The sequence below is a fragment of the Meleagris gallopavo genome, chromosome 20, assembly GCF_905368555.1.
Source record: "Meleagris gallopavo chromosome 20, MGAL_WU_HG_1.1, whole genome shotgun sequence".
NCBI classification, from domain to species: Eukaryota; Metazoa; Chordata; class Aves; order Galliformes; family Phasianidae; genus Meleagris; species Meleagris gallopavo.
This window is the reverse complement of record NC_139423.1, coordinates 10,142,713-10,406,011: the sequence shown is the minus strand read 5'-3', so window position 1 is coordinate 10,406,011 and position 263,299 is coordinate 10,142,713. Positions and strand designations below refer to the sequence as shown.

At 55.7% G+C, this 263,299-nt stretch overlaps 26 protein-coding genes and 1 long non-coding RNA gene across 59 annotated transcripts in view; 18 read left to right on the top strand and 9 right to left on the bottom strand.

The window, feature by feature from the left end:
• HID1 (HID1 domain containing) overlaps positions 1-1,401 on the top strand; it is a 25,457-nt gene extending 24,056 nt beyond the window's left edge. For both annotated transcript variants that reach the window (XM_085239918.1, XM_085239917.1), the window contains one exon: positions 1-1,401. This exon is cut by the window's left edge and continues 687 nt beyond it. The gene's annotated coding sequence lies outside the window, so the exon portion shown is untranslated.
• Positions 1,402-2,891: 1,490 nt separating this feature from the next.
• OTOP3 (otopetrin 3) lies at positions 2,892-9,730 on the bottom strand. Of its 4 annotated transcripts, none has more exons than XM_010721643.4 (8): positions 9,587-9,730; positions 8,648-8,816; positions 7,990-8,404; positions 6,981-7,117; positions 6,670-6,728; positions 5,995-6,113; positions 4,895-5,823; positions 2,892-4,202 (listed from the first exon to the last, which is right to left on the bottom strand). In XM_010721643.4, exons 3-8 carry the CDS (start codon positions 8,381-8,383, stop codon positions 4,032-4,034), a joined length of 1,809 nt encoding a protein of 602 aa, XP_010719945.2. In that variant the 5' UTR covers positions 8,384-8,404; positions 8,648-8,816; positions 9,587-9,730; the 3' UTR covers positions 2,892-4,031. The 4 variants fall into 4 exon arrangements, with proteins under 4 accessions (XP_010719945.2, XP_010719946.2, XP_010719944.2 ...); XM_010721644.4 differs by having other exon boundaries at positions 8,648-8,741; XM_010721642.4 differs by having other exon boundaries at positions 8,648-8,738.
• A 5,031-nt stretch (positions 9,731-14,761) lies between these two features.
• Positions 14,762-19,519, bottom strand: OTOP2 (otopetrin 2). Its single transcript, XM_019621810.3, has 6 exons — positions 19,120-19,519; positions 18,153-18,289; positions 17,840-17,898; positions 17,083-17,216; positions 15,792-16,681; positions 14,762-14,932 (listed from the first exon to the last, which is right to left on the bottom strand). Exons 1-6 carry the CDS (start codon positions 19,517-19,519, stop codon positions 14,762-14,764), a joined length of 1,791 nt encoding a protein of 596 aa, XP_019477355.1.
• Positions 19,520-20,638: 1,119 nt separating this feature from the next.
• USH1G (USH1 protein network component sans) lies at positions 20,639-30,347 on the top strand. 2 transcript variants are annotated; one of them, XM_085240053.1, is made up of 3 exons: positions 20,639-23,154; positions 27,873-29,114; positions 29,830-30,343. In XM_085240053.1, the coding sequence occupies exons 1-3, from the start codon at positions 22,991-22,993 to the stop codon at positions 29,831-29,833; spliced, it is 1,410 nt and encodes a 469-aa protein (XP_085096179.1). In that variant the 5' UTR covers positions 20,639-22,990; the 3' UTR covers positions 29,834-30,343. The 2 variants fall into 2 exon arrangements, with proteins under 2 accessions (XP_085096179.1, XP_003211648.1); XM_003211600.4 differs by having other exon boundaries at positions 27,873-30,347.
• Positions 30,348-41,293: 10,946 nt separating this feature from the next.
• On the top strand, positions 41,294-45,717 carry FADS6 (fatty acid desaturase 6). Its single transcript, XM_019621807.2, has 6 exons — positions 41,294-41,922; positions 42,678-42,844; positions 43,038-43,218; positions 43,869-44,056; positions 44,437-44,616; positions 45,228-45,717. The coding sequence occupies exons 1-6, from the start codon at positions 41,700-41,702 to the stop codon at positions 45,375-45,377; spliced, it is 1,089 nt and encodes a 362-aa protein (XP_019477352.1). The 5' UTR covers positions 41,294-41,699; the 3' UTR covers positions 45,378-45,717.
• Positions 45,718-46,559: 842 nt separating this feature from the next.
• FDXR (ferredoxin reductase) lies at positions 46,560-56,696 on the top strand. 3 transcript variants are annotated; one of them, XM_085240032.1, is made up of 13 exons: positions 46,560-46,671; positions 47,075-47,172; positions 48,630-48,725; positions 50,283-50,405; positions 50,520-50,633; positions 50,958-51,059; positions 51,140-51,247; positions 52,137-52,244; positions 52,454-52,538; positions 53,177-53,376; positions 53,682-53,853; positions 54,331-54,504; positions 55,194-56,696. In XM_085240032.1, exons 1-13 carry the CDS (start codon positions 46,584-46,586, stop codon positions 55,322-55,324), a joined length of 1,599 nt encoding a protein of 532 aa, XP_085096158.1. In that variant the 5' UTR covers positions 46,560-46,583; the 3' UTR covers positions 55,325-56,696. The 3 variants fall into 3 exon arrangements, with proteins under 3 accessions (XP_085096158.1, XP_085096159.1, XP_085096160.1); XM_085240034.1 differs by lacking the exon at positions 46,560-46,671 and adding an exon at positions 49,550-49,730; XM_085240033.1 differs by lacking the exon at positions 51,140-51,247.
• A 3,566-nt stretch (positions 56,697-60,262) lies between these two features.
• On the top strand, positions 60,263-73,363 carry GRIN2C (glutamate ionotropic receptor NMDA type subunit 2C). The gene is made up of 12 exons (XM_031556390.2): positions 60,263-65,162; positions 65,998-66,587; positions 67,017-67,131; positions 67,664-67,875; positions 68,243-68,408; positions 68,710-68,863; positions 69,294-69,419; positions 69,499-69,728; positions 69,912-70,072; positions 70,510-70,697; positions 71,183-71,415; positions 71,679-73,363. Exons 1-12 carry the CDS (start codon positions 64,707-64,709, stop codon positions 73,020-73,022), a joined length of 3,975 nt encoding a protein of 1,324 aa, XP_031412250.2. The 5' UTR covers positions 60,263-64,706; the 3' UTR covers positions 73,023-73,363.
• A 2,141-nt stretch (positions 73,364-75,504) lies between these two features.
• SLC38A12 (solute carrier family 38 member 12) lies at positions 75,505-115,374 on the bottom strand. Of its 4 annotated transcripts, none has more exons than XM_085240343.1 (10): positions 115,336-115,374; positions 114,718-114,825; positions 112,770-112,891; positions 111,158-111,239; positions 110,121-110,223; positions 109,639-109,719; positions 106,357-106,456; positions 105,463-105,571; positions 90,621-90,714; positions 75,505-79,229 (listed from the first exon to the last, which is right to left on the bottom strand). In XM_085240343.1, the coding sequence occupies exons 2-10, from the start codon at positions 114,760-114,762 to the stop codon at positions 78,469-78,471; spliced, it is 1,497 nt and encodes a 498-aa protein (XP_085096469.1). In that variant the 5' UTR covers positions 114,763-114,825; positions 115,336-115,374; the 3' UTR covers positions 75,505-78,468. The 4 variants fall into 4 exon arrangements, with proteins under 4 accessions (XP_085096469.1, XP_085096468.1, XP_085096470.1 ...); XM_085240342.1 differs by having other exon boundaries at positions 115,298-115,369; XM_085240344.1 differs by lacking the exon at positions 115,336-115,374 and adding an exon at positions 115,156-115,174.
• A 107-nt stretch (positions 115,375-115,481) lies between these two features.
• NAT9 (N-acetyltransferase 9) lies at positions 115,482-118,806 on the top strand. 2 transcript variants are annotated; one of them, XM_010721633.3, is made up of 6 exons: positions 115,482-115,828; positions 116,297-116,406; positions 117,454-117,594; positions 117,823-117,882; positions 118,049-118,143; positions 118,232-118,806. In XM_010721633.3, the coding sequence occupies exons 1-6, from the start codon at positions 115,752-115,754 to the stop codon at positions 118,382-118,384; spliced, it is 636 nt and encodes a 211-aa protein (XP_010719935.2). In that variant the 5' UTR covers positions 115,482-115,751; the 3' UTR covers positions 118,385-118,806. The 2 variants fall into 2 exon arrangements, with proteins under 2 accessions (XP_010719935.2, XP_019477351.2); XM_019621806.3 differs by lacking the exon at positions 115,482-115,828 and adding an exon at positions 115,879-116,209.
• A 3,044-nt stretch (positions 118,807-121,850) lies between these two features.
• On the bottom strand, positions 121,851-129,123 carry NHERF1 (NHERF family PDZ scaffold protein 1). The gene is made up of 6 exons (XM_010721693.4): positions 128,670-129,123; positions 124,476-124,634; positions 123,850-124,003; positions 123,472-123,512; positions 122,889-122,984; positions 121,851-122,804 (listed from the first exon to the last, which is right to left on the bottom strand). Exons 1-6 carry the CDS (start codon positions 129,057-129,059, stop codon positions 122,640-122,642), a joined length of 1,005 nt encoding a protein of 334 aa, XP_010719995.2. The 5' UTR covers positions 129,060-129,123; the 3' UTR covers positions 121,851-122,639.
• Positions 129,124-130,720: 1,597 nt separating this feature from the next.
• On the bottom strand, positions 130,721-141,590 carry RAB37 (RAB37, member RAS oncogene family). Of its 5 annotated transcripts, XM_085240351.1 has the most exons (10): positions 140,866-141,589; positions 136,975-137,085; positions 134,308-134,418; positions 133,164-133,205; positions 132,991-133,057; positions 132,857-132,909; positions 132,678-132,743; positions 132,025-132,081; positions 131,719-131,795; positions 130,721-131,651 (listed from the first exon to the last, which is right to left on the bottom strand). In XM_085240351.1, exons 1-10 carry the CDS (start codon positions 140,923-140,925, stop codon positions 131,546-131,548), a joined length of 750 nt encoding a protein of 249 aa, XP_085096477.1. In that variant the 5' UTR covers positions 140,926-141,589; the 3' UTR covers positions 130,721-131,545. The 5 variants fall into 5 exon arrangements, with proteins under 5 accessions (XP_085096477.1, XP_085096475.1, XP_085096476.1 ...); XM_085240349.1 differs by lacking the exon at positions 134,308-134,418 and having other exon boundaries at positions 132,991-133,060; positions 140,866-141,590; XM_085240350.1 differs by lacking the exon at positions 134,308-134,418 and having other exon boundaries at positions 140,866-141,590.
• Positions 141,591-145,012: 3,422 nt separating this feature from the next.
• On the top strand, positions 145,013-147,304 carry LOC104913829 (CMRF35-like molecule 1). Of its 3 annotated transcripts, none has more exons than XM_085240347.1 (6): positions 145,013-145,295; positions 145,500-145,850; positions 146,454-146,526; positions 146,756-146,876; positions 146,977-147,053; positions 147,197-147,304. In XM_085240347.1, the coding sequence occupies exons 1-5, from the start codon at positions 145,256-145,258 to the stop codon at positions 146,998-147,000; spliced, it is 609 nt and encodes a 202-aa protein (XP_085096473.1). In that variant the 5' UTR covers positions 145,013-145,255; the 3' UTR covers positions 147,001-147,053; positions 147,197-147,304. The 3 variants fall into 3 exon arrangements, with proteins under 3 accessions (XP_085096473.1, XP_085096472.1, XP_085096471.1); XM_085240346.1 differs by having other exon boundaries at positions 145,015-145,295; positions 146,687-146,876; positions 147,182-147,304; XM_085240345.1 differs by having other exon boundaries at positions 145,018-145,295; positions 146,687-146,876.
• A 1,404-nt stretch (positions 147,305-148,708) lies between these two features.
• LOC100539476 (protein CD300H-like) lies at positions 148,709-150,593 on the top strand. The gene is made up of 4 exons (XM_003211594.5): positions 148,709-148,847; positions 149,107-149,442; positions 149,948-150,026; positions 150,181-150,593. The coding sequence occupies exons 1-4, from the start codon at positions 148,814-148,816 to the stop codon at positions 150,539-150,541; spliced, it is 810 nt and encodes a 269-aa protein (XP_003211642.3). The 5' UTR covers positions 148,709-148,813; the 3' UTR covers positions 150,542-150,593.
• Positions 150,594-151,277: 684 nt separating this feature from the next.
• On the top strand, positions 151,278-152,319 carry LOC146543100 (CMRF35-like molecule 2). Its single transcript, XM_085240075.1, has 2 exons — positions 151,278-151,862; positions 152,019-152,319. The coding sequence occupies exons 1-2, from the start codon at positions 151,475-151,477 to the stop codon at positions 152,297-152,299; spliced, it is 669 nt and encodes a 222-aa protein (XP_085096201.1). The 5' UTR covers positions 151,278-151,474; the 3' UTR covers positions 152,300-152,319.
• Positions 152,320-152,327: 8 nt separating this feature from the next.
• LOC100550618 (CMRF35-like molecule 8) lies at positions 152,328-155,964 on the top strand. Of its 2 annotated transcripts, none has more exons than XM_085240069.1 (6): positions 152,328-152,861; positions 153,430-153,571; positions 154,365-154,589; positions 154,741-154,793; positions 154,944-155,072; positions 155,335-155,964. In XM_085240069.1, the coding sequence occupies exons 1-6, from the start codon at positions 152,474-152,476 to the stop codon at positions 155,586-155,588; spliced, it is 1,191 nt and encodes a 396-aa protein (XP_085096195.1). In that variant the 5' UTR covers positions 152,328-152,473; the 3' UTR covers positions 155,589-155,964. The 2 variants fall into 2 exon arrangements, with proteins under 2 accessions (XP_085096195.1, XP_010719926.1); XM_010721624.4 differs by having other exon boundaries at positions 154,365-154,471; positions 155,335-155,595.
• A 403-nt stretch (positions 155,965-156,367) lies between these two features.
• Positions 156,368-170,177, top strand: XYLT2 (xylosyltransferase 2). The gene is made up of 11 exons (XM_085240055.1): positions 156,368-156,572; positions 161,638-162,109; positions 162,864-163,039; positions 163,940-164,142; positions 164,598-164,678; positions 164,903-165,119; positions 165,601-165,777; positions 166,649-166,911; positions 167,013-167,208; positions 167,649-167,982; positions 168,281-170,177. Exons 1-11 carry the CDS (start codon positions 156,438-156,440, stop codon positions 168,601-168,603), a joined length of 2,577 nt encoding a protein of 858 aa, XP_085096181.1. The 5' UTR covers positions 156,368-156,437; the 3' UTR covers positions 168,604-170,177.
• Positions 170,178-170,383: 206 nt separating this feature from the next.
• LOC146543099 (uncharacterized) lies at positions 170,384-174,921 on the top strand. 2 transcript variants are annotated; one of them, XM_085240072.1, is made up of 6 exons: positions 170,384-170,518; positions 170,929-171,050; positions 171,748-171,858; positions 171,970-172,068; positions 172,469-172,630; positions 173,865-174,921. In XM_085240072.1, exons 1-6 carry the CDS (start codon positions 170,458-170,460, stop codon positions 174,009-174,011), a joined length of 702 nt encoding a protein of 233 aa, XP_085096198.1. In that variant the 5' UTR covers positions 170,384-170,457; the 3' UTR covers positions 174,012-174,921. The 2 variants fall into 2 exon arrangements, with proteins under 2 accessions (XP_085096198.1, XP_085096199.1); XM_085240073.1 differs by lacking the exon at positions 171,748-171,858.
• A 476-nt stretch (positions 174,922-175,397) lies between these two features.
• Positions 175,398-177,674, bottom strand: MRPL27 (mitochondrial ribosomal protein L27). Of its 2 annotated transcripts, none has more exons than XM_003211591.5 (4): positions 177,535-177,674; positions 176,758-176,880; positions 175,975-176,042; positions 175,398-175,828 (listed from the first exon to the last, which is right to left on the bottom strand). In XM_003211591.5, exons 1-4 carry the CDS (start codon positions 177,554-177,556, stop codon positions 175,622-175,624), a joined length of 420 nt encoding a protein of 139 aa, XP_003211639.1. In that variant the 5' UTR covers positions 177,557-177,674; the 3' UTR covers positions 175,398-175,621. The 2 variants fall into 2 exon arrangements, with proteins under 2 accessions (XP_003211639.1, XP_085096202.1); XM_085240076.1 differs by having other exon boundaries at positions 176,758-176,916; positions 177,535-177,571.
• Positions 177,654-182,506, top strand: EME1 (essential meiotic structure-specific endonuclease 1). 5 transcript variants are annotated; one of them, XM_085240065.1, is made up of 9 exons: positions 177,654-178,425; positions 178,498-178,625; positions 178,807-178,899; positions 179,356-179,474; positions 179,896-180,031; positions 180,536-180,651; positions 181,343-181,532; positions 181,818-181,887; positions 182,040-182,176. In XM_085240065.1, exons 1-8 carry the CDS (start codon positions 177,654-177,656, stop codon positions 181,851-181,853), a joined length of 1,590 nt encoding a protein of 529 aa, XP_085096191.1. In that variant the 3' UTR covers positions 181,854-181,887; positions 182,040-182,176. The 5 variants fall into 5 exon arrangements, with proteins under 5 accessions (XP_085096191.1, XP_085096189.1, XP_019477348.2 ...); XM_085240063.1 differs by lacking the exon at positions 181,818-181,887 and having other exon boundaries at positions 178,807-178,881; positions 182,040-182,506; XM_019621803.3 differs by lacking the exon at positions 181,818-181,887 and having other exon boundaries at positions 182,040-182,506.
• Positions 182,507-184,144: 1,638 nt separating this feature from the next.
• Positions 184,145-188,602, bottom strand: LRRC59 (leucine rich repeat containing 59). 2 transcript variants are annotated; one of them, XM_085240071.1, is made up of 8 exons: positions 188,411-188,602; positions 188,053-188,112; positions 187,400-187,558; positions 186,958-187,062; positions 186,242-186,314; positions 185,504-185,677; positions 185,090-185,180; positions 184,145-184,935 (listed from the first exon to the last, which is right to left on the bottom strand). In XM_085240071.1, the coding sequence occupies exons 1-8, from the start codon at positions 188,513-188,515 to the stop codon at positions 184,761-184,763; spliced, it is 942 nt and encodes a 313-aa protein (XP_085096197.1). In that variant the 5' UTR covers positions 188,516-188,602; the 3' UTR covers positions 184,145-184,760. The 2 variants fall into 2 exon arrangements, with proteins under 2 accessions (XP_085096197.1, XP_085096196.1); XM_085240070.1 differs by lacking the exon at positions 185,090-185,180 and having other exon boundaries at positions 188,411-188,600.
• A 1,718-nt stretch (positions 188,603-190,320) lies between these two features.
• ACSF2 (acyl-CoA synthetase family member 2) lies at positions 190,321-226,356 on the top strand. 3 transcript variants are annotated; one of them, XM_010721618.3, is made up of 16 exons: positions 190,321-190,466; positions 196,995-197,190; positions 198,054-198,182; positions 199,172-199,225; positions 201,421-201,539; positions 202,215-202,377; positions 202,806-202,901; positions 203,890-204,038; positions 204,543-204,634; positions 205,699-205,775; positions 223,400-223,507; positions 223,617-223,768; positions 224,263-224,404; positions 225,696-225,806; positions 226,014-226,082; positions 226,160-226,356. In XM_010721618.3, exons 1-16 carry the CDS (start codon positions 190,336-190,338, stop codon positions 226,208-226,210), a joined length of 1,839 nt encoding a protein of 612 aa, XP_010719920.1. In that variant the 5' UTR covers positions 190,321-190,335; the 3' UTR covers positions 226,211-226,356. The 3 variants fall into 3 exon arrangements, with proteins under 3 accessions (XP_010719920.1, XP_085096186.1, XP_085096185.1); XM_085240059.1 differs by lacking the exon at positions 190,321-190,466 and adding an exon at positions 190,832-191,013; XM_085240060.1 differs by lacking the exons at positions 190,321-190,466; positions 198,054-198,182 and adding an exon at positions 190,673-191,013.
• On the bottom strand, positions 207,064-214,739 carry CHAD (chondroadherin). 2 transcript variants are annotated; one of them, XM_003211583.5, is made up of 4 exons: positions 213,852-214,739; positions 210,396-210,559; positions 210,087-210,232; positions 207,064-208,039 (listed from the first exon to the last, which is right to left on the bottom strand). In XM_003211583.5, the coding sequence occupies exons 1-3, from the start codon at positions 214,629-214,631 to the stop codon at positions 210,091-210,093; spliced, it is 1,086 nt and encodes a 361-aa protein (XP_003211631.2). In that variant the 5' UTR covers positions 214,632-214,739; the 3' UTR covers positions 207,064-208,039; positions 210,087-210,090. The 2 variants fall into 2 exon arrangements, with proteins under 2 accessions (XP_003211631.2, XP_010719919.2); XM_010721617.4 differs by having other exon boundaries at positions 207,064-208,042; positions 213,852-214,658.
• Positions 226,357-228,710: 2,354 nt separating the features above from the next.
• RSAD1 (radical S-adenosyl methionine domain containing 1) lies at positions 228,711-231,627 on the top strand. 2 transcript variants are annotated; one of them, XM_085240068.1, is made up of 10 exons: positions 228,729-228,965; positions 229,252-229,385; positions 229,465-229,669; positions 229,745-230,110; positions 230,182-230,245; positions 230,328-230,475; positions 230,545-230,599; positions 230,664-230,767; positions 230,830-231,067; positions 231,491-231,627. In XM_085240068.1, exons 1-9 carry the CDS (start codon positions 228,822-228,824, stop codon positions 230,954-230,956), a joined length of 1,347 nt encoding a protein of 448 aa, XP_085096194.1. In that variant the 5' UTR covers positions 228,729-228,821; the 3' UTR covers positions 230,957-231,067; positions 231,491-231,627. The 2 variants fall into 2 exon arrangements, with proteins under 2 accessions (XP_085096193.1, XP_085096194.1); XM_085240067.1 differs by lacking the exon at positions 231,491-231,627 and having other exon boundaries at positions 228,711-229,385; positions 229,442-229,669; positions 230,664-230,973.
• MYCBPAP (MYCBP associated protein) lies at positions 231,209-241,828 on the top strand. The gene is given in 20 exon segments (XM_085240054.1): positions 231,209-231,402; positions 231,491-231,600; positions 232,241-232,400; positions 232,493-232,596; positions 233,042-233,216; positions 233,525-233,640; positions 234,356-234,506; positions 234,747-234,862; positions 235,431-235,531; positions 236,146-236,257; positions 236,579-236,768; positions 237,252-237,439; positions 237,876-238,022; positions 238,199-238,483; positions 239,259-239,380; positions 240,102-240,217; positions 240,712-240,845; positions 241,016-241,195; positions 241,681-241,740; positions 241,743-241,828. Coding segments are annotated over 20 exon segments (2,721 nt in total). The 5' UTR covers positions 231,209-231,293; the 3' UTR covers positions 241,788-241,828.
• On the bottom strand, positions 239,286-245,710 carry LOC146543097 (uncharacterized). Its single transcript, XR_014887417.1, has 2 exons — positions 245,573-245,710; positions 239,286-243,565 (listed from the first exon to the last, which is right to left on the bottom strand). It is a non-coding gene; the product is annotated as an uncharacterized LOC146543097 (long non-coding RNA).
• A 574-nt stretch (positions 245,711-246,284) lies between these two features.
• Positions 246,285-252,956, top strand: EPN3 (epsin 3). Of its 2 annotated transcripts, XM_085240061.1 has the most exons (10): positions 246,285-246,424; positions 247,399-248,048; positions 248,300-248,418; positions 249,498-249,581; positions 249,873-249,980; positions 250,103-250,187; positions 250,404-250,697; positions 251,383-251,493; positions 251,713-251,934; positions 252,021-252,956. In XM_085240061.1, the coding sequence occupies exons 2-10, from the start codon at positions 247,478-247,480 to the stop codon at positions 252,326-252,328; spliced, it is 1,902 nt and encodes a 633-aa protein (XP_085096187.1). In that variant the 5' UTR covers positions 246,285-246,424; positions 247,399-247,477; the 3' UTR covers positions 252,329-252,956. The 2 variants fall into 2 exon arrangements, with proteins under 2 accessions (XP_085096187.1, XP_085096188.1); XM_085240062.1 differs by lacking the exons at positions 246,285-246,424; positions 249,498-249,581 and having other exon boundaries at positions 247,478-248,048.
• Positions 252,957-252,992: 36 nt separating this feature from the next.
• Positions 252,993-261,809, top strand: SPATA20 (spermatogenesis associated 20). 3 transcript variants are annotated; one of them, XM_085240056.1, is made up of 16 exons: positions 252,993-253,113; positions 253,874-254,002; positions 254,138-254,202; positions 254,629-254,783; positions 254,893-255,036; positions 255,251-255,452; positions 255,525-255,655; positions 255,725-255,829; positions 256,104-256,178; positions 256,294-256,506; positions 256,612-256,804; positions 257,290-257,458; positions 257,725-257,933; positions 258,006-258,205; positions 258,287-258,367; positions 260,446-261,809. In XM_085240056.1, exons 1-16 carry the CDS (start codon positions 253,082-253,084, stop codon positions 260,614-260,616), a joined length of 2,274 nt encoding a protein of 757 aa, XP_085096182.1. In that variant the 5' UTR covers positions 252,993-253,081; the 3' UTR covers positions 260,617-261,809. The 3 variants fall into 3 exon arrangements, with proteins under 3 accessions (XP_085096182.1, XP_085096183.1, XP_085096184.1); XM_085240057.1 differs by lacking the exon at positions 260,446-261,809 and adding an exon at positions 258,452-259,979; XM_085240058.1 differs by lacking the exons at positions 252,993-253,113; positions 253,874-254,002 and having other exon boundaries at positions 254,201-254,219.
• Positions 261,810-263,299: the final 1,490 nt, after the last annotated feature.

The following is a 263,299-nucleotide window of genomic DNA, read 5'->3' as shown; positions in this document are numbered from 1 at the left end:
TGGCACTCTGGTTGTAGTTGTTCTTTGGCTTCCAGGCCCAGCAACCTGTCCTTCATGGCCGAGTGTTGCAGTGGTGTGTGTGTGTGTCACTTTGGATTTGATTCTCATAAGCATCCAGGAAGGAATGGACCGGCTCAGCAGGAACAAGAAGAGATGGTTAACCTCTGTTGGACTTCAGCATTTGTCTGAAAGGACACTGACACTTGGGTTTGAGAGGAACCTTATCCTTCTGACTCTGCTTGTGGAGCAGAAGGGTGTTTTGCACACTACTGTCTGAAGCCAGAAGTTGAGAATGGCTCTCAGGGAAGTTGTGGGAGGAATTTGGAAGCTGTAGGAGGAAAAGCATCTCCGTGTCACTGGGGAGTGGAGAGTGAGTGCTGAGGCAAAACTTGATTCTTCTGGGCATTTTGCTAGTGACCAAGATATGAGATCTTGAAAGTCTGGGAAGGCAGAGCAAGAAGCAGAGGAAGACTGGCTGTTGTTGGCATGGTTCAGCAGCGTGGAGTTGCACGCTGGTAGGTGGGGTAATCCTGGGAGTCATTGAATTGCATGTGGAGAGGGGCTGCTGCCTTAGGCCTGTGAGGCCTTTAGACAAGGCAGTGCCGGAGGTCCTGTCATGACCTCTGCACCAAAGCTTAATCCTTGCTGCACTGGTCCTCAGCCTGGGGGGTCACTGGGCCATGAGCTGTTCTAAGCTATGACAGACAAGTGAGATCACTCCTTGGAAACTGTCTTTTGCTCCTGAGTAAGGGAGGGTGTGCAGTCTTGTGTAGCCCTTCCCTACGTGTTGCAGTTAGCGTGACGGCAGCGTGGCTTTCATCTCCTGGAGAGAGTGCTGCTGTAGTGTTCCACCAGCACCTGCTGGTCTGTAGGCAGGTGGTCTCCACTTCTGACACTGAAAGTAGCCTGCAGTCCTAGGGCAGCTGAAAGCTGAAATGAAGCCTGGATGGTTTTTCTGATGGATAAGAAATATGAGAAATAGAGGTTAATTTCCTCACCCCTTCCCTGTTCCATCTCCATCGCTTTGTTATTTAGCACTACACTCATCCTGATGCAGTCTTTGTTTGGATATCAGCAGGGTGAGATCTCTGTTTCAATAGGAATCTCTCGTATATAAGAATATGATTTGGTGGGGACGGCCTCTGACTGTATGGCACTCACAGCTCACAGCCAGAGCGGGACAGCTTGTGTCCCACGTGCTTGCCTCTTCCCCCTGTGGATCTACTGACTCCTATGATTTCTTCCATCTTTTCTGCTTTCTTTCTTTGTGAGTTCCTTTGGAAACATTTTTTGTTTTTCTTGGTGTTTGGAGTCTAATCTTTGTTCTGTGAAAATCAACTTGCACTGTAAACTGTTTGCTTAATTACAGAGTGAAAGATAAAAATTATCTGAAACATGCAATATATGGCTTATTTTTTTCGCAGAGAGGTTTGTAATGTTGCTTATCTCATGCTTGGGTAGCTGTGCTGTTATGGGACCACGTGCTGGCTTCCTCTGCGGCGCGTGGAATTTCCACATCACAGATGAAGATCAGGCTGTGAAACACGAGCCTGAACTGTGCACTTTTGTCCATTTCTGTGCTTACAGCATGAGACGTCATCAGAGGTACAGAAAAGGAACTGGATCAGACCTGAATTGGTGAACTGTGTGCTGGGATCTTTGTGCAGCTGAGACCTGTCAGGCAGGTGCCCTGGCCCTGGGGTAGCTCCGGAGGGCGTTCAGTTGACAGATGACAGATCATGGCTGCAGCGCCTGTTGGCAAACTTGGCATTCGTGGTTTTACCCCCCTGGATGTAGACACAGTGCAGTCCAGAGTGTGAGTGGTGAAGAGCCTGAAATTTCATCCTCTGAAGTGAAAGGGCTGAAACCTTGGACTACAGTTTTCTCTTTGGCCTGGAGGAGGGTTTTTACCGTTGTCTCTTGTGGGCTTCTTACCTATATCTGCAGTGCTAGAGCTGGGTGTTGTTAGGGAAGGGCATAGAGCACTGCATCTGGTCCACGTGGCCTTGGGTCAGAGTTGGAGGGGGGCTTTGTTGCTCTTCATGTGTTCAGGAAGTTCGTCCTGTTCACCAACATCCTTTTCAGTCTGTGCCTGTTTGTAGCAATTGTGGGACTCAATATTATGTCTCAAAGGGAAGCCTCCCAAGTCACTGGCTTGATGGAGGCTTAGTAACTTAAACAGAGTTTTAGCTATTATATCACTTGGAAAAAAAAAAAAACAAACCAACAACCAGGCTGTGAGTTTTCTCATGAAGTAAATCATTCCTTGTCCTCATGCTGTCAAAAACTAGGGAGTGGATTTGAAACTTTTTTTGTATCATTTGTAAGGGGCAGACCTTGGCACGCATCTCCTGTAGGTACAGATTGGAATGAGAATAATAATTAACTTTACTGGAGCCTAATTTATCCAGCTGTTATTTCTCATGCCATATATGTGTTGACACAGGCCTAAGTCAAAGCTCTCAGTGGGCAAAGTTCGTGCTCATGAAGTCGTTCTCACTTTTAGTTTCGGAGAATGCTTTCACTGCCCGAAAGCTGAGTTATGAGGAGGGCAACGTAACGTGGGCAGAGTTTGTAGTTCTGTGGTTCCTGAGTGGGGTGAAAATAACGTTGCCAAGAAATGCCTGTAGCTGTGATCCTAAACCCACGTTGTTTCTGGGACTGATTTACAGGCGATCTGAACTAATAATGTGGATGCATTTTGCACTGCTACTTTGGCCATGGGTAAAGGTTACGAAAGATCTCAACGGCAAAAAATGGATTGACTGTGAACAAGGACCTGCCCTTAAATCTTGTCTGACCTCTGAGCGCTCGGTTGTTTTTTTTGAGGCCGCTTTTTAGCGAATGAAGAACAGAGAAGAGATTTCACCAGACACACCTAAGTTCTCGATCTGTCTTTATTTTCATTCATCAGAGTCTGTACTTAAACCCACAGTATTTAAGCCCCGTTGCTCTCCTATGTGCTTTTCAAGCAGGCATCTTCTGTGGAGCGCATGGAGCTGCTGGTCAGACACCACGTAACTGTAATCCTCCGTGTGATGTTGTGAAGTGCTTGTGGATGTGCAAAGCAGCTGGGGGATAAGTGGAGCTTATGGAGGAGGGTTCGCAGGAGGCTTGGCAGTGGGTGCAGGGGGTCTTTCTTGAACTGGCTCTGCACATGAGGGTGGACCTTTGTTAATGCAAAGGTGAGAGCATTGTAAGTGGCATCAAGTAAAGATCAGCCATTGCACTTCTGTGGCACTCCTTACTTGAGACCGTGAGCGCCTGAAAGAGGAAATAGCGTTTGTTTTCACCAAGGCAAAGTAATGTTATTGCTTCCATTTTCAATAGGGGGAAAAGTTGCACTGAAATGGCGCAAACCTGCAGGCCTGTCCTGCTCTTTGGTACTGAGAGCTGCAGGAGTGCGGTGTTCCAGTGCAGCAGAGTCCTACAAGATTAGCACAAGTTGGTATGCTGGATGTCAGCACCGGGAGCAAACAGAACTAACCCGTGCTGGCCATTACAGCGACTGCTAGCATCACGATCCATTTGGACATTACATGTAAAAAGTGTACATTTGGTTCATTTGCGGACGACTGGGTGTGCTTCTAGAGTGCCTGGTGCTGCTAGGGCCTTCCTGTGCTGTGGTTGGCAAGCGGTGGTGAGGCTCTGGTGGTCCTTGACTGCATTTTGAACTTATGTGCCGTGCAGGTCAGCCCTTGCTGCTCTTGCATTCTTTTACCAGCTGCTGCTGAAATCTCCCAGATAAAGTCCCACTTTTTTACCATACAGCATCCACTGGCAGATGCTGAGAAGTACCAGCATGCTTCTGTAGAGCAGTAATGCAGCTTGTTAATGAGTTTTCATTCTGTTCTCTATGGAGAAAAAAAGCAGCAACACAAAACCACCTCCTTTCTTTGGAAGCTCATGGTGATGTTGTGCAAGGAGAAGTCAAAACAGAAGCTGGAGAGAAAAAGCTGAGAACTTCCACATGCATAGCTGCTGCTTACTGCATCTTTGTTCAGACCCATCTCACGGCAGCCTCGCTTGGCTCAGGCTGAGACGTACACCTCCAGGAGCCCCCCGACGGAGTGCATGCGGTAGAAGACGCTCAGTGGGAGGCCAAAGTTCACGATGGCAAACCAGGTGGAGTAGCCATAGAACGACTTCTGCAGCCCGTTCTCAAACACGGGGTGAGCCCCAAACGTGGGCATGATCCACAGCTAAAGAGGTGTAAGGAAAACAAAACAGCAACACACACATCGGGGGATGGCAAACTCTCATCTTGCTCTGTCATCTCAGTGCTGGCTCAAGGAATTGTAGGAATACTGCAAGAGTAGCAGGGGGGTTTCATTGTGGGAAGAGGAGGAAAGTTAAAGTGCCGACTCCTTGCTACAAGTCTAACGTGGTTAAATTCTTGGGAACCGAACACTGACCTCACTCTGCCCCAGGCAGCTTCGTCTTTCCACACAATTTCACTTGGCCAATTGTTTTCCCTTTCTTAAAGCTGCAATGAAAATTGACATTTATCGAAGATTCCAAAGCAAAGTTTGCTTTATTGGGTGAGTTCCACTGCTGGAGACGTGATGATGAGGGCTCACCGCTGGTACCTCATGTTTCCCCAGCTATTTCATGAAGCACCATTAGTGAGTCTGACAACTCCCTGGCTGTTAAGGATGTGTTGGTTGCCTCCTTCCCATTCCCAGGAAGCCTTGCCATGTTTGAGGTAAAAGAGGGAGCCTGAAATTCTGGGAATGGAGCATTAACGAAAAAGCAGCCTTGTCTCAACTCCCCAGAAACATGAATCCTAGTGGGCAAAGCTTTCCTGCTCAGAATGGCGGCCCAAAAAGATGCACGTCTGTCTTGGTATCACAAGTTAGCAAAGCTGTGATGTAGCAAAGAAAGCAATACTTACTATGATGTTGCAAAGAACCAAGAAGAAGGAGATCTCCTTTAATGCTTTCCTCTTCCAACTCAGGTGAGAGTAGGTGTGGATGTAGGACAGGGAAACTCTGCGGAACTCCTGCCCGAGCTCCAGCACGCTGACTCGCCTCTGCTCGTGGGCTTCACGGCTGTGCTCTTCGCTCGCTTCTTCCTCCTTGCTGGGAGAGGCCTGTGAGCGCTCCTGATCGCTGCTTGGCGCTGTCGCCCCTTCACCAGGCAGCTCTGGCACCGCGGAAAGCTGCCCAGCGTGCGTTGTGTGCTGGGCCTCCGCTGCTACAAATGGCTGCCGTTGGAGCCCGTCGATAATGAAGATGTTTTGGGTGATATACTGAAAGATGAGGAGGACAGAATAGGACAGGATGAGGCTGTTCAGCATGTCCCTGGGGTTGGTGGCCACAATGGCGACAATGGAGAAGTAGGACATGGCAATCTGGCCGAGGGCTGCTCCCATCAGCAGCACCACATCCAGGCTGCGGGTTGGGTTCTTCAGGGTGTCCAGCTCCCTTTTTTCCAAAGTGTGGATGATTGTCCCAATAATTGCAACCACGCACATCAGGGGCAGGAGCACAATGTAGTAGGAATAATACAACACGAAGACCTGGTAATTGGGGGCTGAGCCTGTGGCCTGGATCTGGTACATCATGAAGACGCAGATCCCAATGATTACGGCGGCAGCACCCAGCAGTGGCCCGAAGACCACTCCATGGAGCTTGAATTTGGGCTTGACGTGAGCAGTGTGGTGGTGGCTGATGCGCCGCCCCACGTTCTTCCACATGACGTACAGCACAGAGCAGCAGATGAGGCAGTACTCGGTGTTGAAGGGATAGAGCAGGATGTAGCCCTTCTGGAAGACTTTGCAGGTGGTTGTGTTTGGGCACGCGCACGAGTCCGTCTCGTTGCCTGGATTAAGGAGAGGAAGGCAGCTATTAGAAGGGAGATGGTCAACATCCGATAACGGGGAGCCTCAGAATTCTGAGGAGCTGCTTGTCCTGTCTGAATCCTGCGACTGAGGACTGCTGTGCTCGCTGCGTCAGCCGAACGCGAGCAGGGATGTGGGGGAAGGAGCCTTGCCTGCCAGGCGCTGCTCCACCTCTCGCAGCTGAGACTCGATCTCCATGTGGATGGAGTCATTGGTCACCGCCAGCAGCCAGAGCAGAAGGTTGGTGGCGATGGTCAGCATCAGCCCGCACCTGGAGGAGCAGAAAGGTGCTTTTATAGCCCTGTCTGTGCAGATGGTTTATGACCGGACTGTGTGAGCACCTGCACTGGAGTGCCGCCCTTTGCTTCTTGCTTTAAGGTGTAAGGATGTGCACAAACGTCGTGCTTTTGGCTCTGCTCTGTGTATGGGCAGTAGTGCGTGGCTTTCCCATTTGTGGAGGAGCAGAGCAAGCTCGCTGGTGGCACCAGCTTGTGCCTGGATGCAGCTGTGGGAAGGAAGGCTGGGGCATCTCCTGGTGATGGGAGCAGGGCAGCCAACGCCCTGGAGGAGTCATTTCGTGAGCGGTGGGAGGGTGTTTGGGAACGAGAGAGGAATGAGCTTTGTAGCAGTTGAGGGTGTGAGTGCAAACCGAAGGGGAGAGCTGGAGTGGATGCAAGGAGGATGATCTGCTCTGATCGTAGCTGGGTCTTGTTTGTGCCCTCTGGGCGAGGGCGGGTGAAGGTCTAGCAGAGATGAGGAGGATAACAAACAGAAAGAAAGAGCTGCTTTAGAGAAGCAGAAGGATTCTTTTCCCCCCCTTTTCATACCTGGTGAGGTTGTGCTGAACTTGAATGCAGTCCTTAGAGTGATGCCATAGGAAAAACGCCTGCAGATCAATGACAAGCACAGCGTGAGGGGTGCAGCTGGCAGTGCTGCACGCGGGGGCAGGGATGGGCAGTGCAGAGCCACGTGGCCGCCTGGCAGGACGGTGTGTGCCTGGGCAGCCTGGAACAAGTGCTGCCATCCTGACGTGGCTCCAGCATGCTTGCACTCCCTTTCCTGAGCATCCTCCCTTTCCTGACCCCAGCAACAGAACAGAGAACAGTGTGAGCTGCCAGGAACGGGGAGTGTGAGTTACCTGTGTGGCAACAAACAGGATTTCAATGCTGGGGAACACGATTTCCACTTTGGATTTGCAGTTGATCTGAATGACGCTGTAGCCGATCTGAAAGACGTTCAGGAGGATGCTGAAAGTGCCGAACAGCAGCAGTGACCCTGGGCAAACAGCAAAAGCAGAAGTGAATAAACAGAGATGAGTTTGTGGAGCATCCAAGTGTGGATGGGGAGTGAGGGCTCCTGGTTCTGAGCAGGGCTGCTGTCTGCTTGGAGGCCTCCTGATCTTGAGACGAGGGGAAGCCTGGCATAAGGTGCTGGGACAACACAAGGTACAATAAGGACAACACCTGCGCTTGGATAGCAGGTGGGAATGGAGTTTTTGGCCTTTTCTGTGCGCTCTGGAGTGACGGCGGTGAGTGGATGGCAGGTGATGGTTTCTACCTTCTGAATACCCCGGGGTGAAGGTGAGGCTGAGGCTCTGCAGCACCACCCTGCAGAGGTTGAGACCCTTCTGCTGCTCCCCCCTTTCCCCTCTGACTGCACGAGGTCCTTAGGCAGCTTTCAGCTTTCTTCCCTTCACTTCTCCACACTTAATTATCAAGGCTTGCACTAATTAGAATCTTTCTAATAGATAGAGGCAGGGTTGTTTAGAAAAGTGGCATCCCACAAAGTGTGAGAAAGCTCCCAGGGAAGCCAGTGTGTCTCTGGGATGTGACTCACAGGGCAGAAACCTCCCGCTGTGCTGCTCTGCGAAAGGAGAGCAGCGCGGAGCTGCTGTGCTCGGATGCTGAGCTGAGGTTGTGCTTTGAGAAGGGAGCGCAGTGTGGGGCTGCTCAGGAGGATGGAGGACAGCTGAGTTCAGGGCTCTCCTGGCTGCTCTCCTTCCTCCCTGTGGCTCAAGCTATGCCCTGGAAAAGCCCTGACTCCGTCTCCTGTGGCTCCATGCTCTTAGTGGCGAGGGAAGAACCTGTGTATTTTCCAAGCGCTGGGAGGAAAGGGAAAGGCATGGGATGATGAACTAAAGGGTTTACCCCTAATCCACACTGGCCCAGCATGGGTGTCCCGGTAGAGCACAGCGTGCGGCTGCCGGCTGGTGCCCAGCAGGTAGTAGATAATCCAGCACAGGCACAAGACCTTGAGGATGGACAGCAGGATCCAGACGTCCGCCAGCGTGATGGCAACATGGTTGAAAATCATACTGCTGATGAAGGCGCTGCCCAGAAACACCACGTTGAGGGCCAGCAGCCCTGAGAAGAGCTGCCCCGATTTCTGAGCCTGTCTGTCCCTCTGCTGCAGGGAGCAGTGCCGGTACAGCCACGACTTCTCATAGTGGATCATGGAGGTGCCCGGTGGGGCTGAGGCTGAGGCCAACCTGCTGTTGCAGTGGTGGCAGGGCTTTTGCTTGGAGGCTTTGTTGCCCGGCATGGCTGGGCTGCCTGGGGTCACCTGCAGCAGAGAGGGGTTAAAGGGGAAGGAAGGTTATAGAAAGAGTTGGGGGAGCGGGGGGAGCAGATTAGGGCTTAGCCCAGGTTTGGCATTTGGGGGACGGGTCGTTGTAGAGTAGTGGGGGAAAAAGGTGACGTTGCCAAAAGATGTCAATAGACACGGGTGTTAAAAGGGGTATTTGATGACTGCCCCACCGGCACTGGGAGTTGCTGGGACCAGAGGTGCCGAGTTTCCCATCCTCACCTTTCACACCTCCACACACAGCCCCACGTTCAGGTTTCCTCCTCTCTGTTGCTCCAAGAGTTATAGGTGGGAATGAAGAGCAAGCTCAGACCTGCTTTAAAATTCAGAGCTGTTTGGTTCTGGTTGGTGGGGCCAACCTCCTCCTTGTGCTTATGGGTTCTTTATATGGCTGCAGAAATCGTGACAGAGCCGACGAGGGGAATAAAGGGTGTTTAACCAAGCTGCAAGGAAAAGACCCAGCCTGGCTTCCCAGAGGCTGAGAATAGAGCAGAGTTAACGTTTGGTTTTCTTTCTTTTTCTCCTTGAAGCACAGAGCAAAAAGCACAGAGCCATGAGCTGATCCAGAGCATTTTGAGGGGCTGGCTCAGATAAACGGCCACAGCCTGGAAGCTGTTCTGTGCAGTGCTGGGAAAGACCTCAGCAGAAGATTTGCCCATGGCAGGGTGATCTCTGGCCGTGAGCAGCAGTGGGGCAGAGCTGCTTCCCACGGGGTCAGGGTATGGGAGCTGCGTTTGCTTGGGGCTGCAGCTGCGCTGAAAGCACTGGGGGTGCGTTGGGGTGGGAACTGTGTGCAGTTGTCATGGGGCTTTGAGGCGGAAGTTGTCTGAGAAGGGGTTTAAATTTCAGTGCTTCCCTCTTCCTTCACGTGCACACCGAGATGCTGTTTGCCTTTGGTCCACAGGGATTCAGTGCACTTCTGCTAACGGAGATGGACCCTAAACCCTTCCCTCTTTGCTGCCCAAGCTCTCCTCCTGTTTTGCTCTCACACGAGCACAGAAGCAATGGCTCTCCCCTCTCCTGCCCTGCTTTAGGGGCAGGAGAACCAGAAGGAAGCACATCGCGGAGGTCCCAGTGCCCAGGCGATGCTGTGCACGGCAGCTGCTCGCTGTGGCCCCAAGCCCCGACCGAGTGCTGCCGTGAGCAGCCGGCTGTCCTTACCTCCCAGCCGTGCTGCTGCGATGCTCCGTGCCTCTCCTGCCGGGCTGAGGTGCCGGCAGCGCTGCTCCCCGCTCAGTGCGGCCTCTGCTCCGAGCCCATCGATTTTCTTTTTCCACCTTGTTTACTTTGGGTCTATTATTGTCATTACATTAATTAGTCAGCGAGACGCTCTCGTCTCTGACAAGGGCAGCCAATGGGAAACGGCTCCTTTATGCACCTGCTGGGTTGCCCCATGCCAGCAGCCTTGGCACAGGATGTGCCAACTGGTAAAACCACAAGCCCCTGTGACTAATTCGTGCCATGGCTTGAGCAAGTTCAAGGCTAATCTCGTGGTGTGAGCTTGTTCTGAGCTGCAGAGATGGGAGCACTTAGCTTTGGCTAACATCCACTCCAGCTCCCTGCTCCTTTGTTTCCGGATGGTTCTGAAGGTTTTTCTCTGGTGTACCGCTACTTTGTGTCTTTACCCATGGCACAGGTACCCCAACTGCTCCAAAAGACAAAGCTCGGGGTCCAGCCAAAGTGGGGACTGCACCAATTTGAGGATTTTTGGCACAGAGGCGGCTGATTTGGTGGACGGCTCTGAGCTGTAAATGCTGACTTCAGAACCAGATCCTCACGTGCAAACCCCATGGGCTCAGCCATGGGTTGGGGATGCTCTGGGTCCAAGCTGTGCTGTCACTGTTCCCTCTCGTGTCGCATTGATTTCTGGTTGGGATTTGTGGTGAGCTGATTGCTCCGGTTGTGCGGCTCAAAACAGGCGTTTGGCATTTCTGACTGAGCCTGGCCTGATGTGAGGAGAGGGGCTCTCCGTGTCCCGGGATGAGCCCCCAGCAGCACCTTGCTGCCTGCAGCTGCCAAACACGTGAGCTGGGAGGTGAAGCTGGGAAAAGCTTCCAAGAGCCCAACAGCGGGTGGAGTGGGTGGGGGAGCACGGGTTATCATGCGCCGGGATGTGACGAAAGGGATGGAAAACAAGAGCAAAAGGGGCCCATTTCTTCTAGGTGAGAACGCCCAGCATGTGCCGGAGCTGCCGCGGTGGCTCAGCTGTGCCGGTAAAGCGGTGGTGTTCAACGTCCAACCCAACCCTCGGCTCGTGGGGCAGAGCCGGGATGCTGTCATCTGATGCAGGACTTTGGGACTCCCCATGGGGAGATGCCCCGAAGCGTCAGCAGCTCCATCCTGCTGGGAGGAGCAAGGAAGCGCCGCTGCTCCCTGAGCACCATCGGGCTGCCCTGGGCTGCTGGCTGCTTTCGTGACCCCGCCTGGGGGCTCCGTAGCGAACAGGGATCTCCCAAGAGCTACTTGCTGGGCTCTCTGTTGAGCAAAGCCGATGACTTGCATGTGAGGCATTAGCAAATCTGGCTGTTTTTCTGTACTCGTCAGCCTAAATTGAATTGAGCTTGGAAATGGAAGCCAGGAGTCTGTACCCTGGGGTGAGGAAGACTGGGTGAAATTAGAGGTTCTTCCAATAAAGAAGGGCCTGAAGGAAAACACCAGGGCCGGGTGTGATCCTGTGGTTTTCTCCAACGGGGCTGTGCACCAGGGCTACAAAGAGGCGGTGCACTTCAAAGCCTGGCGTGTCTTCTGGCTTTGGAGCTCAGGTGAGACTCGGTGCTGCAGGTCTCTGTGGGGCCGATCAGGGCTCCATGCTGAGCCGTCACAGGGGCAGAGTGAGAGGCAGTGGCTCAAGTTGTGCCAGGGGAGGTTCAGCTCAGGTGTTAGGAAACGTTTCTTGGAAAGAGTGGTGATGCGGTGGCACGGGGGGGGGGGGGAACCCTGGGGGTGCTGAGCCTGCGGGGATGTGGCACTGAGGGACGTGGGGCTGGGGGGGTGGATGGCGTTGGAGGGCTCTTCCAACCCGAACGATTCTGCGATTCTCAGAATGGCAGGTGTTTAAATTAGATGTATTGAGCCAAGCTTAACCAAGAGATGCAATCGTTAAGTAAGCAGGAGCAGGGCTGAATGGGGAAGGATGAGTTGAGCCGACTGGGTCAGTCCCAGGCAGTTCCAATCACTGTGTGGGAGCAGCTGCCTTTACTGGGAAGCTGAGGGCAAGCAGCTGAATGCTATCAGTGATGTTTGCCCCTCTGCTATCAACAAGGTGCTTATTGGCGTTATCTGTGCGCTTAGCACTAACAGCATCCAGGCTGGGCCAAGCGGATCTGTAAACAGGAGCCAAGGAGGAAGGAGGTTGGTGCCCAGCGGCTGTGTTTGTCCAAGGGCTTTCTGAGGAATGCTGCGTGCCTTGCGGCTCCCGGGCCAGCCCACACCCTTCCTCCTTTCCCTCTGCCGATAACCGCGACAGTGACGTTTCCTGCAGGGCCGTGGGTCAGCACCCACTGGGGGCACCGTCAGAGCTGGGCAGGTTGAGCCCACGAGGCTCTGTGCTGGTGATGCTCAGCGCCGCGTTTTCCCCGCTGGTCGTGTGGATCTTCCCCTGGAATTCGGGTGGTTCTGGTGGGAGATTCAGCACGCAGCAGCCCTGCAGAGTGCTGTCCCAGCCCTGCCCTGGCCCTGCTGGGCTCCTGCTGCAGGGCTGAGCCCCACCGTGTGCTGCGGCCCCATCCGCACCCCCTGCCCGCATCCACTTCCAGCTCAACACAGACAGCAATGATTAACTTGGATTCCTCCCCTGCCTCCGACACGCCTCAGAGCAAATCACCCCGATAAAAGACTTCTTCTTCCCCTAATAAAACAAAACTCGCCCTCTAATAACAGATGATTAAGAAGCAGAGGAGGGGATGGAAAGCTGTGGCAGCCCTGGGATGATGACTCAGGTCGTTGCCCGTGACCTTTCCTATGACCTTCCCTGCTCTTTTTGGAGCAGCACTTTCTGATTTCCTGCTCTTTGCTGCCTGTCTCCACGCAGGCCCCACACTGGCCTCAGGCTGCTGGGTTTGTGCTGGTGGGTTCAGCTCCCACTGAACTCACATGACATGAGAAGCCCTTTGAAGCCCTTTGCTTTCCTGCAGCTCTTCATTTTTTGCCACTTAAGCAGCCGCCTGGAGGACTGTCCTTCTCCCCATTCAGGTGCCTCAGTGTCCCCATCTCCAGGAGTGGAAGAAGAAGCCTACAGCGGTGCTTTCTGCAGGCATCTCCAGGGACACGCGAACAAAGGACAGAGCAGCTCTCGACTGATGGCATCCCTGCATTTCCAGGTACTGCATCGGGCTGTCTTCCAGAGACAGACACTGCTGTGCCCAGGAGCTGCAGTGTAGGATGGAGCGGTGGATGGAGCGGTTTGCAGCGTTCCCAGGGTTTTATTTATCCCAGTGGGATGTCCTGTGGTTGGGTGCTGTGGCTCCTGCTGCCCTGTCACCTTGCACCAATTGGGTTGGTCTTTTGAGGTCCCTTTTAACACAAGCTGTTCTGTGGCTCTGTGGGGGGGGGCTGCAGTGGGTCTCCCCCTGCACCCGTTCAGCCCCAGCAGTTACCGGTCTGTGCCCAGGCTGGGGAACCTGAGGTGTGATGGAGGAAACCCGCTGTGCCCCCAAGGAGCAGAGCTGTGCTTGTAGGTGGTAATTCCCCTGAGCAGTGTGGGGTAAAGCAGTGCAAGGGCGTACGTAAGAGTGACGTCTGTGCCCCACGTGTGTCTCATTCCTGCCATAACCTGTGGCTCCTGCAGCCGAAATTGAGAGAGCTTTTGTTTTAGAAAAGGTAATGTTTCTGGGCAGAGATCTTATCCTTACCAGGTCAATGCTGAAACAAGAGCCGGTCCGTGGGGCTGGGAAGGGCAGTGGGGCAGCTCCCTGACCCATGCAGGGGAGGATCCACCTGAGGAGCTGCATCCAGGCAGTCCCTGGGCAGGGAGGTTGGGAAAACCACTCCGCTCAATGCCAGGTATCCCAATCTGCTTTTATTTTTCATTTTTCATTTTTCTTTGACAGATGCACGCACACACAAACACCTGTAAGAAAAGGCTCAATCTCTGCCATCTCTGGAGCACTCTATATGTGAACAATAACCATGGGTGTGTTGGGGTGCAGGCAAAGCACAGCTGTGCCCTTTGGGCACACACCTCTCCAGGCAGCGTGGGCAGCCCCAGGCTCTGCTTGGGCTCTGCGCAGTGCAGTGAGCCCATTCCTACCACCTGCAGCCCTGGGTCACGGAAAGGAGCTGTGGAACGGGGTCATTCCTGAGGTCCTTCCCAACCCAACCCGTTCTGCGATGCCACGGCCCACAGAGAGCTGCAGGTGCCCGGAGGTGCGTGCTGGGGCTGTGTGCATGGGCCCCGCATCCTCCAGGACTGGTGGTGCATTGCAGTCCTGCCCTGAGGGCGCAGGAGGTGGAGGGGAAAGTGGTAGTGGTGGGATGATTTCTGCACTGCAGGGCACGGAGGGACCCTCCAGGAGTTGAGCATTACAGTGAACATCAATAAATAATTTTGTGTACAAAAAGGTTCAGCTATTAAAAAAAAAAATCTATTAAAAAAGAAGAAAAGAAAAACAAACCTCTTCGTCGTGCTGCCTCGCCCCTATGATCTTCGTGGCTCTTGAGCACTGATTCAGGAAAATGAGGGGGGAAAAGTGCCAGGACAGCCCTGTGCTCAGCCTTCCTGTAGTGTGCAGCCGTCAGCACCCACCCTGCTCTGCAGGGGAAGGGCTGTGCTGGGGCTCAGTGGGGGCGGTGGGGACAGGCGAGGCAGAGGGCAGACAAAGCATTCCCAGAGCCTCGGGTGGCAGTGGTGGTTTTTCACATCTGCAGGGCAGTGGGTGGTTTCTGACTGGCCGTACCAGAAGTGCAGTGGTTTCCCTTCCCTTGCCATTCACTCCTCAGCTGAGCCCTCTGCACAGGCAGTGGCTGCCCGAGGGGCCAAGCACCCTGGGAGAGTAAAGCGGGGGCGTGGGGTGAATGGGCTCTACGGAGGAAGGCGATTCTCTGCATGAACTGAGAGTAATTAACATCCTCTTACTCTGGTTCCTTCCTTTTTTTTTTTTTTTTTTTTTTTTTTTTTTTTTTCTTTTAGGTCTAAGAACTTCAAACACACTCACATGAACATCCACACACACGTAGCAAAAATAAAATCTGGAGCTATATTGGGATGATCTTCATTGACAGTTCAGAAATGCCCCGGCACTGCAGGAGGACACGATTCAGGCAGTGGTGAGGAGCCCTCGGGACGCGGGGGACGAAGGTGTGGGCTGAGGAGGCTCTCATCTTCCTTGTGAGAGTTCATCAGGACATGATGCAGACCTCCAGCAAACTGGCCACTGCGTGCATTCGGTAGAAGATCCCAAAGGGCAGGCAAATGTCCACGATGGCCGGCCACATGGAATCACCATAGAAGTTCAGTTCTGTGTCATTGTCAAAGTGGGGCCGGGCGCCGAATGCTGGCATGATCCAGAGCTGTTTGAGAAGTGGGAGAAGACACTGCAGTGAGAAAGGCGTATAGCACAGCACGAACCCGCACTGACGGCTACTGAGAGGTGAGGAGAACCTCCTGGCGCGGGCCAGGAGCGCGGGTTGGCATCAAGATCGGGTATGGTCTGCTGAACCCAAAGAACTGCAATCTGTGCCTCGGACCGAGTGCCACAGCCCTAAGGGACGCGGCTGGGCACGCTGTGCTCGCAGGCTGCGGCTCCTCGGGTGGAGCAGGCAGGAGCGGGGCTGAGCTGGAAGCAGCTGTGTGTGCCCAAAGTGAGCCGGGCTCAGCCGAGCGCGTATCTGGCTGCGTGGGAGTCATCGCTCTGCTCCTTGTCTGCTGATACGAACGGTCGGTTTGAGGTCGCAGTGTGTGAGACCAGCTGGGCGCTCGGAGGCTCTGCAAAGATGCAGTGTGCAGCTCGGCACCTCTGGAGGTGGCCAGGCTTGGGCTTCCAGGCCGTGGGTATTGAGAAAAGTCGTGCTGCCTTTTCTCCAGAAAGCCCACGCTTTACCTCTGGTCATTCTACACAGGAGCACAGAACGGTTTGGGTTGGAAGGGACCTTGATAACTGTTTAGTTTCAGCTCCCAAAGTAGATGCTTTCTTTGGACCCACCCAACGTCTTATATTCTTGTTGATAAGGGGCGGCCTCTGCCAGCATAGCCTAAAATACCTGAACTCCAGGGCAGCTGCTATTGTAAGTGATGAGGGAATTACTGCTGCCTGCTCTCACAGGTACAAATTAATCCGCTGCTTGTGTAGTGGAAGTGCACAGATACTTCTCCTTTCCTCGCTTCCCTCCTCCCCCACCCCGAGGAGCTCTTCTCCCTGCTTGTACTCACTATGATGTTGCACAGCAGGAGGAACATGGAGATCTCCCTTAAGAGCTTCCTCCGCCAGTTGATCTTCTTGGGGGCCATGAGGGACCGCACGAGGTCGGAAGGATGGCTGCCCTCAGTGCTGGGTGCGGGGTTCGGTGCCGACGCGCTGCCACTGTCGGGCACCCGCAGGGACACCGCGCTGACGTTGACAAAGGTGAGACCGTAGAGCTCCTTCTGGGGAGAGCTGTGCTTGTGGTCCTCCTTGGGGGGCTGCCGATGAAGGCCTTCAATGATGAAGATGTTCTGGAAAGTGTGCTGGGCGATCATGAGGAGGGCGTAAGTGAGGTTGAGCGCGCTGATGGCGTCCCTTGGCGTGCTGGCCACGATGGCTACGATGGAGTAGTAAGAAATGGCGTACTGCCCCAGGGCAGCCCCCATCAGCAGCGCCACGTCCAGCGTCCGCGTCGGGTTCTTGTGCCGGTCCATGTCTCTCTTGTCGAAGCGGTAGATGACAGAGCCTCCAATGCAGACAAGGGACATCAGGCCCAGACAAACAATGTTGAAGATGTAGTACATGGTGAGCGCTTGGCTCTTCTTGCTGGGCTCGGTGCTGGAATTTACTTGCACCTCATAAACGATAAGGACCCCCAAGCCGCCCACCAGAATGATGAGGCCCAGCACGATGCCCACAAAGAAGGTTCTTCGGAAGAGCTTGAACTTCAGGTGCTGGACGTGGTGGGAGTGGTGGTCTATAAAGCGCCCGACGTTCTTCCACATGACGTAAACCATGGCGGAGGCGAACAGGCTGTACTCGATGTTGAAGGGGTACAGCCAGAAGTAGCCGTTCTTGAAGATCTGGCAGATTTGGCTGTTGCAATTGCATGCTTCTGTTGAGTCACTTCTCATTCCCACTGAAAGAAGATGAAAGCACAGACACAGCGGTGTTACGGCGGGGAGCCAGCCTTGTTGGCAGCCCCAGAAAACCGAACACTTTGGGTCAGAGAAAACAAAGCCAACAAAAGAATGTGACCGCTTTGGAAATGAGGACACATCTACTTCAGCTTTCTGGTATTCCTGTTTTTCCAAAGAAGCCAGGCGGGCAGCAGGTTAGATCCTTCTTTCCCTCCCTTCTTCATTCCCACTCCACTTGTCCAAACCCTTCCACCTTCCTGACTCTTCCATCTCTTTGTTAGGAAATGAACGTTATCACCTGGCTGCTAACATAGCAGCTCTAGATGGGCCTCCTGAAAATGGGTAAGACCTGATTTTCAGATCAATCCCTGGACCCTGGCTTCACAAATGAGGGAATTACCTTTCAGGAGCCACCTGAACAGCTCCTCCGTTGTGTTTTTCTTCAGCTTTGAATGCGCTTTGTGAACAGATTCGTCTGTCACCGCTGACATCCACACCGCTAAGTTTGTGGTCAGAGTTAGCATCAAGCCACACCTGCAGAAAGAAGAGGATGATGAGATCAAGGTGTGGCTCCGTGCCACATCTCTCCCATCCACGTAGTAGATGTGCGCGCAGTCAGAGGGCCTGCAGGAACTGCCAGAGGAGGTTTGTGGACGCTTTAGTGGTCAGGGCTGTAAAGCCCAAACTTTTCTTATGCTGCTCTCGCTCTCTTCCTACCTTGTGTCCGTCTTCATGAGAATTAGCAAAGCCCAAATCCTCTTGTTGCTTTTGAACAGCAGAATGGATGAATAGGTTTGAGATGGTCTCTGGTGTTGCAAAAGTGAACAAGATCTTATTTATTGTTTAACCTGAGGCTTACCTACTGCATCTTTATCTTTCCCAGGAAAGAAGGATTTTACTTAGTGCTAGTGATTTATTTCATACTAATCTGTTTGAGTAACGCTCACATCCTTGAACTGGATCCCAGCTCTGCTCAGTCCATCATCATAAGCCTCAACTGCTTGAGCTGGGACTTGGGGCCAGCTGGGTGCTCAGCAGGTTGAATTTGGGCTAGCATTAGGGCAGATGGGATTATCCACTTGTTGCCTCTCAGCTGTATGAGTGCAGGAGGTTTGCAGAGACCTCCTTCCTCTGCATCAAAGAGCAGCAGTGCTCACCTGGTAACGTTCAGGTGTACGTGGACACAGTCTTTGGCAGAGATCCACAGGAAGTATGTCTGACAAGGACAAGAGGAGAAATAAGAAAGCTTAGTTGCAAGAAAATCATCATTCTGAAGGGGGGATCTCTTTCACTTTGTGGCTGTTAACCCATAGTCCTGGCCATTTTGTATGCTGGCTGTTCTTTCCTTGCTCCTCCTGCCCATTGCCACTGCCTCTGCTCTGCCCATGCCCAAACCCTATTCCCACCTCAGTTGTTGAACTCTTCCTTTGGGGTTGGAGTTTCTTCCCTGGGGCAGATCAGCCGTCTCACCTGTACAACCACGAATATTGCTTGCACGATGGGGTACATTATTTTGATTGCAGACAGGCAGCTGTAGAAACTGGAGTAATATCCTATTTTGAACACATCCATGACGAGACTGAAAATAGCAAATAGGATCAGGCCTCCTGTTGAAGAACCAGAACCAAACAGAAGGTGTTTGCATGCATAGGCTAATGCAGTTGGATGAAAGGAAGAGGATGAACTATTGCCATGGAGAGGCTTTATTTCTACCTCAGTTTTCCTTTCCCACCACCCAAGGCATCTTAGCACCACTGGAATCACATGAAGTATTTCTGGCTGGAAGGGATTTTGGAAAGTCATCCAAGTCGTCTCTCTGCTCTGACTGGAGCTAACAGGACTTGCAAGTCTGGGGAGGAACCTGGTGTTATAAAGTACCAAGGGCCTTCATGGATAAAGAGAGACTTGGCAGCTGAGGGTCTAGGAGCAGGTGATGCTACTGCCCAGCACAGGGGAAGGAAGGTTGTGTCCCTGCTGGTTGTTCCTTCGTGTAATATTTAAAACTCACACGAACTGCTCGTATAACCATAGAATCATTAAGGTTGGAATTGACCTCTAAGATCATCAAGTCCCACCACTGACCCATCCCCACCATGTCCCTCAGTGCCACATCACCATGGTTCTTGACATGCCATAGACTGGATATGCCATCTTCTCAATGCCTCCTGCACGGATTAAGGAGGAGAAGGATGTGTTTTGTAAGTACACACTGCTTGGAGATGAGCTGTAATAGCTGTGCTCGAGGAAGCTTTATGGAGAAGATGTGATTCTTGGGCCTGACGAAACTACGTAAACTGTGAAATTAACTCAGTGCTGTGCTAAATTGGGATTCCCCTGCTATGGAATACATTCAAAACACTTCAAAAGGTTTGAATGAGCATGAGGTCATCTCTACATCTCGTGGTCTCACCTCCAGCCCTCACCCCCAAGGTCCTACCTCTCAGCCAGATGGGTCCAGCATGGGAGTCTTTGCAGAGGATGGCATCTGGGCACCGGGAGGTGCTGACGAGGTAGAAGATAATCCATATGACGACTATCAGCATCATGACAGTCAGCAGGAAAAAGACATCGTAATCGTGCACGGCAATTCTCTCAAAAGCCCCACTGCTCACCAGCGTGCAAGCCAGCAGGGCTAAGTGCACGGCCAGCAGGATGGAAAACATGCGGCCGCCCTTCTTCCACACCTCCTTGGAGCCTGGAGCGGAGGGCTGGTGGGGCTGTGGGCTGAGGGACATCGTCGGGTTGGAAGCCAGGCTGGCTTTGTCATCCTTGGATCCGCAGCCCATGGAGTTGGACCGTCTGATCTCACTGTCCTTCCGCACGGGCTCTTCAGTCATGGTTCAGCTGAGGGGGAATGCTGCTGGGGGAGAGACCGTGAGCACGAGGTCACTTCATTTTGAACAGCCCAGGGCTGGACCAACATGGGGCACGGTATGAGGAGGAGAGAACGTGTCAGAGGAACGCAAAAGTCTGAGACGGGAGGAGCAAGAAGAAGAATGAGCTTATATTCAAACTGTTTCTTCCCGGTTCCCCTTGCTTAAGATGCTTTTGCATGGGCAGATAACAGGTCTGTTTAACAAAGCAATGCCTAATTTGCCATGCAATGTATATACTGATGTTTGTTGATGTAAGATACTGGAAAGACACCAGGATAGCACTCCCAAGATCAAATATCCTGGGGCAAACGTCCGATGTGGTTTGACTTCTACGTGCCAACCACTGAACGCTCTGAGAAAAAATGTCATGCTGGAGAAGGCCAAGGAAAGATGAGAAAACCCCGGGAGCCCTCAGAACGTCACGCTGTGGTTTGCAGCAGTTCCTGCAAGAGTGACGTGAGCCTTCTCTGCCGGCCCTTTGTGCCAGGCTCAGCACCTCAATTCCCTGTGAAAAGCCCGAAACAAAGCAAAGTGACTGCTCAAACTGAGCATTGCACCGACCTGCTTTGCTGCCTGGAATCCAATCCCTGCTCTTGCTGGGCTGCTGGAGAGGTTTCCCTGTTGCTGCAGCTCGATCAGTCAAAGAATTTATACCCGCTGGGATGTCTCTGTGATTTATACCATGTCTGGAGCTGACAGCAGTGCTTCGTGGACTTCCCAGGAAAACTCACACGATCCATTTTGGGCAATTGCTGGTTTTGGGGAAGTATGAGAGATGAGGAGATAAGAGTTATTTACCCGAGGAGGGCATGAGGTGAGAGCACTGCTGAGCGTGGCACGACCGCTCGGCCGCAGGGTCACAGCTGCCATAGGCAGAGCAAAGCCACCAAACCAAGCGAATTTCACTGCAGCATCTCTCATCTCTCGAGAGAAGACACTTTAGGCGATGAACTTTTTGCTGACGGAGTTGGGCTTGGTGTTCTGGTTAACTAAGCATAGCAAACACTGTGCCTCACCCTGTGCCATTCCCGTCAGCGTGCTCCCAGCCTGCCCCGCACAGGAATGTTTTTAAGGAAAAAGAAGAAATTTGTGTTTGTATCTTTTCGTTGCCAAGGGCAGCTCAGTATCGTCCCACGACGCCCACGAGGAGGCAGGTTTAGCACCAAAGCGCAGCAGCGTTTGGGGACGGGAATCTCCGCTCCCCTCCGCCGACGCGCTGCCTTTCAGGGTGGGATCGCCTTTCGCTGCCCGCTGGGAGCTTTTCCTCCCCCATTGCAAGGAGAAACGAGCCCAGCACACAGAGCCGGGGCGGGAGCGGGCTGGGGCGGGCGGGAGCCTTCAGCGGGGCTCCGCGCGACTTTGCTGCTGCATTTCGGCAGGGAGACGAGGGGACGCGGCGCAGGGCGACTTTCGCTCCTCGGTAACGAAACCTCCGCGGCCGATTTCCTTCCCTGCCGCCTCGCACGCGGCGCTGCCGCTCCCCTGCTGCCCCCCACCGGCTGCCACCGCACCCCGCGGCTGTGCGGCTGTGCCGAGCGGGGCCGTTCCCAGTCCGCGGCCCCCGGGGGCGGCGCGGCGAGCGGGAGCTGCGCGTGGTGCGTTCTGCCTTCAGAAAGCGCGGAGGGGTCGGAGCCGAGGGCGCCGCTTTGTCGCCGCGCCGTGGGCTGCCCCCAGCTGGGGCGGTGAGCTCCGACTCCTGGCTCCGCGTAGGACCGCCTGAAATCGGTCCGTGGAGGCGGACCCGCTGCTGCGTTCCTTTTGCTCGCGTGGCCGACACGTTCACAGTAAGTGGGAAACTTCTGTAAGCAAAGATGGAAGAGTACGGGGCCTGCTGGAAAGTCCGTTAAAACACAGATGACTTTTCAGCTGCTTTCTACTGATCCCCGCTGGTTTTATTTGGGGACTCGATTCTAAGCAGCTGCTTATGAGATGCACTGCCTCATGGCAAGAAGACCCTGGCTGGCAGTCAGCAGCTGGGACCATTGGAGCACTTGCAGCTGGGCTGCCCAGAAGAGGACAGGGAGCAAGAAGGGCTGGCACAGCTCTCCGTACACACTGTGCTCGCCTTGTCCGGAGCCTCCGCACAGCATGTGGGCACTGCGGACTGTGCACAGAATCAGAGAATGGTTGAAAAGGACCACAATGATCATCTCGTTCCAACCCCGCTGCCATGGGCAGGGTCACCAACCACCAGGTCAGGGTGCCCAGAGCCACGTCCATCCTGGCCTTGAATGCCTCCAGGGAAGTGCAGTGTGCAAGGAGCTGCGCTGACAGCGGAAACAGAGGAAGGAGCGTTTCCTGCCTTGGGCAACACTCTCGGTCTCCCGTGGGAGCCACCACAGAGCATGGTAATAGCAAGCGTAGCGAGTAATAGTCCAGGAATCATTAAATAACCTCAGTAATGAATTGCAGGCATTACTAGACTGCTTTTCACCTGAAGGATCCCGGCAGCAAATAGCTCTGCGTGCGGTGCATCCATGACGGATGGCCGAGCCGTAGAGGACCTGCGGGGGGACTCAGCGCCGTCACCCCAGGCTCAATCACTGCACCTGGTGCTGATCTGGGCTGCCTTCCCTTTCTCACCCCGCTCCCAGCCCATCCCGTGCCACCCCTGGAGCCGGGCACGAGGCCGGCAGAGAACCCTGCTGCCATAGGGCACTGCTGGGGCTCAGCATGGAGAGGAGCAGGAAATTCCTCCTCCCTGATGGTGTGGCCCAGGGGTTAGGATTCACTGGGTGATACAATGTGCTGCCACAGCCACGTGCCTTGGGCAACATCCGGGCTCATCTTGGCACCTCCTAACAGCAGAGGGTGCCTCGGGCCTGGGAATCCTGTGAGAGCAGATTCCCAGGCACTGAGCAGCTCCCCGCAGAAATTTGGTGTCAGCATGAAAGGTGTTGGAGGACTCATGTTGCCCCTCCAACATGTCGTGGCAGAGGTACTCAGACACAAGCAGATGTGGTCGTGGGGTCCCTCCGTGTCCCTGCTGTGATGGGGCTGAGCCCTCACTGCTGCTTCATCAGCCCCTGCTGACCGTGTTGAGGTCAGGTGTGTGGGGCGTCAGGCAGGATTCATCCCGTGACACCTTCTGCCTGCTCTGTTAGGAGACGTTCAGACCTGGCAGGCTGTCTCAGGATGACCCCACATCCACAGCACTTGGCTGAGCCTGGTGCAGCAATGCTGCTTAATTGAAGCTTCCACTGTGCTGCAGAGCCGGCGGAGGTGCCGGGGGGTGTTTAGGACCCAGGGGAAGCCCTAGAGAGCGTGGCTGGGTTGGAAGGAGTCCCTGCCTCCCTGCCTGCGCTTCTCAGGTGTCCTGCTAAGGGCAGAGCTGCACGAGGTGACGGGGCCCTTCTGGCAGCTCCCCTTCCCCATGCCCACTCCCTGAGCCCCCTGTGCACCCATGTGCTCGCCCGGGAATCGCTGCACACCATGAATGACCAATACCACCGAGCGGCCCGGGACGGCTACCTGGACCTGCTGAAGGAAGCCACCAAGAAGGACCTGAACTCGCCGGATGAGGATGGCATGACCCCCACCCTGTGGGCCGCCTACCATGGCAACCTGGACGCCCTGCGCCTCATTGTCAGCAGAGGGTGAGTGCTGGAGGGTGCGCGGTTCCCTGCGGCAGAGCAGTGCGATCCACGGCTTTCCCCTTCCCTGTGCAGTTGTCCTACAAAGTGATGGTTGCTGTCCGTATCACCTTCATTCCTGTTCCCTACTTGTCGTCCTTCTCTCCTTGCTGTTCTTCTACGCTCCCTCTGGGTTTTCCCAGCTTCTCTGGCCCTATAACCAGCCCTTCGCTCTGTAACTCCCAGGTAGGGCTGTGTTCCCCTGTGGGAGCCCTGAGTCAGGTCCTATAAGGACAGGCAGAGCCAAAACATTGGCACCTTGGGTCACTGCCACAAAGCCAGCCCTTCTGAATTGAGGGGACAGAGGCAACGAGTACTACTTCTGACCCACAAAATGCTCACATGGAAGAGGGACGTGTGCTGTGCCAGCTGGCAGCGGGTGATGCTTGCCTGTCCTACCCAAAGCGTGGTTGGGATGCGCCCCACCAGCAGCCTGCTTTGCACCTGGAGCTCAGGAAACCGAGGAGCAGATGACCCAGGGGCAGGGTTGCTGGGGCTGCCAACTCTGAGGGTTGCTGGTTGGATGCACGAAGGGAGGGACTTGGTTCCAGAAGGGCTTTGTGCTTTGGTGCAGGGGTGAAGCTGCGCAAGGGCTGTGCTACAACAAGGTGTGCTGCACCCGATTCATAGAATAGATAGATTCCTTCCTGTTTTCCCCTGTTCTCCCTCACTTTTCTCCCCTCACCTCCTCCAGGAGCACATGTCAGTATTCATTCTGCATAGCTTTGCTGAACATCTCATCTGAAGGCATCCGTCAGCTCCCAGGATGGCACTTCTCTGCTTGCACCCACGCTGGGCTGTTTGCTCTCTTGTATGTGATCAGCCACATCTCCGCTGTTCCTGTTTTGGGCTCAGCATCTCCTGATGCTTTGGTCCACTTCGGCCCAAGGGCTGCGTTCACAGGCAGAGCTCTATCACACTCTACAGCCCTTCCATTATAAAGCATTTTCTCTTTGAATTCGGAGCCAGAAGGGCTGTGCACATCCATTTTGAGAAGTCCTTTGGTACCCGTCGCAACAGAGGAAAGCTCAGGATGGAATGTCCATTGGGGAGAGGGCAATGCCGTGCTCTGAGCACAGAACCCAGCAGGGGATGCCCTGGGCTACCTCTAGGCTGGGCACATACTGCTGCTGGAAAGGATTCTGAAGATGCTCTGACAGCCAGGAGCCTTGCTGGAGGATGGGTCCAAAGCCTGCTTGGTGCTGACCCACATATCAGTGCCCTCCACCAAACTCAAGGCTTACAGTTCTGCACGGGAGCCTCTTTTATAAATTCACATTAAATTGAATCCTGCTGGATGTGTCTGAGTGCAGCTTGGCTGCTGTTTAATTAATGGTCTAATATACATTTGCTGCTGACAGGGAAAATAGCACAGCGGAGGGATGGTGCCCTTTAGGTGATGGATGGCAGGGCAAAGCAGGCATCCTTCTCTGCATGCCCAGCACTACGCACAGAGCAGCAAAACCTCCTCACCCCTCCATCCCGTGCTGAAGAACAGAAAAACTCCCAGCCCGGGGTGCTGGGGAGGGGAAATGGTGCTGAGCAAAGGGAGATTTGGGATTTTGGGGGCACTTGAGAGTGCCCAATGCCCCAAACCAGTGCTGGGCGGTGGAGAGATGCTGCGGTGGACCGTTGCCTCAGTGTCACTGCTGGAGGGGCTGGGCAGAGGGGACAGCAGCGCTCATCCTTCTTGTTAGCGACACAAAAAGCCTTTTTGTTCCTCCCGGCTGGGCTCCAGCGAAGGAAAAAAACCTCAATTAACACAATGGATGGGAAAAGAGGCTGGCTGGCATTTAGTGCTGCAGATTTTCAGAGGCCGTCATTCTTCAGCACGGTCTGTTATGCACTGCTGCGGCAGTGATGGGCGTCAGTCCAGCTCCAGATCTCCAGGAGCTGAGGGGCTCTGCCGGCAGCACCTCCTTGGCTTGGGGGAGCCCACAGAGCTGTGGGTTCTTCCTTCTGCTGTACAGATCCACAGGCAGCGCTGTGCGTTGTGGCCGTGGCAGCGGGGGCTCAGGGGTGCAGCCTGGGGTGAGCACAGGAGTGGATGGAGCGCGATCAGCGCCGCACACAGCCCTGAGCTGAACCCCACGTGGAGCATCTGGTGCTGGGTTGTGTGGAACCTGAACTGGACAAAAGCTGAATCCCTGACTCAGCGAAGCTTACAGTGCAGCACCTCAGGCTCCGTGCTGGGTCCCACGCTCATTTTTCTGCTTGTTTCTAAGCTTTCCTTACGTCATCGCCCTGAAGCTGGTTGGTTTTTCCTCAAGCCGCGAATGATTTTCTGCTCTCCCTACAAAACACCGACACGTGCCTTGCAGAACCCAGGGTTGCTCTGCATCCCAGTCAGAGGCCCCACTCCTTCCCACACCTGAGTGTGCCATGAGCCAGCCCCTTGCTATGGAGGAACTCTGCACATGTGGCCAGGGGAGGACGTGTGTAAGTGCCAGATCCCGAGCTAATTGGGGTCCCAGGGGAGAAGTGGAAGGGGAAAACCGGCAGGAAGGGAGTGAGCGTGCGTGTCATGGGGAGAACGCGGTGACTCAGGAGATGCACACATCCACCCAAGGAGCTCAATTAACAGCTTTTTTAATAGTGATGATTATGGGAGTTGACTCAGCACTCAAAAACACTTTGAAGCTGAGAAGCACTGTGCTTCACACCTGTTATTAAAATGTGTTCCCGCTTAGTGGACCCTGCAGTCAGCATCTGCCGATGCGCAGTGCCCTGGAGGGGAAGTTTTGGGCAGATGGGCTCCCACCGGGGGAAGGGCTCGTCATTATCCAGATCAAACACGTCTACTTTGCGAGTCAGCATTGCTCCTTCCTTGTTTTTAGTGCCTCTGGCAGACATGCATGGGACAAAGGGACCTAAGGATATAATTCTGCACTATAAGTTTTGCTTCTAGCCAGTGGAAATGTCCAGAGAAAGCTGGGTTTGGTGCTCTTTCCCCTCGTTTATTCTCAGAGGCAATGAAAGGATGAGCAAAGTAAACCTTCAGATGTGAATCCCCAGGAGCTTTCTGGCTTTGCTCTTTGCCACCAGGCGGACGTGAGAGGTACATCATGGTGAAGCATCCATGCAGCTTGCCTTGGGCATCAAAGCTGATCCATCTGAGCCCACTGCCGAGTGCCCATCCGAATCACAGATCCCCATACGTGCCCGGCCCCTCTCGTGCCCTTGGACCCCACCACCATCCCCAGCAGTTCCAGTTTCGCTGGCTCTTTAATCCAGCCACATCAATAATTTACTCCTCTCTTGCAAATCATCAAATATTTATCCTGCCCATGAATTTCCCAGCCTGGACATGTCACTACAGGGGTGGGAGGGAGGACTGGGGAGTTACCGCTCCTGGGAGCTCGGTGTTGCTGCAGGACCTCTCCTGGTGCCTTGATGGCTCCCTCAGCCCCACAGCCTCCCCATCCTCCTCCTCTCAGCCCCCTCATCTTTGCAGCCTTTTTCTGCTTCTTTGAGAGATGTCTAAAGCTCTGAATACATAAATCCTGTAGGGTTTGTGGGGCTCAGTTCCCTTACACAGTTCTGAGCCTTTTGACCAGCTGCTGCTTAACGGGGACCTCGTGGTGAAGGGACAATGCTGGGTTCCTGCGGAGCCCGTGGGGAAGGGCGGAGGGGAGTGGGGCAGGAGCTGCATGGAGCCATGCAGCCTTCATAGAAAGCTTTGCCTTATCCATGCTCGTGAAGGAGGCTGCTCTGTTGACAGATACTGCTGGCTGCATATCGTTAGCACACACGCTCGAGCCATCTCTCATTTCAGCTGATCATAGATACAGGGGAAGGGCAGAAGGATGAAAGTCTCCCAAGTCATTTGTGTTTGTCCCATCAAGGGAGGCAGGAGGTGTGGGCAAGTTGTGCCCCAGCAGCACAGCTGGGACAGGGCACGATGTGGGAAGAGACATTCATGGCATTAATCACGTGTCCAACTCTTGAGGAGTGCAGAAACTTTATCTGCACTTTCTCTGAAACTGGATTCTTAGGATGTGCTCATACCAACGTGCAATCGAAACCATGTGTGGTACGGCAACCCCCTCAGAACCCCAACCTCAAGGCGGTGCCACAGCCTTGCCCTCGTCCCCTCCTGAAGTCGTGCCCTCTGCTGCTCTAGGTTCCCCTGGCACGGATAGCAAAGAGGTGCAAAGGTGCAGCGCGGCGTTCGGAGCCTGTGCTGAGGATGTGGTGGCCCTTTTGTGGTGGCGTTCCTACTGTGGTGGGATGACGTGGAGTCCCATTTAAGTTGCGGTGTGTGGAGGAGCATTTTGGGATGTCTCTGTGCAATCTGAATGAAGATTTGAAGATGGCATCTGAATAACTCCTAGTGGTATGTTTGAGGTTGGAAACTCTGAGCTGGAATCAGCCTTTCATCTCAGTTCTGGGCTAATCAGAACCTGGCCTGTCTTGCTTCAAAAACTGGTTTGACACAGGAACATGAATGTCCTGAGAGCTAAATTCAAGTCATGGGAATTACTGTACGTCTGTCTGCCAGGCACATGATTCCATGGCCTCGCATGCCCCATCAAAAGACTTAAAACCAGGCTGTGGGAGATGAGAAAAAGATTCTCATCTGCTTCGCCCTGCATGCCTTCAGTATCTCATTCTTTAGGACATCTCTCAGCAGTCTGTCAGTCGAGGCAGCGTGCTAACCACTTCTTTTCCTTGCTGTCTAGGGGGGATCCAGACAAATGCGACATCTGGGGGAACACACCTCTTCACCTGGCGGCAGCCAACGGCCACCTGAACTGCCTTTCCTTCCTCATCTCTTTTGGGGCCAACATCTGGTGCCTGGACAACGACTACCACACCCCGCTGGACATGGCAGCCATGAAGGGGCACATGGAGTGCGTACGCTACCTGGACTCCATCGCTGCCAAGCAGAGCAGCCTCAACCCCAAGCTGGTGAGCAAGCTGAAGGACAAGGCGTTCCGGGACGCCGAGCGGAGGATCAAGGACTGTGTGAAGCTGCAGAAGAAGCACCACGAAAGGATGGAGAAAAGGTACAGAAAGGAAATGTTGGATAATTCAGACACCATGAGCTTCTCCAGCTATTCGAGTAGCACCTTAAGCAAGAAGTTCCAACACATGTCCATGGTGACCTCTCTGCCATACTCACAAGCCACCATCCACGGCACAGCCAAGGGAAAGACGAAAATACAAAAGAAGCTGGAGAAGAAGAAGCAGGTGGACGGGACGTTCAAAATCTACGAGGACGGGAGGAAAAGCGTGCGGTCCCTGTCCGGCCTGCAGCTGGGGAACGACGTCATGTTTGTGAAGCAGGGCACGTACGCCAGCCCCAAGGAGTGGACTCGGCGGAATATCCGGGACATGTTCCTCACTGACGAGGACACCGTCTCCCGTGCCATAAGCGACCCGGGCCTGCACATGGACTCGGCCCACTCAGAAGTCAGCACCGACTCTGGCCACGAGTCCTTGTTCAACCGCCCCGGGTTGGGCACCATGGTGTTCCGGCGCAACTACGTCAGCAGCGGGCTCTTCGGGATCGGCCGCGAGGACGCCGGCGTGCTGGGGGAGGGCGGCGCGGACGGGGTAGGTGTCAAACTGCGCGGCCGCCTGCAGCGCTCGCCAAGTCTCAACGACAGCATTGGCAGTGCCAACAGCCTGCAGGAGAGGAACGCGGAGGAGCTGCCCTGGGACGAGGTGGAGCTGGGCCTCGACGACGACGACGAGCCAGACACCAGCCCCCTGGAGACCTTCCTGGCTTCCCTGCACATGTTTGAGTTCATCTCTATCTTGAAGAAGGAAAAGATCGACTTGGAGGCCCTCATGCTATGTTCGGACAATGACCTGAAGAGTATCAACATCCCTCTGGGCCCCAGGAAAAAGATTGTGGATGCCATCCAGAGGAGACGGCAGACTCTGGAGAGGCCAGACGTTATTGTTGACACTGAACTGTAAGTAGGAGATGGGGCCACTGAGCGATTAAACCTTTCGGCGGGTGGAGATTTGGATAATGTAAGGTCTGCTTTTCAACTCACTTGGAAAAGCAGGAGTCCAGGTAACCTCAGTGCTTCTGTGTGCGAGCAAATTCCTGCTTGTGTGGAAATGATGAGAGTTCAGAGAGGTGGCAATAGCATTAGTTCATTACTCAACAGCCCTTGTGGCTGGGCAGGATGTGAAGTCCTTGCTTTGTTTCATAACCTTTATGAATGCAGGCTGCTCTGTGGTCTGATTCTTCTGAGTCCCCTAGCTAGGATTTCCAACCACACTCACGCTTGCCTTGACTCTTCACCTTTTGAAAGAAGTAATGATGGCTCCCGGTGGGAGCCGGCTGAGCGCACTGCCCAGTGCCATTGGCAGTCCTTCCCCAGGAGCTTCAGATCTTCAGAGATCTTTGGAGATTGCGTTATCTGGGTTGGAGCTGTTACTTTATGGCCTTTCCAGAGTTTGTTTGGCTTGGTTTGAAGGCCTGCATGCTTGCCATTGAGGTGAACTGAAGTTACTAGCATGTGTCCCCGCTGCCACGTCTGCTGACACCCCAACCACTGTGCTCCTTTTGCTTCCCATCCTTCACAAATCTGTGTGTTTCTTCCTCGTTTTTCTGGCTTCCAGCACAGCTCAGTCTTGGACCTGCAGGGTGCTGACAGGCTTTTCTCTTTCCTTTTGCAGATAGCAGCAGCAGCATTTTACTGGTTGTTTTTTTTTTTTTTTTTTTAATGAAACAAACCCAGTTCTAAGTTGCCAGAAATCACAAGCCAGAGACTCTCTTCCTGGGGCAGCTGAAAGCTGCAGCCGTCCCTGTCCACCCCTGTGCCCTGCCCTCCTGCTCCCCCATTCTGCTCCATCCGTGAGATGCTCCCAGCGGTACCCGATGGAGGACGGCTGCTGGGATGGAACCAGGCAGCTGCCACCCCCTCTCGCTCACCAGAGGAATGCGTGTGGGCCTGAGAGCACATGAAGCCATGAAAGGAAGGAGCAGTGTGATGGTATTTTCCAAGGGACCCAAAATAAACAATCACATCTGTTCCTTCTTGAGCAAGTGGTTGATTTGGGGCACTGGGTAGAGGAGCGGGGAGCTGTGGAGCTGTGTCTCCTGGTCCTCTGTCGCTTCGGTCCGTTGTTTGATGCTGTGGTTTGGAAGGAAGTTTTGGTTACGCTGGTTTGGGGCTGTTCAGCTTGAGACTTGCCAGCCCTGCTTTCTGCCAGTGGAGCTCAGCGTGTCTGTGAGACTGACCTGTGCTGTGGGAAGCGTGATGATCTGAAATGAAGATGCTGTTTTGTTGGGTTGTTGCCTGTTGCAACACGGACAATGTGTCTGTCCCGTCCTTGCAGGACAGGAGCTGAGCCTGGAATTTCACCCAGAACTTCCCAGGCCTGGGGGCAGCACCTATGGGCATCACAGCTGGGTGCAGTGGGGCCCGGTCCGAGCATCCCGGCGCATGGTGCTCAGCTCCCGGTGCCGCAGCTCCCGGTGCCGCAGCTCCCGGTGCCGCAGCTCCCTCTGCTGGGTCCGACCCGGGAAGCGCGATGGGCCGCGCCGCGGAGGCGCGGAGTGGCTGCTGTTGTCAGGCTGTAGGAACACAAAGATCCGCTCTCCCGACCTGGCTCTGCTCCAGAGAGCTGCTGGGAAGGCTGAGCTGAAGAGCGATGTGCCGCCGAGAGCCGCGGGACAGACAGGTCCCAGGAAGCCCCGGGGTTTGCCGTGCTCAGAGACCAACGTGGTCACCTCCACAACTGCAGAGACGGACCAAACCTGAGCGCTGACACGGATGCTCTCTGAGCTCTGCTGTGGTGTTTGGCCGTAGCTTCTCTATTTCCCACTGTGTCATTTCCCACAGCCCTGCAGGGCAGGATGCTCCATGTCCCCCGTCCTGCAGCAGGCGGCTCACCCTGGGTTGCTGCATCCCGCAAGGCTGGGGATGGAGCTGAGCTTTGCTCATCCCTGGGATGCGGGGACGTGGCTGTCCCCCATCCCACGGCACAGCCAGGCCCTGGCAGGTAAATCCCACCGCTACAAACTGCATCTCCTCTGCGACCAAGATCAACAAGCTCCTTTTGGAGTGGGTTCTTGTGAAAGCAGGGTGGAGGCCAGGGCTGGCACACCCTGGAGAACACCCTTCCATACCCTCCCAAACAGAAACCCAGGCAGCAGGCGGGTTGTCCTGGCCCCATGCTGCCTGCAAGCAAACACCAGCCACCGCTGGGGTGACCAGACCCAGCCAGGAACCGTGAATCCAAATCCCTTTACGCCCTAAGTCCTAAACGCCAGCCCTCCTTGCGCTGCTCTCCATGCTGAATCAGCAAAGACAAATCCCTGTGTTTGGGCATGTGTTTCCCTACCCCAGTGGTGCAGAAGATGCAGCATCCCTAATTCCCAGGTACCACAGTGGAAGCCAGGAGAGGCCGTGGGACACCAAGTGGGTCCCACAGCTGGCGGTGACCCCTGCAGGCCGGGCAGCAGCAGCACTCAGCCCACAGCCCTGTGTTGTGCTCCGCACCAGGAGCCGGTGACCGACAGCAGTGCCAGGCAGAGGGCGGCCCTGGGGTCAGTGACCTGCCAGGCCAGCATGCACCATTGCACACCATTTGCTTAACAATTTCCTGCCCATCCTGCTGGGAATTCACTTCCTGGCTGGACAGCTGAGTAACATGGTGTGCAGACGGGAGGGGACGGCCGGGATGGAGGGGGGGTCAACACAGAGCACCCTCTGCACACGGCTTTGCTCCCATCAGAGCACAGGGCTGGATGTGGCCCCAAATGCCACCCCTCTTGCTGGGGCTGTGTTTGGCCCTGCAGGTTCTGGGGATGCACCTGTGAGCATGAACACAGTAAATTATTTTCTAGGTCTGCTTCACACAGTTCGCAAATGCTAACATGGGTTCTCCCTCTGAGTGAGCTCCCCAGTAGTGCTGTTCCCAGATTGCTCTGGAGGAGCGCTGAGGAACGGCATGGAACATCCTGGGGGAGTGGGGGCACAGCACTGGTGCAGAGCAATGTCTGCATCCCAGCACCTCACCTCATGGCCAGAGCAGGGCTGACAGCACTGGTCGTAGGTGGGTGCAGCCTGAACTTCCTGCCTTGCAGCGGAGAGCATGGGAACCCAGCTGTAAGCACATGCCTGATCTGAGACTTTCAGCTTTGCTGTGGTAATGGCAGCACATGTTTGCTCCGCAGCTGTGGAGATGTGGTTGTGATCCCTTTGCTCAGTCCCCATGGTGGTGGCACACAGCTGTTTCTGCAGAAGCATACGAGGCTGGTGGGGAGTTGCAGGGAATTCTTTAACATTTTAAGATGTACTTCAGCAGCAATTAGAAACAATTTTCCCCAGTGCAGCACACCAAGCTCCAACTTGCATGCATTGCCTGGTGCCAGCAGGAAGAGCAGATCACCTCCCAGCTCTCCCTGTCCCCCACTGCAGTCCCTGGGACCCCTGCCCTGCTCAGGGACCCGCGCCCTGGAGGAGGTGTAAGGACGGGTCGGGCCAGGTTCAGCGCCCCTTTGCTTCCATCCCTTTGTCTCACTGGGGCTTGCCTGGCCTGGCCGCATTGCAGCCAAACCCGCTGTGTCTGTGGGGTGCTGCCCCAGCCAGCTCAGGCTGTATTTTGGGAATGCTGCCTATGTGTGTCCCCATCCCGGTGCACACGGGTGGCAGGCGCAGGAGGGAAATGCAGAGGAGAGTGGGGCAAAAACCCTGAATGGGGCAGAGGAAGGATCCTGGCTCCTATCCTAAGTACTGTGTTCAGCCTTTTCCAGATGACCCCAGTCCTTGCCCCACTCCCAGTCCCCAGCCCTGGCACCAAGAGCTCAGGCAGCCCCACAGCCTTATTGCAGCCCAGCCCCGTGGCATGGAGGTTGGTCCTCCAGAACCCACCTCCCCACAGCGGGGGTCTCCAAGCACAAAGAATCTTTACAAATCTGGAAGATTTACAAATCTGAAGAGCCGCAGCAAAGACACCCAGATGGGGACACGCACAAGGCGACCGCTCACTGTCTGAGCCGCTACGTCCAGCCCCATCCCAGCTCAATAACAGAGCTGACGAGAGCCGCTGTCAACAAGTCCACAGCTCCCAACCTGCGCAGGGAAGGGCGAATGAAAGCGCCGTGCTCGAGGGACGGAGGAGGAGAAACCTGTTTCACTGACCTTGCTCCATCCCTGGCGTCCTGGCACTGCTGCGGCCGTGTCGCAGTGCGGGGCTGCAGGCGCGGGCAGCTCCGATGCCCTTAGGGGTGGCACTGGGGGCAGCGGGGCTGCATGGCCGACGGTCGGGGATTTGAGGACGTGGGGCCACGAGGCGAGAGGGCGAGACCCGATGGGCCGATGCTGCGCCTCGGCTGTACCTTCACTGCCTGGGAGCCTCGCTCCACCCCTCAGCTGCTAATAAAGCCTCCGCCGCACCGGTCCCTCCTTTGGCACTGACTCACCGGCTGACCCAGCCCAATCCCTTACCTGCCCTGCACCTCCATTTTCTGACCTACAAACCAGGGCTGATCCCCACCGCTCTTACATAAGGGAGTCGGGCGCAAACCGTGCAGTGCTTTGCATCCCACGAGAGACGATCAAAAGGCCCGGGGGACAACAGCCCATGTCCAGCAGCAATGCCCTGAGCTCAGCCGCTCATGCTAACACACGCATGGATCCTGAGCGTGTGCTCCATGCGTCCTGCACGGCCCCTTTGCGTGCTGTGAACTGACTGCCCACTGCACCTCCAGGCAAAGATCTCAACGGGGGTTTTCCATATAGCTCGTGGCTGGGAAGAGGAAGCGAGAGGATGTGCGCTGTTCTTGGCACTGTGTCCTACCCAATGCAGAATGCCTTTGCCCTGCTGCCCCAGCACCCGTAACCCATCTGTGTGGGTCTGGAAAGCATACAGGGGCCCAGGGTTTCCACGCTTGAGGAAGATGCCAGCTCAGTATGCCCATACCAAAGTTTCTTAAATTAAAAATAGAAAAGAAATTAAATACTGAATTAAGACATCCTTTTTTTTTCTTTTGTGCTTTCAGAAGACTCCAGGGATGGCGGCTGTGTGTGTGCCCTGAGAGGGAGGACACCTTCCTGTCCCAGTGGGGATTGGGTGTCCCATGCGCACCCCGTGGAGGTGCATTTAGGGATCCTTAGGGTGTGGGACTGTGAGTGCTGGGCCCTGGGAGCCGCTGCGGTGCCGGCGCAGGCAGGAGGCAGGAGCTGGCCGGGTGCCTTCTGATGTAAGAGATTACACAGTGTAGGCAGGGTACCGGCAGCAGCGCCAGTGTGTGTGACCACAGCTCTGCTCCTGCTCTGGGGCAGAGCCTGCGAGGGCTGAGCAGCCCCTGGGGCTCAGTCGTACCCAGGGCCATCCCCAGAGGGATGCGTGGGATGACCAAAGAGTGGCTTTGGTGGGAGGTGTGGTGGTATCCATGTCCCCAAGAGCCACTCCTGGGAGTAGCAGATGTGGGGGACAGCAGGATCCTGGCTGGGGGCTGGAGGCTCTGCTTTGAGCAAGGGGATGAGTGATGGCACAGAAGCGTGAGCACGATGCTGGGATGTGGCCCTGAGCCCCGCTCGCAGCTCCAGGAAGGCATCCACACCTTGGCCAGCAGTCATCGCCTCCTGGCATGCAGGCAGTAGATCAGCCCCAAGTATTTGAGGCAGCCAGCCCAGGGCATTACTCACCCAGCCCACGGCTTCACTTGGCTCCCTGGGCAGGAGCACGATGGGCGCAGTCTGCCTTGTCCTGGCCAGGACCAGTGCCATGACTGGGGACGTGTGCCCAGCATGGACTGGTTTCACCTGTGTGTGATGTGGGTGCTGCGGGTGCCTCCGGGGGGCTTTGGGCTGCTGGGGAGGGGAGTGGGTCCTGGATCTGAGGGCTGAATGAAAGCACCGTTTTAACGCTGTCCTTCCCCTGAATTACTGGGAATGGAGCAACACGGAATGAAGTGGGGGCACCGATAGTCTGGTGTCTGGGAGAAACAGAGGTCATGGGGATGGTGTTTGGCATTATGTGCAGCATTCATCCTTTTATGGATTTTATGGAAGCAGTTTTCTCGTGATTTGAAGCTGATGGATAGATCCTGGGTGACACACTTGGCTTCCCTGGAGTGGTCCATGGCTCAGGAAAGCCACAACTCCCTGAGCAGCCCGAGTCTACGTATTCACTTCCCATCACCTCTACAGAGTTCAGCTTCACCCCTTTTTCCAACAGAACTCACCCCTTAGTCACTGCCCTCCCAGCAAATTGCCCTGCTTCCCAAGGACATCACCTACGCCGTGCCGGAAGGCAATATCGCGCTGAGGAACAGGGCTGGGGGCGGGCAGCGGAGCCATTCCCAGAACTGCCTCCAGCCTTTATCGGTAAAGCCCCTATCAGCTCCGTGCCATACCCGTGTCCAGCTCCAGCTGGCTGCAGCCCAGCAGGGCCGTGGCCGTGGGTCAGCTCCTGTGCTTACCGGCAGATGTGGCGCGTGGGGCGGCGCTGGCTGCCCGCAGGCTCCCTGTGCCGATGTCCCCGTGTGAGCCGCGGTGCTTCGGGGCAGTGCCAGCCCGGTGACGCTCGCCACACTGAGGGAGGTCAGGCTTATCTGCGTCGCTTGGCTCATTGTTGATTGTTCTTTCTCCCATTCAGGAAGAAAGGAGGAAAAAACATCTGATGATTTTTTTTTCCCTGCTATTCAGTTCTCTCTTTCCACCATCCAGCTGCCCCAGCACTCGGGCTTGGTTCAGGGCCGAGCCTTCACTCCTTTTGCGCACGGGTTCCTGCAGCCCTTTTCCCCTGTGCCCTCCAGCTGGAAGACTCTCAAAACCCAAGGGTGAAGACCATTCAGGCCCGCTGCATGGCCGTGCTCCCATGGCATCGCATTGGCTGCGCTGTTGAGGTTGGTGTGGAGGTTGCGGTCCCCAGGGCTGGCATGGCAGCCAGCAATACCTGCTCCCGCCACCCACAGTGTAGCCCTAACCTGGTTTCTATTCTGAGCCCTATTTCTTTTCCTGGGCCTCCTCCCTCTTTTGCTTTGCCCCACTTGGCCCTCCCGCAGCCCGCAGAGCATGGCAGCTGCAGCTGACCCCGATCCCAGCCGGCTCTGGATGAAGCCAGTGGTGTAATCCAGCAACAGTGCTGCCTGGGTCAGGGTGGCTCCCCGTTCCTCAGGCTGGGATTAGCACACAGCAACTTGCATTCGCCTGCAGCAGCTCTAGGGGGAAAGCTAGAGAACTGGGGCTGGGGAGAATGAGCGGCTTTGCAACCCTAGTTGCAAAATTCAGCAGTTCTGTGTTCATGTATTCCTAGGAGCTACAAAACATGGGAGCTGGGATGTCTCCTTCACCCTGCACAGGGCTGGGCCTGCAGCCGAGGCTGCCCCACAGCTTCCTGCAGGCTCTGCCAGATGTTCCTGCAGAGCGCTGGGACCCAGAGCACCACTGCTCCAAAGCTGTCATTAGAATTGTCCCTGTTTTTCCAAGCTAACTGGTTGTATGGGTCTGGCCATGCTGATGAAATCCCTACCAGCCCGTGTGTGAGTTATCCCTATGGCTGGCAAAGTGCATCTGAGCACCCACATTAAACACAGCCAGCTCTGGTGGGCTGTCCCTGCCTCAAAATCTGGGCTGCTCCATGGAAAGGTGGGCTGGGAGCAGCTCAGCCAAATTCTTCCTTTTGCTGAGACGGACGAGTCTTGCAGGCTGTTGGCTGCATGCATCCCCAGGGCTGTCAGTGGGCAGAGCAGGGAGTTGACAGCAGCCCCTCTCCCCCGCCCTGTTACCTTGACTGTTGCCTTTCCTCAGTGGCCGAAAGATGGAATTAAGGTACTGGCACGCAAGACCTGCCGAGGCTGGGACACATTCTCGGAGCCTGGTGTGATCTGGGCAGCCCTTTGGCTCCTACCCAAATTTCCAGCCTGAAGGAATGACACAGCGCCTTGGCTTTCCACCCCGGCCGGGCAGCTCGCTCCCTTCCAGGGACGGCCTCCGGGGCAAGATTACATCACGGCCGTGCATGCCCTTGCTTCCCCTCTGCCGGGTGGCACCCGGCTATGGCACCAGGCACTGTGTGCACCTGAGGGTGGCACCGATCCGTGGCCGAGCGCCGGTGCCCCTCCCGGGTGCAGAGACAACTCCAAGCGGCTCCTTGTCCAACTGATAGCTGCACGTCTGGGCGGCTCCAGGAGAGTTTGGGGTGTCCATGTAACGAGTGGGGAGATTTCCATGTTGCAGTTATTTCTGGTTTCGGTGAGAGATCTGTGTGGATCTCATGATCCCATCCAGAGCAGAGATGGAGTCAAAGCAGAGATTCCGGTCAGGCCTTGGCTTATCTCTGTGTTACTGAGGCACAGCAAACACAGCAGGGCAGCCGGACACATCCGGGTACTGCTGGGGACAAAGGCAGTGGGTGCCAGGCAGGACGCTGTTCTACACTGTGTCCCTTCTGGCCTGTTGTGGCCTTGAGAAATAACCTTGTAGGGTGGCACCAGGCTGTCCCTGATGCGGGTGCTGGCTGTGCCATCCCAGACTCAAGAGTGCATCGTATTTGGGTGCATCCATCCAACACTTGGAGCTCTGTCTTGCAGGGTGTGCCTTGCCCATGTCCCTCTGTTCCAGCAGGCTGGACGTGTCCCTTGTTCCCAGACACAGCTGGCAGCCTCTGCAGGTGGGAAAAGTGTCGCGTGGGTGGCTGCATGCCACGTAGTGCCCTTGGGGACGTGTGTGTGGCCATCCCATTAGCCTGGGGATTGGGAGGGTCAGGGCCGGGTAGTGCCAAGTTTGCGTGAAAACTAGGCTTAGATTTGGGGATCAGCAGCACAGATGTCTCAGGTGTTGCCAAATGAGTGGTCACCTCCCCATGATTCGCCCCAAATCTCTGCAACCAAATGGGGCTGGGGTGGTGGACCCAGGTTTCCCCCTTTTCATGGACACAGCTGTGAGCTGGGCAGCACAGCTTCATGGAGCGGGACGGATCCTGCCCTGAGCCCTGTGTTGAGTAACACCTTGCCATGCGATGACACCGGGGACCGAGGGGTGGGGGCAAGCAGTTTCGGTCGGGGCAGCAGCAGAGGCACCCAAACTAATGATCACCTGCACCCTGAGCTGCTAAGTGGAGGAAGTCTGTGATTAGTTGACACCTCCAGCCAGGCTTTTGAAATTAAGCTGGCATGGAGCAGGGGGTGGATGACAGCTTCTTTATTCACAGCTAATATATAAAACGGAAAACACAGTCTGGGAATGGCATAGGATGGTCTGGGAATGGTATTAGGGTGGTCCAGGTAAGGTATCACGGCGTTTTGGTAATGGTGGCCACAGGGGCAGGTGGTGAATGCACATCGAGTCCCTGGGAGTTATTTGGGCTGGGAAGGGATGATGGGTTTGGGTGATTTCCACCAAATTGGTGCAATGACCAATTGGCTCACACCGCTGCCGGTCACTCCGCTTTGTCCCTGCTGTGTTGGGTTTTGTTCTTGCCATTGTCCCCATGCTGGATCTGGGGGACATGGGGACCACGATGGTGATGGCACGCAGCCACTTCCAGAGTGACAGAGCGCTGACAAGAATTCCTCCATCAGCTGCAGCGCCCGTGTGCGCCTCGTGTTGGCAGACAGCTGGGCTGCCCGGGGCGGCGGGGGGTTTTATTGAAGCAAAGCACAGCGCCTCAGCCCTCAGCGTGTCCTGGCAGCGCTGGGAGCACGAGGGCAAGTGAACGACCCGGGCCAACCCCTTCCCAGTCCTTTCCACCAAAGGAACACGGGTGTCCTCTGGCACAAGGGCAGCTGCGGAGCAGCCACAGATGCTCTGGGGGCACGGGGTGGCAGCCTCACTCTCCTTTCTGGGGCCGCCTGCATCGGGGTTTTGGCAAAGTGACCACCTGCAGACGTACAATGGGGCTGTGACTCCCTCTGGTGCCTGCGCAGAGACTTTTCAAGCAGCTCCAAGGACATTTCTTCACACCGTGGGTGGAAGATTCGGGGTGCCCAGACGGTGCTCGCAGCTCTGCTCCCCCACCAGCCCTGTTCAGAGCCGGGGGGGGCGTGGAGTGGTTTTTGGGGGCCCTGAGGCGAAGCTGGTGGAGCTCCGTGCCCCGGGCTGGGTCTCGGGGGGAGGTTTGGAAGTGAGATGGTCAACCCCTGAGCGTCTGCTCCTTGAGGACCAGGAAAAGCCTCCAGACAAATGATGGTGCACAGTCTCTGCCTGCTGGGAAGGGGATAATGGTAATTAATTCCTCATTAAGCTGATTGCCCACGTGTATTCAACTTCGAAGTAGGGAGGAAACCCCATCCAACGCCAGGTGTTAAAAAAGGGAAGGACTGCAGGGAAAGCTGAGCTGTGCTGATGGGGTACGTGGAACAGAGATGAAGATTTTTGTCCCTTGGGTGCAATTGCTGCAGTTTTTGCTACAAACTCACTGCTCCGGGGCTGTGAATGCCCCATTTGGCTGAAGAAGACTCTGTCCCTGTGCTCGTGGGACCCTGTGCTGGTGATGTGCTGTCTGAGGTCAATGGCAGCTGGCAGCTCGTTGCTTCACAGCCAGGGATTACGCTGATCTCTGCTGTCCTGCTGTGTGCTGGGGGATTTGTGGGTCTTTACTGTGTTAATTTAATTTATTTATTTTTTTCCTGAAAAATTGGAGGTGTTTGTTTCTGTGGTGGGAATGGGGGCATGTTATCTTTTGCTTTCATCCCTAAAATCTTGCTGGGGTCAGTGAGGTTGTGTGGCTTGGATGTACATAGTGAAAGCAAGATGTAAACCAGGGTTTAAAAGTTCATTTTGAAAATAAATCTTTGCAGGGAAGTGAGGAAGCAGATGTAGGCCTGCAGACTCCAAGTCCTTAACTGGAAATCTCCCTTTGTTCAGGTCAGACGCTGTCCTGGCTCCTGGGAAGGGGGAGGAGGGAGAGCAGCAAAGGGAGCCGTGCCATTCATCCTGAGCTGGGGAGCCCCATGCGTACCTGAGGTCATTCATTAACTTGTTGGTGCCAATCAGTGCTGGTGCCCACCAAATCCCTGCAGCAAACAGTCCGACCTCACCTGTTGCCTCTCATTGCTCCCGGACCTGATGGTGATCCCCACCTCCTCCTCCAACATTGCCACGGGATCCGTGCTGCCCCACGCTGCAGCTGTGCAATGGTTAGCTGTGCCGCAGCTCACCTTTCGCCCTCTAGCACTCAGAGCAGCTTCTCACTGTGCTGCCACCGTCCTCTGGTGGTGACGCTGCGAGTGGGATAAACTCCTGCTCTGTTCCTCCAGTGATGAGGGCGTTGGTCAGTTGCCCACTGAGGCTTGCTGGGGCTCTGGATGCTGAGTTTCGTTTAGTGACTGGAAACTTTCACAAAGTGAGCAGAGAGCACACTGCAGAGCTGCTAGATTTTCTCTTCCAGCAGCTCTGCAGTGTGCTCTTGGTTCTGCCCTTTTGCAGCGTGTGATTTTTTTTTTTTTTTTTTTTTTTTTTAATTATTCCAGGTGTGACACGGATCCCCTGGGGCTCAGAACGTGGTGCAGTGCTGGGTGAGGCTCACCTCCCTGTGGGTCACTGCAGGGGTCGGCTGAGCCCAGAGCCCATCCCAGTTTGGGGCCACAGCAGCCCAGCATTGGGTGCAGCAAAGCAGGTGTTGGCGTTGTGGGGTCTGGGGGGATCAATGCCTTCTCGTTGAGACGGTGCAGCTTTTGGTGAGGAGAAATGAAGAATAAATTCCAGTGCCCCGAAGACGAAGTGATGGTTGACAGCCCTTCTCCATAGGGCTCAGGGGCTCTGTGCACGTGTCCCAGGAGCTTTCAGTCCCTGTGATTTCTGGGAGGCAGTGATGGAAGGGAGGAAGTTCTTACAAAACTCGTGGAAACAGCACAGAAAAGAGGAGGGACCCGTGGGTGTCGGTGCCGCAGTAGAGGCACAGTGGTGCGGTTCATTTTCTCCTCCGCAGCTCACTGTTCCCCGGTTTTCTCCCAGGAATGCTCTCCCCGGGATGGGCTCCGGAGGAAACGAAGCCCTATCCCCTGTCCCAGATGCTCTGCCTGGCTTTTCTGGGGCCGTTTCTGGCTCTCGGCTCCTTTCTGTTCAGCATCCCCTCGCGCCTCTCCGTCACTTTCCCACCTTTATCCCGTCCCCGGCCCTCCCCGAGATGGGCAGCGGGCGGATTCCTGCGGTTGCTCATCTGCATTCAGCCTCCTCCCCGGCCGGCCCCGCTCCTCCCTCCCGCACCTCCGCGGCGCCGGGAAGAGCTGCGTGCGGGGCCGGCGCTGCGCCTCCTCGCCCCCCTCGGCTTCGGGGTTATACGATCGTTCTCGCTATTTTTTCCTCCTCGCCCTTCCCCTCGTCCTCCAGCCGGAGCGGCGGAGCCCGGCGGCAGCGCTCGGGACCGAGAGACACGGGAGGGACGAGGCCACCGCGGGCGGCGGGGGCTGCGGGCTCTGCGCTGAGCGTCGCTGCCGTGCGCCGGCCGTCCTCGGCGGGGAGACGCCTCTGGAGGACGGCGGTGCGGCCAGGCGGAGCGGGCGGCGTCCCTGCGGCGTCACCGGCTGCGAGGGGACGCGGGACACCCCGCACCGAGACGAGCCGGCTCCCCGTGTCGGCGGGACGGGGGTGATGGCGGAGGATGAGGAGCTGTGGCCGGAGCTGGAGGATGGAGATGGGACCTCTGGACGGGGAGAAGAGGCGTGCGGGGCCCTGCAGCGAGCGGGGTGTGGGGAAGCGCTGATGGCCGAGCTCTCAGAGAGAGTGCAGGAGGTGGTGCGGAGCAGCGGCTGGTGGGAGAGGCACGGCGTGGACATCTGCATCCTCAGCTGCAGTCTCCTAGCGCTGCCAGCAGGTAAGAGCCCCCCCCCCATGGGGGTCCCGCTGCCTCCTCGCTGCTTTCACATTGGTGATGCTGGGAGCAAGGGACTTTCTTTGTGTTGGAAGCCTGTCAAGATGTAACAAAACTGCAATAAACCCTTTGCCCTGTGCTGGGGCATCCTGACCTCGCTGGAAACCTGCACTGTGTAACAAAATGGAACTGGGGTGGGGAGGAGCTGTGTGTGCCCAGCAGCTGGGCAGGGAAACCCGCGGGATTTGGGTGTGGATGCCCTGAGCAACGGTGGGTGCAGGGGGAGCTGGGCTGGACTCGCGGGGCTGATTCTGCTTTTGAACACCTGGGGCTGCTGAAATCATCACAGAACTGTCTTTGTCCCCAGAAATGTCCTGTCCTAGATGAGTCTGTAAATGTATGTAGGCACAAAGTCTGTCCAACATATAGAGCACCATGGTTTTCACAGTGGGTTGTTCTCTCTTGCACACATCCTGGGGTTCTTCTGGTTTGCACCTGAAGCTGGGCAGTCAGGGTGTGCAGGTTCCCTTGCTGGGACGGGGACAGCTGGGTGCCTCCCTAGCCGTGTCTGCTGCCATCGCAGCTGGGAGCTCAGCCACAAAGGGTGCTGTGCGGGGATGCAGTTCCATTACCTATAATTATGTCTGAAAAACAAGTTTAGGGCAGCAGTCAGTGTGTTTTAGTGTGGCAACACCTCTCAGTCCTGGCTGTGAGCAGAGAAGTGATGACTGAGCTCCTGCCCCGGGCTTTTTCCACAGGATTTCTATGCCTGCGTTCAGCCCACGCCATCCCTTTCCTGGCAGGTGTCTTCATCCTCGGCGTGGGATATCACACCCTGGCTGTGAAGGGCAGCCACCTGGCCAGCCACAACGCCCTGACCAAGTCCAGGTCCTGGGGCAAAGTGTGGGCTGTCTTCTTCATTGAGGTGAGTGTGATTTGATGGCCCCCAAAAAATCCCATCAGCACCTCACCACTGAGCGCTGGGAATATTGCCCACGGAAGGGAGTGAGTGGTGGGGATGGTTTCTGCTCGGAGAAGAAATTTCTCCTAATACCCAACCTGAACTTCCCATTGTGCAACTTAAGGCCATTACCTCTCGACCTTTCTCTCTCACCCAGTTCTGCTCAGCATTCACTGCCGAGCAGGCCAGCTACAACCACGTGAAGCTCCACCATGGCTACACCAATGTCATTGGCCTGGGGGACTCCAGCACCTGGAAGCTGCCTTTCCTGAACCGCTACGTCTATTTGTTCATCGCGCCGCTCGCTGTGCCCATCATAACCCCCCTGGTTGCACTAGGTGTGTGCCTTGGGCTGGGATGCTGGGCATGCTGAGCTCACTCACACCTCTCCTTTCTGCTGATGCTCAGAAATGCTTCAGAGTTTCTTTTGATCAAGCATTGAAAGCTCTGACAAAAGCTCACGTGAGCTTAAAGTGCTCCAAATTTGTTTTCCTTTAATTTGGATATTTGGCCATAGCAAGGTTTGGGTGGGTGGGTCAGTGGAAGCATCGCAGTGGTGTTCGATGTGTGCATGGGGGTGGGATGGGGCACAACGAGCAGACAAAGCAGTGACTTGGAAGAAATAATAGTGCTGAGAAATGACTGAGGGAGAAGAGCCCTGGAACTACTGCCAGGCTATTGGAGCACTGCCCCCCTGGGCAAAGCTGGAAGTGGAGGCAGTCACTGGGCACTACAGATGAGTATACATCCAAATGCTATAGCTCAAGTGTCACCTACCTTAATGCAGGGATGGGGTCCTGCCATGGGGACACCTCCAGCCCCCAAAATAAGCATTACTGTAGGGTCACGAGGTTGGAAAAGATCACTGAGATCATGAAGTCCAACCCCAATCCACCCCTGCTAAGCCATGTCACTAAGATTGGGAGTAGGGGAGACAAAGAGTGGATGGGCCACCACCGCATTCCAGTTCTTTCTCTTCCTGGCACAGACTTGCTGAGGAACGTGGAGAAGAGGGCCGCTCTCCGCACTGTCTGCCTCATGTCGCTGGGGCTGTGCTGCCATTACTGCCTGCTGCGCCACGTCTCGGGCTTCCAGTCGCCGTGGTCTGCCCTGCTCTGCATGCTGCTCACCCGCGCTCTCCTGGCCCACCCCTACATCCACGTCAACATATTCCAGGTGGGAATGAAGCCCTCAGAGGTCCCAGTGGTGCTGGGCATAGAGCCTGACCTTGCAGACTATCATCAGCTCAGGTTGAGCAATCCTGGCTGTAATCTCCATTGTGCTGATGTAATGGGAGCGCTGCAGGGGGAAAGGGGAAAGCCAGGATGGTGGAGCAGGAAGGGCAGGTGATGTCTCTTTGCTGCCTGTGGGGCTGGGGTGTTGGTGTGTTTTGCATATGGAGATGCAAATGGAGACGCAGCTCCTGGGCTGGAGGGAGGAGGCTGGCACAACAGCTTGGGGTTCTGCAGGGGCACGGGGCCTGAGGGCGGTAGATCTGTGTGTGCTGTGGGCTCACGGATAGGAGGGTGGAACGACCCAGTGTGCCTCTCCTGCAGCACATCGGCCTCCCCATGTTCGCAGCCGATCGGAAGCCCAAGCGCATTCAGCAGATGAGTCTGGGTGTGCTCAACCTGCCCCGCAATGCACTGCTTGATTGGTGCTTCGGCCACTCGCTCATCAGCTGCCATGTGGAGCACCACCTCTTCCCCAGCCTGTCTGACAACATGTGCCTCAAGGTGAGTCAGTCCCTGCCACAGCATAGTGCAGGGGTCCTCCTGCCTCTCCACGTGGGATGCATCTCAAGTACCATGCAAACTGTTAGGATTTCACCTGGGGTCCATGCCGGGCTCCTATAGTTTTGGTTGTGCCCATCCTTCTTGCTTCAAGGGATGCATTGAAAATTTGGGATGCTGTCCTTGGCTGGCGGAGATTCAAAGGTGGGATTTCCATCCCATAACACCTCATTTTCAATCTCATTTACGGATGAGAATGAAGCTATTGTGAGGAGGCTGCAGTGGGGCAGTTCATGTCACACTGGGGTGGGTAGGAGCCTCCCTCGTCCCTCCTGTCCCCATCACATGGGGATGAACACAGGCACAAGTGGGAGCATGTGGGGCCAACCCTCATTAAAAGCCTCGCTAAGGAATTCATCCTAATTCTACAAAGGCACGTGCCAGGGGAACTCCCTGTACTGCTGCAATTGGATACCAGCCTCCTCTTAATTTTCACAGCAAAGCTGTTGCAGCTGATGTACCCTCCCGCGCCCCACAGGGGATGGCTGCCTCCTCTGGGCAGGGCCGTGCTCTGGCCCAGCCTGCAAATGCAGAAAGTCCTTTTGTCTCCACAGATCAAACCTGTGGTGTCTCAGTACCTGAAGGAGAAGCGGCTGCCCTACAATGAGGACACCTATGGCTCCAGGCTCCAGCTCTTCCTGCAGAAGTATGAGGAGCTGATGGTCCACGCACCGCCCATCACAGAGCTGGTGGGCATCCAGTGAGCTGGGGCCGACTGGCTGCAGGAAATGTTCCTCCCGGTGTCCTGATGCTGAGCAGCAGGCGCTGTGCAGGGACTGAGCGGGGGTTGTGCCCCCCTGGAGCTGCTTATGGACAGGGTTCGCTTCTACCCGCACTGCTTTCATGCCTGGGGAGGGTGAAGCAAAGCCCCACGGCTGTGTCCTCGATGGCAGCAGCAGGTGGCGGGGCTGTGTCACCGTGTGCTGCCCAGGAGTTGTGGAAAGATGCGGGGGGGTAGGGGTTGTCACTGCCACTGTGCTTTACCTGGCTGGGATGGGGGAATCTGTCTCTTCTGGGAACATGGATTTGGCAGATTCAGCTCAAGGTGTTGAAGTGGATCTTTATTTCTGCTTTTCGTCATTGGAACAATTAATGTGGGGATTCCACGTGGGGGGCTGTGGGGCAGTTCTCCAGCCTGGGCGGTGCTGGGGATGCTCAGCTTCTGCTTACAAAAGAGATTCCTGGCCCTGTGTTCAGCACCCCTGCTTTCTGCCCCTTTTTGTGGGTGCTGTCACTATAGGGATTGGGGCAATGATGCTGAAGGTACGAATGTCCTCTGAAGCTGTGGGAAGCTGCTCTTGTCCATGCAACTGTGTGAAAGGAGCAATGAAGTGCAGGGCCAGCTGCCTGCCGCAGCAGGAACCAATTTCCAAGATGAGAAAGCATGTGGCTTTTATAACCCTTATTAGAACTAGCTTCTAGCGGTGAAATCAGCCTTAATTGCTTTTAAAAAGCCCTCTTAGTACTTGTCTATGTGCCTTGGCAGCTGTACAACCCGTAAGCATCTTCTGCGCCCGGTGCTGGGAAATGAGAAGGAGATGAAATGGTGGCTCTGCGGGGCTGGAGCGGCTCTGTGCTGCCGCTTCCTTTCCAGGGATGATGTGCGTGCTCTGGGTTTAGTAGTACGATCTTTACTGCACAGCAGGATGCTTTAATAACCCGTCTCTGAGCTCTCCTTCTCCTGGACATCTTTGCAGCTCATCGCTGTCGAAAATAAATAAAGAAATGCCACTCGGAGCCGAAGCTACGCTAACCGCGCCTCCCGCCCTGCCCGAGGTACCGTGGAGGCTTTACCCATAGAGAGGGCCGGCCAGAACGGCGCCGAGCCCGCCCTTTCCTCCCTTCCTCTCTATGGCCCTTCCGGCCAGCCGCACGCCTCCATTGGCTGCCCGCGCCGCGGGGGCGGGTTTATGCTAAGTACCGCCTCGCCATTGGTCGACGGGGAGGCGGCAAGCGGGATGGGACCGGGCGGCGCGTGCTGGAAAGGCGGCGGGGCCGGTGAGGGGCGCAGGGCGGGGGGAAGCGGGGCTGCGCTGCGGGACCGGGACCGGCATCGGCATCGGCATCGGGACCGGCATCGGGCTGCGGGGCGCCGGGAGCGCGATGGAAGAGCCCAGGGAGCCACGTGCCTCGGGGGTCGACATGAGGGAGCGAGGCGGGGCGGGGGCGGGGGGCGGCTCCGAGAACGCCAAGGCCGCGGGCCGGGGGGGCGGCGCGGCTGCGGCCTCGGGGCGGCTCCGCCTCGGGTGCGCCGGGACCGAGAACGCGGCCGCGGGCTGCGCTCCGCCACCGGCGAGGCGATCGATGGCGGCCCCCGCCTGTGCGGGTGCGTGCTGCGGGGCGGGTGCGGGGCTGGGAGCCGCGGCTCGGCCGGCCTCAGCCGCTCGGTCCCTTCTCGCAGGTCTCCGGCGCTGGCTGTCCTCGCGTGCCCCGGCCCCGAGGATCTGCGTGGTGGGCAGCGGTCCCGCGGGGTTCTACACGGCTCAGCACATCCTGAAGGTAGCGGGGCCGGGGCTGGGGCCGACGGAGGGGTCTGGGGGCGGTTCTGTGGGCACCTCTCCTTACTGCAGCTCTGAGCAGCCCTGGCCCTGCGGAGTCACCCTTTCTCTGTAGGGCTGGGACGGGCAGCGCTGCCCCTGGGTCATTTGGGCCAAAATACCGCCTGGCCGTGTTGCTGTGAGTTACGACTCGGTGATGCCAAAGGATGAAACGCCTCCCTCTGAAGACAGTCTGAGAAAGCTGGGGCTGTTCAGCCTGGAGAAGACAAGGCTTCAGGGACAACTGAGAGAGGCCTTCAGTATTTAAAAGGGGGGCTGTAAGAGAGGAGACAGACTCTTTAGCAAGGTCTGTTGTGACAAGACAAGGGGAAATGGTTTTAAAATAAAAAGAGGGGAGACCTGGATTGGGTATAAAGAACAGTTTTTTACAGTAAGGGTAGTGAAGCACTGGCACAGGCTGCACAGAGAGGTGGTGGATGCTCTTTCCCTGAAGATGCCCACGGTCAGGCTGGAGGGAGCTCTGAGCAACCTGATCGAGCTGTAGGTGTCCCTGCTCCTTGCTTTTGGGTTGGAATAGATGAACTTTTAATGTCTCTTCCAACTGAAATGATTTAAGAATTCTATGACTCCTCTAGAATCAAATAACCAGCAGAGATCTGATTTGTCTAGGGGTGTTGCTCACCAATGCAGGTGACGTCCCCTGCCTTCCTGACTCCTCCTCCACCTGAAGTGGGGCAGAAGGGTAATCCTTTGCCCTGCGGGTGTTAGCGCTTCAGCTAATCCCTGATGGGAAATGAGACTGAAATATAAAACTGAACTGCTGGTACTGACCAGAGGTACATCAGCTTAACCCCAACATTAAACTGCACTGTGATGTCGGTGATATATTTTGGAAATTAGCTGTTGCTAAGCCTCAGGGACAAATTTCAGGGCTGCCTAATCTCCAGGAAGAAGCTGACTAAAAATAAAAGATAACAAAAGCCTTACAGCAAAACATCTACGTAAAGCTCTGGCCCAAACCTGGAGGTGACTCAGCTCAGGGTGCCCTCAGGCTCTTGGCACATCTTAGCCTGGTGTGTTCACCAGCACGGAGGGGGCTGTGTTTGGTGCCCTTTGCCAAGCAAGGCAGCCACGAGGTCAGCATAGAAGCAGGGCTGTGGGATGAGAGTGAGGAGAGAGCCCCCAAAAGGTACAGTTATTGGCTTTGCATTCTCTGTTGCGTCTTGCAGTCTGAGCTGGCAGGATCAGGTCATGGCTTGTGTGTAAAGGACCTTTTTAAGAATCTGGAACAGATGACTTCCCTTTTCTTCGCCAGTTTCTGGCTACAGGATTTTTGTGCAGCACTCCCTCTTGCTCTGCATTTCCCCCAGCAGTGGGCAAGCAGTGTGTGTCTCTCTTGAGCTGCTGGGCTTCGTGAGGCTTTTCTATCCTCATTCCTTAACCTTTACTCTCTTTTAGCACCATGACCTGGCACAAGTGGACATCTATGAGAAGCTGCCTGTTCCATTTGGGCTCGTCCGTTTTGGAGTGGCACCAGATCACCCTGAAGTGAAGGTCAGTGCTGACTTCCTTCCCTTGCCCACGTGTTTGAACGTGGTGGTGAGTGCAGGCCAGGCAGTTGGCCTCATGGCTCACTTTGATCAGGGGCTGTTGTGCTGGAGTAGTCCTTCAGTGTCTTCAAAGCCTTAATCTCTTCGCCCATACTGAGGCTGTGGCCTGGAGATAGACAAGAACTGGCTTCAGGGCTCTGAATACAGGGTCAGAAACACAGAGTCTGTGTGATGGCAAGTGCTGCTCTGAGATTGGCTCCCTGCACTGTTCAGACTGGCCTAGAACAAGAGCAAGGAGCACTGGCTGTATCAAAAGCAGTGTGGCCACCAGGGCAGGGAGGTGATCTTGCCCCTCTGCTCTGTGCTGGTGAGGCCTCTTCTGTGAGGTGACCTGATAGTGGCCTGCAGTATCCAAAGGAAAGCTACAGGATAGAAGGGGACAGACTCTCGAGCAGGATATGTGGTGATAGAACAAAGGGAAATGGTTTCAAGTTCAAAGAGAGTAGATTTAGGTTGGATATAAGGAAAAAATCTTTTATGGTGAGGCTGGTGAGGCACTGGAACAGGTTGTACAGAGATGTGGTGGATGCCAGAACACTCTGTGCTGATGGATATTGCCTTCATCCTGCAGTGCTGCAGACCGGCACTGGCTGCTCCTCCTGTGCTCTGCCCTCGCCTGGGTGTGCTCAGACTGCACTCAGTGTCAGTGATTGGAAAAATGTGGGTCTGCTGTTGGGATGATGGAGCTGGGATGTAGGTGCATACCTGAGTGAGGAGAAGTTGAATCAAGGAGCTCTTTTAAATCAGTCATTTTCCTTTGCCTTGCAGTGAGTGAGAATTGTATGGAGAGATAGATGTTGTATCTGAGGTGGAGGTGGTTGCAGTGGGAGGACACAGGAGATCCAGATACAGCAACATTTTGTGATGGTTACCCCATTTAATCTCAGGAGATTGCCAGACCAAAATGCATGCATTTTTTTATCTGAAAAATGGGAAGTATGGATATAAGGTATGTACTTGGCTTTGGATAACTGTTCCATTCCACTGTCTCTGGCTGTACCAGCAGTGGTTCTGCTGAATAGCCTCAGTCACTCAGAAGAAAGGACTTGGACTGCTGTCCTCCCTTGGTGTAGTGGCTTTCAGGAAGACTTGAAACCAGTAGGGTCTGGCAGGCAGCACCCTGAATGGAAGGGGTTGTTTGACAGGGCTCCCTTGCAAGCCTCACCTTGTGAAGGGGTGTTCTCCTACAGCAGGCTTTACTCAGAGAGGGGCTGAAGGTGTTAAAATGGTCCCATCTCCTCCAGGTGGGTGCAAAAAATAGATTTTTGTTTCCACAAGGGGAGGTGGAAACTGTGCCAAGTTGCCTCTCTGTTTGCCTCACAGTGAGTTAGTTATCTGTGAGTGCTGATAGATAAGAGCCTCAGAGTAAGCAAATCAAAGACAGGGAGAAACATTTCAAGGCTGAGAGGAATGGGGACAGGGACCTCCTGTCAGTGTGGACCTTGGACCAGCTGTGGTCTGGACATAATGTTGCTCGTTTGATCTTGTTTGATCTTGGCAGAATGTGATCAACACGTTCACACACACTGCACGTTCAGATCGCTGTGCCTACTACGGGAATGTCACCGTGGGCAGGGACGTCACGGTGGGAGAGCTGCAGCAGGCATACCATGCCGTGGTGCTGGTGAGTGAGGGTGGGCAGCCATGGAGTGTCCTGGCAGCGGCCAGAAGGGCAGACTGGTGTTTCAGTATCAAACCCTGCACGTGCCAGCTTTTCTGACTGTGTCTGTGTTCCTAGAGTTATGGTGCCGAGGACAACCGGGTTCTGGGGATCCCAGGGGAAAACCTCTCTGGGGTTTACTCGGCCCGAGCCTTTGTGGGCTGGTACAATGGACTGCCTGAGAACCGGGATGTGAGTACAGCGGTTTGTTTCCCTGCCTTTCCTTCCCGTGCTGTATCTGAATGCTGACATCCAGCTCCAGATTAAATCCTGAAAGGCCTGCAATTGCAAAAGATTAGCAAGAACCACGTTAAATCCTTCTTAGATGGTAGAATTGTGAACAATTTGCACATCAGTGAGAGCAGATTAACTGGCTCTGTAGGTTGGCAGTGTATTTTGGCCAGGCCACACGGGGACCCACAGAAGGGACTTCGGGTGGTAGGCGTGGGTCCAGGGGGATAGATGTCGTGGAGGCCTGGTGAGTTCGCTCATGGAAGGGCCTTTTGCTCCCTGCAGCTGAAGCCTGACCTGAGCTGTGAAACAGCGCTGATCGTGGGCCATGGCAACGTGGCTCTGGATATCGCCCGCATCCTCCTTTCCCCACTGGATTTCCTCAGGGTGAGTTGGGGTGCCATGAAGGTGGAGAGCGACCCAGAGTTGCTCTCTGCTGGGTGGGTGCCGGATTTCTCTGGTTTCAGCCAACTGTTAGGAGAGAGAGATCTGTTTCTGCTGAGAATATGCTTCCTGAGCCCTATTTGCCTTTGGGCTCTTTCACCAGGGAAAGCCGTTGCCCCACAATCCATAAGGTATGAACTAAAGTATGGAGCCATTCTAGTACCTAAAAAGTTGAGCTTTATTTCCTACAAGAATTAAAGGAGGAGCTCCTTGTTCTTTTCTACCACCAAACCATAGGCTTCTTCTGTTTGCTTCTTTTCCTGCTGTCGCTGTGGGCCGCAGCCTGGCTCCTGATGGCAGCACTGGACACGCTGGTTGCTGTGTGCTGGTCCAAGCCAGTGGCCCTCTTCTCCTGCTGCTGTGCTCCCCTGCAGGCAGCTGGTGTACTTTGGCTGCTCTGCACAGCTGCTGCCCCAGATGGTAGCAACAAGGGCTCTCCCTCCTAGAGAGCTGCCATGAAGCTGGTTACAGCTGTGCAGCAAGTTCCTGTATTAATGTCTAAATTAAAAACAAAAACAAAAAAAAAAAACAAAACAAAAACAACAGTACAAATTGGAGGCTCTGGCAATGAGTAGTAGTTCTTTGTGTTTGTGCTTGGAGCTGCCTGGGTCAAGCAGGCATTGATTTAGGCAGTGTATTCTAGTGGGTTTCACTTAGGTGCCCGTATATCCTGAAGTGGGAAATGACCCAACGAAACTACAAGCACTCCAAAATAAAGGCTTTGCTCTGTTAGACCCGTGGTTAACATGTGCATGTGGTGAGTGGCCTGGGGCAATCTCGTGAGGTGTTGGCTCATTACCTGTCGCATGGTGCAGCCTCAGAAAGTGCGTTCAGTGGTGAGGGTCTGGCTGTTCAAATAGCTTTGTGCAAAGGCGGATGACTTGTTTTCCATCCTTGTCCAGGCTCTGTACGTACAGCCTGCTTTTCTGCTGATTTTTCACCTTCAGAGGCTGTGCTTCATCTTGCTCCCTCCAGATCTGACCTCATCCCGCTCTCCTGTCACATGTCTTTGTCTTGCAGAAGACAGACATCACTGACTGCTCCTTGGCAGCTCTAGCCTGCAGCAAGGTGAAGCGCGTGTGGCTGGCTGGGAGAAGGGGACCTCTCCAAGTTGCTTTCACTATCAAGGTAAGGCGCTCTCTCTCTCTCTCTGGAGAGGGTGCTGGAGGGCAGTGTTTTTTTTTCTCAGAGTGGGGAGAGGCAGTCTGTCAATGGATGTGTGAGGCTGGGTGTCCTAGTTCCTGCAGCCGTTTGCTGGCTCCCAGTCCGGACTTGCCTGGGGCTGTTGGATGGCATCTCTGCATCAGAGGTAACATCTCCCTGCCTGCAATTCCCAGGAGCTGCGGGAGATGATAAATCTGCCTGGTACCCAACCTGTCCTGAACCCCGCTGACTTCACAGGCCTCGAAAATGCTGTTAAAGGTGAGGAAAGCGTGTCATGTTCCTCCAGACAGGGACTCACCTCGACAGACAAACATTCTAGAGTGTTCTGGAGGTGCTCAGAACGTGCATCAGAGAAATTCTTATCTTGTGCATGGCATGTGAGAGACAGGTGGTGTGGCTTGTTCTGAGAGTGATGGGAGGCCTCAAAGAACAGAGAGCAGCCTATTTCTCGGTTTCCACAGCAGCATCGTTTCTTGGAATATAGTAGCTGTCTGAGTGATGAGGGCAGGAGGTTTGGGATGGCTGAGAGAGCCTTGCATGAGAGGTCTTAAGTCTTTTGATTTAAAATCTTCCTGCAGAGTGAGAAAGAAAAAACACTGAGCTCAGGGATGTCCAGAGACTTGCTCTTCTCCACAGGCTGCTGCCTCTGAGTGCCAGCAAGACAGCAGCATTACAAGCTTTGATTTGTGTGTCCCACTGGCCTCAAGCCTCAGGAGCTCTCCTGGTCACTTTGACTTCCCATTTGTCATCTCAAAGGTGCTGAACTCCCTGCTGCATGACAAACTCCAAATGGACATTCACACATCACTGAAAACTGCCTTGATGTGGCTATGCCGTGTCCCGAGGGGCTTTGCTGACATTCCTTTCTGACCTGAAGGTGTCTCTCTCTCTCTTAGATGCCCCCAGGCCCAGGAAACGACTGACTGAGCTGATGGTCAAAACGGCCCTGGAAAAGCCCAGGGAGAAGGCAGCGATGGTGCAGGCAGCAATTCCCCGGCTGTGGGGCTTGAAGTTCCAGCGTAGCCCCCAGGAGGTGCTGCCCACCCCTGATGGGACGCGGGTGAGGGGCGTCCGCATGGCCCTGACCCGCTTGGAGGTACGGCTCACAGGGGTCCTCCTGGGTGCCAGACTGGCCACAGCCGTGCTGGGGATAGAGCAGTACATCCCTGTAGCCCTTGGCAGCTGTTATCTATAAGATGACTTCACAACCTCTGACTGTTTGGAGAGGCTCATGGTAGGCTGCCTTAGAAGCTGGTTCTACCACCAAGAACCATTCCATTTTTAAAGGGAGCTCTTTCCCATCACTGCTGCAGAAGGGCCTTTAGCAGTTCCCCTGAGGATTAAGGGTACCCGAAGCGTCTGGTGATTGTCTTATAGTCAGCAGCCTCTTCCCTCTCCCAGGGCTTAGGTGAGTCTGCCAAAGCTGTCCCCACTGGAGACGTGGAGGAGCTGGAGTGTGGGCTGGTGCTCAGCAGCATTGGCTACCGGAGCCTGCCCCTGGACCCTGCGGTACCTTTCGACACGCAGCACGGCGTTATCCCCAACAGCTCGGGCAGAGTGATGGGTGTTCCAGGTCGGTATCCACAGACGCCTTGGATGTGTGTGGAGCATGGCTGGTGTGGTGAGGGCTTTATGTTGGGAAGCTTTGCTCACCGAGGGCGCCAGTACACGGCAGCTGTGCAGCGGAACAGAAAATCAGCTCCTTCTGTCAGACTTAAAAACCTGTCCCGGTCCCAGCTAACATTAGAGGCATGCAGCTTTTAGCAAGCAGCTCTGAAGGACATGTTTATTTTTGTGTTTTATTAGGCCTTGGAGTCTTGTTACTGAAGCCGTACAGCCCATTTGGCTGCTTGGTGCTAGTCTGGAGGTACACAGATTCCTGCGACAGCACTGTCAGAGCACTGTACTCTGTCCCCAGAGCAGGGGTGCATTGTGCTGCTGTCTGCAGCTTGATGTGACATCCAAAGCTGGCACAGGGCAAGAACCTGCATCCGCGAGGGTCCACGGTCATGTGCCAGACTGAGCCTGGCTGCTATGTGTGCCCATGCAGGTCTGTACTGCAGTGGGTGGGTGAAGAGAGGACCTGTGGGTGTGATCATCACCACCATGAATGACAGCTTTGACACTGCCCAGTCTGTGCTGGAGGATCTCCAAGGGGGTGTGCTGGATGTGTCCGTCTCCAGAGAAGGCTTTGGGGCTGTGGGTAGCATCTTGCATAGTCGAGGTGAGTGTGTGTCAGGCTGTGTAGCAGCTCGCATGAAGCATGATGCAGACAGATCCTGGACCTGGGTATCCTGGGGCAGTGAGTCCAACGTGCCACCTTTGGGAGCCAAGCAGGGAAAGGGGTTGTGCTGCTATTTTGTTGCTCTGAAGTGCGGGAGAGTAGGACTTGGATTCTCTGAAAATCAGCATCATTGCTATGGTTAATGACCACTTTCTGGGAAAGGCCATTAAAAGCAGCATGGGCCATGGACACAGTGTCACTGTCAGTGGTGTAGACAATAAGTTATTGCTCTTGGTTTTCCTAGCAATCCTTCCAGGCAAATTGGGGAAAAGATTAAAATGCCCGAGAGAGTCATTTACTGCTGCAGTGTTTAAAGGCATTCAATTAAAGTGTGCGTTTGCCTCTTAACTGTCTGAGGCTTAACAGTGAACTGGAAGTGTTTTGTAAGTGTTTTGTCCCCTAAGGTGGTGCTGTGCTCACTATTACGGCTCGCAAAGGTCTGACTAATCAGATTTGACTGGAACCCGCATCTCTCTCCTCCTGGCGCTAGGAATTATTATTCCTGTGCGATGCTGTGTTGGAAAAGGGCAGGGTTTGCTTGCACATCAGGTCCCTGCTAATGGGGAGGTGAGGCTGAACTCGTTTTCACTTGGTTGATGTCTCAGTCCTGTCTCTCACCATCACCCCAGGGATCCGTCCTGTTTCCTTCTCGGACTGGGAGAAGATAGATGCTGCCGAAGTGGCAAGAGGGAAAGCTGCTGGCAAACCCCGGGAGAAGATAGTAGATCCTCAGGAGATGCTGCAACTGATCGGCCACTGAAGCTGCAGGGATGGTCCACACAGTACTGTCCAGGTGCAGCACCAGGACCTTCTGGGGTCTGAGGCACTGAGGACTTTCTGGTAACAATGAACTCTGTGTTCCCTGAGTGAGTGACTCAGAACAGCTGAGGCTGTGGGCTGGCCCCACATCTCTGCAGCCAGCTGTGGCTCCTAGGGGTGATCTGTGTTGCCTGGGTGCTGCTGGCATTGGCAGATTGGCCAGAGCAGGTGAGATGCGTGCTTGGCAGGAACCTTGGCTTGACACTACACCCATGGCAAGAAGCACAGAGAAACTTTCTTGTGTCTTACTGCCTCCCCTTTAAGCCTCAAGCCAGATTACTTCATTGCCTTGTCATTCATGTGTAAGCAGGCTTTTTTTTTTTTTAATAATAATTGTTTTAAAATAAACCCTTCCAGGAAAGACAATTTGGACCTGCCACTTGAGTCTGGCTCCTTTGTGACTGCCTTGTTCCCAGGAGCTGCCAGCCAGGTGTGTGTCTGCTGCAGCTTGTCCCAGGGTCAGCCAGCTCTTCTTGTGCAGGGAGGGACTATTTGCTGTCTGCCTGTTGGGAGCTCTAAACCCAACAGACAAGGGCATTAATTTGCATTCTGCCTTCCACAATTAAACCCTGACAAAGCCTGGCTTCTAGCTTGTGGGGTGAAATGGGATAACAGGTGCGTAACTGCCTTGTTTTGGATCACAGAAGATCCATCTATGTTGGTACGTGCTGGAGCTGAATCACGCAGCAGTGCCTTGCTCCCCTTCACTTTGCTCACTGTTGGTCGGGATTTTTTGCCTGTGTGTTTTGAAGCTTATTAAATGCTTCTCTTAGCCTAAATTGACCGTGGTGACGGTGTCAGGATTTAAGCCAGATTACAAGCTGCGAGCAGTAATCTCCTGTTTATCCGTGGTGCAGAGGCCAGGCCAGCACAGCCCCCTCCCCACCGCCACCCACGCTGTCCCTGACCGCTGCGGTCACCTCTGTGATTGGAGCTGCTCCCAGCACTGACCTGTGTGAGCAGTGAGGACGGCTGTTGCTTGTGGCTGCATATAAAAACAAACTGGGCTCCGTGATGGAGGCAGGGGGTAAATCAAGCCAGGGCAGATGGCAGCGACTGTCTCAGTTCCACGCTTAGCTACAATCTCCTCCACATTCCCTCCCGGGGCAGAGGATTTACCCCTATCCTGGTGCTGTGTGCCCATGCCAGTCTGTGATCCCAGGCTAGGCAAGAAAGATCAGTGGCTTCTCTTTTGTCTGTATTTTTTTCCCTTCCTTTTCTATTTAAATCTTATTTGCAAGATCATTAAGAAACTCAGGAAATGTGGTACTGGGAGCTCGTACGCAAACGAGCAATAAAGCTTTTGTCGAACATCTGCTTGTGTGATGTGGCTCTCGTTAGGTCTCAGGGCTGATGCCGTCCTAATGCTGAACTTTCAAGCAGGAGATTACATCAGCTCTGGGTTCAGAGGCGAACAGGCGCTTTGGAATTGGGGGGTGAGGGTGAAGGGCTGCGCAGAGAGCCAGAAGTGTGGTGGCGAAGGGGCCGTTGTGGCTGCCTTGAGGGTATGGGGAAGCAGCGGGCTGGCTCTTGCCCAGAGCTCTCCTGCACACTGCTGTGAATGTTGATGTTAAGCTGCTTTTGTAGCCGTGGCACAGGTTGTGGTGCTTGCTCTGAGCACAGCCAGTGGCTCTTCCAGGCAGGCGATGCTTTGGGATAAGTTTTGAGCTGTGATGACAGGTTAAGGGGTGAATCTTCCTTTGCCGGACCCAATGTCTTAATGCAGAAGTCGGCTGAAAGGTTTGTGCAGGGCTGCTGACAGCTGTGTGACGAAGTCAGCGGGGCACAGATGGAGCCCGATGGCCGGCTGAGGGACCGTGACGGTGGCGTCGATTCGATACTTTCAGCTGCCCCTTTTCCTGCCGCTTGCTCGCCCGTGCCCCAGGCGGCCGCTCCGCTGCATCCCCGTCTCCGGGGCTCTCCGTCCGTCTCTCCGGGACGCCTCTGGACGGTCCCTGTCCCCGCGTCCTTGTCGTTAGGTGGCGCTGAGCGGCCGGTGACGGGGATCGAGAGGGGCTGACGGGGCCGCGCTGCCGCCTCGCGCTCCGGGCGGCTCGGGTCGCTCCCGGGAGCGGGTGCTGCTGTTCGGCAGAATTCGTTCTGCGGGTGTTTGCTGCACGGTGTCGCTTTCAGGGCTGCGTGCCTGCAGCCCCCGGGCTGCGTTCGCCACCAGCAGCACGTGGACCCGACGTCCCGAGCAGCCGCGGAGGAGAAGCGGCTCTGCAGCGGGGAAGAGCCGGGCGGGCGACGCCGTGAGTGAAGCTGTGTGCTGCTGGAAGGGGGCCGGGAAGCTGAAGTTACGCCCGGGATGAGCTCGGAGATCTCGCTGGCTTTGCTAAGGGGCTGCTTGCTGAAACCGGCCTCCTAAAATGAGCGTTGAGAGCACCCGGGACACAGGTAATATAGTCCGGCGTGAGACAGACCGGCTGGGGGCAGGTTGCCGGCCCCGCAGCAGGGAGGTAAGCTGCCGCTTAGAAACCAGCTCACGCCACCAAGGAAAATGTTGGGAAAAAAGCCTCTCAGCTGTGTGGCGAATGGATGAGTCTCACCCCGGGGGCTGCGCCTTCCCAGCCCCGCAGAGCCGCCGGGCTGCTGCACTGAGCCGGGCTGGGCTGCTGGCGGGGAACAGATGGCTCTGCTGCACTGACCTCAGCGCTTTGGCCCAGCACAGCTCCAGCAGCCTTCCGAGCCTCGGGGAGGGGCTCCTCGTCTTCCCAGTGCTTCCCCAGGTGGGAGTGGGGCCGAGGCACCGTTTCTGGGGTTCCCGACTTCCCTTCCCCCTGCACTGAGGGAATGAGTTCCTCTCGGCTCAACCTCATCCCTTCTCCAAAAGGACTCCGTGTGCATCCTTGGCCCCAGAGCTCTCAGAGCACCCACATTTCACCTCCTGCCCTTAAAGACTCAGTGTTCCACTGCTCTGCACTCCCGTAAGTTTTCTGGGAGCCTGAAGCCAGAAAGGGGATGAGAAGCCCCACAGGCACTGTGCCACTGGAATTCACCCATGCCATTGTCACCGGTGAAGCTGCACTGGCCCCATAGCCATGTGGGGCACCTGTATGGAGTGGGAGGATGCCCCCGCTTGGGGTTCATCTCCGTGGGATTCGGTGCTGTGAGCTTTCCCGGGGCTGGGAGGGGAGCAGAGATGATGAGCTCATCGTTCTGTCTCTGGGAAGGCACAGCAGCTGCCCCAGGGCGCAGTTTAGGGACCGGTGAGGCAGTTGTTGGAGGCCGAGGGTTGATTACACCCCAGGAATGAGTGATTTCCTCCTTTTCTGGGAAATTTCCACTTCCAGCCTCTGGGGCAGCCCTGCAGGCAGCCGCCACCTGGGAGGAGGAATTATCCCTGTGGTGACAAAGCCCTCCCTATTTATTTCAGCTCCCTTAATTACCGAGCGGGAAGGATGTGTGGCAGCAGAGGGGGGCCATGGTGTGTGCACAGTCCCATCCCCACGGCCTGGCTCCCACCTCTGCCAGCTCTGCTTCACTTTCTGTCTCCATTCTGTTTTTGGTGGCCAGGATCAGGGGCAGCTCGGTGTGGGTACCAAAGCCCCAAATGCCTTTAAGGGGCAGAGCAGTGATCCCATGAAGGTGCTCCTCGCACACATTCCTTTGTTAAATGAGCCCTGGGATGAAAGGATAAGGTCGGTTCCCAGTTTCAGCAATGGATGGGCTCAGACCGCCCTTACTTTGGCCACGCTTCTGGGGGAGGCTGGCAGGAGCAGGACAGGCACAGAGCTGGGGCCAAACCCCGGCACCATCCCTCGTGCCACCCTCAGGGCTCAGGTGACGGCGCAATGTTAAATGGCAGAGGGACCCACGGCTGTGCTGCTGGGGCTGCTGTGGGGTGCAAGGAGCCTGCGGTATGCATGGAGCAGCTCTGTCCTCCCAGAACAGCCCTCCTGCGTTTCTGCAGCCCTCCCTGCAGGATGTGGCTGTGCACCAGGAGCCGTCAGCGCACGCTGCGGGCAGCGAGCAGCACGCAGAGCCTCCTGCAGAGCACACAGAGGGGAAGGTAATGGGGAGATGGGGTGCTGCGGGCTGAGAACATGCTGGGGTAATGCACAGCGGTGTGGGAGGGGAAGGAGAAGAGGGGCGGGCAGCTTTGTGCCCTCCCAGCCCAGCAAAAAGAGGGGGAGCACAGCACACCCAGGTTGGACGGTGCTGAGTGGGGAAATGAGAGGTTTTCTCTTTGGAGGAAATGTCAACCCGTGCCTGGCAGGGCTGAGGGCTTCCTCCAGGGTGCAGTCGGTGCTTCTGTTCTGCTCTGACCTTTATAACCACTAGGGTGCTTTTCTGGAGAGGAGATCTAAGAAGGATTTGTGTTATTCACGTGTTGAAATAAGGTGGTTTTGATGATTGCAAGTCAGTGCCGAATGCTGGGGCTGTTACAGAACCTCAGGGCACGGCCATGGCAGCAGGTTGGGTGCAGGAATTCTGCTTTTTTAACAGGAAAAAAAAAAATGTTTATTTTATTTTAATACCTTCAGAGGAGAGAAAAGACGGCTGTCAGGCTGGCACGTGTGGCACTGTAGGCCCATCCCTGCTGCAGGGACCCTCCAGATGTACCCAGCTGTTCACTGTGCCCGGGTGGGTGTGTGAACCCATGGAGGGGAAACAACCCATGGGATGGAGATGGGATGGCGTGGGAATAGGGCTGCTTCCTGTGGGAAGGACCAGCTTTCCAGCAAGGCCCATCCCAGCCCTTGGTGAAAGGGTTAATTGCAGCTGGGTGCCCTTTCTCTTCTGCAGTGCTGAAAACAAGGGTGAGCCTTGCCTGTTGATGGGTAGAGGAGAGGAGGTAGTGACCTGTTGCTCAGCCTCCCCTCTCCTTTTCCTGGAGCACGAGAGTGGCACCGTGCCCACACCGAGCAGGGGCTGCGCACACCCCAAGCCCTGCAGAATGCTCACGCCTTGGAGATGTGAGCAAGCTGTCCTGGAGACAGCCAGGCTGCTGCTCATAAATGGGTTAAAGTGAAAGCCAAGAGGAAAACACAATTTCCATTTGTTTTGGCATCACTTTCAAACCCGGAGCCCCTGGCCTTGGGGAAAGGCACGCGGAGGTCCTACACTCACTGCGAGCAGCAGCGGGGCTGGTGTGGGCTGAAACCTCTCTGGAGATGATCTTTCCATGAGGAGACGCGTGGATGGGTGCTGGGCTGCGTTTGGTACTGGGGGAGCGTTTGGTGGCACGGGGATGTGATGGTGCTGCAGGCGGGGGGGTGATGGCATCCCAGTGCCACGGGGGTCTCTCTCAGGGGTGGCCGTGTCCCCGGGCCGGGCACTTCCACCTCCAGAGGTGCCGGGGTGCTGCAGGCACTTGGTGCTGTCTGGGGGCCGAGGGGAACCCAGCGCCCAACCTGAGGACAACGGGACCCCCTGGGGTTCTGCCCATCTCCCCTTGCCTTTGCCGGGGCTCCCCCTGCTCTCCCCCCGAGCGGTGTCGGGGATCAGCTGATGCCTTAATACGGGCCCTGGCGACAGCTGGAGGCTGCTGCTGCCGGCGGGGGCTGCGCTCCCTGTGCCCCCCTGCGGCGGATGGGGGCCCGGGGCTGCTCCGTGCTGGCTGGGGGGCACCGCGATGGGCAGCAGGACGGTTCCCAGTGGTTAAGCTAGCAAACGGCTGGAAGGTATTTGGGGTGTCCGTGTTTGAGGGGGGACGTGGGCAGTCTCTGATTCTTTCTGTGGGTGGGCTGTAGGGGGGCAGTGTCCGGGGAGAGGAAGGGGTCCTTGCCGTGGGCTGTGCCACTTTGCAGGGTTATTTTTTTCGTGGGGGAGCTTTGCTGCTTTGGCTCCTCACGCCCGGAGCACGAATTTGGAGGGGGGACCGCAGCCAAGCGGCGAAGTTGCGGCTCGGCAGAGGGCAGGGGCCGGGAGGACATATGTCTTGTCCTTCTGCCAACCCCTCCTTTTCCTGCCCTCCCTTCCCGTGCCCGCATCTCTGCCTCCGTCCCCGATCCCCGGCCGTCCCGACCCGGCTATGGCTACCGGGGAACCGCGAGCATGAAGCTGGGGGCAGCGGTCCTCTTGGAACACCTGCTGGCATTGACTGAGCTCGGCCCCCCCCGTCCCCGTGCGCACCCACCCCTCTCCCTCCTTCCTCCGCTCCCATCCCTCCCTCCCGCCGCAGCTGCAGCGCTTCCTCCTCCTCCTCCTCCTCCTCCAAGGACGAGTCTGGGACCGACGGCCGGACCCCCCCTCCCCACCCCGCATCCCCCCCTTCGCCCTGGCACCTCGCACCCCACGGCCGCAGCGGGGCCGGACCGTGCCCTGGGGCTGCCCCGGGCGGGGGGCGGCAGCGGGAGGAGCCCCCGGGAACGGAGCGGGGCATGTAGGAGCCGGAGCGGCGCTGCTCCCGTGAGTACCGGGCGGACTGGGGGGGCCGGGCCCCCGACGGGCTCGGCAGGAACTTTTAGCGGTGAGTTGGGGTTTTCTGGGGGGTCTCCTGGAAATTTCACAGCCGCATCTCTCATCATCTCGAAATGGGGATGGGTCTATTTTAGGGGGAAGCGCAAATATAAGCGCACCTTGCATAACCCGCCGCTCGCTTTTGTTTTCGGTTAATCCACATCCGACTTTTTTTTTTTTTTTTTTTTTTTTAAGCTGCGTTTCGGTGCGTTTCGGTGTGTGCGGGGCGCGCCGGGCCCTGCCCGCAACTGGTGCTGCGAGGAGGAGGAGGGCGGCGGGGGATGAAGGTTGAAAGGAGACAGCGCTGCGTCTCCGGGCAGCCGGCGGGGACGGTCGGGGCGGTTTTGCTGTTGCCCCCCTTCAGGGGCTCACTGAGGTCCCTGTAGGGCTGCCCCTCACCTGCGCAGCACCAAACGCGTTTCCCGGCCCCATCGGTGCCCCCGCATCCCCGCGCGGCTCCGCTTCCCGCTGTCCTTCCCGGCCCCTTCCCGCTCGCTGTGGTTCTCGGGCTCCGATGCTCTTTTTGAGATAAGGTTTCTCTTTCTCCAGAGGGATTTTTGCAATTCGGGATTTTTTTCCTCCCCTCCCCGAGGTCACAGCATCCACACGGTTCCCCCCCCCCCCCGCAGCGCTGGGGCTGCTAGCAGGGAGGAAGGGATGGATAGAAGCAAAAAGAGTCTTAAAGCGAGAAGTGAACTTTCCCTGTTGCATTAAAATAACATTCTGGGAGATGGAGGAAGACGAGGCTCAGAGCACGGCTGGAACAGATTTCTGTGAGCCCTGTGTTGGTGCTGCCCCATCCCTCGCTCCCACATCAGCCCTTCTGTCTGCTGTCAGCGTGGGGTCCCCAGTCTGTGGGCTCTGCCCTGTGCCACCCAGCGCTGTGGAGTTGCAGGGCTCAGCCTGGTCCCCAACCCCGAGCAGCCCTGCTGCTGTTTGGTGCCTTCTCCCTCAGATCCCCTTTTCCCACCCCCTACAAGGCCCAGGCTGATGGTGCGCTTTGCTGGCCATGCCCAGGCGGCTCCTTGAGCTCTGCATTCCAATCCCGGCCATTTTGGCATCCTCAGGGCTGCACCGGCTGCTCTGGCACCAGAAACGATGCTACAGCCTCAGGCCCCAATCCCACAGGTAATCCCCAAGCCAACCCCGCTGTCCCCCCAAGGCCCAACCTCACACCCGCTCCTCTGCACCATCTCAGCAGCACTGCTGGGTTTATTCTCCTGTTGGTCTGAGCGGTGGCTGAGCAGCTCTGTGCCGTGCCCACCTCCTCGCTCTGCAGCTGTCACCGTGCTGTGGGGACAGAGCCAGGCAATGCTGCTCGACGTTGATCCCGTTTGCCCAAATCCGCCCCCCGTTGTGATACAGGTTGGTGATTTTGGATGGCAGTTGCAGTCCGACGTGAGCAGCCCCTTTGGAAGCAGCGCTTGGCTTTTGGAGAGGGCCGTGCTGCTCTCTGTGTGGACTGATGGCTGCTGGGGGGTTCTCCGGAGCTCAGTGCAGAACCACACTGGGTTGGGTTTGGCCGTCCCGTGCCGGCGCGCTGTGGGCGATGCGCGTGGCCACGCGGCTGGCGGAGCAAATCTCGGCTGCAGCGAAGGCCTGGGTGTATTTCAGTGTCCTTGAGGAGCCGTCAGACGACAGAGCTGCCGGGAGAGCGGCTCTGTTTGTTTTGGGTGGTGCGTTGCTCCCCTTCCTCCCTGCTCGGGTGGCTGGTGCCGGATTCCCAATGAATTATTTATCGTGGGACTAAAAATACCCGGGGATTGCAGCGAGAGCCGCGGTGCGGTCCGGGCTGTGCCATCGTGTGGGACACCATCGGCGTGGGTCACCGAGGGCTGTGCCTCACCTCGGCACTGTGGCTGCTGCAGTGGGCACGGATGTGGGAAGGGGTTGTGGGGTCGGCAGCTCAACCCTGCGCTGTGACACCAGGTGCGTGGAGAGGCACTAATTTGGGTTATTTCACGTATTTTCAGTCCGAAATGCTGGCAGTGCTTTGCGCCAAGTGGCATTGTGCCGTGTCACAGGACAGAGGGGTCCCTGGGGCAGCCCCAGCACAGACCCCAAACTTTCTCTCTCTGTGCCAAGGATGCGTTAAGCAACAGCAGCTTTTAATTGCTGGTGACATTTCCAAGCGCCGGCTGGCAGCTGGCATCTTGCTGCATGCAGTGCCACTATGGCTGGCACATGGCTGATGGCCCTGGGGCTTCAGGGCTGGGGTTGGTGTTCCAGACTGGCTGCTGCGAACGGCCCACCAGCCCTGCAATTCCAGTCATGCCAGGCAGCTAAAGGGAACCTTCATTCTCCTCCATTCTTTAGGAACTGCTGGGTACTTGAGCTGGGTACAACGCAGCTAAAGCTGGTGAGCAGCTTATGGGGGGTTTTCCTTTGGGGGTTTTCCTTCCAGGCAGCAGCAGCAGGAGCTGAGGGGCTCTTCTGCCCCATCGCATCCTGGCCCCACTGGCTCTGTGAGGGATCCACACTGCACTGCAGAGGGTGCGCAGGGAGACGCGAGCTTTCAGCCTGTAAATATTTCAGGTGACTGTCAACGTGGAGAGCGCCATGAGGGAGCATCCAGCTCCTCCCAGCACCTCCTGCTGCTGTCCCTGTCCCTGCCCACAGGCAATGAGGAGCATCCTAATGTGGCTTAGATGGGAAGGAGGGCAAAGTGGCGGCGAGATGGTGATGGGGTGGTGGAGGGAAGCAGGAACAGGTCAGGGAAGGTTTGTGGCTCCTGGGGATGAGGGTAAGGGACGTGGCACTGGGAGACAGCACCGCTGTACTCCCGAAGGGGCTGAGCTGGAGGGCACAGGCCTATGGTCATCCCCACCCCACATCCAGCCTCCAAGGGAGGAGAGTCCCCCCTTTCGCTGGGGTCACCCACTGCTGGGGTGGTGCGTGGGGAGTGTCCCCACAGATGAATGGGTGTGAAGGGCTGTGTCCGTCCTCGCAGGGACACGGCGGTGGACATGGGCAGAGCGCCGGCGCACACTCTGCTGCTGTCGTTGGTGCTGGGCTGCTCAGCTGCCTTCACCGATGTGCTGCTGCCCGGCCCTGCAGAGCCAGTGGTCAATGTGGCCGTGGTGTTTGGGGGCACGTCCTACCCGCTGCACATCCGCTCCCGCCTGAGTCCCCAGAGCTTCCTGGACATGCCCCTGGAGATCCACCCCATCACCGTTGTTGTCAACAACACCAACCCCAGCACCCTCCTCACCCACATCTGCGACGTGCTGGCCAGCCGCAAGATCCACGGCATTGTCTTCGAGGACAACGTTGGCACAGAAGCAGTGGCCCAGATCCTTGACTTCATCTCCTCTCAGACCCAGGTCCCCATCATCAGCATCAGCGGGGGCTCTGCAGTGGTCCTCAGCCCCAAGGTGAGGCTTTGGCTGCTGGTTATTTGGGGTCTGGGATTGGCATCTGGTGGTTATTGGCCAGGGCAGAGGGACTTTCCTTGGGTGTCCAGGCAGGATTTGGTCATCTCCTCCCATATTGGCTCCTAGGGATCCTGGTGCTGGCTGTACGGATGGCACCACCACCTCCTGCTCAAAGAGAGCAGAGGCAAACATCGGGATGGCTCCCCCAGATGCTTGGGGCAGTTGGCTCTTAACCCTAAGTCCAAACTCCTTGAGCTCCCCATGGCTGGGTGGCAGGAGGTGTGGTGGCCTTGGCTGTCCTGCAGCTGCCCCTGAGGGGTATCCATAGGGTGGCACAGGGGCAGCCCCCTCTGCCCAGACCCCTCTGGGAGCATCAGGAAAAAAACCCGAAGGTGGAGGCAGTCTGCGTGGTGAGGCACTGCTGCCTGCTTGCGACCTTCTGAAAATGCCATTCGCTGCATCATTTAAGACAGAATCAAATCAATTAAGATTTGCTAATGAGAGGCCAGATGGCCGAGGAGGTGGGGCGGGCGGTGGAGCCGGCAGCAGGTAGCGGCGCAGGAGCTGCTCCCAGCACCATGCAGGAAGCGACCGGTCCTCCCTGGGCACTGCTGGGTGGGTTTTGGTCAACGAGGTGAGAGACCTCAACCCTGTGCCTTGGGATGCCCACGGCTCTGCGGAAACTGTGGGGCTGAACTGGCCCCATTTTGGGTGTCTCCAGACCATGGACCACAGCAGCTCATAGTTGTGTTGGTGGTTCCTCAGACAGCTGCAGGGATGTGGGGAGCCCCGTGCCGTGGGGACAACCACCCCCTGAGCCCTCCTTCCCCCACAGGAGCCCACCTCAGCCTTCCTGCAGCTGGGCGTCTCCATCGAGCAGCAAATCCAGGTGATCTTCAAGGTGCTGGAGGAATACGACTGGAGCTCCTTTGCCGTCATCACCAGCCTCTACCCGGGCTACAACATCTTCCTGGAGCTCATTCGCTCCTTCACTGACGCCAGCTACTTCGGCTGGGAGCTGCAGGATGTGCTCACCTTCGAGATGAGCCAGGAGCGGAGCAGCTCCAGGACGCAGCGGCTCCTGCGGCAACTCGATGCCCAGGTGCTCCTGGTCTACTGCTCACGGGACGAGGCTGAGTTCCTCTTTGAGATGGCCGGACAAGCTGGGCTGGTGGGGCCGGGCTACATCTGGATCGTGCCCAGCCTCACGGTGGGCAACATGGAGCTGCCGCCCACCTCCTTCCCCATCGGCCTCATCAGCGTGGTGACAGAGAGCTGGAAGCTGAGTCTGCGGCAGAAGGTGCGGGACGGGGTGGCCATCATTGCCATGGGGGCAGCCAGCTTCTTCCGAGCCCACGGCTTCCTGCCGGATGTGGGACGGGACTGTCGGGCGCCCACTGCTGCTGCCAACGCCAGCTTCTATCGGTGAGGTCTGGGGAACCGCTGGTGTGCACTGCGTTGGGGAATGGGGAAATGGAGGAGGGGTGCGGGGAGAGGATGCTTGCAGCTGGAGCCTCTTCGCTTGGCTTCTTCTCAGGCATTTTGGAGCGGCTCTTGCCTTACCCATGGGGGACCTAGGAGGGGATTTAGAACTCTTTGAGGGCTTCTTTGTGCTGCAAATGTGGCATCTCGGTGCCGCTGTGGCAGCGTCTGTGCTTCTGCCCTTCCTCACCTGCAGCGGTCCATCCTCAGCATCTTGATGCAGGGAGGGCTGCCTCAGCTCCCTGCTGCACAGGGGCTAAGTTGGGCCTCCTCTTCCCATCCTGCATCTCTCTGGGGACCTGGGACCCTGGCTGGAGGCAGGGCAGCTGGGCACACGCAGGGCCTGGGCTCATTGGATGCTGTGCCCCCCAGGCACCTCCTCAACGTGACGTGGGAGCACAGGGACTTCTCCTTCAACGAGGGCGGTTACCTGGTCAGGCCCACCATGGTGGTGATCTCGCTCAACCAGCACCGGCTCTGGGAGATGGTAGGAGCCCCGGGGGCAGCATGAGCCACGCGAGCCCTGCAGCTGACACCAACACGTTGGTGTTGTCCCTGCCAACTTGGGACCCTGCAGGTCCCCCATGCACGCCAGCAGCACCCTTGGCTTTGTGGCTGTGGCACTTCTCCCCACAGTCGCATCTCCCTCATCCTCAGTCCTCCTCGTGCAGCACTGCACACCTCAGTGCGCACTTCCCCACCCTACAGCTGCTTCATCCCTTGCTCCTCTGCCAGCCCCACTCCAGGCTGTGCCTGATGCTTCTGGCCACGCAGGCACAGACCTGAAATAAGCCATCTGGAGGTGCTTTCTCCGGTTTAAAAGCATTTCGAGTGAAAAATGGCTACTTCTGTGCACACGGCCCCGGGAAGAGAGAAAACCTCAGCCTGTTGTCACTGGGGGAAAGCATGCATGTGTGTGGGGGGTGGGAGCTGGGCAGTGCCCGCCGTGCTGCTTGCTGCCCAACGACGCTCAGGGTCCCCATACGGCGGTGACGATGCGCTGTCCTCCCTGGGGGCAGGTGGGGAAGTGGGAGCACGGCATCATCCACATGAAGTACCCGGTGTGGCCCCGCTACGGCTCCTTCCTGCAGCCCGTGGTGGACAACCGGCACCTGACGGTGGCCACGCTGGAGGAGCGGCCCTTCGTCATCGTGGAGAACACCGACCCCAGCACCGGCGTCTGTGTGCGCAACACCGTGCCCTGCCGCAAGCAGACCAACGCCTCGGCCAGGTGGGCAGCACTGCATCCCTGTGTGCCCCAGGCATGGCTGGGAGCTGCTGAGATGGGGCTGCAGACACGGCAGGAGAGGTCCGTGCGGCCTGCTGGCTGGAGCGGTGCTGGGAAAGGCTCAGCCCTCATCCCCTGGGGCTTTGGGAGCCCATCGGTGGGTCCTTCCCCTTCACTTTCCCTTTTCCCATTTTCCCTTTCCCCCTTTTTCCTTTTCCCCCTTTCCCTTCCCATCCCTCCCAGCTCTCTGCAGAGGACAGAGCCCACCTCCTCGCACACACAGCGCGCGCAGTGCTGAGCACAGGGGCAGCTCAGGGCTGTGCCTCCTCTGCAGAACCCTGACCCATTTTTCTCGGCGCGGTCTCAGCAGTGATGGCCTCGCAGACCCCTACACCAAGCTGTGCTGCAAAGGCTTCTGCATCGACATCCTGAAGAAGTTGGCCAAGACGGTGAAGTTCTCCTACGACCTCTACCTGGTGACCAACGGCAAGCACGGCAAGATCGTGCGCGGGGTGTGGAACGGCATGATTGGTGAGGTAGGGCAGCTGTCCTGCCTCGGGTGGGGTGTGAGGAGGAACGGCTCCCAAAGAGGGGTGATGCAGTGGCGCAGGGAGTGGGGAAGCCCCCCGGGGGTGTTCAGAGCCGCAGAGATGTGGCACTGAGGGATGTGGGCAGTGGGGGCGGATTTGGAGACCTCAGTGGGATTTCCAACCTCAGTGGTTCTGTGATTCCCACAGGAGGGCTGAGGGAGGTGGGGTTGTCTGGCCTGGAGAAGGAGTGCCTTTGGCTCTCCTCCTCCTCCTCCTCTGCCTGTCCTGAGGCCACCCGCCCCCCCAGGTGTATTACAAGCGTGCAGACATGGCCATTGGATCCCTCACTATCAACGAGGAGCGCTCCGAGATCGTGGACTTCTCCGTGCCCTTCGTGGAGACTGGAATCAGTGTGATGGTGGCCAGGAGCAATGGCACTGTCTCCCCTTCTGCCTTCCTGGGTGAGTGTGGGTGGGCTCAGCCCAGTCTGCAGGTTGGAAATAGCGCTTGGTTTTAACAACGTAAAAAAAATCCAGTTTGCAATTCACCGGGGAAGGAGGCTGCGCCGCTGCCGTCAGGGCTGTCTCTTCCCTAAGTAATCCCGTTATTACTGTTTTTTCCTCATCGTATTTTGCATGAGGGATGGAGGTGTGGGGTCACTTCACCAGCTCCATGGCCCTGGGATGCACAGGGCATCCTGTCCTGCTCGGCAGGAATGGGGCTGCATCCCGTGGTGCCACCGCCGCACCTCCCTGCCGATGAGCCCCATCTCCACCGGGGGCATTTGGCACAGAAAAGAGGCCTGCTGTCATGGCCAGGGCCACCACCAGGAGCGACCCGGATCGCATGGACGAGGCGGCAGGCTGATGGGAAGACCCTCTCGCCTTGCAGAGCCCTACAGCCCAGCTGTGTGGGTGATGATGTTTGTGATGTGTCTGACCGTGGTGGCCGTCACTGTCTTCGTGTTCGAGTATTTCAGCCCTGTTGGTTACAACCAGAACCTCACCAGTGGCAAAAGTGAGTGGGGAGAGGCGGGAGCTGGGAGGGGATGCAGCCCCGTGCTGACACCTGTCCTTCTGCCCCCTGTCCCCACCAGGGCCGGGCGGTCCCACCTTCACCATCGGCAAGTCGGTGTGGCTGCTGTGGGCTCTGGTCTTCAACAACTCCGTGCCCATCGAGAACCCCAAGGGCACCACCAGCAAGATCATGGTGCTCATCTGGGCCTTCTTCGCTGTCATCTTCCTCGCCAGCTACACCGCCAACCTGGCGGCCTTCATGATCCAGGAGCAGTACATCGACACCGTGTCAGGGCTGAGCGACAGGAAGGTGAGGTGCAGGTTGGGCTCTTCTCCCCCCGTCCAAAATTAAGGTTATCCAGGTGGGGAGCCCTTGAGGGGCTGCATGGCTGTGCATGCACGGGAGGACAGATTGTTGGCGGGGGGAGATGCTGAGGACACAGCAGGGATGTGGCCTCCCCGTGACGCTGCCACCCGGGGCTCCCCGCTGCAGTTCCAGAAGCCGCAGGAGCAATACCCCCCGTTCCGCTTCGGCACCGTCCCCAACGGCAGCACCGAGAGGAACATCCGCAGCAACTACCCTGACATGCACACCCACATGGTGAAGTACAACCAGCGCTCTGTGGAGGATGCCCTCACCAGCCTCAAAATGGGGTATGGTTCTCCTGGGCAGGGTATGGGTCCCCAAAACGGAGTACGGCCCTATATGACTCCTTGAGATGGGATCCAGTGCTCCCCAGGTGGAGTATGGATTCCTCAGCTGGGGTGCAGCCCCCTCAAGTGAGCTGTAGCTTCCCCAGTTCGGGCACGGCTCACCTGGAGGGTACAGCTCTGCACTTTGGGGTGGTGTGGGTCCATAAGGCTTTCCTAGTTGGGTTAGAGCTTCCTACAGCTCCCCCGGGTGGGACACATCCCCCCCAGATTGGGTTCCTCTCCCCTGGATGGGGTTGTGACTCTCCAAGATGAGGTTGAGATCCTCCGAAGGGTACCGCCCTGGGATGCGGCCAACTGAAAGGGGCACAACTCCCCAGAAAGGGATCTGCCCCCAGCCTGAGGAGCCCCCCTCACCCAGCCCTCTCGGTGGTGGGCAGGAAGCTGGATGCCTTCATCTACGATGCAGCGGTGCTCAACTACATGGCGGGCAAAGACGAGGGCTGCAAGCTGGTGACCATTGGCAGCGGGAAGGTGTTTGCCACCACGGGCTACGGCATCGCCCTGCAGAAGGACTCACGCTGGAAGCGGGCCATTGACCTGGCCCTGCTGCAATTCCTGGGAGATGGTGCGTGCCCAGAGCCCCTGATCCATGGATCATCGTAGGGTAGCCTTAAGGGGTTGGGGAAGTCGTGCTGCTTCTTCAAGGTGATGTTAAAACCCATCGACGCCTCTCCAACCACAGGATTGGGTTATTCCCAATCTGGTTCTCTGCTCTTCTTGAGGGCTGCAAAATCCCATATGCAAAATCTGAGAAAATTTCAGAGGCGGCCATATGCAAGGTCTGGGGGGTAGAACTGGGAACAGGGGATGGGTTGGAGAGGGATGAGATGGGAGAGGGCCTGGAGATGGATGAGCAACAATGCGGGCTGAGCCAGTGATCTTTAAGGTCCCACCCAACCCAATCCACACTAATTCCATGACAGCAGCTCTGGGGTTTGGGTGGATTTTATCCTCCACCTCCATGGTGGGGTAAGGAGAGGCAGGGGCTGTGCTGGGGGGATGATGCCCATGGTAGGCTTTTACCCCATCCCTGTGTGTGCCTGGTCCCAGGTGAGACCCAAAAGCTGGAGACGGTGTGGCTGTCGGGGATCTGTCAGAACGAGAAGAACGAAGTGATGAGCAGCAAGCTGGATATTGACAACATGGCCGGAGTCTTCTACATGCTGCTGGTGGCCATGGGGCTCAGCCTGCTGGTCTTTGCCTGGGAGCACCTCGTCTACTGGAAGCTGCGGCACAGCGTTCCCAAGTCCCACAAGTTCGACTTCCTCCTGGCCATCAGCAGGGTGCGTGCCTCGCCGCGGGGCGCCGGGAGGGACAGCCTTGGCGTGGGTCTCTGCTGGCTCCGTGTGGCGGGGGGAGATGCCAGGGGACAGGAACTTCCCTACGGTGGGGATGGGGCTTTGTCGGTCCAAGATGAGCTTTCAGTTGATCGAGGCCAACCCCTGGCTCTTCGCAGCCCTCCCGCAGCGCCAGCTCACGGTGGGGCTGTATGCAGTTCTGTGTACGCAGTTCTGCTGACGGCGCGGTCTCCCCGCTGTCTCCGCAGGGCATTTACAGCTGCTTCAGCGGGGTGCAGACCCTGGGCAGCCCGGGGCGGGCGCCCACGCCCGACGTGACGGCGAGCTCAGCCCAAGCCAACGTGCTGAAGATGCTGCAGGCGGCCAAGGATATGGTGTCGACGGCCAGCGTGGGCGGCTCGCTGGAGCACGCCACGCGAACCATCGAGGACTGGAGCAGCCGCAGCGAGCGCCTCCAGACCACCTTCTCGCTCAGGACGCCGCAGCTCGTGGTGCAGAACAGCACCGGCACGCACCGGGGTCCCTTCTGCGGCCCCCCGCACCCCGAGAGACTGCGCAGAGTCTACGCGCCCAAAGGGCCGCCCCGGGGGCTGCCTCTGCCCATCCCCGTGGACTCTCGGGAGGAGAGATGGAGAGGGTCGAGCGAGCGCACCCCCCGCGTCCTTCACCCCGTGAACTTTCAGGGCGGCGGTGCGGCGGACAGAGCCCTCCCGGGCTCCTTCCCGCACCTCCCGGGCTCCTTCCCGCACCTCCCGGCGAAGGCGGCGCCGGACGGGGATTTCGAGGAGCACGCGCTGATGGGGAACCATATCGGCGCTCCCGTCGCCGTCCCGACGCCTCCCAGGGAGCTCCCGCCGCCGGACATCTACCGGGAGCACAGGCGGGCGGAGCGGCCGCCCAGCGCCCCGCTGCTCCGCGGGGACGGCGCGGGGACGGCGCCGCGGCCGCTCCCGGCCTCGGAGACGAGAAGGGAGGCGGGGAACGCGTCCTTTCCCCCCGCCTGCGCCCGCAGCTCCTTCCCCAAAGCCGCCAGGACTTGCAGAGCCGCGGCAGAGCGGGAGCAGCCGAGCCGGCGGGCGAGCGCGGACCGGGCGTCGCGGGAGCGGGGAGAGAAGCATCGCGGTGCGGGGCTGCGGCGATGCGGGGCGCGCCCACCCGCTGCCCGCGGCGACGTCCCCGACCTCTTCCCCGAAGCCGAGGCCGCCCACGGCTGCGGTCCGCGCTGCCCCGAGGCCGCCGGGCGGCTGGCGGGGCCGGGCCGGGCGCCGCGCTCCCCTCTGGCCCGGCTGCCGTCCTACCGGGAAGCGTGCCGGCAGAAGCCCCGCGGCACCGCGTGCGCGCCCTACGCCTGCGCGGACTCCTACGCCCACCCGCCCCTCTACCTGGGCCGTTCGTCCCGCGAGCACCCCGAGGTGCCGGGGGGCGGCCGGGGGGCGGGGCGCTGGGACGGAGCGTACAGAGACTGGGGGCGGCGGGGGGAGCCGGGCTGGCCGCGCGCGGTGGGCGCGGAGCGGTTGGCGGCCCGCGGGGTGACGAGTCCCTGTGCCGGCGGGTCCTGGCGGCGGGTCTCCAGCCTGGAGTCGGAGGTCTGATGGGGGCACGGGCGGCTCCGAGAGATGTGCTGCTCCCTGCTCGCCTCCGGTCTGGGTGGAGAGAAGCCGAGCGCCCTTCGCCCTAACCTTCCCTGCGCCAGGCTGCTCCTCCTGGACGTGCTCGAGCATCCTCCAGTCACCAACGGTGGGATGCTCCAAACCGGGTCTGCTCACTTTGGAGGCCAAAGGAGCCTCCTCGAGGCCGGATTGGGCTCTCCCCGCAGGCAGGGCTGGCTGGGGACATGGGGACACTAAACTCATTGTCACCATGTTTTTGTCTTGGTTTCATCGAGGGACTCCAAGCGTCCTGTCCAGGTCATTAAAGAGACATTTTGAACTGGCTGGGGACCCTTCTTCCAGCGCCACTGCTGAGCCTCTTGCTGCCCTTGGCTTTGTCCCCTCAGCCGCAGTGATGCCCGTGGTCCTGAGCCCCATCTCTGCTCACTTCCCTGTGCCTGGCTGCCCCCGGTGAGATGAGTTGAGGGCAAGATGGGAGAGGAACTGCAGTGCAGGATGTGGGGTAAACGGACTGAGCTCAGCTGCAACCTGCTGGCTTCAGCTCGTCCGGCTGCGTGCGAACTGCTGAGTCACAGCCTGAAGCACTGATTGAGCGCCTGGAAGAAGAGACCCGGTCAGCCTGGAGCTCAGGTGGAGGCGACTCACCGGTGTGATGGGAAGGGGTGGAGCCGGCTGCACCTCTCAGACCCCATTTAAGGGCTGGCTGCCTTTGGGGAAGGATCTCTTCTGGAGATCCCTCTTTTGTGGAGTTTTTCTGTGAGCCTGTATCTTCAGAGGTGGGTGAGCATTTTTCTTTTTGTAACACCTTCTTGTTGTGCTGGTCTTGCTGCTATGCTGTGCCATTGCCCCCACGCCCTCCTGGGCTCACAGACCCTTTTCTGTCCCAGCTCAAGGCTGACACGGGCCTGTTTTCAGCCAGGCTGGCACGACTGCACCACGGAGGTGGTAGCAAAGCCCTGGGGAGAGCTGGACACTCTGCCCAAGGACAAACGTGCTGGCACGGCCTGTCCATCCATCCATCTGTCTGTCCATCCATCCATCTGGCCTGGGTTACATCCAGCCAGTGTCTCTGCATCCGCCCCCAGCCTGGCTGCTGTCACGTGCCAGCATTTTTATTCCTGTTACTTATTTATCATTGCAATTGTCACTTAATTGCTTTGGCAGCCCCTCTGAGAGCCTCTTGGAGAGGCAGAGCGGTGGCTATGGAGAGTGGAAGGGATGGATAAATGAACCCGTGGTGCTGGATGGAGGTGTGGGGAGCGAGCTGGGCTGTCACCTGGCTGCAGGGGCAGCTCTGGCCAATGGGTGCCCCGTGGGGACAGGCTGTCACCGTCGGTGTCCTGGGAAGTTTTCCCCAAACTGCGGCGTTGTGGCCCAAATAGTCCATGGTACACGTGGTGTGGTAACTCTGCCTGGGCTCAGCAGTGCCCAAGGCCAGGCTGGGTTTGGGGGCTGTAAGGACAAAAGAAAAACCTCCCCAGCCCACGTTTTCAATCAATTAGTTATATCCCTGGTGACTCAGCAGAAGCCAAATGCATTTCCCTCATGTTTTATTGAAGGACTTCGCTGCAGGAGGTGGAGGGCAGGGAGGGATGGGGTGGCAGTGGGTGGCACGGGGTGCCTGCAGGAGGAGGCACTGGGGATGGGGCCCATGGGGTGAGCACGGCCCCAGATCTGCACTGCTCATTTATACACTTACTGGAAAACGGATCGTTTTTTCTCTGTTCCCCGTGGCTGCAGCGCTGATGTGGGGTGCTGTGCACGTGTTGGGTGCTTCTGAGCACTGTGATTTCCTCCTGACAGAATGCTGCAATCAATCATTCTGTAGCTCAGCCGGCTCTGCTGCCTGGGCTGCGCTCTGTCTGCCCACCGAGGGGTTGTGCCGCTGCCCCACAGCCGTCCCCATCGGTGCCCCCATCACACCTTTCATCCCAGCTGGGTTCTGGTGGGAATAGTGGGTGTGGGGCGGCTGCCACCACCCCCAGAGCTCAGCTCGCCTTGCGGGATGGAGGTTTTTCCCTCCCCTCCTCCAGTCATTCCTTTGCAAAGCGTCACCGAAGACTGAACCCTTCCTCGCTGCCACTTTGGCCTCCAGATTTACTGCCCAAACCCTCACGTCCTGCACTGCCTGTGAGGTCCTCGGAGAGAGTCGCAGCAGAAGTGTTTATTTCCATCATAAAGATCTGTTTTAATATTTTAACATAAATCAAGCCGCGCTTTACGGCGACAATAAATTTGTTGGCAGAAACTGCTTTTGCAGCCCGAGGCAGCGGAGCAATTCAATTTGTTTGGTTTTAAGTGTGAGGAGGTATAATTGAGAAGGGCAAAGTGCAGCTGTGTTAATGGAGCTCGCAGGCAGCAGCTGATGGAGCAGCACCGAGGGCCCTCTGCCCATCCCCTGTGCTCCCTGCAGGACGCGCTGTGCGAGGGCGAGCGCAGGGCGGGCAGAACAGACGTGTGCAGGTTGTTGTTCGAATCCCTTTTTATTGAAGACTGACTGCGTTCAGGCCAAGCACCACGTGAGAACCTGTGCTAATGAAATGTCTGTGTGACAGCCCAACGATGATGGATCTGCTGGCTGAGGAGGGGGCTGGCAGCCCGCGGCGCCCTGCGCTCAGCACCCCTTCCCATTCCCTCCCACCAGTATAAGGCATCGCTATGTCATGTTTTGTGTGAAAAACGCTCTCGCCATCGCCGCGTTCCCTCAATGGCTCCAATTCTTGGGACAGGCTGGTTTTGCTGCTGCTCAAGGACAGCAGGTGTTTGGGATTTCGGGGTGATTCATTTCTAAAAGCTCCTGCACTCCTCGGGGACCACAGCTCCTCTACTTGTGATGGGCGCCACAGCACGGCCCGCTGCCAGGCCCCGCAGCCCCAGCCCACCGCGTGCCCAGGGAGAGCTGCGCCCAGGGCAGGCAAGAGAAGGCACAGCTTCGGAGCTAGAGCAGCAAAGGAGACAGCCCAGCCCTTGGAAGAGGTGGGGCTCACAGCGGGGCCCAGGAGCGACTGTGCTTTGGCACAGACAGCGGTTGCCCCAGGGGGCAGCAGGGGAAACTGAGGCTGCTGTGTCTGGAGGGGCTGGGCAGCCTCAGCCCACGGCCAGTTGGAGGGCAGCCCTGAGCAGGGAAGGGAGGATGTGCGGGGGCAAAGGAACGTCGCTCAGTGAGGTTCTCTGGTGGGCGATGAAACGTGGAGACAAGAAATTCAAATCGGCACTTGAAGGCTGAGCTGAGCGCCTTGCAGAAGGGGAGGCGACAGCCAAGGGCGGGCGGTGCAGTAGGAAATACAGCGGCCTCCTCTGTGAAGCCACACCTGTGCACTCACACAGAAGAGCGGCCCCTGCAGCCCCTCCAGCCTTCTGAAGGCTGCTTTCATTAGCATCAAATTCCTCCTTTGGCTCTGCCTGGCTCACAGCTGCTGCAAGAGGACGGGACGGCCCAGCACGCCCCAGCACAGCACCTGCCATCCCCCACACCATGCAGGCAGGGGAGGGAGCAGCTGTGTGCCCCTCGTCTCACAGAACGCCCCCAGCTCAACTGCCCACTGAATTTACTCTCCAAGCTGCACAGCTATTGCCACTCTTCCTAAATGAGGCACCAGCCACCTGCAAAGCATCTTGCTCCTCTGGCACCAAAGATGCCACATCAGCTTCCCTGGAACATTAGGGGATGTTTAAATTCACTAGCAAGGGCTGCCAGTGCCTGCTCAGGATGGAGCTGAAGGAAACAGACCCCTCACATCCTCCCCCTGCAGCCTGGCAAGGACGCACACAGCGCTCAGGCTGGAGAGGTGGAGGGCTTTGCTTTAGAAACCATCAAGTGTTTTTATTCAGCTCCAGGTACTTGCACAGTCTCCCAGGAGGAGCACTTCAGGTCATATGGAAACCAGAAAGTCCTACTTGAAAACGGAGCTTGATTAAAAAGAGCTGCAGTTCAAAGCTTGCGTTAAAGCTGAGAGTTAAATCTCAGTAACACTTAATACTGCAGCAAGTGCAGAGGGCAAGAGGATGTAACAGAAGTGACACACACCTGGCTTTGAACCTGTCTAATGAGGGCGAGGGGAGAAAGGGTTTAAAATATTTGAGGTGAAAACTTTTGAAGTTCTTGCTTTTGTTAAAAAACCCATACCATCTTTGCCTGAGGGCTCAGAATAGTGGAACGAGCACCGTTTGTCACTGTGTTGTGTTGGTGGCCAACGGGAGCCTCAGAAGCAGCAACTGTTACCTGCAGCACGGGCTGGCTAATGCAGCAGGCAGCCAAAGCATGCAGAGAAACGCCCAGGAGGTCGGCAGCTCAGATAAGCAGAGCAGGACCAGCAGAATGGCACCTCCCAGCTGTGAGGAGCAGGGAGGCACAGGACCAGTTCCAGAGTTCTTTCCCCTGCAATGCTGGGAGCTCAGCTCCTGCACAGAGGCACGCACAGCTGAGCCGTGGCACAGCCTCTCCCCGTTGGCACCAGCCCAGTCCCTTGAGTTAACACCCACCTTGTTTCAAGGCTAATTACCCAGCACAGGAGGCTGGAAATGCATCAGCCTGCACAGCCAGAGCTCTTGCAGGCCTAACACGTGTCAGGACTGGGTAATTAGCACCTTCCCAGCCCACACAAACCCTGACCGCTGCAGCTGGGGTCTGGCCTGTACTGTATGGAATGGAAAAGGGCTCTGCCAGCTGGATTCACTGAGCAGCGTGCAGGAGGCAAGGGAAGCAAGGCTGCACTCTCCTTCCCAGAAGGAAGAGCAAAATCCCTGCACTCCTCCGTGGGGTTGGGGCTGCCAGAGCAAAGGAGAACAGGATGAGAAGTGTGAAAGTGAACTCCTGGCCTGGAGAAATCCAGCTCTGATAAGCAGGCAATCCTTCCCCGGAGCACAAACAGGGTAATATCTCTGGAAAAAAATAAAAACACGAGCGTAACAGAGCACAAAGCCTTCAGAGCCAAGACTATCCCCACACCAAACTCTCCCTTCCTCCCTAAATTGGCACAGGAGGTTGGCTGGCGGGGGTCTCAGCAGACAGAAGAGACTCCTTGCCTCCAAACTCCTGCAGGACTGCAGACAGCGAGCCCCTGCCCAGGGGAGAAAGAACATGGAGCTGATTACTGTAGTGAGCAGCCAAGGCCGTCTGCTCTCCTCGCACTGAAACCTGCAGCATCAGAAGAGAGTCAGTGTAAGAACAGAGTGATGCTCAAACAGAGCTGAAGGCAGAAATGGCTGGACGCTGGTTTGGCGTGCAGGCTGCCTGGACAGTGGGTCTGAGAACCATGGTGACGAGGCTGAGCCCAATCCCTCCGCACTCAATCTGGAGTGAAGGAAGTCTGTGTCCAGGTCCAACCTGCATCGCCACGCCGACGGCCCGGAGGCTTCCCTTCACGCCGCCTCTTCTCCCTCAAAGTCCTGGGGAGGGTGGAAGAGCAGAGCACACACAACCCCCACATCAGAATTTAGACTCACTCAGGACAATGTTTGCAGTCACAAACACAAAGCAAGAAAAGCCCCATATGAGTACGAACACTATCCAGAAGGTGTGCCGGAAAGGGGAGAGGTGTTTGTTAACCGCCCCGCTGCCGAAGACCAGCTGGGTGTCCTTGCGACTGCAGTACGCCAGGAAAGCCGGGATGAGGTACTGGATCCCATTCCCAGCGTAGGCTCCCGTGATCCCCACCAGCGACTCCAGGTCGTGGGTGCAGAAAGCCACCAGCACCGGGGGGACCAGCGTGATGGCAGGAAAGACAATCCTATCCACCAGCCAGGGGTAGGTGCCCCCTTCTCTGTGGAAAAGGGTCTTCCAGTTGTTGCGCAGCGTCACTGCGATGATGGGGAAGTTGGTGCTGATGGTGAAGACTGGGAAGAGGCCCAAGAAGTAGCGAACGAAGGCAACGTCGATGATCTCACAGTTGGTGAAGTTGAGCGTGTACATGTCCATGAGGGTGTCATTGCGAAAGCAGTAAATGGCAGTGAAGGACAGGAGGCTGTAGAAAGCCAGGATCAGGATGTAATCGAGCAGCACGAGCTTGTTGACGTGCCTCTTCTTTGAGATGGGCGTGATGAGGGATGGCAGGGAGTGCTGGCACATGAAGGAGTAGACGCACACCCCAAAGAGATTGCGGATGCCCGACAGCTGGGCCATGGCCGGGTGACCTTCTGCTTGGCCTCTGCTGATGCGGATGAGGGCCAGAATTATCATGAGGATGAAAGCTGGAGAGAGAGAACACTTCAGGTCAAGCCCGGCCCGTGCTCCCCACAGCCCTCCTCCCGTTGGCACTGGCGGACCTGGCATCAGCTCTCCCACTCCACAGCAGCATCTCCTTATCTCTGGAGAACATGCTGCACCAAAGACAAGACGCACAGGAGTTAATCAGGATTTGCTGCCAGCGCTAGTCAGAACATTAAGCATCGGGCTCTCTTTGGCAGGCGTCTCCCTCCCCAGGTACTCACTCTCCCACCTCAGTTGCAACCGAGGTTACAAACTCTGTCACTGTGTTAGAATAAAGCTCCTGAAGGACCCAGAGCAAACCCGGCTGAGCCCATCAACATCTCCCTCGGGGGTCTCAGTCTGAGGATGCTTCTGCCACACCTCGGCTAAACATCACCTTTTAGAAGTGAGTTAGAGGTGTCTGAGCTTTGACCTCTAGAAGAAGAAAAGCTGAAGCCCAGCTGCAGAGCCAATCCCAGTAACATTCCTACACATTTGCAACTGGACTAATATTTCCAAGCAGGTAGAAGGGAGCAGCAGCTACTACAGAGCCTTCCTGTCCCTGCAATCTGCCAAGCACGACAGAGCAAGAACTAGGCAGCCACTTCCAGGCTGTCTGTAGTTAATCCCAGGGTGGAGGAGCCAGTCTGGAAGGGACCACGACAGCTCAGAAAGACTGCTATTAAAATTCATCACTTCTAGGCACAAAGTCTGCTTGTCTATCCTTCACTTATGTCACGGAATAGCCTAACAACATTTCACAAAGCTTATCACAAAGTGACGTGCCACGGACAAAATGAATTGAGGAGATTGGGCTAATACCCTTATTTACTCTGCTGGTGGAAATTTGAGCCAGAAGTGGTTATTGCTAGACCATTATTCCTAGCACGGCACATAAAAACAGTAGAAAACTAATTCTGGCATCACAAAAATCATGTCGACCTGGGAAGGATGATCATCAGCTGGAGTTAACAAGGAGCAGGGGAAAAAAACCTGCCTGGCAGGGTACAAAACAGTAAAATTTACAGCCTGACGCTGGCAATGGATGGGTTGTTGTGGCACGCACAGAGCTGTCTCCTGCACTGGTTTGAGGCATCAGAGCACAGCCATGAATTATCAGGTAATGAAAAAAAACCAAAAACGCTGACACTCGTATTACGCATGACTTTGAATGTCATAAATAAATACACAGAGAAATTAAACAGAAGAGCAGACAGCTCCATGGCCAAGCCCTCGGAGGCAGCACCAGGAGCCAGGCAGGGTACAGGGAGGCGAGGAGGACACCCACCTGCTCTGTGCCTGACATGGGCAGCTGGAGGCAGGAAGGCTCAGCACGGATGGGAACAGAAGCAGCAGTTCCAGAACAACACCAGGAAAACCGTAACTGCACACTGTTCCCTCCTGCACGCTCTCAGCGCTCTCCAAAACTCAGTTCCTCCTTCCTCATCTTTCAAACAGCAGCTTCACGCTCAGCACTCACCCAGCTTCACTCTGTATTTCATCTTTTACTGCCTCTGCCTCAGGAAACCTCTCACTTCCAACTGCTTCCCAGTGACAGGAACGTCTAACATCTCTGAAAACACTGCGCTGGGGAGATGACAGCAAATCTATTCCTCTGTGGCACTGAGAGGCAGACCTCCTCGGGAGGCTGGGCACTCTTCGCTCTCCCAAGTCCAGCTACAGAGGGCTATGGAGAAGAGTAATTCATTGATCTGGATGCGTGCAACTGCCACTGCCTCCCCTCAAACAGCAAGTGAAGCACCCTGAGAGAACAGCTGTGCTTACTGCGCCCTCCCGAGCAAAGCGTCTCACCAGGCAGCACTGCAAAGTCCTGCACCTCTTCCCCGCACCACAACTCCCACCTGCCTGCCTAGCAGGAGTGATGGCTGACCCACTTCCGTCTCCCAGCTCACTCTCACCATTGGCTCAAACCTCCCTTTCCACACCAGTGCTAACAGCACCAGGTCAGGAAGCTGCAGGCTGACACCCTGCTCTCAGAGCCTCTTTCCAGAGACCCCCACTTTCTCCTCTGCCCCAGTGTGTGCTGCTGTGGTAGGGAGCTGTGACAGATCAGGTCTCCGGTGGACTCCTGAAATGATGGATATGAGTACATGGCTTAAGAAGCTAGAATTAATATCGCCTTTGTTGTGTCCCTTTTTTTCCCTTAAATACTTTTCAGAAATTAAACCTATCAGAAATTGAAGTTATGAAGAGTGACAGTCCATTACTATGATCTGCACCAACGCTGTTTCCAAGAAGTCAGGCTGTGCTCTGCTGATGCGTTCCCCCTGACAGAGATGGTGCTGGGTACCTGGAAGCTGCTGCTGCTGCCCAGTTCCAGCCCTGACAGCAGTATTTCCTCACTCCCTGCAGCAGGTGAGTCTCTCTCCTTGCTCCTGGAACAAGAGAGTTAAACCATTTGCATGCCAGATTTATCTGCCTGTCCCTGGAAGGAGGCAAGCTCAAAATGAAACTCTGAAACCTAGTTATGCTGGGTGATAAATCAAGATGAAAAGAAGATGACAGGCTCTGATTGACAGACAGCTTTGAGCAGACAAGAGGCAGCACAGCACCTGCAGGCGCACACAGCTCCTGCTCACATCCTCCTCCACCTGGGACAGAAGGCTGAAGGCACTCACACCACAATTCTGGGTCACCTGCAGTTGCCACATGAACCGTCCAGCAGTGGTGCTTCACCAGAAAGAGCCCTTGCTAAGTCAGACATGGAGCCATTAGAGCATCAACCTACCCTGTACATTAGCACAAATCACGTAGGAAACGCTCCAGGGACAGAAGCCCTTCAGACATCACCACCACAGCAAAGACAAGAAGGTGACGATGGATTGTCAGCAGGTTGCATGAAAGCCTTGTTTTACACCATTATTATTATAGTTATTTTTGTACAAGTCCTTAACAAGCAATTGAGGGTTTTCTCTGTCCTGGTTTTCAAACTGTTGGACACTCCAAACACACCACAGACAGGTCAGCAGCCCACAAGGCACAGAGGACACTTCTTCTCGTCTCTCTGACCACCCTGAGGTTTCAGCATCTTTTTAACCGAAGGATGTAAATGAGAATGTGTGAGGGAAAAAAGAAAGGTCTGCAAAAAGGCAAAAATGTGCCATCACCACTGCCCCACTGCCTCACCTACAGACCCCTCGTCCAGCTCTCCAAGGAGGAAACACTGCCTCCTCCTCTCAGACTGAGCAGATCTATCAGAGATAGGACAGCTATGCTGTGGCTCTTGCAGGTGGAAGGAGGATGAATATGGATGAGAACACATCCAGTAGCAGCACTTAGGGGAAATATGGGAGCCTGAGGATATTAGAAATACAGAATTTTTGTCAGTTTTGACAGAAAAAGCTGCACAGAAAAGCAGTGATGATAATCGAGCCATTCTGAGTTTACGGATTGTTTTGCAGAGTCAGAGCAAACACCTTTGCAAATGGTGAATGCTGTCTCATACACGAGCTTCATCTCTCTGCAGAAAGGCTGTTGTAGTAAAAAGTCCAAGGATGAAACATTCTCTCATCCACCGTGGTAGGTTCCTGGAAGCAACACTGCTCAGAATGGGCTTCTAGCTTAACTCTCCTCCATCCCTGGCAAAACACCACGCTTTTGAGATGCTGCACCTGGAAACCTACCTCTGTCTATCAGCATGCAAAAAATAACGGAGAAGATCCAGACTGAGCCATACATGACACTGGATACCTCTGTGATCCCAGGAAGGCAGACGTCACCTCCCAGGCTCAGCGATGATCTTCAACCTTCAGAACACCAGGTTCAGTTAAAACAGGGATGGGCTCAGTGGATCTAGGAAGCATAGAGGCAATGAGCTACATACCATGCATGAGCAGAAGAGTTACTGGAAGAAAAAAGCCTGCCAGAACAAAGGTTACATGACAGCTAGCACAAGTCTCACCCTCTCCAGCACTGTTCCTACTCTCTTTCCACGACGGCAGCCCAGCAAGACCATCACCTGCCATCCCCTGCAGGGCTGGAGATGCCGTGCTGTGCTGCCCACATCGCTGCCCACGCCTCGCTGCTCCCCTCCCAGCAGGGCCATTTGTTTGAGCAGGCACAGCCATCCGTCTCCGCCGCCTGACGGGGTGACAGAGCTCTCGTGTCGAAGCGGAGAATCAATATGCCAGGGAATAATGAGAACGAATCGCCCTTTCACAAAGCACACCACTTGCTTCCCTTTTCGTGCGTTTGGCGGCATGATGGATTCCAAGAGAACATTTTCCTGAGCTTCCAAGGCTCATTCTCTTACAAGGAGCCCAAAGAGAAGTAAGAAGTTTGCTCTCCATCTTAGCCTTGGTCTTGAACTTTCTCCAAGCTGAAGGAAGAGACCACTGAGAGTCACTGAAGAGACCTCGTTTAATTTAACATTAGAATGCAGGAGAGGAGGCATACCAGCAAGAGCAGCTGCCCCCTACATACCGCACAGCACAGCACCACGCCGGGACAGCTGCGCCTTCTGCGTCCCTGGCGAATACTTGTGCTGGCCGCTCCGCACCGATGCCTTCCCAGGACACTTCTTTTGTCTCCCACCTCAGAGCCAGCTGCCCTCCACCAGCACCACGGGTAAGTATAAGAGCCCGCTGGCACTGCCGGACATTACAGATGCTCTGGCATTTGAAGTATTAAAGCGTGGATGAAGTTCATCATGCAAGCAAAACCAAGCATCTCGAAATTAAGATGCTGATTCTTAAATTCAGAAGTCAGTTATCTGATTTCTCCTGTGGAAGCCATATCCATTCACTTGTTTATGACCTCCAGCTCTCTGTGCACACCGGCACAGTCTGCACATCTCGGTACAACTGATAGAGTTCTCCAACCTTCAGAGGAGGTATCTATGTGAAAGAACGGTAAAGAGAGAATACGAGAACCAGATCTGCTCACTCACATGTGGGAGCTGGAGTAGTTAAGGATCAGACTTGGCAACGACCGAGACTAAAACAGCCTCCAAGAAGATGAAGGATTTATGAGAGCAGAGACTATGGGGAAACAAGATGGATCTGTTCGCTGAAGACAGCGATTCTCTAGAGAGAAATGTCAGAAAGAAGAGGGAAATTACTTCCCACAAGAAAGGTACGAGCCAAAGTTGTGGGACAGTGCAGTTCTTCCTCTAATGGACAGCAGGGACAACTTCACCTCCCTGCTGCAAAGCCTGAGGCACAGCCCACATGGCAGGGGAATGCTGCTGGTCGGCGGGTGGCACAGCCATACGTGAGCACACGAAGGTCACAGAAACGTGCCGCAGCTTACCAGAAGGCAAGACGAGGGTGGCCAGAAACTGAAGCACCGAGTCCCAGGCACCATGGCTTGCCCTGCCGTCTCACCCACACCACCAGGCTGTGGTAACTCCTGCTGCAACCACTCAGGAGCTTTCTGCTGCCCTGGCTTTGGGCTGGGTGGAACTCATTCTATTAACAAAGGAAGAAAAAAAGCACCACCAGGACTTTTGGGCTGTCAAAAGTGTTTAAGCAAGGCCTCCGTGCTCTAAAGACATCACCTCTCCCCTTCTCGTTGCTGCCTGGGACAGTATTTGCAACGCTCTAAGCAAGATTTACAAGCAGCCTCCCCTGCCACGACCACAGCCGCTGTCAGCCTGGAGGAGCCCTGCGCCCCCGGCGCCCAGCAGCCAAGCTCCAGACACCAGTAACAGCTCACAGGGAGAAAACCTGCTCTGTACTCTGGTGTTTATCACAGATGTTTTATCTCAACATATGGGAAGGGAAAAGCAGCCAAGGAGTTTTGCTTGCTTCTGATGGCCAAATACCCATAGTTTATTGTCCTCTCTCCTCCGGTCACCTTCAGCAAAGCACCGTAAAGCCTGTATCGAGGACTCTGTTCTGAGTTCTGCCGTTGGCTTGGCCTTACTAATTAGCTTTGACAGTCACTTCTCTCTTTCCATGTGAGAATTTACTTTCCTATGAGAAAGGAGTAGCACACCTCAGTGTCACCACAAACCTAACTTAAGCATTTGCACGTTTTCTTTGAAAGGCACTGGAGCAAAGAGTTCACGCTCCATGAAATCCAGATACCCCACACCATTTCCCCTCATCCCGTCACCAGAGGGCAGAGACCAGCCCCGCTCTGCTGTTGCCACCTTTCGGATACTGCCATTCACACACACTAAAAACCTGCATGGGCACCATCACCCAGATGTTTCTGCAGCACTAGGGATGGATGAATCCCTACGTTTCCAGCTCCTCTTCTTCAGCTCAGAGCCATCAGTTCATCTCCTGCTGCCTGGATAAAGTGCTCTTTTCAGGAACATCATCAGCTCCTCATGTGGGATGGCAGCGGTCCCATCCAGCACCGCATGTCACTCTCCATCTCCATCTGAAGCTAACAAGGCTCTTTCACTTATACCAGCACTGCTTCACCCCACTGCCCCCCATAAACACCATGAAATGAGCTCCTCAACTGACAAGACCAAGAGCAAGCATGACAGAAGCACTGCCTTTTAACTAACTCTTCATGAATATATTCACTTCTTAGTAAATTATTTACCCTGGGCTCTGGCAGCAGCTTTCTCTATTCCAAAAAGGATATGAGAACAAGTTTCTTCAAAATTACTTCGTGTCACAACCCCTAAGCCAGCTGAACGTGCAACAGTGTCCTGATTTACAGCTCAATTCCCTCTTCCTTGACACTCCTGTATGCTTCATTCTGCAAAAGGGGCAGAGATTTAATGGCCCCCCACTCATCTGCAGCAGAAAGCTCCATTTTGGATGCAGAGGCCACCGTGAAGGCTGCAGACACTGGCAGGATAATCTCCCTGCAGGAGACTGCAAGCAAGACTTCAGGTAACTGCTCCCCCGTCCTACATCAGCCTCTGCAATAATCCCCAGTATCCAGAGCTGCAGCTGAAGGCACACAGCAGAGCGAATCCAGGTTTCTGTACTGAGTCAACTTGTGCACGGCTAGTTAAGTCTGCTAAGGATGGCAGTGACAGTACAGCTGAGAACTGCTCACAAAGCGTAATGGTCTGAGACCAGTGCTCTGCAGAGAAGTGCTGAGGAGTCCTCTAAAGCACAGGATTCTGGTGGAGAAAGTAGAAGCATCAAAGAAACGACCAGAAAGGGAAGGCAGCCTCACCAGAATGCCTTGGGAGAGCTCTTTCCTAATTTCCTCCCTGGGAGACTTCTATCAAATACCCTGCAGAGGAGGAAGAAAACACTGCATGCCTCATGGCTACTCTTGTACTTTTTCCCTCCACCTTACCAGCCAGAAAAAAGAGCCTGGGGAGGAAATTTAATTTCTGCACAAAACTGAGATCTCTGCTTGGACAGCGATGAGAGTGATCTGACTTGAGGGCTGCAGGTCCTAGAACAAATGTGACCAGGTCCAACTGTACTACAGGGAGAGAGCACTGAGCTCGCAGCAACCAAACCCAGTTTAACCCCCTATAAAATGTCTCTTTATTAAAATACAATACTTTTTAATATCTACAGTACAGCATCAAGAGCAGCAAATGTCCCACGTGGGAACAGTCTGGCAGCATTTGCCATAGACCATTCAACAACAGCAGCAATAATCACACTACCAATGTCTTTAAAGCCAACAGTCCCCACCTAGAGAGCTGGGCACCTCACCCTGTAACAGGCTGCAATTAATCAGGTTAGCTGCTTAATGCACAATAGCCCAGTGTTTGCTGCTGAGCTCCCCCAATCCACGTCCCCTTTTGGAATCTTTCTTAATCCATGTCCCTTCCTTTGATGCTGCTAGGCAGTTGTGACCCCGTAGCAAAGAGGTAGGGCTGTGCCTGCTGCTTTGGGAGCCCCGGAGCTCACTGCTTCCAGCTCCATTCACTGAGGGGCGAACTCCTCAAGCAAACAGCAAACACTGCCTACTAGACCAGGACTGATGGGAAGGCAGAGAAAAAAATAGCAGGATATCAAGTCTCTGGAGGGAGCAGTTTGTCACCACCACAGATTTAAGCCCTCAGGAAGGAAAAAAGCCTGAATTCTAACCAGTAAAGTTGAAAATACCAACGGCTGTAATTTCCGGGCAGCTTGGTCGGGTCAGCCTTCTGCAGATGACCGCTGTACCAAGAGACCTGGAACAGGCTCCACAGCCAACAAAGGGCTTGGGCTAACAACTCCACACCTTCCCAAGGCTGACAGGAGGAAGGGACCTGAAAAGGAGGAAGGAGGAAGTTACAGTTTGGGGAAGGAATCTTCCCCACTGCAAGCAGACAATTCACACTGCTGACACACTTACCTGCTCACCCAGCCCTGGCCCTCTGTGCTCTTGGTGACGTTGCTCAAGAACCGAGTGAGCCAACGAAAGTTTTGTCCCTAACTAAGACCCAAGCTTCACCGTAAGCATCATTACCAGAATTTAAAGCAGTGATTTTCCTGATCAGCCCTCCATGCAGAGCAGGCTGGCTCCTTCTACACCTGTGCTCCAATTGCTGAGGTCTCCCTGAAGGCAGACCAGGCAGAAGGAAGGGCCAGCAAAAGCTTTCACTGTTGGAAACGTGACGAGAGCTTGGTGTAGGCCAACAGATACACGTTGGCCAAGTCCAAAGAAAAGCAAGACCTTTAAGAACCGATAAGTCAGCAGTTCAAGCTCCGAGTACCGCACTGAACTCAACCACCTTCCATGAGGCGGTAGCTGGTTTTGGAGCCAGCGTTTGAGCTGTTACTCTTCTGAAGATCGCCAGCAGCTCCACACCTCCGGAAGCCCTCTGCCTGCCCCGTCCAGCTGGGGAAGCAGATCCACCCTCTGTGCTCCTATCAGTTCTGACAGGAACAACCTTGCTGTGCCAGCCTTGTTTCCAGATGAGCTGCGTTCAACAGGCCCAAACAACAGGAGCCCATCTGTTTGGCTCTCTAGTGGAAGAGCACTTGGGCTTGCAAGCTCCTCCTTCAACCTTCTCCTTATAGAGGCCTCAGAGGTGCCTGTCCTGCTAGTGCCTTATCCTGGGATGAGAAATGCCAGATGCAGGGCTGATCCCTGCTGCATCTCCACATTCCTCAAACTGGCCTATTTTTGCTTTCCAGCTCAGGCTCCAGTGTTTAAGACCAAATTTTTTCAGAGCGAAATTCTTCCTGTCCAAGAGGTGTAGCGAGAGACCGCTGCAGGCCGTCAGCCGATGCGCTGCCTGCGATGAGCACAAGGCTCTGGGAAGAGGCTGGTGACATTTGATTATCGCTGAGATCAGGGGAGGAGGGAAAGCAACTTTCAAAGGCAGCGCTGACACGTTACAAACGCTAGCAGAAATGACCTTCACGCACAGCAAGCCCTCCCTGCTGCCAAGAACTATCCTCAGCCACTGTCATCTTCATCGCCAGCACACCTGAGGCAGCGCAGCCTTACATCAGCCGCTGCTGCTGTGAAATCCAAGGGCTTTTCACCGGGCTGGGGAAGAGGGTGTACAGCAGGCACCGTCCACAGAGCAGCTTCTACCCAGCAAAACAAACAGCTGGTCTGCAGCTCCAGCGTCCAGCACTACTGCTCAGTGCTTCACTGAAGCACTGCCTTTAGCATCACGTGGCTAAGCACAACCAGAGGAAGTCAAAGAGAAGGCACAGGTTATCCCTGAACAGGAATCTACATCTGGCCCATCAGCATTCAGGCAGGACAAGCTCAAGGGACCGCAAAGCACCAGACAATGCCTTTCTTCAGGATCTAAGCTCTCGAAGAGCCAACAAAAGACCAACCCATGTTTAAGTCTCAGCCCAGCTTTTGGAGGAGGAGGTGATGCAGCAGGTGATGTGAGGACACAGGAGAAGCCAGCCTGATAAATCTAAACAGCATGGGACTCATCCCAGAGTCTGCAACTAGAGCTTTTCTGTTCCCTGCATCACATGACTGCTTGATAAATCGTCTTTCCTAATAAATCTATCCCTCATTGTACACATACGGGATCTGTTGCTCTAAGTAGCCACTGAGGTGCTGTCAGGGTCATTAAATATCATTATCTGGGGCAGCTGTTCTCCAGCATACTGACGCAGGAATCAATCAGGCTAAAGCATGAATTTCTCCTACACTTCTCCAAACATTGCTTTTGTCCCTCTCCATCAAGCAATAGAAAAGAGGCAGCTCTGCATTTATGGCAAGGTTTAGCAATCCTCCTACTAGAGGCAGCTAGCTCAAGGGAATGCAGTGGCAGAGCAGACAGGCATCAGGTTGTCACAGAGACAGGATGAGGTCTGACTGATGGCTGTACCGGGAAAGAGGCAGCTGAGTGATTGGAAACAGGCCAGCATGCTGAAGAGATTACATTTTTAAAAAACTTCCTTTAATACCCCCGTAATGAGATAACCCCTCCCTCTGAAGGACATAGGGGCTCTCAAAGCTTTCATGCGCCCAGACAATAATGGGGAAAAAAATGGACATTTGGGATTTTCACACCATGTGAGGTCAGCATTTGTTAACTCAAGCTGTTCAGCATCCGAGACTTGAAGGCCTAAGACCCAACCTCATCTTCCTGGGTGATGACTGCTTAACCCCATCTCAGATACTCACTGCAACAGGCTCTCTATGCCGCTGCAGTGACTGCCAGCCATTTCCAAACAGGATTACAGGCCTTTGAACTCATGGAAGAGGAACACGATCCCCGAGCTGAAGTCAGGTCATATGTGTGTGTGGTGGGAAACAGTCTTAGAATCAACTTTTCTTCCTAAGCCAGGTCAGCGATGGGTACAAGCAGAACATCGTGTGCTCAGGTGGTCTGGGCCCATGAATCAGCAGACTTCTACCCTCCCAAAAGGCTACTGGTGCTGTAAAGCTGTTAGCCCTGAATATCAGTTACCCTGCGTAGGTTACGCAGACCAAGACAAAGCTGCGTACACATACAAACCAGATATCAGGCAGCTGCATCTCTGGATGATAACAACACCGCCAACACTGATGTCTTATTTCCCTTCGGGGAATTCTGTCTACTCAGAAGTGCTTGGCTGTAAGATTTTGGAGAGCTAGTGAGAGTGGGGCTTCCCAAGGACAACGTATGTCGGTTTAGCAGTTTTTAGACAAGCAAACATGACGAAAGGTCAGACGTTCTTACAGAAGTACTTTTAATTCTCAGATCAGAACTATGCACGCTTCATTGCTGGAACTGTAACTAGTGGTTACCATACTTAGCCCAGACACAGGAGACTCTTCCAAATCCCCTCTACCTCTCACTTAAGCCAAGTTAAAACTTCAGGTACCAGATTGCATCTGATTGAGAATATTTTGTTTCAATCAGAATTTTCATCCTAGAACAAAATTCCTTTGTTTCACTGGGGATATCAAGTCTGGGCAGTCTTCCTCAAAGACTTTGTTTTGACAAATGCTTGCTTCCAAACAGGCGTTTCTTGCCAAAAAGATGCATCAGTAGCATGACTCAGGTTCCACCTACAGTGAAGAGGTGGGGGCCTGCCAAGACTCACCTATCCATCTCATCAGAGACGTCACGATCTGAAGATACTTGGTCTTCTGCACATTGAAGAAGGTAAAAGGACCCAAGAGAAGAGTGAATGCTGCCTGGAAGGACAACAGAAAACATGCACTGTTAAAAAACAGAAGTGTTGGTAGTAAGATGAATTTATCAGTAAAGCAAAGCTTGCCTTGAAAGTTCACCTCCAGACACGTCTGTCTGTCACAGAGCTTTCTTTGTTGCTTAATTTTACAGCTAGGCTGGCTGCAATACAAGGGGTCAAGCAAACTGCTCGGTATCAGAGAACATGCCTCAGGCAGAAGCAGAGCATAGGATTCTCTTGGCTCTCAGCTGCCTGCTATCACTGCTACAGCATGTCTTTACTGACACATTTCAGTACAAGCTCTCAATGCAGTTTTACGGAACATTAAATATTAAAGGTGGCCTCTTTGTCCAGGTACAGGCTCAGTTTAGGTCTGGATAGCAATAGCTGTGACCAGACTGCTTGCATTAACATAGCTAGCTTCGAGGTGTCTGAGGCTGAACAACAATGGAATAAAAAGGTTTTCCCTACATTGTTGCATGTTTTACAGCAGGAAGCTTATAGCTTAACAGTTAAGCTGTTGACTTGGATGCTGAAAGCCTGTGTAAAGCAAAGAGGAAAAAAAACAGATAGTCGTAAGAACTTCATCCAATGAAATTCAGCATACTGATGAGGAGTCTCTTCACTGCCCTTGGATGTCTGCTGAGTTCAGTGAGTCTCAGCAAGCTTAACTGGGGAGCAGCGCAGCACCCATCTGCTGCACCTCTTCTAGCAGCGTTGTAAAATACATCCACCAGAACTGGAAACATTAAGACTGTGATATCCTGCACAGGTTTTGTTTAGCACTCTCCTGCAGCACACAACACGTTCACGCTGTCAGCCCACACCTGGAGGAGCAACACTCCGTGCAGCATCCAGAGCCCCGCCTCATCCAGGGTGAAAAAGGGAGAAAAAGCTTTACTGCAGGAAAATGACAGACCTTGACTGAGGTCTGAACGTGAACTGAGAGAAGCTACGTGTAGACAAGAGACAAGATGGGTGCTGCAAAAGAGATCCCTTCCTGCAACCCATGGACTGGACTATCAGCTGGCACAGCTGTGAGCCAGCAATACCAGCAGGTCCAAAAGCAGTATGTAAGCAGTATCTACAAGGCCACAGTGCACAGTTGTGCAGGTTTGATCAGAATGTGAAAGGGATTCTAAAGACAAATGCTCAACTTTAATATTTACAGACAATTCTTCTTCATGACTTCTGAAAGCAGTTCCCAACAAAAGGTGTCACCAGAAGGGAAGAGCTAAGACTCAAAGGGCAGGCTGCAGAGCCCCCAGGTCTCTGTCGACCCCGACAGAGTCAGCAGCAGAACAGAAGCCAGGCTATTTTAAGACTAGTACGACCCCAAGAAACTTCTCTTGAGACTGTCTGAGAACATCTGCAAGGCAAATTGGAAACTCCTCACATCACAAGTATTCTCAGATGACTCAAGTCAGTCCAGGAAGGGAACCAGAGGAAAGAACCCTCGGGTCTCACGCGCTGCTCGGTCAAGACATTCTGACCCGGGGCCATCATTGACACTGGGTTTTTTTTTTGCAAGCAGAAAAACAGAGACAAAGCATATACAGAATTCTGATTAGTGAAATAATTCAGGCTCCAAGGAGCAAGTGCTGAAATCACACACAGCACAGCACGATAGGCATGCCTGACAAGACTAGGAGCTACAACAACCTTAACTACTGTGACACTTTCAAAAGCACATCAGTCAGTTATAAGCCTTCCATGCTGTTTCCTCCTCTTGCTCCTTTCTTTTCTAAGCAGGAACCCAAACTCCCCATTCCTTCCATCCTCTCCTACAAACAGTTGGTCTCAGGGTAGTACACAAGGACAAACTTCAGCCTGAAGAGATGCAGCTTAAGGACCGAGAGCAAACCAAAGTAGACATAAACTATTACCAGAAATTACTCTCAAGTTTGTGATGAATTTGTCTCAAACTCCACCTCTCAACATGCACACACTGCTCCAAGCCTCCTTTCAGATCATGTTATTAGCTCACACATCAGAAGGAGCTGAAACAGAAGAGACAGAGGAAGGATGATGATAATTAAGGAACAGGTGTTCCCAGCAAATCAGAATGCACCAGAACCACTTGGCAAAACAGCACCTCAAACCGTATCAAGAATTGACAGAAGATATCACTGAGCACCTAACAGCTGGGACTTAAGCACTGAACAAAGAATTGCATTAGAGGAGATTTGGGGCCCAACTACCGAAGAGCATAAGAAGTGTTGTTAGTTGCTGGAAGAACCTAGGTCTCCTTTATACTCCAACAAAGTATAAGGAATTCCACTCCATTTTCTGTAATTATCTTCAGCAACCTCCAGAGCTCGGCATGTCTTGAACAGCCAAATCCACTGAGCAGCTCTTCCAGCACTCCCTCTTCTCTGCATGCCCTATGACTCAAGGCACGGTGGAGGCGAGCAGAAAGGTCAGATTCTTCCCACATCCTTTAAGATGAGCAGTGTCTTCTCTTCCAGATCTCAGAACTGGTCCTAAAGAACCGAGAAATGAGTTCAAGTGCAATAGAAATATATTATCTTTTCCACTTGATGCCTATTAGGGAACCAAGACGGATTCATGGATCAATGCAAACGATGCTAAGGCTCAGAACGAGATGGGGTTGCACTGCTCTGCAGAGACTGTGCCATCCACTTTTAGGAAAGGAACTCGCAGCGCACACTGGACTGTTTGAGAGGAGAAAGGCAGGGCAGAAGATGCCATTAAACATCAAGATTAACATCCCTTCAAAGTGAAATTGTGTGCAGATCCAGCGCAGGTCAGGAGGAGGATCCAATTCTTCTTCAATATCCAGGACACGTGGGGCAAAGGCCCAGTCCCTGCATTAGACTGAATCTCATCAAACCTCAGAAGCGTCCCAGGCCAGGAGGCCTACCTACACCCCTCACTAGCAGGGCGAGAAGAGTTGCGGTGCCTGCAACGAGGACATCTGATTTCTCTGCCTTGCTGCGCCAGGCGCCGAAATGCTCTTCCTACGTGGGAAGTTAATTACTTTCCTAACTTCTCCCCAAGGAAAAAGTAAGCCCAAATAAGCACCTCAGACATATACCAAAATTTCTACCTGATGTTTTCTAAGCTCAAGGTTTTCCCCAGAGGAATGTAATTAATGGAGTGCTTCATTAGATGCACAATTCAAACAACTTGATGCCTACACAGACCCTGCACCGGTTAGCCCTGCCGAAAGTCAAGTGCACAGAGCTCTTAGATTGAGAAGCTCTCCAAACATTTCCAGTTCACCTCTTCAGCTAGCTTAAAGAGTTCATCATTCTCTTCCCGAACTTCAGCAAATTAACCCAAGGCAGAATGAGCACAGTCTAAGCTTCCTGTGTTGTCTCCCATGGCTGGCAGTTGAGAACGATCCCCAGCCGCTCCCCCACCCAACAGGGGAAGCCAGGCCTGCTGCACGGGGGGCACAGAATGCACATAGAGCAAATAAAAGCAAAGATGTGGGAGGGTTCACTTCTTCCTTATGCTGGAAAACAGCATGGAGGTACAGCACATTAACTACAGGTGCTTCTCACTTTTACCAGTGTTTTCAGCCAACAAATTAGCAGTTTAAAATAGCACAAAAGAACAGCAGCTCATCCCCCGGAGTTGTACTCTGCCCTGCAGGCTCCCAGGCCATGAGCCATGCATCACCCTGCTTGTGCCCTTAGCAAGGTCTTAAAAACCAATTCCTTCCACTGGGCCAAGGCACACAAACACAGCAGGCACTGTGCTCCCCCAGCCCCTGTGCCTGCCAGCTCCCAGGGTTTCAATCTGAGATGCGGGCTGGGCAACCCGAGTCTCCTTCCCACAGGGAGAGCTGGCTGGGGTTTTCCATTGCCTGGAATACATATTCTTGAAAGTATATTTATAAAAGTGTATTTTATTAAAGCCCTTGTGTTAAAACTTGGCTACCTAACCTTGCTTACTGGCTTATCTCAAAAAGGCAAGAGTAAGATGAAACATTCACAGGACCTTAGCCTGTTGAATCGCTCAGTCTCAGCCAAGAGGACCGCCACCAGAGCTCTCAACCACCAGCCCAGATAACACCAGGAGTCTTTCAGTCTACACAGATGTGCTTTACACCAAATTCAGAGGGCTGCATTCACTCCACAGGTTCTTTATTGACCTGAAGAGCACATATAGCACCCCAGACCAGTACAGCTCAGTAGTTCAGTGGCTTTCATCTGCTTCCCAGAATGTAGCTTTTACACAAAAAGCCAACCCAGCTCAGGAAGCACGATCAGCACCCCAGACTGAGCCGATTCATGCATCAGATGCAGCAGTTCAGGCACAATGGCCTGCATACATTTGCAAGAGTACCAACTAAAAACCAGCTTCTTTCACTACTGCCATCAGAACTTGCTTGTTCTCAGGCTCCACAGACTCATCTGCAAGATTAGCATCTGCACTTGACGCTTGCTAAGCAGTGAACTAAGAACAGTAGCTACTGTTTTCTGTTGATTCAGAACCTGCAAACTTCCAGGCAGGTTCAGCAGAAGCAGGAAATTTACCTGAGAAAAGTGTAACAGCGGAGACCAACTTCACTGAAAGAAGCAGCTACTCCTCGAGCAGGGTAAAAAGTGTCGGAGAATTTGTGGACAAATGTATTTGAGTGGCACAAAGCTGCCGTACCAATATGGAGTGAAAGGTCTCAGGTACGTGGCTGAGGATTGCTCAGCTTTAACATGGGGGGGACAAATGTCACAGCGCTCTCTCCTTCATGCCTCCCCTCAGGCTGAGCCCAGCCACCCCTTCCTTCCTATTCCTACCCAGCACTCCCCCTTATTCAGCAGAGCTCGCTCCAAATTCTCCCTTGGAGGCTTTTGCTTGTCCTTGACAGCAGTGCCAGCATCTCACACAAACGTTGCTCATGGCACAACAGTAACAACTCCACCTCTCCAGACAGCAGTGCCTACATTTCTTAGGCAGCGAGTAACAGTGCTGCTAACCAAAATCTGTACAGCCGGAGTTGTACTCCTCTGGTGAACATCTGAACAGTTACTGGTTTATTGAACGGAAGACTTTGTCACCTTGGTTGGAAAACCGAACGCTTCATGCAGGATTACGGGTACGGAACATCCCTGTAAAGCAAGGTAATGACAGAGAGACAGGCTCTACTGAATGAGCACCTCCCAGAGGAAGGCTGCTTTGATTCAGTGCTCAGACAACACAGGTCTCCTTGAACACTGTAGGCAAAAGCCGACATTTCATATGTGCTGTCAGCAATTCTGACACCCCTTCTGCTTCTGCAAGAAGTCCCTGAGCTCAGAGCTACTCCACGACCCAGATGAGTTCTAGAAGGGACAAAACAATACGAGAAACCAGTCTGCTCTTTGTAGTTATGCAAGCAAGATGTCAGGAGAGCCCAGGGGCTCTGCTCTCAGTCAGGTGCTCTCCTCCAGACCGTCTACAGAGACATCACGGGAGGTAAAAACCGCCAAACCCAAAAGCTACTTTACCTGCACTGACACAGGCTTATGAATTGGTGCTCCTATTCACATCCTTGGGGAGCTTCTAGGGCTGCCTTTGGACAGAACCATTAAATCTGAAATGCCTTCCTCACTCTTATTTCGCTTTGAAATAAAAAAGCAGAACTTTTAACTCTTTACCTGCAGCTTCACCCACAAGCCTCTTTGCAGCTACTCTGCACACAGCCCAAGGTGCGGCAGCCACTACAATACCCAGCAGCAGGCTCCAGGCACTCGCACCGAGGCTTCAGCAGTTTTCAGCTGAAGCCCAACAAGAGCGAAGGGTCTGGAGCACAGCATCGTTTGCCCCCTCTGCCCCTCTCCTCCCCTTTGCTCCTGTGACAAGAGGCCGCATTTCTGCATGAGCTCATATCTCCACGGAAGGAGCCAGATGGCACATCACTGAGGGCTGCCATCCAAGCTTTCGTTGGTAAAGCTTTACCCCTTGCAGAGGACAGTACAAATATAAATACACGCAAGGAGTCTGATTGGTCAGGAAGGAGTTTTTTAGAGAGCCGAAGAAATATAAAGCTGAAGACCCACAACCTCTCAGGCTGGAAGCTGGGGCTGTGCTGACAGGCAGCACGTTATCAGCAGTGATTGTGAAGCTCTTCAAGTCTGTCGAAAAGAGAATCCAACAACACAACAAGGATTGCTCAAAGAAGTTGAGACACAAGAAGGATTTTAATTTCCAGATCCCTCCACAGAGCAACGAAGTCACCACGGAAGGAGGACTCAGCTGCCAGACATCCCACAAGCGATATTTATGGATAAGGAAAGAAGGCCGGTTACGCTTTGACTACAGCAGACATCTGCTGCCACAGCAGCTCCAGTAATTAACGTGCCACTCCTGGGACACCTGGCAGCGGCTCACACTCATAACTCACACGAGCACACGCCAGCACCACGAGTCCTCACCCGCCTTTCTCCGCAGCCTGCTAAGGCAGGAGCAGGAATCCCTGAGAGCTAAGCCGCTGACACAAGTTCTTGCCAGCAAAGGAGGTGGCATTTCACCCACCCGCAGTCACAGCACCCTACACAGACACTACGTCCTGTGATCCCTGTGGCAGTGCTCTCAGTGCTTCTTCCAAAGGAAGACTTCCTGCACAACACAAGAAAGCATCTGCAGTTCCAAAGCTACTTAGCTGGGTGGAAGCAAGTACATGGCGAGGCTTTTTTCTCCCCATTGACCCTTGGCAGGGCTTCAAAAGCTGGCCCAGCCTTGGTAAGAGCTTTAAGTTTTTCAGTCTGGAAAGAAAATCCTGGAAAACTAGTTATTCCTCCTCCTAAACTGAAAAAACCCAGGCACAAAGTCATTCAGTGCAAGGATTGCAGTCCCTGGCACACCTGGATATGTACGATCATAGCCAGCAGCAAGCTTGCATGCACTCTCTGGGGTAGATACAATTCAATAATCATTTCTGCAAAAGGAGAAAGATGGAGGCCAGCAACAACCCCGAGGTGACTGGCATCTAATTTTTCATCATTGCAGTATTTATGGCAACACCATTTGCAGCATCTTGTAATCACTTCAGCGCCTCCTTGACCCCTGGCTCTCCCTTACTCTGCATCTCCTAATTGCATCTGAACAAGCAGGAGGGAAGCAGCAAAGTGGATGGATGCAGGAGAGCGGAGTGGCTGCTCTGTGACACTTGGAAGGACAGCAGTGGAGCTGCAGAGCCAGGGCCGGCCGCACCCCCCCTCCATCACCAGCTCACCGTGACCTCTCGCAGGCTACAAAACAGGCATCCTCCTCCTCCCTGACCCCGGGGGACTCAAGGCTACCCAATTCCCAATTTGTTAGCACGGTACGAGAAATTGATGAGTTCCCGCCGATGAAGTCTGAGGGCACAATCATTACCATACAGACACTGCGCCAAATCCCTGCATATTCACTGCCTCTTCTTTCAGGGCACTGGCAACTCAAACTGTGTCGGTATCGACCCCAAAAGCCCCTGGGTTAGAAGCACACATCCAGAGAGACACGGGCCAGCATGACACGGATGCACAGAGGGCCCTGCAAACATGTCAGTCCCTGAAGTGCCAGGGTTACAGGGCACGTGGGATCAGCAAGGACGGCTCCTGAGGCCACCAACCCGTCTGCCACAGCACAGTGGGTGGCTCTGTCACTCAGCCATCACGGTCCCTTTCCCCTTGACTTCTTGCCCACCCCCTCCCACCCCCGGGAACTTCTTGAATTTCACAGAATTCTCCAGCTGCCCCGAGGATGCAATTTCACGGATAGCATCATCCCAATCACTGTGCATTGTCAGGCAGGAATTGCTTGGAGGAAAAGGAAATGTCCCAGCTTTAACTACTCTGCAGCAGCACAAAAGCAAGAGAAAGCCACGTCGCCCGGGGCAAGCAGGCAGTCTGCTTACTGCCAGCCTGCTGCTTTGCCTGAGCCTTGCAGCACGCACCGAGCTGGTGCAACAGGCTTCAGAGATCAGATCTGCCTGAGAGTATTATACCGAGTTCAACTTACAAGATAAATCCCAGCTGCATTATTTGTATTTATAGTCCTGCTTACAGAAGCATGAGCCACGTGTGGGATTTGCTGATGTAGTCCAAAAATCCACATTTTTGGACAAGAACGTCAGTGATCTCAACCAGACATAATGTGCAATTTAGGAGGATGTTAAGAAGTTGTAGACTTATTTAGGAGCCTAAAGAGATATCATTCTGTTCAGAGCTTCTTCCCTCCGCTGCCTCTGGCAACATTTGGAGTGGCATAACCACACAGTTCTGCAGCCTGGTAATTTCTATCTGTATATTAGGGAATTAATGAAAATTTCAGTGGAGGAAAGATCAGGACTGCTGCCTTACTTGATGAAAATGCTGATGAAGCCAGGCAGGCAGCAAGGTCGGAGCTCTGTTTTGAAACAAGACTGGTGTTAAAACACCAAACAAAACACTGGAAAATATGCTGTTGAAAAAAAGGCCTGCATTGAACCTCCCAGGGTAGTGCTCAGTCAGCTGAACAGGTCCATCCAGCCCCGGGCTTCAGGATGTTGTCACTACCACTGCACAAAATAACACTGCACAGGGGAAAGCATTTATAACTTTCCCAAACTGACAGATCAGGGAACCTCCTGGACCAGCCCAGAACAGGGATTTTAAAAGGCCCTTTTAAAACCCTTCCAACCCGTGCAGAGAGCCGGTGCTCACAAACAGCTGTCAGTTCTGACACCTGCCCCATTTAGGAGAGACTGGGCTCCAATACCCAGAGAACAGCGTGGGCTTTGGCGCCTTGCTACCCAGGTGAGCTGACTGCAAGGACAGCTTTATTTGGAAGAGCAGCAGTGTGGCCTCTCAGCCTTGCTGGGAATGTCTCTGCTGGGCAGCAAGGGCTGTAGTTCAAACACAATAAACGGCTTCTACAAATTCAGAACTGCAGAAGTGCACAAAAGCAAACAGACGTCCAGAGCTACTTCTTTACCCGGTTTGTTGTTGTTAGGATTTGCTGCTAAGGCTTATACCCACCATGCATCATCACATAAGCCCAGTCAGGCTCTGAAGTGTGCAGAATGTTCCTGTATGTGGGAGCAAAGCATGTGAGCTCACCAGTGGCCTCTACCAGTCACACCAGGGCTTCCCTTGGGCTGGTGGTGCCTGCAGCACATCTGGCCAGGCACACAGCCAGTGTCTGCACACAGGAAGCAGCCCAGCAGCACTCCTTCCTCCCACAGGGTCCTTGCAGCCACGAGGTGGGCAGACAGCTCTGTGCAGAACACACATTTCAGTCCCCTGCACTATTGATTTTGCTGTGAAAAGAGACAAGCTAATCCTTTAAAGTTAGTTGCTTCAATCTTGCAGTTTCTCCTCCATTATACCAAAGGCTGCTCTCCTCCCCAGCTGCAGCATCAGGGAGACGTGCCTTCTACCAGATGTTTCTTTTAGTCCAAATTCAATTGGTTACAAAAAGGTCAGACCAACCACAACAAAAACCCACCCACACACCAGAAGCTGATCTCTGCGTCACCAAACAAGTCTATATTCCACCTTCACAATGCTATGCTCCTTTCAGCCACTCCTCCTGTCAGGCCAGGGAAAACCTCTTACTTGTAAGACCAGCTACTACCTGAAGTCCCCCTAGCATTAGGAAACAGAAAGTATTTGGGAAACTCTCTGAAACAGCTGGTTTGTCTGCCAGAGCCACATGATGAGTGAGCAATTGAGAGGATTTATTGACAAGCCCACAGAAGAAGAACAGACCAGGATGAAGGAGACAGGATTTATGCCATATTAACAAGGCTGTGCGCCAATTTCAACCATATTAGTTTCACAATAAGAATGCTGAGAATTGCCTTCCTATTCCACACCCAGGCACCATTTATTTTAAACAGAATTGGCTCCTATCCTTCCTCAAAGAAAAGTAACTAACCGACCTCCTTTTCCAGAAGCTGACTAGCTGGGAGCCATGAGAGGACTTCAATCAGCCCTCAGGACCAGGCTTGCAGCCAAGCAAAGCTGTATTTTTGAGGCATCTGTAACAAACAGTTAGGGTTACTGATATTTATGCTTAATGCAGCACTAGTTCCTCTCCTGCCCCAGTAACAGCTCAAAGCCCAGGTGCCTGTGCATACAGAAATGGCACAGTACTGTGGATGCTTTGGAGGAGATTCCTTGCTTTCAAAGCTTTCAGAACAGGATTTACGCATAGAGGCAGTAGTCATTTTTGCACATTTGTTTCTGTTTCCGTACCAGTATCATAATAAAAAACATTAGAATGTTTGTGGTGGAGAATATAACATAATAAATCTGGCAAGAAGGTCTTACTGTGAAGGACTTATTGTACAATACACTGGGTAACGTGCTAACAGCATCCCAGCTGCATCCTTATCCTCACTGTAAGCTGTAACACCACAGCTTGAGAGATTTGTTTAAACAAGATGATGGCTTCCTACCAGTAGGTGGGCTTCCAGCAGCCTGCTTCCCTTCCCCTAGCCTTACCCTGGGAGCTCAAGGCATCCCAAACCTTCACTGACGTGCTGTGATATCAGCCCTTTCTGCTCCAGACATCTCACCTGCCTCCGAAGCAGCTACCTTCACCACTGCTGGTTCTCAAGGGCTCTAGACAGCGCAACCTGTAAGAATAAATATCCAGGAGGCAGCAGCTGTGACCCATTTACTGCCGGATGCTGCTGCAGGGCACAGCTGAGGAAGGCAGGCCAGAGGAGAAGCACTTGCTGCAAAGAGACCGAGCGGAGCAAACCCAGGTGTCCTTGGGAAATGCACTCGATTTGCAGCATTGCTCCACTCCGCTTCTTCAACTCCCAGTTGGCCAGAGATGCTTTACATCAAGCACGGATGTTTGAGTATCGCTGCGAGGGGTCCCTCAAAACCACTGGGAGGTTCAGGTGATAAAAGTTCTGGGTACCTGCGCACAGTGCAGGAGGAGCACGCTCACATGCAGCGCACCAGCGAGGAGAACCTGAGGCACAAAGCAGGGAGCTCCCGCCTGCAGCCGAGGGGGCCGGGAAGGCAGCACCGCGCCGGGCACATGGAGACAGACCGCCATCAACACTTATCAGCTCAGCCTTTGCATTTGCCAATTAAGTTCTGCTGGCACCAAGCAATGCTACGTGTCCTCATCCCACCTCCTGCCCCCCTGCGCGGCCTCACGTGGCTGCAGCCCAGCCCCGCTCCGGCAGCCCGGCATTCGGATCAGAGCGCCAGGCTGGGGTGACATTGTCCCCTTCTGATGAGGGATGGTAAGTGCCGGCGAGCTCGCTCATTTTAGTCACTGCAAAGCACGTTTCCGACTGGGATAATCTCCATTAAACCATCTGCGCTCCCATCTCCGCCCTGCCCACACCCGCTGGGCTGCCTGCGATGCTGCAGCATCTGCGAACGTGTAAAAGCGGATGCCGCGTCCCTTTCCCAATCAGCTACAAAACCAGCAGAGACTCAGACAGAACAGATGCACTGCTAGCTCTGACACACGACTGAGCCAGGCTACCGGGGCACCCGCGCCAGTGCCTCTTTCCCAAAAGCTGTATGGCTCCCCCTGAGAATAAGCCGTTTCCTTCCCACTGTGGGAAGACACCGCATCCCAAACTGCCAGGAAAGGAGGGTTGAGTGAGAGTGGAGATTTTAGCTACAACGCTGCCCCGGTGCAGAAGGGCACTGCTTGCCAGGTCGTGAAAGCATTTTGGATCAGACGCTCTGAATGGCTGCTGATTCCCAGGATTAAGTCTTTTATTTCAGTATTTGCTTTCTAGAAACTGCAACAGAAAGACCAGAAGTCTTCTAGAAGAGAGATCTGAAACTTAAACCCGCTGCCCCTACACAGAAGACACTCAGCTGACCTTACAGAGAGGATGATTAAGAAACTGCACTGAAGCATGAATCCAGCACAGAGGACGGAATGCTGCCCTTAGCACTGGCACTCGAACAGCCAAGGGACTCAGGACTCAGCTACCAGGAGCACGACAGTGTTGGATGATCGGAAGCAGAGCTAGAAACCCATCGATCTGCTTCAACTGTAATCAGTGCTTGCCTTCAGCAGTGTCCTGGGCCATGAGACACGTGCCTTCCCCCCATCCGACTGGCCCTGCATGCTCTGGCCCTGCCAGGCTTGGAAGCGCCCTGCAAAGCCTTCAGACCTTCCAGGACTCCTGAGGTGCAAAGGGGAGGCAAAAAGCAGCAGCAAGAGATGGGTTGGGAACAAGAGATTATTTCAGTATTTCCTCCACTCGCCTCCACTTATTTACTTTGTAAGCCCTTATTTTCCGAGGCAATTTACAAACAAGTAGCAAGACAACCATTTGCTCAGACAAAGGTTAATAGGGGTCCGGTGGCCTCTGAGGACTCCGCAGACACACTTAGGTGAGAAAATTTGGAGCAGCAATAAAGATGCTGCGCAGACGAGCAAGTCTCAGGAGAAGGCTTTAATCTGTCTAAATATTCTCATTATGTATGTTCTTCAGCTCCCATTCGCAGTGATCAGAGCAGAGACCGCTTCCAGTGGCTTTTTGGGACAATAAACCATGAAATAGGATTTTTACATCAGTCATTCTTCCTTTCTCCCTGCAGCTGAAGAGTCGATGTTTAAAATAGTTTTTGTTGCCCTCGTTATTAAAAAGAAGCCAGTGACGGGAGAAAAAGAGTCAATAGGATGAAGGCAGGACAGATCCTTGGCAGACTGGAGGCACTTGGCACAAGAGAGCTATTGGCACCATTTTTGCAGAAAACCTCAAATAGTCCAAAACTGGGCTTCTGGGGGCCGTGCACATGGTAAGAGATAGAGCACTACATCCAGAGACCTGCTTCAGAGGGAACAGATTCTAGATAGCATCGCCCCCCGCGCTGCCCCAAACCTACACACAGCACTGGGACACAGAGAGAGGAGCAGAGGCAGGCGGCGGGACAGAAGGGCTGATCCAAAACCTCACACGCTTTCTCTTGGGATCACGGGGTTCATCTGTCCCCTTGTCATGGGGGAGCTTCGCCTGCAAAAAGAGACTTTCTTCGTCCACTGAAACTGGAGGCAGAATTATTCCAACAAAAGAAAATGTTAAAAAGAAAATGAAGGCCAAGAAAACAGAGCAAGTTCTCCAAATATGCGATTCCACAGGACCAAAACCAAGTAAGATGCTCTTGGTGCATCGCACCCCACCTCACACCTGCAGTCTCTTTTCCCCCACAGACAGCCAGGTTGCAGCTTCTCCTGCATGTTCAAGACTCCACTTCTATACATAAGAAGCTCAGACAGTTTGAAGACAGTCACAGTTCCCTGTGCTAGAAAGAACAGGGAGAGAACACTGGAGCCTTGCTTATATATCCAAGAAATATTTGTCAGACCTCTCATTTTGCTCCCACATCATCCTTTATGGACCACTAAGCCCCCAAAACCCCACACAGCTCAGAGGTAACGCTGATACCGGCAGCCTGCTGATCGCAGTGACCCTGGGACAACCCTCCCCCCAGTAATCCACCACAGACTTATTCTCTCCCACAAGCAATCCATCCCACTCGTAAGAAGGAGCACAAAGGCACTGAAACCCTCCGCTCAATTACAGGGCAGAAGGATTAACCGCTACCAAAAGACTCTGCAGATATTTATTCTCCAAATCCACACAAGGAGACAAACAGGGAAACGTGCCTCCGAGGGCTGTGTACTCACAGCACATCCACTGCTTCCTTTTGTTGGTTTTTTGTGGGGGTTTTTTTTAATTTTTCAGGTCTTAACAATTATCTTCATGAATTATAGACATAATATCTGAGAGACACGGGCAATAATTAACACATGTCTGCTTTCTCTGACTAGCTCATTCTGCTGGGTCAGGCAGAGTTATTGAGATTCAGGGAAGAAATCCTCAATCTTCTTGTGGAAATTTTAAGGAAGGAGATCAAGACAATTTAATAAAGCAATAATCTTTCTCTTAAATAATTAACTGGGCTTTGACATTCAGTAATACTCCTGAATCCCAGCTCTTACTTTTGCAATAATGCTACAACAGCACACAGATGTGATCTGCTGCATGTCCAAACGTAGCGACTGCTAAATGGCTGCACACAGTCTTTGCCCCTGGATTTCTCTCACACACAGGCATCTCCGTACACAGACTCCTTGCTCTTTCTTCTTAAAATTCCCTCTGAGACCTCTAACACCACCGTCCAAAACCCACACGAGGCACTGCTTATACACCTTCTCCTCATTTTGCTCTGCTAACACTTATCTCTAGGTTTGAGCGCTCAACTTTTGCCAAACACGACTCAAGCAGTGTTTGTCATCCTCTGGGAAACCCGTGGCTTCACAGCAGAACCACAGCACAGTAAGAGATGCTATGAAGAATCCTGAAGGAGACAGCAAGCTATTATAAAGCAGCACATAGCACTGATGTTAAGTGGTCTGTTTACCTCTCACCTCTCAAAAAGCAGATTTTCCAGCAGTGTAAACAATTTTATTCACGTAAAGAATGCACTCAAAGGAGGTGAACACACTTGAGTATATTGAGAACAACTATCTCAAAACAACTACATCAGCCAGCCACTAAAGACACCCCTTTGGCACAAACACATCACCCACTTAGGCAACATAATACGAAACATCAAGAACAGAACTCTACTTCAGATCAGAAAGATTATTCTAATGATGAGCCAACTACAACACAGCCACGTCACGCGTGCTAGAGAGGAAGTGTTTGGCCAACAAGGCCAGACTGAACTGGAAGCTTTACATTCTCTGTTACTCCATGCACATTATCTCAAGGAAAAGAACCCCACCCAGCAGAAAGGAAATTTTAAGGGAAATAAAGGTCATACCAGTTTCAGAAACTCACCAGATACAGCCTGTAAGCATCAATCCTTCGAATTGGCCCCCAGCACTTGTCTGTATCATTATACTTTGTGCCATCTCCAACATTGCAAGAATGGTTGCCAATGGCACTGCTGGAAAAGGAGGAGGGAGAAACAAAAGACAGTAATTAATTCCCAGCAGATGCCTTCCCCTTCACTGCATTCACGAAAGAGGAACGGTCACAGGCCCAACCTGTATGTTTCTCCCCCCCTCCACGAGGGCATGCACTCCTCAATTTCTGGACTGTGTAACAGCAAGTCACTGAATACTATGCATTTAAAGGCAAACCCCTTGATTGCCCCCAGACACTTCGAAACCCAGAATTAGCAAATTTCAAGCTCACATAAGGGTCACCAAACTTTTCCATTTCCAAGTCTTGAGACCAGGAGCAGCCCAGCCCAGATTCAATCCAACTACTCTCCTTCACTGGTTATTTTTTAGCAGAAAGAAATTGGATGCTTTACCCAGTGAGCTCTGGGCCTGAGACAAGTAGTGTCACAATGATCACAGGGTTGATAAGCACCACACTTCTCAGCTCATAACCAGAGACACAGAAGGTAAAATACTGCACAGGGAACAGCAATCAAACCAGAGAACAACGAGTCCCATGTCTGCAAGGTGCAGAAGTTAGCAGTACTTCACAGCTGAGGACTGAGGAAATCAGGTCAGGTGCTTTTCAGACATCCAACAACAGCTAAACTTGGAGCAGCTCTTGTATGTGGCAGCTTCGCCTTCCCAGCCTCGAGTCATTGAGTCATTTGTCTGCTCCAGTCCTCAGGAGGCAGAGCTGATCCCAGTCTGACTTATCATCCCATCAAAACCAAACCCTGCCCTCAATTCTGGTACTGCATAACTGCACAGCAGTGAGCACACTTACCAGGTCACCTGCATGAGGGAGACTGGTACAGCCGCTGCATAGATTGCCAGGTCCCCATACAGGTAGATAATTATGCAGAAATAGAAGAGATTGACACCCACTGCAGGAAAAGGAAATATTTCTACTGACATACAGTACACAGGGATTCTTGAACTTTGCACTCTAAATTAACACTCCACAGAACTGTTTCAAGGTCTTGAAATCACAATTTCCCTCCACGGTTTACTTCTGCAGCAAGCTCCACACAAGGGTCACATCAGCAGCACAGGGAACTTTGTTGCAGCTCAAGAACTGATAAGAACTGATACCTGCAGCCCCAGTGTTACAAAAAACACTCCTCCTGCTCCCCAGTGTTTTGTTTTCTTAAGTCTGCTCTGCATTTAACTGTGAGAATGAGAACATCTTACATGGGATACACAGAACAGCCTTGCCTGGACTCAGGGAGACACTGGCATGGAGAGCTGAAATCAGCAGCTGAAATCAGAGATGACTGATGAGACTCTTGGATTCCGTTCTTTCAAGAGAGCCCCAACGTTTCACCACGTGTTTTGCCATCACATTCCCCCTCCACATATAGTCAGACAATTTCTTATAGGTTCCCCTTTGTTTTTATCCCCCTCAGCTCTATGAAAGATTCTGGACGACTGCACAGCTACGGAGTCTGCATCATTCTGAAGATGACAGCAAGTTACCATCAGCTTTCTCCAATTTCCATTACGAAGGGTTGGATGTTACAACAAGTATCTGATGTATGACAGATATCACGAGATCCACCAAGCACGGGAACAGACTTGGAACAGATTCTGATTTGGGGGTCTGCTACTGACGCCAGGTCTCAGATATTCCCTGGAGGTATTAAGGCTCACACAACACGCCGTGCTGCAGCTGCAGTGCCAGGTATCCACCAGCACACACTGCACCCCTGCTGCAACACCGCCGGTGGGAAGCCCAGATGACAGCCCTCTCACAAAGCTCATCCCCTGCAAAGGCAGGAAGACTTTATTGCCAATTCTTTTATAAACTGCTACTGATCCTCCCTAATCAATACTTTCATTACTAGACAAAAAATGGGAAAATTGATGACTTCCTGTGGGGATACAGCATGATAGATGTGTCCAAAATCCATTACTGCAATAAATGACTGCTCGGTCCCAGAAGAAAGCACCCAACACTGCAAATTAAAAAAAATAAAAATGCACCACACCAAAAAGCAGTCCTTCAGAGCCAGCTCTTTTGAAAGAGCATACATACCATCACAGCCTAAGCTGACCAGCTCCCTTTAAGAAAGCAGACAGTCTGAGATGGAGATTTATCCCCAGCTTACCTCCCAGGACTGCAGATTCAACTCCTGTCAGATTGTTTAAGGAAAAAAAAAGCAAGAAAAAAGAACAGAGGAGGATAGATATCAGAGGCTTTAAGGTCTGTTGCAAAGCCTTCATCAGCCTTCTCTCTGAAGGCTGCACGGACACAGAGGCCTTGGTTTTGTATCTACACTTTGCACGTTGTGGGAAAAACCCACTCAGTCATTTGGTAGCCATCAGAGTGCAGAGGTTGGTGCTTGGAGCCAGGACTTCCCAAGCGTGGCCCAGTTCCTCAGCACTAAGCAGCAGCAACTGGTCACTGAGCAATTGTCCTCATCAGGGCCTTTCTGTGCAACCCTCAGCAGAAAGCAGCTCACAAGGATCTGCAGAGGGAGGTACTTCACTCATCCCTTCTTGCAACTGCACAGCAGACCAGAAAGTGTGTCTGAACGAGGCTCAGCAACAGCCCATTGCTAAGCACAGAGGAAGGCAAAGCAGCAAGTGAGTTACAGCCGCCCCAGACCCTTCACTGTGCTCAGGTGTCACCTCCTCTCACAAGCTACGTTTCAAGCTGTGGTCTGCTGCTGTTCCAGCTGACTTCTTGCAGAGATTCATCCCTCGGCACTGGGCTGAGTTGGTCCAAGGGAAGATCCTTAACACAAAAATCAGCTCACTCGCTAAAGCAACGTTAAGAAGAGGGATTAACATCCAGAACACTAAGCAGTTTACATCACTTTGCTAGCAAACGTTTACCAGCACCAGGCTGCGTATTTCCAGCACCCTCTACTGGCTGAGCAGCCTCTAGCACCAAGGCAGGCAATATTCTAACACCTGGCCCTCCTGAGGGGTCATCCTCACGCCCTCCTGAAGCACACGAGAAGAGCCTTCTGAAGCTTGCTTACCTGTGTTCCACCAGCCTGTCAGCAGCTGAGCAAGCCTCTACAGCCGAATGCCCAGTGACAGATAAGCCACATTATGCTTTCTTTCAAAGCAAGACCTAAATACTACTACTCAGATCCTGCTGAGGGATAGGGAAGCATCTGCAGCGCTTTACAGATGGCAAGGAACACAAGAAAACTCATCCAAATTCAGGGGAACTCAGTACAACAGGCAAGATTAGGAACAGGATGCTTCTAGATCTCCAGCACACAGACAAATCACCTCTCTTCCTCTGTAAGAAGAAAAGTAGCACTCTGATTCAGTGTGGATTTTGATGCCTGAGTGACCAAAGCTTACAAAGGCCCAGAAGGAACACACAGGGAAATCAAGTTTATTTTCAACCAGACTCCGAAGACCAGCAATAATGTACACTCCTAAAGCCCAGCTGTCCCTCAGAGGAAAGAGTCTTACACTGGTATAAAGATGACATAATGCAGCGGAGTAAAACAGCCCACGTCTTTGTAGGGTGGCCAGTGAAAGAGAGAAAATGTTACTTTCCACAAGAAATGGGGCCTGACAGGCTCAAAATTGCACATCTATAATGTCTGATGATTTTCTGGCTCTGCCACCATTTCAAGTGCACTCTTCACCAAGTTTCACAATTGTAGCTTGCATTTCTATTACACACAGCAATGGATATGGCTTTATCACAGTGTAGGTACAAGCTTGCTCCCTAACATACAACCAAAGATACTTAACGGCAAAAAAAGACAACTGCCTACCATATGCTCACCTGGAAACCTTTCCAACCCAGCAGCTCATACCCTCGCAGCTCTCTTGGTGACAGCCTCCCACCAGACATGTAGTTCCTAGGAACTCTCCCCAGAAGCCTCCTATCCTTCAGATTGAGGCTTACGGGGCTCACGGAGGACCAAACATCTTGTTCTCAGGTGCTACCAAGATGGAACTAGTGACCTCCACTGCTGTATACAGCTGAAACTCAGGGTGCAAGTCCACACTGAGGAGCACTCAGATTTGAGGAAAAGACATGTACACAATACACAGCAGGACCAGAAAGGACTTAAAAACACGAATCACTTACCTTTATTGAAGAACATGGAAGCCATCTGGCCCATCTCCACTCTTTCTGTGATTTCAAAGATATTTGGTGATCCGCGTCTCTCTGAAAGTTAAAAACAAGAAGTGCTTCAACCATGTCCTCCAATAAACCCAGAGGCAGGCTACCTGAAGACACTCAAGCAGCTCTATGAACAGCATGAAGGTCGGTATGTACCATCTACCACTGCACAGCTGCAGGGTCAGTGGTCCAATGACTGCTGAAGTCAAAGTGTTTTCAAAGTAAGGCACCTTCATCTTAGTGACTTAGAAAGAAAAGATCTTTATCAGACTGCAGAAGGTAAACTGAATTCTCAATGAATCTTATCTTGCAAGTGCTAAGGACTTTGGGATGCAAATATACAGAACTAAGGGCAAAATGGACAGAAAAGCCCTACTTCACTTCCCAGAGCCCACCGGAACGCAGTCTGCAAAGACAAGGTGTCAAAGCACAAAGCAGGGACTTACGAACTGACAGGATGGGCCGTGTCTCTGCTCGCTCATAGCCATCTCGGAGGAGAACATCACTGTCAGACACTCCAGAAGAAGAATCCTCATCCTCATCATCCTCCTGGAAGAAGAGATCAGCCAGACCACTGCTGACATTTCCTCTAACACAACAAGAGTTACAGCATCACCAGCACCGTGGTCTCACTTCCAGTATCTCAAAGATCCCCAACAGGGCTGGGCAGGACAGGCCAGCAAACAGCAGCAATGCCAGGGAGCTCGTAGCCCACGCCTGGGATGCTGCAGAGAGCAGAAATGAGTACTAGCAGAGCAGGCTAAGGTGAGTGACACTCTGCTGTGCTAGCAGGTCTCACGCACAGCGACACGTCCAATACACACTGTGACATGTGACACAAGCAGGTAAAAAACTTGTCAGATCCACAGAGTTGCAGAACTGGTTAAAAAAAAGTCCTACCATTTTTATTGCCACAGCCAGAGCAGAAACGCCCATCTCATAACTCCAGCCCACTAACAGACAGGCAGGAACCTAAATCAGTGCAATTATACCTTGCCCAGACCCAGAAAAGCCACTAACACCAGAATCCAAAAAGCCACAAGTCAATTTTACAGCAAGGACATTCTTCAGGACCGTCCACTCCCTAGAATACATCCTTACTGGCAGCAAGGACATTCCTGCCTGTCCCAGTTAAATGACCTGAGATAAGCAAGGATTTATAGACACTCCAAATGGCACCACTATATTGGCTGCCACCTCTCCACACTCACTGAGCAACGCTTCAGGGCAAGGAGAGCACAATCAGTAAGAGATGTGAGCAGCACAAGGGATTTTTCAAAGCTGGAGCAGAAAATCCTGTCTTTAACGAGCAACCCCACAGGGAACTAACAGCCATATTTTGCAGGGCAAAGTTAAGTAGAGTAGAAATTTATTCCTTTAATGGAGTTACTAATGAAGCGAGGCAAAGACACGGAGGAATCTCAGGCAACCCTTCTGTGACAACAGAACTCCAGAAAAATGGAAAATTAAACCCCACACAAACCTTGCGTTTTTCCATTCTCTTCCATCGCAGCTGGGCATTTGCAGCAGCCATGGCTTCCACCACAAAAGTAGTAGTCATATAGCTTGAGAGAGAGATTCAGTTAATACCAACCATAGTCAAGCACTACTGCTGAAATGAAAGTAATTTTCATTGTTTGCAGGAGTAAACAAACCAAACAAAGCTATTTCCACCAACCTCACCCCCCTACACACTGCCTGTTTCATAAGGAATTTCATCAGCATCAGTGCTGCTACCTTCTCTTGTTGAAGAGAGGGTGTTCAACCACAGAAAAAATGCAGTAAAAAAAAATTCATGTTTCTTTAGATATAAGGAGATACTAAGCAACTGGAAAACTCCTTGCTAGTGGTGTTAGGAAGTAAAAAAGTCAAATTAATCTTATTTAAAGCTTTAAAGTGGTTTCCCACTGTTTCACAAACGGGACTCATTTATCAAGCTCAACTTTGCCAGAATGAAGGCAAGCAGCCCTCTCCTGAGGGCCACCTAGCAATTTCCTCTTGCACTGAAGGGTCCCCAGAGGGCAAGAGGAAGTCACAGGCACCAGCACTGGAACGAAAGCAGCAGGGCAGCACAGCTCCCAAGGCTCTTAATACTTCCATCTGTGTTTTCAGTTTATTTTGATGAGGTCTTAGTAGCCAGGTTTGGAAGCCTGCGCTCTTCCGCTGACCTTGAAGGCTCGTCAGCTATTGCTGCACTTCTTAAGATAAATTTACATTTTCCAATAACTATCTGAAGGGATTGCTTCCAAATCTACCAGTCACTGGTTCTGCCACAGTTTACATTTTAATCAAGCCTGTGAAGCATGCAGCTTTGAGGTGGGGAACTTAGAAACATTAATACAATTAGTATTGAGCGTGGCTACCTCTATAGAGCAGCACCTAATAGATTTCAACAGCACTGCCTCCAAATCAAAGGCACATCCAAGCTGACAGAACTGGTTACCCATAAGAAAGAAACTTCTAAATTCTGTTTCTACAAACTGCAGAAGAGGGATTTTATTCTTATTTTTAATCCAAGCCAGAAGAAATTCTATTAATAACCAGAGAATCCCAAGCTGTTTGGACATCACTGCTCTATCAACAGTCTTCAGCTCCACCTGCTGCTCCAGCAAGGAGGCAGACATCTGGGCAGAAGCCCACGGCAAGCCAGCACGAAAGTCATGAGACCAGCTCCAAGATCTCAGCCCAACAAAGGGCAATAAAGGGGATAAAGGGGTCCAGCTGTGCAGGGTTTGTTGTCCTGACACACTCACAGCTACCCAGACTGCTGCCAGAAGTCAAGGCAAAACACGTGCAAATCACAGTGAAGATCAACTTACGTAACTTATAACATGGTTAACGTTTAGGGAATTGATCAGTGACACAGGCAAGCATGGGACATTTCCAAAAGACTCTAGACTAGAGAAAAAGTCTTCATCAGACAAGACATGGGGCTTAGATTCCCTCCAAATAAGGTCCAAAGCAAACAGCTGCAGAGATCAGGGCTCAAACAGCAGGGAGACAGGATAACTCGGAAAAGCAGCATAGACCTCAGCACTGCGACGGCTCCACCTAACCAAACCCCCAGTGCCCTGGGACACACACTCACATCCTACCTCATAAAGCCCAGGAACATCAGGAGAACGAGGCTGACGAGCCACCCTGCAGTTGCAAACGCCTTTGGCATGGTTAGGGCTCCTGTCCCAACAATGAGGTTGAACATGTAAACCAGACCAACCTGCAATCATCCACATAATCCAGCGTGAATTTACAGCTGTGCCAGAGATCATCCGTATCACCTCACAAACAGAGAAACTTAAATAGAGAGCAGTCACTGCGAGCAAGACAAGCGTGAGCCCATGTTAGAGATAAACACAGGAGGACACTGATAACCAAAGAAACAAAGCAGGTTACAGCACAAACTTGTGAAACTGATATCCCCCTCTGTTTTTCTAATTCTTTAAGTATTTTTCTATCTTTCAAAGTTAGAAAGCACGTGAGCTTTTCATTTGTTTTCAAACCCATTCCTTTTACCAGAAGAGTTCTACAGCACGGTTTTGGGTCTCTCCTTATTTTCTGACCTCAGTCTAATTATGGCTACATACAAAAGTTCCCTTCCAGAATGCCTTATTCTCCATTATTCTTAGGACTTACTCAAGCAGAACTGTAATTTATAGCTTGCTTGCCATTTTACCAGCAAGCTAATCAGCACTCTGAAAAAGGTAATGTGCTTCTGGAAAGGAAAGTATTTCACCATCCCTAGCAAGCATTTTTCTTCTAGTCAGGAGCAAAAACACAACTGTGTGCCTGGAGAAGACATCTCAGACTGTAAATTGAGCTGAAGTCAGGATCAAGAAATGTCCCCACATTTGTTGGTTTGCTGTTGTTGCTTTAAATATAGGAGGAAACTCCAGAGGAAAGAGTTAGCGAAGAGCTGCATCGGAGTACATTTTTTTGAGTGTGGAGAAATGAACATTGGGAGGCTACTTCCTAGAAATCCTGCAGGAGCTCCTGTCCTACATTTACCAACAGCACAGCAGAGTCATCTTTCAATGGTTCTCCCAGGATAAAAATCAGCCATCGCAGCTTGTCAGAAAGTCCTTTTCATTCAGCTAGCACAGCTGTCATTCCTCAGCACATCTCCTGCTCAAGTGCCCAGGGCTGTGACTTACTTCACTGAAGGACTCTAAAATAAAGCACTGAGGTGTTTCTGACTTCGGTCAAGTAGGCAGAGATGGGAATGCTGTGTACGTGGAGTAGCTGGACATCTTCAGGGAAACATGAGAGTGCTCTACACTTTGAGATGAGACTCTATGCAATTCCTGGAACACTACCACGATGCAAGAGTTGGTGACATCCACCCTTTAGAGCCCAGATGTCCCAGTTACTGTCTTGTTCTCTGTTCTCTCAGTTGTGGCCTATTTCTGTAGCCTAATCTCCATTACTCTAAATTCAATCATTAACATAAGGACGAACGTTTCAGAGTATTTGAAAGCCAGCAATGTTGATTTCAGTACTAGTTCTACATTTAGCGATCTGTGAGGTCACTTCAGAAGGGGAAACGTGTTTGCAAGCACTCAACTAAGAGCTGACACTATATGAACACTTGTGGCTATGAAAATCACGTTTCTGGTAACATAGCAAAGGAGCAACTGGCTGTGTGCATTCACAGGACGTCACACAGCAGGAATATCGTGTCTGATTATTTTAAATGAGGGGGATTAAACTAAAGTTACTGAAAGAACAGTTACAGATAGATAGAATTCAGTAACCTGATGAACATTAAACAAACTCAAAGTCAAACAGCATCATTTCCATGCGACAGCTTCCCCTTTTAAGGAAGCTTCACGTGACAATTTGTGCTGACGGAAGCGGAGTGCAAGAGCAGCAGGCAGAAGAACACAGAGATATTGGACACAAAGCTGCTTTCAAAGCATTTCAAAACCACATCTCAGCAGACAGCAGCCCTTGCGGTACAGGAGCGCGCCCGCGCTGTTATTTGCAGGCAGCCGGCAGCACTGAGGCCGCACGCGGGGCAGCGGTGAGCCCGAGCTCGGTACTCACATACGGAGAGTAGAGCTCTCCCGTATCCGTGATGCCGCCGGCCATGGCGAGACGGCTGGGAGAACCGCAGAAACGAGGGCGGCGTTTTCAACCTCTGCTATCGTTAACCTGGAAAATCACAACGCGGCGTCAGCTGGGCCAGAAGCGGCGGGCGCTCAGAGCCGGGCTCTACCGCGCGCGGCGCCGCACGAAGCGCACAGCGCGGCCCGGGGCGCTCCGCCCGCATCGAGCCGCTCCGGGGCACAGCGGAGCTTCGGCACCCCGAGGCACCGCGCGCCGCCCCGCCAGCGCGGCAGAGACGAGCCGTACGACGGGCGGGGCGGCGCTTCGGGAACCGCGGCTCCCAAAGCAGCCAAAGCAGCGGCTCCGGGAGCTCGGCGGGATCCCGAGCGGCACCGGCCAAGCGCAGCCCTCCCCGCGCCGACCCGCCGCCCGCACTTCAACGGCCACGCGTCCCTCCTGGCGGAGCAGCGCCGTGCGGCGGGAGCAGAGGACGGCCGAGCGAGAGGCCGAGCTCCGCGGCGGCGCCCCGTTGGCACGGCGGCACAGCCGCCCCGTGAACCCCGACCCGCCCCGGTACCTCAGCAGCCACAGCTCCCGCCCCCACCCGGCTCTTACGGCGCACGCGCGGCCCGCCAGGCGCTGCTTCCGCACACGTGACCGGCCCGTTTCCAATGGGGAAAGAGGGGTGCAAGCAGCTCGCCTGCGATTGGGGGATGATGTGCGGTCACGTGCGCGCCGAGGGGATCGGGCGACGATGACGTCACCGTCCGCGACGGGGAAGGAAGCGGAGCTTGTGGGCATGCGTGCGGTAGCGGTCAGCTGCTGTCCGCGTCGACACAGCGCCCCCTCGGCCCCGCCGTGCCGCTCCGTGCCGCTCCGTGCCCCGGCACCGACAGGGCGCTGCGCTCGCAGGGAGGCGGCTCTGAGGGCATCGCTACGAGCCGGGCTCCGTCCGTTACGAGCCCGTGCCGCCGAGCCGCCTTCCAGAGCGCTCCGCCTCCCCCGGGCCGCCCGGCGATGGCGGCGGGGCCATGAGGATCAACCAGAGCACCGCGCTGCAGGGCGGGAAGGTGACGCTGGTGCCGTACGGCCCGGCACACGTGGCCCGGTACGCGGCTCTCGCCCCGCTGCTCTGCGCTGTGGGCTTCGCTTCTGCGCTGCGGGGAGATGTGGGGCCGCTCCGTGTCCGGATGTCCGCTCGCTGATGCCGGTCCGCGCCGGCCGGGCGGGGAGAGGCGCTGCGCTGTGAGCGGCGGTACTCAGCTGTCAGCAGCGCGGTGATGCCGTATGAAATCAGTGCGAAAGGCGGTGGAACGTGGTGCTGCTGGCTCTGTGCTCTTGGCTCGCGTTACGGCGCTCTTCAGACAGAGCAGGCATTGCTGAATGCCCGAGGGGAACGCCGATTCCTATTTATTTAAAAAGAGATTTGCAGGTGCTTTTAAGGTGCTGCGGATGCCAGGCCGGCATTTGTAGAACAGCTTGCTGACAGGTGACGGGCAGACCCTCGGAGCACTTGTGGAAATCTGACTGCAGCACCATCGTTAAGCCGCCGGTCTGGTTCTGGGTCTCTTTTCAGGTACCATGAGTGGATGCAGTCAGAGGAGCTGCAGCGCCTGACCGCCTCAGAACCACTGAGCCTGGAGCAGGAGTACGAGATGCAGCGCAGCTGGAGGGATGATGCAGACAGTGAGGGTCTTAAATGTTCTCTGAGGGCGGGTGGAAGGGCTGAGAGGGTCCCTTTCTGTGCTGGAAGGGCACTGCTGGGAGTGCCTGCTGAGGGGGCCTTGCCAGCAACCAGAGCAGATGTGAGGCTGGCTTTCTGCTCAACAGACAGCTTTGCCTCAGTGCTGCAGCACATTGGCTTACTCTGTTCATCTTTAGAGTTTCTGTATTTTGTGGGTGTCTGGGTTCCTTCATCTTCAGTATTTGGAGTGAATAATGGCAGTTTAAAGCAAGGGGAGCACAGCTGTGGTGACTTTCTAGGGAGACCAGGGCATGTTTGTAGCCAGTGTATGCTCAGTGAATTACAGACATCCAGGGCTGTTAGTGTCCTTCTTCTGTGGTTTTTCAAAGATAACTGATTTGCTTTACGCAGCATTATCTGATCAGCTGCTGCACAGACACCACTCCCCAGTCTGATTGTCATAAAAACATGGAAGGGAGTTGTATTTTTCCCTGAGAAACGGGATGGCTTTATAATTACCTAGTTGAGAGTGTTGTCTGAATTGGTTCCCTGGCTGCATTACAGGTAATGAATCACTGCCCATAAAAGCCTTGTAGAAGTACGGTGAGCAGCAAAATACAAGGCTGGCAAAGATCTCAGCCTGGAACGTTTGTCTCAGCTGGCATTAAAAGCTTTGCTGAAAGCAGCAGTAGGACTAACTGGTGAATCACTAAGTCCTGATGTCTTGTGCACCAAACAGTTCTTTGCCCAGACTTGCTGCAGAAAGAGAAAGCAGTGAGACCTCCGTCAGGGAATGAAGATTTCCATGCTCCTTTCATACTTGTTTCTAACCTTAGTGCCTGCATAGGCAGACAGTGATTTCTAGTGATGTCCATTTCTAGCGATGGAAGCAGGTGTGCTTGAGATGGAAAGTTCAATTATTACCACTTCCTCACTATTAACACATAGAAACTGCTGTCGCTTTGTCCATTGCATGCCTTTACTTTCAGCCTTCAGTACTATGTACATAACTCTTAACAGCCCTAAAATTGTATTTTTGTTCTCCCCAGAGTGCACCTTCATCGTGCTGGACACGGAGCGGTGGTCTGAGCAGGCACGTGGGGATGAGGAGTGCATGGTGGGGGATGTGAATCTCTTCCTCACTGACGCTGAGGATCCAACTTTGGGCGAGATTGAAATAATGATTGCAGGTGAGGTTCTGCTTGCCGTCTCGGATCTTTGTCACCTTGGCTAAAGGCAGCTGTAGACAGATCACAGAATCACAGATATTACTGCAGTTTTTTGTTCTCATTGCGTTACCTTGACCGTTCAGCCCTGAATGGCATTCATTGCTGCTCTGGGTCTTTTCTGAAAAGCCTCCAGCACAGATGCTTTGTCTCGTGTAACAAGATGCTGACTTCTGCAGCTCTGTCTTTCAGAACCCAGCTATCGTAGCAGAGGATTTGGCAAGGAGGCGACTCTGATGATGATGTCCTATGGTAAGGATGGCTCAAGGCAAGGGTAAAGTTGTGACGTGATCTAGAGGCACATATTCCTGGTGATGTACACAGGGTATTAACAGGAGCGTCTGCCTCAGAAGTTGCAGCCCTGATATGGCAGCCAAGCAGGTAACAGTAATTTTTGTTTTTCTGGTTTCTTTTGTAGGAGTGACAGACCTAGGCATCACCAAATTTGAGGCTAAGATTGGTCAGGAAAACGAAGCCAGTATCTGCATGTTCAAGAAGCTTCATTTTAAGGAGGTGCGTTGACAGCCTGGCTTCTAACCCAAATGTGAGCAGCGTTTGTTCTATGGTTGGGATGGAGCTCTGTTTCTTCTGTGTGATACAGGTCTCTGTGAACAGCGTTTTCCAAGAGGTGACATTGAGGCTGGATGTCAGTGACCAAGAGAGACAGTGGCTCCTGGACCAGACAAAACATGTGAAGAAGAAAAACTACATTGAAGAAAAGCTGCCAGCTGGGGTGCTGGAAAACGACAGATAGAGCCAGACACAAACCTGGTTTCAGGGAAAGGTTGGACCTTGTGAGGTCTGACTGCGAATGACAGGGCTGCACTTGACTGTTTTGATCTGTTTCCTTTGTCATCTTGTCACTTTTCCACTTTGTTGCAACAGCTGAGAATATTGCCTGAAGTTTGGACCTGGAGAACAGCCACTAATTCACAGACTTGATTAGGAACAACTCCATGACTTTAACGTGCTGCTCCAGCGAGGCCAATCACCAGCAGTTAATTGATTCCTGGCACAACCAGTTCCTGGACAAGCAGCAACCCGTGTTCCCACTTCCACTGCCCTCAGAGCGAGATTCGTCACTGTTGCAGAGGAAGCCTGAGTGCTCAGGTAGCTCCATCTGTCCTCTGTTAAATAATGATTAAAAAATAAAAATCTCAGGTGCCTCTGAAAGCAGTCTGGGAGCAGTGGGGCTTTCTTTGGTGACAATCTAGCTGGAAGTTAAAGAAGACTACAGCAACTCTTTGAACCCCTTTTAGTGGGGGTGGGGGTGAGCACAATCAAAGGGAAAGTGCTGGTTCACCTCTCAGCTCTGGAGGATGATCCAGAGGGGATAGGAATTAGTGAGGAACACCTGAGTGATCGCTCTGCTCAGCTGAAACAGGGCCAGGAAATCAGTCTTAGAAGCAAGGATGACACAGTCCAGGGAGATAGCACAGCCCTTCTGAGTCCACCTGAAGGCTGCTGATTGAACATAAAACTACAAAGAGAGGAGCTGTCAAACTATTAACATGATTAAAATCACTAATACAAGTCAAGTAAGGCCCGAGCTCAGTCTCTCTGTGATCTGTACATAAGGGAACTGGCAGCTGCAGGGGGCTTTTGAGACCAAATCTCTTGCTCAGTTCAGAACTGCTTTGGCATGCTGATACGTGTTATGTGCGTGGACCTGGAAACCTCAGGCCATCAGCAAAGTGATGCTTAATCTCTTGGGTCTGCTGTTAGTGCAGCAGGAAGAAGAAGAAAGACAAATCTGAAAGAAGGCAGAATGGTGGCTTCCCTCCTTCAGCGCAGCTCAGGACTTCCTCTGCAGGGCTGCAGCTGTTGTGCTGCTCTCCAGTAAGCTGAGCTGGGGGAGCGGGGCAGCATTGCTGACTGGAGCAGACACCTTCAGGGTAAGTCAGCCTGCGATGCATCAGAGGTCTGTTCCCAAAGAAGAGGTTCTTGTCTGACTAGCACTGGACAGACTTTTAATGCAGTTATTTAATCTGACCTTTCCTGCCCACTCAGCACACTTCCCACAGCAGGGAAGCTAAAAGAAAAGGTACGGAGGATGACTGCTGCTCCTGGGTGCTTTCCCACTGTAACAGCAGCCAGAAAGGCTAATTTTAGACCAGAAGTGATTTGTTCCGGTTATAAGGTATCAGATAATGACATCCCTGTGCAAATCTGAATGCTGTTATCTGGTAGACTCTAGAATTTTTAGTGTTACTTTGTGAGTATTTTTAGGACCTGTGAGTTGTAGTTTCCCAATTTTAGTTCATTTAAATAAAATCATCCTGTGACTAACGTTAAAACCAAGCGCAGGAACCAAGCGTGTGTCGTGGTATTTTAAACCACAAGTATTTAACATTGATTTTATTGTAGTAAAAGCTTTGTGCAGCGATAAAGAAAAGAGCAGCTCCACTTCCAGGTGAGATTAAAGTGATAAGGTCTGTTAATCCTCCTGCTCTTCTTCCCTTGCTGCAGGCAGGGATGGATTCACAGAATTCCCCTGGACAGCATTTGCAGCATTTGTGTGCTGCAGCATTGCTGGCTTTTTAAGCAAGTGTTTGGGGTCACTGAAGCAGCACGTGCTGCTCCAGCACAAAGCACAGCCACAGACCTCGGGCTTCCAGGGACACACACACCTCTGGGCAGACAGATGGTGAAATTGAGCTATCTGTTCCTAAAACCCTGAGTGTGCTGTGTGTGAGGTAGGAGGGCTGGGTGCTCACAGCCATTCCCCAGGGTTGGAAGAAGAATCAAAGACGACCTTCTCACCTGCAGCAGAGAGCAGCGTCAGCACTTCTTTGACTTCTGCAGGTTCCTGATGCCAGGTGGGGCTGAGGGCTATTTTGTTCAAGAGCTGGGAGGACAAAGTCCTCTCTGGGGAAGTGCGTGTGAGGAGTGGGTGCCGATGCTGGAAAGGCACAGCAGCTCCACGCCGTGTGACTGCTGTAGGGTTTGGGGACGGTCCCAGGACCTGCTGATGAGCTCCTAGCCTACCCTAGGCACTCCTCACTGCTGCCAGCACGCAGCCCTACCAGCACAATGGCTGCCCAGGCTCCTCAGTGCTCACATCACACAGGAATACATCTCCTGTGGGTTCACATCCACCTCCACCTGGAAGCTGCTTTTCCGGCCCTCACCCAGCTCTGGAGCAGCAGCAATGACTGGAAGAGACAGGGTAAGAGACCAGCCTTGTCCTCCCATTGCCCAGCCCAACCTGGAACAGACCAGGTCAGGGGTTTTCTCATCCTCAGTTTCACATGAGAGCCTTGCTTTTGAGGCCGCAGTCCCACGTAGCCCTGAGGGCACAGGGAGCTGCTCCAGCGCAGTGGTTGCTCCGGCATCAGCGAGCTCTGCACCTGGCATCCCTGGTGCCCAGGCAACGCCGAGGCACTCCCTGCCTCCCCGCCAGCCGGGAAAAGCCTTCACCCTGGCAACCCAAAACAACCTCGGGTCTGTCCCTGAGAACCCCTTGAGGGAGGGTGGCTCAACACATCCACACCCGCAGCCCTCAGGTTGCCAAGTGAGCCACGCTCCCGCTTGCAGTTCCCCCACACTGCTGCAGCAGGAGGGCTTAGCGCAGAGCTGCATAAGCTGTCCCAGCACACGGGGCTTAAAAATAGCTGTATGAGCCCAGCAGGAACCGCAGCCTCACAGCCCTCAGCTGCAGGCTCCATCCTCCACAGAAGGGGTCAGCCCCTGCCCCAGGGCTGGCAAAACACTCAGAGGTGCCACTCAGGCCCTCCTCCAACCTGCTCTCAGAAGGCAGCCCCGGTGCTCAGGCTCACCCCACACCTCAGTGGAGCAGTGGGGGCAGTTTGGGGTTGGGCAGCCCCCAGCAACGCTGCCTCCCTCCAGCCCAGCCGGCAGCCACGTCCCTACGATGGGCAGATTAGAGCAGGCACACGGTAGCCTGGAACCGCCCCCCCTCTGTGGGATTAAAGCCCTTTAATCGTCCCAAGGCATTAACTCACACTGGGACCGGCCCAGCCTTCTCCGTTACTCCATCCCAGCACCAAACCAGACCCCGTGTCAGCTCGCTGTGGCTTAACTCCTCCAGGGCTACATTCAAACAAACTCAGACTTAAGGTGTCTGCCCATAGACAGCACTGGTTGTGCACAGCCCCTTCCACAAGGGATGGTGCCCTGCAGCCCCTGCCCCCGGGTCCCCCTGGCACTGTGCCCTGGGATCCACGGCTCCGCAAGAATTTGGCCTCCAGCTGGACACGTGAAGTCAGGAAGATTTATTCCAGTAAACAGAATTTCTCTTCAGCTTGACAATACAACACCTGATTGCAAAACACAGAAACAAAACATCCATGGGAAGAATTTTCCACAAAATACATTTAAAAAAAATAAACCATGTGATTGGAAAACCTCTCATTTTGGACAAAGAAGACAGTCTATTGAGACCCCTCTGAACTAAGCAGTGTAGGATGCAAACCGTGATCGGCTTTGTCTCTGGGAGCAAGCAGCAGCACAGGGGGCGATTATTGCTTGCTGTGCTGGCTCCAGACACCTCTCCTCTCCCAAAACAACCCTGAGGCAGGGGCTGTGGGATGCCCAAGTGCCTCCAAGGGCAGCTCTGGGGGCACAGGAATGAAGGGATGGGGACATCGCGGACGGACACTGCAAGGTCAAGAGTGCCAACCCCAGGAGGAATTGCTGTGGTGTAGGGCTTGGTGAAAGTCGCCAAGAGCCTCAAGAAAGGGAGATTATCTGGGGGGGAGAGGGGGGAGTGGATGAAACAGAAGTGGGTTTTGAGATGGGAGAAGAAGAGCTGGCAGAGGGGATGAGAAGCATTGGGCATCAAACCCGGCCACTCCGAGTCACCAAACCTCCCCACAGCTCTGCACACAGCCGGGTGCACAAAGCTTCACGCCAGGGCTGGAGGAGCACCCAGGGCACCGTCGCCATCCTCAGCAGGGACGCTCACCGACCCCGAACCCCGTCCTCCCTGTCAGGGTGGTGGGGACGAAGGGGATGGGGGAGAGCCGGTGTCCCTGCCCGGGGCGGATTCACAGGTTGCTGAACAGTTCGTTTTTCTTGCTCCAGTCCATCTGGGGAGCCCGCTTGCTGGTGCGCTTCTGGTGCGCCCGCTCCTTGGCCACGGCCAGCGGGATGTCGAGGTCCAGCAGGGAGCTGGGCGCAGAGCTGCGCTTGTCCCCTTCCTGCGCGTCGGGCTGTGGAGAGAGAAGAGCTCAGCCTCGGCGTGGGGGCTTTGCCCATCCCCCCTCCTCAGCCGTTATCCCCCAGCCCAGCCCTACCTCACTGTGGGTCTCAGTGCCTTCGGGGGACGTGGCCAGCGCAGGGCTGGGGGGTCTCTCTGACACGGAGTTCAGCCGCGGCTCTCCGCCGTTTTCCTGGGGGAGCGGAGCAGAAGGGAGGGCTGAGGTTTGGGAACCATTCCCGGGGCTGCTGCCGTCCCTCCTGGCAGCTGTCAGATCCTTCCTCCCTGCACGTAATCCGCTGAGAGCTCCGTGCTAATTAACACCTCCTGCACTGCCCATGCAGGGTTGGGAGGATTAAACCTGACTTCCCAGCTGCAGCAGCAGCAGGAGGGCTGTGGGATGGAATGCTGCTTCCCTGAAGCATGAGGGCTCCTTCCCGGCCACGCAGCATCGTGAGGACAGAGCCTGCAAGCAACCCCCTTCCTGAGGGCCACCACCTCCCACTTCCCTTCCCAGCATGGCACCTGCTCTTGTGTGACAGCGTGGAGCCTCATCCCTGGCTCACGGGTCACCCAACCGCCTAAGGGCAAAGGATAGAGGGACACCCAAACCTGCAGGCTCCATGCCTACAGACCAGCGTAGGTGGGATTTAGAAGGGACAAAAAGGAATTTATCTCACCTTCTCTATATCACCATTGGCAATGGGTTCTGGCAAGGGACCTGCAGAGAGGACACGGTGTCAGGTGGGGACAGGCTCACACCAGGGCCACAAACATCAGTGCCATGGGCACAACAGCTCTGGGGCAGCCAGCGAGGGCTGCATCCTGCCAGCAATAGAGGCAGGAAGGGAGCCAAGGTCGACCAAGGCTGGAGCTGAGTGAAGGACACCCGCACGCCCTCCGTTTGCTCCCTGAGCCATAAGTCCTGTCAAAGTGTAACCCGCAGAGCCATAAACCCTGCCCAGCACACACCCCACAGCCATGTGCCAGCTGCAGGCCAGGCAGCAAGGTGCCAACCAACCCCCTGTACCCGGCTCCAGGGATGGCACCCGACCCACCTGCCAAGTGTGCCTCCGAGGGCACCACCCTGCACTTCTTGAAGAACTCATCGGCCAGCATGCCCACCACCAGCAGTTTGGTCTCATCGCCACCCGCCTTGATGGCCGCCACCACATCTGCGTGCTGCTTGCCCTCCACGGACGTCCCATTCACCTGTGGGTATCACAGTGACGAGGGACATTCCTCAGCCCAGCGCCGGCTGCAGCCCCCCACGGATGTCCAGAGACGTGCGGGGATTAGCAGCAAAACCTCATTAAAAGCAGATTTTCCCAGAGTGATTAGCACAGGGCTCTATGGGGAGCGGGGCAGTGCCAGGGGATGGGTGGCACGGGGCGGCCGTCCCCAGCGTGGTGAGCAGGGGCAGCCCCGGACCCACACGGCCACCGCACACCCTCACATCTGTGCCCTCCCGCCCCAGGACAGCGGTGCTCCATCGGTGACAGAGGCTGATGTGCAGACTGGGACTCAGCCCGGCTGCACCCAGGGGTGGAGCGGCTCTGCTCTGAGTCACCGCCCGCACTCAGAGCAGGGGATGCCCCAGCGGAGCAACTCCCGGGCGCTGCCCGCCCATCCCGTATCTCAGGGACACACCACACCTCCGGCCTCCCCTGACCCCATCACCCACCTCAACAATGCGGTCCTGGGCACGCAGCCCCGCTGCCTCGGCTGGTGAGTCGGGGTCCACAGCACGCACATACTGCCCCGGGCGGCTCTTCTCACTGTGCAGGTTGAAGCCGTACCCGTTGGGGCCCTTCTTGATGTGGCACAGCCGGGGACGCAGCTCCTGCGAGGGCACAGCGAAGGGATGGCCATGAGATGGCTGCTCTCAGACCCCACCCTGCTATGGCACAGGGCTGCAGACCCCTGGAACCCGCATGTGGGCACCTCTGGCCGGGCACGGAGGCCAGAACAGCCTGTGAGCCATGGCCCTAGCTAATTAGGCACAGGGCACAGTAATTGCAGCATTCCATTAAGGAGGCCTGTTACTGTGCACATCCTCAGACAGCGCTCTTCCTTTTGGGATTAAGATTGCCCGGTGAAGGTGGAGGAGGAAGCAGCCCGGATGGAGGGGAGGCACCCACCTCCACCCCGTGCTGGAGCCTCAGGCCAGAGGTCCCACCTCCTGCAGACAAAAAGACTGCATCACTCCCTGCCTGGGGGCTGCACCAAAGGGACCCCCGGCACTCACAGCAGCACCCGCACTGAGCACCCAACCTACAGCTGCAGCAAACCAGGACCTGCGGGAGCAGAGCAGCAGCACATGGGACATTCACCTCCTGGAGGCACCACCCCGGCCAACTGTTCCATATTTGTAGAATCATGGGATCATTAAGGTTGGAAAAGACCTCTAAAATAATGAATCCAACCCCAGCCCATCCCCACTGAGCACATCCCTCAGTGCCACATCCCCGCAGTGCTGGGCACCCCCAGAGGGCTCCCCTGCTCCCTGTGCATTGCTGCTCCCTGAGAGAAGGAATTGTTCCTGATGCCCAACCTGAGTCTCCTGGCACAATGTAAAGCCATCACCTCTCATCCTACTGAGATAATAGATATATAATGACACTGTCTTGATCGTTAGCTCCTGATCACTGGGAGGGATTTCCCAATGGCCAAGCCACACGGGAGTTCTTAAAATATCCCTCACCAAGGGGTTTCGCCACTTATTCTTCCTTTATCTGTCCTACTTTGGTACCCAAACCAGCCCCAGGGATACGCAGGAATTCCCCCTCATGCCTGCTCTGCTCCTTACTCGTCCACATCACACTATGAAATTCCCTTGGCCAGCACTGATCCTTGGGGCTGGCACCAAGGACAGACACAGGGCGCTGGCAAGGGTGACACATTGGCAGCAGCCACCCGATAAGCACAGCCTGTGTGACAGCCCCACAGCTGCTATCAGCCCCGTCCCTGTTGCACAATACTGTGGGGTCAAGGCTCACCAGGTTAGCACAGCTCACCAACGCCCAGCTGGGGACCAAAGGTGACAGCAGGACGTGCCGGCAGCCAGCTGTGCCCACATGCTGGCCGAGAGCTGCCCAGTGCATCCCCTGCGCTCTGCATGGGACGTGAGGTGGGACTGCAACACATCAGCATGGCTGCTGCCGTGGTCCAGGTGGTTCGTGGTGTACTTAATCCCAAAGCCGAGCCCAAAAAGCAGAGCTGGCAGAGCCTGGAGGGAGCAGAGCTGCAGCACATCGAGTCTTATCCATGGCTGCAGGAGCACCTCCAAGCAGAGGTCCCTTGTGCCAGAGGGACCGAGGCCCTCTCTGCACAGGAACTCGCTGCCCTGGGGTGAGGGTTCTGAGGAAGATCCCCCCCACCTCAGGGGTAGCAAAACACCCGCAGTGCCCACAGCTCCCAGTGCAGTAACGACACCTGCAGAGCAGCATCCGCAGCCCCAGCTTGCAGGAAGCTCCTCGCAGCCCTGTGAGCAGCAACAAGCTGCAGGCAGCCCTCAGCAGCCATCTGAGCTTTGCTCAGAAAGAAACATGGGCTGCGAGGACAGCCAGGCCAGCAAATTCACACGGGTCCTGAAATCTGGCACACGCACTGGGGCCCCATACAAAGGGGATGCAAAGCAGCCTCTTGCAGCATCCTCGTCACGTAGCGCCGGGCTGGAGCTGCTTTTCATGCAGCCCACTCCTGCTCCCAAGCACAGTTGGCTTGAGAAGAAATTTAATTCATTTCCCAGTTCAACTCCCTGCACAATGCACCCAGCTGCCCCCACGACACCCCAAGCCACTCCTGGGGGGCTCAGATGGGTTTTGCAGGGGAGAGCAAGCACTGCATTCAGCATCTGAGCACTACACGTGCACTGGGCACAGCTGGCACTGGGCAGCAGGAGACGAGCCGTGGTGGAAGCAGCACCAAGCAGCTGCACAGAGCTGTCTCAAAGCACACCCATGCAGCTGAAGCCTCCGGAAATACAGTGTGGGGTGAGGGGGGGGGGAGAAACACAGCAGGCTGCCACCGCCCACAGTCAAACGCCGGGGACGGTCCCGTGCGGTGCAAAGCCCCAGCAGCAGGGCTGAAGTTGCGTTCATCCACCCGGTGCCACTCCCAGGGCTCTAACACCATGCCTGCTATGGAGTGGGTGCCCTCATGGGTGCCCCAAAGCTCCCCACGTCCCACTGGGGTGGCATCCAGCTGCAGGGCAGGGAGCCGTGGCGATGTACCCCGGTATGGGGGGATCGCATCCTGCCTGAGGCGTTAAACGCTCGGAGCAGAGCAGCACGGAGCGGGAACGCTGACAGCCGGCCGCTGGCAGCATGCGTCTCCAAGCCTGCATGTAAATAAAGGCGAGCCCTGCCCCACAAAGCAAACAGGACTCTGACACGCACAGACCTCCCGTGCTCCCTGCCGGCACCGATCCTGGGAGAATCCCCACAAAGGGGAGGAAGGGCACAGCTCATGGGCACAAACCCCCCCGCTCGCTCCCAGCGCGCCGTCCTGGCACGGCCGCTCCGGGTTTCCCCGGGCTGGGAACCAGCCCCAGCCCCACGGCTTCCGGCTACCTGTTGAGAAACCACCCGGGCGGCAGGCGGGTGAGCAGCAATGTCAGCAGCGTCACCGACTTCCTGCTCCCGTACCGACAGAAACTGTCAGCGGTAACCGCACGGTAACCGTCCCACCCCCGCACGGAGCTGCGCACCGAGGCGTGCAGCCCCACAGCAGGGCAGGGCGCTCCTCCGGCCGCATCAGCCACGGCCCCATGAATTCTTCCAGCTCACGAGCGATCTGCGCACAGCACAGAAGGACTCGGTGGCCGGGGGGGACGCTGGCACTGTGACATATGGAGGATGCTGGAGGAGCAGAGCTGCTCGTTCCCACGCAGCGCGCCCCGCCTTGTGACCCCAGATGGGGCGATGAGCACCGCTGTGGCCACCAGACCCCACCGACGGCCCACGGGAACGACGCTTTCGACGAAGGACGCGTCCTACAGCAAGGGAAGAGTCAGCACCGGGTGACAGCAACACCTCACCCCGCAGGACGACGGCCCAGCACCAAAGTCCATCCGGAACTCAGCGCCGATCCCGCAGCAGTGCCACCACGTCGGCACCACGGGCGGGTTCCAGGAGCAGAGCACGGCTCTGTGTCACAGCTTCCCAGGAAGCGCCTCGGTCGCAACAACAAATACTTGTTTTCAGCAAGCAAACAAAAAGCGGCATTATCCGCGGCAGCCTCAGGCGTCCCTTAGAAACTGCTGCGGGCAGGAAAGGTCAGCTGGGTCTCCATTCCTCACCCCTCTGCATCGCTCTGTTTGTGCAACCGCTGACTCCTACGTGCTGCTCCAGGCCGACATTCTAAAACCGTGTCTGTCCGCACCGAAGGGCTCTGAGCTCCCCATCCCCACAGTGCGGCTGAGGCCGCGCAGCTCAGGACACGAGGAGCCGCCACAGCACAACGCTTCCCCTTGCCAAACGATTTTTGCATTTTAGAGGCGGTTAACGCCAAAAGCCTCGGGGCAACCCGGCACCTGCTCTCAGGAGGTGAAGACGCAGCAGGGCTGGGGGCTGGAACTGAGAACTCCCGGAGCAAACACCACAAACAACAGCAAAACCAAACCGAGCTCCCAAAGCACAGATGGTGACACAGGGGACGGACCGGGCAGCACTCCCTGCCCACGAGTCGCCATCAGCCTCGCCCCCTCCCCCCGCGCCTGACCCCGTTTCGCTCCTCCTGCGACACAAGGACGGAACAGGAGGGGCACGACCCGTCGTGCTGCGACTGGAACAGGGAGGAAAGCACGGGGTGCACCGTCCCGGGACCGCCGGGCCCAACAGGATAGCAAAGGCCGCCCGTACCGCCCCGCACTCACCCGCTCCCCGGTGTCTCCGCTCCGCTCCGCCGCCGGGGGTTCCGCCGCCGGGGCCTCCCGCTGCACTTCGCCGTCGGGGTCACTGTGAGTCTTGGGCGGCTGCTCCTCGGGTTGGGGCTGCACCACGAGCAGGCGCACAGCCCCGGCGGCGGCACGGATCCGTTCCACCACCTGCTGGTGGCTCTCCCGCTCCACGTTCGTTCCGTCCACCTCCAGCAGTCGGTCCCCGGCGCGCAGCCCCGAGCGCTCGGCCGGCGAGCCCGCCTCCACCAGCCGGATGAACTGGCCTGGCTTGCCCTTCTCGCCGTGCAGGTGGAAGCCGTACCCGTCCGGGCCCTTCTCCAGGCAGCACAGCCGCGGCGCGGCGGGGCCCGGCGGAGCGCTGCTCATGGCGGCCTCGACTCCCGACCCGAACCCCTCCGTCTGAGGCCGCCCGCGCCCGGCGGCAGCTTTTATGGCGCGGGGCGGAGCCCGAGGGGCCGCCGTCCAATTAGAGAGGGAGGGGCGGGCCCTGTGCCGAACAAGGAAGGCGATCGGGCGGGGTTATGCAAAAATAGGCGGCTTGAGGCGTTGTTATGCAAATAGGGGGTGGGCGGGGTTGTGGAAACGCGGCCCCGAAGGCGCGGGCACCGCGGGGGCAGCGGAGCCGCAACGTTCCCGCGGGTCGCCCCGCGTCCCCCCGCCCCGCCCGGCATCGCTAACGCCGCTGCCGCTGCCGCGCCTCGCGGTTTCTCCAAGCCGGTGCCGAAAGCGTACGGGGAGCTACGAAACGCACCGAGCGGATGGGAGATCCGAGCGCGGGTGGGGAAGCGGCGCGGGGGCCGAACGCTCCGGGGTCGCTGCGCGGCGGAAGCGGGAGCGCGGCCCGACCGCTCCGAGCGGTGCCGGCCCGCCGACTGCGGGCGCTGCTGGGGCTGCCGGCGCGGGCCGGGAGCCGGGGAACCCCCGGGGCTGAGGCTCAGTCCGCAAGCAGAAGCGGCGGGAGGTCACGGGAGGTCGCGGCAGTGCGAAGCGTGGGGCTGCCGGGTCGGGCGGGGCGAGCCGGGGCTGCGGGCGCTGCGAGCGGGGAGGGCGGTGCTGCCCTCGGTCTCTTCCCGTAGGCTGGAGGGCTGCGGGGCGGTTGGCGTCGCGATGAGCCGCGTCCGAACCGAGCGGGGGGCGGCGGGGCGTCCACAGCGAGCCCCGATCGCAGCACGTGGCAGTGGACTGGGAAGCGGCGGGCGGAGCGGGGCGGGTAAGGGGGGGTCAGCCGCTGCCTCCACTCCGCTGAGCATTTACCCCGCTGCCGCTCAGCCCTGAGAAACGCAGCCGAGAGGAATCCCATGGCGGCAGCAGACGCTTGCGGAGAACCAGGGCGAATCCGTGGCATCGCGCAGCCGTCAGCCCGGCGCGGCCCCTTGGGCTGCAAACAGAGAAATCCTCCCGGTGTTTTTTGTGTTCGGAGAGGGGAGGAAGGGTGCGCTTTTGGGGAACGCTCTTCTCATTCAGGAAACAAACCCCGGTCCCGATAGGGTCTGGTTGCAGCGTGGTGCTGCGATAAGGAACGAACGCAGCAGAAAAGGAAACTGACAGCGCTGCTTTTGCGTCCCCTTCGGACTCCATCTGCGCCCGACAGAGCACGGCCGAATCCTGGCAGGACCCTGCACAGCTCCTGCAGCGCTGGGAGAGCCCGGGCTGAGGGGTGGGAAACAGCGCAGAGCCAACGGCTGCTTGTGCTGAAGCTCTCCAGCATTTTTTGCAGACATCAGCCAAGCGGCAGCAGCAATGCCATTGGTGGGAAGACAGAGTTATTTGGGGAATGCTGGACTCCGCACTATGAGAACAGCAGGGGAGGAGGTTGGTTTTAATTTAACAGGCCGTGTTTATTCTTCCCCTCTCACCTTTGGACTGTCTGAAATGCGCAGCCAAGCGCTGGGAGGAGGAGGGGGCTGTGGGCTCTTCCCCCACTGCATGCCCCACATCCCGCTCCTTGCCGTGCTGTACAGCCTCCCACGTGGAGGGCCCGGGGCAGGGATTTCTCACGCAGAGAAAAACCAGACAGATGCAAAGCCTTGAAAATATCCAGCTTTAATCTGTACACTTGCAAAGAAAGACCCGAGAGGAGTGCAGGGGTGAAGGGGGCTCCGGGGCAGGGAGGGTCCTCATGGGGATGGATGTGCCCAACTGACCCCAAGCGCATCAGAGTTGTGCCCTCTGCAGCTGCCCTTGGCATCTTGAGCAGCACACCCAAATATTCCCCGTCTCCATGCCCTATGCAGCACAGTGCCTGAGGGTGCGATGCCGTGGGCCGCTTCAGCCCCATCCAGAAAGAAAAAAGCTTTTCCCTCAAAGGGAAGTAAATAACAATAGAAAAGCTTCCAATTTCTGCAGCTGCAAGAGGGGAAAACAAAGCTTTTCCAAAGTGCTGCGTGTACTGGAAGTGCCCTCGGCGGTCACCGGGTGCTGCGGGGGTGTCTGCATGTGTGGTGCCAACTGCAGCGGGGCGGACAGGCAGGGACACCCCAGCACACGGTGGTGAGGGGCACCGCTCAGGGCCAGCGGCTCTGCAGAGGGCAGCGGGGCCGGATCAGGGCCTGTGCAGGCGGAGGAGTGCAGCGTGGAGTGCACCGCAGGGGAGGAGCCAGGCGCTGGGTCTGCATCCTGCACCCTGCGTCCTGCTGGGACAGCGGTGGCATCACCGTGACCTCCGGCTGGGCTGACAGCGCGGTTGGGGCACTCGGGCTGATCCTGGCACAGCCCCACAGGGCAACGGGATCTGATCCTGCTGAGAGCCCTGCAGGAACAGAGCCGTGACCCTCTGTTCCATCGTGGGCAGGATTCAGCCGTGCTCCTCCCCGCCAGCCGTGCCCAGGGCAGCCACTCTGTGCCCATTCCCATCAAACGAAGGCGCAGCAGCCGGATCTTTTCTGCTGCGCCTCGATGTAGTCGTGGATCTGGAAGCGGGGCACGTCCGGCAGCTGCATCGCTCTTTGCTTCAGCTCCCTGAGGACAGTGGGGACGTGTCACCGTGTGGGGACACCCTCTGCTCTGCATCCCACCCTGCACTCACCGGGCAATGGCCAGGAAGGCCAGCTCCACGTTCATGCCGGTCTTGGCGCTCGTCTCCATGAAGGGCACCCCATATTCCTGCGAGGGCAGCACAGGCCCATTAGTGGCCAGCCCTAAAACACCACTCTTAACTGCACCCTTCCTGCATCCCCTCCCTGCTCTGTCCCAGTGCTATGCTGCCGTGCCACACAGAGCATGGAGCACAGGAGGTGGCACAACCATGAAGTCCCCAAGCGATGTGCCAGTGCCTGGGGCACCATGGGGTGCAGCAGGGGATGTGGCCAGATTAGGTTCAGGTTCAGCTCACCCTGGCCAGCGAGGCTCCATCCTCTGTCCTCACCATCCTCTCACTGCTCACGTCGGCCTGTGAGAGAGGGACAGCATCACCACTGTGCCCTGTCCAGCATGGGGGGGTGTGGGGGCTTCCAGGAACTCCAGGAGCTGGCTTCAGGGAGCCAGGAACACGCAGTGCCCGGAGGAGAACGCAGAGCTCATTGAGGTTCTGACACCTGGCAGCATCTGGGATAGGGAGCATCCAGTACCCAGGGGGACATCTGGTACCAAGCATCATTCTGAATTCCAGGAGGCAACCAGGGGAAAACTCAGCTCCCAGTTGGGCACTGTGTACTTGGCAGCATTTGAGACCCAAGGAGACAATGTGGGAAACGGTTGGGCATCTGAGATCTGGCGACGTGCATCCGGGATCTAGCTGGACAACCCGTACAGCAGCATCCCAGACTGGGAGCATCCGTACCAGGAACCTCCCACACCCGGCGCTCAGCCCCGTGCTGCCCTCCACTGGCTGCCGGGAACGCGGCCTCCCTCAGCCCTCCAGCACTTTGGGGTCACCTCCGCGCCTGGGAAAGCCCGGCAGGGAACCCCAGGGCCCCGTCCGGCCATGGGGACAGCATGGCAGGGAAGGACGGCGGGAGGTGAGGCAGGACCAGGCCGCTCATGCACCTTATTGCCCAGCAGCATGATGACCACGTCCTTCTGGGCATACTCGTGGATCTCTGTCAGCCAGGCCTGTGGGGACAGCAAGAACTGCGTTGAGGAACCTTCGTGCCACACAGCCCAGATGTCCCCAACCCCAGGGACAGACACTCCTGTGACCTATGACAGGCAGTGGGGACACTCACACGGATGTTGTCGAAGGACATTTTGCTGGTGATGTCGTAGAGCAGGAGTAGGGCTGGAAGGGAAGGGGCAGAGGGCACGGATGCCGCAGGGCAGCACACGTATGGGGCTCAGCCCCCGCCGACCCCAAACCCACCTTGGGCATCCCTGTAGTAGGCGTGGGTCACACTGCGGAACCGCTCCTGTCCTGCTGTGTCCCAGATCTGCTGGGAGACGCCCCAGTGAGGGTGGGAGGGGACATCCCAAGGCTCAGCCCGGTGTGGTCTGGGCAGCACGGCTGGGAATTGCTCATCCACTCCCAAAACTCACCTGCAGCTTCACCTTCACCCCATCCACAGCCACCACCTTGTTCTGCAGGAGAGAAGGACAGGAGTTTGTCAGCACGACGTGCATCCCAGACCTGGAGCTGCCCAGTGCAGGGCTCTGCATTCCCTGCTCAGGGCATGGAGCCGAGCTGCCCAACTTGCTTCAGATCTTGCTCATCTCCCAAGAGCTCCCCGTTCCATTGGTGAGCCAGCTAATGACACAGCAAAGCCCAGGCACACCGACCTGCCTGGCAGCACCTGCCCCACGCCTGCAGCCCTCACCCTGGCTGTGGGAAACCCTGCAGGCTTGGGCAAGTGGGAGGTCTTGCATGAACTGCAAACAAATGTGTATTTATTTGTATGTTTGTTTGCTCTTACGATGGTTGCCCCACGCAAAGCTTTGCTCAGGAAGCACTGTGCCTCAGGGGCTGCTCCCGCTCCAAACCTCGATCCCACCACCCCCAGCACAGGCTGGGCAATGGGTGGGGAAGGCAGCTCTGGGGGTGAAGCAATTGCTGCTGTGAATGCAGAAGCACGGAGACTTCCTTTTAGAGGCCGGTGCGGTGTAAGGGAAAAGGCAACTTGCCCAAAGGGTATTTTCAGAATTTTTTAAAGAATGGCACTTCTAGGGATAAGGATGAGTACAAACAATTTGGTTGCCCAGAACTGTTTGAAGTGGAAATGCAGGCAAGAAGGGGATGACAACAGTTGAGGGACAGCTCAGAAAATGGGATGAGAGAAATCCAAAAGTGCCTCGGGAGGCTGGAAGCAGCTGATGGGCGGCACACCGCGTTTCCATCCTTTGACAGTGGCTGGGAAGGATGGGCTGTGAGGCAGCCCCACAGCCAACCCCGGTGGCACGGCGTGGCACGGGACTGCTCCCCCCCCCAACCCCGGCTCTCAGCCCGCGTGGTGCGGGCGGCTCTTCCTGCCTGCATGTTATAACGATGCGTTGTCGGAAGGACGGCTCAGCTGAAGTCAGCAAACAGAACGAGACGGGGGGGGAGGAAGAGGGGGGAAGGAGGGGGCGTTGGACGTGATCTGATGTGATCTGATGGCTTCAGCAAGCGGGATCTGCTGAGAACAACTCCTCAACAGGGAATTCCAGCTCACACATCCAGAACTGGGGCAGGCTGCCGTGCTCTCACCCGGAAATCTATGCCCACGGTGGCTATGAACGTCCCGGAGAGAAAGGCTCCGTCTTTGAACTGGAGCAGGAAGCAGGTTTTCCCCACGCCTGAGTCTCCGAGTAACATCACCTGCAAGACGGGCGCAGGGTGAGGTGTAGCAGGGCGGCCCCTCTGCCCCGTCCCTGCGTCCCTCTGTCCCCAGGGCACTCCTTCTGTAGGACACCCAGAGTGCAGCCCCACAGCGCATCCCGAGGGAGAGGAGCGGACAGTGGAGAGGGGAAGGGATCCGGTGGGGATGCAGCACTGAGAAGTGCCTCCTGCCCATCTCCAGAGCATCTCCAGCCTTGAACTGGCCGTGAGTATGGGGTTACATGGGCACCCCGTGCCGGTGCACTGCTTGGGCAAACCTTGCTGGATTCCCAGGGCCCTGCCTGCCACAGACACCAAAGCAAACAGGGCGCCTTGTCCCCTCCTGCAAAGCAAACAGGCCTCAGCCAGGCACTGCCTTGCTCCATCCGGCACAGCTCTATGCACTGCCCCGATGCTGCGCTCCCCTCTGTGCTCATCCACCGCAGCCCTTTCCCTCACGGCAGTGAGATGCTGTTCCTCTTTCAAAGGGACCCCCCGCCACTCCTCCCCCCACCCCGTCCCTGCTCCTTCCCAGTGCAGCGAGATGAAGCAGATGGCCCCAGATCCCCCCCCAGCCTTCATCCCCTCGTTGCCCCCCACCTTTCCGGCCAGTTCATAGTCCTGCAGGGACGCCGGGGGGATCCTGTTGCCCCCCGCTCCGCTCATGGTGTGTCTGAGCGGAGCTGCAGAGTCCCGGCCCTCCCTCCTCCTCCTCCTCCTCTTCCTCCACCTCGGCAGTGCCTCCCGCCGGGCTGTGCCCCGGCCCTGTTACCGCCCTACGCGGGATGAGGAAGAGGAGGTGCAGCCGGATCCCTGCCCCCAGAGCACAAACTGGGAGAAGGGGCCACTCACCCCCAGCTGAGCAGCATCCAGCCCCACAGGGATGCTGCAGCATCAGTGGGGGCTGCGGCTTGCAGGGTACGGGTTGCCCCTGCTCACCCCGAAGCCCACGCCGAGGATGGGGACACTCCAGCACTGCGGGCCCTCCCTTAGCCCCGAGGCGCAGAGGAAGCCAGCAGCGGCCGTTAGCAGGAAGCCACAGGCTGCGAGGAGGTGCTGCGCCTGCATCTTGCACAAGATGGGTGCTGGAGCTCCTGTCCCCCTGCGGACCCTCACACAGCCCCCGACATCCTCCACGGACCTTTGGATCACCTTCATCTCACGCACAATCTGGGAAAAGGCCAACCGTGGGAATAGAAGAAGTCCCGCAGGGGTGGCTGGGGGCACGGCAGGCAGTGCCCATCGAGGTGCCCTCAACCCCTCGGATTGATTTGCCCCAGGACCCCCAGCCCATCTCCACAGCAGTCCTTCCGACCCCATGCTGGGCCGATCCCAGCGCGAATCCGTCGGCCCCGCCGGGTTCAGACACCCCCGTTTCTGCCCACGGAGCCGCGGGCACGGCGCGGGGGGTCCGATGGCAGAGATACGCCCGCAGCGGCGCCGCCTCCTGCCGCAGCCAACCCTTCCTCTGCCCCTCGGGAAACGCCGAGAGATGGAACCTGTATTTCCAGTCCCGTAACTGCTCAGGCCGAGCGGGGGGCACGTAGAAGTTCCGCACGCCGTGTTGCTGGGGGGCTGCCCGGAGCTGAGGCACGCGGAGCTGCGCGCAGCTGGGGGGTTCGGCACCGCGCAGGGCTCACCCAGCATCCCCACATCGCCGGCCGCGACCAACAGCGGGCTGTGGATGGGTCTGGATGGGGACAGGGAACGGGACTGCGTGCTGCAGGGCTGGATGGACTCGGGCTCATGGGGGAGCACCGCGTTCCTCTAGAAGCGCTGCTGTGAGCTGAGCTGGCCGCGTGCCGCCGGAGCTGCTGCTCTCTGAGCGTCCCAAGCAAGGAGCGAGAGCCCGGCCGAGCAGCACCGCGTGTGCTGTCGTTTTTCGTGAGACAAATGAGTTGAGGAGGTCGGCTGAGCCCTCTGCCTCTCGGGGGCACCGCCCTGCGTCTATCCCTGCTTCCTTGGCCTGAACAAGGGAGCCAGCCTGCCTCGCCACACCGCCACATGGGGCTGCACGTGAGGTCCTGAACTTGGGTCTCTGTCTCCCAGGACTGGGGCCGTGTGCCAGCCCTGCTGCCAGCCCTGCGGCAGCACTGCAAATAGCTCTGGATGGCGGCTGAGAGCGTTTGCCAGCACTGCTGCCATCTGCCTGAGCTTCCAAGGGCCTGGAGCTGTACACCAGGGCACGGCCGGCTGCTGCGGGACCGCTTTGTGAGCAGCTGCTGGGAGCAATGGGCCCAGTCCCACTGGGAGCAATGGGCACAGCACCACTGGGAGCAATGGGCCCAGTCCCACTGGGAGCAATGGGCACAGCACCACTGAGAGCAACAGGCATGGCACTACGGCATGGCACCACAGCATGAAGACTCCCTCCATGCCCAGCAGCCCCCAGCACAACTCCCAGCAGCACACAGCAGGCTGAGCTCTGCCCACAGTGACACAACCCCTCCCAGTTCTCCATCACTTAGCATCAGCTTAGCATCACTGACCCCAGTGGAGTCATTTCCTGATGATGCACAGTGTTACCCAGCCCTGCACTGAGGGTTTGGTCCTTACCGTAAACCCAATGCCCACGGTGGCAGAGAAGGAGCCTGGAATGAACTTGCCCTGGTCAAACTGGACCAGCAGAGACGTCTTCCCCACACCGCTGTCTCCAACCAGGATGGTCTGCGAGAGATCAACAAAGTGGCATCAGGACATCGGGACCGAGTGTACCCCAGCCTTGGGGCGCAGCACGCGGCCGAGGTGCCGGCTTTGGAGGAGGAAATGGGGAGGGGTTTCGGGGGCTGCAGCAGATGCAGCGGGGGCGGCAGGGAGCAGCCCGGCCCTGGAAGCGCCGCAGAGCCGCCAGCAGCCCCGCCGAGCAGCAGATTGTCCCCACAGGCTGCTTGCTGGGCGCTGCACCGCGGCCAGATGGCTCATCCCGCTGTGCCCCGTCTTTGCCGTCCCCTTCGGTCCACCGCCCGCCTGGGGAGGGACCCCCGGCACTCTGAGTGTCTGCAATGCACGAACTCTGCCCCGGGCTGAGCTCCGGGCTCTGAACATGGGAGAGGAAATCTCGGTCTGCACAGCCCTGCCGAGAAAGGAGGAATCTGGCAGAGCTGGACCGGGTCCAGAATGATTTAATGAAGAGAGCTTCTCCCCTGGCTGCTGCACACAACAGCCGCTGTGTGTTGTTAAAGCACGGAGCCTTTCTGGGGCAGCTCTGTCCTCACGCTGCATTAACGCTGTGCCACCGCATCGCTCTCATTGGCAGCGCTGCATTTGGAGCAACGTGAGTCACAGGGCCCCTCTGCCCCCTCCCACCCCCTCCCCCCCCCGTCCCATCGTGCAAAGCCCCACAGCTCTCCTGCAAGGGGCAGAGCTGTTGTCAGAGGGCTGTGCAGGTGGCAGAGTGGAGCACTGCCGTCACCTCCCGAGCTGCTCTGCATCCCAGACAGCCCCTGCTCCCACCAGCCCTGACCTTTCCCTTCTGTTCAGTGCCTGCCCACATTCCTGCAAATCCCAGGCCTGAGGGAGACCAGCAGTGTGAACACAAACGCCTCCCACCCTTCTCTGCCAGACCTGGGTGTTGCTAGCAAAGCCGTGCATGCAGACATTCCCATCCTTTCAGGAAACCGAGGCACTCTGAGCAATTTCCCAGGGACACGAGGAAAAATAAACACTCTGCTCACAGACTTCTTGCTCAGAAGTGGACTTGGCCCCATCCTTTGGGATGTGGGTGTTCCCATGTCTTCAGCCACGCCTCTGCCATGCTCCAAATGTACCCTCCAGACAAACTGACCCCATAGCCCCACTCCATCCTGGCTCAGCTCCTCATCCCCTCTCTGGATAAGCCCCAGAGGAGCAACATCCCACCCCAGGCTCACTTCCCTCCCCTGGGGGTACTTCCCTGCCCACAGCCTCCCTGCTCCATAGCCCAGGCATCCTGCCCGTGCACAGAGCTGGGAAGCACAAAATCTGCCCTGGAGCAAACAAATGGGAACACATCTGGAGAGTTCACTGCCACAGTGAGCCCAACTGCTGCAGAGCTCCGTATCCCCATTGCCTTGGCAGTGCCTCAGAGCAGTTCTCCTGCACCCAGCACAGACCCAGGCCATTTTTGTTTTCAGCCAAACGATTCTTTGGATCTGAAATAAAATTGGCCATGAAAACCCTCTGGGGACCAAAACCTGTATATAATTCCAGGCTGAGGGAGCTCTCACCATTCCCTGCATGGGCAGAAGGAACTCCAACTCCCATGGCCCCACAGCTGCTCAGCTGCTCCACCATTGTCCTTGCAGAGAAACGAGCACAACGTGCCACAGACTGACAGCACTGCCTGTCAGCACTGCCACCCCACGGCTCCCACTGGGGGCTAACGCAGACCTAGACAAACAGCCCTGCTCCAAAATCCCTCTTGGGTTGGTGTGGGCTGCAGAGACACGGCAGAGCAGTGGTGAGAGTGAGCCCAAGCAGTGAACGCACAACGAGTTCCTCTGCCTGTGCTGGCAGTGAGCAAAGAAGATATTCTGGGTTAAAGCGCCTGGAGAAGAGAGGTCTTACACGGCTGTCAAGGCAGCTTAGAGAGGAGCAGTTCCAGTGCCAGCGAGTGGTATGAGATTGGGAAGAGCATGCACGTGGCTTCAGATTGCTTTTTCAGTTCAGTTTGGAGCTTAGGCATGCAGTGGCTGGACCTGAGCTCAAACTGTAACAGATGGGAGCACGGCAAGGTGTGACCCAGCCTGCTGAGAGAGCACAGGGAGGGAACAATACTTTCTGTAGCCCATTATCTGCTCTGTATACAGAATGCAGGCAGCTCCTCAGGGCAGCTGGGGTGCTGCCTCAAGCTGTGCTGTGCAGGGAGCTGCACCCCACCTTGCCCAGACGGTGCCGCACCACATCTGTGCCCTCTTTACATGGGCTTGGCCAGATCCCAGGACCCTCTCCCAACTCCAGCTGCGGCAGCATCTCAATCCTGAGACGTGAGCTGTAGGGCTGCACATCAGACCAAAGCTGGCCTGGAGCATCCAACCCCCTCTAGCACCATGGATCACATCTTGCTCCCCGTTTCTTGTTCCATCTGTGTATACAAGCACCCTATGGAAAGCAGAAGAATTTGGCAATGGATCAAATCACCCGAATGCAGAATCGGTCATTTTGTGAATAGCAAAAGTTTTCTGGAACAGCCTAGAACAAACTTCTGTTACCCCTGTTTTGATTTCTTCCCAGTCTGTTTCCTTCCCAGACCTAGGGTTAGCCACCAACCAGAAATCAGTTAACCTTTGTTTCTAGAATGAGCTCTCCCAGGGCTTTTCAGCACATTTGAAATGTGATTCCTTGGTCAGAAACCATATCTGTTGAGATATTTGCTTCCTCACATCCCAGGAGCAAGAGGATACTTGCTTCTGCATGACAAGCAATCCAGCCAGCAGTGGCAGCAAAATCCCAAGGGAAACGACAGACAGTGTGGAGCTGGATGGTTATTTGCCCAGGCAGCTACCCCGTCTGGAAACTCATTTCCAACAGTGTTGATTCTTAACATGCAGCAACTCCAGAGAGTTAAGAGTTTGCAAAGAATCAGAGTTTCTTGAGTCATCCCTGGAGGCATGTCCTATGTTCTCAGTGCACAACAGAACTGAGCGTGGTGGTAATTGATATTTTCCTGCTAATCAACGGCTGGGCACGTTGCCTCGAGTAAAGTAGGATGCGAAATAGGCAGATTTGAGGTGCGAATTCAACTGAGCTCTCCCCTTTCCCCAGCTCCCTGGAAGTGCCCGTGCCTGCATAGTCACACTTGGGGCTGCAGAGAAGCAGTGTGAGGACAGACAGAAGGAGATGCGTGGATCCGGCAGAGATCAGCATCTACCACATCTCCTGAAGCTGCAGGGCAGTGCCAGCGCAGGGAGCGGATGCTGTGCTCCGGCAAAGCCTTCCGCAGACCCTGAGGCACACCCAGGCTTTGCAGGGACAGCAGCAACTCCAGTCATTCTCCGTGCAACGTGGAGTTACGAAACGATTCCGGGCACTCCGCAGAAAACGATTTTAAAGCAAGAAGGAGAGGAGCGGACATCTCCCAGCACTCTGCTGTTCCGTGGCAGGGAGGTCCCATCTCCTTACCGCGGCCCCGGCAGGGAGCCCCGGGGTGCAGCTCTCTCCGAGCAGCGCACAGCAGCGGGAGCAGCCGGAAGGCGCTGCGGGCTGTGCCGCTGGGCTGGCCCCTTTCCAGCCCTCCCTCTCGTTCCTCTTTGCAAGAACGCTGCCGAGCCTGCAGCCCCTCCCCACCGCCACCCCACGTCGGGATCGAGCCCCCCCGGCGACACGGAGCGGCGGACGGACCTCGCGGGGGAAAGAGGAGCGAGGGGGAGAAGCGGAACGGAGTTTGCCAGAAAAGTTGAAGCGGTCGCCCGCCCCAGCGTTCCCCCCGCGCACGGGCGGCCCCTCCGCCCTCCGAGCACGCGGCCCTACCTTGTGCAGCAGGGCCTCGTTGTAGCCGGTGCCCGCCGAGCCTGCGGCGCGGGGCTCCATGGCCGGGACGCATGGGCCGGCTGCGGCCGCCGGGGGGGGCGGGGGGACGGGCGGGTCCGGGATGCGCCGCTCCCTGCAGCACCGCGGACAGCGGCAGCGCCGCCTCCAGCACCGCGGGCAGCGCCCGGATCCGCTCCGCTCCGCTCCGCACCGCGCGGCTCTCCCGCCTCCGCTCCGCGGTCCGGCGCAGCCCCTCCGAGCTGTGCTCCGCGCGGTCCCGTTCAGCGCGGCTCGGCTCGGCTCGCTGCGGCCGCTCCCTGGAGCAGCGCCCGGCTCCTCGCCGCTGCCGTGGCCGCCCCGCCCGCAGCGCTCCCCGGTCCCGGGGGAGGGGAGGAGGCGGTCCGGCCCGGGAGCCGGGAAGGCCGTGGGATCGCCCCTCGGCTCGGGCAGCTCCCGCACGACCGCCGGTCCCTCTCTCGTCCTTCTCCAACCTCCGCCGAAGGTTAAATTGCGCCCTGCCCCGCAGAGCCCGGGGCTCCCGGTCCGAGGGCGCGGCCGTCTCTCACCCTCATACCGGGAAACGCTGCTCTTCTTCCCCGCCCCTGCCGCGGGAGCTGCCCGAGGGGTGCGGGCAGGGCCGGCAGCTCCGGGCACGGATGCTTCCTGCTGCTCCGATCAACCACTGAGCTGAGAGAACGAGGCCATGTCCGCTGTGTTGATTGAGCCGTGCTTCGTGCTCAGCTCACCCGCACTCGGTTAGGGAGACCCGAACTGCACAGGGCTTCTCCATCTGACACCTCCCCAGCCATCAACCCACGCCGCCATCGGGAAGAGCACAGCAGGGTCATCGGGGCCGTGGTTGGTGCTGGGCAGACTATTTCAGCTTCTTGGCAACCCCAGGGCTATCTGGTGCCTGATTGTCCCAGCAGCTTCCCTTTGCAAACACATTGCATTCGGAGAGCAGAGGTAGGAATTTGTTTGGAGAAAAAACAACAACAACAACAACAACAAAAACCCCACCAAAAATAACACAAATCGTGTTGGGAAACAAGAGGGATCTGTACCTAAACCTGGAGGAGAAAGTAAATATCTAATTGAGATCCTCTTACTAACAACTCTCATTGGAACAATCTGGTGCTTTTGATTAGACTGGAAACAAACAAACCTCTGCTGGGAAACTTATTTAAGTTATGCTGTCTCAGTCCCCTCCTTCCGGATCAGCAGACGGCCCCGAGCCGGAGGAGCAGACTGTGTTTCCAAGAGCCATCTGCACCCATTCAACTGCTGGTTTACTGTCTGTGCCTGACATCGCTAATTATATCTGCCCATTAATTCCTCTGACAGCAGAGATGCTTCTGCCAGGTCGGAGGATCAGTCTTGGCAACAAAAGCTAGAAAAAGAAGAAAATCAACACAGCATGCCAGGGGGTTCGGGGCTGGCCAAGGCCAGGAACTTGTCACAACAAGGAGGAGTGAAGCCCCCAGAATAGCACCAGGTCTGAAGCTGCAGCCCTGCTCACGTCAGGGTGGGGGTTCCTGGCACATCTCTGCTGCAGGAAGGGCTTGGAGGACGTTCTCTGTCTGCTCTCCATTCCAGCAGTATTTGTTTTCATTTCCTGAGTCATGAAGGAGAGCAGTGAGGAGCGGAGGAGCCGGCAGGAAGCACAGCCCGGGGCTCATCTGTCCCACATGGGCACTGCGTGGGGATGTGCTCAGCCCTGCAGGTCTGACAGTGCAGGGGAGGAGAGCTTTCCTCCTTCATTGTGCTGCTGCCAAACGTAGTGCTGTTCTACCAGGCAGCACAGATCGCTGGCAGAAGAGAGGCAGAAGCAGTGAGAAGCACACAGCTCTCCAGCAGCACGGATGGGTGCTGCTCCAAAGGCCTTATGGCACTTTATGGCTGCCGAGGACCTGACCGTTACAGATAAGTGGTATCAGCAGCTTAATTGGAGCTTGGCTGCCTGACATCCGGAGCACCCTCTGTCCTTTACACAAGGACTGTCTTTCCCCACCTCAAAAGATAAAATAAAATAGAACTCCAACCTTTTCAGCCCCTCACAGACCTGAGCAGAGGCTCCTGGTGGCCGCAGAGCAGTTTATGGCCCTGTGCAGGTGCTGAGCAGCTGGAATCAGTGCAGATCAATGAAATGAGAGATGAACTGCAAATGACAGGAGCAATTTCAAGTGAGCCTGCCTATTGCCTGGTCTTGCTTGTTGGCAGGCCATACCGCTGATCATCTACGTGTCTATTTACCCTTGGAAGGTTCTGGAAGGTTCTGGGCACTGGAAGGTCCACGTCCTGCTGCTCTGTGTCCCTTTCCCACTCCCACTCATTCAGCTGCCCAACCCCATTAATTGTCTCACTGTCCACTGAGCTGCTTGTGCAATGCATTGATGGGGCCGTGTGAGCCCTGCTGAAGCTGTTCCTTCTCCTAAAACAAGAAAAATCAGATTTTTTCCACCCCACATCTGTTAAGGTTTGCTTTCTGAATTTCGCTGCAATAAAAAGCCCCTGATTTACAGCCTTTCTAGCTAAGTCAGCCTAACGCACAGCCTTAGCAAGGCCTCATTGCAATGCTGTCCGCAAGGATCTCTCTTTTGCTAGCTTTGCTAAATCAGCACATCTGAGGATGATTTGGGTTTATGTTGGGTATCAGAGATGGCAGCGGAACTGAACGATCAGATGCTGTGTGCTCCATCAGCCAGCGGAGCCGTGTGAGCAATGGCAACATTCAGCCTTATCTCAGCAGGACAATTCCACCTAAGTGTGCAAAGCAGAACATGAAAGTGCTGTCTGAAAAGTGCGGATTGTTTTGCAAAGGCACCAGATGCAATAAGAGAATCTGGGGTTAGGAAATGCTACTGAAGCCAAGAGCAGAGGAGGGCTCTGACCCAGCCGAGGTGCTGCTGTGAGGTACGCAGGGATGGGAGCTGGGAGCTGTTGGCTCAGGGCTCCCAAGAGCTCGCACACTGCTCGTGCATCAGCTGAGTCAATTTCTGCCCATCCCAGCAGTGCTTGCAGTCTTCTTGCTAAGGCCACTGCCAGGACAGAACCCACTGCAAATCTCAGTGCTGTCCGACTGCATCATCCCCATCCCACAGCTACGGAGCAGCGGCTACAGGAGGGCCCTATGGCCAGCTCTGCTCCAGCTCCAAATGTGGCCAAGAGGAAAGCACTGCTTTGTGCCTGTCAGGATGCATCACTGGGCAGTGAGCAGAGCTTCAGCAGCACTGCTTCTCTCAGGCAGCAGCCCTCCCCTGAGCTGCTCTGCTCCTCACTGCTCAGCGTAGGACTCCAGCTCTTCTCTGACCACATCCGTCCCAGAAACCAAACCTGGAACAAAGAAACGAAGGGGAAGTAACACTTCTTATCTGATGAGAATAGCACGGATGTGCTTGGAAAATTGCTCCCATGATCTCTAGCAAAGCAGCTTTCTCAAGAAAAGCTTCTGAATGCTTTCAGGTCACTGAACTGCCCTGGGAATTCTCCATCAGCGAATGCCTTTGTAGGCACTCACCCTGTGCTGTGTTCCAGGCAGAGCCGCTGCCTCTGAGCCTGTGCCACACCGCAGCACGTGCAGCTGCTGTGCCCCTCCACGTGCAGACACAGAGCAGTGCAGGCTCACTTGTTCACCACCTTTCCTGCCCTGTGGTTTCTGGTCAGCTGATGCCTTTGTTTGGTTTATGAAGAACTCGGGCTTACCCCACAGCTCAGCATTGCAATATTCCGGCATCTCGCACATGCAGCCAGCAGTGCCATTGCCCTACCTGTGTCAGGGCTTGCGTCTGTGTTGGCGCTCCTGCATGTGCTTGTGTTCATTCTGGTGTCTGAGCTCCTCCAATTCTCCAGTTCAGGAGAATGAAAAGAGAGGCAGAGCTCCCTCTTACAGCATGGAAGGCCTTGCCCTGTCTCTTCAGTCCATCTCCACGAAGTCTCTCTGAAATGTGAGACATTTGCCACGCAGTGGTGTTCACAGCAGTGCTGTGTGCTGCCCCTGCAGCAGCGATGTGGGGTGAGGTCCCGCCGTGCCACCCCGCTGTGCTCGTTGTGGGCTCTGCATCCTCACCCCCAGTCAGGCTCAGGGGAGGCTGCACTTTGCTGCGTCCCCTCCCTGCTGGCCCCGAGCACAAGGCCTCAACGCCTCCAGGTGGGTCAGTTTGAAAAAAGCCACTCGGAGGCTCATTTCCCACAGCAGAAAAGTCCCCAGCCCCGGGGTGAAGCTCTCCCAGACAAAAATAACCCAACCAGAGCTGTGTGCTGTAACTCAGTTTGAACAAGGAAGCCGCAGAAAAGCAGAGCTGTGCACCATCTCAGCATCCTCTCCCACTCCTGGTGCGGCACACAACGCGCGCTGTGCTCCTGGCTGATGCCTGTGGGGTGAAGCAGGAGGATGGGGGTACGGCCAGGATGGACTTGGCTCCTTCTCCCAGGTGAGGATGGGCAGAGCTGAGGGGCCGGGGCTGCTACTCCCAAAGGTGTGGGTTCCCCTTTGGGTGTCACCCCGGGCGGTTGCTCGGCCCTTGGGGTTCAGCAGGCAGCCAGGGCCCCCCAGTAAGTGCCGGTTTCTCTCTGCTGTACGGGAGCACCTCGGGGGAAGGCGGCCTGCACACTGATGTGCTATTTCTCTCCCTTAGTGCTGTGGGGATTCTCTGCAGTTTGCCAGGCTCTGGTTGTCCCCAAGGAGGTGAGCGGCCGCGAGGGTGAGACGCTTTCCCTGCACTGTTGGTATGCGAGGGGCTACGAGGGCTACAACAAGTACTGGTGCCGCGGGGCTGCACGGGGCTCCTGCCACAAAGTGGTGGAGACTGCGGGGCGAGAAGTGCCGCGCCGGCACGGCCGCATCTCCATCACGGACAACCACCTCTTCTGCGTGGTGCTGCTCACCGTGGAGAAGCTCTCCACGGAGGACGCTGGGAGCTACTGGTGCGGGGTGGAGCGGGCAGGCAGGGACATCATGGAGCCGGTCACCGTGAGGGTGAGACCAGGTGAGCGCTGGCATCGAGTTGGCTCGTGTTTGTGCTGGACAGAGAGCTGGGGGGCTGCTGGGTCGCGCCAGGAAGGAACAGCGATGTGGGGAACAGCCCCTCAGCCCTGCTGCAGTTACGGCGGTTGGCACCCAGTGTAAAGCAGCAGCAGGGTTGGCAGGAGATGGGTTGGTGCTCATAGATGGATGCGGAGCGCTGGAGCCCAGTGCAGGGTTTGTAGCACCGTGGCCAGAGCAGGCTGCTGCCTGGGCTCCAGCATGGACTGCACACAGGAAGGACGGAAATCCGCTGCCTAAAATCAGCAGCGAGAGCCCGCAGCTGAGCCACAGTGCTGCAACAGAGTGCCTGCAGGCCTCTGAAAATGAAAGCAGGGCTGTGACACAACATCTGAGTTTGTAGCTGAGGAAAAGGGGCAGATCCAACCCCTCCAGCTCTGGGAAAGCTCCGTTTCACTATCAGATTGATGCTGGGAATGGCATCCCACAGGGATGTGGGCAGGGTAGGGGTAAGCACTCACCTCCTGCCGGCTGAGGTGTAGGGCTTGAGCTCCCCTGCAGGGCACAGCTCCCACCAGGACCGTGCCTGATGCAGCCATACCCACAGCTCCCAGCCCTGAGCCCTGGCTCTCCAACACCACAACGGAGTTCCCCCACACCACAAACATCACTGCTGCAGGGTGAGTCCATGGCACTGGCAGGGAGGGTGGTGGGGTCACAGTGATTGGGCATTGTGGATCATGGACACACGATGGAGCCCGTGTGCTCTGGGGCAATGCAGCAGCAGGGACTGAAGCGTGATCTCAGGCTGCTTGCCCTGCTTTGTGGTCCATCCCACAGTGCGGGGCTGCGGAAGGAAAACACCAGCCTTCAGAAGGGTCAGGAACAGCCCCCCTCCTCTCCTCCCAGCCTCTCCAGGCCACCCTGCAGGTCCTGCTGCCCACCGTGGTGCTGCTGTTCCTCCTGGCTGTGGCTGGCTCTGCTGGGCTCATCCACGCCCTGCGGAGGAGGAGGAAGAGAAGTAAGGAAGGTAATGGCACTGAAGCACAACTAGGAGTCCCTGCCCAGCAGGGACAAGGTACGATCCCAGCCTTACCCTCCCTGATAAAAACCCTTCTCCCCGATTCCAGCCCTACAGAAACCCCTGGGATTGATGAGAAACTCCCAGCTGTGCTCTCCAGCAGTGCAGGCACAGCAGCACCATCAGGTAAGTGCACGAGCACCCCATGGAGCCACAGCACCCCAAACGTCCCCTGTAGCTCCAGGCTGCTGCGGCTGCACAGGGGCAGGGCTGAAAGCGGTGGGACACAAGTGGGGCCCTGACCCACACTGCAGCCCGGTGCTGGACAGGTTGCTGGGGACAGACCACCGCCTCGCACCAAAGGCCTCGCAGCCCCCAAACAGCCCCAAACCACAGAGCTGAACGACATCTACGACAATGAGCTGTACCTGAGGAAGGTGAGAGCCCGGCCCGGGCAGTGCTGGCGCTGCAGGGAGGTGTGTGCAGCACGGGCAGGGGCCATGCAGGTTGGCAACCCCCCAGGGCACCTGCACTGACAGCAGTGACACAGAGGAGCAGCGCAGTGAGCTGGGGACGACAGAGTCTACATCAACAGCTGATGCTCAGAGAGGAGAGGATTCCCTGCAGTCCTAATGGGACGTCGCTTGTGGGCATCGCTTCGGGCTTTGCTCTGAGCGGGGCAGGGAGCAGCAGTCCCTTCCCCGTGTCCTCGCTGCGGTCTCAGCAGTGTGACAGCCTCTGCCATGGGGCTCTGACCCCGCTCCAGCCCAGCTTCCCTCCTCTGCTTTGCTGCTGTGGATTGAGCGGTGCCCCAGGATGGGAGGAACCCAGATCCCCATTTCCCTTTGTATGCTGATGCATGGGGTATTCTGCTGGCTTGGCAGCACGTGGGTTGCTTTAGGTGTATGTAAATGGCAATAAAGAAATACCCTACAGGGCTCAGCACAGAGGAGATGGGGTGATCCTGAAGTGAAACAAGGACCATGGGGCACATGGCTGGGGCTGGGGCTGTGTCAGTGAGTGGTCAGGGTGAGCAGGGAGAGAGGGATGGAGACAAGACGGGGAGCAAGTAAAGCCAGAGGTGAATGGGGATGGGGCAGCAGCTTCACTGCCCGGGCTGCCCCATGAGTTTTATCAGCAAAAACACACTGGCAGTCATTGGCCACATCTTGAACTTAGAACGTGCCGCTGTGTGCAGTGAGCTGGGGCCAGAAGGGTGGAAGCAGCTCATAGCCACTGCCCCAGGTCCCTGGGAATGGGGCTACGAAGAGCAAAATGCAGAGCTTCCTCTTTCTGTGCCAGGGAATGGCGCGGGAGGGTGTGGGGCAGATGGGCAGGATGGGAAGGAGCTGCCCTGAGGTCTTTTCAAGGGGCATTGAAGAAGAAAGCCACTGGAAGGACACAGCCATGCTTTGTGCAGACTGTTTGGGTTCTGAAATTTTGCCGGAAACATTTAGAGAGAAAAACAATGTCACCCAGAAACCACATTTGTGCCAAAAGAGGCATCTTTCTGGGGAAGCAAAGCACTTCTGCTTGATGAACCAAACAAAGGCAGCCGCCCTCACTGTGCCAGCAGTGGGGGATCTGTGCCGGGAGTTTGCACTGAGTCGGGGTGTGGGAGTGGCACAAGCCCCCGTGCTGGGACCCCGAATCCCTCTGGGCTGCTGGGATGGGCACCATGGCTGGGAAACTCTCTGCATTATGGTGTTTTGCTGGAAACTGGTGGTGGTTCCAGAGAAGGGTCATGAGATCAGAGTGACTCATGGATAGGAGGAAGGAAGCAAATGCCTTTAAAAAAGACATACGGGGTCTCATGCAAACACTGCCCAGGGAAACAGGCTTGGGAACATCCTGGGCACACGAGTGCACACCAGCCTGCTCCATCCGCCAGGAGCTCTGCGAATCACCACGGGGAAAAGTCCGTATCAGGAGGGAGAAGCTGAAAAATGAGGATTATCCTGGTTTGGACGATTTTCCCAGGTAAGCTTGGGGTCAGGGGAGGCAGAGGAGTTGCAGCCATGTAGCCAGGGATGCCCACCACGCTGTGGGGCACAGCTTTGTTGCCACCATCCTCCCCTGCCTCCTGCAGCACCCGGACAACTCCAGCCTACGCTACCCCTTGTATTGCTGCTACACGAGACTTCTGGCTTATCACCGTGCTCACTGGGGGCTCTGTTCTTATGGCTGGGATCTCTCTCTGCACTGGCTGAGCTCACAGCCCCTCTCATGTTCCCTGCAGGTGTCTGGGCAGTCTCAGGTCCCTCGCAGGTGACAGCCCATTGGGGCAGCTCGCTAGCGGTGTCCTGCAGCTATCAGCTGGGCAACAAGCTCCACTCCAAGGTCTGGTGCAAATCATACTTTTTCAAGATCTTCTGCACCTACATGGCCCAAACCAATGGCTCAGAGGCGGCGATGACACAGGGCAGGGTGTCCATCAGAGACAACCACACGGCACTTGTATTCACGGTGACGATGAGAGATGTGATGCCGGAGGACGCGGGCTGGTACTACTGCGGGGCAGTGAAGTCCCTGTTGCACAGTCAGTGGCACAAAACCGAGGTGCTCGTGTCTGAGGGTAAGGCAGAGGGTGCCCGGGGCTGGTGCTCGTGGAGGCAGAGGGAGGATGGAAAGCATTGCACAGAGCAGAAACTCTCCCTCCCTCCCTAGTAATGTCTCTGCTCTTCTGAGCCCACCCTTAAGGTTTCCAGTTCTCTCCAGCAGAGTCTCTTCTCTTTCTCTGGCTCCTGGGTGTGCCTGCACCACATCACAGCAGTGATGCTCTTCTCTTGCATAACATTTCTTCAAGTAAAACATAAACATTCTATTTCAGAGCATTGTGCCATCAGTACTTCCACTGTGGTTTTTTTCTGCAGCTCTCAGCACTTTCCTTACGCCCAAAAGGATGGAGCTGACCCTGAGCAGCAGAGCTGTGCTGGGTGCTGGGCCGGCACAGGGTGATGCCAACAGCCCTAAAGGGGCCACGGACCCCCTCCATCTCCTCCAAGGTCCCTGGATAGTGACCCAAGGATGGGCTGTGGGGGTCCTGCACTGACTCTCTGCCTTCTCTGCATTCGTTTCAGCCACAGCCGAGGCCGGCGATGTGCACCCAGTGGCAAAGGCAGACCCATCCCCCACTGGCTGTGAGGAGCCTCCAGCACTGTGAGTTGGGGCTCGGGGTCACACTGGCTGAGGTCACTCCCAGGGCATCCCGCAGGGTGAGCGAGTGGACGCTGGCCATGGGGATGCTGCAGCCCGCATCTTCCTTGCCCAGACCCGGTACAAGCTCTGTTGTTGTCCCGCTTCTCCTCCCCAGGTCCCAGCTCGACATCACCCTCCTGCTGCTCCTCCTTGGTGTGAAGGTGCCTGTGATCCTGGCCCTGCTGTGTGGGGCCATGTGGCTGAGGAAGTGGCACAGGAGCTGCAGCCCGCGGGAAAACCTGCAGCAATCTGAGAAGTCCAGCAGCACTGTGGCACCGGGCAGCCTGACCCCCCAGCAGCCTGATCCCCCGGCAGCAGCACAGCATCCTTCTGGTCCCTTTCCCCATGCCCTGCCAGGGAGCCACTGGAGCTGCTCAGCATCAGGTGGCTCTCTCCCTGCAAAGCCTCAGCCCCCCCTATTGCCCCCCAAGTTGCACAAGGGAAGGATTGCTGTGCAGAGATCTCGTGTCTTCTGAGCTCGAGGTGCCACCAAAAAGCAATTTTGAAACAAAGCCTGGGTATCCTGCAGGTGTCTGTCTGTCTATCTCCAGCGCTGGCTGGGGCTCCAGGGGCTGCCAACACAAACGTGCAGAGCTGTGCTGCTGTGTGGGGAGCCCCAGCTGGGGGCACATCGTGTCACATGGGAGCCATGCACCACAGCCTGACTGAGCTGCTCACAATTTCAGTCCTGCCCCACGCAGCCACGCACCCACGACTGGCTGAGTTGTGTCTTTCCATGGCAGGACTGTCCATCCTGAGCCCAGAGCTCACAGCACACCCGTCTGCAGCGCTGCCTCCTCCCCTCACTGCATCCCATCCATGGCTCTGCATCCATCCGCTGCTGAGCTCCATTACGGATCACACTCCTTCCCATGCTCTGTGCTTGGCGGCAGCAGGAGCAGTGCTGCCATTCATGTGGGGTTCTTCAGTGCACACTGAGTTGTCTGCCAGCACATGTTCAGTGTCACAGAAGATATCTTGCCCAAACGGAGCTGGGGGAATGCCATCAGCCTGATGGAACCCCATTCCATGGGCATGCTGAGCCCAACCTGTCCGCCAGATCAATGACAAGGTGCATGAGGGACTGGAGCTGTGGGGGGATGAGGACTGGGAATGGGAAGAGGCCTGGAGACACACAACTGAGGGAGAGGAGTATGACGGGTGAGGGTGGTGTTGGGGTGGGAGCTGGGCAGCGAGGCACGGGGGGTGGGAACTGAATGCTGCTGGTGGCAGAGGGATGGAAGGAAATGAACTGAGAGCAGAGGAAACCAGAACTGCACATTGCAGTCTCACTTCTGCAACTGCCTGGACACGAGTCAAGCAAGAAGGGGAAGGCACAGCCCTGAAGGACAGGCACGGAGTGCGTTCTGCACGAAGGCTGCCCGGGGCAGAAGAGCAGCCGGTGGGCCATGCGGCTGCTGCCACTGCTCTGCTGCACGGCTCTGTGCCTCCCCGGCCGGGCGGTGCGGGGACCCGGCACCGTGGTGGGGTACATCGGGGAGTCCCTCTCAGTGTCCTGCTCCTACCAGAAGGGGTACGAAAAGTACCCGAAATACTGGTGCTACCCTGGGAGGTTGAACACCTGCTTGTATAAAACCCACATCGTCATCACCTCGGAGAAGCAGCCCTGGGCTCAGTGGCACCGAACCTCCATCCGGGACAACCGCACGGAGCGGGTGTTCACTGTGACCATGAGGGACCTGACTGCGGGGGATGCGGGCACCTACCGCTGTGGGGTGCAAACAAGCTTATGGCAGAAGGATGTCGCCGACATGGTGCGGGTCACCGTGTTCTCAGGTCAGTCCCTGCCCGTTCCCCGCCTGGCACAGCGCTTTTGCCCCCAAACCCACAACCACCACGTCAGGAGCCGGGGCAGGGCTGTGAGATGAGCTGCGAACGGGGTGCAGAGGTGAGAGGGTCGGGGGCTGCTCAGTTTGCTGCGTGCTTTTGCAGTTCCGGCATCGAGGGCTGACACCGCACTCCCTCGGACCACCACACAGCCACTGCCAATGGGGGCGAACGCTCCGATCGGGACTCCAGCGCCGGCGACATACACTGCTCCAGGGACGGACACGGCTCCCGACCACCGCTGCTCGCTGCCCCTGTTCCCACTGCTGGCGGGGCTGCAGATGCTGGCGCTGCTGGCCATGAGCGCGGCCGTGCTGTGGCTGAACCTGCGGAGCGGCTGTACCCGGTCGCGTCCCGCGGCCCCGCACCGCTTCTTTCCGCAATAAAGCTCCGCTCCGGCCCCTCTCCCGGTTCCTTGCTTCCCTCCGGCCGCCGCGCAGGGGTGCAGGGGCGGGAGGAGTCGCGGGGCTCGAGCTCCGCCCTTCCGACGGGAGCGGCCCCGGCGGCGGCACGCAGAGCTCCGCGGCTCCTCGGCCCCGGCGTCCCGCAGCCGGTGGGCCATGCGGCTGCTGCCGCTGCTCTGCTGCACGGCTCTGTGCCTCCCCGGCCGGGCGGTGCGGGGACCCGGCACCGTGGTGGGGTACATCGGGGAGACCCTCTCAGTGTCTTGCTCCTACCAGAAGGGGTACGAAAAGTACCCGAAATACTGGTGCTACCCTGGGAGGTTGAACACCTGCTCCTATAACACCCACATCGTCATCACCTCGGAGAAGCAGCCCTGGGCTCAGTGGCACCGAACCTCCATCCGGGACAACCGCACGGAGCGGGTGTTCACTGTGACCATGAGGGACCTGACTGCGGAGGATGCGGGCACCTACCGCTGTGGGGTGCAAACAAGCTTATGGCAGAAGGATGTCGCCGACATGGTGCGGGTCACCGTGGTCTCAGGTCAGTGCTCATGTGTCTGACGTTCCCCCCGTGCCCAAGGACAAGTGCCAGGAGCAGGCTGTGGGATGCAGCTGCTGGGAGGAGGTGGGCACCCGACATGGAGCTGCCCTGGGATGTGTCACCAGGCTGTGCAGGCTGCCACCATGATAGGGGTCTCAGTACGGTCCCTTTTTCTTGCCCCTCCTTCAGCTGCCCCCCTCTCTGCAGGGCATCACCCTGCTCTCATGCTCCGTTTTCACTCTGCTCTGATCCCACAGGCTCTCCCTGTGCTCCCCTGGCCCACATGTTGTGCCACCATGGAGTCCCTCACTCCCACCCCATTTCCCACTGAGGAGCACCAGACCCCCAGATCGGGGCCATGCAGTGCCACTGCTGGGGTGTCTGTGTGTGCTGGGGGGACTGGGACTGCTGGGCCCCGCTGCAGCCCTGGGGAGGGGGCTTAGCTCTGTGCAGAGGGGACTCTGGGTTCCCCGGGGTGACTCTGAGTGCATCACCTCCGACTCTCCCAGCCCGCAGCGTTTCCCATGGAGGCAGGCAGATGTGCTGAGCGCTTCCTATTCTTTCACAGAAAACTCCAAATCCTCAGCATCATCCTTCACATCAGCTGTTACCCCTGGCCCCATTTTGGGCCCCACGTGGAAGCCTCTCCAGCAGGAAACTGCAGAGCAGACCGCACGCCCCACTTCCCCTGGAGACCTCAGTGAAGGGCAGTGAGTACCACTCGTGGCCCACCCTCAGGCTTAGACCTCCTGCCTTTGCCTTCAGAAGGCAGCCTTGTGTCCTGTCAGACAGCTGCTCAGTGCAGACAGCAATCTGGGACCTGGCAGAGACACACCTGCCTGCTGGTGTTGAGCAGCAAGAGGAAGCAACAGGTCACGGCTGTGTGAGAAGAGAGCTTGGGCTGCACCGCCGATCCCATTTCCTTCCCCATATCTCGAAGGGGTGTTTGCTTGTGGGAAGCTGCTTGTGCGCTCAGCTGGGTGCTGTTCTGCTTTGCAGTCACACACGGCCTCGCAGGGGCTGCCCAAGGGCAGGATGGCAGCAGCAGAGCTTCCCCTCTCCTCCGTCTCTCAGAGGTGATGCAAGATGTGGGGAAGGCTGTGTGCATATGGGTGATCTCCTTCTCTAAACCCGACCCCTTGACACAGTGACCGTGCCTTGTTACTGCTGGCAGCAAAGCAGGTCACCAAACAGTGCATCCAAACCAGAGTAGAACAATAGAGCGGCAGTGGCAGTGGCAATAAGGGGTTCTTAAAACACTGGAGGTGCTGCAGCTCTCAGAATGGTGTCCCATTTGCTGCTGCTCCTTGCAGGCCGAGGACCACCTGCCTGCTTCCCTTGCTCTCCAGGCAAGCCCCTTGCCCACAGACATGACCAAGCTGAGCAAAGAGAGCGAAGTGAGCAGGAGCAGCTGCCACCCGTGCCACGTGCCTGCTCTGCAGTGCTTGCTGCTGGCTTTGCTGCTGAGCGGAGTGAGAGAACAGAAACTCTTTCCTGTTGCAGGTTGGACATCGTCATGGGTATCCTCATCCCATGCATTGCAGTGGTTCTGTTTTTCCTCACACTTGCTGCTACCATTTTGGTAATTCTGTCCTGGAAGAGGAAGAAGGGTAAGCGAAGCTGTCACCAGTGCCTTTTTCTGTCTAGATTTGATGTGAATTTTGGTGCCAGCACAGGGAGGGCCAGAGGGCAAGCTGCCACCAGGTCCCTTCTTCCGCCAGCTTTCTGGTGGGTCTGCGTTTGTTGCAGAGCTGCTTTGGGCCAGGTGCCCCGGGTCCCTTCCTGCTCTGCAGTGAGGTTGGCCGCAGCAGCGCAAGGTTTCACACACAGCTGTTCCTCTGCTTTCTCTTTTGTCTGACCATGACTGCATCTCACGCAGCCCTCGCAGGAGCACCCATCGAGATGGGCAGCATTCGTGGCACAGCCAACGTGGTAAGGCAAACAGCGCGGGGCCCGGGGAGCTGTGCGGGAAGGGGGAAGTGCTGCACTCTGTGCTCCTGCCTCCATCCCAGCACTGATCACCGAGGGCAGTGGGATGGGAGGTGCTGGAAGCACACCCCGACTCTTCTGGGTTGGTTGCAGGAGGTGCTGCAGTACGTGGATATCAGCCATGTGGGCATGGAGCAGAGCCGCCTGGACAGCAACGTCAGGGCTGCCCCTGCATCCCCACAGGCAGCCACCGAATATTCGGAGGTCAAGAAGCCCTGCCAGGTGGGAAAGCACAAGGTGGCAGCAGGAAGAAATCCCGCTTGGGGGCTGTAATGAGGGGACCTGATGTGGGGCAGGGCTGGGTTGGATGGGCGGGTTACAGGTGGACAGTAGCCACAGATAACGAGGCTGCCCTCGTGTTCTCCGGTCCTGTGGCTGTGATGGGAGCTTGAAAGGGATGGAAGAGGCTCCAGCAGTGTGGATGTTCCTTGGAGGAACCATGCCAATAGTTCTTTTTTATATTTTTTTCCCCTCTTTTTCCCAGAATTTGGAAGGGAATACAGAGAGCCTTTATGCCCAGGTGTGCAAAATCCCTCCGGAGGAGCAGGAACAGCTCTATGCCAACATGGCTCCCAGGCAGCAGCGCGCAGCACAGTGAGGATGGGGAGCCAGCACTGCTGTCTGCTGGGGCCGATGGCAGCAGAAGCTGCTCAGGACCCTGAGACCCACTCGGGGGCATCAGGACAGTGCTTGGGGCAGCCAGGAACCGGCTGCATGACAGAGCTGCTGCTTTCATAGGCTCCGGTGCTTCTTTGGTGCAGCACAAGAGAGGAAGAGGTCGAGCCAGAGGGGACAAGGTCACTCCCTGCGTTCAGAGACCTCGTGCCCCACATGGCAACCGTGCTGGGTGCCAAAAATAGTCCCTGCATTCTTGCGGCCCCAGGCTGGGGGGCAGCCGGCAGAGATGCTTCCATTCGTCCTGCACGGCCGCTGGGAAACGGCTCCTCGCATCCCCGCGCTCCCCAGGGCGGTCCGCCACGGCTCCGTGCCTCACGGCCCCGCTGGGAGCACATCCTGCCGGGCCGCGGCTCAGCCCCCCCCGCCTCAGCCCATCATTTACTCCCGGGCTCCCACTCGACGCGTTTTTCTCCATAAAACGTCTCTCCTTTCTCAATTAACGCAGCCCATACTTTGGTGAATCCGTGGATAACTCCGGGGAGCCGGGCCCCGGCCCGCCGCATCTGGGGGTAATTTTCACAGGAAGAGCTGCTGCCGGGGGGCTGCGGGGCCGGGAGCCGCCCGAGAACTCGGTACAGACCGGGCGGAGACCCGCGGGGCCGCCTCGCGGGGTCTGGAGAGCAACGTGCCGCCCCGCAGCCCCCCGCCTCCGGCGGCACCGCGGGGACACGAGGCGCGCCCCCGCACACACGCACGCGCACGGCCTGCCGCACACGTGGACACGCGCAGCGCACGCACGGAAAGGGACCGCTGCGCGCGCCCGCTCCTCAGCAGCGCGCACGCGCTCCGGCACGCGCCCCCCCCCCCGCCCCTCGAGCTCGCGCGCCGTGCCCGCGCCTTTGGCCCCGCCCGCCCCCGGCCGCGCGTGCGCGCCGCAGCCCGCCCCGCGGCGGCGGAGCGGCCGTGACGATGGTGGCGAGCGCCCGGGTGCGGAAGCTGGCCCGGCGGTACCGGCTGGCCGTGGCCACGGCCCTCGCCATCCTCCTGCTGCAGGGGCTCGTGCTCTGGAGCTCCGCCGGCCTCGACGAGGAGGGCCCGGCCGAGGTGCGGAGCGGGGGGCCGGAGAACGGGCCGCGCGGGGCCGGGCCCGGGGCGGGGGGCGGGACGGGGCCGCAGGGCCGGTGGGCTCGGAGGCTCCGCTCGGGGCGCGGCTGGGCGGGGCGCTGCGGGTCGTTTGGGGCCGTGAGGGGTCCGGGCTCCGTGCTGCGGGCCGCGGGTCTGCGCGGGGAGGGCAGGAGAGGGGAGGGGAGGGGAAGGGTGGGCGCTGAGCGGAGCGCGGGGCTGCAGGGCGCGGTGCCCGAGTGACGCTGCCCGCAGCCCCGACCTTCTTGTGCCCCGGTACGGCGCTGGGCCGCGGGTTTTGCCTCCCGTACGCACGGGGAAACTGAGGCGGGGGCTGCGGGCAGGGCCGGCACGTGCGGTCATCGCTTCCACCTCCCGGCGGAGCTCCTCGCCTCCGGGCCGTTCGTTGCGTTGTGTTTATTTGTTGAGAGCCGCTCGCGCTGTGCCCGGGCCTGGGCTGCTGCAGGGGTGAGCGGCGGCGACAGCCCGTAACCCTGAGCGGGAAGGGAAGGGAAGGGAAGGGAAGGGAAGGGAAGGGAAGGGAAGGGAAGAAGCTCCTCGCCTCCGCTCCGTTGCCGCCTCCCTGGCTGCTGGAGCTGCCCCTGCGGCCGCAGGAGTTTTCGTGGATTAGAAACTTCTCCCCCGAGGGCAAAAAGGAATGGAGCAGCCACTGCAAGGAAGCGGGAGGAAGGTGTGTAGGTTGGTCACACGGGCAGCAGGTCGATCGCCAGCCCCAGGGCTGGGTGAATGCGGCAGTGAGTCAGAACCGGGAGCTGCATGTGGTGAGGGGAGCGGACACGGAGCTACCTTTGATTTGAGGATGCTGTGAGTGTGTGAGCTGTGGCAGCCAGGTGTGACTGACAGCCCTGTCCTCTTTCCCTGACCTTGGCTGGAGCACTTCACCTTTCTCTCTCTGCACCGGCCTACGCTGCTCCCCTGTCCGCCGTCACCACTTGGGCAGGCGGTTCCTGGTGCCACCGTCATCAGCTCTGCCTGCCTTCGCTCCTGCCCTGTGCAGCCTCCTTGTTCATCCCGCTTTCCTCGTGCCTCCCCTAGCACCGAGCTGGGCACTGACAGGTTTGGCCATGGGCACCCTCGTCTGTACAGGGGACAGTTCACCACCACCAGTCTCACAGCTCTTAGGACGGGAACGGAGAAGCCTCTCTGGAGAATGCAAGAAGCATCGTGAACTTTACTGACAGCTCAAACCCATCAGCAAGCTGGGAAAAATCCAGTTAACTGTTTTAGAAAGACAACAAAGCTCTTTGCTTCTGAGCTCTCCTGCAGTTTCTGGTTTTGGCCAGACCTGGAGGAGCCACTGTTCCCTGGGGTATTTCTGGTAGAGATGAAGGCAGAACTCTCCCTGGAGTACCTGACCTCGCAGGCTTGGATGGCTCTGGGAAACTCTGGGATCTAATTGCTTGAGTAAATGGCTCCTTCCCACTAATGGACACTGCTCTAGCCTGGCTCATCCCCACCACAAGCCAACTGTGACTTGCAGGAGTGAGCACAAGGGAGCTGCAAGTTTACCATGCAGCATCAGGGGCGAGGCGAGCTCGCCTTCCCTTTCAGAGCAGTGCTGTGCTGATGGTTGCCCTGCATGCCAACGTGGGCACAGGGCAGCTCAGGCATTCCCAAAAAGGGCTGCTCTGGCTGCTGTTGGCTGTACCCTTCCTTTATGGTGTGTCAATCTCCATTCGCCCAGGTCAACGCTGAATTTTGTGTTACTGCAGCAGCAATTGGCGTGTTGGGACTTCTTCATCCAGGAAGCCAGATGACCTTGTTCCACTGGGATCAGCCACCCCCATCCCTGTCCTGGCCGACAGCTTGGAGAGAAAGGTCTGGTCTGTGTTTGGTGCTTTGGGACCTGCCGTGTTTGCTCACAGCCCGCACCGACAGCACGCCCGCTGCAGGCAGCACCAGCATGGTGGGCCCTCAGGTGGGACTCAGGGATGCCCCAACCCGCACGGAGCAGAGCCTCTGACTGTCACAGCAGCACTGCTGGCTCCCGAGCAGCACGCCGGCAGGTCTGTGGTGCCGCTGGCTCATTGCACAGCACTGGTTTGAGCACACGAACCACAAAGTGTCTTTGTGGGTGGAGGTGAGGAGCTGTCACTGGGGAGAAGTGTTGCGGCCCATTCACGTCTTCATGCTCTCGCCTCCCTCCTGTCCTCCGCGCTGCAAGCAGCAGGCCCCTCTCTGGTGCTGGAGTGTTGCTGTCATCCATGTGCTGCAGCCTCCAGAGAAGCTTCCTACAAAACATCTTTTCCTCCAGCTTTGCTGAGATTTCTTGGGTTTTGTTTTTTTTTCTCCCCCAGCCAGCTTGTTTGTAGGAGCTGTGACTGAGTCCATTTGAATCATGAGTTTAAGGACCTGCTGCTGGCTGAACTAACAGCAGCTGAGCCTCACATTTCCCCAGTGACTTTGGAACGTGTTGGCATTGGTTTTTCCTGATGAGAGCTTTGACAGGCACCAGGGTCAATCTAGCCCAGATGGAATGTTGCAGGACGCCAGATGTCATTAACTCTGCTCCTCTCTCTCATCACTGGTTTTTCATGTGTATTTGGACCCTCTGCACCATCCAGGACCTGGAGGCCCAGACGGATGCATCCTCTGTGTCCTGCAAAGAAGAGAGGAGATGCTTGGAGGATTTGGCATCTGTGCTGAGAAGCTCTGGCAATGCAGGGGCTGTGATCTTAAGCTCACCTACTGCTTTCTAAAAGAAGTCCTGGGGCAGCCAGTCCCTGTGCCCTTCCTTTCCCAGCAGTTTGGGCTCTATCTGCAGGAGCAGGGGAAGCAGGAGGGATGGGATGTGGGGATGGGCCATGGGGATACAGCATCCTGGTGCCACTCTGGAGGAAAGGTGCTGTGGGGACAGTGGCCACAGCACCCTGCGTTTGGGACATGGTGCTTTAGTCGCCAGGTGGCAGGCAGTGTGAAGTCAGCCCTGCTCCAGGGTGGTGGGATGAGGTGCCTGGCCACAGCTCCATGGCACCATGCGGACCTCAATGGGGCAGTGGGGATGCAGGATGGAGGAAGTGACTGCTGGCAGGTGGCTGGAGTCGTCCGTGTGTGCTGGGAGGAGGGACGGGCAGCTGCTGGCTCTCCCAGGAGCTCTGCCAGAGTCCTGTGCACGAGCCCTAAATACGGCAGAGCAACGTGGCTGAAGCTGTTCTCTGCCTGGCTGGGTGGAGGGATGGCTCTGCTGTGGTGCAGTAATTAGAGGCCATTCAGTTTGTTAGCTGGCAGCTCCAGAAAGGCTGGTGGTGTTTCTGAGGAATTCCCTGCTGTGAATAGCAGCTGAATTCCTTCCAGGGGACACGTGGGGTTCTGTGCGTGGGTGCTGTGCCGAGGTGTGCTGGCAGGGCCAGAGGGTCTTCCTGCAGGGCTGGGCTGAGTCTGTGGAAGAGACTCTGCTCATCAGACACTTCCTGATTCCCTGCTACTGTGACATGCAGAGAAAACAGGTCCATAACTCTCCAAACAGATGGGCCTGTGCAGTGCTAACGAGCTGCTCACCGCCTGTCTGGGGCTGGCTGTGACACCTGACTGCTGGCAGTGGGCTCACCTGGTCCCTGCTCACAGCAGCCCTGTGGCCCCTTCCTGCATAGCCGAGGATTGCAGGCTGTGGGGAGACCATTCACCCAGCACAGGGAGCTCAGGGACACCGTGCTGGCTCTGCCTGTTGGCTGCTCACACAGGCTGGCTGGAACAGGCAGGTCTTGCCAGATGCTTTCTAGCCTTTGCACAGCGTGATTTCTCCTGGCTGTGACCTTCCTGGCAGCTATGCCCACAGGAGGCTTGTGCAGCAAATTAACTTGGTCTCACCATCTCCGTGAGCATCTGTGCATCCTCAGAAGATGCTGCTCCCCCAGAGAAGCTCCCAGCAGGTCTCGCTGCCTGCGGTGACACCTGGTTGGTGCTGTGCTGGTGGCCGTGCCAGCCAAAGCCCTTCCCCAGCCCTGGGCAGCCCTGGCCAGAATAACTCATGGGGCTCGTGCATCTGATGGCATCTGTCGTGCCAACCCTGCGGGCAGCTCTGCTCCTTGGCCCTGCAGCTGCCTCCCTCATTGCTACCATCCAAACTTCTGTGTGTCCAGGAACAACTCTTAGCTCTTCCCAAGTCTAACTCATTTCTGCTAATCAGCCGGCCTGGCAGAGGTAATGAAGTGCAATTAACTGTTCCCTCTGCACACACTTGGCTCCGTGGGAAGGTTTGTTAAAGGGATTTCTAGAGAAGCTGGCGGTCGCTGCATCTGTTCCAGGCGAGTACTGGAAGCCAGGGGAAGGGAGCACAACAGGTTCTTCCCTTACACTTTCAGTCCCAGTAAGTGCAGCTGCCTCTTGTCTGGGACTCCATCCCTTGGATAAGCTGGGCTTCAGAGCCGGCTTGGGCTCACAGAATGATTGTGACAGTGAGGAGCTGGTCTGTTTGCTAGCTGGCAAAGTCACAGCCACAGGCTAGGGGAGCCCTGTGCCTGTCCTCGCTGCTCTCTGCCCACGAAGGATCCTGCAGTGTGGCAGGAAGGCAGAGGAGACCTTGGAGCAATGTCCTGGTTGTGTGTCTTGTGTGCTGCAGCCACAGGGGCTGCAGACCAGTGTCACTTGCTGGGACATAGAAGCTTGGGGGCTGTCCCTGTGAGGGGGCAAAGCACCGTGCAGGGAGGTGATGTGGGGCCGGAGTTGGGGGTTTTGGGTGGGGGAGTGGAGTGAAGGCCTCATTTGCTGCTGGAGCACCTGGCATGCTGCTGTACACAAAGCTAGTTATTCTGCTGGGGGCAGGAGAGTCAGATCGCTGCTCTGGGCTTCCTCTGCTCAGCCCTGAGGAGACACTGCAGTGAGGGGTACCCGTGCCTCCCTTGCTTGCAGTGACGCCAGCAGCCAGCGCTGCTGTGCCTCAGCGTGTCCTGAGGATGGCAGAGAAGGATGTTGGTTGTTGGGCTCCAGTGGGACACAGACGTTGAGCACTGGGAACGAGGATGCTGTGAGCACATCGACAGCAGGGCTAAGTTAATGCTGTGTCCTCTTCTGCATCCACCTGAAACAGGAGCGGCAGAAGAAAGCCAGGCTGCCCGAAAACGGCGATGGCTCCAAGGACTCAGACAGCTCTGCCGGGCGCCGGGGCAGCGCAGGACGGAAGCACGGGCGGTGGCGGGGACGGCTGGACAGCCCTGGGGCTCTGGTGTCAAAGGTGGTGAGAGCTGTGACAGCAAGACACAAAGTGGGACGGCGGCTGCCGGCCGCACCGGACTCCTCCAGCCAGAGGAACCTGACGGAGCCGCGCGGGGACGCCCAGCTGGCCGTCTTCCAGCAGGGTGACACGGGCAGCGTGGAGGGGGCTCCGCAGCCCACCGAGAACAGCTTCACGCCCAAGTGTGAGATCACGGGCAAAGATGCCCTCTCGGCGCTGGCCAGAGCCAGCAGCAAGCAGTGCCAACAGGAAATTGCCAACGTGGTGTGTCTGCACCGGGCCGGCAGCCTCATGCCCCAGTCTGTGCCTCGCCACTGCCCGCTCTCCGGTAAGTCCTGCTCACGTGCCCAGGCTGCCTGTGGGCATCTGGAGTGTCCTGGTGAGATGGGAGGGCCACCTCCTTCGTGCAGCCAGACTGTCCCACCGGCCCCAAAGCTGCCTCCACCTGTTGCTGATTCCCAGATTTCCGCTGCCTCTGTAATCCGATCAAAGCTCTGCCAGCCTCCTTAAACTGGGCTGTTCATCCCAAGCAGCAGCAATTTTAGAGATTGAAGCCAGGTGCAGCTGCGTCTTCTGTTTTGAAGAGCCAGAGGAGGTGTAGTGGAAATGCTAAGTCAGGGCTTGAGCCAGTGGTGGAGCACCTGGTGGGGAAGCAGGGCCAACCCAGGGGAGCTCACATGCACGCAGTGTACCTGACTGGCCAGCAGGGATGGAGCCAGGATCCACCCCTTCCCAGCCCTCATTCAAGGGTTGGCACTGGGTGTGAGGGGATCTCTAGAGATCCCTGCCTACCTGAGGCCTTCCCAAGATAAGCAGCTTCTTTCTCTTAATTCTGTGCCTGCTGCTGTTGTGTTTGAGTAAATTCTCACTTGCTGTGACCTGAGATCTTCTGTTCTGCTGTCATTGCTGCACTTTCCATCGCATTACAGGAGGGCACCCCTCCTTTCCCAGCACGTCCCTGTCAGTGTTACACAAGGGACTGCTCTGCAAGGTGCCTTGCTGCGTGTGGTGGGGCAGCGGCATGCCTGCGCTGTCTGGAGCCAAAGCCAGCAGTGGCTGACAGCCCTCGCTTCCTCGTGCAGGGAAGGTCAGCCCTGTGATCCAGTGGGATGAGAGCCGGCTGCAGCAGGCGCCTCCCAGCAATCCTGTGCGCATCGCCTACATGCTGGTGGTGCACGGCAGGGCCATTCGCCAGCTGAAGCGGCTCATCAAGGCTGTGTACCACCAGCAGCACTTCTTCTACATCCACGTCGATAAGGTATGTGAAGGGGGGAGGGAAGAAGGGAGAGGATGTGCTAGTGGTGTCTGGATCCATCGCCCAAGCAGTCCGTAGAGGTGAGGGTGCAGACAGGTACTAAATGAAGATGAGCTTCTCCTGTACTGGAGGAAGTGACCGGGTGGGGTTTGTCATCACTGTGACTCTCCCACTGTCTCTGCCTCCCCAGAAATAGTAGAATCTGTCACCCTTCCCCGGAGCGGGTTGGTCTCAGGCCTTGGGGCCACAAGCAGCAAACAGTCTGTGCTCTCCTTCCCCCCATTGCCACTTGCTTTCATGTGGGCAGGGCAGAGATTGTAGTCCAGCCCAGAAGATGCAGTGCTCGCACCCTGCTCCTCTGCTCTGTTATTTCTGTGCGCTGGCAACAGCCAAGAAACAGCCCAAAGGCATGGCTAGTGCCAAAACACTCTCTGTTCCATAGATCACAAGATCCCAGGGAGACGTCAGTTTGCCTGGTGGAAGGAAAAGGTCAGCTGGATCAGGCAGGCAACTCCATTCTGGCTCCCCACTTATTGTTTCAGCAGTATAAATGAAAGGGGCTGCTGTGCCCTAGGCAGGCAGCAGATCATGGCTGCTGCTGTTCAGAGAGCCCTTCAGAGGTGGGCTGCCCAGCCTGCCAGCAGGGTTGGGGTCTGGGGGCATGGGTGGGGTCTGGCTGCCTTTTCCAAAGTTTCCAGACCAACCCCTGAGAGCAGCAGCACAAAGTTTAGCTGTGGTGTGGGCTGGGGCACCACAGAGCTGCAGGGTCTGACTCTTGGTACTGCTCAGGAAGGCAGATAGGGGAGTGGGGAGGGCAGAAGGACGTAGAGCAGGGCTGGTGATGAGGAGGACAGGGCCCTGGGAAGAGCAGTGCTCGCTGACCGTGAGCTTCGTCCCCTGCAGCGCTCCAACTACCTCCATCGAGAGGCAGTGGAGCTGGCCCAGCACTACCCCAACATCCGTGTGACCCCCTGGCGCATGGTGACCATCTGGGGAGGTGCCAGCCTGCTGAAGATGTACCTGCGTAGCATGAAGGACCTGCTGGAGCTGACCGAGTGGCCCTGGGACTTCTTCATCAACTTGAGTGCCACTGATTACCCCACGAGGTGGGGACCTTGTTGGATCAGGGAGGATGATGGAGGGGTTCAGGCTGCGTGGTTCCCCAGCAGCCTTGGGAGTAACATTGCTGGGAGGAGCAGGGAGCTCAAGGAAGAGGAGGGTAGAGATTGCACCCACGTGCTGGTGATGATACTTCAGGGCAAGGCTGGTCCCATCTCTGTAGAGGAGCCCAGCCAGTACCTCAGAGGCTGTGCTTTCCCATTGCCTGGGTGTTGCAGGAGAACGTGCACGTGAAGGCATGTGAAGACATGGATGTGCACCATCCCTGCACACCTCAACAGGTGCCAGACAGCAGAGGGGCTGTCTGCCCAGCAATGGAATAAGGGACTGAGTCAGCACCTACCAGGCAGCTTGAAGCTCCTTGTGTCTGATAGCTGCTGCAGCCTGAGTGTTTACTGGGCTGTTTTATCCCTAAACTAACACTTTCTAATTTATCTGTCAGGACCAACGAGGAGCTAGTGATGTTCCTGTCCAAATACCGAGATAAGAACTTCTTGAAGTCTCACGGCCGAGACAATGCCAGGTAATCCCAGTTAAAGACCAAGGGGAGGAACAGGAAAGTGGGGAGACGCGAGAGGAAAAAAACAGAACGGTTGTGCAGGGAGTTATTTTAGCTGTAGCTGCCGGAGCTGAGCAGCCAGCCCTATCACTGGAGTTAATCCACTGGTTTTACACTGCAAGAGATCCGTCCGTGTCGTGGCAAAGTGGGTGACGTCCCTAACGCCTCGTGTTTGTCCCTCTGCCCAGGTTCATCAAGAAGCAGGGTCTGGACCGCCTGTTCCACGAGTGTGACTCCCACATGTGGAGGCTGGGTGAGCGGCACATCCCTGAGGGCATCGTGGTGGACGGTGGCTCCGACTGGTTCTCACTGACACGCAGCTTCGTGCAGTACGTGGTGTATGCAGACGACCAGCTGGTGTCCCAGCTGCGGCAGTTCTACACCTACACGCTGCTGCCAGCCGAGGTGGGTGCTGCTGGGCTGCGGGCAGGGGAGCTCAGAGCTGCCATCGCTGCGAGAGCCGCGTTCTTCTCTCAGCCTTATTCCTTCTCCCCAAGAAACGAACAAAAGCATGGTGCTGGCTTTGGTGGGACTTTCTTCCCATTGTTCTGAACAATGCCCCACTCCATCCTTGCCTCAGGTAGCTGGGAGGGGCATTGCAGGTTCTGCTCTTGCAGCTTTTGTGACTGCCTGTAGGAAGGATGGGGCAAAGGAGCAGACTTGCCAAGGGTTGTGTTTGTATCCAGCCCTGTGCTTTGGGTCCAGACACTTCTGGGCTGGATAAGGAGTGATGTGCATGAATGAGCCAATCTGTTACGGGTTGCCCCGTCCTGGGAACTGGGAGCTATCCGGGCCTCCCTGTTCTTCTGTGAGTGAAGGGTAGGGGGCTCCGTTAAGCACCCATCCTCCATCCCCACTGTGTCTCTGTCCCTTCTCTGCCATACAGTCCTTCTTCCACACGGTCCTGGAGAACAGCCATGCCTGCGAGACGCTGGTTGATAACAACCTCCGAGTGACCAACTGGAACCGCAAGCTGGGCTGTAAGTGCCAATATAAACACATAGTCGACTGGTGCGGGTGCTCCCCAAATGACTTCAAACCCCAGGACTTCCTCCGGCTACAGGTGAAAAAGATCCTCCTTTCTCCTGCTCTTTCCCCTCCTCCCTGTCTCCGTGCCCGGCTCTCCTCTGAGCTCCCCTGCAGATGCAGTGCCAGCTGCTCTACATGAGCCTCACCCCGGCCCAGGAGGAACAGGAGCAGGATTGGCTCTCCAGCCCCCGTGGGGCTCAGCACAGATGTGTCTAAGCGCTCCGCTGGCGGGGTTATGCTGACTGCCATGCCTAGCAGCCGGGCTTCTGCTTGCAATGCTGCTCCTTTTCCCAGACTCTTTCCCATTTCCCTGCTCTTTCTTTGCAGACCTATTACTTGGGGCAAATATCTGTTCTTTAAAACCTGTGAAAAAAGTGCTGTCATCTTTGGCAGGACAAAATACTTTGACATCCTCCTGTGCTCTCAGGAAGCGGAGATGTAAACTGAACAGTGGAGGTTTGGGAGATCTCTGTCCCTCAGCAGGATTTTCTAGCAAGGGGCTGCAGTACTACATGGTGCACAGCGCTGATCCTACAAGCTGTGCCACATGGCCAGAACTCTGCAGGGTCTTTGGAGGGTGGGAGCCCTTCTGAGCATTGCCAGATATAACAGATAAGAGGTGAATGACAAATGGATGCTTCTGAGCACGCAGAGGGGAAGGCAGTGGGAGAGATTGGAACCCATCTGCATTACCAGTAACCGTACTTTTTTGCTACTGCTGATCCTGCCACAGAGGATCCCACACACAGTCTGTGCTTTGCTGCTCCTTAGCCTGTACCATCAGACGGGGCAGAATGGATCCTAGCATGCTTCTTCCCACTGTGCCTCACACCCGGCCGCCCTGCTGAGGTGGGAGGGCGGAGGGGAAGCCACCATTGCTGTTAGAAATGACTGTGTTGTTCCAGCAACTCTCCAGACCCACCTTCTTTGCCCGCAAGTTTGAGTCGACAGTGAATCAGGAGGTGCTGGAGATCCTGGACACCCACCTGTATGGCAGCTACCCGCCCAACACGCCCGCCCTAAAGGCCTATTGGGAGAACGTCTACGACCGCGTCGATGGGCTCAGCGGCCTCAGCGATGTCACCCTCACCTTCTACACGGGCTTCTCCAGGCTGGGGCTCCGCAAAGCAGCATCTGTGGTGGCACCAAAGGAGGAGAAGCTCTGCAGGTGGGGCATTGACCACGGCTTGGCCCGGGCTCTGAGGGGCGGCTGCACGTCGTGCTGGGAGGATGCTGACGCTCAGTTGTGCAACCTCTGTCTTTCTCCAGATTTGAGCCCCGAGGTTTCCCATCCAGTGTTCACTTGTATTTCTATGACGACCGTTTCCAGGGCTACCTGGTGATGCAGGAAGTGCAGAACTCAGCAACTGGCCAGGCAGAGTCCCTGGAGGTGTGGATGATGCCCCAAGGAGCTCTGAAGCTGGCAGGTCATGGAGGACAGGCAAACCGGTTACAGAACCTTGAGGTATAGGAAAAGTTTCCCTCAAAACTGCTTTCCTCTTGAGCTTTTCTACATCATGCTGCCCTTCTTTCTCTCCAAGCCTGCACGCTGAGTGAGGCAGAGGGACGCCATGCCATTGTCATGGCTGAGAATGAGCTTTGTCCAGGAATTTGGCTTCAGTTTGGAGCTGAACAGCGGAGAAAAGGCTTTGAAGGGATCTTTTGGGGGAGGGGAGGGAGTTGAGGCAGCTGGTGCCAACACCTCTGGCTGCGGAGGGCATTACATGCAGCTGGATTGGCACCGACGTGGTGCAGGCGGACAGGAAAGCAGTGCAGGGTGGGTGTGCGTTGCTTTGGGCTCCAAAGCTCGTTCCCTCTCTGGTTTGGGATGGTGAAGCATAAATCCCGAGCTGGTAGCATCTGTTTGCCCAGTGTCCCGCTGCCTCATGCCTCTTGTCCCTGCAGGTGGGCACAGAGTGGGATCCCAAGGAAAGGCTCTTCCGCAATTTTGGAGGCTTGATGGGGCCTTTTGACGAGCCAATGGCCATGCAGAAGTGGTCGCGAGGCCCCAACCTGACAGCCACAGTGGTGTGGATTGACCCCACGTATGTTATTGCTGCCTCCTATGACATCACGGTGGATGCTGAGACAGAATTCACCCAGTACAAGCCGCCCCTGAACCGGCCTCTGCGCCCCGGCGTCTGGACCATCCGCCTGCTCCAGTTCTGGGAACCCTTGGGGGAGAACCAGTTCTTGGTGGTGCCACAGACCTTCAACCGCAGGCAGCCTCTCAGGAAAGGTGAGGATGCTGAGGGATCGGGGCTGAGGCCTTTCTGTGGGCAGTCCGATGTGCTTCCCCTGGTGTTGGCCTCCAGCCTTGGCTCCAGCAGGAGCCATCCTCCTCTGTGTATCCGCGTGTGTCAGACGAGGCCAGCAGGCCGATACGGGTCTGCCACATCCATCCTCCAGTTGCCTCCCTGTCCCTTGGGCTGGACTACAGGGGCTGCGAGGGGCCGGGATGCTGAGGGTGCTGGGAGGAGGAGCGGAGTGCTGGGGTCAGCAGTGCTAACAGCTCTCCTTGTCCCCGTCCTGCACAGACGATAGCAGCTGGCTGCACGGCGGGCCCCCCCGCAACGAGTACATGGAGCAGAGCTTCCAGGGCCTGGGGGGGATCCTGAACCTGCCGCACCCCGAGGAGGCAGAGGTGGCGGCGGCACGGAAAGCACAGCTGACGGGGCGGGCGCTGGACGAGTGGGCAGACAGTGCCATCAGCACCTTCTGGGCCGTGGCGGACGTCTGTGTCGGCAGCGAATCCTCCTGCTCCTCCCTGGAGATCTGCAGCAAAACCTCCTGGAGCTCGCTATCCCCGGACCCCAAATCAGAACTGGGGCCCATCAAACCCGATGGGCGGCTGAGGTAGCAGGAGCAGCCGGGGGGCGGCGTTGGGAGCGGGGGGCATCCTGCATCACTGCCCTACGAGGGGCTCCAGACTGCATCACCCCGCGCAATTCACACCGCGGTTACTTGAGGAAGAGAGTAGGGGAAGTGCCGGGCTGAGCGGATCCTCCTGGGGGTTTGGTTTGGAGGAGGGGGGAGGTGGTCTTGGCCATCTCCCCCAGGAGTGGGCGCTTGCTGGCCATGGGGAGCGACCCATCGCCGTGGGGCGCTGACAGGAGCTGCGTGGCTCTCAATCCAGGCCTTGGTGTCCTGGGAAGGGCCGATGGAGGAGGGACGGAAGGCTGACGGGGGTGGGCTCTGCACCAACTCAGCACCCTGCCCTCTCTGCCCTGCCCAGGCTGGATCTCTGCAGGATCAGGCCCTGTGCTGCGGGTTGCTCCCCTGGAAGGCTGGCAGGGGACTCCAGGGCAGGGCACACAGGGACGTGCAGGAGCAGGATAGGTCAGAGCCTGCCACGTGCGTGGAGCTGCTGCTGTCCCAGGGCTTGCATCTCACCCCCTCGACCCCAGCCCTTTAGTTTGTATTTTTATAAATATATATAGAAATATATATGATGCAAAGTGCAATAGAGACGAGACCCCGCGTTGGCCGGGATGTCCTCGTGTCTCCACGTCCCCTGAGACTGTAACATACCTTGTTCTCTTGGCTGTCCTGGTGCTGCAGGACAGGGTGCTGGGTTGTTTACATTTTTTTTATTATTGTTTTGCTGTTTACCATTTCCTGCTGGGGGCTGAGGAGGGACCGCATCGTGCTGCCCTCAGAGCAGCTGCCGGACTGTGCCAAACGTTTGGAGCTGTCGATGTTTGCTGTGCGTTGGCTCAGAGGGCGGTTTGAGCCCGAGAAGCCGCTGTGGGACGTCGTGGCCTCTGTCTCTGCTCCACCCACGGCTCCGGGGCGGGCGGGATGCGTCTCCTGCCAAAATGTAACGCGACGGCAGCTGCCCCGGGCCACAGTCCGTCGGCCCCGCCTGCTCTGCTCCCGGGTCAGCAGAAGCTTTCGGGATCTGCTTTGCTTCCCTGGCCACGAAGCAAAGAAAGGAGATCCGGCCGGCTCCATGCGCTCTGTGCTGCTTCTGCTTCCCCCGTCCAAGGGAGCGGCGGCGCCCCGTTCCCAGCCACCCGCCGGCCCGGGCCCTGCCTGCGCCGTTCCTCCGAGACCAGCGCTGCGTGGGACGGCTGGGTTCGGTTTCCCACCCTGAGGAGCTGCTCCACGTGTGGAACTGCGCCTGGAGTTCGTGAGCAGCCCGAGGACGGACGTTGCCTGTGCGAGGACGGGCGAAGGGTGCCGCTGGGGCGAGGGCCGCCCGCTCAGCACCTCCTGAGCCCCTCGCCGCCTTTCTCCCGCACCCCCCCAAGTTCCCCGGGCTGTGCGAGCTGCTCGCTGCTCATCGCTCGCCCTCTTTGCCCGCTCCGCAGCTGCCGGAGCTGTGGGTACGCGCCGGGCCGGCACCGTGCGGAGCGCCAAAATCTGTGTCGGGAGCGTTATGTAAAGTTACCTTGAATATGCAACATCTCCACAAATATATCTATATCTGTACGGTGCGGTCTGTCGGCTCCGTGCGGGCTGCGGGTGCCCCCGGGCTCCGTTCTGCGGTACCGCTTCGTCGCACGGGGCGCTGGGCGATGCTTCCCCCGTGCGTTAATTAACGGCTCTCCTTCCCGGTGTCCGCACGCGGCCCCGCCGCCCCCTCCCCTCCCGGGGCTCCGCCCGCGCGTCGCGTCGCCACGGCGACCTCCGGTCCCGCCGCCAATGGGGCCGGGGGGCGGTGCCGGCGCTGTGCTGTGCTGGGCCGGGCGGGTTGCGGAACGGTCGGGGTATGGCGCGGCCCGGCGAGGAGGACATGGACAGCAACGTCCTGGCCATCGTCATCGCTGCCAGTGAGTGCGCGGCCGGGACTCCGCGCCGGGGACGTTCTCCGGGGTTCCCCGCGGCGCCGGGACGGAGCCGGCAGCGTTCGGTCCGCTCCCCGCAGCCGGAACGGCTTCCGCTCCCCGCACGCGGTCCGTCGGGAACCGCAGACGCGGAGGCTCCGCGGGGCCGTGGCCGCGTCCCGAGATACGCTCGGGGCAGCGCGGGGGTACGGGGCGGTGCTGAGCTGAGCTGAGCTGAGCTGAGCTGGTCGTGGGACGCGCTCTGGGAACAGAGCCGACGTCTCTTGTTACGGCGAGAGAAGCGCTGGGGACGCGCGGTGCTCTCGGTGTCTCTGGGTCGGGCAGCGGGCGAGTCCGGCTTCCCCGCGCCGCTTTATTCCTACCCGCCGCTCACTGCGTCTCCTCTCCTCTGGCAGCGGTGTCCACGTCCGTGTTCATCGTGGCGGTGCTCGTCCTGCTGCTGCTCCTGTACCGCCGGGACCCCACGTGCTGCCAGTTCCTCTGCTCGTGCCGCTTCTTCCAGAGCCCCGGGCAGTGCGTGAGTGCCCCGTGCCCTCGCGCCGGGCTCTGCCGGGGGAGAAACGCCGCGCTTTCCTCCTTCCTTCCCTTCCTCAGTTCGGCACGCTGGCGAGCGCGGCTCCGCGCTGCTCCGCTTTATGGGGAAGGGGCCTCGCGAGGAATGGGGCCGGGAAGCGGCGTTCGGCCGGCGCGGCCTTTGTGCTGTGCCCGGGGAAGGCGCCGCTCCCAGCGATGCGGGGACGGCGCTTCGGGCGGGGGGTGCGGAAAGGCGGCTTCCCCGCTGCCCGGGCCGGGGCGGCTCCCGCGGACGGCGGGGCGGTGGGTGCCGCGCTGACCCGGAACGGGACGGCACCGCGCAGCGATCCGGCGCAGTCACACGCGCTGCCCCTCCGCCTCGCGGTCCGCCCGAAGGCTCCGCGCCGCTTTGTGAGAGCGGGGTGCTTTCCTCTCCGCGGGAGGAACCTTTGTCGGCTGTTGCTCAGCGCCTTTGAAGGGAATCGCGTTTAAGTGGAGCAAGGCTGCTCAGGAACAGAAGTGTAATTGCTCCTCAGAGCTGCTTGAAGCATTGCTTTGAAACGAATCCCTGAATAGATAAGCATTTACAAATTCTGTGACCTTGAACGCATGCCAGAGCTCTTATCTACACCAGTGGAATAGCCGAGTGCCCGCTTTTCTGTTTTTTCCTTTCTTTATGTCATGCTGTCCCCCCGTGAAAGCTAATTCTGCTGAACCTGCGTGAAGCCTCTGGTGCCCGGCAGCGCGGCCAGCCGACATGGGTGCCCGGAGCGGACCTGCTGCTGCCCGGCCAGACCGTGCGGGAGCTCTGGGTGCGGGAAGGGTTCAGGCACGGCGCACGGCACAGCCGGCGGCTCTTCCTCCGGAGCTGCAGCTACGGGAGGGATTTCAGCTCACTCCTCCTCTCTGACCCCTCGTTCCAGGACTGCCAACCCCCGTACTTCAGCAGCAACCAGCGGCTGGTGGGACCCCAGTGCAGAGCATCACGGCTGGAGAGCGCTGCTGACAATCCTGGCGTGCAGGTGATGCTGCTTTCCTTAAGGGGAGCTGGGGGGAAGGGTAGCGAAGGTCCCGATGACCCTGGAAGGAGACTTGGGAAGGTTGTGGTGTCCCGGGAAGGTCTTGGGGGTTATGAGAGAGGTGTTGGGCTCTGGGAAAAGCTGTCTGTGCACAAGAACTGGTGGAGAAGGCCCAGGGATGCTACGGAGGGCACCACCTTGTCTTTATATGTCTTGCTTTGATTGGGCAGATCCCCTGGACTTTGGGATCTCGTAGAGCACGTCTGCATCGTGCACCTGTGGTGTAGTTATTTCCAGGGAGGGTGTGCGGATCTCCTCTTTAAAGGGTTCAAGGAGCGGCGCTGGGCCACCGGCTCCCAGCAGAGCCCCACTGTGCTGACATTTCTGGCTTTGGTGTTTCCAGGCAGAGGAGCTGTTCTGTGTCGCGCCGCCCAGCAGCTACCAGCTGCCCTCCTGGGAGCCCCGTCTGCCCAGCTATGAGAGCGTGCGGAAGAAGGACCGGCAGCGGGAGATCCATCAGATGATCGCAGAGAGGTTTGGGCTGTGGGCAGAGCCTTCCCAGGAGGTGAGCCCAGGGCTGCTCTCTGTCGGTGAGGGCCCAGGGGCAGCGCTGCTCCCATCCGTATCTGGCTTTGGCCCCAGTGATTTGCAGTGGTTGTGGACTCTGTTCCCCACGCTTGCCGTTCTCCGATAGCCATTATCTCTGGGAAGGGCACACGGTGTACTCAGAGGCTCCTTTTGTGTACATCTGTGCAGTTAATGATTCATCTCTCCCGGTGCGTTGCAGAAATGCCTGTGCTGGGAGTAAGGAGAGAAGTGCTGATGGCAGAGCGAGCCCTTATGATCAATGCTCTGTGCCAGGCCGAGCATGGAATGCTATTTTTGGATCTGTAAGGCTTCCATGGTTCCTCGCTCCCTTCTCCCAGCAGGACACTTCTGAGAGCCCCATGCTGTTACCTCGAAGCGCTCATGGCTCGTTGTGAGCCAGAGGCTTTGCCTGCTATGGTATTTAAGATCTGCACTGCAACAGAGGGCATCTGACATGTAGGTCTGGTGGCAGCATCCTGAGAGACTCCTGTTGAAAAAGTCCTCATTGACTAAAGCAGAAGAGAAATATTTGAAACCCTTAGCAGAGCACAAAGCACCCCCTGGTTTTCCTGGATTTTCAGCTTGTAGTGCTGCAATGCAATATTTGGAATAGTCAGCACTTGGCACTCAGCATTTGGGTTTGTAACTAATGATTACTTGCTCTGCTGTGAGGGCACTGAGGGCAGAGGAAAGCAAGGCCCAGCTGCAGGACAAGTAATTGAACTCTTAACATTTCTTGGCCTGTGCCTGAGTGACTCGCTCAGAATTGTGCGTGCTAAAGCCCCAGGGCTTAAATTCGGCAGTACCGAGCCTTGAAAACTCTATGAAGTTACAAACTATAGCCTGCTTTTATAGACCCCATACAGCCCACACGTAGCTAAAGGGAAGTGAACAGCAGTCCTGTTTCAGCAGAAGCCAATTCTTTCCTGGCTTTGCAACAAGCAGTGCCCGGTCCCTGGCGCAGGGCAGAGCAGGAACCTCACGTGGCGTCCTGGAGGGAGCGGGTGGGATATGCTGTAACATCTCTGCTGGGTTTCTGCCCCACTGCCAGGCAAACAAGTGCCAAGCTCACCTCTTACCTTCCAGCTTGCAGCCAGCCAGCAGCCTGCTGCTCTGAGACCTGGAATTTGATTTCGGGGTGTTTTTGTGCCTTGTGTGTGCCGGGTAAGAAGAGGTGGGTGATCCGCTCGTTTCTGATTCTCTCTCAATAGCTGCCCCCTCCCTACGAGCACGCTCTGCGGCACCCTCCAGCTTTCTCAGGCATGGAAATCACCTCAGAGGCCACGGACAGACGTGGTGTGCCAGACCCTCCCCAGGCCCCGGTCAGCTACCAAAGTCAGCGGAACACAGCTGTGTAAGAGCTCAGCCTGCCTGTGCTGCTACTTCCTCGTGTCAGTGACAGAAGTGCCTGGGACATCGTTCCCATCTGCAGGGAACAGCCGAACCTCAGACCTTCACTCCTATTTCCAGTCAGCTGATTGGAGATGGGCAAGTCGGACCCAACTGTCCTGGCCGTCCGTCCTGCAGCATGGAAATAACCACGGAGCTCCCCTGAGCATCGTGCTCTGACCGGAGTGACCAGGGATGCCTGCTTGCTCTTCCCTTTGCCAAACGCAAGGCAGTGCATCAGCAGCAGACCGGCTGCTTTGCTCCGCATGAGGGGCAAAGCAAAGGTGAAGGTCTGCTCAGTTCCTGGAGGCAGCTGGTGGATCATTACCTCTGTGAGGGTGTGGCAGGTACTGCCAAGCACGCCAGGTATTTGACCTCTGATGGTCGTGTTAATCTATTTCTAAGGATATAAAACTGTTTATCAGTGTATCAGATACCAAATGGGAATCCTGACCTGTTAGTGATAGAATGAATCTGCATCGGAGCATTGCTGTGTGCTCTCATGCCAACGTTCCTCCGTGGTCTGCAGCAGCTTTATATGAACTTCAGATAGAGATGTGCAGAAACTTGAGGTAGAAGGGATTGTGTCACTGGCAGTGCCGTGTGCAAATACAGACTGCTGAGATAAACTGCACACCTGGGTGTGCAGCCCGGAAAGGACAGCAGTGTGGCAAAATGGCCGGCAGTGTCCATGGGGAACGTAAAGCAAAGGTGGAAATACATTTCTGATGCATTTTACCTTGTCTTCTTTCGCGGAGAAGACAATCTATTAATGTCACTACACTACCAATTTTGATAATGTGTTTTCTACTGTAAAGCCTAAGCTTCAAATTGTTTACAGACCTATAGATAAAATGAGACCAGTTTGGCTATAAGGCATCCAGGCTTCTTTCTTTCAAGTAACATAAGCAATCATGGAATGAGTCAGGAAAGACAAAAAGAAAAGTCTTCTGGATTACAGCTTTATGAGACACCTCCAGTTGCTGAGTTTCAAATACCATCCCAGACTTGTGCCTCCTAACAGACACTCTAAAATCAGTCATAAGTTAGCTTTAAGAGCACAGAATTGCCTCACGTGGTTATAAACGGAATGCTTCCAGGCATGTGAGTTAATCAGTGAGGTGAGTTAGATACTAGCAAAAATCTGGCTTTCTGGGATGCAGTTAGATACAGCTGGAAAGGAATCTCTTGGAGCTAAGAAACAAATATAGCAGCAGTGACTAAAAATGAATATAAATAGATGGAATTATTAGTAGGACAAGTATTGTCATGAAGGCGATTCTAGAACTAATTCAGCGGAACAACGGAACAGGTTCTCCAAGGGAAGGAGAGCTGCTGAAGGAACACAGGTAACATTCTATGAACAGTCAAGAACTCCAGTGCATTTATTGAACACTCTTACAGTGGCCAGCAGATGATTCCAATGCCTAAACACCTACTGCATGTGCTTTGGGAGCAAGAGAACAAAACACGGTTAATTTCTTATCAGAAATTTTCTTGTCCTCCTCAGACGGCAGTCCAGCAATCGCGGTCTGTCCCAGCTGCTTCCTCTCATCCATTCCTGTGTCACACGGGAGACTCAGAGCATGGTGACCAACTTAAAGCTTCCTACTTCTGTGGTAGGGATAACACTGATGAAGGTTTTATAAAGAATTGCGCCTTTGGGCAGAGAGCAGATCACCTCCCTGCTCTCGCTGCTGCGGGGTGGGGGTACGTAAACCTCTTTAGTGTATCTCACAATCCCATCCTCCAGGGCGTAGAGTGTCTTGTTCCGGCCCATCCCCACCTGGAAAAGAGCCAGGATGGTGTTAGAAAGTAAAGGCTGAGGGTCTTTCACTACAGCAGGCCAGGTCATCTGTCTGTGTTGTTTGATATCCCGGCTTCAATAGCATCTGCTGCTTCACATTTTAAAATACGATGTGTGTGACTTACGTGAGCCCCTGGATGCCAGCGGATCAATCGCTGAGTAGCCAGAATGTTGCCTGCATGCACAAACGTACCTGCAACAGAATGGCAGAGTCAGACTACAGAGAAATGGAGCTCCTTGGAGCCCTGAGGCCGGCAGAAGAACAAACGGTTCCAGGACTTAAAGAGCTTTCTGTGGGAATTCTCTATGGAAAAACTGAAACGCAAGAAGCATCGAAATGAAAATGCTGTTAGGAAATAGAGAGCAATTGATAAATAGTGGGGAAAAAGCAATTTTGGTCTTTGAGGAGATTGCTTGTAGAGTATAAGACATTTTCTATTTGCTGAAGGCATTTGTTACATTACCTTTAACACTGGTATGTTTTCATGAACAAACTCTCTAATTATTAAGCACTGAGCTGCAAGAATCTGTACTTTGGCTTCCTCTGCACATCATAATTCTCCCCTTTGTAAACATCTACAATACCTAACTTCTTAACGCAGCACGGAGGGAAAGAGCACTTAAGTTATTGGCTGTCCCACCCTCCTCCTAGACTCCGCAGGGCGGCAAAGTACCAGAGCAGATTTTCCATTTTGTCTGGCTGCTCGCAGTCCTGCTGGCAGGGAGGGCTGACTCACCGTGCCCTCCTGCTGCCACCCCTGCCCATGGGGACGGCCAGTTTCTGCTTTCTCTTGGAAGAATGCCCCAGCCACCTCCTACCGAGACGCTCCACAATTAGCCCAGCTAACAGGAGATAACTGTGGAAAACCCCGTGGGTGCCAATAGGGCTCAGCAGACATCTGACCTACCTTCTACCTTTTTCGCTCCGTAGCGCTTCCCGGGGCTGCGGCCACCCAAATTTTTTGAGCTGCCCCCGGATTTCTTAGAAGCACATCTGACAGCAGCCAGGCTCGTTTGTGGAACAGACAGAACTGCATTTGGAACAAGGACAACAGCAACAAAACCAGCTGAAAAAATGTACAAGTTAAGGTGCTTATTTTGTTTTTTTTTCTTTCCCGACTTAGAGGGTATCAGTTAAAGGCTTTGTAGCTAAAAGTAAACAAAAGCCCTGAGGAAAAGAAATCCCAGGGCAAATTGTTGTTCAACCAGCCCGGACTAAATCCTCTGCAAATAGGCTGCGTCTCAAGAAGAACAAAGCAAGAAGAAAGCAACCAGTGCTGATAAAGCAAAATGTGGAGACTCCAATTCAGGACGATACACACAGAATTACTCCCTGAGCACAAACCCTGAGGCTACAACCAGCACAAATCCAGGGACAAGGAATCCTTTGTTACGGCCCCGATGGTCTCTGCCACCATCACGACATCACCGCCCTGCAAACTCCTCCCAGCGACAAACGGCGCCGTCTGACCGCAGCGCCCCGCGCCGTTCGGCCCAACGCAGCCCAGCGTTTTTTCCCAGCGATGCCCTTTAACCACAGAGCGGCCTCAGAGAGCGCGAACCGGGAACCGTCCGGCACGGCTTCCCACAGGACGTCCTGTGCTTCAGAGCGAGCCGGGCCTCAAACCCGCTCCACCTCAGCGCACCCGCAGACCCTCACCGCCCCCGCCCCGCCGCTCACTCACACAGCCGTCCCCAGGCCGCCATCTTCCGGCGCCGCCTCACTTCCCCTTCCGGAGCAGTGGGAGGCGATTGGCCCTAACGCACACGCGCTCACGAGCGCGGACCAATCGCTTCCCACAGCATGCGCCCGGGATCCGGCCAATCATGGCCCAGCGCGCCAAACGCCCGCCCGCCGTTTTCCCCTCAACAGCCACCTCTGGAGGCGCAGGAAATGGCGGGAGCTGAGGGCGGCGATGAGGAGCTGCCAGCCCTCGCTGATCTGCTGCAGCCGCTGCCGGCGGCCGGCGGGAGGGGCCCTCTGAGGGTGTCGTCTCAGAGGCGAGGGAGCGGTGTTGTGCTGCTGAGCAGCGACAGCGAGGATGAGGTGGAGATCGTTCCCCTGTCTGAGAGGGTCAGCAGGAGGCTGCTGCCCGGCGGCCCGACGCAGAGCGCTGCGGGTCCGGGGCTTCTGCCGGCGGGTGGCGGCGCTGCGGCTGGGCGGGACGGCCGTCGTCACGGCGGTGAGCGGCTGGCGGCTGGCCGCGGGGAACGGGCTGTTCCGAAAGCCGCGCTGTTACCCGAGGGAGGACCTTCCGTCAGCCCGGGTATCGCCTTCGGCTCTGGGGGGCCCGCGATCCTGCCGGCTGCCCCTGTGAGTGAGCGTACGGCCCGGCCCGGGGGGCCTCTGGAAAGCGGAGAAAACGCAGAAGCTTCTCCTCCTCCGAAGAAGCCAAAGTACAGCCAGGAGGAAAGGGAGGCGATTTGCCAGGCGGCCTGGCAGAGGAGAAAGGACCGGGAAGCGAGGAAAAGGCGGCAGGAGGAGGAAAAAGAAAGAAAGAAGAACCTCGCCAAAGTGCTGAGAGCTCAGCGGCCGGGGGAGTGCCAGAAATACATCGCTGTGGTGCTGGATCCAGGTACTGCTTGCAGCCTGTGCTGGCCTTACAGCAGTTCTTGCCGTGGGATCCTGACCCGTGTGCCGATCTCAGTTCTCTTACAGGTCGAAGGTGGGGCTCAGATCCGTGCTGCTTTGCAGTCTGCAAATTATTCCTGCGTGGTTGAGAGCCAGGCTGTTCCCTGCAGCATTACCTGGAGGAGGAAGTCAGTGTTATCTCAGGTGTGGGGACAATGTCTTGCCCTCTTCTTCCCCTGTTTTTTTGCACTTGATAGTAATTGTTTTTAGCATCCCAAGCAAACATCCCTCTAACCTTCTCTCTACTTCAGATTGAGAGCACTGGTTTGATTTTTGAGTCGTAAACAAGCTGTTGGTCTAGCTGTTTGTTTTTGTATCTGGGCAGGCTGAGGACAGTAATGAATGGACAGAAGAACCGAATCTCCTGGTTCTGCTTGGCTTGGAAGAGTTCTTGTCCATGGTCCGTAACTACAAGCAAGTAAGACTGCTTATAACTTCTGTGCTCTCTGAATGTGCCTTTCTAGAGAGGGTGGTATTTGCCATCCCTTTTCATTTGGAAGCTATCTATGGTTTTATTAAATCATAAATCTGATCTATACATCTATACATCATTAAAAACACTGAGATTGTCTAATGCAGAGTTCTGGTAAGCTTTCTTTCCTAGCTGTTTGTTAGAGGTTTTTGAGAGGTAACATTGTCTTAGTAGATGCTGTCAGGTCAAGTATGTTGTGGGGTTTTTTTTGTGTGTGTTTTGTTATTTTTGTTTTCTTTACTGTAACTTCTTACTAGATCAAGTGTTCTGTTTGCACCTGAGAGCTACAGGAGCAGAACTTCACCTATGCAAAGACGTAGCTGTAACATCGGGCCATAGGTTGCTGGTCTCACCTGTGCTGTTCAGGATGGTTCCATTCTTTTTTTTGTATTTTGTTTGCAGGAGGCCCAAGGCTGCACAGAACAGAAGGAGACCTTACAGAGCTTTGTAGCTCGTGTGATGGAAAAAATGCCTGGGAAAATCCTGGCTCTAACAGTTGTTGAAGTAGAAAAATATTTCAGGTTAGAATTCTTTTCCTCCAATGTGTCAGTGTTGTCCCACTGAACGAGGCAGTAAGTGTTTACATTCATTCCTTCTAGCAATGACTGGCGCATATAAAGAATTCCCGTGTAGTAGAACTGCTCCACATCTGTTACATAGGAGCAGAAACAAAGGTCTATCTAGCTCATCACCACAGTGACCAGTGACAGATACCTGGGGAAGAGTATGAGGGTGGCAAAAATGTTCACAGATACTTTCTTGAAAGGCTTTTGTTGCTCTAAAAACAAATAAATAAATGCCGCAGAGGAATTTTCTTAGTCCGATGTAATGCTTTTGTATTTAATGGGCCTGTTCTACAGATTCGCTGTTGGTACTGAGTTGTTTTGCACTCCAGAGCAGCCTAGCCCTTCAGAATTCCCAATTTGAGCTTCCTCTTCTTAGATGTCTCAGAGCTCGGTCAAAAAAGAAACAGCAACAGGCAACAGCGAACAGGAGCCAGGCAGAAGACAGGGGAGGCCAGAGGAAGAAACAAGTTAAGGATCCTGGCTTGGAGATAACCAGACTGGATGTGGAAGATGTGAGTAGAACAGGCATGCGGTTGTTGTCTGCCTCTGCTTGGCCACTTGACCCCATCACAGGCTTTCCAGGACTGGCATCTTCAGCTTTTGTTGATTTATGCACAATGAGTAGAGCTCCTTTAGCTCCCCTGTTCAGTTACAAACCAACTCTCTCATGGGCTAACGTGTCTTGTTCACCTTGATTCTGGAAGTGAAAAATGAATCTGTCAGCATTTCCCATACTTCATGGCCTGCTGATAAAGCCAGTTGCTGCTGCCCGGGGTGAGTTGCCTGCATGTTACAAGAACCTTCCAGCTGATATGGCACTAAACTGCTATTAAACAGCAGGAAACAGTGTCCCCGAATGCTTTGCATTAAGCTGTTTCCAAAATGGGGAGGGAATGGGTGTTTGTGACTTACACCAAGATGTTAGGGCTGGTTTCTTTCGTTTGTTTGTTTCAGTCATGAATGGAGTTTGATGTAAGAACGAGTTGTTCCATTTGCTGTTTCAATGATGTTTACAGGCCTTGGTGGACTTGCAACTCTGCACACGTGTCCAAGTCACTTTTTTTGAGAGCTGGGAGGAACTTGGAGAGTTTGCCACTATGTTTACAAAAGCTGTAGCTGAAGCACCGTTCAAGTGAGTAAGCAGATGTTTGGTTATGTTTTCTTTGGAGAGGCTTTGCTTTCAGGCTTGCTAGGAGGGAATAGCAGGGGTGAAGGCAGACTTTGATTTCAAGTTGTAGTCTCACTTGACATTAAGTCAAGGTCTTGTTCTCAGGGCTGATTTTAAGAGTGGGAAGGAAATGCAAGTAGGGTTAGACTCTACAGTACTAGCTCTTGTTCCACAGAGACTGAGACATTACTGATGATGAACTATTCAGCCGTTTGCACTGATGAAAAGGACAGCAACATGGTAGGTGGTGAGAGCTAAGAAAGCAAACTTGGGTAGTCTCACACAGTCCTAGCATTCTTATCACAGCAGCTGCAGTATTTCACGTCTCAGCCATGAGGAGGTGTGAACTGAAAAATGACATGTAGAAGTGTTTGATTGTCCTCGGCAGTCAGAAAGTCAATTCCTACTTACTGTTCTTTGTGTTGTCTTCTGCCAGGACTGCTCCCAGCTACAGGATGGTTCCTTTTTCAATAGGAAATGTTGGCCTGCGTGTAGGAAATTGGTGTAGAGAAAGCAGGGTCACCTTTTTAGCATGTTGATGCCCCTGGTGTCTTTAGCAGCACAGTATGAGAGGTGGTTCTGTGGCTGTGTGGTAACAGGTACAGGAATTTGAATTTTTGGGGGAGTCACTTGTTTTTCCATCCTTCATCCACAGACGAGAGCAGCAGAATACAGGATTCTCTTTCTACTTAGAGAACAAGTGGTGCAGAGGTGTGAAAGTGGATCATTCTGGAAAGGGTCTCTTTGAAGTTTGGAAGAGGCAGATACAACAATTTAACCGGGTCAGCGGGGAGATGGCTGAGGCTGTTGTGTCTGCATACCCTTCTCCTCAGCTGCTAGTCCAGGTAAGGCTGCCTCCTGCGTGCTGAGGGCTGTGTGCAAACAGCCAGCTGCTGTGGGGATGGTAGAAATAATCTACCTTTGTATTAGCTTTGACACAAGGATTCTGTATGAAGTGTTTAGGAAGGTGGTGAACAAACTCAATTCTTGGCACACATTGCTTTAGCTTTACAGAGCAGACTGCTGACGTGCCTGTGTGAGAGTTTCCCTTCAGAGAGAAAAGCCAGAGAAATTACCAGTGACACCACAGTAACAGCCCTGCTTTACTTGTCCGGCTTTACCCGTTGCAGTGTCACACCTCGCAGTGTTCCGTTCACCTGTTCTGACTGAGCAGTTTGGGGTCTGTCTGCCTCCAAACCCGTAAGTGAGATCAGGAGTGAGACCAGGGGAAAAGTGTTTTCATTGTGAGAGCGTGGAGCTGTCACAGGCATGTAGGGTTTGTTTATCGATTGATTTTCTTTGAGCAATGGACGCAAAGAGGTGATGCCATCGTTCCTTTGTGCTGCCTGTAGGCCTACAGTAGATGCTCCTCAGAGCAGGAGCGGGAGAACATGCTGGCTGCCATCCCTGTGCGCCGCGGTACCGGGGTGACAGCAACCTGCCGCCGGGTCGGGCCTGAGCTTTCCAGGCGAATCTATCTGCAGATGACTTCCCACGATCCTGACCTCTATTTGGATGTCAGTGGATAGCCCAAATGAACGAAGATCTTATGGGTTCTCTGGTTCTATTCATCTTCCTTCTGGGAAAAAGTGCTTGGATGACAAGCGGGCTCCGCAATCGCAGCTTAAAGGCATGAAGCACTTCCGGCCTTTATCACGTAGAAGGAAGTTGGATCACGTTGCTGGATGGCTGGCGTTTCAACAGAAAGATGTTGAAAGTCTTCCGTGACAGCATGAGTTGGACATGCCTTACAGCACTGGTGGTGCTTTTCTTATTTGTCAAGAGTTCTTCCAAGGGAATAAATCATTTTCTATAATAACATTAATTATTTCTTAATGCGCTTCCTGGACTTGGGACAGGTATGGCCTCCAGAGGTCCCTTCCAACCTCGAGCTGTTCTGTAATCCTGGCATGTCTTCATTGAATGTTTTCCACTGGTATCCAAACTACAAGTAGATACCTTCTCTTTCTTCAGTGTGACAAATGGCACTGCTCAGTGTGGTGCTGCCCCAGCACCTGCTCTGGTGAGGGGGAAGAACTTTACCTCACAAAGTAGACTTTTTTTATTGTTTTCTGCTGTGCCAGATGGGAACGAGTAAGACTAATTTTCGGATTTAAATTTCGACTGCCCTGATTCAGTCTGCAGACAGATTAATCTATAGAGGGTCTCGAAATCTGATTATATGTGCTGGAATTACGAGGTCTAAACAGTTGGCAGAAAAAGCTTTCTTTTGCTTAGGCTGGGGAACACGCTTTCCTGTCCACAAAGCCATCGGCACTGGTGTGCACAGTGAGGACAGTTGAGGTCTTTTGCTACAGAGGCACTTACTGAAATGAGTGCTGAGTGTGAATTGAACTGCATGCAAAGCATGGAAGTTACCTTCTGGAAAAGTGCCACCTCAAATGGAAAAACACCCATGAGCTGCAGTGGCTTCGCACACAGTGGGTGCCTCGGTGTGGCCAGTAGGTGCTGCTGACCTAGACTGACAAATCTTATTAGCCCTGCATTTGCTGCCTTAAGCAGGACTCTCTTCTAGGTGGTAGAGCTGCAGGCTGCTGCCAGGTGCTGACAAGCAGGTCTTTGCTTTGAGTGTTGTTTGCTGTGTTTCTGGATAGTAAGCAATGACCTGTTAAAGACCATGAGTTAAAAACAAAACCTAAAGCTGTTTCAAGGAAGCTTAGAAAACGTGCAATATACTGCTGTGTCAGAGGGCTGGGAAGCCTCTCTATCCTTTTGTTTTACATCCGTGCTGCTGATTACCTTTCAGAAGAAAAGGGAGAACTACAGGTGTATCGTAAGCCTTCTCCTAGCTTTACTGCTTCAATTATGACCTTGGTCACTGATATGAAATGGTACGGATGACTTCCTTGTAGTAGTGCAGTAACAGCGGAATTGCCCTTCTGTCAGTAATAATGCAGTCATTCCAGGTGTTACAAAAGAGGGAGCAAAGCAGGTGCCAAACACAGCTATGTCTCCGTGGAGTTTGTAGCATGGCTATTCTGAAACCTGCACTTGCATCATTACATTTACACTTCGCTTTGTTTTACAGTCACAAACCCTGTAAGCATATGACAAACTCGCTTGGTTTTCCTCTGGGTGGAGATTATTTAGAATTATTATGCCTTTACACAGCTGAGATTTCTTCTTTAGACAACGTGCCAAACCTCCCAGCCTTTGCAAGTCCCAGGGTGAAGTCTGGGCCGGGCTTTGTGCTGCTGCAACAGTGCCACCCAGCGCTGCGTGCTGCGGCAGCTCTCCTGTCTGTGTGTGTCAGATCCCCCTGCACTCACGTTCTTTGACAAGACTGCAGGCTGGCAAGAAGCCCTTTTTGAGCTGTAGCTCCTTTGCTGGTCCTAGCTGGCTAAAACGAGTGACTGCAGTGTTAGCTGTTTCTAGGATATGTAACTAAAACAAATGCTGTCCTGTATTAACAATACAAACATTCACTTCAGACAAATTGATGCTAAAAATGTTGTATTGAAAATTTTCAGTTTCTTTCAATAGTACATCAGCTTCTTCACTCCAACAACACAGATGCACAGCCATTCCACAAATGTCATTGGTCCTGGAGGAGGCCTACATACATTACTCCCATACAGTCATGTCATCAATTGCAGCACTAATAGAAACGAGAGCAAGAAATGGATATGTATTAAAAAACCTTATACCTGCATTACAGAGCTCAAACTACCTAGATAACTGAAAGCCACTTTTTTTCCACTCCAATAAATTGACATCTTTCTGTGTCTTAAGACCTGGATGTAAATCCCTCGGGGGCAAGAAGTATTAAGTTAATCTAGGCAGATAACGGGAGCGACAGGCCAACTGAGAAACATGCACAGCAACCGTGATCCCAACGAGAACTACTACTCTACGTGGAGTGGACCAGCAAATTAATGCTGACGGATAGAAAGCAGTTTCATCAGAACACAATTCCATAGGAATTCTGGCTGCGTGGATGGTGAAAGGAGATGCTGACAAAGCAGGCGCCCATCCAGGACAATCACTGCTGCGAGTTGTGCTGTAGCATGTTCTGCAGGGTTTTGTGGTTTTGCACAGCAGCAACTACATCTTCATAGAGAGTGTTCACACTGACGCACAGCGGTTGGTGCCGTAGCTCTGTCAGTTTGCAGACAGCCAAAGAGCAGAGGATGCAGAGCAGCACCAGCAGCAACGCCCTCAGCACCGACCGCGACCACGAGTGCCTGTGCCGCGCCGGCTGAGGTGCGCGAGAACTGGAGGCGGGCTCTGCAAAAAGAATGTTTGCAAGACATTGAGGAATCGTTCAGATATCCTTACCAGCCTACGTGATGCTCAGGGAACGTACTTTTCAGCCTGTGCTAGGCTCACGTTTTCTCACAGAACTCTCCTTATTGAACTATGGTCGCTTTAGGAGAAAGGCATGAGATTTACTTTCGTGGGCAGAAGTGAAAAAGGAGCAGAGCATCTGTGTGTTGCACAAGATCTGTTTTTAAACCTATAGTTCAGTACACCTATGATTAGATGAATGGAGAAGTTTTTAGGGGCACTCAGAGCACTTTATGGAACTTGTAGTTCAGCAGCTCATCAGGAACCCGGGTGTTAAATCGCTGTTTTACCTGCCTACAGCTGTCTGTCTGTAAGCCCTACTGCTGTGCTGCTTCCCCCACCCCAGGTCCCTCTCAGTACCTAAGCTGCATAAATGCAAGTCCGGCACTATCAAACCTATAATGCAGGTTAAGCACGATGCAGTTCCGTGGCAGTGGTCGTGTTCACTCTTTTCCACAAGGCATACATTAAAGCACACTCTACTGAGCTCACTGTGGACACCACTTACTTCGGGTCTGCGCAGTTTCCTTTTTAGTTTTCTTTTCCGCCTCCTGTTTTGCAGCTCTCTGAGCATCGTATTCCCTCCTTCTGCGTTCCTTCTCTTCTGCCTTCTCTCGCTTCCTCAGTTCCCTCTCCTGAGCCTCCCTGGCTCGCTGTTCTGCTTCACGCTTCTTTTCCATTTCTGGGGATTAATAGGAAGTTTTCCATTTATACAAAGGACTGTCATTGGCTTCTTCCTTACTACCTGCTTCTCTGCTCCTAATTGGAACCCCTGGACACAGTCCTGGGCAAGCTGTCTCAATGTCCCTGCTGGAGGAGGGAGTTGGACCAGATGACCTCCAGATTTCTCTTCCAACCTTAACTATTCTTTGATGCTCTGAAATCAAATAACTATCCTGTGCTGTAATGGTTTGTTCTGGTGGTGGTGGTTTTTTTCTTTTATTTATCTTTCATTCTGCTCCCTGGAAGCGTGCAAGATCAAGCTGAATGGGGCTTTGAGCAACCAGGTCCGGTTGGAGGCGTCTCTGCCCATGGCAGTGGGGTTGAAACGAGGTGATTCTTAAGGTATCTCCCAACCTAAGCCATCCTATGATTCTGTCAAGAAGGCCAGAGCTAGCATCAGTTATCTTTCTCCATCCAGCCATTCCACCCTGCTCAGAATTCCAATAGTTACAAACATTTGCCTGCTGGCAATCATTACTGTGGGCAGAATTCAGCAGTGTGCACGTGAGGACTCTGTGCTTACCTCGCTCTGCTTGGAGCTTCTGTTGCCTTTCTCGATCCTGCTCAGACTGGATCGCTTTCATGTGCTGCAGTACCTTCAAGTCCAAGAGAACAAGGTGAGATGCCTGCAGAAGGCTGGCGGCAGGGTGTGTGAAGGCAGTCAGATGGATCTGACCACTGCTCTGCTCAGACGGCCGCAGCAGACTGAGCCCTCCAGGTACGACTTGGAGACAACTCTCACTACATCCATCTTTGCAGTTAAGAAGCAGAGGTCTCTGCTTTAAAATTACCGGTGCTAGCAGTTACGGAGGATCATGGAACAGCTTGTTTCATCAGCCTGAACTATTTCACAGCAGCATGGCAAGGCAGTAACAGAAGTGCATATTTTAACTTTTTGCTCCACAAATCCCAGCAACAACTACTTACATGACCCTATGGTTTCCCATAGTAGTTCTATGAAGATTTTTATACTCTAGAGTATAACAAAGCCTATGCACAAGTTATTCTGTCTGATTGTGCCTTCAATTCCTTAGCAAAGCAGCATTTAGTCCTCAATTCTACTGACAGGAGAGTCCCACGCCCAGTTTTTTCTCTATAGCCATGGAAGCAGTAAAATCAGTGCAGAGAACTGGCACCTCACTGGCCAAAGAAACTTTAGAGCTTGCTAAGTAAAGAGAGGAAAAAAACCATCACCAACAAAGAAAAGAAACAAGAATAAAACAGCAGCAGGTTCCTTACCCTGACTGCAGCCTGCTTGCACTGCTTCTCATCCAGACAGTCTCCGGCTACTTTAGCTAGAACAGGATCCAGGGGATTGTCCTTCAGATCCAGCCACTTCAGGTTCTGCAGGAAGGGATGGTGAAGGGGAGGCTGTCAGAGCTCAGGGTAAGCAGATGACCACAAGCGTCACAACAGACCTGTGGTTATTTAAGAAATTCAAAGCAGAAGCAAAGAGTTGCTTGGTTTTCCCAAGAATGAAATAGGTATGGAAGAGAGTAGGGAGCTCAGTGTTCTCAATAGCCTGAGAGAATTTCCTGTGGGCTGTAGTGCAGAGACAGCTGAATTTTGGAAGGAGTAGTCATCAGGATCGATGCTTCACCACAGAAATCAACTTGAGAAGGATCACAAGACCCTGGGCTGCGTCCCAACGTTTACGTAACCGCCGGGCCGCCGGCTTTACCTTGAGCTGTGCAAAGCTGACGGGCAGGGTGACCAAACGGTTGTTGAGGAGGTCCAGGTGCTGCAGGCTGACCAGGCGCCCAAAGTCCACGGGCAGCTGTTGGAGCCGGTTTTTACTCAAATCCAGTTTCACCAGGTGTGTCAAACTGCAGAAATCTGACTAAAACACAAGCAAAAAGCAGGAAAAGCATTTCAGCGCCTTACTGAAGGGTCCTCAGAGGGGCTGTGCTGAGTCCGCACCTGATAAAAGCCCCAAACCCTCCGCTACCCACAGAACTGGTGGAGAATCCCCCGCTTCCTTTGCCTCGGAAAAGCGAGGTAGGTGACGGTGGGGCAGACGGAGCAACACAACTGAAACAGTGAATTCCTGCAGCTGCTGAGCCTGCTCCGTATTCACACCGCGATCCCGGCGGGAGGGTTCTGCAATGTGCTCAGCACAACCCTTTTCTCGTGAGCCGCTGTCTGCCCCGCAGCGCTGCCCGCACCGACCCGCCCTGCGCTGGCAGCAGCGCCTTCAGCCGCCGCAGGAGCAGCAGCGCCCAGGGCTCCTTCCGACCTCCGGCCGAGCCGGCGGCTGTTGGAGCTCCAACGATCTCTTCCCGACATTTCCTACCAGCTCTGCTTCATCCTCACAAAGGCTGTCGGGCGTCTTACCGGCAAGGAAACCAGGCTGTTACAGGACAAATCCAGCACGGTCGCTTTTGGAAGCGCAGCCTGAAAGAAAGCGGCCCCGCATGAACGCACGGATCCGCGCGGACACCTTCTGGAAGGCGCTACTTTTGTATCGGCCTTCCGCGAAGCTACCTTGTATCTCGACGGGGCCCGCAGCCGGGATTCTCGCTTTAAGGAGCAAACCGGCGCTATTCGCGCGGCCGGGCAGCGCCGCTCCGCCAAGCGGGCCGTGACGCCCCGCCGCCCGGCTCCGTCCCCGCGCGCCGGGTCACCGCGCCGCTGCCCCAGAGCCGGCATCGGCCCGCCGCTCCCGACCGGCCCCGCACGCTCGGACGCTCACCAGCTCCCTGACCGGCACCTCGCTCAGGCCGCACAGGCTCAGGTCCAGCTCGTTGCCGTCCAGCTTGTCCTTCAGGCTGCCCGCCTTGCCGCCGCCCCGCGCCATGGTCGCTCCGCGGACCCCGCGCCGCCCCGCCGCCCCGCCAGCCACTTCCGCGTCCACGTCCGCACCGCGGTGCCGCGCAGCGCCACCTGCCGGCCCGGAGCGGCAGCGCGCAGCGGTCCGCGCCTCCCTCCGCCGGGCCGCATCGCGCAGCGCCGCGCCTCCGCCTCCGCCGCGCTCGGAGTCCGGATTGTCTTTTGGGAGCTGCAGTTGGAGCGAGGTGTTCCTCTCTGCGAGGAGAAATTCTGCAACTTCTCTTCTGATCCGAAAGCTCCACCAGCAAAGTGCTCTCCTGTCCCGATTGACCCACGGCCAAAAAAGTCACAGGAAGAGTTTTTCCTGAGGCAGAGCCGAATTAGTGCTCCCCAGTCGCGGCATTACGGTGAGAACGAGCCCTGAGTTTCCAAGCCTCTACACGCATTGTGACCTACGTGCGCTTACAGAGGCGTTTGTAACTGCTGTGGCACAGCTGTGCCCTGGGAGCACCTTGGCTGCTCTGTGCAGCGTCACCGAGTCTCTCCCAGCACGGGGGGATCTGCTTATCTCAGATGTAACGGAGATTCCTGGAGGTTCTGAGCAAAGGCATGGTAAACAAGGTAAACAAGGATTTGCATCCTAGAAAATACCGTGGAAAGTACCTAAGGTTGATGTGCTTTCATCCAGGAGGTTATAAGAATTTGGTAAAGCGGGTTATTGTGCCTCCCAGTGGCAAGCTGACATGGCAGAGCCCTCTCTGGAGAGAAGCGAGGACTGGTTATGCAAAGCTCCTGCTTTTTGCAGCAAGGTTCAGAGGGCAATGAAGGGCAAATCTGTGCCAGGGAGAGGAGAGGAGGTCTGACTCCTCTTTTTTTTTTTTTATATCAAAGACATTGATTTTTTTTCTCTGTGGTTATACAACACTGAGCACATGTTGATGCTCCTGCAGTACAGATACAGATAATTGCACCGTGCTTTGCTGCAGCAGAGGCTCCTGGCCATGAACACCATACAGCCTTACATCATCTATGGAAATGCACACACTCACCTACCTGCTCACCAGTTTTTCACATTTCAAAGGCAAGGTTTTCCTTCTTCCAACCAAGTAAATCAGCACCACTGCTGCCACCAAACAAGCTCCTTGTGCTTCACGAGCAATGCACACTGAGAGAAATCCAAGATCTGCTTCTAAAGCCAACCATCCCAAACAAGAGATTTGGTTGCGGGCAGCATTTCATTATGTGGTTGTGTTACGAGCGTATTTTGTGGCTTTGATATCTAAGATTCACTGCAGCCAGTATTGATGCCCTTGTTCATAAGCTCTGTTGCACTCGACACGGTGAGTGAGCCTGGAAGCATCTCCCATTGCTGAACTCTGGTGTCCCCCCGGCAGAGGGGAAAACCAGAAGTGGGGTTGCAAAATGACTGCCAGTGATTGTCCTGCAGGTCAGTGGCTGAGTGAGAATCAGGCCACCTCTCAGCCCACCCTGGTGGCACCGCCTGGTTAACGTCTGTGTGATGTTTGAGACACAGGTTACCTTCTGGCACCGAATTTATACCCCGGCCTCCAGCAGTGCCCAGAGAGTCTGTCAATCATTTGCCACAAGGAATGCCACACGTGTCAGCCCTTCTGCACCAGTGTCAGTGCTGCTGTGTGCTGCGGGGCTCCTCTGGGTGCTGCCTCTGCCCTTGGCATGCCCGGCTCTGCTGCTCCTCACTGCTCTGTGTGATGTGACGGGGTACAGACAGCCAGGGAGTGCTGCAAGCCATTAGCGAGGTGGTAACTGCGATAACTCATTAAGTGGATAAGGCTAGAAATTAATTAGTGACTCACAGGGCTCTGACAGATGCAGAAAAACAAGCAAGCAGCGCTGGTTGCCTTGTCGGAGTCAATTTCAGCCCTTGTACCAAAGTCCGTGTCAGCCAAGGCTCAGGGTTTGCGTGAGGGCTTCGGGACGGCTGCGGCAAAGCGCTTGGGGTGAGGGAAAAAGTGGCAGCTGGGACAGCCTGGGGACAGAGCAGAGGAACAGAGCTGCAGGGCAGGGAGCTGGGAAGAGAAGCGAGCAGGGCGACGGGGCTCAGTGCCGTCAGCAGCGTGCGGGTGGCCGGGAAGGAAAGGGGGGATCCCGGAAGCCGCGGCCGTGCCCTGGCACACGCAGCATCCCCCCGCCGCTCCAGGGGGGAACCCACGCATGGAAGATGCTTTGCGACCTGCTCCACCCGGCAGAGCGGGCGGGGGTTAGCAGGGCTCCCGGCTCCCACCCCCTCCTCCCTCCAGGGCCGGGGCGTTGCGGGCGAGGCCGGCCAAGCCAAGCCCTGCCCTCCCCGGGGCCGGGCGAGGCCAAACCGGGGCTGAGGAGGGCCGGGCCGGGCCGGGCCGAACCACGCACCGCCCCCGCCGGAGCCGCGCTCGGAGCGGAGCGGGAAGGCGGCGCGGCCCCCGGCTCTGCTGTCGCCGCACTCATGGCTGCCGCCGCATTGCTCGCAGCGCTGCCCCGCCGAGGGCTGCTCCGCCTGAGCGCGCGGTACGGCCGGGGCCGGGGGCTGCGGGGAGCAAAGTGAGGGGGGTGGAGGGGACGGGGCTCCGCGGGGCAGGGTGTCGTTGGGGGCAGCGGGGAGTTGCGTAGGGCTGAAGGGGGCGGAGGGACGGGGGTGTCGAGCCAGGCGGTGGCTGCATGCAGAGGGGCCGGGTTGGGCTCGGGGTGCTGGAGGGTCAACTCGGTGCGTCGCCGTACTTTGGCTCCCCAGTGTCCCCCTGAAGCAGCAGCAGACGGGCAGCCTCCTCCAGGGGCAGGGACAGCCCCGCGCAGCGTGCGGAGGAATGTGTTCAGCCCGGGGCTGAACTTTCTTTGTGCAGCAGCTCCATCCCGACTGCGCTGTAACGCGCGACGTACAGACGAGCTCCTTTCTCCTCCCCGCCCAGCGCTCCGACTCGCGGGCCGTGCCCGTCGGTGTCCCTGTACCCGTGTCGTTATTACGGCCGTGCAGAGGCTGCTGGTCTGCAGCAGCGCGGGGCCGGCAGGTCCGTGGCTCCGAGCAGCTCTGCAGCTGGCCGGTTCTCGCTGCCTTTTGGAGCAAGCTCCTAGGAAAAACGGCGACGGGAAAGCAATTGGCTTTGAAGGATTAGTTGGAATTCAGACACTAATCCCACCCGGAGGCGTGACTTCCAGGAAGTGGCTCGGCAGGGTTCGCACTCGGGGTGCAGGTAATCCTTTTCAGCTGGGCTCTGATGGGGAGATACCATCTCAGCATCTGTTCTTAAGAAACAGGAGGGAAGCGACACAGAATATTTATTGCAGTTTGGACTCCAGCCCAGCGTTCCGTGTGAAGCTGGGTGGCAGAACAGTGACTCACGATGCCTATTTGGAAGAATAAACTTTCTAGTACCGTGAAGACTTAGTAAATTCTGCTCTCAGCATTGCGCAGTACTTATCCTTTGGGCAGAACGAGGCACGTGGGACAACACAGCCAGTCTGCTGGAATTGAAACCTGAGGGCTCTGTGAAAACTCTGGAGATCACCAGTGCTCCAACTAAAGTAAACAAACAAAAAGTAATCAAAAGGTGATCAACTCCGCAGCCAACAGGGTTGTGTTAAAGAGCAAGGAGGTAAAGATAGTGCAGAGCCGTGCTGGCTCCCCACTCCTTCCTTGCAGTTGTTTTGTATAAAAGACCCAGGACTTGTTGCTTTGGGGAGGTGATCGTAATGGATTTCCATGAGTGAGAAGCTGGATGTGGAGTCCTTGAGCTTCCCCAAATCCGAGCTCTGTAGTTGGGATCGGTTCTGAGCCCCGTGAGGACGGGGAGCAGCAGCAGTCAGTCAGCACCCCGCGCTGCTCAGGGCAGCTCTGCGCTCACTGCAGGGGATGAGGGGTTACACCTCCCTTCTCAGGGTAATTTCTGCAGAGATGGAAAAAGAGATGAAAAATGAAACCGGTTATCTTATGTCAGCAGCTGTAAAACGTTGCTCAGGGTTAATCACACACAGCTCCTGGGATTGATTGAGACTGCTTTATAAGGTTTGATGGGTGCCTGCTGGGTAGCAGTGTTTTATGGGCCAATGCGATCTACCTGCTGGCCTTGCTTTCACATGAGACAAGGAGGAAGCTCTTCCCCCGCGCCCCGACGTTTCTCTGTGCAGTGTTGCTGCTGAGGTGGCTGCCATGCAGGAGCAGCATGGTAGTGATGCTGGCTCGTTTGCAGGCACTGCAGGCTGCTTTGCTGCTGGAATGCGTTGCTGAAAGAAGATGTGCTCTCAAAGTTTATTGGTGAAACCCAAGAGGAGTTTTGTTTGCCTTCTGCCAGCTGAGGCAGGGAAAGGAGAGCTGCCATCAGATCAAGCCAGCGACTCCTGACTTGTTTTACCTCCAGCTGTGCCACAGGAGGGGGTGGAGGGTGAATTATTTGTCTTCTACAGCAAAGACTAAAGAAAATATATAAATCCTTCGGACCCATTCCATTTAAACATTCTTTCTCTTGAAATGCTCTGTGCAGTCGCTCTCGTGCTGGCTGTTGGCTCTGGGCAGGAGGAGGCAGCCTGCTGTCAGCATGGTGCTGCTGATCGTTCCCACGTGATGCATCTGCCTGCTTCCTTCTGTTCTAGGCTCCCGGTGCTTCCAGAATGCTGTTTTACTTTGGCCTGCACCTTTTGCTTTTCGCTATGGCCAAGAAATAAGTAGTACAGAAGTGCCAAAGCATTTCCAGAGATCAGATTTGAATCTGGGGAGCTCAAACCAGATGAAAGCTGTGAGTTTTGCTCCCTTGGTGTTTCTGAAGAGAAGCATTTTGAGACCAGTTAGTGATTCTGGGCTATGAGCGTGAGCTATTTCAGACCCGGATTTCAAAGCTGCAGGTGTTTTTGGTGCAGGGTGGGGGCCTGGGAGGCAGCTGTTTGCTTCCACACTGCGAGGGCATTGCCACTGAAACTCTTCAGAGTGCAGAGTTTTGTAAAGAAATATTTCACAGTTCTTTGACGTTCTTTCATCCCCACATTTGGGACAGGGAGGGAGATGGAGCCATGAAAACTGGAGGAAGGAGGAGCTGTGGTTTTGCTCGGGGTTTGTGTGTTAAGGAGTGAGGATCAGGCCCCAGAACGTTTCTGCACGGGAGAATTTCTGGGGACCACGTGAGGAACTTTCAGTGTTCTCAGATTGAAAACAGCCCCTCATGCACGGGCCTTGGGGCTCCGGCCCCCGTGAGGTCAGTGGGAGCCTTCGCCCCCTCAGCCTGGGAGGAAGTGGGGCTGTAAGCTGAGGTTCTGCTCTGCCTGCTGTGAGCTTCACACCTTCATGGCAGCGGTGCAGGGCTGTGCGAGCAGCTCAGAGGACATCAAAGGAGACTGCAGAAAGCATAAAGATCAGACTATCAGCTGCAGGGCCTGGATTTCAATTGAACGTTCTCTTCCTTTTTCTTTCTGCTTCTCGTTTTGTCAGCCCCGTGCTGGGGAAACACGTGAGACCAGATGTATTTTTTAACCAGTTGGTCGCGGCTCCCTTGGATTGAGTCCCAAGAGAGCGCGGTCGATGAAAGCCTTCTGCTGCTCCCAGCACAGCACAGGGCTCCAGGGCTCCGGGCGATGGGGGGATGCACTTGGTGGAAGAGCTCTTGCTCAGCAGGTGGGCTCTGCTCGCTGACCCCAGGCTCACCTGACCCCGGCTGTCCGAGGCAGCTCAGCACCGAGCAGCGCCTGCTTCTCCGTGCAGCTGGTGGGAAATGTGGAGCATCACCATAGAGATGAGCTCTGCTTCCACTGGAACTGGAGGTGACTTGGCTGCAGAGAGATGTGAGTGTGGCGGCCTCCACTGATATTCTGCAAACGGTTTATGGTTTCCTGCCCTGGCAGTGTGAGGAATCATAGAATCACAAGGTTGGAACCGACCTATAAGATCATCTAGTCCAACCGTATGGGAGGGGCTTTTCTAAAACTGCCCTGCAGCAGCGTGAGGATGGCTCACGATTGCAGGAGCTGCCGTGTTCTTTATTGCCCCCCTAAAAACACTCTTCTGTGGATTAGGGAGAGCTTTTTCAACTCTTATCAAAGGCTTTTGTTCTGTGGAGCTTTCTTTCATCTCCTGGTCTTTATATGTGCCTAGCCCAGGAGCTTTGAAAGAAAAGATAATTCTCTGTACTGCTTGTTCGATTATGTCCTCCCTCCTCCTTCTGGGGCAGCCCTTGCAGCCGCAGGGTGAACTGCTGTACAGAGCAGTGAGAAGTGACTGCCTGAACAGAGCAGAGCTGCCGTTGCTGACAGGAGTGTGGGAAGAGGGTCAGGCTGTGCTGCTCTGCTCTGTGAGCCCAGCTGCTCCCAAAGGCAGCAGCTCTACTTGTACCGGCCAGGAGGCAGAAGCCCATCTCGCTGAGGAAGTAACCCCCTGCTGATCTTGTTCCTCATGGGCAGCAAAGCAAGTTCTCGGCTATTAGCACAAAGGCTTTGCAGAGCACTGATCCCATAATGAATGGGTAAAATTTGATTTCAGGGCGGTCTGTTTTTTTTCCTCTGCCCCACGTCTGTGAACAAAGGGCAGTGCTGCTTACCCCCGTCCTTCCTAGGAGTATCCCGAGTCAGGAGTGGAGGAAAGAAGGTGAGGAGTGAGGAGAGAGGAACCAGGAGGTGGCAGTGCTGGTGGGGCTGCATCCTGCCTGGCAGGCGGCTGCTGGGCAGAGAAAGGCTCAGAGCAGAGGAAGGGAGAACAGCAGCGCTGGGATCCTTGACAGCTGCGGTTTCAGAGGAAGTTGCCGCTTTTGTGCTGAGCGAAGCAGCTGACCGTCAGGGAAAGCCGTAGTGATTTTAAAGCGCTTTTCACTAGTGCTCTGCCCACAGCTTCTTGCTACTTCCCCTTTCCTCTCCAGTATCATTTCTGTGCTCAAGTACTGCGTCCCACCACTTCTGCCAAGGCCCTTCTCTGCTGAAATGCCTCCCAGGTTGTCCTCCGTCCTGATGTCTCTGTTTGTTGTGTATCCTTCTCTCCCCTGCCAGCCTGCTTTGCTGGCCCTGCAGCTCTCTCCTGTCATTGCTCTGCTAGCTCCTCGTTTTATTGCTGCCTCTGTGGTTTTGCTCCCGGAGGCAGTAAAGCACGCACAGCCCGCTTAGTGCTGCACACGCTGGTCATTACTCTGCCAGTAGCTCTCGGTTAAGGCTCAACTCCTTTGATCTCTTCTCAACAGTTTTTATGCTCTGAGATAAGACTGTCTTGTTCTCCCCAGATCCTTTTAGAACAGGTTAAAATGACGCAGCACTAAGTTTTGTTTAACTTTCTCAGCCATCTCCTCTTCCCAGCAGAAGGAAGCCGTTACAATGAACATCCCCGCAAACGTTTTCATTGCTGTCCTTCCATGTTATTTGCACTTTTTAATGTTACGATCTCTCAGTAAACTGCCAAATCCACAGTCTCTCCAGATATTTAGAAATGTTTGGAGTAGTTTTCACAGCAGATGAATGAGAGCAGCACAGCGAGCAGCAGGCAGTGCGCCTTCCCTGGGGCTGCTGGGGGCTCCTGCCCTGGGGGTGAGCGGTGTTTTGGTTTCAGCCCTGTGCTGTGTGCCTGCTGACTGGGCATCTCCAGGTGGGGCAGCTGCTTTCCAAGTGCTTTTGGAGGTCCTCTTGATCTTAGGCACAGAAGCGGCTGCATGTGATTCCCTATAGTGCACCTAGGTCTTGCTGGAGCTCACTAGTTCGGTTTGTCATCTCTCTTTCTGGAAGAGGGAAATATCTCACAGTGGCCCCGACATGTAGAGATAAGTGAGGGCAAGCACGTTTGTGTCCCAGGATCTTCTTTCAGGGTGGTGGCTGTTCTTTCGAAATCTAAGGAGGATAGCACCAGCTCTGATGTTCATTTAGCAGCCCTGGCATTGAACCACCTTCCTCATATTTCTGTGGCATCTCACAAGAGCACTGGTCTTAACTCTGCTGTAGGCATGTTTCTGCAGGTGTGGTGTGCATGCGGTGCTCTGCCTGGGCTGAGCGTGGGACGTGCTGGGGATGCCCCTTTGTTCTGGGTCGGGTGATGCTGTGATGCTGTGATAGCTGCCTGCTGTTTGAGCTGATGCAGAGCAAAAGCTCTCTGCTGACTTCAGTGGGATGCACTGCTTACACCTCATGGGAGTGAGCCACTGGGCCTTGGGAAGGAAAAAAACCCGCTTCTGTCTGATTCAGTTCACCGTTCTGTAGTCCTCGGTCCGGGTGGAGCTCGGGCTGGAATAGCACAGGAGAGGCTGCAAAGGTGATCCAGAGATAAGCGGCCAAGGCTTTTAACTCTCGTATGGAGACTGGGAGCACTGTAATGACTGGTTACATTAAAAAAGACACTCTTTTGTAACCAGAGCCCTGAGCTGAACCTGGTGGCTTAGGAATTCTTTGTATCTTCCATTACGTATTAGGAAGTCAGCTGGGCAAGCTGGGAGGCGACCACCTCAGTAAGGAGTTGGGACAGTGTGCATGAAGTGCTGGTGGGTTTGTGAGAGCAGAGAAACCCCGCTGGCATCTGTCTCACAGCTTCTTTTCCTTCTCAGTGTCCTGCACGCAAGGACACTTTCTGCGTCCCATAGGGTGACCGACAGCTATATCCAGGGGACCCTAGACGTTCCACTTATAAACAAAACTGTGGGCCAATGCCTGGATGAGACAGCGGAGCGGTTTCCCCACCGTGACGCCTTCGTTTTCCACCGAGATGGAGTTCGGAAAACGTTTGCTCAGTTCAAAGGGGAGGTGAGTGTCTGATCCACGTCAGAGCCCGAACCGATACGCTGGGACAGCTGGGTTAATGGAGAAATCCAGCCTGGTTTCCTTGGTTAGCTCAGGAGCGAGGATTGTCCTGTGTGCGTCTCTGTCCTGGGTCTGAGCCCGCAGTGACAGCACTGCAGAGCGAACGTGCAGTGGGTGTGTGCTGCCTTTGTCCTTACAGACCACAGGATCAAAGGGAGAAGACAGCATACGTGAAATGATTACTTTATGTTCCAAAATGAACTTTCATACTTAATACATCAGGTGGTGGCGATAATTTCTATGGGCTGACTCATGATGTTTCCACCACCTGGAGCAGCCTTTAGCTCTTGTGTTGGTCAGGTTGGTTGACTTTCAACTTTGTTACCTCCAGTGGTTTTGGATTTCAACCCTGAGCAAGTGCAGAATCCTAAAAAACTGATAGAATGTTTAACAAACGTATGCCCCGATCCTGGCCAAGCCGGAGATCTGCTGCTCACCGCACTGTGCTGAGGTCTGGTCTGCACCTATCAGCACCTCCCGGAGGAGGAGGCCTTTGGATCTGATCCAGCTCCTCTCCAGGCTCTGCAGCTGATCCAGCCCCCACAGCAGGCACCGCCGCCAAACCCTGAGCCGTCCGAGCCAGGGTCTGTCACCCCTTTATTCAAGAAACAATGGAAATGGAAGTCCTCTTGCTTAGTAAGGAAATGAGCTTATCCTAAAGGGGGAATGAAGAAGACGAGGATGAGGAAAGCTACTCCGAAGCAGTACCAGCACACGAACAGCCCTTCTGGGCTTCCGCTTTGTGGAAAGATATCCACTGCCACATAATGTTTATGATCCTCAGGTGCTTGTCTTGCATTTTACAGGTAGACCAAGCAGCAGCTGGACTTCTGGCTCTTGGCCTGAAGAAGGGAGACAGGCTAGGAATGTGGGGTCCCAATAAATATGAGTGGGTTCTCATGCAGTTTGCAACTGCCCAGGCAGGAATCATCCTGGTAAGTGCTGGGGTTTTTATCAGCGCGTTGGGAAAGGAGATGGACGCACCAATAGGATATGGTGGAGAGTGAGGTTTATGGTCTGACTCTCTCCATGCTCGCACCCAGCACGGTGAGCTCCTCGTGAAGTCAGTGCTTAAGCAGGATCTGTGCAGCGCTCTGCATCTGCTGCTGTGCAGGGAAGCAGACGGCGGGGCTGTGAGGAGGGAATAGAAAGGGACGGCCTGCAGGAAAACAGCTCGCAGGAAGCAGTGATGGATACAAACCAGATTGCCCCTCGGTCGGTTTTCATGGTGCATGCAGTTATCCTAATAGCTATCAGTTACTCAGATCCCTCCTAAACGTATCTGTATGGCTTCAAGATACAAATGCTCATTTAAAAACCTAGCCCAAGCTGTGTACCCCTGAAAGGCAGTTTCACTGACTGTATGATCTGATACGTTAACCAACGTGTGCCCTATTTATGCAGTGCTCTGTGTAAGGACTGTAACACATCTACTAGTATATTTTTTTCTGCACTGTTCATCCCAATGTCTGCTAAGGAGCAGTAATAGGATGCATGAGCACAGCTCAGGATGACCCTGAGGGTCAGCTCAGCTTCTGTGCTCAGTGCAGCCTCTGTTGAGACCCATACAGGGAAATGCTGATATTTTGCTGGTTTTCTGTTAAGAACCCCAAAGTTCCTTGAGTTTTGAGTATCTCTGGCTCGGATTTAATGCCTGCCAGGAGAAAGGAGGACTGTTCTTATTCCTAAAGCTGTTGTGACTGACTCGTGAATCTTTTCCCTTTTCTTTCATGCAAACACAGGGTTCAGATAGCTTTTCTAGTGAATGTGAGTTCCTTGTGGTGAGCTCTTAGGTCTGCATCTCAAACAGGAGAGGCTTCAGCTGTGACCTGTCTCTAGGAGAACTTTCTTGGTGGAGTATGTATTAGGGAAGAGGGTTTTTGAGGTAAGGTTGCTCTGATTACCCTTCTTTCTCCTTCTTCAGGTATCTGTGAATCCAGCCTATCAGGCCCCTGAGCTGGAGTTTGTGATCAGGAAGGTTTGTATGGCACTCGCTGTTAATTCTACTTGATTTGTTATGGGAAGTCGTAAAAGCAGTTTTGTTAAAGGGAGTAGCAGGGAGATGGTACAGAGAGGTGAACTGGTTAAACACGTAGGCATATTAGGAAGAGGCAAGGAGAGCTGGCCACAGAGCAGGGCTGGTGATGCCATATAAAAGCAAGACCACCATACAGGTTCTTGCATTATCTGGAAAGAAGTGGGGGATTTCTTGCTGCTAGATGAGATTTTTTTTTCTTGCATCAGCAGTCTGGAATTTGGTTGCTGGGCTGTAGTTCGAGTTCCCATTTCATCCTTCATTTAATCCTCTTATGGTAATACTGCTAGTGTTGCTGTTGTCTCCAGATATTAAAACTAAATGCACTGCAGTGAAGCACTTCCCCTGCAGTGTGGGTGTCTTGGTGCTCTGGCCTGCTGGAATGTAACCTCCAAGTGAACGTGCCAGCGCCTGCCTAACTGGGACAGGTGATGTGCTGCACTACAGTGGTGCTGCACTTGCTGGTATCAGGAATATTTCATTTCTGGCTCTGTCCATGACTTTCATTCTGCATCTCTCTCCTGAGATGGCATCCTATCCTTTTTTTCCCAAGAGGACCTGGATTTTGTTTCCCTTTCTGTATTTTTGTGTCGGATTCTGCTCTGATTTTCTCCAGCATAAGCCCAGAGCGCTGAAGGGGAAGAGCAGAATTTGCTTCAGCTCTGCTGGGAGCTGCTCTGCCTCGGGTTTTGTAGTGCTCCTCACTTTCACGTGTACCTCTGGCACTGGGTTCTCTGGTTTTCCTCATCCCCACCAATTATCTGATTGTTTGATTTTTTTGCACGACAAAAGCCCTGGGGATTTTTGGGCTTTGCCCATTGAATTGCATCAGCTTGTGCGGTCTCTTTCTTACTACATCAGGTTCCCTCCAGCACACGCAGTAATAAATACTGAGCAACCATTCTTCCTCCGTTTGCTGCCATCATATTTCCAGGGCTTGGTGGAAGCAAACTGGTGATAGCTTCTGCCTGGCAGGGTGTGTGGGGAAGGCTCTGCTGCCTTCTGGTCGATGCTGAATGGGAGATGTTGGACTGAAGGCTCTTCTCTCCTGCAGCATCCGCCTCGCAGCACCTCATGGAGCCTGTTTGCAAAGCTAGTTAAAGCAGAATAGAAACTTCAAGCGACTAACAGGGGAAGCTGGAAAGCCTCAGAACATCCCAGAAAAGACACAGTTCCTGGGATCTGGGCAGGCTCTTCCATAAATTCAGCACATGTTTGTCTTCCCTTCTGATGCACTCCAGAGGGTACTTAAAAACAGTGTATTGGTGTAAATTTGGCCGCTTGCTTTCATGGATTCTGGGAAAATAACAAGAACAGCCAAGTAAATAATTTATGTAAACAGTTTATTTGACAAAAATGTGCTTTTGGGAGATGAAAGCAATTTGCAAATCTGGGTCAAATTCCACAGATCGCATCTGCTGAAAAATAAATAGAAATTCTTGGAGTAATTAAAGTGCCTTGTTTCAGGATTACATAAACATAAGGGTTGAATGAGAAATGCCGTAATTTTCAGAAGAGCTTATGCCTTAAAAGGAGGTGGAAAAAACTTGTGAATCTGTGCATCTTAAAAACCAAAAAACCAAAAAAACTCCAAACCTGGCTTAAATTGAGGAGCGATCTTTAGGTTTCTGTGTTTTCCCAAGGCTCCTCAAATATCCTTGTTTTCAGATCAACACAAATCAAATTCTTTTTTTATCTTGGGACTGGGCTTTTTGTTAACATTGGGACTCCTGACCTGAAACATCAGTCCTGTACCTTCGCACTGCAGTGAAGAACAGTGATCCTCTGGGAGTGGGGAACTCAGCTGCAGCTCTGCTTTCTTGCCCGGCAAGAACTGAACCCCCAGCCATCAGGGCGTCCTGCTGCATTTTCACTTTGCAAAGACCTCTTACCTGCTCTTCAGTGACTCTTTAACCTCGGATACGATGGCTCTTACTAGGGAAGTCTATAAAAAGCTTCAGGTTTAGTCTGGAGAGTCAGGATCGTGTGCTTAAACAGAGCAGCCGTGGAGAACATCCCATGCAGAGCCACCGGAGAACCTATGCCATGTGGGGTCACTGTCTGGTAGGCTCTGCTCTTCTCTGTGGCCTGAGCATCACCCCAGTATGGTTCTCATCAGTTTCTGTCTCCCTTCACAGGTTGGCTGCAAGGCACTGGTCTTTCCTGCTCATTTTAAATCGCAGAAATACTATGATATTCTAAAGCAGTCGTGTCCTGAAGTGGAAAACTCCAGTCCAGGGGGAATAAAGAGCAAAAGGTGAGTTAGGAACACCTGGCATGTTTCACTGACCTAGCAGCTGTGTCCTGCCCTGGGTCATCTCAGCTGCAGACAACACGCTGTAGCGGAGCAAGGATCTGTGCAGAGAGCTCTCAGTATATTTATGTACTGATGAGGGTGCTTTGCAGCCACTTAATGGAGCTGTGCTGGGAGACACCACAAGCAGGAAGCCTCTCCCCCAGCACTGCTCTGCAGGTACTGCCTCAGGCACTTGCAGGGCTGTTCCTACAGCTTCTGATAAGTCCACGTCCTTCTGCCATTGCAGGGCCACTGGAGCACTGCTGAGATCCCAGACAGGTGATTGATAACATCTTGGAATGACCTGTGTGGTCTTTCCCTGTTTGGGCTTCAGCCATCACTGCCGGCCATAGAAGGGCTCCTTGCAGAATCGTAGAATCCTTAGAGGTGGAAAGTCCTGCACACGATCCTTCCTTATAACATAGATTACAGACTTGGAAACAGGAGTAAAATTCCTTTGGTGTATGTACCCTGTGTGAGCTGCTCTAAAATGCTTCTCGTTCCTGTGTTACAGTAATTGAGTCTTATCCAAAGAAGAGAGGTTGGCCTGTGCAGGAGGTTTACCCTGGCCCCCATACAGCTATTTGGACAGTTTTCTCCTTGCCCCATTCTTGATGGTGTGTTTCCTTCTACCAGGCTACCTGACCTATCCACTGTCATTATGTTGGACTCCAAGCTGCCTGGTACCTTTCACATGGACGAAGTGATGCAGGCTGGGGACAGCAGCCATATGAAGCAGTTAAGAGCCTTGCAGCAGACCCTGTCCTGCAACGAACCGGTCAACATCCAGTTCACTTCAGTAGGTGCTTCTGTTTGCTCCATGCCTTGTGCTTGAGTTCCTCAGCGGGGACACAGAGAAGACTCTGTTAGATGCTGAGCTTCCTTTGCCTGATGCTCTCTTTGACCAAGCCCTGGTTCTGCCTTTTTCCACCTCTGCTGCAGAACGGAGGAAGTCTTCTAGAGTTTCCCCTTTCTACTTCTTGCTCAACCCTTTGTCAAGAATTGTCATGTGAATTTTCCAGCTGTAGTTGAGCCACTTTTTTTGTCTGGTTTGGGACTGAGTGCTGATAAAGGGAAAAAAATAAAAAATCCCATTTCTCAGGTCAGGGAAGGGAATGAAGAGATGGAGCGTGAGATCGTGCTAGGATTTGTGCCTGGGAGCTCGCGCCAAAGAACGCATGTCCTCTGCAAAGGTGACCTGATTGCAGAACGCTCTTTGCCTTCCAGGGGACAACAGGGAGCCCCAAAGGAGCCACGCTGTCTCACAGAAACATTGTGAACAATGCCAATCTGATTGGGGCGAGGCTGGGGATCACAGAGCAGGTGGGTCCTGCAGTGCAGCGGGGTTGGGCTGTGCTCTCGGCGCCGCTGAGACCAAATGTGCAGGGAGCTGCTCGCTCAGCAGGGCTGCTGTGAAGGACGCTGGGGGATGCTGGCCGTGCTGGGGTGGGACGTGGGGGCTCTTAGGGCTCTGCTTGGCCTTCCTTGTGCCTGCAGATGGAAGCACTGCCCTCACTTTTCCCGTGTGGAGTTTCGCTGAAAATGCATTTTAGATTCATGAGAAGCTTTTGTTGTTTATTTTTTTCTAAAAAGTATTTCTGTGGGGGGGAAATGGTGAAATGAATTGCTTCTCATCTTGGCAAATGCTTATTTCGAACAATTACAGAGCTCTAGATGTTAGCTTTGAATTCTATTGAGTGAGGTTTTAATTTCTTTTGCATGGCTTCATTTCATGTCATGTTTACACTCTCGTTACTCTTTCCAGCACAAGATCTTGTTGATGTTTTCTGTTTTTAGTTCCTCTTGGGAATAATGAAAGGCAAAGCCTTTCTTTTGAAGTTCTGAAGTGGTTATTTCTCACATTATGGCTTTGATTAAAAAATATATATATATATATAATAAAAAAAAAGAATTTTTCGATCAGAGCCTTTGGTGATTTTAAAAACAAAATTAACAGCACGTACCAAATCCTGCACAATGCTGCATGTCTGAAACAGCACTACCGTTCTTCTCTTCTGGTATATTATAACATAACAGTAAGCAATACCAGTCTAGGAAGTCCAGCAAGGAAAAGACATTGCAAGAATCCAGAATGAGATCTTGATAGGAAAAATGTCCCAAAGTAATTGTTACTAAGGGCGAGAAGCACCAGCACAGCTTTTCTGTCTAATGGGAAGAAAGGCGAATTTCAGACTTCCGCCAGTTCCCGGCGAATCGGCAGAATTCTTCTGCTGGACGCTGAGCCGCAGCAGGGAGGCGAGGTGGGCTCCTGGACGAGCCCTGCTGCTCACCGCGCCTTCCTTTGCACCAGGACCACCGCGTGTGCATCCCCGCGCCCCTCTACCACTGCCTGGCGTCGGTGGGGGGCTGCATGGTGTCGGCGCTGCACGGCTCCTCCTGCATCTTCTCAGCCCCCAGCTTCGAGGGGAAGGCGACGCTGGAGGCGGTGTCTCAGGAGAAGTGAGAGTTGCCGAGTTCTCTCTCTGGAGTTCAGAGCCCCGTGGCAGCGCTTTCTGCCCTGTCTCCCCTGCCGGCCTGCTGCTCGCGCTTCCTGCCCCTGCAGAGTGGTGCACTCACAGAGGCTCTTCAGCAGGCCGCTCTGCTCTACCTGGGAGCTTGCCACACGTTTTTTCCCCCGAGTATGAGGGGGTGTTGGGTCACTGTAGGCTTTGTCCATCTCGGTTTGTTACTGCCGGTGTGTTTTACACCTCGCCCCCATCCATTGCCTCAACGTCTGTCCCTGGTGGCATTTCCAGGTTGTGCTTCACGTGTCACTTGTTGAAAACAAAGGAGTTACAGTTGTGTATGGTATACAGACACAGGTACATTCAATGTGTACATCTGTGTGCGCGCTGACGTGGGGCACAAGCGATGAACCCCGCGTGTGACAGGAGTGGGGTATTGAGGTGTTACGGCACCGGGCTCCAACTCTGCAGCTTTGCCTTTTCTCCCCCCTTCTTGAAGATGCTCCTTCCTACACGGCACGCCAACCATGTTCATAGACATGCTCTCCCAGCCGGACTTTGACTCCTACAACCTGTCGACTCTCCGGGGAGGTAAGTCTGACGACTCAGACAGAAAATGAAAAAGCCCAGTGAAATGGGTCTGCGTTTCCCTGCTGGGAGGTTGTGTTAAGCTTTGCGTGCAATGACTGCTCTGCAGGGAAATGCTGTGCTGTGTGAGCCGTTAATTTGGTGCTGCATTTTGTTTCCTTGGGATTTCCTTCAAGAACTGCGTATGTTTAGGGCTCTTCTTTCATCCTAAAGCAATCCGAGGGGGGACTTACCTGCTAGGGCTGCTGCCCCGGTACAGTGGGAAGGCGGATCGCGCTCGGCTCCTACCACGAGTTACCACTGCGCGGCAGCAGGCGCTTTGTGCTCTAAGCCGGTGGGGTCCGACAGAGCTGCTGTGTCATTTCTCTGACCCAAACCTTCCTGCCTGCTTTTAAAGACACTCGTATGACAGCATCTAACGTGTGCTGGAGGATTCTCTCTTATCTCAGACGGACTCGGCACAACAGCTGAAGGAGGGATGCCATCTGCCCTTCTGAGGCAATGGCAGCAGAGAGGAGATGGTGCTGGAGCGCAAAGAAACACTGAGCAGATTTATCAGCTCAGTTATGTGCAAAATGATCCTTGTCTCACCTTGTCATGCAGCAAAGCCTACGCATTACTTTGCTTTCTCGCTCTGTCATCCTGAGGCATATCTGAACAGGTGAGAATGTGACCTGTCCTCCCCCAGAGAGGTGGTCCACTCAGAGCGGGAGGAAAGGTTTTGTTTTTATGGCGGTGATGATCTATGGGAGCGTTCTGCAAAAATCTGTGCCTCTTTCTGCTCTCAGTCTTTCCTTTTCTGGAACCGTAGTTTGGACAAAGTATGTGCTTTAGAGTTTATTTTCCTAACGAGTGAACACTGCCAACCCTTAATTCATTCAGGCAAACTGGTTTTGCTGCAGCCTTTGCTTCTGTATCCGTACAAATAGAAAGCATTTTGACAGGAACCAGTGTATCCCAAAGGTCTCGCCAGCATTTCAGTCTGAGCGTGCAGAACCTTCTGAGGGACTGCTCCTATGAATAAACGCACAGTTTCTGAGACAGCCATCTTCTCCTTTTTCTTGCAGGAATCATTGCAGGTTCCCCTGTTCCCCCTGAGATCATGAAGGTGATTTCAACAAAGATGCACATGCCAGAGATCTTGGTGAGTTGTGGCTGCTGTGCAAAAGCTGCAAGGATTGTTTGTTGTGGCCAAAACATGAGATGGGGCACCTCTGGGCAGCAGCCGTGCCAGAGCTGCCGTGGTCAGGTGTGGTGCAACGTGGGTGTGAGGCCGGGCTGGGGAGCGGCTGTGCGGTGGGGCTGGGAGGGAGGGGGGAATTCTGCCTGCTGTCCTCGGGGGTGCCTGGGGAGGCAGCCTGGTGAGAGACACACTGCGTGGAGAATCAGAAGCCGAACTTCTGTTGGTGTGTTTCAGATTCTGTAAATCCTTCTGTTTCTTTGCACGTGCTGCAAGGATGAATGACTTTGGGAGAGGAGTTTCTGGTTTGTTTTGGAGTAGGGGGTTGCACGTGCTCATTCTGCTGTGAGGTTTCTTCCACCGTCTTGGACTGCACGCAGATAGAAAATCCCACGCGTGCTGTGTGTTTGAGAGTCTGAACGTGGGAATGGTTCAGTGGCACCAAGCATTGCTCTATCAGAACTACAGCCTGTGCTGGGGCACGTGTTCTTCTGCCATCGCATTTCCATGCACCCCCATGGTGTGGGGGGTGGGCCATCGGCCCGTGGGGCGCTGGGACTCTGAGTGACATTTCACTGCTGGGTCTGAAGATGTGCAGTGTGTCACATATGCCCCCACTTCGTGTTTGAGTCAGATTTCACTCTTTCTCAGGTACCGTGCAAATTGCAGCTGAGTGGTTTCTGCCTGGGAGGGAATGAGCCAAAAAAGAGCCTTTTTGTTTTGCTTTAACAGAAACAAATTTTACCTCGGTGCCACATTGCTTGCAAATGCTGAGGAAGTGCACTGTTGTGATGGATGAGCACACGAGTCAGGTTAGGCTGTTATTATTGGCAGATCCAGACCTTGTCAGGACTGGGACATTAATAGGGATGACTGCATGCTCTGGAAAGGACTGGGAGGGTCCAGGGCCGTCCTGAGCCGTCTTAGAAGCGGCCAGAGTTTTTTCCTGGATACGAAGTCCTTCATGACCACCACAGACAGCCTTGATGCCATTCCCTGGACTCCGATAGGAGACAGACACCTATTTTTATAGTAGGCCTGAGTTTAACTTTACGGAATATTTCCAGACATGACTACAGCTGCCTGGGACTCGTTAGATGTGTTCCTGCTTTGTAGAAAAAGGGATGATAAACCCCTCCCCTCACAAGCAGCCATCCTGCCCATAGGATAAAGAGGATTAAGTCCATGTTTGTGCCACCAATCTCACGTTTCCTCCGATCCCCAGCCCTCAGACAGACGCCGGGACGCTTGGTGAATTCATCTTTGCAGCAAGAGCTTTATACAGAAGATGTACATAAGAAAATATACAATTTGATTTCTATATAGGAGACAGAGGAGTTTTCATCCTCTTGAGGGTCATTTACACTCAGTTACAGAGGAATAAATATACATACATTTATATAACTCTTTAGGATTAAAAAACACAGTTAAGTTGCAACTGTGGTATTGTAACAGCCATGACAATAAACCACAGTCATCCTGGTGTCCTGCTGGATCCTCTGAGTATGGGCAGGGCGAGGAGGGGTGCTCCAGCAAGGCAGCGTGGTGCACACCTCTCCTCTTGGACACGCGTACATCTTGGTGGAGCCCACAGAGTGGGAGGGAATCCAGTCTTCAGCTTGCTTCAGTTCCGGGCTTTCCCAGTACCGCTTCCCTCAAAGATTCCTGTCTGGCTTAGGGAAATCGCTGCCTTTGGGAGCTAAGGGCAGCTCTGTCTTAGGGCCACCGGTTCCTGGGCACTGCTTCACCTGCCATCCTCGGCCCTGGCCTGCAGGGATCCCCTCCGGGGGAGGAAGGAGGACTGCACGGGTTGAGACCAATTTTCCTGATCAAGCAGCTGGGGAAGAACGTTTCTGCCTTCCTACTTGCTTCCACTCTATTGGAAGGGGAGAGACAGAGACAAACTGGTTGATCTGGGACGTGGGTTCCGCTGCCTCTGGGAAAGATGACTGTGCTTTACCGGCAGGATCTAGGTTAGCTCTTAGTATGGTCATGCATCGTTTATTTTTTAAAATGCCTCTTTTAAAATATATAGATGTTGGAAAAGATTGAAAAGGTGGATTCCATCCTGCAATCAGCAGAGAAGCGGGGATTCGGAGGAGGCTGGAGGTGTTCAGATATATCAGCTATGTTTCCTGACAGATAGGAGAAGCTTAAGGAAGGACTCAGAAGTCAGTAGTTTTCTGATGATAGGAGTGACCGGTCACCAGGACAGGCCGTAGCGGGTCCTGCTGGGGAAGAAGAAAGGGAAATCCCACGTTTAGGGGCATTTTTAAGCACATCATTAAACTTGGAGCTTTTGTGCATTTTTTGTTTTTTTTTTTACGCTGTCTGTGAGTGAAGCCTATAACTGAAACAGAAGAACTCGAATTCAAGAAGCCATCACCAGTTCCCACGATGGAGGAGATGCATCAGTCCCATCTGCAGCCTCTGATGCCAACTTGCTGTGTGTCTCCGGAGCATCTTACCTGCAGTGTTCGTGGCTGGTGAGCGCTTCCTTTGTAAAGGAAGAACCCGCGGCAGGGAGAGAAGAGCAGCTGGAAGGTGGAAGAGCAGTGAAGCTCCAGAGCAGGCAGACTTTTAGGAGCTGCCAGACAGCCTCTCTGACACGCAGCTCCTGGACAGTGAGAGAGCCACCGTGTCTCTGAAACCCTGAGGGCTGCTATCTGGGGAAGCTGCCCGCCTCTCGAGAGCTGCACAGTGAACTCAGGGGAGCTTTGTATCCCTTAGAATTGTGTCACTGCACAGGGATGGATTTGCGTGCTTGCATTGCGCCTCTTACACCTGAAGATACTGAGTTTTGTCTTCTGCAAGGCTGGGGTAAATTGGTTTTTATTTCATTAACGTTTATACATTTTTGAGAGTGAGTTGGGCCAAAGGTGCAAAAGGAAAACCAGCTATTATTGTCATGGTTTTCTTACTCTTTTCCTAGGGAGTGAGCTGAAATTGAGTTCAGGCAGGGAGAGAAGAAGGTGAAGTATTTAAGTATTGTGGTTTAGAAACCAGAGTTTTTCCGTCTCTGGTCAGAACTTATTCACCCTGTATGGAATGAGTGGTATTTCCATCTCTAATCCATAACGTCTCTGGCACTGCAAGATAAATTATCACTTTAGGAAGGCTCAGAGCTGCTGGCATAATCCCTGACACTTCAGGCATAAATTTATCTTCTCCATCCTGTTATGCATCTCCTTAGGGAACAGGGGCCAAATGGCCGTAAGTGGGCTTTGGACTCTGAGTCCTTGCCCTTAGGAAGGGCACAGCGATGGCTCTTGCTCACACAGTGCATCGCAGGGTCGCTGTACTTTACTTAGCAAATGAACAAAGGTCCCTTTCCCAAAAGCCTACACATTTTCAGGTTAATCCAAAGTCTTTTGGAATCTGTACAAGCTCCAGATCTAGTCCTGGGATGAGGAAAAGCAGAACGCTTGGGCTGAGCTGACGACAGCTGTGGCTTTCTCACTACTCTTTGCTCTGAATTTAGTACGCTTGGTAGTTCCCAGTTGTTGGAGGTGTTTGTGTGACACTGTTTCACAGTTGGTGTTTGGACTGGTAGATGTCAGTAAGCCCATTGCTCAAAGGAGAGCCAGCCCTGTCTCCTGAGTCACCCTCTGGCCCAGAGCACCTTATGCAAAGAATATTTTTGCAAAGATCCTTCCTGTTCTGGGACATTCATTTGAAGGCACCAGCCCTTGTTTTTCTAAATACCTGAGCGTCTCGGATGGGAACGGTAGTTATTGAAAGGCAGGTGCTGGTCTGGGAACTGCTCCTTGTGGAAGGCATCTATTTTCATACGGACGGTATGGGCTGGGCGGCCTGGGGCCAGATTCCTCAGCTGTGTCTTGGGCTGGTTTTCAAACCAGACCTGGGAGAGCCTTCACTGGGACAGAAGGAGGAGCATCTCCAGTCGATTAGAAAAGTAAAGTCTGTATTATTCCACCCCAGGCCAGCAGTGGGCTAAAGCCACCCTTGATTTGACACTGAATTACACGTTTCACCCTTCCTCGCTGTCCCAGGCCTGTCGTTAGGTCTGTGTTTGTTTTAAGGGGGTTGACTCCATCCCTACTGCTCCAGGCAGGGTCTCTGCTCTGCGAGCCTGTGGAGTCCAGCATGGCCAGGGAGAGCGAGCAGCTCTGAGTGGGATGTCAGCTAAATCTCCTTGTTAATGACATCTGAGACAGCAGTCCCTGTAGCATTAGTGGCACTGGGTCTGTTGTGGGTCTGTGCAAGAAGTGACTACAAGCTACCGCTAGGAATTGGTTCTGCGACCCCTCTTACGTGCTTAATGGCGGCTTCCCTTCCTGGACCTCTTGGTGGGCAGCTTGCAGGTGCGGAGGGCCGGGGTGTCCCTGATGGACTGCCCCCGGTACTGCGCCGGCGTGGAGCACGTGTCCTCCGTGCGGGTGCGATTGGCTTTCAGCCACCTGGGGGGAGAACACAGCAGCTTACAGGAGGCTCAGCTGCGGCCGCCACGGGCCCGGCGGGCTGAGCATTGCCTTCTGCCGTCTCCTCCTGCCCCACGCAGGCCGGGGGACCCCGAGGAGACCCCAAGCGATGAGGGGAAGGAAGGTGTGCGTGGCCCCGTACTTGCGCAGATGTGCCAGCTGGCAGTTGCAGTGCCAGGCGTTCCTGGAGAGCGTCAGGGTCTCCATCTTGTCGAAGGGGAAGTTGCGGGGCAGCTGGGTCAGCCGGTTGTTCTCGAGGTGTGCCGTCTTCAGAACGGTGACGCCGGTGAACGCGTTGTCTGCAAACTGAACACAGAGGTTTATGCTGAGCAACCCCGAGTTAGGGAAGGGGAGATATCCTCCTGGGTTCAAACTGGAGCATTCCACGAGCGTGGAGGCAGCGAGCGTGTGAGGAACGGGGAGCCCTGTGGGAGCTGCGGGCGGCACGCAGGGCTCCTGCTAGCAGCCTCCTACCTGAAGAGAGCTACAGCCCAGATCCACGTGGGACTCTGTTTGAAGCCGCATTCCTAAATAAAGCAAAAGCGGGCAGCCCTCTTTATGTTTTGAGCCATACATCTCTGTTCTTAATGAAGGTATTTTCTTATTATCCCTTCCGAGGCTGGACACCCGCCCAGGGCCGCTGCCTTCCCTGCCGCGGGGCGGCTGAAGGAGGCAGTGTTTGTGGCGTCTGCAAGGCCTGTGGGCTTTGGCAGTGCCCGATGCTCCGAGTGGAAAGTTACACTTGGCATCGGAGCGGAATAGAAACAGAGGCAGGTTTCCAGCACCTCAGCCTCCTCTGGTTTTTCTCATTTCCAGCGGGCTGTTTGCAAGGTGTGCTGCGAGCTCTGTCTGCTCCTGATTAATGGGCAGGCTTTCAGGGAGAGCTTAAGCTTTGCGTGGCTGTGGACTCTGCTTCACGGCCCTCCCCCATCCTTTCCTTCAAGCTTCATCTCCGTTTTTTCTCAGCCAATAGTTACTCAGATTGGAAGGTTTCTTTTTGAAAGCAAACCTGTCAACACAAACTTTCTCGGAGGTGATGCATTAGAGACAGGGCAACTGACAGAGCTTCTGCTGGCTGTGACAAACCGTTCCTCCCCCTTTCTCAAAATGGGGAAATTTTCTCAAAACTGCTGAGAAGAGATTCACCAGGTCTGCCAGGAGACCCTGCGGGTCAGGACCTGCGCTTCCCTTTGTGGTGAGCCCACCCTGCTGGTGGGACTGTCGGGCTGTGTGCAGGCCGAGCTGAAAGACCCGACAGGGAAACGCGCTATTTTAAGCTGTGAACTTCTGCTATCTTCCAAATTAAGCAACACTGGATAAATTTAGAGCTTCGCTAAGAAACTCCCAGAGTACTGTAGCTGTTGGAGTCGGCAGTGCTGGCTCTGTGAGCTGATCTCAGAGGGTTGTGCTGATAGCAGAACTGCTCAGAGGGACGCCCTGGCTGCCCTGGCCGTGTTCTGATTTGGACAGAGGAACGCTGCCTGTCTCAGCTGCTCATTCCTCTCCCAGCCCACGAGTAGAGGCAGCGTCTGCCGGGAACAGCTGCTGTGCTTCCTGCCAGCGCGTGCATTGGTAAAGAAATTGGTGATTTTCCTTTTGTTTAAATTGAGAATTACTGTTGTAATTTCTTTTCCAATGAAGAGAGGGTGTGTGCAAAGCTTGCAGGTTCTGCACTACCTTATTTTCTGTTGATTCATGCAGTGTGTCCTGGCCCATGTAATATGGCATGCAAGTGGTTGAGGAAAGGGAATTCTGTGGTTCTCGAGTTGCAGAGAAGCCTGACGGCTCTCCGTGCTCCACTCAGCACCATGTAGGCTGTGATAGCTTCGTGTGGAACAGTTTTGCACCTGAACGTCTTGAAAGCTTTGCAGACATACAAGAAAAAGCTAGAGACAGTATTTTTATGGAGAAGGAAGAGCTGCTGTTAAGATGTCAGCAGCATTTAAAGTATTTGGTAGGGATTTCCCAGGTTGTGTGGCTTCTGTGGCCAGGTGCGTGCGGGCTGTTTGGGTATGGGGCATGCTGAGGTTTTGGAGAGACAACTCTGAACTTGGTTCATAGGCTAGAAAACTAAAACTTCATGTATTTAGATGCTCCTTTGTTGGAATCAAGGACACTGAATTCTCTGGAGCATCACATTTCTTCAGCACAAGACTTGGAGCCTACAGCTGGTATGACACTTAGTTTGGAGCTTTTGATTTGTGTGTGATGGGAGTCCCCAAAAACTGAGTCTATGGAAGAGATGTGACCACACGTTGAACGCTTCCCCTAGAGAGGTCTGTAAGTTGGCTTGAAGTGTTGCATTTAGTTACCCCCCATCCTGGAGAGGTTGGATCTGAGAGTAGACAAGGGATTAAATACTGATTGGGTGCTATCACAGGTGTGTCAGTCTGCACCTGGGCATGCTGTGACTCCAGCTTCTGAATTTTCTTTATTCCCTGTGGAAACTCTAGTGTGGTCTGCTTCAGGTAGCTTTAGCAGCTTTGTTCTTTTACAGATAGGTGATACCATTTGAGTTGCTTTTTGTTACTAAGAAATTCATGTTTCATCACATCTTCCTGCACATAGTGGGTGTTGCTCTGCTTTGCTGTCCTGCCTTACCTGGATGCACTTTGGTTTTGGGCTTCACAGACTCACAGAATCATAGGGGTTGGAAAGGACCTCCAGAGATCGAGTCCAACCCCCCTGCCAAAGCAGGTTCCCTACAGCAGGTAATGGCATTCCTGGCAGTGTGTTGTGCCAGGGAGAACTGTCCTTCCCTGCAGAAGATGCCCCCCTTTCCAGCCATGTAGGGTGCATCTCGGATGTCAGGCTGCCCTAGGGTGCTGCTCTTCTTGCACTGTGCTAGTTTGTGTTCTTGCACTTCTACCTGGCATTTCAGAGGTCCTAATGTGAGTTATTCCCTGAGTATGATGCTTCTGCCTATGGATGCTTTCTCACAGAAAAAGGAGGAGGTTGTTTTTCCAGGACATATGAATATTCCTTCTCCACTCCGGTGGGAACAGATCCCCTTTGTAAGATGCTGCAAGAGTTGCTTTTGAGAGAGCATCAATAAACAAACCTTCCTTTATAATGTGTAAAGTTCGAAGGGATGGTGGAGAGGTGAAGGTGAAGGTTCACATGTCTACCTGTCTGCAAGGCAGGAGTGAGAAACTGCTTTTGATCTTTGGAATCTCCCCCTTTCAGACAGCAGCAGGCACTCAGGCTGAGCAAAGGAGCGGAGCAGTTCAGCTCTTCAATCCCAGAGCAGATGCGTCGTGTCTGGGATGATGGAAGGTTGCTGACTGTCCTGGACCACCCCAAATACTTTCTCAGCGACCGGTGTGACCTCCAGCTCCGGAGCACTGCCTTTCCAATGAGCTTGACCAGCCCCGGATAATTTGGCTTTGCATAAAGCAGCCCACCAAAAGGGTGGAGCACTGCTCCCATCCCTTGCTCAGCTATGTGTGGTTTTTCTGCAGCTGACAGGTGCTTCTCTTCATGCAGGCCGGGATCCCCCCTCTCTGCAAAGTGCAGGAGGGGCAGTGAGTTGGCAGCTTGGCAGAGAATTGAGCCCTGCGTTTCATATACAGAGGAAAGGCAAAGAGAAAGGACTCACCTTTTTCAGTTTCATGTTGTCCAGGTGGAGAGTCTGCATGTAACGCCCAAAGGACTGGAAAGCGTTGTCCGGAATCACCTCAATTGGGTTGTGGGAAAGCTTCAGTTCCTCCAGCACTCTCAGCTTGCTCATTGCACTCACGGGATAGCTGCTCAGCTGGTTCTTGTCCAGGTGGAGGACAGCGAGATTTTCAACATCCTCCAGGGCCCCGGGCAGGAGGTTGGTGAGGGAGTTGTCAGAGAGGAAGAGCCAGCGCAGGTCTTTAGCACCACTGAAGACCCCAGCTTTCAGCTCCCGGATTTTATTGCTGCCTAGGTGCAGGATGAAGAGATTGACAAGAGGGGAAAGGATCCCCTTGGATAAGTCTGGGATCTTATTCTGGTCCAGGTACAGGTAGGTGAGCTCAGAGAGGTCATCAAAGGCTCCTGGCTTTATGACACTGATCTGGTTGTCAGTGAGGTAGAGGTAGACCAGGTTCTTGAGCCCTCTGAAGGCTCCGGTTGAGATCTCCTTGATCCGTGAGCTCTGGAGATGCAGGGACACCAGCTTTTTCATGTCCCGGAAGCCGTTGGTCGGCAGAACAGGGAAATTGTTCTTCTGCAGGTTGAGAAGCCGTGTTTGCTCAGGCACCTTGGGGATCTTCTTCAACCCAGCATTGTCGCAGATGACGTGCTGCAGGTCCCCGCCGTGGCAGTGGCAGCTCGGGGGACACGCTTGCACGACGGAGATGAGGCAGGCCAGTAGGCTGAGGACACTGAGGAGGCATCCTGACCGATTCATGGTCAGATCTGGAATCGGTGCGGTGGGAAGAGAAGCGGGAGGAGGAGGGAGATGGGTAAGAGAGAGAGAGTAACTGGGTTTGCAGCATGCTGAACACAGCCCTATTTATAATGTTATTAAAAAGCAAAATCCCTTCCCACAAACCGCAGGCAGCAGCCAGTTGGAAGCAAGTGGCTTTGGGAACTTACTGTGAGCTTAACCCCTTGGCACCAGGCAGAGGAATGTCCTCAGTCCTGCCGGGCTCCACTGCAGAAGTGCCTGCGCAAAGGTAGTTTTCCTCTCTGCAGCGGGGGGGCAAATGGTCAAGAGGAACAAATGCAAACCTGCTCCGTGAGAAATCTCTGATCCCTGCCGAGCCACGCAGGGCCCAGGTTGACCAGTGAGAGGAAAAGCAACCTATTTGCTTGAATGGAAGCCTTAGGATGGCACGGCAAGGAGCACTGCTGCCCTTCAAACCAGCTTGCACCAAAGCTTTCAGCCAGCTCCTGGGCTGCACGTTGGCCTGGGCCGTTGTGGGGAGATGCACTTTTCCTGCTGTGGCAGAGGAAAGGCTCTGGAGGATCTTGTCTTGTTGATTTCAAAGGGGTTTGCTTGAGAAGGGACTGGAGGAGGTGTGAGAGCTATGGAGCCATGCCGATGGTCAGTAGCACTGTAGCTGCTTTTGCAGTGCAAAATTTTAGTTGAAGACCTTCAGATCTAGATGGCACCTAGGAATTGGCCAAGAAAGGGGAGCAAAGATGTTGGTGATTTCTGCTGCGTCTTCTCTATGGAGGTGGAGCGTGGTAGATCCAGGGCTGGTCGTGGTCAGGAGATCTACGTGTGAAGGGAAGTCTCAGCACGTGGCAGTGAGGAGCAGAGGCCATTGCCTTTCTTTGGGGGATGGAGCAATGGCAGAGACTGCAGGGAAGTTGTGGGGCACGGACTGGTGGTGTGATACTAAGAGAAGAAGCGCTTGGTGGTGGTTCTTACTGCACGCCTGGCTTAGGTGAAGTGGATGGCAATGCCTGAGGCTCTTGGGCTGAAGCTGGACAGGGAAAGACATGGGCATTGGAAAGGAGATGGTGAAGCTGCAGAGCGAGGAGGTAACTGCTGGAGCAGGAGCTGTGCTGGTGCGTGTCTTGCAGCAGCAGTTGCAGGGAGCTGTGACATGGAAGTGTTAGCAATGCACAGGATGTCTGCAGATAAAGCAAAGCAGTTAAAAGCCCCAGCGCCTGCTGCGGGGAGTGAGAAGGGAGAGATCCAGGAGTTGCGGGGTGGGGTTTGGATGTGGAACATTTTGAACTGATTTCCAGCCAGTTCCTGGCTGTAGCAAACAGCTGAGAGCCGAGCACATAACTGTGAGCTTGTTGAGATTTCTGCTGCTGAAGCTGGATACAGAGCCCCAGTGGAGCTTTTGCAGAGGCGAGACAGTCTCAAGAAAGGGAGGAAATCCAAGGGCTGACTTAGGACACAGACTGGCTTATTCACAGAGATTTCTGGGTTTTTCCATTGTTGCAATGAGGAATTAGCCAGCACCACTGAGCATGCTCCAGACAGTGTTATGCAAACGGCCTGGCAGCCTCAGCTCCAAGCAGCAGCTGTCAGTTTAAATGGTGTTTTCAGTGCATGACTTATTTGGGGGGAGAGAGGGGGCTTCTGGGGTGTGAATGTAGGTTCTGATGAGCCTGTGAGGCAGATGGGATTGGCTACACGATGATGTCATGCGGGACCTCGGTGCAAACCAGGCCATGTCACTCTTCCAATATTTGTCTGTCTTGACATGCAACGCCCTGCTGTAGAGCAGCTGGGGCCTCACCACCACCTCAGCATCAAGTCATCCCTCCTGCCTCCCCCCACAGATGCCCTGCTGTAGGGCCGCCGGCTCATGCTGGAAATAAAGGTGAGAGGTGTTTTTGTTTGTTGGGCACAAAGCACATGCTCTGGTCACTGGAGCATCTCTCTTGTCAGAATCTGTGAGACAGGAAAAGAAGGGGTGCACAGAGGAACCCTCAGACCTGCATGAGAGTGGAAAAGGAAAAAAAAAACAAAAAACCCTCTAAAATGTCGTCGTCTTCTTTCCACTGACTGATTTTTCTCTGAACAGATTCAACTGCCTGAGTCTTAACCCGAACCCATTTGTTCAGCATTCCTGAAAGTTGTGCACCAGCTCCACTGTGCAGGAGCAACTGCTGGGTGTGCTTTAAAAGTCAGCCGGTTTCTGTTGGATGCTGGAGCTTGTGGTGTATCTGTGCTTCCCTCCCGAGTGCAGCTAATGTCTGATACTCGGTTTCCCATCTTCTCACAAAAGAAATACTGGCCATCACTGTACCGTTTCTGCAGAGATCTCTGCTAGCCTGAGTCAGACTGGCCCTAAAAGATGCGAGGTCTTTGCAAACTCCGTCATGGCTTCATCCCACCCGTGTGTCTCTGGAACAAGACCCCTGTCAGAGGTCAGGCTGTACAAACCATAAGCCATCCTCTATTCTTTTTTCCTCTGAGAACAAATTTTGTTTTCTTCTCTGTTTGCTGGCTGAGACTGTGGATTTTTGGGGCCAGGGAATTTCTCCTTGCACGGATAAGGGTGCGATGGCCAGAGAGGTCGGGCCCAAGCTTGGGTAAGACCCGTATTGTCCTTGTGAAGGTGCCATGATGCAGCTGCCCCCACGCTGTGCAGGGTGGGGAAATGCAGCGAGGGCTCCCTGCCAGCCTTGCTGGTGCAGCGGAGCTTTGGTGGATGCTGTTATGCTGGGTCCTGCTGTGGGGCGGCAGCAGGGCAGGGCTGCCAGGGAAAAGGTGTCTGCTTCTCGGCTCCATTTCTCCAGGCACAAATGTGGAATAAAAGGAAGTTCTTTCCCCTAATGGTTTTGATTTCCATGCCTCGGTGAGCGCATTCCTGTGGCGGGAGCCGACTGGCATCCGCTGCGCCTGGCACCTGGCCTGGCTGCCGGAGGGGCCTCTGTGCTCCGTGTGCTCGAGCTTTGAGCTGCTCGAGCTTTGAGCTGCTTGAGCTTTGAGCTGCTTGCTGACAGCCTCTGGCCTGCCCACGCTGGACTTTGCAGCCCAGGGATGAGTAAGGCTGGCCAGCAAGCGTACAGTGATCCTCAAAAGCTCAGCCAGGCCCTGCTCGTGGCTCGCGGGTGGCTTGGAGTCCAGTGCTGACAATGGCAGCAGTGTCGGTGTTCCTGCTGCAGGGCAGGGAGCCGCAGGGGCTGGGGAGCATCCAGCCCTGGACCCCACAGCTCCCCAGGGACCCGCGCCGCTGGGACGGGGCGGAGGAGGTGGGATTCTTCTGCCGTCCTCTCTTTCTTAATTGATTAACAGCTAGCAAACATTCCCCGTGCCTGGTAACTGGAGCCGTTGGGCTCCCCTCCTCTCCTTCTTGGAGGCGTTGTGGGCAGAGCAAATAAATACAGGTTTTGAAACTGGATAAATATAGATTTGGGGTGTTGCTTTGGTGTTGCAGGTCGGAACTGTTTTGATACAACATTGGAGATGGTCTTTTCCATGTGTAATCTTTATTTTTGTTGGTATTAACAATTCTGGTGTACTGAAATTGCTACACATATACTATTCCATGTGAAAATATTAGTTGCTTCCTAAAGCCTGACTCTGCAGCTTTGAAGGGGATCCAGATCTGGTTTTGTACATCAGTGCAGATCAACAATTGCCCTCTTGGGCTCCAGGCTCCCTTTCTGGCTGGAAAAGGGCACTCAGACAGCCTGGGGAGGTGCCCTGGGGACATTGGCTGTCCCCCATTTACAACTGAGCTTCTGTCTCTCCCTGGCACTGGGTGCTGGTGGGAGAGGCTGCAGGTGATGCTCTGCGACGTTCCCTGGCATGGGGCAGTGTTTGAAGAGCCAGGTGGATGGGCAGCAGATGGGGTGCAGGTGCTCCATCTCCAGGCAGTCCCAGAGAAACCCCTGGCTTTCAGCAATGTGCAAGTGACCCATCAGTAATTTGGCGCTGAGTTCAGATCCAACTTATTGCTTTTATTTTATGTGCTCGATGGATACTGTTTGCTGAGGACGGGGACCTGGCCTGTTTGTAGAGCTGGATGAGGCGGTGGTGGTGCACCTCCTTCCATCTGATGGTTTTCTTCCACTGTAGCGTGGCCTCCACCCATTGATACATTGCCAGTTTGGCTCCAGTTGATGTCCACCCACTCCTCTCCCATCCACCCTTCCCTTCTCTCTGATCCCACTGACTGCTGCACGATGCTCTTGGCTTCTTCCATGTAACTCATGCTGCCCTCACGCTGCCCCAGCCATGCCGTGTGCACCCTGCAAGCCTGAAGCTCCCAGGCGGTTCAGTGAGCTGGCAAGTAGGTGGCTTCAAAGCTGCAAAGCTATGGGAGTGTGCTGAGAGAACATTTAAAATGATGACTTTGTATGTGGAATGAAAGCAATGAGATCCCAGACTGCCAGCCACGTCCCCCGTGGGGACTGAGCTCCCCAGGTCTGTGTGGATGTTGCCTCTGCACCTAGCATTTTGGACAGTTTTCTTCTCTCACAGCTTTGAGCATTTGGATTCTCCCCACCCAGTGTTTTTCCTCCTTTGCAGAGCCTCTATCTCTGTGTGTTCCCTCTCACCTTTTCCTTGTAGTTCCACTTTTCCTAAATGCATCGGCACCCCAGCACGAGGGGTGAAGTTAATTACGCGGCAAAGACCTTTTATCAAGCTATCAATAGAACACCAACTAACTGCACCCGCTTTTGCTGGTTGCCACTGAAATGCTGGCAGGACCAGGGAAATATTTGCAAGCCCTGAGATTTCGTATGAGCCTGGAAAGAAGAGAGGCAGGTTTAACCCCAGCCGGCGAGGAGCGGCTCGTACAGCAGTGGCTGTTTGATGGCCAGGGCCAGTTTTCAGTGGCCGCCTCCTGGCCCAGGCAAGCTGGGTTACCATTTTTGCACTGGTCTCCTCCTGAGGCAAAGCCATTGCGTGCAACAACACAAAGCCAGTGCTTTGGGCACCTGATATTTTTGGGATCTTTTAACGCCCCATCCAAACTGGGAATATTTGGCAGCTCTTCGTGTGGGGAGAAATGCCAATGGGGTGGCCACCCTTGGAGGTTTGTCCTGTAAAACCTGCTTGTTTGTGTCCTGGCGTTTTGACACAAAGATGGTACTGTTGCTGTGGTAGGAAATGAAATCTCGTGTGACACAGGCTGGATGGGATCAGGAGCTGTTTTTGCAGCGGCAAAGTTGACCTGGAGGTTCAGGAATATTCCAACACAACTTGTGGTCGTGGGACAGCTCTAAAGCAATGAGACGCATGGCCCAGAGGATGGGAGAACTCGGAATTGGTGGTGGTGAGCAACTGCATGAGGAAGGACAGTTGCTCAGTTAAGAACAATTTGCATCTGGCTGCTAAGGAACGGGCTTTGGTGGGGATATGTGAGACAAAACACTCAGCGTGGGTTTGGTAATGAGATCCATCCGCCGTGTTACAATGGGCAGGGTTCAAAGAGCTGCTGAGTCCCTCAGCACATCTCTTGGGTCGTCAGGCTGCTTTCTGGTGCTCATTATGCCTCTTTGAAGTCTGAAAATCCCTATTGTTTCACGGTCAATTTGCTTCTCTTTTCCGAGGCCAGTATTGTCTTCGGTGAAGCTGTTTCTGCACATTTCAGATCGGCGGTTCCAGCCCTGGCATCGTTCTGCTCAACCAGAGGGTGCTGATGAGGAGCGTGAGGCTCTGGAGGCCCTCCTCAGCCCTGGCCTTCCCCTCCAGGCCCACCCATGTAACCCCGGTTCCCAGCGCTGCTGTCACCTTCTCCCTGCAGCCTTTCACAGCCGGACAGGGAAGGAAGGGCTGTTTTTATTGCCATTGGGCGCTCGGGGAACCCGACGGGCACGGAGCTGACAGCCTTGCTCCAAGAGGTGCGGTGCGTAAGTGGCGTGTGGGAAGAACCCAGGGTCCTCAGTGCCCCTGCTGTACCCACCAGATCAGCCTGCTTCCCAAATGTTTACTGAGGAGACTGGACTGCGATTGTTTTTATTTTTAATTTTTAGACTCTGCCTTCTTCGGCCTGTTTTGCCGATTCCGCAGCGGCCGCTGTTCAAACAGCGCCAGCAGGAAATGTTTTTGAAATGTGCTTTAAAAAACACGGTTCTGTTAAGATGTTCTTTTTATTCCCAGTTTAGACAGACTTAGGATTCACAAAGAATGAGTCTCTTGTCGGTAGCAACGAGCTCGGCAGCAGCTGGTCCTGAAGCTGTCCTTGTCGCTGCTGCAGGCAGGGCTGCTGGGCGCTGCGGGTCATTGCAGCCCTGACGGTGAAAGAAGGCTTTAAAGTCGATTATATTCTGTGCTTTCATAGCTCCTCTCAGAGCCAAGCGTCCGAGCTGGGCTCCCTGCCACCCTTAAAGCTTTGCTTTGACACTAGATATAGCTCCAGTGGAAATTACGGATCTGATGCAGAAATTATTGGGTGAGGTTTTCTGGACTGAAATGTACAGAATGACAAGGCTGGATGAGCATTAGTGTCCCGCTGGGCCTTGAGAACTATGAATCTTCGTGGATATCTCTGAACTTAAAATCAGTTTTGTGGAAGTGTGGTTTCATCTCGTGCTGGAGTTGAGCAGAGGAGCCCTTGGAGGAAATGCCACGCGTCGGGTGAGGGGAGGACAGCACAGCCTCCGCGAGGGCATGCTGCAGCTCTGCCGAGAGCCAGGCTGTGCAGATGAGGACAACTACTCAGATAGGAACGGCGTCTGAAGAGAGGAAAACCAGAAGTAACCAGAAGTGCAGCGCACCGCCCCGGCGTCCAGCCGCAGGGAAGGCGGGGAGCGGGGGGCTGGAGCTGGGCGCTCTGAGCTGCGCTGCCCCGTGGGCGGCTCGGGAAGCACGGGTTGCCTTGGTCTGTTTGGGCTCCCGGCAGCACCGGCTGTGCCTCCTCTGGTCCCGAGGGTGTGAGAGCAGTTCTGGGGACGCAGCGCGGCTGGGGCGCAGCCCCCGGGGCACAGCTCACAGCACGCTGCCAGCAGCTGGAGCAGCCCGGGGTGCTGCAGCAGTGTCCTGCCAGGGGCTGCGTGCTGCTGCCTCCAGATGAACCAGTGGAGCGATGGGGAGCGGAGAAAGGGTTGACTCAGGGCTTGGCCGGGATCCTGGGCCTGACGCTCCGATCCATCCAGCAAAGCAGAAAAACAAAGGCGTTTGGATTTTTAATAAGTGTTTAAGATTTTGGATTTATGTCTCGTCAATCATTTGATCCAGCCACAGGACCCATATTAGTGGGTGGAAGAGAAGTCCTCGCTGAGCATTCAGCTCTGCAGGTTTCCTCCCTGACTGCTAGGCTGTCATTATGTCTGGTAGGAGAAGCCTCGTTACAGCCGCAGTTTGCACCAGATGGTTCCTGTGGCATCCTGGAGATGATCTCCTCCAGATTCCTGGCGAAGAGGCTCCTGCAAATCTGCAGCTCGGATTTCGTGCTGACCCCGCCGTAGTCAGATGAGCACATCAGATGTTACGGCAGACTGCACCCAACCTGAGCTCCTGTGGCAGCTCGGAGTCGCAGAGTGCCCAGCTCTCCCACCAGAATCATGTGGAGCCTGCTGGGCACACACACGTAGCTTGCTTGGATGCCTTGTCTTGGTCCTTTGTTAAGTCCCTGATCAGCTTTGAGCACAGCGCCTGGAGCCTGGTCAGCTCCATGCGGAACCCCAGTGCTGTCTGTGCGCCCTTGCAGCAGCATGCAGCCCTAAGACAAGGAACACGTTGAAGTTCTGTGGATCAGAGCTGCTCGTGGATCAGTCTTTGAAGCTGTGGAGGAGGGTGCAGATGTTTCCTGCCTTGGCCCTTCCCTGGCTGTGCTTTCCCACCAAAACACCTTCTGGTGATGATGGGCAACATTCCGAGTGGCTTAGAGAGTGGAGAAGGGCTCCAGCATGTCCCAGTGCTGTAACAGTGCTTCCGGGAGCTGGAGACCGAGCAGCAGTTGCAGTGTGGTGCTGTCAGCCATGGCTCAGAACTGCCCTGAGCGCTTCCTTCCTGGCTCCCGGCGAGCTCCCCGGCCACCGCACCGGGCACAACGAGCTGGAATTTTCCTCCGAGGAGAACTGACCTTCAGCTGAGGTGACTCAGGGCCTGCCGGTGGGATTAGTGCTGAGGGAGGGTTAGCAGCAAGCAGCTTTTGTCCTGCTGTGAGGCTTTTGGTCTGCAAGTGCAGCTGCGCTGAGCGCTGTGCAGCCTCGTGATGTCTTTAGGAGGGCTATGGGAGCTGATGTCTGCACAACAGGATCTGGAGCAAACAGCCACGCAGCGGGACACGTGGTTTCCCACAGGAGCCCACTGCTGGCTCCAGGGTTTTATCCAAGTGATTTTTTCTTTGCCCTAAGCTGTAGAAGATGGAAGGTGAACTCAGCACCCTGAGTGGCTGGCTGCAAGGGCATACAGGCAAGTTCAGCATGTGGCAGAGATGGCAAGGAATAAACAGGGCAGGGCTCGGGAAGGCACACGGAGGTTAAAGAAGAGGAGAGCGGGCCCTGGGGTCCTCCAGGAAAAGCAGCTGATTTGTCAAAATTAAATGAGAGACAAATTGCCTTGGGCAGCAGAGGCCTGGAACAGGGCGGTGATGAGGCCACGGCTTGCAGTCAGAGATTCTGTAGCCTTTGTGCTCCAGGAGTGACTGGAGAGCCAGGAGAGCGCAGTGCCTGCTTGTGACTGGAATGACTGCTGATAACATCCTCCTCCCGCCCCATCTCCTTGTGGCCATCACTCACTTCATCTTTCCCGAGGCTGGAGCTGTGCTCTTTTCCTCTTGAGGCATGTTGTTGCTCTTGTGATTGCAGGTTGCCTATGGGACCACAGAAAACAGCCCTGTCACCTTCATGGGATTCCCCACTGACAGCTTTACCAGAAGGACGGAGACAGTGGGATCCATCTTGCCCCACACAGAGGTGAACATGATCCTCCCCACTTGCTCCAGGTCGTCTCTGCTCCTGGAGGTGCTGCATGCCGTAACGTTTGGCTCAGCTCCCCAAAGGCTCTGCTTCTCTTCCACCGTAGGCAAAAATTGAGGATCCAGAAACAGGGAAGCCTGTGCCTCTGAACACTCCTGGGGAGCTTCAGGTCCGTGGCTACTGCGTCATGCTGGGGTACTGGAATGACTCTGCCAGAACGCGTGAAGTGATCTCTGATGACAACTGGTACAAGACTGGGTGAGTCTGGAAAGCTCTCCCATGTCCCTCCTGGATGGGGACACTGCATGGGGACGTATGGTACTTGAATGGTTTAGCCATGCTTTCCAAAGTAGGGAAAACTGGCCGGAGTTAGCCCTCTCCTCTCCTCTGTCGGTTCCTCTCCACGAAACTCCAGAACTGCTTTTAGCAAACTGCTCCTGGAGTCAGGGATATTTTCTTGGTGTGACTGTGCTTCCTCCAAGAGGCAGAGCGCTGCAGGCATGCAGCAGAGACAAGGACAGCGACAGCAGGAGCCTCCTTCCCCTGAGCCCTGATGTTTGTAGATGCTGCCCATGACAGTGTCTGCCTATAGCAGAAACTCTGATCTCTGCAGGAGTTTCTTCCATGTGTTTTAATGACAACTCGCCCATTACCTGCCAGGCAGTCTGATCCTCCAGGTTGATGGGTTGATGGGTGACCCAGTTGCTGTTCCACCTGGCTGGGCCAGGACTTGGACTGTGGTGTCGTTGCAGGGACATTGCGACCCTGGATGAGGATGGCTACTGCAGAATTATAGGCCGCTGCAAGGACATGATTATTCGGGGAGGAGAGAACATCTACCCAGCAGAAATTGAGCAGTTCCTCCACACCCACCCCAAGGTTGAGGAGGTCCAGGTGAGCAGGAGGGAACGGGGCTGGCTAAACAGCGCTGCTTTATGGGATGAGAAACTCGTACACGAGGATGCTTGGGACTGCTGCTGGCCCCTGGCTGTCCTCCCCCTTCTTCAGTTTCTTTAGTGCAATATCCTTCTGCAGCTGGTGGGACAGAAACGGGGTGGGCAGAGCTTCTGGCTCTTTCCTCTCAGTGTTGCAGGCACACAAGTTCAGACAAAATCTTTGTGCAACGGTTTCGCATCTGCAAAGCAGTGACTCATTCTTCAGTTTTTAAACTGCCTGTCCACTTTCATAACGTTCCCTGAAATTCTTACTTGGAAAGCAGTCTGCAAGGACAGCTCTATCTGATAATTAATTACTACATTCCTAAATCAAAAAAGACTCTTCCAGCAAATCCCTGGAGATGAGGAGTTAGACTTAGTTTTATCTGTTCACAAGACAGAAATTATGTGCAGCACTGAGCAGCTGCTCCCAATCTGCTGGGATCGTTTTCCTCCATGTTTTGTGCCAGACAAGTTTCCCCATAAATAAACCAATTGTTCAGTAAGTGTTGTGCTTGTGCTAGGCTGGCATGTCTCCTTGGCACAGCCCCGGTGCAGATGGGATGCAAACCAGCCCTGCTTAGCAGCTCTTAGGGCTGCGTGTCACTGCTCTGGACTCAAGGATCGACACATCTCTGGGTTCTGAGGCACTGGGCAAGGCAGGGATGGCAGGTGGACTCGTGTGAAATGGTGTGAGACGCCTTCAGAGACCAGGCTTGGGAGGCCCACCTGGAGTGATCTGATCTCCTGGTGTCACAGGCAGTGGTGAACTAAGCTCTGCCTTTATAAGGGTTCCAAAGAATCCATTAGTTCTATTTCATCCTTCTCCTGCTGTTTCCTCTTGAGAACACAAAGCGGTTGAAACAATCTCCCAAGTCTGTTGGTCGTGAAACCTGTTGCCCCATATTTACAGCTGGGGAAACGGAGGCACAAAATGAGCTGTCAGCTCCCCTCCATTCCCACAGAGGCCTGGCTGCCCTGACTCAGCCCCGACCTCAGTACTGCAATACCAGAGGAAGGCGCTGACGTCTGGGTGCCCATCCTGCTGAGCCACATTTCCTCCGACAAGCGGCAGGAAGCCCTTCCAGGAGGGCTTGGTGACTCACAGCAGCTCTGGCAGGCCGTTTGTGGCAACCTAAGCACAACTCCACCCGAGCATCCTGCAGCGGGTCGGGCTGTGACAACCTGCAGGCACAGAGAGCTGCTGGAGGGGACGACTGCAGGCTCACGCGTCCTTCTGTCCCCACCAGGTGGTCGGAGTGAAGGATTCGCTGATGGGAGAGGAGGTCTGTGCTTGCATCCGACTGAGAGCCGGGCAGAGCTGTGCAGCGGATGATATTAAAGCTTTCTGCAAAGGGAAGGTGTGTCTTCCACTCCTGTGTGCCCAGCTGCCCGGTGCCCTGCCTGGCCGCCACGACCAGCAGCAGCTGGAGGGCTGCAAGTGCACTGATGCAGCTCACCCGGCCCCTGCAGTCCTGCCTTAGCTGCTGCACAGTGGGTGTTACAGGCAGCGTGTGCTGCACGCTCTGCTCCTGGCGGGTTGTGGAGCTTTGGCTTTCTCTTCCCAGATCTCCCACTTCAAGATCCCGCGCTACATCGTGTTTGTGAGTCAGTACCCACTCACTGTCTCAGGCAAGGTAAGAGGGGGCTGTGGGAGGAGGGAAGCCGTGCCCTGCGGTGCTGTCTGAACCTCTGCACCTGTGCTTTGTTTCAGATTCAGAAATACAAGTTGAGAGAGCAGATGGAGAAGCACCTTCAGCTCTGAGCTCAAGAAGGAGAATAAAACAAGGGATAAATTGGACTCACTGCATCCAGCCTTACGTCTCCTTTTCACCTGTGCCTTGTGACAAGCAGCAGAGGGCTTCTCTCCCTGCCCTTGAACTGATGGTACTTTCATGCTTATAGAACAGAGAGCCTTTTTTTTGCAGTTAGCTTTGTTTCTTTGCCAAAGGAAATACTGCAGTGTGAGGAAAAGATGCTTACTTCTGGAACTGTGTCCTGTTACTCTAAGACTTCACGAAGGTTGCAAAGTCTTGTTTCTCTCTGAGCAACTTGGCTACAGCCATTTCAGAGGGCTTTCTGGGCCTGAACAGATGCTCGTAACATATTTTCCTATTTTTACTGATATTTGAAGTCACGACAGTCTCACCTGGTTAATGCCTTCACTGCTTGGGTGCTGTTGGGATTCATAGGGCACATAAATCACCCAGTGAAGTGACACGCTGATAAACTTGAGGTGAAGGGCAGAGGCTTTAGGCAGAAAGGCTTTCTGTCAGAAGTGGCTCCCCATAGCTGGCTGGAAATACCAGCCCTGTTCCCAGGCCTCCCAGGGGCCTTCTGACCAGCAAATAAACGTCTCCAACACAGACTTAATGGTGTTTATTTTTGTTGCTTTCAATCAGACAGACAGTAAGCATTGTACAGAAATACCAAACTTTCTGTCCCATGAGAAGTGTAAAGCAGAGCAAACCCGGGACAGCGTTTTTACGGGAGTTTGGTGCCTCCCAACCATGAAACACCACGACGAGAAGCTGAAGAGCGGAGCTCCTTTCCCCTCCCGTCGGGTGTCCCACACCAGCTGGGCTGCAGATTACATTGCAGCCAACTCCCACCAACCTCTTTCTGTCTCCTGGAGCCGCTGAGGAGCACTGGTGCAAAGGGGGAGCGAGGAAGTGTCAGTGAAGTCACTGTTTTGACTCTCCCAGCTGGACTGTGGGCTCTACCCATGGAAGCAGACCTTCTCAATGAGAAGACCGTTACTCGTAGGTGCTTCCTGAAAGAACAACAGACCGTGTCAGCATCCCACCTTGCAGGTCTGTGCCCGCAGTGCTGTCATAGAGCTTTCCACACAGTGCATCTCTGGTCAGTGCCTCCGCCTTCCCCACACCGCCTGCGGGCTGCGTTCCACCCGCTGCCCTGAGGTAAGTCTGATGTGCACAGATGTAATGCAGCGTGAGGATCCTTGTAAACCCTCCTCCCTCGAGGAGGAACCACCACCTGGACTGCAGCAATGGCAGTAATGACCTCGGAGACGCAACGGATCTCTGTGCCTCATCTCTAAGAAAGGATTCGCATCCTTCCTTTGCTTCCCACAGCATTAACCCAGGTGCAGGACAGGCTGGATTGCACCGGGAAGAGTTTCTCTCCTTCCTGCTTGGCACCTACAACCTCTGCACAGACCCTACTGCCCAGGAGCACCCCATGTACTCACCTGGGTGTGAAATCCCTGGGGTCGGCTGCTGCGAGACGTAGATGAAATCAATCCTGCCTTGTGTGGGTACACAGACTGCCGAGAGAAGCCCCAGGCACAGGTTACAGTCACACAGAGGGACGCAGACCCCAGCAGCCCTATCCCTGGCCCCGCACCACCTGCGTACACGAGCTGCAGGCCACGCACTGCTCACCTTGGGGCTCAGCACCCACCCATATCCCAGCCCCAGAGCTTTCCCATCTCACGGCCACCTCACGGCTTTGAGGTCGCTGCTGGCAGCCTCCCGCAGCCCTGCTCCACGAGCACTCACCAGAACAGCGTGGATGCACATCACGTCGGTCGATGTGCCCATGTGGGATCCGTGCAGCTGCAGCCCATCCCTACCCGTGTCTTATAGCCCTCGCTGCCAGCTGGGAAATTCCCCGCTGTGAGCCGGGAGGGGAGGTGACGTCGGCCTGAAAGCAGGAATCTGCGGTGCCGGCTTTCCCCTCCCTTTGTCACAGCCGCGTTTCGCTTCTCCACTTCTATTAATAGCGCAAATTAAGAAAACGCGACGCGCTGGGCCGTCAGTGCCGGCTTCGCACAACCACGAGCGGAGGAACGCGGCGGTTCCGCCTCCTCCCGCAGCCCTGGGGGAGATTTGGGGCCGCACGATGTCAGCGCCGTCCCGGCGGAATTCCCCCAAACAGCGCCCGCGGGGGGAGGGCGAAGCGGGGCGCAGAGCAGCCCGAGCCCCCAGCCCACCTCCCCACCGCCTTTCCCACGGCTCGGAGCTCCTCTGGGCGCGGCGTGGCTCGGGTGGGTCCTCGGGAACACCGTGGGATCGCGGAGCGGGGTGTCGGAAGGGGCCGTAAAGGCCACGCAGTTCCCGTCCCCACCGCGGGCGGAGCGCTGCCAGCCCGGGGCTGCGGGGCTCCTCCAAGGCCGGGGCCGCACCGCCTCCGGGCGGAAGTTTTCCGCTCACACCCGACCCGGACCCATCCCGGCAGCGCAGAGCCGCGCGCCAGACACCATACGAACATGTAATTAATTAAAGGCGTATTAATTTATTAACGTGCGGCAGCTGCGCGCTCGGTTCAGATAAGACGAGGAGGTCTCCGGAAAACGGAACCCTGCGTGGCGCCCGGGGCGGAACGGGGGCGGTGCGGTGCGGCTGCGCTGCGCGATGGCGGTGCGGGGCCTCCGTGCGGGGCTTGGGGCGGTGCGGCCACGCGGGACGGGCTGCGCTGCGGGACTGAGATCGGTCTCCGAGCTCTGCGAACCCGGCCCCGAACCGACGGGGCCCGTGACAGCTGCTCTTTACGTGCACGTGAGCGTGGGGACGCAGGGTGGGCGCGTATGGGGACGCTTGCGCGTGGGGAGCGGGGCTCGGCCACGTGGAGGGGGTTCCGCTGGTAGCAGCTGCGGGCTGGTGCTGCTGGTACACGTGGGGTGCCGCTGCCACGCACGCGTCGGGATGCTGAAGGCGCTGTGTGTGCGAAGGGCAGCGGCCAGGGGCGCGGGTGGTGGGCGTTGGGAATCGATGAACTGTGCGTGCGGAGCCGTGCCCCTGCTGTGGGACAGCCGTGTGCCCCACAGACGCCTTGTGCCCGCAGTGGCCCTACTGCCGCAAGCACTGCTCCTACTGCAGCTTCAACAAGTACGTGGTGCCGGCTGTGGACGAGGCGGCCGTGCGTGCCTGTCTGGTGCGGGAGACGCAAACTCTGCTGCGCCTCGGCCACGTGCAGAGGTGAGTGCCCGCCTTGGGGCCCCGGGGGTACGAGGCCCTTCAGCGGCCGCCTGCAGCCTCTTCCCTGCCCTCCCTGCAGCGTCACCTCCGTCTTCTTCGGTGGGGGCACCCCCAGTCTGGCCGCCCCGCACACCATCGCCGCCGTGCTGGAGGCGGCTGCGGAGGTCGCTCATCTCCCTGCTGGAGCCGAGGTGACGCTGGAGGCCAACCCCAGCTCCGCTGACCCCGCGCGCCTCTCTGGCTTCAGGGCGGCCGGCGTCAACCGCCTGTCCCTCGGCGTCCAGGTGAGAGCGGCCGCCCCATCCCATCCCATCCCTCTGTTCCCACGCAGCTCCGCTGCCACCGTGCTCCATCCGCAGTCCCTGGACGACGCTGAGCTGCGGCTGCTGGGCCGGGAGCACACGGCGGCGGAGGCGCGGGCGGCGGTGGAGGCGGTACGGAAGCTCTTTCCTGGCCGCACCTCCCTCGACCTCATCTTTGGGCTGCCGGGGCAGAGCCGCGAGGCCTGGGCACGCGTCCTGGAGGCGGCACTGGGGCTGTGTGACGACCACTTGGCCCTGTACCAGCTGACTCTGGAGCGGGGCACGGCGCTGGAGGCCCAGGTGCGGCAGGGGGTCCTGCCCGAGCCCCCCGAGGAGCTGCTGGCCGATTTGTACCTGAGCGCCCGCGCCACGCTGGTGGCCGCCGGCTTCCATCAGTACGAGGTCTCCAATTTTGCCAGGAAGGTGAGCTCTCCCACCTCGTGCCCCCGTGACCGGCGCAGCCCCTCCTCACCCATCGCATCACTGTCCTACAGGGCGCCCGCAGCACCCACAACCTCTCCTACTGGCGGGCCGAGCAGTACGTGGGCGTGGGGCCGGGTAAGTCCCGGGGCCGGCGGCGGTGACCGTGCGCGGGGCCGGTGTGCGCCGCATCCTCTCTGCTCTCTCCGCCCCGTTGCAGGGGCACACGGCCGCTTCGTGCCGCGGGGAGAGGGCGGCCACCTGCGCGAGGCACGCGTGCAGACGCCGCACCCTGACACGTGGATGCGGGAGGTGCGGAGCTGCGGGCACGGCACCCGGCGGCGGGCGGCGCTGAGCCCGCTGGAGCTGTGAGTACGGGACGGGACGGAGGAGCGCCCTCCGCGCCCCCTCCGGCCCTGTAACCTCCGCGTCCGCAGGCTGCAGGAGGTGCTGGCGCTGGGGCTGAGCACGGACGAGGGCGTCACGCAGCAGGTGAGCACCCGCCGGCCGCGGACAACGGGCCGAGGAGCCGCCGCTGACCGCCTGTCCCTCGCAGCGCTGGGGGTTCTTCTCCCCCCGCCTGAGCCTGGAGGCCGCGTTCGGGTTGCCGGGGGAGGCGAGAGAGCTGCAGGAGCGGGGCTGGCTGCGGCTGAACGGACGGTGAGTGCCGGGGCGGCGGTGCGGGCTCGGTGCGGGGCGGTGCTCAGGCGCTGCCTGCACAGGGCGCTGCGCTGCACGCCCGCCGGGCTGCCCCTGCTGGACTCGCTGCTGCCTGCGCTGCTGTGCCAACTGCGGCGCCGCTGGAACGCGATGGAGGAGGAAGACGGCGACGGACGGGGATCGCGCTGAGGCCTCGCTGCGGCTGCAATAAACGCCCTGAAAGGCCGATGTGGGGCCGAGGGAACGGCGGAGCGCGCGGCGCGGCCCGGGTGTCGGCGGCTGGACGGGATGATGCTGCAGGTCCTGACCCACCTCGAGCTTCTGCGTGATTCTGTGTGCGAGGGAGCGCCGGGCGGGTCCGGCAGGCGGCGCTCGCGGCTCGGTGCGCTTCCGTTCGGCGCGTGCGCGCGGCTCACGTGGCGGCGCCATAGAGTGGCGGCGGCACCATAGAGCGGCGGCGGCACCATAGAGCGGCGGCGGCGCGGGCCGCTCTAGGCGCGCCTCTCGGTGGTGCCGTTGCGTTGCCATGGCGACGGGCGCGCCGCCGGGCCGAGGGATGCAGGCGGGCCGTGCGCTGCGAAGGCGGGAGGGCCGCGGGAAGAGCCGGGCCGCGTCCCTATCCCCGTCCGCGTCGGGTGCGCGACCCGCTCCCCTCCTGTTCACCCGGGGCCGCATCGCGGCGCGGCTCCCGGCGCTGAGGCGCTCCGTCCTTGTGCGTTTCAGAGCCGAAGGAGCGGAGCCGGGCGCTCCCCGCAGAGCCGCGGCCCGCGCTGTGTCCGCTGCGGGACGGCGATGTCCGGGCGCTCGCCGTTCGGTTGGAGGACCTGGAAAAAGTGCGTGTTCGTCCCGGCGCAAAAAGCTGCCTTCGCTGAGCGGGTCTCCCGGTGCGCGGAGCTCCCGGTCCCGCCGTTGAGCCCCGACCCGCGGTCTGGGCTCGGCCTGAGCTCCTCCTGCCCCCCGCTTTCCCTCGGTTCCCAGCCCGGCTCCGGCCCGCCGTCCCGCGGCTCGGCTCTCGACAGCCGCCTCCGCTCCCGATGGGCTGGGACGGGGCAGCGTCTGGCATCGAGCGGCACGGGAAACGGTTGGGAAAGCGATTTGAACTCCTTCCCTGCCCCGGTTATAACGTGGAGTCCAGAGGAGCGGGGTGGGAACTGAGCGGCTGTCTCCGCACTCAGATAAGGCAGAGAGCCTCAGGCTGCGCCTGCGAGGTTCGGGTCGGGCAGTGGGAACGGCTTCTCCCAGATGCGGTGGCACAGCTGCACGGTGCTGAGCACCGCCGGGCCGTGGCACTGAGGGATGGGGCGGTGGGGTGGGTGGCCATAGAGGGCTCTTCCCACCCGGACGGTTTGTGGCTCTGTGCGATGAAAAGCAGCGTGTGCTGATAGGACTTCCCCGCGTGTCCCAGATGGGTCAGGAGGAATGAAGGAAGGTCAGTCTGTAGCTGATTACGCTGTGAGTGTTTGTTTCCTGCAGCTGCACGCTCCACGCCTGCCCCACGATGCTGGGAGGATTCCAGTCAGGAGGAAATTCCTCGTTCGGAAATACCAACCCAGAGAGACCAAAACAGCCCCGCACCTCCTGGTAGCACGGCCGGCGTTCCCGAGGACAGCCAGGGAGCCGCTGCGTTTCTCTGGTAGGGTTAAGCTTTAGAGTTTACCTTTGATTTTTGGTTGTGGCAAGCCTAGATTTAGTGACCTGACCTGGGGTCTGGTGTTTTTGTTGTAGGACCAGCACTGTTCGGTGAGGGCTGTGAAGAAATTCTTCCTCATCATGTTTTGGGAAGTCTCCAGGAGTTGAAGATGGAAGCCTTGGCTAGAGGAAATGCTCAGGTCGATTATAAAAATGCTTTTCTGGAGGTGAATGTGATGTGGTGTGATGTGATTTATTTCAGCACTCGTCTCAAACAGGGCAGGCTTGAGGTGTGGCATTCCTTCGTCATCATGCTCTGTGGGGGAGGGTTTGCCTCCAGAGAAACTGCACCAGCAAGTTTTGAGGTGCTGTGTGCAGGTGAAGGCTCTGGAGGGAAGACTGATGCTGATGGCATCAGGCTACCGTGGGAGGAGCTGGGGTTGCAGTAACATCATTGCTTGAGTTCAGTTACTTGGCTAAATTCATTGTTTTTGAGTGTGTGTTTGGTGCTCCATCTTTGTACCTCTCTGATCAAGTAAAGGTACTGCAGTCTGAAGGATTCTCTTCTGCTCTCACCTTCCATTTTTTGTTGTGTTGGCAGTGCATGCGTTGTGAGGTCCACTCTATTGTTTCATTTCTTTTCAGATAGCAGATTCTATTCAGGTTCCTGATCAACATGTTGCTGCAGCAGTTTTAAAAGAGAAATGCGGAGGAGAAACAAAGAGAAAGTTTCATCAGACCCCAGCATCAGAACATAGAGCTCTGCAGAACTGGCACCATAATATGGCAATCAGGAAGAAGCAGGAGAGGTATCTGGGAGGTGAGAGGATTTGAGACCCTTTTCTGTGAGATTCTGTGTGCACGTGGGGCTGTTTGATGGCTCCACAACACACAGTAAAGGCCAGAGCCAATCAGGGTTAGTCCTGCTGCTGCTGCCTCCTACCTCAGTGTTGTCTGGGCTCCCCGTGCTGTGGGTGCTACTGCCTGTGATGAACCTGCAGGGTGAGCTGCTGATTCTGCTGTGGGAAGCGCAGTGGATTTGATGAGGATGGTATAAGGGGATTACACGTTGAAAATAGTAAAGGATGTGCCCAAGAGAAGTGCAGTGCCTTTCATATTCCTTTACAGAAATTCTTCAGAAGCCAGAGAATGAGTTGTTGATGAGCATCTCGGAGGATTACAGACAAATCCAGGAAGAACGTGACCTCATTGACCGCAGTCTCCCTGCCCTGTTTCCTGGAAAGGTGAGAGCCCCACTTCCTTTGCATCCTAATTGCTCTGTTCTTGTGAAAGAGCTTAGGCACTGCTGCTGCTGCGAATAATACCTGCGTAGATCTGTCTTCAGATAATAGCCAAAGCCCTTCTAGCTGAGTCCTTCAACTTACTATGTGAGCAGAGCTCTCAATGATTCTCAAAATGAAAACACGAACTGTGCTGCCTGGGCTATGCAGGGGGAAGCAGTGGCTGCTGTGGCTCCTTCTTACAAGCTGCTGAACTTGGGTTGGCCACACGCATGGCACAGGGATGTGTCACACATGTTGTTCCAAGGCCAAAAAGATCTGATAGTTCGAGTTTTAGAGGGTTCCATGGAGAGAGGGGTACAGGTAAGTAAGGACAATTATGAGAGTATCCTTTTTTTTTTTTTTTTTTAAACACTATAAAGTGTTACAGCACTCACTATGAAGTGCTGTAAGGGAAATCAAAGGACCTGCATTTATGTAATTTATTAATATCATTCAACTTACGTGTAGCGCCAGGCAGAAGAAAGTCGTCTTTTGTCTTTGACAACAGCCTGGTAGAAATTTGGCTTACCCTGCAGAAAGTGATTATTTATAGTCTTCTAAAATACCCGCACAGGCAGAGTGAGATACCACCTTCTTTTCAGCTGCCAGTGCCTGTGCAAATAGCAAGCAGCTGCACGTCTCCAAGGGTGTTGGTTGGAGCCTTGTTTCCCCATAGGGCTACCGAGCAGGAAGCGAATTCTGGAGCCAGCCTGAGCGCATTGGGGATGAACTGACTGGCCTGACAATGACACTGACACGGAGAGAACGGGGCTGCCCAGAGCCAGTCACTCACGTGGGGAAGCCCCACACTGTTCGGATGGAAACGGGTAAGGAAGTGTGGAGGGAGCAGCAGGACAAGGTAGTCACTCCCAGTAGTACAGAGGCTACTTCCCAGTGGCCTTCGGTTGGGCCTGCAGTGAGCACAGGGGTGGTGCAGGCTGCTACACGAGCACTGCGGTGCTGTAAGTGCTGCGGCACAGCCTGGGTGCAGGGATGCTCCTGTGTGCAGGGCTGAGTGAAATAAGGAGGCAAGTGGGTGAGGAGCTCTTGTGTGGGTGTTCACACAGGTGTGAAGCCTCCAAAGAGGATCCCTTTCCATCTAACCTGGGATAAGAGTCTTTTCCTGAAACAGCGACGGCAGGAGCTAAAATCTATCCTAGAGGAGCTGGATTTTTATAAGCCAGTAAGTCTCAGGAGTAAGGATATTCTTTACATCCCTCACCTCTTGCCAAGTGCTTTCAGGTAACACAAAATAGCTAAAGACTGAACCTGGAGAGGCATTAGGAACACTACAAGGCTTAGCTCTGCAGTTCTTCTCTTGGAGGTTCCCACATTTCCAAAGGGCGGCAGCCATGAAGGAGATGCTTGGCCTCTCTGTGAGTCACGGGCTGCCTGAGGGGCTTCAGGACGGGGCCCTGACCAGCAGCTTGCAGCTACTAAGGCCTTGCAACAAAAAGACCAAATACTAGTGTAGGACTTGTATTTTGTGCCTTACAGCAAAAGGAAGACATCTTTGCCCCTGTGGAAGGTTTGCGTCCAAGCTCTGGAGGCGGTTAGCCCATCCTAGGGTTGTTGAGAGGCTCAGAGTAATTCCTTACTCTCTTACACATTTTTTTTTGATAGGTTTAGAAGCTGTTGCAGGAGCAAGATAGCTGAACTTTACTTGATTCACTTGCTGTGTTTGTCTGGAATTTGGCTTATTTTTCATGTAAAAAGGGAAGTTAAGAGTTGGTCATTCTCTGTATGTGCAGGATCTGGATGGCCTGGAGGTGATTGGCAGAGGGCGGCCATTCACGTCTGTCTCAGCGCAGTCTCTTCCATGTTCCACTGCTTTTGAAGATTCTGAGACCTCGTAAGTTTCAGTTGATGGCAGTAGTAAGGAATTTTGGGTACACACCATCAGTCTGTAGGGATCTCCTGAGATGTTCTTATCCAGAGCAGAGAGGAGGCTCCAAAGGACACAGTAAAAGTGTTCTGATATTAAAGTCACCAGATCTAGGGAGCGGGTGGTTCCTTTCTGCCCTGGGGGCCCAGTGACTAAGGAGCAAGAATCAGAAGAGTTTTTTGAGGCCTTTCCTGGCATCTTCTCTGTGTGGCTCCAGAGCTCACAGCACAGGGTGGGCGCTGCTCGGAATGATCTCCACGTGGTTGTCACTTTGCAGCCTTCCATCGTTAATCTGCCTTTTTTCCCTGCCCTGTCCATCTGTACAGGCACCTTAGAAGCTTTTCTCCTGCTTCACTCAGATACCCTCACCTTCCTTAGGCTTCTCTTTATTGTCCTGTCCTCTGTGATGGTGACAGGTTCCTAGCTGGAGTTAGTTAACCACAGCTGCAGAGCTCTGTAAGGAGAGAGCTGTGCAGAAAAGCATTTTTGGGGATTATTTCTTAGGGGTTTCACAAATCACCACAGGGTCTCCCACCTCTGAAAATGAGTTTCACTCTACATAAACACTGTCATTTTTTTAGCAGTGACTCTTTAAAGGACCATCACAGTGTGGTTCCAGAAACAGTGCTGGGTCCATCTTTAGACTTCTGTGGCCAGCCTGCACGCTGGATCAACTGCATCGCTTCTTGCAGGGTAATTGTGTGTTCTTATTGTTCAGTTGGAGCTTACTTGAGTTCCCAAGTCAGGGCTGTACAATGAGTGTCACGCTCAGGATGGAGAATGGGGGATTTGTTCTGAACATAGCAGTGTCCCCACGTTTGCTCCAGAAAGTTCTAAAAACAGAAATAATTGCTTTGTGGTGTGGAGCTCAGATTCCCAGAAGCCCTCTGTATAATGGCCATTCTTTGGACCTGCCTTAAAAGGTCTCCAGTCAAGGCTCAGCCCCTTGTTTGTATGGCTTCTGCCAAGATGGAGTAGGAATTGTTATCTTTGTCCTTCTCTTTTTCCTTTTAGGATGAAGTTGGCATTGCTGCCAGGCTCACTTTTGAGACTGTGGTCGGTGAGAAAGTTGAAAGCTTCCTAACAGTGAGCAATGATGGTACAGCTGCTGTCTGGTATGACTGGAGGAGGCTTCTCCAGCAGATCCCTTCCAGAGAAACCACAAGGATGTGCATGCGGTGCTTTTACTTTGATGCCAGACCAGGTATGAGAACTGCTGATCTCTGAGACCTTTGTGCACAGAGCATAGAGCAGACAGCCAGGAGTTATCAGGGATGCTGTGACTCATGGCAGAGCGAGCCCTGGGTGGTTCTCAGCAAGCTGACTCACAGCAAACCAGGTGTGTGAGGCAGATCCCTTTCGTGGGACTCTAAGGAAAGAAGGTTGCTCCTGCTCTGAATGTAAGTGGGTAGAATACTGAGAAGTGAATCACCTTCTGATAGCAAACTGGGCATCATCTACCAGAGAGGGTGCTGAGTTCACTGTCAAGGAAGCAGTGGGAGTAATACCAGCTCAGTAGCACAGTGACTGGAGTAAATCTGGAAGAAAAAACGTAGTTGGATGGGGTGCGATAGCCAGCAAGGCTAAAGAGAGTCTCCTGGAGAGCTGAGGACGCTCACTGGGGTTGGAAAAGGGCCAGGTGAACCAGGTGGTTTCTTACAGACTGATGCATTTTCTCTCATTTCAGGTGTAATTCTGCCTGGAGAAACCAGGAAGTTTTTTTTTCTTTTCAAGTCTGAGAGAGCAGGCATTTTCAGTGAGTCCTGGGAGTTCAGGACACATCCTCTGTTATTAGGAGGAGCTCTGCTGCAGGTGACCCTTTGGGGAATTGCTGTGTGTGAGGATAAATTGGCTGACCTCAGAGGAAAACTGGAGGTAACCAGGCGTATAACTGGGTAAATGTGAGCTTTGAACTTAATATGCAAATAGAGGACAAGGAAGGGAGTGGAGGTCATGGTATTTTTATTGCTATGCAATTAAGGCTGAGAGTGAGGTATTATTTTCTGAACATCTGTACGTACTTAAGCAGGTTTGCTAAATAAAATGGAAGACTCCTGCAGCGCATTGTAATCTTAATAATAAAGATGTGGTTGTGCAGCTAAACTGCATGCAGTGGCTCTTCTAAAAACGAATTTTCTATTTGTAGTGAACTCCATTAGTTAGTGGGAATAGCGTTGTGTATCATACAGAACGACGTTAGATAATAAACTGGAAATTACCCTGCTTAGTTGAGTGGGGTTTGCTGTTATCTTTGTCCTTGTAATGCTGCTTACCACATGTAGTTAGCAGGGTGGTGTGAATTGTGCTGCAGGCTGACCTGGCTGCTCGGGAGGGTGCTGCTATTGTAGAAGAGACTGTGAAGGACCTTCTTGTCCGAATTCGGACCCCAGATCGCAGCCCATCTCCCGTGGGTGCGTACCTCACAGAGGAAGAGTTGTTCCACAGGAAGAATCCCAAGGTGAGATGCGTGGTTCAGTGGCTGCACAGCCAAGTAGCAGGGAAGGGAAGGCAGTGGGGCTGTGCCCCCAGGGCACTCGGGAGGCTGCCATTGCCTGCCACAGCAGCCGTAACAATTGGGTCTGTAGAGGACAGGCACAACTCATTTTGCTATTTACCTTTTCTTTGTTATCGAAGTTGCATTATCAGCATCGAGAGGTAGAGCAGCTGCATGACCTATGGAGACAGCACGTGGCTGCTCTGTCAGCCCTCAGGGAGGAGGTGCCTGCAGACCAAGAGGGTGCTGTGGAGGACGTGAGGTCCCAGCAGAGTGTCCCAGAGGCTCTCCCTGCCCAGAAGAGCACTGCAGAGGGCTCAGGCTGGAAGAGCACACTTGACGTGACTCCGAGTCAAGTGGCAAATGTGGGGGAGGAGGAACCCGGCCCCTCATCGTGGAACTTCTCATTCGAGGACTTGCAGCAGGTGGTCGCTCCGGTTCCCTCCAGTGCAGGGACAGCCTGGTGTTGGTTCCATTTCCCTTACAGCCTGGATGCCCCAGTGTGAGCCCACCCAGAGCTCCGCTTCCAGCCGTCTCTGAGTTAGGGGTGATTTATGGTGTGTTACAGAGAAGCACTCCAGCTCTGCTGACCGCACCCTCAGTGCTCTTGTAAAGAAATCCCCAAGAGAGACCGCGAGGGCTGCCGTGTGCAGAAGGAAAGAGAACCAGACAATGCAGTGGATATTTCAAGCTCTTACCCAATTAGCTTTCTGTCATCCCAGAGCTGAATGGGGAGGCAGGCCAACCCCACAGCCTCCTGTGGCTTCCCTGAGGGCTCTTCTCCGTGGAGAGTCCTGTTCACCACAGCACTGCGGGGCAGTCACGCAGGCTGTGGATAGAATACAGACCTCCCCAGATTAAAGCAAGAGTGGTTGGGGTTCCGTCAGCACCGTTTTTCTGCACTGCTCTCTTGGAAACCTGTCAGCTGCTTCTCTGCTGTCAGGAGGCCTCCTGACCTGGTGCGGTCCTGTCCCCCAGTTGCAGAGGGATCTACTGTGGGTGGATCTAAGTGGGAGCTGGGGGCAGCACGGCTCACCCATGCACATTGGGCAAATCTCAGGCTGTGTCTGGGTGTGGAACTCCTGGTGCCAATTGGTTTCAGACCGGCTTCCAGGAAGAGAGCTGCAGTGTGCTGTGGGGAACTCGGGGTGCAGAGGGCTGGGAAGGAGCACTGAGAAGCTGTGTTTTCTCTCACATCAGGCTCTGAAGTCCATCCCCCAGGAGGAGCAGCGAGAAGCAGCGCTGTCCCAGCTCAACAAGGCAGTGCTGGAGCTCTGTGCTGAGCAGAGACCGACTCAGTCAGACCTTCTGTATCAAACCTGGTGTGTTGCCTCTGCAGGATAGAGCTTGCAAATGTCTCGTGTGATCAGCAGCTTAGCAAGCTCTGTTGCAGTGTTGTGATTCAGAGTGCATGTAATTATGTGAAATCTAGAAGTCTTTTTTTGTGCCCTGCTTTCTTACAGGCTAATTGTAGCAGCTATCTAATCCAAATGCCTTTTCTTTCTGGAGATAAGTTTAGAATATTCATGTAATTTTGGGGAGTATGTGGGGTTATTTCTGGCGAGATTATTCTAGGATACGTTTATGAAATCTTTGGGTAATGTTCTGTACCCTTTTACCAACTAACTTTATTCTGCCTCACACAGCTTCTCCACTCTGCTGTCGTGCAGACTGTGCCATATTAACGGCTGCTTCTAAATCAGGAGGCAGATTCCTCCTGAACAGAGCGTGGATCGGGGCTGATTTACCACGCGTTGTGTTGAGGAGCAGGAGGCCTCATTTCGCAGTAGTATTTATGGGTCCGTGTGAGTCTGTTGATTTGCAAACCGTTGGGACCTCAGGAGGCTCTAAGCCAAGGAAAGGAATGCCGTTCCCCTCTGTGTGGGTTTCTCAGTGCTAGGCACCGTTGGTGTCGTTGGACAGGGCAGCTCCTGGCTGTAAGTGCCTTCAGGCCTGGGCGTAGGGTGGAACACAGTGGTTCTTTCCACCCCAGAATGCCCACTTGCTGTGCTGTCTCCCTTCTGTTTCTGATGCTCTTCTCAGTCTCCAGCTGTGGCGTGAAGCAGTGGACGGGCTGGTGGGTCACTCCCTGAGGCTGAGGTCCCAGCTTGGGTTGCCTGAGAAGGACACCTACGTGGATGTTCTTCCAGAGGGAAGAGGTGAGCGCTGGCGTCAGCATAGCGGGAGGGGACTGTTGGCATCCAAAAAAACTTCCTGAATTTCAACTGGAATGGCAGCTTCATCAGTTTCTCCCCAAAGCTTTTAAAAGAAAACGCACCAGAGAAAACAGCAGTGTGTGAGACAAGAATTGTGTTGTGAGATTTGCTGTAAAAACGCACACAGAAAATATCGCAAATAAGTATTTTAATTTCACTGCAATTTAGTGCTGATTTTTGCACTGACAAAACCAAAAAATTATCTGATTTTCAGCTGCTTTATACACTTTGTTCTGATGAATGTTTGAGATCTGTTCATTTCTTATTTAAACAAAGTACTCCTCCAAGCTGCTGTTTTTCAGTGCAGTAAAGCTCAGATCAATAAGAAGAGGAAAATACATTGCAGAAATACTACGTTTACGTTCCCTGAGTGCATTGGGGGTGTCTTTCTGGATATACGTGTTGCTTCTAGGTAACTGGAATTAGTTCTTACTTAGGGGAAGTAAAGCAACCTGTAGAAGGAGGAGAAGGCGGCAAAATAACCAGGAGAAGAGAAGAGAAAACATCAGTTGGTAGTAAGGATAAAGAAGACAAAAGAAGAACAACGAAGACTGCTGGAAAAGAGAAAGAGGTTTGTGTTGGGATGCCTGTGGAAAACAGAGCATCATGTTCTGAAGACAGCGTGGCACCTTGTGAGGCTGCGTGCCTGAATTGGAGCTGATTTCCAACCCGTGACACATGCTGTCTGAAAGCTGTTCTGAGCTGTGTCGCTTCTTTTTTCCAACTCTGTCCCTTGAATAGGAACATCCAAATAGCAGAAAGTCAAAAGTAAAAGAGAAGAAGAAGCTGAAATCTTCCAGCTCGTCAGAAAAAGAGATAGCACAGCCCACAGGAGCTGCAGCTACAGATACTGTCACACCTCCTCGGGAGCAGACGGACCCCATTATTTGGGGGCTGTACCAGGAGAAACTTTATGTCGAAGTGAGTCTGGCCAAAGTTTGTACCTTCGCTTCTGGTTTCTGTTCTTTGCTTATAAACTGACCCTGAGCTGTAGCTCGAGAGGTAAAGCGTTCTGTTAAACTAAAAAACTGACAGCTGTGTGTCTGTAATTCTGTAGCAAGGTGAGCGTGAGGTGAGGTAAGATGGCCTTGATTCCAGGCTGGAACCCATTAACAGAAATGCAGCCATCACATCGCCGCGTGCGGGATTTCTATCTGGGATGTCTTTTGCACACTTAGGGACTCTTGAGGGAGCAGCAGCATTAATTGTATCTCAGACAATGTTAAACACACTTCATAGCCAGGAAAGCTATTACTGGAAGTAGGCAGCCACTTCTCTGTGTTTGTGTCCATGCCCATACACTGCTACACTCCTGTGTTAGAAACCATCTCTGTTCTGTCTATCTTGTCATCAGGATTTCATCACTCATTTTCACTGCATGCATCTTCTGTTAACTTTTGCTGCAGGTCTATGGGCTGCTGGATTCAATGGTGAGCAAGATGGTTTCTTTATTTGAAGAGCTAGAACAAAACACAGCACTTTAAAGTGGGAGAGTGAAGCCCTTTGTAAGTAGAAATGGACTTAGTAAATAAAGAAATAGCCATGCTTGCACAAGACAGATGGATGTTCTTCCTTCTGAAGGGATGAAGCGGTCACAAATGCTGGAGTGCCTCTTTCCTGACATGCCGTGATGTGAGTCTGTCGTGAGATCATCTGTTGGTTCTACAGGTGGTCGCTTGCCAGGAAGAGACAGGTCAGGAGGCATTGCAGCCTCAGAAACCATAACATCAAGAAAATGCTGGTGTTCTGCTGAGGAAGGCAAACTTACAGTTGCCAGTCAGCTGAAGAGTTGTGTTATTCTCTGTGTTTCAATCTGTGTTGTCTAACAAGCGAGCAGAGGCTGTCCCATGTACTCATGGACCTAAGTACCAGGGAAGTCCCTCTTATTTCTGATCATGTTCCTGGCTGCTCATCCAGTCTCCTCGCAGGTCTCCCTGACAGCAGGAGCTTTGGGCTGTCAGCATCTCTGTGAAAGTGCACATTTCCACCTCACCTTTCCTTGCACACGTGCCTATTTCTTATGCTGATCTTGCTATCTCTTGCTATCTACTTAATGTATCCATGCCCAATTCAGAGTCAATTCTTACTCACTTCCAAGACTCGTTACTCTTGAATTGAAATGAGGAAATCTGTGCTCCAACTGCAGAGAGCAGGGCTGGGTCTGTGTTGGAGCCGCCCTTCCTGCTTCTGCCAGCCTACAGGTTCCTGTCACCTCTTTCTGACCGGGTTTCCTCGTGCATCGCAGCTGGGCTGGAGCGTTCCCTGGAAGCACAGCCGGGGCTGTGCAGGTTTCCAAGGCAGAGCCGTGTGGGTGTCCCATGGCCATGTGCCACTGCAGTGCCATTTTCCTGCTGGAGCAGCTGGACAGCATTCCCCAGGGAGGCTTTGGCTCCGTGAAGAAATGACATCAGTGCAGATCATTAATTTAGCTTCATGATACCTTTGAGGTTCTTAGACAGCAGATGCGTATCCATGCTAAGCACGACTGTTCCAGATTCTGCACATCGCTGCGTGGTTACAGCAGGCTTGTGTGCCTCGGGCACGTGCTGGTTTACTTTGGGAACCATACTGCCATGTGTCTCAGAGCCTCACGTAGTGCAGAACTCTTCCCTCTGCTGAGGTGCTTTCTTTTTGTTTCTCCTTGTAACTCACATCTCGGGGAGCTGCTGTTCTTCCCCTCTGTTCCTGGCAGTGCTGTGTTGAATGCAGCCCGGCTGTGCTGCGTGCAGCCCTCCCTGTTATGAGACCTTACAGGGTCAGGAGAAGCACTTTGGCTGCTGTGGAAAGGAGGAGCCCTTTCTGGCTTAGTGGGCACTGAACCACAAAGGGAATGTCTCTGCTCAGCATTACTGCAGTGAGGATTTCAGCAACAGCTTGAGAATGAGAAGGAAAAAGGCCCGAAGTTGGGGTGTGTTCCCACAGGCTCTGACAATAACTCCTGCCCTCCTGGAGATCCTTATCGGCCTGCAAGTGTGCCCAGCTCACACAGCTCCAGCCATCTGTTTTCAAGGCAGGAGAGAGACTGCACGTAACAGGCTGACGTGGTTGCCTCACAGTGCTTGTACTGGGCGGTCTCACCCTAAAAGATGGGAGAGCCCATCCCAAGGACCCACAGCTCCAGTCTGGCCTGGAGCAACCAGGCTCACCTCCACCTCTGCTCACTGCAAAGCCTGTCAATAAACAGAGGGGAGTTTCCTTTGGATCCCATAGCAGGGCAGAACATCACATGCTGTTCTCTCTTTCCCTTCCACGGGAGGAGCCAGGTGGCACAGGGCTGCTGCCCTGACATTTCTGCAAAGGAGAAGGAACAGAAACGCAATGAGCGGTGCTGAGCGGTGCTGGTGCTCCTGCGGCCTCACCAGGACCTTCCCAGAGCCGACACACAGCGGGGCAGGGGAGGGCCGGGCAGAGGGCAGCACGCAGCAGCTCCCTTCTCGCCTTGTACACTGCTTTGTGTGAGTTCTGTGACCGGAAAAGTGGCAAAATTAGAGCTGGTTTCCAAAGGGCACTCTTAGAAACACGTACCCCTGTTTACAGCCTGCTGAGCCTCCTGTCTGCCTTTGGACAGAGGGGGTGGGCAGTGCTGTGCTGTGAAGGCCGCATCCCTGCCGTGCCGGGCCCAGCACCGGGCTCAGCCCACGCTGTTTGTGTCTGTTAATCATTGGTGCTGTTTGCTGCCTCACTGAGGTGAGCGACCTTCCCGCCCTGTGAGCTGCCAACCAAAACCCGCACACGTGTGGGGCCAGGAGTCGCTGTAACTGTTAGAGGGGCCGGGAAAAGATTCCGGGAAAGCACTGCACCTTCCCAGAGGCTGCAGCTGCAGAGCAGCCCGCCTGCCCCAGGGCTCACCACTGCCTACAGCGGGGGCTGCAGCCCACCCAGCAAACCCTGCGCCGGCACAGCGCCTGGAGGGCCCCAAGTTGGGCCTGTCTGCTGGGACTGACTTGGCCGGGCTGAGCTGGAGGAGGGTTTGGGTGCTGGGAGTGCTGTGATGCTCGATGTGCGTTCAGCTCGTGTGGCCAAACCCCCGCGGGAGGTTCAGCTGCCGGGATGTGCAGTGTGTGGCTCTGCTGTCCTCCCTGCACGACCCAAAGCAGTGGCCTCAGCCCAGGCAGAGCTGCATCTCTGCTGTGTGGTGCGAGGAAGGCAGACCTCCAGAATGCCCCGGCACCCAGGAAAGCTTTCTATTATGGAAAATGTCAGCGATATTAAAAAGATTATATATATAATGTTAGAAAGCCTGTCGCTGATTAAAATGGAAGGCAGAGGCCGAGAGAGCGGGGGTGGCACTGAAACCATCGAGAGACTTATTTTGTAATGTCATCCGATGCCTCCTCTGCCCCCAGCCGGGCTGCGGGAGCTGCTCGGGGCAGGGGAAGAATCCGCTCCAAATTTAGAGCCGGGCAGACATTGCAATGAACTCGGATCGCCGCGGCAGCCTCGGGTACCAGCGAGGGAGCTGCATTGCTGAGAGGGGTGGGGGGGGGACAGGCAGCATCATTCAGAGCACATCCGAGCGCGGGGATGGCTGATGGCTGCTTTCTGTCTAAAAATAATGGGAGGAAAAAAAAAAAAAAAAGAAAAAAAAAAAAGCTTGCAGCGAGCAGCGCCTGGCTGTCTGCCATGGGGGGCAGTGACGGAGCATTCCAGCATCCCCGCCTCCCGCATGCGGCGGGTTGGGGCTCGGCGCCGCATCCCCGCGGCCCGCAGCGCACCGGGGGGGCTGAGCGCGGCTGCCCGGGTCGGGGGGGGCCGTGCCGGGGCTCGGGCGGCCCCGAAGGGGTTAAGGCGCGCGGCCGGACCTGCCCAGCCAGCCCGGCGGGTCGGCGGAGCGCGGCGGACGGCGGGCGGGCAGCGGCCGCCTCCAGCGCTCCCACCGGCACCGGGGGATCGGCGGCGGATCGGCGGGGCCGCGCTCCGCGTAGGTAAGGGGAAGAGGGAGGGCGGACGGACGGAGGAAGGTTCTGGACGCGGGAGCGCCGCGGGTTGCGGAGGGCCGGCGGTGCGGTGCCGCTGCTCGGGCCGGGCCCGCGGCTGCCCGAGTCCCGCCGGCACCGGGGCGGCCGCGGTCCCCGAAGGGTTCCGGTGCTCGGGACCGGGCCGCTCCTCGCCGCTCCCTCCATTTCGTGCGCCGCTCCTCCCAGCCCCGCACCTGATTAAAGATTAAGCGAGCCTTCCCTTCCTCCCTGCCGTGTTCCCCGGCCTCCCCGGCTCGCTTCCCCGCTCTGCCCTTCCCCCGTTCTCCCCTCGGTTCTCTCTTTCCCCCGTTCCTGCGCGCTCCCTGCCGCGTTCCCCCACCTCCGCTTCCCCTCCGCGGTCCCCGTGCCGGGACGCAGCGATGAGGACCCGTCCCGCCGTCCTTCTCCCACCGGGCAGCCCCGAGCTCAAGGTCACTGCAGTAATTCCATACGGCTGCCGCCTTATCTCCCGCACAGCTTCTGTTTCACTGCCTTTATATTCTGGGGAACGCTGTGCCGGACAAAACCTTCTCTTCTGTGCAGCGCTTCAGCCCGGGCCGCGCTCCTCCCCCCCCATCCCAGCCCCTTCTTCATTTCTCCCCACGCAGCATTCCCAGGAAGGCCGCACAGGTCCACCTGGACCGGGTTCCCAGCCCGGTCCCGTGGTGCTGCGCTGGGGCCGTGCCCGGCTCTGGGAGCTGTTGGCGGCAAGAGGGACGTCCTGCCCCGCAGCACCGGGCTTCGCTGGGCCGGCGGCGCGGCTTTCTCTGTCCCCGAGTGCTGGCAGAAGGCACAGTGCGGGTCGGAGTCCCGGAGGACTTTGCCGCACCGCCGCCCTCATCCCAAAGCATTCCCGTGCCAGGCGAGACGGATCCAAAGGCCGCGGCGCCGGCAGCACCGCAGAGGGGAATCGGGACGGGGAGGTGTCGGGAGAGAAACTTCAGCCGGCTGCGTGACTCACGGGGACGGCCGGGCTGCGGTGCTGGAGGTGCCGGAGCAGCTGCGCGGCTCGCAGGCTCTGCCCGTCGGCTCCGCGGTGTCGGCAGCCGGGAGAGCCGCGTGTCGGGGCTGCGGTGCGGGGAGGTGCTGGGAGCCGAGGCGGCTGTTGGCTGCCGGTCGCTGCTGTCACAGTGCTGTGTGCGCTGTGCTGCCGAGATAGGCCCGGGCCCGCCAGCTTATCGCAGAACTGCCGGTGAGTTTTGGTGCGGGAGCGTGCGGGGCTCCACCCGGTGCCAGCAGCCGCTGCCTGTCGGCTTTGCTGATCCCAAGGATCAGATGGGGATCGTGGTGCTTTCCCACCTGACGGCTGAGGGGTCAGGGAACAGAGCTGTAATGGGGTCATGAGGAACGGGCTCAGCACAGACGTGTGGTTTTGTAACCTGCTTGCATGGCCCATGAAGGACGGGCACTTACAAGCAGGAAGGGATCGGGGCAGCTCCTGATGCTGGCACGGGAGGGATGTGCAGTGACAACCTGCGGGACAGGCTGCCTTTGGGGGCCCTGCTGATAGTGATACCAGTGTGGGTCACAGGAGCATTGCCACCACACTGCAGCAGCAGCCTCCCAGGTGCAGAGGAGGCTCGGGCACAATCTGGAGTTTTGAGGAGGCTTTGTGTTATCTGCCAATTGCTGGAGGATAGCGCTCTGACTTAGTGACCCCGTGGTTCCTCCCCAGGAGTAAAATAGCCATGTTTGCTGGGAGAAATGACCCGAGTAGCTGCAGGTGCCAGTAGGTCAGGACAGACTCGGAGTCACAGTGGGGTTGGTCTTTGTGTGGTGCATTCTGGGTGACACTGGGAGCCTGGAAGCCACAGCGGGGCTGCAGGCAGCGTGCTGGGGGCTGCGTGGGGCTGAGGCCTGGAGGCAGCTGGGGGGTGGAGGAGGGAGCTGCCATTTTCAGGTGGGTGCTTCTAACACCAGAAGCGCCTGGTAAAAGCTCAGCCAAATGTTGCTGAATCTGAAGCCAAATCTCTTGACAGCTCTGCAGTGCTAGCTATTGGTTTTCTGTACGATTCTTTTCCATCCGGCATCCCGCCTGCTTTTGGTGAGCGTGAGCAGCTCGCACCATGGCAGTGGGCACTTCCACCTTGACAAGTGCCCGAGGTGCTACGGGATGGGGCTCTGGTGCCTGGGGTGGTGCTGAGCTGTCCCCATTCCTCACTGCAGGCACTGCTGAGGCTGTGAGCACCCGTTCCGTCCCTGCTGTGAGCGCCCGCTGTCAGCGGGTCCTGGGCACCACGCAGAGATGACCACCTCGGCCCTGCGCCGGCAGGTGAAGAACATCGTGCACAACTATTCAGAGGCGGAGATCAAGGTGCGAGAGGCCACCTCCAATGACCCCTGGGGACCCCCCAGCTCCCTGATGTCGGAGATCGCGGACCTCACCTTCAACACGGTGGCCTTTGCCGAGGTCATGGGGATGATCTGGCGACGGCTGAACGACAGCGGCAAGAACTGGCGGCACGTGTACAAAGCCCTCACCCTGCTGGACTACCTCATCAAAACCGGCTCCGAGAAGGTGACCCACCAGTGCCGGGAGAACCTTTACACCATCCAGACGCTGAAGGACTTCCAGTACGTGGATCGTGACGGCAAGGACCAGGGCATCAACATCCGGGAGAAGGTGAAGCAGGTGATGGCGCTGCTGAAGGACGAGGAGCGGCTGAAGCAGGAGCGGGCGCACGCGCTGCAGACGAAGGAGCGCATGGCCCTGGAGGGGATGGGCAGCGGCAGCCATCAGTCCACCTACGGCCGCCGCGCATCGCCCTATGGGGACGACTATGGCCGGACGCGGGGCTCACCCTCCTCCTTCAACTGTGAGTCCTGCCCGGGGGCTGGCGGGGAGGAGGCTGCGCTGGGTGTGCTCCCTCTTTCTGGGAGGCGATGCTCAGCTGCCGTGAACCTGTGGCTCATTTGAGGTTGTAAGCGTTTATGCTGGGCTACGTCCCCTTGGGAGACCACACTCTGGAGCTGCAGATGTGGATGGGGTTGGGAGGAGGCTGACAGGTGGCTGATCTCCCCAAAGTCCCCTCACCACTTCTTCACCTGTCCTTCTTTTCTCTCCTAGCATCTTCCTCGTCCCCGCGGTTCGCCTCTGACCTGGAGCAAGCGCGTCCCCAGACAACGGGTGAGGAGGAGCTGCAGCTGCAGCTCGCCCTGGCAATGAGTCGGGAGGAGGCCGAGAAGGTAGGGCGGTGGGGCGGGGCTGCCCTGTACCCAGGGCTTTGGCCATTATGGAGAAGGGGTGGCTTGGGGCTGCCCGAGGCCTGTGCACTGACCCGCAACTGCATCGGGCTGCTCGCGCTGTGCCTGCCTCCCAGTCACAGCAGGCGTGGAGGCAGCACCATGGATGAGACACAGGCACGTGCGCTTCTCCTGGACCCTGGGATGGCGGGGGGGCCCTTCTTCATTCACCAAACCTGACCGACTTCCACCGAGGGCTTCTGGTCCTGTCACTCATTTTTGTCACCTTTGTCAGAGGCCGTTTGTTCAGGGAATGGTCTGCCTCTGCCCGTGGCTGCTCCTTTTGAGCAGGAGGAGCTGTGAAGGGATGTGGGCAGCCAACAAGCTGTGGCCTCAACTGCAGTGCCTCCTCCAGGCCCATCCCCTTTCCTATCTGCTCCACGGCCCCGTTTCCTTGGGGACAGATTATTTGCACGCTGGCTGAGATTGTCGCTGGCTGGCACAGTGTGTGTGGAGCACACAGGGACGGCCAGGCACACAAAGGACGCAGTTGCCAGCGGGCGTCCCCACACGTGGGCAGTGTCCTTGGGCAGGCAGCACCGTGTCCTCAGACCTGCTGGACTAGGAGACATACTTCTGGCACAGCACTTAGCACTGCCCGCTTCCCCTGCCTGTGGAGACTGAACAGCATGTGTGTATCCCTATTTCTGTCCTGGAAATGCAGTATTTATAGCTTCCACATTCTGCCGTGATGAGTGCTGTAGGAACATGCTCTTGAAAGCACTGTCTGTTGGAGACCACCTGGGCTGTGCACATTCCTGCACGCGTGTACAGCCGTGCACACACACACACCCCGCATCAGGGCTGCCATGGTGGCACGGGGATGAACCTCCCAAGAGCTGCCTTGGCTGTGAGCTTCTGTATGGTGCAGACCCTGAGCCCGGGCTGCTCGGGGCTCCCAGTGCCGGGCAGCGCGAGGCAGGCGAGGGGCCGCAGGGTGCTGGCGGTGAGGATGGCGACCACCAAGCCGCTCGGCAAACTGAGGTCCAGCTGAAATTTCACCCAATTTCCTCTGTTGGCAGAAGCCACTTCCTCCAATTTCCAGTACAGATGAAGAAAGGCAATTGCAGCTAGCGCTCGCGCTGAGCAAAGAGGAGCATGAGAAGGTACCCGTGCCCTGCAGCCCTGGGCGCTCCGTCTCTCGCACTTGGGCTTCTCTCTGCCTCGTGCAGCAGCCCCGCTGCTGGCAGCACTCTCGCTCTCGCTTTGCTTTCCCTGCCGTGGTGCTGCTCGCTGTGCGCTCTCCCGGCGCGCTCAGCCCAGAGGAGCCCTCTGCTCAGATGCTGGGACTTTTGGGGGATGCGGTGGCAGCTCCTGCGCTGGGTCTGTCTCCTGGAGAAGGCTCTTGCTGCGGGACTGCTGGTGCTCACAGCCCCGTTCCTTGTTCCCTCCCGCAGGAGGTGAGGGCATGGCAAGGGGAGAACTCCCTGCTGCAGAGAGCCTTGGAGGAGACTGCCCAAGGTGGGGAGGAAGAAGAGGAAGAGGATAAGATGAAGAAAAGCCAGGTGAAGCACCAGGAGCCCAGATGGCCGCACATGCAGCCTCTTAAGTGATGCTGTGGCCCTGGGCTGGGCTCTCAGGTCAGCCCTGGGCTCCCCTCACTTCTTTATTCCCTTTCTGTTTACAGTCCTCTATCCTGGAGCTGGCTGATATATTTGGGCCGGCACCAGCTCCTTCCAGCCACACGTCCGCTGACCCATGGGATATGCCAGGTGGGGGCTGCTGAAGCTTGGGGCAGCAGCACAGTCCTCTCCCCTCCTCTGTCCCTGTCCAATTCCAAATGTTCCATAATTAAGACCTTTGGCTTCTCCTCCCTCCGCTGCCCTGTCCTTTGTACATCTGGGCGGTGGTGCTGATGGGAATCCCCAGTCCGCGAGTGCATCCCTGATATGCGGCATTCTCTTATCTGTGGTTTCCCTTCTTTTCAGATATGAAACCCAAAGCGGAGCCAGCAGCCTGGACTGGCACAGCAGACCCCTGGGTGCCAGTGCTATCCAGCAGTGGGGAGCCCATGCCCCAAGCAGGCGCTACATCCCAGCAAACCGTTGCAGGGCCCTGGGATTTCCCCCCTGCCTCTGCTGATCCATGGGGGAAGGCAGCTGCCTCATCTGGCTTCACCCCTGCAGACCCTTGGACAGCCGCGTCCCCACCAGCCCAGGGCTCCGGCGCTACGCCAGCCACTGACCCTTGGGCTGCTGTGGCTGAGCCTAACCCTAACCCTGGTAAGCAGCTTGGGTGGTGATGGGGTTTTGCTAGAGACCATGTGTTGTGCTGGCTGTGCCTGACATCTCGGGTGCCCCCCCTTCTCCTGTAGCCAGCTCTGCCATCCTGCAGGACCTCCTCTCGCTCCTTGGTGTGCTGAAGACTTCAGGGAACCTTTTGCTTCTAGTGCAAGCTAGTCAGGCTGTTGTAATTACCATGGCAGCTAATGAAGCCCTCCCAGAGGAGTGCTGTTGCAGTGGGGCGATGTTCCCCTGTTGATACCTACTGGCTTTGCCCGTCTTAAAACAGCCCGAGACAGGACGGTTGGTGTCTGCAGGTGCAGTGCTCCAGATGGGGGCTGTTTATAGGAGAAATCTGTGTTTCTGAGCTTGGTGCTGCTCTCGCTTCCTCCTCGGCTGCTTCCTCCCACCTTGTGGCAGTCCTGTGTCCACAACACATGGGGAGTTACCCAGACTTTTGGTCCCAAGAGGCAAGAGCATAACCAGAGCTGGATGTAAGCACTGGTCTTCAAACCACCTCGTGCTTTTTTCCTCCTGGCTGTGCTGCCTGGGGGTGTTTTCCACTCCAGGCCAGGCTCCTGATCTGGCCCGTCCTGATCTCTCTGGGCTGGTGTGTGCACTGACCGCAGCCCCACATGCCTCCCAACCCTTGCTCCCCTCCTTGAGTCTCACCTCTTCCCCCCAGCTTCAGGGGGGGATGCTTTCGACCTGTTTGCAAAGCAACCCGAGGCAGCTGAGCAGCCGGAGATGGAGCATTCGCAGCCGCCCTCCTCGGTGAAGTCCAGCAGCCCCGCCGGTAAGCGAAGACACGGGGCGGCGCGGGCAGGGGGTGACGTTCCTGCATCCCCGTCCCTGCTTCCACAGCCAGCCAGGAGCTGCTCCCACATTTGTGCTTGGCTCCTTGCTGGTGTGGCCAAAGGCTGTCCTGCGTGCACCCCGCAGTCCGTGGGGATGCCTTCGATGCCCCGCGGTCCGCTCCCAGGCAGCCCGCTGACAGCCCTCTCCCCCGCCGCAGAGTTGGACCCTTTTGGCGACCTGTTCCCCGGCACCAAGCAGGACCCGGCCAAGAGCTTTGACCTCGCTAACCTGGCCGACTCGCTGCCCGAATCCTGCAAGGAGCGGAAGGACTGTAAAACCCCCGAGGCTTTCCTCGGCCCCGCCGCCTCCTCGCTGGTCAACCTGGACTCGCTGGTGGCACCGCCGCAGGCCGCCAAGACGCGCAACCCCTTCCTGTCGGGTGGGTGCCGGGCTGAGCCGCGGGGTGGGACTGGGGCGGGACTGGGGCGCGGCGGCCGTCCTGACGCTCCCCCTGTCTTCCCGCAGGGCTCAGCACGCCGTCCCCCACCAACCCCTTCAGCCTGGCCGAGCAGCCCAAGCCCACGCTCAACCAGATGCGGACCGGCTCCCCGGTGCCCGGCCTGCCCGCCGCCCTGCCCGCCAACGCCATGACCTACAGCGCGTCCCTGCCGCTGCCGCTCAGCAGCGTCCCCGCCGCCCTGCCCGCCTCCGCCAGTGCCTTCCCGCAGGCGGGGGCCGGCCCGTTCCCCGAGCTGCCCGGCGCTTTGCCGCAGCCTCTGCTGCCGCTGAGCGGCCCCCCGGCCCCCCAGGGAGGGCTCAACCCCTTCCTCTGAGGGCCGCGGGCCGGCACCGCGGGCGGGCTCTCGCTCCCTCCCGGCCGTTCCCCCGCCGCTCCCAACGGACGGCGGGCAGCGCGAACCGCCCGCAGGAACCGCGCCCGGAGGGGTCCGCGGGCTCCGGGACCGTCCGCTCTGCGCGCAGCGCCTCGGTGCGCGGCCGGGAACGGCCCCGCGGGGCGAACGGCGGCCCTGGGGCGGGCGGACGGCTGCCTCCTCTTCGCTCCTCTGCCCTGGGATCGCCCCGTTCCTCTTAACGTGCTGCCCTCGCCCCGCGGCTCTCGGCCGGTTCGCGCTCTCCCCGCTCTGGATGTTACTCCGCTTGGGCGCCGCGTCCCCGCTCTCCAGCCCGGGTCAGTCCCGGCTGCGAGCCCTTCGCAGTCCCCCGTGCCCCCGGATCCCGTGCAGAGCCCGGGCCGGGCGCTCCGCCCTACGGGGAGCACAGGGAGCGGCGCTCGGTGCCGCGGGCAGCGCCGCTGGGGGGGGGAGGCGTTGCGTTGTGCTTCAGCGCGTGCAGCCGGCAGCGCTGCTCCACGCGGGGTGACTCCGCGTCCGGAACCGCCGCGGCCGTCCCGGTATTCGGGAACCATGAACTGACCGCCACAATAAAGTACCGGAACGGACACCGCTTGCCGCCTTCTTACCGGGCCGTTCTCTCCGCCCCGCGCGGGGCGGGCTCGGCTCGGCTCGGCTCGGGGGCGGCCCCGGGAGCGCCGTTTGGCGCCCGGCTCCGCCCCTTCCCCTGCCGCCATGTTCGCGGTGCCGCTGCGCAGGGTCCGCAGGTACGGGGGGGAGACGGGGGGCGGCCCTGGGAGCGGCGGGGCGGGGGAAGCGCTGCGGCACAGCGTGCGTTGCCGGCCCCGCGCCCTGCAGCGCCCTGCCTGCCGCTCCGCGCGCCCCTTCTGCGTGCCGGAGTGCTGCCCGCTTCCAGTGCGCTGCTCTGGATACTCCCTGCCCCCCTTCCGCATCCCCCGAATTCTCCCCGTGCCCTCTCCGTGTTCCCTGCGTTCTCTTGAACCCTCCCTAGACCTCTGCATCCCTTCTGCGTGCCCCGAAGTGCTCTCTGCGCCTCCTCCTGTCCTCCCTGGGATCCCCTGCGTCGTCCCTTTTCTCCGTGTGCCTCCTTCGTTCCCCCGAATCCTCTCTGTACCCTCTGCATGCTCGTAAATGCTGTGTCCTCCCTTGCATCCCCCTAAATCCTGCTTGTATCGCCTCCTGCCTTCCTTCCCCTTGCACCCCCTTTGCATCTCTCTTATATCCTCCGTTTCACGACTGTGTTCCCACCACGTGCCCTTCCTGCACCCCTTGCTGCTGCCCCCGTATCCGTGCACCCCTCCCTGTGTCCCCAGCACCAGGAGGATCTCCTTGTCCCCCTCCCAGTGCTGGGGCAGAGCCCAGGAGGGGTTTCACTGGTTCACCGAGGGCTGTGGTTGTGCAGCGTGCCGGGGACGCACCACCCCACATCGGGCTCTCCCCATGGGCAACAAAGCGAATTAACGAGTGAATTAACGAGCCAACTAATGAGCACATCCCGTGCTGCAGGCCAGTGTTCCTAGTGGGCAGCACGGCCATGGCCACGGCCGGGAGGAGCAGCCCGGCCCGCCCCGCCAACCGGCTCATCTACGAGAAGTCCCCGTACCTGCAGCAGCACGCCCGCAACCCCGTGGACTGGTGAGAGCACGCCGTGCCCCTCCTCCTCACCCTCCCCTAGCAGGGCTGACTCCAGGAGGCTGCTGCCTGATGTGCAGCTCCAGAGCGGGCCCTGATGGCAGCCGTGCCCCACGGGCTGCTCCTCGTCCTCTGCAGGTACCCGTGGGGTCAGGAAGCCTTTGATAAAGCGAAGCAGGAGAACAAGCTGATCTTCCTGTCGGGTAACTGGCAGCCAGGTGTACCTTTATGTGTCCCATTATGCGTGTCGGTCGGTAAATGAGCTGCCCAACGCTCATTCCTTCCCACTGAGAGCTGTTACAGCTCTGTTGGAAGGCGGGCTGCGTTCAGGGGCCATCGTGGCCACCAAAGCCCTTGTCCTGGGAGAGCTGAGGAGTGCAGAGCGGGAGGCGAGCCAGAGAGATGCCTCAGTGCTGCTCCTCCGCTCTGTATGGCACGGGGCTGGAAAGGCTGTGCCCCGGAGGGTGGTGGGCACAGCTGGAGCTGTGGGAGCGCTGGGACTCCGCTGTCAGGCAGAGGGGTGGGGTGGGGTGGTGCAGTGTGGGCCGGGATGGTCCCTGTGCGTCCATCCCAGGTCGGGCTGCTCCGTGGCTCTGTGGCCTCACCCTGCGTGCTGCGCTCGCTTGCAGTCGGGTACTCCACCTGCCACTGGTGCCATGTGATGGAGGAGGAGTCCTTCAAGAACCAGGAGATCGGTGAGATCATGAGCAAGAACTTCGTGTGCATCAAGGTGGACCGTGAGGAGCGGCCAGACGTGGACAAAGTGTACATGACCTTCGTGCAGGTGGGGGAGGCGCGGCAGGGCTGGGGCACGCTCTGCCCTTCTTTCTCGAGGTTCATTTTCGTGTCCCCGAGGAGCCCCCCATGAGATCCTTGTGCCCCGTCTCCCCCAGGCCACCAGTGGCGGAGGGGGGTGGCCGATGAGCGTCTGGCTGACTCCGGACCTCAAGCCCTTTGTTGGGGGCACGTATTTCCCCCCTGAGGACAGCGCTCATCATGTGGGCTTCCGGACTGTGCTGCTCCGCATCGCTGAGCAGGTAGAGCGGGCAGCTGGGGGCAGTGCTCAGGGTTAGGTGGTGTTGGTGGGAGCAGCCACGGGAAGCAGCGGCTGAAGGGGTGGGGATGGGGATGGGGATGGGGATGGGGATGCGCTGCTCAGGGGGAGGGCACTGAGAAATGTAGACGAAGGTTGGGTTGGGAGGCAGAAAAAAGGTAAGAAGAAGAAGCACTGATTTTCTCACCACCACTCAGTGGAGGCAGAACCAGGAGGCCCTGCTGCAGAGCAGCCAGAGGATCCTGGAAGCGCTGCACTCTCTGTCCCGGGTGGGCACACAGGAGCATCAGGCAGCCCCCCCGGCCCAGGAGGTGCTGACCACCTGCTTCCAGCAGCTCTCCGGCTCCTACGACGAGGAGTATGGCGGCTTCTCACAGTGCCCCAAGTTCCCCACACCAGGTCAGTGTGGTCCCTGTGGCTGAGCCTGGCCGGTGCACAGAGCTCACTCCGCAGCCTGTCCCTGTCTTTCAGTGAATTTGAATTTCCTCTTCACCTACTGGGCTCTGCGCAGAACAACCCCAGAAGGGGCCCGTGCACTGCAGATGTCTCTGCACACTCTCAAGATGATGGCACATGGGGGCATTCACGATCACGTTGGTCAGGTAGGAGGAGTGCCCTGGGGTTAAACTGCAGTAATGTGCGTGACGGTGACATCTGTGTGTTCCTCACAGGGCTTCCATCGCTACTCCACTGACCGGCACTGGCACGTCCCGCACTTTGAGAAGATGCTGTATGACCAGGGGCAGCTGGCAGTTGTGTACAGCAGAGCCTTCCAGGTGTGGCTGTGGGCTCCTGCAGGGCTCGGGCTGCCCATCAGTGGGCACAGAGCATTCCCCTATTCCCCATCCGTGCATTTCTTGTGCAGGCAGGAGTGCCGTACAGGTCTGTGATACTAGCCCTTGAGGCTCTAAATCTGCCTCGTGTTTAAAATCTTTGCACAGCACTTCTCCCCCTTGTAGCTCCTTACATGTCCCACTACTTCTTGCTGTGTCTCTTTCCCCCCTGTCTGTTGTAACGCAGCAGAGTGATCGCCGCCTCGTCTTCCTGCAGATCTCTGGTGATGAGTTCTTTGCCGACGTTGCTGCTGACATCCTGCTGTACGCCTCGCGGGACCTGGGCAGCCAGGTGTGTTCCCCGAGCGGGGCCAGGCAGGGGAGTCACTTACTTACCGTGCCTGGGATGCAGAGCTGTGCTGCAGGGCTGTGCCCACAGCCAGACATCCCTGCTGTTTCCTCCCCAGACCGGAGGCTTTTACAGTGCAGAGGATGCAGATTCCTACCCGACGGCCGCCTCCAGCAAGAAGCGGGAGGGCGCTTTCTGTGTGTGGGCGGCTGAGGAGGTTCGGGCTCTGCTCCCTGACCCGGTGGAGGGGGCTGCAGAGGGGACAACCCTGGGAGATGTCTTCATGCACCACTACGGGGTGAAGGAGGACGGCAACGTGAGCCCCAGGAAGGTGAGGGGTTGTGCAGACCTCACCGGGAGCTTTGCTGCACCCGAGGCACGTGGGTCCAAGCCGCACGGGGCGGGCGATGTTCCTAGAGCAGAGCTCTCCTTGCAGGACCCCCATAAGGAGCTGCAGGGCAAGAACGTCCTCATTGTCCGTTCCTCCCCAGAGCTGACAGCCGCACGCTTTGGGCTGCAGCCGGGGCAGCTGAGCGCTGCGCTGCAGGAGGGCAGGCACAGGCTGCAGGCAGCCCGGGCGCAGCGCCCACGGCCCCACCTGGACACCAAGATGCTGGCCTCGTGGAATGGTGAGTGGGTCTACAGCCGTCTGTGCGGCTGCTGCTGGTGTGAGATATTGCTGTGTTGGTCTTTTTATTTTCTTTTTGCCAGCAGAGAGCAGCAAAACTCTTCTCTGGCGCAGCCTGCTTGGCAGGACTGGGGGGGATGGGGCTGAGGTCTGTGCCCACCACCTATCAGCGGGGTGAGAATGGAGTGCTGTCCCTGTCCCTGTGGGATGTGCCTGCAGCCTGAACTGGAAGTACAGTGCAGAGCCAAGTCTCACAGCTTGTGCCCACAGGCAAAGGCTGAGATCTTGCTGTGCTTCCAGCGCTCTGCCTTTCTCTGGGATGATAGCTGAGTGAGGGACTTTCTGGGGGGTGGAAGAGAGCAGAGGAGATGATGGTCTGCAGTTAGAATGTCAGGGAGCATGAGCTTCGTGTGAAGCATCCTGTGGAGGAAAATGTGTGACACCCAGCTGTTCCCTTGTGCCTGAGCTATCCCCATACCCACGCAGGACTGATGATCTCGGGCTTTGCCCAGGCTGGAGCAGTGCTGGCCAAGCAGGAGTACGTGAGCCGGGCAGCGCAGGCGGCTGGCTTTGTGCGCAGGCACCTCCTGGAGCCAGGCAGCGGCAGGCTGCTGAGGAGCTGCTACCGCGGCGAGGCCGATGTGGTGGAGCAGAGGTGAGTGGTGGTGCAAGAAGTGTCACTCAGCCCAAATCCTTTCCATTTCTTGTCTTTGGAGCTGGTAGGAGCCTTTCTGTTCTGCTGCAGACCCGCACTATCCCCATATGGTGCCTTGGCACAGCCACTGCTGAGCTTGGGCTGAGCTCGGGAGGCAGCCAAGCAAGGCGGTGTCTCCTTGGTCACAGACAGCAGTGCGGAGAGTTTCCCCCAGCCTGCCCTGCTGGGCTGCAGACACTGATGTCTGTCCCCGCCTGCCGTTGCAGTGCTGCTCCCATTCACGGATTCCTGGAGGATTACGTCTTCGTCATCCAGGGTCTCTTTGACCTCTATGAAGCTTCCCTGGACCAGAGCTGGCTGGAGTGGGCCCTGCAGCTCCAGCACACGCAGGACAAGCTCTTCTGGGACCCCAAAGGCTTTGCATACTTTTCCAGTGAGGCTGGTGACCCCTCATTGCTGCTGCGCTTGAAGGACGGTGCGTGGGGACCCTGGGCAGGTCAGGGGTGGTGCTGGCACTGGGCTGGTTGTGACACCGTGTCCCCTGCAGACCAGGATGGAGCAGAGCCCGCTGCCAACTCCGTCACTGTCACAAACCTGCTCCGAGCAGCCTCATACTCTGGCCACAAGGAGTGGGTGGAAAAAGCTGGGCAGATCCTGGCTGCCTTCTCTGAGAAGCTGCAGAAGATCCCGCTGGCCCTGCCAGAGATGGCCCGGGCCACTGCCGTGTTCCATCGCACCCTCAAACAGGTATGAGCTGGTGTGCCCTCCTCCTTTCTGGGTGCAGGAGCGGGACACAGAACTTCAGCCCTCCACATCTGTGCTGGACAGGTGGTGATCTGTGGGGACCCCCAAGGAGAAGACACCAAAGAGATGCTTCGCTGCGTGCACTCCACCTTTATCCCCAACAAGGTAGGGCAGTCAGCCTGTCCCTGTTCTGTCCTTGTGGCTGCAGCCACACTCCCTGCAGCTGTTGCAGTCCCACTGTATCCCCAGCGTGGCCGTAGCATCCCCTGGCCAAGGCACCAGTGTCCCTCTGTAACCCAGCTGGGGTGAGCTGGGACAGGCTGAGCAGAAGCTCCCTTGTCTGTCTCCGTGTCAGCTGCCCGTGGAGGCCGTGTTCTGTGAGTGCCTGGCAGCAGTCAGTGATGGTGTCAGAGGGAATGGAGCCCTCTCCGTGGGGATGCAACACTCAGTCCTCCCCACACCGTCCCTAAAGTGCCTCACTCCCCGTGCTGCGTCTGAGCCCCCTCTGCCCTGCCTTGATTCCTCTTGCTCCCTTTAGGATTACAGTGGGTGACCCAGTTTGCAGGCTTGAAAAGCACCATGCTGCTGTGAGCTCCCCTCTGCCTTCCCCACAGCCACTCCAGGTGACCTCCAGTGTGCCCTGGGAGGGGGCACAGCCACTGGCTCCAGGAGCACAGCAGTGTTTGTTTGGGAGGCTGAGGCTGGGCATAGGCAGGAGATGTGCCATGGGATGCAGAGCTGGAACAGGGTGGGCACCGAGTGGGATGGGGTTTGCAGGAAATAGGAGTTTCCTTCTTGCTCAGGAACGTGTCAGGGAGCTCCCTGCCAGGTGTGGTCCCTTAGGGCGCATTCTGCTTCCCCATGCACATCCTATGGGAGCTGCAGGACCTGAGTTCGCCCTGCAGTTCCTGCAGCACGTGGTGCTGAGCCTGTCTCCAGCAGATGGGATGTCACAGCCCCGCACCCATTGTGCTGACAGCCGCTGCTCCCCGCTGTCAGTGCGGCCGGGCCGAGAGGTCTGTGCTGTTCAGTGTCAGCAGGGCGTGATGGAGGGTGACAGCGAGACAGCGCCGCAGAGCTGGGCATCCCCAGGCCATCACACTGGGACTCACACAGTGCCACGCTCGTACCCACAGCCAGTTTGTGTTCTAGCAGCGGGCTGCAGCTGCCCACCGTACGGATCTGTGCGCTGGGAGATGAGGCCTGGGTCTGACACCGAGGTTGGCGTGGGCTGTGTTCAGTGCCTCCTGCACCCGCCCCTCCTGGCTGCGCAGGGTACAAGGTGCAGCCCCTCCATTTCTTATCCCCATCCCTCCGGCCTCTCCCTCCCTCCCACCCCAGCAGCAGCCCCAGTGCTGAGCCCTCAGTCCCAGCCTCAGGGATGCAGCTGCTCTGGGAATCGGGGCTGGAGGAGACGTCAGCATCGCCCCCGCTCCCCGGTGCTGGCAGGGCGCTGGGGGCCAGCCCGGGCTGCAGGAACGCAATTAATTAGGTCGCTCCAGTAATTAATTCCTTACAAACCTCACATTGAAATCCTCGCTGTAATGAGAAGCCAATGATAAAGCAGCATTGAGGGCGCCGGCAGATTGCGACGGGCTGGCGGACGGAGGAGCGCTGTGCTGGGATGCAGTGCTGCTGTGCTGGGCACCGCCTGCTTTCCCTGTGCCACTTCCAGGGCCATCAGTGTGACCAGATGCACCCACCCCATCACTGCCATCTCCCTGCCTGTGTTCGCCCTGGGGCCGGCAGGCCGGATCAGGATCCTGGTTGAGATCCCGGCCCTATTAATGGTCTTTAGGGTAATTATGGAGGATCCCATTATCTCCTCAGCTGCAGCATGCGAGCTCCCCGGCTCGCCTTTATCCTGGCCCCGCAAGAGGACCTTAGGGAGCATGTGAGAAAAATGAATAATGAATTTCAGATTGGACATGAATTGGTAATTAATCACTCCTGGAATTAATTCCAGACAAAGGCAGAGAGGGAGGAGGGCAGGGGGAGCGGGCTGAGGGCCAGGCAGGGGCTGAGCAAGGTGGGCTGCGTGTGCTCCCAGCCTTTCCTCTCAACCCACAAGGCCTGAGGCTTGAACAAATGTTTTGCTTTCCAAAGAAGCTCATTATCCCAGCGGTGCTGCTGAGAGCCCCCGGCCCATTGCTGTGCCATGCCTGTGGGGGAGCTGTGGGAGCGGGGCAGCCATTGCAGGGGATGATGCCGTGCTGCTCCAGCCCCCCTTCCTTCCTCTGCAGGTGCTGATGCTCGCAGATGGAGACCGCGCCGGATTCCTCTACCGCCAGCTGCCGTTCCTGTCTTCCCTGGAGAGGAAGGAGGGCAAAGCCACTGCCTACGTCTGCAGCAACTTCACCTGCTCGCTGCCCGTCACCTCACCTCGTGCGCTGCAGGAGCTGCTCCAAGCCTGAGCCCCGGTGTCTCACCAGGAGGGATGGGGGGGGCTGGGCTGCCCTGGGGGCTCAGCATGTTTCCCAGCACCCCGAGCCCCCGTGGTGCCATGGGGGGCTGCGTGGCCCTGCTGGTGCCCCCCCTGCACCTGTGCTTGTCAATTGCCTCTTCTTGCAGAGGGAAGAGAAAGCAAACCCAAATCCCAGTGTTAACACAGCAGTCGGATGCAAAAACTATTTAAGGTTCCTATAGCAACCCAGGATAACTGCTGAACGCTGAGTGAGATCAGGGTGAAGTGCTTCTGGAAGTGTTACTGTGGATGGCCGTGGTACTTTTCCATGGCAGGGCAGTCTGTAACGTCCACCAGTTACACTGGGGCGTGCAGAGCCTGCTGCTCCCACTGCTGCACGAGACCAAACCTGAGCGCTTCCAACACGACTTTCCGCTGTGCCAAGGACGGAGGCATGGCACGGCCTGCACAGGGAGCTCCCAAAGGCTGCTTCTCTCCGTGTGACGCTGTGTCCCACCCAACCCGATGCCCACTGGGTGCTGCCATCCCGGCACAGCGCTGCCCTGGGGCGATGGCAGATGGCAGCGGTGCTCTCAGGACGTTCCAAGGGGCCGTGCCAGGGCCTGGGTACCGGGCCAGGAGAAATGCCTTTGAAGTCGAAGAGGAATTTTGCACCTCATCTTGTGAATACTTTCTGTGCTTTTGAAAGAGGAGAGGTTTTTTTGTTTTGTTTCGTTTTTTTAAGCTGAAGTGTTTCTGGAAGCCCGGCTGCAAACTGCTGCCTTTGGCAGATGCTTTTCATTTCTTTGCTTTTCAAGTTGCTGTTGTTTTCTAACTGGACACCTTTGCTGCGGGGGTTGATGTGACTCCTGACGTGATGTTCCCCATCCCCTCAGCGCTCAGAGCAGATCGGTGCTGCATCCACCCCGCACCGACACTTTGGGGACCTGGAGGAGGCCATGCCCATGGTGACAGTTGTCCCCAAAGGGCACGGGTGTGGGGTGCTATGCCATCCCGTGCCATGGGCAGCAGGTGCCTTTCCCTGCTCCCTGCTGCGTGTCGGCACGTTTTCCTCCGCAGCCACTGGGCAGAGCTGTGCTGGGAACGGGCCGTCAGGACAAACTGGGCTGAGCAGCCAAAAAAAAAAGAAAAGGAAAGGAAAGGAGGAAAAGCTCTCTGTGACAAATAAACTCTGCTGTGGCACTTGTGGTGCTGTATTTTGTGCATGGACAGACACGGGGTTCACCCTGGGGCTGCACCGGACCCGTATGACTGCACGGCACAGCAGTGCATCCCCTTTGCTCCATGGGGAGCAATGCAGCCCACCACGTCCCCACGGGGCGCCCGCAGATGCAGCACCTCTGTTCCCTATGGCGTGCTTTCCTGTCCCCTCCTGCACCCTTGGGGCTGCGATTCTGTTTTAATGAGGCTTTCCCTCTAATTAACATTCTCCGGCTTTGCCGGCGCGGTGCCGTCCGCTTTTATCCCGGTATTGATGTGACATCAATGCAGAGGGGCTGCGGAGGCTGTTTGCCATCGGGGATGGCGTGGCCGCGGGGGGGGCCGCAGGACCCCCACCCCCCTTCTGAGGCTCCATGAGGGTGTGCTGCTCCACGTGTGGGTGGGCAATTAGGCAACACCTGAGCACCCAACTGCCGGTGTCTGAGCAGGCAATTAGCATCAGCGTGAGCTGGGTGTGGAAGGGCAGGTTTGGGGGCTGTAGGGGTGCCGGTGTGGAGCTGGTTTGCCCTTTGCCCATTCCAAGATATCCCGGGGGCCGTCGCCCCATGTGGCACTGAGTGGTCCTGAGCAGGTGCTGTGGATGTGGAGCGGTGCTTCTGCTGCTGGTGAAGGGGAGCGGGCGCTCAGAGCAGGATTGGGCAATGGTACGGCCGTGACACGGCTATTAATCCTCCTCTAATGTGGTTTTGGTATTTACTGACCATGGTAACTATTGCATTAAATCTAAATTAAATGTGTGTTTTGGAGGCTTTACAGAAGGCGGGGGAGGATGTTTGCAGAGGGCGGTGCCTGCGCTGGGGAGGAGGGCTCTGCCTCCGTGGAGCCGGGATGGGCTGGGGGCTCTGGGGTGCACAGAGGTAGGGCAGTGGAAGCCGGGAGCTGCTGGGTGGGCCTGGATGTGGGACCCGTTTATGGCTGCGAGGTGGCTGTCCCCACATCTCCTTCCTGTCCCCACCACCTGCGAATCTGGGACAGGCAGAGCCGGGCTCGCCGCAATTATCTGCGGATTAAGGCAGCTAATTTAGTTTGAGTTACAGAGAGCAGATTGGGTCGATACGTTGGGGTGAAGCACGGGCAGGAGGAATCAATAGGCTCTCAGCAAAGCAGACAGGCTGTGCATCCCATTGCGGTGGCTTTGGGCCGTGGCGGGGGAGAGGTGGAGATGCAGAACTCTGCGGTGCCGGCGGCCCCTGACCCCCTGCTCCCCTCTGACACAGCAACGCAATGGGAGAAGGGTCCTTTTTCATGGCTGACAGCCCATCAATATTTATAGCAGCTCATTAAAAACGTCCACCACATCCCAAATTAGTCATGGGGCCCTGGATAGCAGGGATGGCAGAGCAAAATCTTGTTTAGAAAGAGTAGATCAGGACTGAAGTGCTGGGCAGCATCCTGCTGTGAGGGACAGCACTGCGGGGGAGGACGGTGCGAAGGCACGGCAGCAATAGGGA

Excerpts from the sequence above, each read along its gene's own strand:
- OTOP3 (XM_010721643.4), bottom strand. The coding sequence starts at position 8,383 with ATGCCGGGCAACAAAGCCTCCAAGCAAAAGCCCTGCCACCACTGCAAC. Across the intron at positions 6,114-6,669 it reads GTTCAGCACAACCTCACCAG|GTGCGGGCTGATGCTGACCA; the intron begins GTATGAAAAGGG and ends CTGCTCCTCCAG. Across the intron at positions 4,203-4,894 it reads TGGTTCTTTGCAACATCATA|CTGTGGATCATGCCCACGTT; the intron begins GTAAGTATTGCT and ends ACACCTCTTTAG.
- OTOP2 (XM_019621810.3), bottom strand. The coding sequence starts at position 19,519 with ATGACTGAAGAGCCCGTGCGGAAGGACAGTGAGATCAGACGGTCCAAC. Across the intron at positions 17,899-18,152 it reads CAATATTCGTGGTTGTACAG|ACATACTTCCTGTGGATCTC; the intron begins GTGAGACGGCTG and ends TGTCCTTGTCAG. Across the intron at positions 14,933-15,791 it reads TCCTGCTGTGCAACATCATA|CTCTGGATCATGCCAGCATT; the intron begins GTGAGTACAAGC and ends CTTCTCAAACAG.
- USH1G (XM_003211600.4), top strand. The coding sequence starts at position 22,991 with ATGAATGACCAATACCACCGAGCGGCCCGGGACGGCTACCTGGACCTG. Across the intron at positions 23,155-27,872 it reads CGCCTCATTGTCAGCAGAGG|GGGGGATCCAGACAAATGCG; the intron begins GTGAGTGCTGGA and ends CTTGCTGTCTAG.
- FADS6 (XM_019621807.2), top strand. The coding sequence starts at position 41,700 with ATGGCGGAGGATGAGGAGCTGTGGCCGGAGCTGGAGGATGGAGATGGG. Across the intron at positions 43,219-43,868 it reads AACCCCCCTGGTTGCACTAG|ACTTGCTGAGGAACGTGGAG; the intron begins GTGTGTGCCTTG and ends TTCCTGGCACAG. Across the intron at positions 44,057-44,436 it reads TCCACGTCAACATATTCCAG|CACATCGGCCTCCCCATGTT; the intron begins GTGGGAATGAAG and ends CCTCTCCTGCAG.
- FDXR (XM_085240032.1), top strand. The coding sequence starts at position 46,584 with ATGCTAAGTACCGCCTCGCCATTGGTCGACGGGGAGGCGGCAAGCGGG. Across the intron at positions 48,726-50,282 it reads CAGATCACCCTGAAGTGAAG|AATGTGATCAACACGTTCAC; the intron begins GTCAGTGCTGAC and ends TGATCTTGGCAG. Across the intron at positions 50,634-50,957 it reads GACTGCCTGAGAACCGGGAT|CTGAAGCCTGACCTGAGCTG; the intron begins GTGAGTACAGCG and ends TGCTCCCTGCAG.
- GRIN2C (XM_031556390.2), top strand. The coding sequence starts at position 64,707 with ATGGGTGTGAAGGGCTGTGTCCGTCCTCGCAGGGACACGGCGGTGGAC. Across the intron at positions 67,132-67,663 it reads AGCACCGGCTCTGGGAGATG|GTGGGGAAGTGGGAGCACGG; the intron begins GTAGGAGCCCCG and ends CCCTGGGGGCAG. Across the intron at positions 69,420-69,498 it reads GAACCTCACCAGTGGCAAAA|GGCCGGGCGGTCCCACCTTC; the intron begins GTGAGTGGGGAG and ends TGTCCCCACCAG.
- SLC38A12 (XM_085240343.1), bottom strand. The coding sequence starts at position 114,762 with ATGGCCGGCGGCATCACGGATACGGGAGAGCTCTACTCTCCGTAT. Across the intron at positions 111,240-112,769 it reads ATGTTCCTGGGCTTTATGAG|CTATATGACTACTACTTTTG; the intron begins GTAGGATGTGAG and ends CTCTCTCTCAAG. Across the intron at positions 105,572-106,356 it reads TCCCTCATGCAGGTGACCTG|CAGTGCCATTGGCAACCATT; the intron begins GTAAGTGTGCTC and ends CTCCTTTTCCAG.
- NAT9 (XM_010721633.3), top strand. The coding sequence starts at position 115,752 with ATGAGGATCAACCAGAGCACCGCGCTGCAGGGCGGGAAGGTGACGCTG. Across the intron at positions 117,595-117,822 it reads GATTGAAATAATGATTGCAG|AACCCAGCTATCGTAGCAGA; the intron begins GTGAGGTTCTGC and ends TCTGTCTTTCAG. Across the intron at positions 117,883-118,048 it reads TCTGATGATGATGTCCTATG|GAGTGACAGACCTAGGCATC; the intron begins GTAAGGATGGCT and ends TTTCTTTTGTAG.
- NHERF1 (XM_010721693.4), bottom strand. The coding sequence starts at position 129,059 with ATGAGCAGCGCTCCGCCGGGCCCCGCCGCGCCGCGGCTGTGCTGCCTG. Across the intron at positions 124,635-128,669 it reads GCGGAGACACCGGGGAGCGG|GAGCTGCGTCCCCGGCTGTG; the intron begins GTGAGTGCGGGG and ends GTGCCCTCGCAG. Across the intron at positions 123,513-123,849 it reads CTCGGAGGCACACTTGGCAG|GTCCCTTGCCAGAACCCATT; the intron begins GTGGGTCGGGTG and ends TCCTCTCTGCAG.
- RAB37 (XM_085240351.1), bottom strand. The coding sequence starts at position 140,925 with ATGGAGCCCCGCGCCGCAGGCTCGGCGGGCACCGGCTACAACGAGGCC. Across the intron at positions 133,058-133,163 it reads GGGTGAAGGTGAAGCTGCAG|ATCTGGGACACAGCAGGACA; the intron begins GTGAGTTTTGGG and ends GTCTCCCAGCAG. Across the intron at positions 132,744-132,856 it reads TGTCCTTCGACAACATCCGT|GCCTGGCTGACAGAGATCCA; the intron begins GTGAGTGTCCCC and ends CTGTCCCCACAG.
- LOC104913829 (XM_085240346.1), top strand. The coding sequence starts at position 145,256 with ATGGGGGTACGGCCAGGATGGACTTGGCTCCTTCTCCCAG. Across the intron at positions 145,851-146,453 it reads CACCGTGAGGGTGAGACCAG|CTCCCAGCCCTGAGCCCTGG; the intron begins GTGAGCGCTGGC and ends CCATACCCACAG. Across the intron at positions 146,877-146,976 it reads GAGGAAGAGAAGTAAGGAAG|CCCTACAGAAACCCCTGGGA; the intron begins GTAATGGCACTG and ends CCCCGATTCCAG.
- LOC100539476 (XM_003211594.5), top strand. The coding sequence starts at position 148,814 with ATGAGGATTATCCTGGTTTGGACGATTTTCCCAG. Across the intron at positions 149,443-149,947 it reads CGAGGTGCTCGTGTCTGAGG|CCACAGCCGAGGCCGGCGAT; the intron begins GTAAGGCAGAGG and ends CATTCGTTTCAG. Across the intron at positions 150,027-150,180 it reads TGTGAGGAGCCTCCAGCACT|GTCCCAGCTCGACATCACCC; the intron begins GTGAGTTGGGGC and ends TCTCCTCCCCAG.
- LOC146543100 (XM_085240075.1), top strand. The coding sequence starts at position 151,475 with ATGCGGCTGCTGCCACTGCTCTGCTGCACGGCTCTGTGCCTCCCCGGC. Across the intron at positions 151,863-152,018 it reads GCGGGTCACCGTGTTCTCAG|TTCCGGCATCGAGGGCTGAC; the intron begins GTCAGTCCCTGC and ends GTGCTTTTGCAG.
- LOC100550618 (XM_085240069.1), top strand. The coding sequence starts at position 152,474 with ATGCGGCTGCTGCCGCTGCTCTGCTGCACGGCTCTGTGCCTCCCCGGC. Across the intron at positions 152,862-153,429 it reads GCGGGTCACCGTGGTCTCAG|AAAACTCCAAATCCTCAGCA; the intron begins GTCAGTGCTCAT and ends ATTCTTTCACAG. Across the intron at positions 153,572-154,364 it reads GGAGACCTCAGTGAAGGGCA|GTTGGACATCGTCATGGGTA; the intron begins GTGAGTACCACT and ends TTCCTGTTGCAG.
- XYLT2 (XM_085240055.1), top strand. The coding sequence starts at position 156,438 with ATGGTGGCGAGCGCCCGGGTGCGGAAGCTGGCCCGGCGGTACCGGCTG. Across the intron at positions 164,143-164,597 it reads GCCACTGATTACCCCACGAG|GACCAACGAGGAGCTAGTGA; the intron begins GTGGGGACCTTG and ends TTTATCTGTCAG. Across the intron at positions 167,209-167,648 it reads ACCGGTTACAGAACCTTGAG|GTGGGCACAGAGTGGGATCC; the intron begins GTATAGGAAAAG and ends TTGTCCCTGCAG.
- LOC146543099 (XM_085240072.1), top strand. The coding sequence starts at position 170,458 with ATGGCGCGGCCCGGCGAGGAGGACATGGACAGCAACGTCCTGGCCATC. Across the intron at positions 171,051-171,747 it reads TCCAGAGCCCCGGGCAGTGC|CTAATTCTGCTGAACCTGCG; the intron begins GTGAGTGCCCCG and ends CCCCCGTGAAAG. Across the intron at positions 172,631-173,864 it reads GGGCAGAGCCTTCCCAGGAG|CTGCCCCCTCCCTACGAGCA; the intron begins GTGAGCCCAGGG and ends CTCTCTCAATAG.
- MRPL27 (XM_085240076.1), bottom strand. The coding sequence starts at position 177,556 with ATGGCGGCCTGGGGACGGCTGT. Across the intron at positions 176,917-177,534 it reads GGCGGCCTGGGGACGGCTGT|CTGGTTTTGTTGCTGTTGTC; the intron begins GTGAGTGAGCGG and ends ACATTTTTTCAG. Across the intron at positions 175,829-175,974 it reads GCTGGCATCCAGGGGCTCAC|GTGGGGATGGGCCGGAACAA; the intron begins GTAAGTCACACA and ends GCTCTTTTCCAG.
- EME1 (XM_019621803.3), top strand. The coding sequence starts at position 177,654 with ATGCGCCCGGGATCCGGCCAATCATGGCCCAGCGCGCCAAACGCCCGC. Across the intron at positions 178,426-178,497 it reads CGCTGTGGTGCTGGATCCAG|TTCTCTTACAGGTCGAAGGT; the intron begins GTACTGCTTGCA and ends TGCCGATCTCAG. Across the intron at positions 180,032-180,535 it reads CCAGACTGGATGTGGAAGAT|GCCTTGGTGGACTTGCAACT; the intron begins GTGAGTAGAACA and ends TGATGTTTACAG.
- LRRC59 (XM_085240071.1), bottom strand. The coding sequence starts at position 188,515 with ATGGCGCGGGGCGGCGGCAAGGCGGGCAGCCTGAAGGACAAGCTGGAC. Across the intron at positions 187,559-188,052 it reads ACAGCCTGGTTTCCTTGCCG|TCAGATTTCTGCAGTTTGAC; the intron begins GTAAGACGCCCG and ends CTTGTGTTTTAG. Across the intron at positions 186,315-186,957 it reads GCAAGCAGGCTGCAGTCAGG|GTACTGCAGCACATGAAAGC; the intron begins GTAAGGAACCTG and ends TTGGACTTGAAG.
- ACSF2 (XM_085240060.1), top strand. The coding sequence starts at position 190,688 with ATGCTTTGCGACCTGCTCCACCCGGCAGAGCGGGCGGGGGTTAGCAGG. Across the intron at positions 199,226-201,420 it reads TGGAGTTTGTGATCAGGAAG|GTTGGCTGCAAGGCACTGGT; the intron begins GTTTGTATGGCA and ends CTCCCTTCACAG. Across the intron at positions 202,378-202,805 it reads TCAACATCCAGTTCACTTCA|GGGACAACAGGGAGCCCCAA; the intron begins GTAGGTGCTTCT and ends TTTGCCTTCCAG.
- CHAD (XM_003211583.5), bottom strand. The coding sequence starts at position 214,631 with ATGAATCGGTCAGGATGCCTCCTCAGTGTCCTCAGCCTACTGGCCTGC. Across the intron at positions 210,560-213,851 it reads ACAACATGAAACTGAAAAAG|TTTGCAGACAACGCGTTCAC; the intron begins GTGAGTCCTTTC and ends CTCTGTGTTCAG. Across the intron at positions 210,233-210,395 it reads CAGCTGGCACATCTGCGCAA|GTGGCTGAAAGCCAATCGCA; the intron begins GTACGGGGCCAC and ends TTCTCCCCCCAG.
- RSAD1 (XM_085240067.1), top strand. The coding sequence starts at position 228,822 with ATGGCGGTGCGGGGCCTCCGTGCGGGGCTTGGGGCGGTGCGGCCACGC. Across the intron at positions 229,670-229,744 it reads GCCTGTCCCTCGGCGTCCAG|TCCCTGGACGACGCTGAGCT; the intron begins GTGAGAGCGGCC and ends CTCCATCCGCAG. Across the intron at positions 230,476-230,544 it reads GCGCTGAGCCCGCTGGAGCT|GCTGCAGGAGGTGCTGGCGC; the intron begins GTGAGTACGGGA and ends CCGCGTCCGCAG.
- EPN3 (XM_085240061.1), top strand. The coding sequence starts at position 247,478 with ATGACCACCTCGGCCCTGCGCCGGCAGGTGAAGAACATCGTGCACAAC. Across the intron at positions 249,981-250,102 it reads ATAAGATGAAGAAAAGCCAG|TCCTCTATCCTGGAGCTGGC; the intron begins GTGAAGCACCAG and ends TTCTGTTTACAG. Across the intron at positions 251,935-252,020 it reads GCGCAACCCCTTCCTGTCGG|GGCTCAGCACGCCGTCCCCC; the intron begins GTGGGTGCCGGG and ends GTCTTCCCGCAG.
- SPATA20 (XM_085240056.1), top strand. The coding sequence starts at position 253,082 with ATGTTCGCGGTGCCGCTGCGCAGGGTCCGCAG. Across the intron at positions 255,656-255,724 it reads TTCACGATCACGTTGGTCAG|GGCTTCCATCGCTACTCCAC; the intron begins GTAGGAGGAGTG and ends TGTTCCTCACAG. Across the intron at positions 256,507-256,611 it reads GCAACGTGAGCCCCAGGAAG|GACCCCCATAAGGAGCTGCA; the intron begins GTGAGGGGTTGT and ends CTCTCCTTGCAG.